The sequence below is a fragment of the Eleginops maclovinus genome, chromosome 23 (assembly GCF_036324505.1).
Source record: "Eleginops maclovinus isolate JMC-PN-2008 ecotype Puerto Natales chromosome 23, JC_Emac_rtc_rv5, whole genome shotgun sequence".
Classification (NCBI taxonomy): Eukaryota; Metazoa; Chordata; class Actinopteri; order Perciformes; family Eleginopidae; genus Eleginops; species Eleginops maclovinus.
In genome coordinates this window covers 18,935,244-19,167,817 of record NC_086371.1, presented here as the reverse complement: position 1 = coordinate 19,167,817, position 232,574 = coordinate 18,935,244, and the positions used below count along the sequence as shown (strand labels likewise).

The following is a 232,574-nucleotide window of genomic DNA, read 5'->3' as shown; positions in this document are numbered from 1 at the left end:
GATCCCAAAACTTGGAAAGTTATTGCTGATGTCAAAATCAGTACAGATAAGCAGGTTCATATGCGTCATATGTAGGTTAGTGATGTGGGTCAGTCTGCTCAGCTGGTCAAATCCCACAGCCTTACTCTAGTCTGGCAACAACGTTGCATTCCATCAACTTTAACTACTAACTGTTGTCTGGGAAGCTCAGAATTACATGATTTGAATAACTATTTCGGAGCAGGTTCAAGCATGTGCTCAGTATTTGACTAACCACATTTCATCATATAAGATCTTGCAATGTAAACTGACTGTCTTCCATGATGTTACTGTGCCCTAAATAAAATTCTGGACCCAGACTGGAGTAGGTGATAAGATAGCATTTGCACAAAAGTCATGGTTATACGTAATGACTTGGATGCTTTTCTAAAACAGATCAACCTGCATGTACAGTGGGGCAAAAAAGTATTTAGTCAGCCACCAATTGTGCAAGTTCTCCCATTTAAAAAAATGAGAGAGGCCTGTAATTTTTATCATAGGTATACCTCAACTATGAGAGACAGAATGAGAAAAAAAAATCCAGGAAATCACATTGTAGGATTTTTAATGAATTTATTTTCAAATTATTGTGGAAAATAAGTATTTGGTCAATAACAAAAGTTCATCTCAATACTTTGTTATATACCCTTTGTTGGCAATGACAGAGGTCAAACGTTTTCTGTAAGTCTTCACAAGGTTTTCACACACTGTTGCTGGTATTTTGGCCCATTCCTCCATGCAGATCTCCTCTAAAGCAGTGATGTTTTGGGGCTGTCGCTGGGCAACACGGACTTTCAACTCCCTCCAAAGATTTTCTATAGGGTTGAGATCTGGAGACTAGCTAGGCCACTCCAGGACCTTGAAATGCTTCTTACGAAGCCACTCCTTCGTTGCCCTGGCGGTGTGTTTGGGATCACTGCCATGCTGAAAGACCCAGCCACGCTTCATCTTCAGTGCCCTTGCTGATGGAAGGAGGCTTTCACTCAAAATCTCACGATACATGGCCCCATTCATTCTTTCCTTTACACGGATCAGTCGTCCTGGTCCCTTTGCAGAAAAACAGCCCCAAAGCATGATGTTTCCACCCCCATGCTTCACAGTAGGTATGGTGTTCTTTGGATGCAACTCTGCATTCTTTCTCCTCCAAACACGACGAGTTGAATTTTTACCAAAAAGTTCTATTTTGGTTTCATCTGACCATATGACATTCTCCCAATCCTCTTCTGGATCATCCAAATGCCCTCTAGCAAACTTCAGACGGGCCTGGACATGTACTGGCTTAAGCAGGGGGACACGTCTGGAACTGCAGGATTGAAGTCCCTGGCGGCGTAGTGTGTTACTGATGGTAGCCTCTGTTGCTTTGGTCCCAGCTCTCTGCAGGTCATTCACTAGGTCCCCCCGTGTGGTTCTGGGATTTTTGCTCACCGTTCTTGTGATCATTTTGACCCCACGGGGTGAGATCTTGCGTGGAGCCCCAGATCGAGGGAGATTAGCAGTGGTCTTGTATGTCTTCCATTTTCTGATAATTGCTCCCACAGTTGATTTCTTCACACCAAGCTGCTTACCTATTGCAGATTCAGTTTTCCCAGCCTGGTGCAGGTCTACAATGTTGTCTCTGGTCTCCTTTGACAGCTCTTTGGTCTTGGCCATAGTGGAGTTTGGAGTATGACTGTTTGAGGTTGTGGACAGGTGTCTTTTATACTGATAACGAGTTCAAAAAGGTGCCATTAATACAGGTAACGAGTGGAGGACAGAGGAGCCTCTTAAAGAAGAAGTTACAGGTCTGTGAGAGCCAGAAATCTTGCTTGTTTGTAGGTGACCAAATACTTATTTTACCGAGGAATTTACGAATTAATTCATTAAAAATCCTACAATGTGATTTCCTGGATTTCTTTTTCTCATTTTGTCTCTCATAGTTGAAGTGTACCTATGATAAAAATTACAGGCCTCTCTCATCTTTTTAAATGGGAGAACTTGCACAATTGGTGGCTGACTAAATACTTTTTTGCCCCACTGTACAGCTTGAACATGTTGCTGTATGGCTCTGAAAAAGAACAAGGCCACTGTGCAGTCTGGGGGAATTCCTTTCTGCCACAGGGGCTATTTTCTATTCAAAATGTGATTTGGTTGGCACACAGTTAGGTGAGGGTAAAGTGTTTATTGTTCCACATGCATATTAACCGGTGCACCTTGTGCCATATGGCTTACTATCCTGCGATGGGCACCAATGTGCATTTGGCTTGTCAGTTGTGGGAGCACAGCCAATTGTTGGTTGCTTTCTCATGCTTGCGGCTACATCACATAAGTCCCTTCTATAAGTAGCATCTGAAGACGAGGGAGGAGTAAAGATGCTTTCTTGTTAAACGGTTAGAGTGAACAACTGCTGTGATGTTTTGACCATGAATGGATTGTTTAACTCTGGCAGAAAGTGTGTTAGTGTGACAGCGATTTCACTCTTCAAGCATCAGTTTGGGGTTTTTTCCCTCCACCCTAAGCCAGCCCCTACTAGCCCTTGAAGTGAGCCTTGGGTGTAGTGGAACCTTTGGATATTACGTTGATGTACTGCTAAGGGTAATTCCAGGTCTGTGTGTTTAGCAGCTGATGCTTGGGGTCCAATTTGTTACAGCTCAGCAGATTTATGTACACCATAAAAAGAAACAGAGAAACAAACATGGAGGTCAGTAATCAGTCATGTATGGGTGTGTGTGGAAATGTGCAGCTAACACAACCAAAACAGCAGATGTGTGCAACAAAAAAGAACTCTGGGAAAGACAGTGACCTTTATACGTTATATTCTGAACCACACCGGGCGCAGGTGTGGTTCATCAAGCTGAGGACCCAGATATAGCTGTATTTATTTATCTATTAGGGTGTCTCCTTATCACTTTTTTACTACACGATTATTTTGGACAAAAAAATCACAACTAAGATATTATGTCGATAGTATGCAAGACAAGGTAAGAAAACAGAGACCCCTAGTGGAATATAGGGGACATCACCCCCTCCCCCATAGGAAGAACAAAGCTATTTCAACATACAATAAGCATCTACATGGCCTAAATCTTAGAGAATAATGGTCCATTTAATAAAACATGTCTTAACAGTCCATTGATGATGATGGTTTTCTCATACTCTGAGCTAAAAATGTCCACCTCAGTAGCTCTTACACACATATTCAATAAATATGTCATTTCAGAAACTTGTAATGCAAATACAAATTGTAAGAAAGTAATTTATCAACTGGTGTGGTTTCATTTGATATTTATAAGTAATCATTTTACCTTGTTTGTTTCACTTTGGACCAATATATGCATCCAAAATATGCCTTCCCTTTTCATTTGCACGATATCATGGTGATTACATGGCCACTTAAATATGATCTCACAGTATTATCTTAGAAACTTTCCCACCTGTAAATAAATTCCAACATGCACTAGCTGGCCCTTGGGTTTTTGTTAATAATTATGAACTGATAAGTCGGATTACGTCAAGAAACCCTTTCAGCTGCTTTAATCTGTTGCTCAGAGTGGGAGAAACTTACTGGCGTGTTTATCACTGAACATGTGACAGTGACACATAAGCTTGTCAGTCACTGCACAAGGTAACCATCACAGAGCAAGAGCAAAAGTGTGTATGAACATGAGAGTAACAAGACTTATTCTGCTGTTTATATAAGTCTGAAATGTAATCAACTCTACATGACTACATAATGACATTTATTTCAGTAGTGAATAAGATCATAATAAAAACAAAAATTGTATCACACAATTCCTCCAAATTGTGACACAATTTGTGTAAACGTGTCACATGGTCTTTTTCTGATTTAAAATGCTTCATCTTGGCTTGTTGAGAACAAGTTTAATGTTTGTTTGACATTCATTCAGTTGTTTTTGCTTAACATCAACCTTGTACTAATGTAAACAACTCTCCTCGAGAGGACCACCCCCCAGCCTTCCCTCTGAGTTTCAATGAACTCTGGTGATCTTGCTCCATTGCCCTTTTCCATAGACAAACTATTTCCCCCTGCTCCTCTTCCCCCGAAAGAGGGTTGGGTAGGGTTCGATTCTATTTATGTCAGCTGCTGCTGGTGGGGTCGTTGGTACAGGCTCGGACTTTATTGCCGGGGTGACCATGTAAACAGACACTTGGACACACGCGCCAAATCTCATGATTCCTCTGCTATTTATTACAGAATTTAATGTACGCAAAGATTGAAGATGTACTCAGATATTTCCCTTAGGTAAAAGTAAATAGAAAAAAGTCTAAAAATACTTCTTTGTGAGCAAATATCCTGAAATCAAAATGTGACTTTAGTTAAAGTGCAAAAATATGAACAGAAAATGTACTTTATAAGTATAAACAGTAAAGGTATTTATTATCCTTTCACAATGTTATATTATTATACTTTTAGTGTTATAGTTTGTCAACATGGAGCTACTTTTAAATACTTTACAAAGGCTACCACTGGGGTCGTTTAGTTAGGTAGTACTGCAATATATTGAATCATTTACATTTGTTACTTAAGGGTAAACAATAACTTTAAGTGTCAAATGATTGTAGTGAAGTAAAAAGAAAAATACTTGCCTCTGAGTTGACGGTAAGTACAAGTTAGATAACATGGAAATACTATTAAGTACAAATATGTCAAAATGATAGTTAAGAAGTACTTGAATAAATATACTTAATTACTTTCCACAACTACAAGTGTGTCTTCCAAACAGTCTCAGATCAGTCTTTGGACAGCTGCTGCCAGACTATTGCTTAATGTGTCTCCCTTCACCAACATGTTTTCCATGCATGACTTTGAACTGGCTGTAAATATAGCTTAGCCTGCATATGTCAAAGGTCAGGTCCTTGTTTTTTCCGGGAGCATCACTAATCTCCAACTGTCTGTTGTTGTAGGCCACATATGTTGTACACACTTCATTGTGCAAGCTCTTATCACAATTTGCTACACTGTGAGGTATCACCTTGCACACAGGGACCATTTACTTTTAGGTCTCACTGTCAGTGGCAGCTGTCAGGCTGGCTGGCTGCTGGCATGCTTTTATTTTCATATTGTTCTCATGTAGTGTCACGTCGGATGGAGGACCTGAGATGATGTTTCACAAAACCGAGGTAATTGTTTTTGGAGTGAAGGAGGAACGACAAAAAGTCAGTGCTGAGCTTCAGTCAGCAATGTTCAAAACAACAGCAAATGCCAGAAACCTAGGTGTAGTCATGGACTCTGACCTGAATTTCAACAGTCACATTAAAACAATCACTAAGTCCGCCTACTATCACCTGAAGAACATATCTAGGATTAAAGGACTAATGTCACAGCAGGATCTAAAAATACTTGTCCATGCTTTTATCTTCAGTAGACTGGACCACTGTAACGGTGTCTTTACAGGTCTCACTAAGAAATCAATTAGAAAGCTGCAGCTGATTCAGAACGCTGCGGCTCGAGTCCTCACTAACGCTAAGAGAGTGGATCACATCAGTCCAGTTCTGAAGTCTTTACACTGGCTTCCTGTCTGTCAGAGAATTGATTTCAAAGTTCTGCTGCTGGTTTATAAAGCATTGAATGGTTTAGGCCCAAAATACATTTCTGATCTCCTGCTACATTATGAACCATCCAGAACTCTCAGGTCTTCTGGGACGGGTCAGCTTTCTGTCCCCAGACTTAGATCTAAACAAAGAGAAGCAACGTTCAGTTATTATACTCCAATTATCTGGAACAAACTCCCAGAACCCTGCAGGGCCGCTGCTACTCTTGCTACTTTTAAATCCAGGCTGAAAACATTTCTTTTTGCCGCTGCTTTTAATTGAACTGTTCTTATCTAACATTGCACTGTAACTTTTTTTCTGCACTGAAACTTTTATTCATGTATTTTATACCTGTTGTGTTTATTTCATTATCTTTGCTTTTAAATGACTGTTTTCAAATGCCCTTTTATAATGTGTTTATGCTGCACTATTTTTTTACTGCTCTTAATGTCTTCCATGTTTGTAAAGCACTTTGAATTGCCTTGTGTTGAAAGGTGCTATATAAATAAACTTGCCTTGCCTTGCTGCTATACATGTCTTGCACCACTGGTTTTTTGAAAGTGCTGTGTATATGTGCACTGACAATAACTACATATGCATGTGTTTGCAAGTGTACTTCATTCTGAGCTGTGAGATTTCTTGTTGCTGCCCACCTAAAAAATGCAGAGACACACATGTGCAGAGAGGCCCCAGAGCGTCGTAAAAGAAACAGAGCAAACTAATTCATATTGACTCCCTGCTCTAATTATAATTACACATACATGCTATTTGGACCCTGTGACCTAGATAATTGTGAAACACTTCATTAGTTTAAAAGCATCTCGTCCCCTTGTTGTCAGCTTTCCTTTAAATGAAAGTTGCACCCTGTCCCAGTGCCATTGTTATTTTAATAAACGTACTACTACATTATATTGGATGGCCTTTATCTGAGTGGCATATGATGCGTATAATTACTTTCCCTTAAACAAATAAACCAAATAGACATTGGCATATATTAGCCTACATAACTCACCATTTTAGCGACATAATGCAACATCAATAACCTGCACTTCACAGAAGAGATTGAGACTAGTCTGACATCTGCTGGGTGAAAAACAGTACTGCATCTTAGAGAAACCGGTGCATGTGATGAATAAAACCTAATAAGGTGGTTGGATAAAAAAAACTCCAAAACTCTTGTTAATATTCATATTGTCTTGTAATATATTTATGTAGCATACAGGTAGATTCCAATTTTCCATAAGATGATTCATATCACACATCAAATTCCAAGGACGTAACCCTCTTGATTACTAATTAATGATTAACGTTTATAAGTCACCCTTCTTGACTATCCTTAGTTATTTCGTCATTGGCTGGGTGAGAAAGGCCTGATTTAATCTTTTATCAAGTCACACGATCAGGAGTCATCGCTTTTCTCTTACGTCCCACTGGTTCATCGCTCTCTCTTCTGATTGGTCAATACGAGCAGCGACTGCCGCGCTGACCAATCCCCTGACCGATCACTCCTCCGTGCTGTACCCTTCAAATGACGTCACGTCCAGCAAACGCGATACGCATTGAGTTTGGAGACAAGAGAAGAACGGGTGGCTCATTGCGGTAAAAAAAAATTGTAGTAGGCTGGAGACGGAAGAGGGTCTATTTTTACTAAGAGACTGCTGTTTTTTACACCAAACCGGGATACTATTCATTTAAAGGTAGGTGGTGCACACATGCCCTTAACGTTATTTATGTTTGTTTGTGAGCCTAGTCATCATGAACTTAGGGGGCTATGTAGAGTGGGTTGTGGCCTGCAGGTTCCACTAATATTCGGCCTTTGTTAGCAGCATAATATTTCTTAAACATTATAATGATATCTAGTTTAATTTCGGAGTGAAATATACTAAAATAGCACAATACGGATGTAAATAGGCGCCATGTTAAAAAAAGAGGCTAAAATGGTAATATTAAGCTAATTACAAACTAACGTAATAGTGAATCTCCAACTGATGTAAGATTTGTAAATGCAGCAAATCTTTGTTTACCAAATGATATATTTATACGTTTTTTTGTGACTTGGCTCAGGCCTTATGTTTGCCTGCGTTGTTGTTTGTGTGAGATATTTGTACTTCTGGTCCTAATTGGGTCCAGTGGGGCTGTCTTCATGCTAACATTCAGCCTCTTGGTCTTGTGATGTCTCTGGATGTGGAGAAAAGTAAACACAAGCTGCCAGGATACAGAGCCGCCGTGTAGCATGGCCTGTGTGAGCAGTGTCAATTAAATAAGGCTGTTTTTGTTGAACACTAGGCCAGAATATACTTTTCGAACCATATTTATAGGGAAAAGACGAATTGAATGTCATTTATTGTGTAAACTAAGCCCTTCTACCGAATATATATAACCTTAAGGTGCCGTTTTATCCCAGATATTTCACTTGTGTGTGTGAAATGCCATACTGTTTTTACTATGTTTTACATCTGTAACATAGAGCACATACAACTGCATTTTATATGCAACCTGGTGTTGTAGGTTAAGAATAAATGATACAAGATTGACAGGTTCATTTTCATGTTACAACACATTTCCTGTTCAAACTTTTAGATAAAAAAAGGGAACATGAACCAATACATGCAAGTTCTCCCAGGATCCTTTTAGATGTAGCTAAGATCAGTTTGCCTACAGAAAATACAGTTAAGATTGTCTACACTGGTCAGGCTGGGTTTCAGGGTTTTGGACACTCTATCTGATCAGGATTGCTGGGAATAGCTGTTTCCAGTAGCCCTACAAAGGGATGAGATGTTAATTTGATCAGAAAACTTGTTTGGACCCTTCCTTAGTGGACAGAAGTAGTATTCTGATTAAGATGAATCGACTCTACTTTGCAAGTGAATTATTTTAAAATCTAATTTGTTAAATCCTGCCACACAGATGTTAATGAACCAACTACGCCTATTTACTCCTTTGTCAATATACACAATGCCATTGTCTGAGGGATTTAATGGATTCAGAGACGTCTCAGGTGTCCTGTATGTGATATAACCATCATGGAACTGCTGTGGAAACTACCCTGAGCCCACTCACTTATTCCTGCAGTCAAACAGGGTAAAACAAATGAGCAACATTCAAATGAACACACACTTAGCACAAAGTGCAAATCTATTTAGGAGCAACTACTCCTGTAAAGCACTCCTCATGTAGACCTTAATCTGATGCCTGAGACTGGAGCAGATTTATACAGGTACAATAAAGGCAAGGAGACCTACAAGGTGAACTTTGACACTGCCAACAGCCTCATTGGTGTCGGATTACAGATTATTTGTAAGGTCCCCCTTTTGAAAAGGCCCTTTCTCAGCCTTTAGGCAGTAATGCAACACTCTCTGGTCCGCATCAATTCATGAGGTGGAACAAAGATTAACAGAGGGATGGAGATCTGATAATTGTGTTATTTTACGGCTCCTCGCTGCCTTAAGGTACAACAAAAACAAACCATCAGGGATTGGTCTGTTCCTCAGGGACCATGGTAACCATAGTTACAGGGGCTTTTCTATTTGGCAGCAGCTCTAAGAACATTCAGGTCATGAGATGTCATCCATCTTTGAGAAGCACTGCGAGGAGATGCTTATTGCTGAGGTTACATCAGGATGTAGTAAGAGTACATCAGTTACAGTTGTACTTCCTCTGCTTCCCCTTTGCTATATTTAATCTCACTCCTCTAGGTGGTATAGAGCAATGTGTCCATTTATCACATACCCAAGAACCATCTTTAGTATATTATACACAAATTAGGTATTGAAAAATTAGATTAAACACTTCCTTTACTCAAACCGTATTAGGATATTGTTTGTTACGATACAGGCATTTTAATGGAATTTTAAACGTTTTTATGTAATGTTTTTTTGACACAGCATAGCTTTGTTTTAAGCAAAGGATTGACCGCAGATGGAGAAGCTTAGCAGGAAGGATTTGCCGTGCTGTTTAGATGTTTATAGTGTACACACAACATGACAGGGGAATCGTGGACGGCCTAGCTGCCATGCAGTTTTCCATCTGGCCTTTTTTCCCCTTGTTGTGGCTGTTCTACATTAGCAAGCGCAGCGGTGAAGGCTAGCATGAGGGTGGAGATGGACTGTGCTCTGGCTCTGCTTTATCGGAAGCCATTAATGGCAGGATGGAAAATGCTACCCCCCCGCCCCCTCTTGAGGTTTATAGTTTAAAATTAACCTTTAATGCTAATAACAAACATTTATTGTAGTTTCCAAACAATTAAAACAGTTCCTGGATATTAGGCAACGCTATTGAAATATTTAATCTCTATTGTGATGTTCCTGTAACACGGAAATAACTAATGTGGTTAATGTTGATCCTTCGTCATGTTACATGTTTGTGTTTCTGAGTAAATAGTGAAGATACAATCAGTAAAGGCGATTAGTCACTGTGTTATCTTTCCTTTTTCCCACCGTTCATTTGCTTAGCCTCACCCTGCACACAGTCAAGCAGACTCCTCCATTTGTAAAGTGTGTGTGTTTGTGTCACCAGTAAGAAAATGGTGCTCTTCTCTGGACACTGGTTTTAATTGACTATTGACTCCCTCAACTACCAACAACAAATATGCTGTGCTTGAATTTCCTGCGTGGCCGCGGAGACCTTAGTTGTATGAGAAGATATTTTTTAGGGAAAAATGTGTGCTATGTACTTTCCTGTTCTGGCAAACAGTTGTGTCTTGTTCTCTAAAACCAGGACTTAGAGGAATCCATTGTCTAATGTGACTCAGGAGGCTGACCACACAAGCACACACTCACATTTCTCTGCGGTCACACAAAAACACATTATTCTGGTGGTTAAATTGAATTAAGGCCCATTCCCATAAATTGAACAATAACTGCAAACTATGATGATGGATTGCTGATGAGCTGCACAGTAATGCACATACTTTCATTGTTATAGTGGAGAATTTAATAGTTATAGATAGATTCTTTTTTTAACAGGTCAGTCTTGTGTTACATGAACACTATTATGCTTGGACGTTCAAATGTTAAACAAATGGAATAGAGTATAGCCATAATAAAACCTAAAAATAAACAGCACATTTAAAAATATAAACATATCAGCAGTAGAACGACATATATCACAAATAATGCAAAATATAAATGTTCTGGATAAATTAAAATGATCTGAAAAGGAAAAAAAAGCGTATTTCCAGCTTTGTTATACACCAATATATAAGGGTTGTTTTAAGTATGTAGGTTCGTGTTGTACATTATTTGAATAATATTTCCTCATACAGGTCTGCATGTTCCATAAAAGCAGGAAAACATTGTTTTCAATTCTTTATTCAGTGTTATTTCCTCTCTATTACTATTTTATCCTTTTCAAAAAACACATTTTCTTTTATTTAAGCAATTGTTATTATTAGAATATTACTATTAAGCCTATTTTTGCTTTTTTAAGTTAGTTATTCATCATGTCAGCTTCTGTACAGCGACTTGTTTTATCAGTATTTGGTTGTTCCTATTATTTTGTACCACTCAATGATCCAATCATTATTATTTTTTAAAGCAGATAAACATGTTCCAATTTCTAATATCTGACTTTTGTTTTTAGTTTTGTATTTCTTGTGTTCTTCCAATTTGTTTCTAAACCAGGTAATACCGTGCGCCCTCGTACCAAAATGCAGGTTTTTTCCCCATAAAGTTTTAAAGTGATACCAGAAAACAATATTTGTGTTCGGCAAAAACGGTATAATTACTCCGAAAATATGAAAATTGTGTGAAATAGTCCGTCAGACTAAATACACATCTTCGTTTTTAGGGAGCTCTGAATAAATAGGGGATGGATGTCTGGTAGGTCTGCCGGGGGACGTGTGGCAGACAACAGGCTCACACTGAAACTGATTTCTGAATCCGATCGTTACTGTCCTTTTGTTTGTAGAGGAAGTAAAGAAACTGTAACTCTGGATTATTTGTTGTTTGAGGTGCAATATATGACTCCGCAGCTTTAAGACATGAAGAAACTATTATTTTCCGCTTCGCTCTAATGCATTATTTTCGTTGGCGGGGCCCTAATTTTGACCAGAAGGGACGTTAGCGCCCTCATACTATATTTTTCTAGCAAACCCCCTGACTCATTCACACCTCCTTCGCCTTTGTTTCCACCATCTCTCTTCTGTTTCCTCGTCATCCAGGTAATTGTTCAGCTAGAGGATGAATTTTGAGCAGCCCCCTCCGTACCCAGGCAATGGCCCCTCTGCTCCAGGCTACCCGGTCCACGGCCAGCCTCCACAGGGCTACCCTAATCAGGGTTACCCTCCCCAGGGGTACCCAGTGAACATGGAGCAGCCTAATCCAGCTTACCCCAACTACCCTGCAGGACCGATGGGCCCCGGAGGCCCTTATCCTGACCAAGGACAGCCTCCTTATGGGTACGGTGGACAACCACAACCACAGTTTGGCTGGCAGGGGGGACCCCCTGGGCCAATGTATGGGGAGGCTCCCAAAAACACAGGTGAGCAGTCACACAAAGGAGAATAATGCAGATATGTAGGGCAGGGGTGACTTTTTTTCCCTTAGGGCCACAGACAGAAAATATACAAAAGACTGGGCCTCTCACGAGAGGTGAGGTATACTGCCTCATATATTAAGTTATAAGTTAGCAAAATAAATCAAATGTAGGTTAATTATGCTTGATACCTGAATATGCTTTAAGAAAAACAGCTCTCCGTAGGGTTTCATTTATTTTATTACAAAAGGTGTCACAGCTCATCCCTTAAAACAGAAGCCTCAGATTTATTATAATAAGGGGAAATATGACGGGTATATTTCAAGCTTGTTATGGGCTAGAATTTATTAGAAAATGTTTTCCACTTTTATTTACTGAACTTAGGGCTGCCCTCAACTAAAGATTTTTCTGGTCAACTAATAGTCGTCAATTCAGGCGATAAGTCGACTAACCGTCTCAGTTATTGATATATTATGATTTATGAAAAAAAACAACTTACATATTTTTTTTTTCTTCTCCCAAAATGGTTTCAGTTTTAAAGGCTGATAAAGAACCTTATTATAACCATGTTGTGCTTCACATGAAATATAAAATACAACTGTAATATTTAACCTTTGAAATATAAATTAAACTGTAGACGTAGAAAGTGCATGAGAGTCACAGCGCACAGCACAAACAGCAGAAGCTCCGGCAAGGATTCTTAATATGTGTCACTGAGCATTTAGTACTAGTTTCTATAATTCCTATCTGAATATTAAAATCCAATAAATACTACACAGGAAATAGATACAGCGATAAATATGCTCGTCGGCAAAAATCCCTCCGCACATTACGGCCTGATCATGAAATGAAAGCTCGGATTGATCATTTTCTGAGCTCAGAATGATTATATATCACAGGTTTATATATGTTGATACAAAGCTAGGCTACTGCCTGACTCACTGCTGCTGTTTTTCTCCGAGTCTGAGGAAGGAACACACGTTGTCGGGGATAATAAAGCTCCATGTTTTGATATGATGGCCTGGATACGGAGTCACCTTTTTTCCAGTGGAGTTTGCATGTCACCGTTTGCGGCTCATCCCTTACATGCTCAGAAGGATCACACACTATGGATATCCTGCCCGACAAAATAACTTAAGGACCAGGCACAGCTCTGAATGAAGTCTGAGGGGGTTTCCGGCTGATGCGTCATAGCACATGCAGTGCGCAGATGGACCTAATCGGCTGATGAAAAATTAGTCAACAAATATTTTTTTCGTCGACTAATCCGGGGCAGCCCTAACTGAACTTATTTTAAATGTGTACAACATAAGACAAGCACAAGTTTCAGGTGTGGGACATGTTCCATTATACTTTCTGAATTTGCTGAGGGCCAATTAAAAGTGGATCAGTGGCCGTAGTTTGGACACCCCTGATGTAGGGTATTAGTAATGGTGTCAGAGCAGTGTGGGAGGAGTACCACTGAGGAGAAGGGCTTTCCTGGATTGAGAGGGAAAAGTTTAGTTGGAAAAGTTTGAAATGTTTTTACCTCCTGAATTGGGGTTTTTCAAAACAGAGTCAGGTGTGTGTGTAGCCAAAATCAGCAGTCTTCAGACACACTGAAGCTCTCCACTCTTGATCAAATACTCCTTTCGGTCAAGTTTTGTTGTTGTCATATTGTGTCACCTTTTTGAATAAGTTAATCCTGATATTGGAAATAGGCTTGCTTTAGGGTTTCTCAACAGGCCGTCACGTCTAGAGACAAAGAGAGGCCTACCTGCTGTAATGCTTTTTCCTTGCTTTTGACCATGTTGCAGGGGATACTTTTTTAGTATTGATTAATGAAATGACATTTACTGTCTTTTACCACGGTAGAATTTAGCTGCACCCGCTTTATTCATTTAAGTGGAGTTTTACTGAGCAAGAGACTTGTGTATTAAATAGTCTTCGTGTGATAAAAGGACTTTTATCATAAAAATTGATCATAACATTTGACCATTTTGAAATTGTTCTGATCTCTCAAAACCATTCCCTTTAAAGGACAGTCTTTTTTAGTTTTTTGAGTTTGGGTTGTCTGAGGTTACTATTCAAAGTCAGTGTATTTACGGTCAGTAGATTGCGGTCGGCACTCAACCAGATTGAAGAAGCAGACAGGAGTAGCAAACCAAGCCAAACAATGTAGTGCTGTGGAGGGGGTGCAGCAGCAAAACATATTTTTAGTCCCAAAAAATATAGATTTTTGAGTGTGCACTATTTTGAATATTTTCACCACTTCACCTTGCCATCAGAGAGCCATTTATGTATCCATCTAGTCGTTTATCGAAGACTCTCCTGACAAAGCATTAATTTTACCTTGAGTGGTTTGCTTGTGTTATTTTGTGACTTCAGTGAATCAAAACTACCCCTTAAAAACACAAAAGTCTCACGAAAAAAACAAACTAAGCAATCAAGGCAGCGGTGGACCAGCAACTCCTGTTTTTTCTGCAAAGTTAAATGACAGTTTTTGTCCAAGGACATCTGGTGGCTGTCTGCTGGCCACAATTTTGTACAGCCCAATATGTCTTGAAATTGCAAACGCAAAAAAGATATGTGCTTCACTGAAATGTAAAACAAGGAAAAGCAGAACATGTTCAAAAGTTAGTCTCGAAACCATCAAACGTTCTACTTTTCTGATTTAAAAATAAAACTGAATTATCAAAGTAATTGAAGGTGCCTGTTGACTGATTAATACAAATGAACCTTTTAAGTCACTGTACAGTAAGAGCAACTTTAAAAAGTGTGAAGTCAAGCCAGGTTGAAGATGAAAGGTGTGTCTAGGCATCAACGCCTCACAATTGAGAAAGCTGTGAAACCAAAAGGCACACATGTCATGGTAAAATACTCAAAATGAATATGCAAAGCACAGAACAGGGTTATCTATTAAACACGAGCAGTGAGGTGTTACTGCTCCAGATAAGCCTCCTCATTCTGATCAAAGGCTGCCGTGCTGCTTCCCAGATTCTGTCTTTGTGCTGCCTGGATTGACATTCATCATTAAATATTGGCCAATCATTAACCAGTCATATCATTATCAGTGTTCAGTGTGATAAGTGTTCAGCTACCTTACTCAATCTATTGTATGGGAGCCGGTCACCTTGGTAACGTAGGTCATGAGTCAGTGCACCTGGCTGTTAAAGGCTGGATGAGTGTTACCCTCCACGTGAATGATTAATCGCAAACACCAGGAAGGGGAGCTACTTTTTGTTCCAGTTTGAGTCTTTGCGTAGGTGGAGCAGACAGTAACTTCACATCACAGTACCCCAGCTGGCCTCAGGACTGATTCAGCTGTATTGACTGAAGGAGATTTAAAGCTAGTGTGGATTAATGGGAAATGCGTCGTCGGCAGCGTGGAGCCGTGGAGTTCAGAAAGCTCTCGTTTCATTAGTCTAATGATACCTCAAAGCACTGCTGAAGTTACTCAACCGTAATGCTGCCTGATCATGGCTGCTGTGGCATCACCATGGCGATGTGCCTCCCGTGATGAACGTAATTAGAGGAGAATCATAGCCATGGTTACACTCCAGCTCACTGCTGAAGACTTGGCGGTGAATTATCCCAGTTTTTTTTCCCGATTTGAATCGCTAATTGCTTTCTTTGAATTGTCTCTCCCTCTTTCACCTTGTCGACCCCTTTTTTTATATTTCCACCCTGCTTTTCTCTCTCTCTCTCTCTCTCTCCAGTGTACGTGGTGGAAGACAGAAGAAGAGACAACTCTGGCTCGGATTCGTGCCTGACGGCCTGCTGGACAGCTCTGTGTTGCTGCTGTCTCTTCGACATGCTGACATAACTACTCTCCAATTCCTGTTTACCCCCTCGCCCCCCCATTTCTGTGCCTCGAACCTCATCACCCTTTCCTACCCCTCCCCCCTTTTATCTGCCTTAAACCTCGCACTCCCTCAAAACCAACCCTCCGTTACCTCTACAAGTAATTTTTCCTCGTCTATAAATAAAAAGCCTTGATTCAATATTGAAGTCTCAGTCCGGCGCCGCTTACTGGGCGTGAATCCCTCACTGACGCTGTGCAGGGGCTACTCTGTAGCAGCTTGTAACTGAGCTAACCTGAAAGTCAGGCTCTTCACTGTAATCTAACACCAACACACCAAGGATATACACACACACACACACACACACACACACACACACACACACACACACACACACACACTAAAGTAGATACAGAGCAACACACACATAAATAAACTGTGTCTCAATTTGAATACTTATTTTAATACACTGCATGTCATACAAACGCACAGGGCTGCTGTTAGCCACCGTTAGCTAGCTAGCCAACGTTGACGTAAGTAGTAGCAATCACTTCAAACCGCTCAATTAACCCAATAAAATGAATGGTGGCCTCTTTGAGACAATTGTATAGTGGTGCGTTTATTAAACAGTGAAAACAAACCTGTATATCTTTATTTATATAGTGCTGTGTTTACTGGAGCAATCACGAACGGTCGCTCACTTCCATTACGAAGTCAATATGGCGGTCGATGAGGATGAAAAGTGTCCAGTTTTCCACGCTCAACTTCCTGACTGTTATGATTACACCATCCTGGTATTCAGAATGCACTGCATGTTCCATACTTGGCAAAGGAACCCACTTAGGCACACAAAACGGCTAGTGTAAGTACAGAAGTACGCATGTTGAGACACAGCATCACAGTATACTTAAATCTCAGGCTAATCTAGTGTGAGGCTCTTCGGCACTTTATAATGATTACCTCTGTAAGATACTCCTGCCTGCCCTGTCAACCATCCCTTAACTCCCCTTCTGCTAGTTCCCAACGCCAAGGGCAACTCCTTACACTGCCCCCCTCCCCCACCCCCACCTAAAGGCCACCACCAACACCCCGGCTGTTAATGAGCCACAGGGCGCTCTTAAGAAGCTGATGCTTGAAATGTATCCCTTTCATTTGCACAGAAGCCGTTTTTGCCGACGTATGTCTTCAGGTGGAATCATATGACGATAAATGGAATGCATTTTTTAAAAAGATGACAGTGATTTATGTTTGATTCCTGTCAGCAGTCGATGGCCACAATGTTTTTTTTTTCTCATTGTGATCTTGATATGAAAAATGATTCCAATGTTATTTTTATTACATACCTTGGAGATAAAACTGGAAAAAAAATAATAAAAAAAGAAGAAAATATGATTGCTTATAAGAAACCAAATGATCTGTCAGATGCCTTTTTGCTTTGGATGACTTGCATTAAAATAATTTATTCCCATGAAATGGCAGGCTTTGTCGTTTGTGTATATCTGATGGATTGCTATGTGTGTGGGGGAGGTTACAGGAGAGCAGGGAGCATAGATCTGTATACTGTAGCCGACGGGGCCAGGCCAGATCCATTCAACTATTTATAACCCAGCTGCTGGTGCAGGAGGTTGAGGGCACATGGTTGCCTGCCTGACACACTACCAGTATGTTTCACACATGGAAAAACTAAGAACTGTACGGGCTGATTTACACAAAGCTGAGCAGGGAATGTATTATGATGTACAATGACTTCCTGATACACAACCCAAAGGTAGTGGTGAGACATAACTAAATACTTAGTTACTTAATAAAACATTGTATGCTACATTTGACTTTTATCTGATTGCATTCTGAATAATGTACACTTTTACTTTTGACACTTCGGAACATTTTGGTGATAGAAGTTTTACAAATTTGGATGCATGACTATTTATTTTTTGGATTGTGACTGGTGAGTTTAAAAAAAAAATATCTTTAAAGCTGGAAAAAACTGCCTGCTGCAGCCAAAATCTAAGCTTTAAAAACTGTGGAAGTGAACCAATAATATTAAAAATGAAACTATGAGCTGTAAAACCACAAAAATTAGGTCGTACACTCCAAAGAAAGCTGTATTGTTGCCGTCTGTGATAATTCTATATGGGTTCATCACTAGAAGCAACTTCCACTCCACATTACAAATAAGGGGCAATCAGAAAATATTGAAACCCATGTACAATTTAAACAATCATTTAGACTGTTTTTGGGTGCCTTCCCAGACCTGTGCCTTGTTCCAGGAAGGACGTTCTAACCTGCCACAGTACGAAAAGCACAGGTGTAAATACTGACAGTGACGATGGCCGAATTCCATTCAGCTGCTTCGATTTCAGCTTCCTGGTATCGTGCATGCTGGCTCACTGTCAGTGTCGGTGGAGCACTTGAATAGGACGGGGCTGTCGTTAGTGTTATCAGTAACACCTGTGCTTTCCCTGCTGTGTCTCTGAGCTCGTTATGCATTGTCAGCTGTGAGACCTTTTCATACACAGGTGTGTGCCTTTCAAATCACCGCCAATCATTTTTATTTACAACAGGTGTGCTCCAATCAAACATCTCAAAGATTAGCAAGAGAAATTGGAGGCTACAATTCAAGTGTCATAGCAAAAAGGTCAGTTATTTTATGTTAATTTGGTATTTTCTTTTGAATACCCCAGCTAAAAAATAATCTAAATATCCTGTTTGTCACATGGGGTAGGTGAGGGTAGATTGATGATTGTATGAACTATTTAGCGTAGTGCTATAACATTTCAAAATGTAGAAAAAGGGAAAATAAACACCTTCTAAAAGGCACTGTAGTCCATTTTCCTGATAAAATATTGATTATTACAGACAATTTAACCTCTTTAACGCAGCTGAGGGAGGATGAGGCATTTAAAATTCAATAGAGTGGAGGAAAATTATCCAAGGGAAAAACATTTATCCGTAAGCACTTAACAGGCGTAATTGAAACAGCTTCTTAAATGGCACATCCGAATCGAAGAACAGTCAGTGTAAAGAAAAATATTGGCCCCTAAGCATGTGTGTCTAGAAATGCAAGCAGTATGTTCGAAGAAAGGAAAGCGGTAGTTGTGTGTGGGTGGTAACAGGCATTCCATTTACTAATGAGTGTATTTAATATTTATTTGAAACAAGAATATATGGAGAAAAACATACCTGTTGAGTGAGGTTGAGGCACAATCTGCTTTTTTTCATTAAAGGAGCCTTTTTTAGTGCAACCTATTTTTTAGTGCTAATGTGAGCTGTTGGAAGTCTGGTGGAATTACGGCTGTGAAAAAGAACATCAATCATCTTCAAACACAAAACAAAAAACAATATGAAAGTGAACTACACGCTGCTCAGTTGAAGTAAACAATTATGTTTTATTGATAAGGTTCTCAGAAGAGTCTCGTTCAGTGAATGTATAAGAATCATCCTTTGATAATACTGATTTGGTACATTATGACATCCAGCACGAGTCTCTTCACAGTGAGAGGGATCCATTACTGCTACTGCTGTTGGGATCTAGGACAGATTAACCTCTGCTTTCCAAACCAAAAAACAGTCAAAAACAACAAACTGGGGGTCGATATTGTAGATATGGAATATTAGAGTGCCACAAAACTCTAGAGTAGTAAGACCAGCTAAAGATTTTGCACATTACAAGCCACTTCCTCTTAGAAATATAAAACTTGATATTCTGGACAATATTCTACTGTGCTGCATAAAGGTAGGTCTATACACTGTACATCGAAATATAGCTCGAAAAAACAGATTTCACAGTTTTAAAGACTTTATTTAAAGTATAAACCGCTTCTTTTTTTTAAACACTTTATTACATAAATTATTCTTTTTGAGAGTGACTATTATTTGCCCCCAGAAGCAAACTGAAATTAATACAAAAACAAAATGTCTTACATATTTTACAAAAGAAAATAAACTCATCCATTAATGTTCATTTGGAATAGAACTGGTGACTCATTCATGATTGTCATATAGTACTAAGAATAAATAAATAAAAAAGAATAAAATAAATACTAACTTAGCATGTTTTTCCGGACTCTGTGAGTGGTGTGTTTGATCATTCTGTACAGAAGTGCCTTGGTGAAAGTCTCACAATTCTACTGCGACTGAAACGTACAAAACTACGGCATCTACGATATACGCAACATCCTGAAATTTAGTGAAGTCGGACACATATGTAGTAATATGATTCTTCACCCCATTTTAAAATAAACAATGCTGTGTGATACCACTGTCCACAAATATAGCCATCACTTTTTGACTTTGTTTTTTAAAAAGTGTTTTTCAGTCCATTAACAGCTTGGTTTTGTTGAAGGATGCCGTTAGCTTGTGTGTTGCTTGGTTGGATGTGCGCTGACTCAGCAGCAGAGGACTGGTCCGTGGTGGACGATGGGAGGCCTGAGACAGGGAGACGACTCATAGTATTGGACGACCTTTTACATTTCCTTGTGTGTCGCAGTTTATGACGTCCCTCCTTTGATGTGTAGTTGTAATGGCTGAACTCTGGAGTGGCCTTGTCTCCAATTTGGTCCCTTTTTCCTTCAGTGTCTATTAGAGACAGAAAAGCCTTCGCTGCAGAATCCAGCGCAGTACAACTCCACCGCGTGCTCAGTAGCTGTCAGGGGCTCTCAGTGTGACCCAAAAAATATGGGCGAAAATATCACTATCTTTTTTAAAAAGGGGAATCTTCTTATTCATTAAGCAACGGTTCTCAAAGTTCTTCAGTGCTTTTTCAGTTGTTCAAAGTTTTTTACCAAAAAAACAACAAAAAACATTTGACTAAACTTTAAATTTTTTGCCTGTGGCAGTAAAATCAACAATAATATCTTTCATTCTTTTCAAAAGTCCCTGCAGCGTTCCATATTAACCCCATTTGTTGGTTAATTCTCCATGGGTTTCAAGAGGAGAAGGGTCGAGGAGGCTGGGTAGGAGAAAGGAGCAGGATCTAGAGAAGTGAAAGGTGGGAGAGAGAGAGAGAGGGAGAGTCTGATGGGCTGTTACCTCTTGCCCATTTCGTTCTGTCTGAGGAACTGGATGTTGTTGCTGCTGTCAGCCAGTTCTGGGTACTGCTCCACAGGCAGTACATAGTAGCCATCGTAGCCCTGTACTCTGCCTGTCGTTAGGAGCTGCTGTCTCTCCCCCTCCGTCCAGAGGCGACTGCCCCCCTTCCCATCCCTGGCCCTCTGCTGCTCCTTGGCCCAGGCCCCAGCCAGGGCTCTCTGCCTGGCCAGCTCCAACAGTCTTACCTTCTCTTCATCCACCACGTCCGCAGCGAGCCCGTACCGAACACTCAGTACTAACGAGGGAACGGCGAACTCCACTGTCACGCCTCTCCTCGACCGGCCGCTCACCGTCACATTGATACCGCTCTCCAGAGACTTCCGCCCGTTTGTTAGCCCCAAAGCCAACAGGTCACTGTCCGCAGAGCCGACCTTCACAAAGTAGTGGCAGTCCTTCCCGTCCTGGGTGTAGTGGGTGCCTTCCAGGTACTGAGCGCCATTGAGAACCAGAGCCACTTTACGGCTGTCGTCACTTGCCAGAGCAGACACGCCGGCCACCACCCTGCCTTCCTTTAGAGCTAGCATCACCCCTCGGCCTATTATGGGGGTGCTGGTGCCAAACCAGTGACCAGGCTTGTCCTTGCGTCTTCGCCGTTCCTTGTTGAGGAGACGGCCCTCCAGGGCCATGAAAGCCTGGTTGTGCCGCTCCGCTGCCTGCTGCACACCGGTGATGAGCTACAAGAGAAACAAGAAGAGTGTTTTTCCCCTTATCCTATTGACATAAACATCTGAGTCACTATCACAGGGTTAATGTTGGCTTTGATTCTGTCGATGTGCTTCGTACCTGTCCGTTCTCACAGTGTTGGGTGGCCTGCAGCTCGTAGGGCGGCTCCACAAAGTAGAGTGAGTGCCGGGGGAACCCTGGGATTATGTTGCTGAGCTGGAAGCCAAACATCACGAGCCAGCTTTTCACATCTATGGCAGACAGGAGGGGAATGGATTAGCACAATGACAAAGCGAAACCCAGTAGCAAATGAATAATTTTTCCTCTTAAAAAAGTGAAAGTGTGTTTGCTTGCGTGACTCATCTGGTGTTATACAGAGCTATCAGCTACTTTACTATCTTCAGTTCATTCTACTTGCATATTGTTTCCGTAATACTCTGTTTCTCCTGCACACTAGAGACATCAGAGAATATGTCAGGACATACTGTAACAAGCTAAGTTGAGGTTGTTCTGGAGATGTGATTGAATTACGGATCTGCTGTCTGAACATTACACTGTGGGCTCCATCTGACTATTCCGCTGTATACTCAAAGCCCTGAGAGGCAAGTTTAATAAAATATATCATGGTAATGAATTTTCAAGGTCTGATCCCGAACGTTATCTTTTCTTTTCTTTCGAGTTTATGACATAAGAACCGGTGAAAAAAAAACCTTTTCCAGAATGATCTTTCTAATTTACTTTTTTTAATACCTTTTTTGTAATACTCATTTTGGCCACAGGAGTGCAACAGTAAATGAGACTCAAGGCCAAGTTCACATCCGAAACAAAAGGATCATATATTATGTGTATGCAAGTTATGTCACATCATTGTCTTGTATTTCTTTTGGTTGCAAATCTATTTTACCAATGTGTAACTTTTAAACACAGGAGATAAAAGAATGTAAAATGGATCATCATTTCACCCTTCAAAAACAGCATTCAACATTTGCACATTAAATACATATTAATCCTTTACCTGTGACATAATTTTTGACATCCAGCATGTCGCTGAGGGGGTTGTTGTTCTTAAACATGTACAAATTAAAAGGAGCGGGATCCTTCCCAATCTTGGGCCAGATGCTGTAGTCGGGCGAGGTCCAGCGCCCGGCCAAAACGTCGTAGTCCCGCTGAGTGAAGTGGACCAGCTTAGTCAGAGGGTCGTACAGACCGCCGTGGAAACCAACCACCAGCTGGAACTCTGGGTTTGAGTCCAGGTACACTTCTCCGTAGGCTGTGTACTGCACCTGGGGGACAAACGCAGAGAAATGTTGCAATGCAGATTCGTTTTTTAACACCTCATTTTATTTTTGCAGCAGGAGAAGAATGTGAGACTCTGTGATTTACCTGTTTGATCATTTGCCCATTGCTGCTGAAGACAGCCAGGGGTGTGCCAGTGTTGTCAGAAGCTATGTAGTATTCCTCTCCACTGCTCACCTCCATGGCAAACAAATGTCCCTGATCACGAGAAAGTCATAAAATTGAGGGTAAGATTTTTTACTTGATAATAATACCTACAAGTATTCAGGGTTCGCAGAAAAGATGATTCAATTGTTGGAGTATAAAGAAGGGATATGTACCTGCAGGTCATAGTAGAGCGATGAAATCTCCGAGCTGGAGTGGTTGAAGATGTGTGTGACCCTGGTGGGGTGGTTGAGGTTAGCATAGAAGAACTGCAGGTGCTGACCCAGGCTGTTCCTGGTGGACACCCTGCGACCCAGCCCATCGTAGTGATACACAACGCTCCAGCCACCGGGGCTGCGATTGTAGGCCCTAAGCAGCTGACCTTTGGAGTTGTAGTCAAAGACGTCTGAACCGCGCTGGCTGAGGTAGCCGTCTTCATCCACGCGGTACTGGACGTCTCCCAGGCGCGTGATGCGGTCTCGGAGGTCGTAGCGGAGAGGCAGGATGCGGGCGCTGTTGCCGGGATTCAGCAGATGGAGGTTACCGTTCAGGTCGTAGCTGTAGCGCCAGGTGGACCAGTCATTCACCTGCAGAAAACAGGGAAGTTGAGTTTTGGTCTATTGGAGTGGTCTTAATTCAACATTAACAGCTAGAAATGCTGGTGCTTCACTAGGGACTTGAAAATTCAACATCAGCTACTTTAACAAGACTAAACAAACTGGCATTTAAATTTCTAATTCTGATAACTAAGAAAAAATGATGTAGTTATAAGGAAGGAAGATGACTAAAATATTCATTTCAGTGAAAGTTTTATGGCATTTCTTTTTTGACTCGGTCCATTTTATCCTCAGAACACCTTTTTATAAAGTGCAGACAGGGTGAAGATGCTAAAGATGAGACAGTGCTTAAAAAATCTATATCAAAGAGCACAAAGTCTCTCCAAACTAAATATTCACCTTGACGCCGCTGAGCTGTCCGTCTCCATCATAGTCATAACGGTACTGAGTGGTGTTGGCGTAGGGCCCAATTTTGAGTTCTCTCTTCACCACCCGTCCCATGCTGTCGTACTGCACTGTCATCCAGTACATGAGCGAACGGAAGATCTCGTACTGGACCTCCTTGATGCGACCGTGGGTGTCGAAATGCTTGCTGAGCGTCATAACGGCAGTGGTGATGATTTGATTAATGTCGTAGTAAATGACCCCAAACTTTCCAAAGTGCTCCACCTGAAAGGTTTAGAGAAATATGAGTCAGTGGTGGCCAAAAAATGTACATTCACAGACAAATTCGTTTTTGAGGTTCATTTTTTTTTTTGTACATCATTGCACAGAACGAATTAAACGTAGACTAGAGGAACATTTTTGCACCTTTCCAGAGATCTCGTCGTATCGGTAGAGGTCAACAGGAAGTGGCGTCTCACTGATGACGGGCTTCATGCTGGCGATGCGGAAGCTGTTGTCGTGGTAGGTGTAGTCAAACCTCGCGTTGACCATTCCCTCCTCGCTGAAGCGGTAGATCTGCTTGTCGATGAGCGGGCCCATTTTGCGATAACGGATGGTGCAAGAGAAGCCCCCGCTCTGCAGGTTGACCATCTTCAGCACGCCGGCCGTCTCGTCGTAACCAAAAGTGACGGCAGTGCTGTCGTACACGATCTCGGACAGCTTTGCCAGCTTACCATACTTGTAGAGGACGCGGCGGCCGGTGCCCAGGAAGTGCGTGGCCTGAGGTCTGCCGTCTTCACTGAAGTCGTGGATGATGGAGGCGTTGCTCTCTGGCGGGTTGTAGGTGTTGCGGATGTAGCCAACCGACACATGTGTGAACATGGTGTGACGGGCCACGCTGGGCATTGTGACCGCTGTGACACGACCCGAGGCGTCAAACTCGAAGACGTACTGTCTCTGGCTCTGCAGCAGCAGCACCATGGACTGGGAGCAGAGAGAGAGTGAAAATCCGGATTAATATAAAAGCATTATCAACGGATGACTTGCCTCCTGTGAAATAGCACCGGGAGTAATTTGCTTTCAACTGACAAATTTGAAACTTCATAACCATGAAGATGATGTATTACTTCACTCAATTCAAATTGCTATTCCTCCTTGCCTTGATTTGATACCTAGCCAATGTGAAAAACTTACTTTGTCAAGGTAGCTGTAGCTCCACACCTTCCCGTCCACGAAAGAACGAGACAGGATGCGTCCCTGGGGGTCGAACTCTGTCTTCTCGCTCATGCTCCCCCTCTGCAGCCCGACAAGCTGTCCAGTGGTAGAGTAGGACACATTGACCACCGCCAGGCTGCTGCTAGGCAACCACATCGCTGGCCGGCCCTGAGCGTCGTACATGATGCGCAACGTGAACTTCCGGTGGTCGTCGTAGATCTTCTCTGTGCGCGTGTTGCGGTCAAAGTCAATGGATAGAAGATTGCGGCCATGAGCCTGAAGAAACAGGGGAAAGGAAAGGTTTATTTCCTGTTTAGTGTACTAAATATATCCAACAGGGCTGCAGTGACTCATAGACAACTCACTCTGAGCTTCCTCCCGAACACGGTGACCCGGCCCTTGGTCTGCTCCTTGCGCAGACGCCATTCAATGGAGTTGAGACCGTTGTCAGTGGGCAGGGTGATGTTTCTGCGCCCAATCGTAGGGCTGACGGAGCCTGCCAGGAGGTGGGGCTCTGTGTGAAAGCTGATGCCCATACCATTGGCGTACATCACTCTCAGGGTCCCATTGTTGCACAGCTGGTAGCTGTTCCTCACCTGGTCTGTAGGGGGAGACAAACTGGTGTAAGAGAGGCAAGGAAAGAAGCCACTAGGAAAACAGATGACCTTTGGCTTCCATATTTTAAGAAAATATGTAATTAATGTAAGAAAATTACATTTAAGGGACAGTTTAGATGTTTGAGGTGGTGTAACATGAGGTACTTATCCACAGTCAGTGAGGTTGATGATTCAGCATCTCCCAGTAGAAATTCTGACGGGAGTTAAGGCACGGAAACTAAGAAATGTACTGCAGTGATGTAAGCAGCAGCAAAATGTATTTTTGCTACATAAAAAAAAAAAAAGCGACCATAGAAAAATCTAAATGGTGTGCACTCTATTAAGAGTATTTTCACCACTCTATCTTGCTGCCTCAAAGCTCTTTCTATCAGGGAACTGAAGTACATCCATACATGTTCGAGCTAAAGCCACCAAAAACTATTGAAAGACAGAGAGATTTTACCTTGAAGAATACACAAGTTGCTGGTCTACTGCTGTTAAGATTTGATGAATTTGATCATTTGGAAATAATCTCAGAATTACACAAACTATCCCCTGCAGTCGTCCATATCAGAAGTACATTGGTAAGCCTCAGTGCCATAACTCCTGTCTCCACAGTACCTCATACAACCCCACTTTAAAACAGTGAAGAGAAATATCCCTTTACAAAACTTTTAAAGTGTAACAATTCTGGATGTGTATGGCCTTCTGCCTGAAAAATTAAGTTAACTAGAAAAGTTATAGTACAATCTTAAGCCGAGAAGCTCGTGTCAGTAAGAACCAGATGATGCCCATAAAATATATGGACCTGATTTCTCTTTGTACAAACTCCAAAGTAATCTGAATGAAAATAGTCAGGCTAAACTGACTCTATCTACAATCTGCCCATCTTTACAGTTTAATGACTCACTTGCAAACACAAGAATGGAAACAGATAAGCCCGTGCCTAATGCTGAGGCAGAATGTTCCCTCAGATGTCTGAAAACAGGCGTCCTGATCACACGATGTGATTGAAACGAGATAAAATTGTTTTCGGCTCAGAAATATCTGGCAGATGCAGAAAGAAGGCCTTTTTAAAAAATATAATTTCATTTACAAAAGGTTAAGGGATCAGATAGTCTGCTTTTGAAGCTCCTCTATAAATGACAGTAATCCATAAGGCCAATTTGTAATAAAGCTCCAGGCACATTTTTAACAATGCCTCAAACAGACAAGTGAAGCTTTTTCCATTGACTTGGCAGCAACGGCCTTTAGATAAATCTTCCTTGCTCTCTCTGTCTGAACGACCTCGTAATAAAACAGAAGCAAGGGAGAGGGGGGAGAGAGGGAGAGAAACGAGAGCTGGAGGGCCGGCGAGAATTCACTGTGCGGGAGTTAATGAAGAGAGCGAGGAAGAGAGGGAGATGGTTAAGTGAGTATGTCAGCAGAGAGCTGTGCTGAAACCCACACAGTGCGGCTGAAGCCTTAAATGACTTACAGCTCTGTGAACAACTCCTTGCGCAACGCAGGTGGATTCGCTGAATACATCTACAACTTATTCTCTCCGAGGCCTTCACACTTTCACAGTCTGCATACTCACACTTCTGTCACGCCACTGGTCAAGGAAACATTATTCTCCTTCTTTTCCTTCCTCTTTAAAGAACCAAATAAGCTCAGGGATCATGGGGGAAAAAGTTGAGAGCTGTGTTTTTTAAGTTCTATGCATGTGCATGAGAGGAGGAAGCTTGAGGGATGAGGAGGATTCACTCCGCGTGAGTTAATGAATTTTTTTTCTGTGGTGATATTCAAAAGCAGGATGATCCCAGCTGGGATTAGGAGCTATATATTGGTAATTTCACTTCATGACAGGTAGGGAGTAGAGAGTTGAATGTGGAAAGGAATGGAAAATAATTTCCTCGAGCCGGCTCACAGCGGAGTGAAAATTACAAGACTTTCAATTAGAGTCGGCAGGCCGGCGCATATTCACCATCACAGAGGGCGGCTATGTTTTGAATACTGAGATGAAGTAGCTTTAAAGTCTGCCAAAGCTCAGACTGCATAAAAACAGACCCACTTTATTGGCTGCTCTATAATTAATTAATATCATAAATATTGATTGATTTATATTGCCCTGTGTTGATGACTAGAGGCAAGCATTTGTCCACCCTCGTGCCACATCCTCTGCAAGTGTTTAAAAATTCATGAGCGGCTCGTTTTTCCACTGCACGTCCTGTTTGTGCTGCTGAGCGAGTCTACCTACCTTGAACCACGGTGTACGAGGCTTCGACGGAGGACAGGTTGGTGATGACGGTGACATCGTCATCTCTACTGGAGCTCTCAATGTCGATGTTGATGGAGCGCTCAATTTCGCGGTGGAGGCTCGTCACCATACCCGTGGGGTACGTGACGTTGGTCAGGCGGCCCTCGCTGTCGTACCTGGGGGATGAGAGCAGAGCGGCGAGGGAAGTACGACATGCATTGGAGGACAAAACTGAAGGATACTGCCACAGGAAACACATGCATATTTAGAAATTCAAAACTCCATTTCAATTCTTTGTATCTTTCATTTTCCTACCACCTGATGTTGTAAATATTAGTATTGCATTTGTCTTGGACACAACTAAATGCACTCAAAAACAAAACCCAAAAGGGAAATTAGGTCTTAATTTTCTCATGAACTCATTAATATTTTCTGATACTCATAGATTCATTGTTTGGTCTTTGGAATATCAAAGACCAGTTCTTCCCAGTTCCCCAACATGTCTTTTAATGTTTAGTTTTGTCAGCCTAAGATCAAAGATGGTCACTTTAATATGATATAAAACAGAGTAAAGCACTAAACCTCAATATTTAAAAGACTGAATACAGCATTTTCTGTAGTTTTTGCAATAAGCCTTCTAAAAAGCTGATGAAATTAGCAAATATTATTACTTCAATTCATAATTTGGTCATTTGACAAATCGTTGCAGCTCTAAAAACCTTTACAAGTTAACCTTAGGGGAACTGTCTGCAGTTGTAAAAGCTAACTCTGGGGGGCAGCAGCACACTGTGTGAGTTGTCAGAGGAATAATTGGGCATGCAGTAGAACATGGTGAATATAAAACCCGTGAAATCATTAATTTTGTATTTCAGGCGTGCAGGATAAAGTGGTGGACACTATCCCAAACACTCACTGGTAAAATGTGGTCCATCCAGTCTCGTCAGCTTTGGTAGCCAGGAGGCCCGTGCTGCCACTGTAGCCCATCAGAGCCACTTCCTGGCCCATGGCTGACACGCTACGCAGCCCTCCGGTGGGGTCCAGTCCCAGCGTCACCACCTGATTCTCTGGGAGCAGCACCAGCCGGAGCAGGCCGGTCCCTCCTCCCTGGGCCTGGCCGTCCCTCCTCACCTTGACCGTGTTGTTGCAGTTATCCACCAGCATGGCCAGCTCTCCGTCTGGGCCATAGGTGAAGTTGTAAAGTGGCTCCCCAGTCACTAAGCTGATTGTCTGGATGTGAAGCCCCTCCCCGCTGAAGACATACAGCTCCTGTTCCCTTGGTGATGCAACCTCATACTGCGCAGATCCTCCAAACCCCACGCTGGAGACGGCGGGGCCCGGCCTGTTGGCTTGCACAGCTCTGATGCGAATGTTGTTGAGGTCTGCGATGAAAAGTGTCCCATCAGGGGACACGGCCAAGGATGTAGGCGAGTTTAAGCCGGCATCTGGGGCGTAACCTTCATCGCCGTAGAAACAGTTGCAGTTGACATCATTCTTGCAGTCGCAGTCGGAGGCGACGCCAGCCAGGAGAGAGATTTCTCCATTGGTGCTCACCTAGAAAAGAAATGACCGAAAAATGTAATTACAAAAAAACTAAAGTCAACATGCAATGAAATAAAATGTCTCACCAAAAGCGCAATTAATTTTGTGTTATCAAAACAGAGGGGTGTAGTGTCTGTAGATCTGAAACAACCTCAGAAAGTCTTAAAAAAATAAAAACACCCACGCAGCCCGACCAGCTGTGCCGTCAATTTTTTGCTTGCCAACAAAATATGCCCAACACATTCATTCTAGCAACAACAACAGGGCGTACAGCACTTCACCATCTCATACCTGTCTAACTCTGTTGATCTTTTTCTCATCCGTCTCTGCGATGTACAGGATGCCAGTGTGGGACAGGGCGATGGCGGTGGCGCTCTCCAGGGCCGCGTGTATGGCCAGCTTACTGAGGCTGTAGTCGATACCCGGCACTTGACAATGCATGGGCCGACCTGCGATGATGCTCACCTGTGGGCAAGGACAGAAAATCAATGAACAAACTGATAATACCACAAATGTAAAGAAGTGCGCAGCCTTTACTCTCAAAAAGACCTTCGGTTAAACTTCCCATAATGAACTCCAGAAAGTACAATATTCCAAGAGCTAATTAATCAGTAACGTTACCGCCAGTGTGAAACTTTGAAAACCATGTTTGAACTTTTACTTCTAAATTGGCTTGAGAAAACCTAATTGGGACTAAATCCTGTCAGAGCCACCCTAAGGGTCTTGCGAAGGCAATGGAGCCTTGTGGTACAGACCTGGTGGTTCTCAGTGATGCGTAGGATGACATTGTTTTCCAGGACATAGAGAGAGTTGTCCATGGGGTTCACTGCAAGGTCCGTGGGCCACTCGAGACGCACCTAATAGGTAGAAAGAATAGTTAACTGTGAGATAATATATATACTGAGGGAGGCGTTCTGAAAGAACGCCAAGGTTCGCACAAGTCTCTTCTTCATTTTTTTTAAGTGACTGCGGTCTTCACTCTCTTCTGATCCATTCATTTATCCACTGTCTCTTTAATCCCCCCCTAAATCAGTCCCTCCCTGACCTCCTGGCACGTGTCCACACAAGCTCAGCACTCACTGGGTCGTTAGATCATCATCCATCACACCATCACCCCCTAGTGTCTCCTGCACTTCCCCTTTTATGAACGGCATACCTGGCTGACGTCCATGCTGGAGTCACAGCTCAGTGGCCGCACAGCAGTCAGATCGTTGGCCCCCAGCAAAGTGGAGATGATGCCGTTCTGGTCCACCTTCCGGATCATGGTGGCATCCACAAAGTACATCAGCCCGTTTTTATCCACTGCAATACCTGTCAACACAGAGATGAACAACGTGAGTGACGACTCATAACTCAAACGCTGCGGGGCAACCCAAAGACATTTTAAGTCAATTAAACAGCACTCTTTCCAACGGCTGAAAACGGATGGGAGCCCTGACAGCCCGATTGCTCAATGCTTCATCGAATGAGACTGAACAAAGTGATGTAGTGGGCATTGAACTGTTAGAGAAGTGTTAGTTTTGGGATGAGTCATCGGGATGCAGAGCCGAGCTGATGCTCCTCCCAGAGGGTGAATGTAGACTGCAAGCAGATTCTTTAGAAAAGCAAGTGATCTGTTGCACTCTATTTCCTTCCTCGGTTTCTCCTGCCTGCTTTGTTTTTTTGTTGTGCCCCCCCCCCCCCCCCCCCCCCATCTTTTCTACCTTTCATTTGTCTCTTCTCCTTTTCATCATTTACCAGTGGTGCTGTGTCGGCCTAACAGGCAGCAGGCATTCAACCCAGGTGTGTTCAAGGCAACTGTGCCCCGAAATAACTCCTAGACTCAACGAGATACACAGCAACAGATGGAGGATACAGGGAAGGGCACAGTGTAAATAAGAGAGGGATAGGAAGAGAAAGAAGGAGAAGGCAGAGAGAGGGCAAGCTAATGGGTGCTGTCTGGGTTTTCAAGTAGGAGTGAATCAGGGTCTCATTGTCTTCCTTCATAAACACTCACACTGAATATATATGTACTATGATCTGAAGTCCTACATACACACACTGGTGTCACAGGCAGGAAATGTGATAGAGTGACATCCTTGACAGTTTGGTGTCACAATGTTCTATGATCCATAAAAATAATTCCATTAATAAGTTCAACGTTAACCTGGTTTATAACCTCCTTCTGTGTCTGCCCTGCTTTAGTTGAGTCACAAGACGGGCACATAGTGAAGAAAAGGTTCTGAAATAATCAAGTAGCTGTTTTTGTAACATTGCATTTTAAGAATTCACCTACATGCAACAATTGATGATACCCTAATCATGGATCTGTAATCACAACCAAATATATAGGTTATTGGCTGCCTACCTAGAGCTGAAAGTAAAGATTAGTTTCCTCATAAATGTAAATTAAATGTCACACATTTCCACAGCCTAAGGGTCCTATTAGGTACAAAAACACATAAAAAAAAAGCTAAATAAATTATATTTATGATGTTATAAAACAGAGAAAATCTGCAAACTCTAACATTTTAAAAGCAGGAGTTGGAGAAAGAAAACGTTTTTGCTCGATAATTAACTGAAACGATTTTTTCAATAATTAACATAATTAATTTCCTTCATTTCCTTTTTGCCAGTGTCTCACCTTTGGGGCTCATAAGTGTAGCTTCAGTGGCTTTGCCTCCATCACCGCAGCGCTCATCAAAGGGCAGGCACTGTTCCCCGGTCCCAGCAACCACCTCTGCATTGTCTGACAGCAGACGGCCTCCTGTTAATGAGCGTACACGGTAAATTCTGCGGGAGTTGGTGTCCGAGATGAACAAAGCCCCAGATACTGGATCCACTGCCAGGAAGTACTTGTGGGTCGGGTTGTTACTAAAGACGAGATGAAAAGAAAATGTAAACAGTGAAAAGCTTGATTTTATATAAAGCACTTTTTCTTTTGTTAAGTTTTCGTTTATAGTTGTAAGAATCTTACCTGTGTCTGAAATCTTTGTTCCTTTGAGAGAGAAGGCGAGACAAAAGCACAACAAAAACAAATTTTAATTCACACAGTCTGCGGAGAGCAACCTACAGAGAGCAATACAAAGCTGGCTGTGGTGTGAACAAAAGCATTTAGCCATGGGTAAAAACACCCTTGAGAAAACATTATCTAGCACATTGCCATCCCCAGTGTCTCACTTTACCTTGTTTTAATGGAGGATGCGATCGTACATGTTCAATGCAATGAAAATACCTATTTTCTCCCTCTGTGTCACCTGTCATCTTACTTTAATCAAACCAGCCCTTCTTACATCCATCTAAAAACTTGTAAACCCCAATCTGCTTTCTAATGATCCTACCTTAATTCCAGGATGCCAGTTGTGTTCATAGATGGGTAGACCCTTCGCACAAAGTTCAGATCCCCGACATAGAGGCTGCCATCGGTGCCCATTGCCAAGGCGACCGGTGCCAGCAGCTTGTTGCCGTCTGCCAGGCCGTTACAGCTGGGGCAGGAGATACTGCGCCTCCTTCCATTTCCCATGACGCTGATGACCACCGGGGGCTGCTCCGTTATGAAGATGTTCTCACCACTTCCCTTATGAAGGATGCCTGGACAGGGCAGAGGATGGACAGAAATATAAGTAGATTCAGGACCATCATTTCAATTAGATGATCTGTGGTAACGTTACAGCAGCATAAGCTGTATCTCATATCCCAACATTTAGAGTGCCAATAAATTAGGCTACAGCAGTATAGTCCCGAAGGATGATATCTACTAACTTTGATGGTCCCCTGAACTTTAATCTCACAGTGCCTTAAGGTTGACATTTGTGTGAACAGATACAATGTCTCAAAAACGATTGGATGGATTCCTATCAAATTTGGTGCAGACTTTGTCCCCCTTAATAATTTCACTTTTTGGTCTATCGCTATCATTAGGTCTAACTTTCATTTGTCAATTACAAAACTAATGACATTACCACGATGTTTTCTATTTCTCACATGGAAGCTATACTACGATGGTGAACATTAAACATGCCAAATATCAGCCAGTTAGCATTGATAATGTGAGCATGCTAGCATGTTGATGTTAGCTTGAATAGCGCCTAGCATGGCTGTCTGCTCTTTATAGCCAAACATATATTTTTTTTTAAGAAAAAAGAGCAATAAAAATGGGAACTACTGGCATGTGTTTACACGCAGCTGATATTTTATATTTTGGGCTTAACATTAGCTCTTTTGATGACCAAAGTAAAACAGTGTACAATCACACTTCCTTCTCAGGAAAAACATAATTTTACTGTAGCGCTGGCTAACATAAAGTAAAGAGGCTTGGATTCATTTCCCCCACTACTGAAAATACCTTTAACCACCAATGGTTCCCAAGTTGTGTCCATTCCATTAGTTCATTGATTGTCACAGCAGGTGAACATTGGTGCATCAGCCCATTGATATTGCCCTGCTTTTTAGCATTACTGCACAGTGTAGATAATGGTATGTTAGATGATGCAACAAGAATGACTCCCCCTCGCCTAGAAATCAGTTTTTGAAAAACTTAAAGTATCTCTGCCCCCCAACCCTCTTCCACTTCCGTACCCCCTTCCTTTGTTTTAGTAGCTGCCACTGATTGGTTGTTGACGGTGCACAGGTTTACTAAGTTGGGCTGGCGTGGATGAAGGATTCAAACTAGGTGAGACAACTCAAGCTTTTCCTGTGAAAATCCACACTGACAGGTAAAAAGAGGCTCTTGGCAATTGCATGTGAACCACATGAAGCACACAGACTTATCTCCTCCCCAAGACAATAGCACGTTTAGTGAGCTATACAGTACTGTAAACATGTGCAACACGGGGGAAAGAATAAAAAAAGATGAGGATAACAGGGAAAAATGTTCCCTTCGCTTTTTTTTAGGGAATATACGTATGTGTGTGCACGTACCACGGCGTGTGTTGAGTATATGATGTTTGTCGAGTGACCAGCCGCCCAGACTGGTGGGATCCAGTTCGTAGCCTTGCAGAATGGCTGTCCTCTTCTCCCAGAGGATGAGACTGGCACAGGACTCGTATTCATAGCCCACAGACACTACAAGTAGGAGAGGATACAGGTGAGAGAAATAGATTATAAAAGAGGTGAATATCAGAGAATAAAAAGATGAAACCAGAAGCGAGGCTGTGAAAAACTTCATCAATCAGAGCATTAACTCCTAAGTTAATTTAAGTTGTGAGTTGACGTGTGATACACAGAGAAGCTAGTTAGCACCTGTACCGAAACCTGCACTCGCACCTAACTAACACCCTCACACGCTGCTAAATCAATTAAAAACCTTGTTAATTGGGCAGATTAGCCGGTGGGCCTTTAAATGTGCAGGCTGCACCGTTTGCCAAGAAGTGAACCCTGATGCACATGGCCGAATCTCAGCTGATTTGTAATAAAAACTCAAATGAGTTATGATGACAAGTTAAGACAAGTTGTTTGTGTGCATACGTACGTTTACTGTTCAAGCATGTGCTGTTATGTTTAAACTTGTTAAAACGAAATGTGTGTTAACACATCAACTCCCACTTGAGTAACAGTGAGAATTCTGTTACCAGCACATTTTCAGCTTTACTGCAAACAATAATGTATTATTCCTGCATCTGTATCCAAGCTTAGCTAAACATAACTTAATCCTAAACCTTGTATTTGATTTGTGAGCTTTGAGAAACGTCAAATTTACAGATACTCTAGAGAACTATGGGATCTTTGAGTGTATGTAATTTCCCAAACAGTGTGTCCCTGTTGATTTTACTCCACACTGAGGTAACCAGATGTCCACTGCATCTGTGGCCTGACAGCAGTATTTGGCTGACAGCATCTGTGAGGGACTGTGACAGCAGAATGTAATAGCACCGAGGCTCCCCTGGACCCATGCTAGATGCTCCAGCAGCTAACTGCTAACTCACCCTGATGGCTAATAACCCTTCACCACAGATACGGCTGGCCGACTGAACCAATCGTGGCTTCAATGAAAAATGGACGTATGAAAAAAAACAAAAGGCAATTAACTGTGACTATACTTCCTAATGGATGGAGGCCGAGTTTCTGGCGTATTAACCCTCCTTCAGCTTCCCTTATTAGCCCTCTCTCTCTCTTTGTCATAGCCAGTGGTGCCTTACTGGTAAAGTTTCTAGTCAACTGGAAAAAAATCCCAAACACTTATTACTGCTTCTCTTCTGTCCAACCCTTACAACTCATGGATGGATCACTGAACAGATCTACAGGGAACAGGCTTGTGGGCAAAAAAGTCTCAGGCCCCCCTCTACAAAATATTATGAAAAAAGACACATCAACTAGCAATAGAACCAAAATGAAAAAAAATGATTATCAGAGACAAAAATGGATTTAAAAGAGACTTAAACAACAACAAAGAAACCAAAGCAACTACAAAGAGACACAAAATGACCACAAAGAGACTCAAAGATGTGCAAAACAGAAAAGGGTCATATCAACTACAAACAAGAACTACAAAAAGACAAAGAAAATAATTCAATTTGAACTAAAAATGAAAACAAACACAGATAAAGTAAAATGAGATTAAAAGAAAGTTAATTGGGACAGAAGTTGATTACAAAGCTGCACAAATATACAAAAGGGCTTAAAGAAACTACAAATGGAAACAAAAATGACCACTAAGACAAAACAATTATGTGTAACATGTTTGAAGAGACCCAAAACAACAAGTGTCTGAACAGCTTTAAAGTGGGTGGTGGGACCTTTTGTATATCTGTGGACAGAGACCATTTGTCTCATAATCTGCCAATGCTTCCACTCACCAACAGCTTGAGAAAGCCCATAGACCCGCTGCCCATATGCGTCGGTCTTATCCCAAATGTACGTATAGGCCAAATTGGGCGAAGCATGGAACCACTTCTGGAAGAGGTGGCCCTCCACTGCTACCATGAGGTGAACCTTCAGCAGGCCCATGGACACCACCGCTGGGGTCATGGTCACCTTGAGCAGGGAGCGGTAACCCTGATTCCTGGAGCTTAGGTAGCACAGCTTTAGACTCGAGCCGGGCACCTCGATCTGCTCATGCAGCACCTGGAAGACAAAGAGAGAAGATGACAGGGGAGGGGGATTAGGCGGGATTAGAGAAAGAGGGTGTAATGGGGGTCACGCTTCCACTGACGGCTGAAGGACAAAAAAGGGGAAAAAACAATGGAAGAAATAAAGAAAAAGAGAAAGAGGGGAATAAATGGGGGGAAGCTATGGACGTGAAAGAGAAAGAGAAGAGATAGAAAGGAGAGTGGGGAGAGAGTGAGGGAACCAGAAGGGAGATTAGCCGGCTGCCAGAGGTCAGTGGTACTGCACCTGTGTCTCCGGTATGATGGGTTTCTCCCCTGGCTTGGAGCTGAAGAAGGAGGAGAGAGGGGATGCAATCACAAGAGGGTCAGGCCTGACGAAGCCGCTCAGGTCACAGCCCGGGATCGTGTTCTCTTCTGTCTTAAGCACCAGAGTGTCCATAGCATAAAACTGGCTCCAGGGCAGCCACACGGTGCGCTCCTGGCTCAGGAAGGGGGCGCGCTCGAACCGCAGAGTCAGTGATGCACCACCGTTAGCTATCAGGTCAAACCTGGAGAAGTTTAGAAGAGGACGGGAATGAAGTACAGATGGGGACGCTGTGGTGGACGAACATTTGGACTGTCAGTGTTTCTAATAAAGTTTAAAATCCACTGCTTTAATTTAACAACAAAAAAACAACAACAATTGTGCAAAAAACTTTAGCTACACATCTAGAAAGAAAGTTTAGACAACAGGTAAAGGTCTGAAATATAAATAGCACAATTTAAGAACACTGGGCTCATTGTGGAAGAGATTTTATGAGATGTTCTTTAACCTTTTGTCTCCAAATGATGATTAACAGCTGTGGGCTAATGATTAGTATAGAAATGTTGTAAATGGCCCAAGCTTTTTAAGTGTCTGGACTCACTGCTGCCTCTAACCACTGCAAGGAAATAACACTCATCAGAACCAAACAAGGTCAGACAGGGACGTGAGAACATGTGCATTCAAGTCATAAGTCCGTGAAACTGGTTAGTAACTGCCCCTGAAATGCAAAGTTAATTAAATGTTACAAGAAGTTCAGATGTTTCAGCGTCAACTCGGCTTAACTGGAAGAAAATGCTGCAAGGAAAAGCGTAGGTAAGAGGAGGAGACCTGAGACAGGAAACACATAAATCGTACATTTAATGAATAGAGGTCAGCTTAAAGCACCAAGGAGCACATTTTCAAATAACCCTGTTATTGGTGTCAGCCAGACTTTAAATTCAATAAAACTTGTAGGGGAATATTGGACAGAAAAGTTAAGTAAAAAACTTGTCGGAAAGTGAAGTTCCTGCAAGAGAAGGGGAGAAACATGTCAGGTGAGTTAACCAAATGGAGTCGAAGGTGAGTATTAAAGAAAGAGCTGGGCTACTTAAAAATCCAATTTCAAGGTTGCTTTTTAGTTCTGCTTGAAAAGTTTCTTTGATAGCCCTTTCATTCGGTTTCACATATTGAAACACGTTTATTTCAGGTGAAACTTCTGCTGTTATCAAGCCTTATTAATCATAAAAAAACTAAAATCTTATTTCTAGCAATTATCCCCAAACATCTGACAGGTTCACTACATTGTATTATTTGAAATGTTTTTTATATTTCTTGCACATTTTCCATTGTTTTCATTCAATTTTCTTACTAATATATTTTCACTGACGATATTGAGTTTTGACTCCCAGTTGTGTTGTTCTTGTAAATACATTTCCTCTGCTCTTACTCAAAGTCCTCTTTTGCTGTATCTGATTATCTATTGCTGCAACAGCTAAGATTCCTCAAGGGATCATTTATGTTTTCTAATCTAATCTCATCTAATCTCTTCTAATCTAATCTAATCTGATCTAATCTAATAATAACGCCTATGTGGTGAGGTAGTTTCAGCAAGGAGAGCTGGGTAGCTGTTGTACATACATTCCATCCTGCCGTGTCAGCGTGTATCCGTAGTGGGGATAGTTGACAAAAGACACGTTCACCCCCACCAGAGGGGTTCCATCTGTAGTCAACACCTGACCCCGGATCAGAGATGCCAAGCTGGAAGAAGACAGAAGAGACAGAGTGAGAGAGCGATAGTCAATCTATCAGCCCAATCTTCCTAACCATCCATCATCTGGTTTGATTAATCTCACCATCTTTCAATCATCCAATTTGCCCATTCATTGCTCCGGTCTTCCACCCCTCATTAATTAGAAACAATCAGCAAACTCCGCCATCTAGATTAGCTCTTGTCAATCATGTATACAAAACATGACAATGTGGGATGTGTGCGTAGGTTTGCGTGGGACTGTGTGCCTTGGAGAACTGACACATATAGAATAACATATAACTTCACTTTGATGAGCTTTCCTTTTAAATATCTGATGTAGGCATTTGTAAATGTATGCAGACAAGCAGCAGCCCCATGGACAGTGCTTCACAGCTCTACTAAATCTGCGGGGAGATCTTGGCTCGGCCTGCTTTGGCTCTGGAATTTGATAGGGCCTTGGCGGGCTCTGTGAACCATTCTAAAGTCTATTTGATATTTGCGTCATGGAATCTAAAGTTGTGCCATTTTTCACGGCATACATTCACATAAATGTCAAACCATCGGAGAGCATCAAAGCGGCAATATTCTCTAACATGCAATCTCACAGGCATATTCCCCTTTAACATGATTGGCCAGCATGAAGATGACATACATACATTGTCCTCATGTCAAATATACTGTATGTCTACCTGTGCTATGAAACCTAATAAGGGTTTTTTTTGCCATACCTCGAGTTGAATGGGTTTTCCCCAAGAAGGATATGGGTGCTGTCCCGTCCCACGAGCATCTTGACGCGGTCGTAGAAGGAGCGGACGCGTGGCTGGGACATGGGGTTCTGCTGGATGACCAGGAGAGGGTCCCGGGAGCCGCGGCACAGCGGGCTGTTCTGACAGGGACTCTGGATGCAGCAGTCTGGGTCCATGCAGTCTGTGAGTCCATCTGGGAGAGCAGTGACGAGGTAGTGGTTTAAGAATGGCAAGGAATGCAAAAAAGCTACTGCCAACTTTTAACAATAAGATTGTTATTGGCATTCAAAGTGAGAGCTCTCATCATGAGCTCTCTATCTTAATTCCATTTCTTGAGTTAATTCATTATTTTTTCTAGCTTGCTTTATTCCTTTCACAAGCATTGTTTTAGCAAGAGATAAAGTGCAGTTCACCCCAAAATACATATTCACTCTAGCTACATTAAACAACATGGCATTTCACTTGTTGAGCTCTTGAACGCCAAAAAATACATGTGAGCAGTTTTATGTAGGAACTATTTTCTTTCTCCTGAAGTAATCACAATCCTTTTGTCCTTTCACGCTGCCCTGTGCGCAGTGATATGAGTTACATCCGAGTCTGGCCAGAACATCGTCTTTCAATGTATCCTATTAGACATTTGAGTGAAATTGGCATAAAAAGCATATGAATAACGGAGTTATGGACAACAATGTGTTTTGTGAGGTCACAGTGACCTCGATGTTTGAACAACAAAGTTGAATCAGGTCATGCAGCAGTTTAACGTTTGGGCATGTTTGAAGAAATGTTCTCAAGGCGTTCCTCAGATGTTGAGTCAGTGGTGTGGACGCTACAGAGGCATAAAATAGTTCCTACATGAAACTGCTCACAAGATCTGTGGATGATGTCGAGCCACAAGGTCAGGATTTCTGGAAAAAGACATAGCTGTTTTTTGAAGGTATTTATTTGGCCCTTTTTATCTCGTTACATTATATTTGAGGGAAGGCAGTCACCTCTGAAGCCAATACTCTCAACAGTTAGCCACTCACACTAAACTTATCTACACTGATAAATGGCTCTACAGGCTAAATATATTTGTATCTTGGGGCAAATTGTCCCTTTAAGTGATTCCTGCACTTTTTCACCTCAAAGGTTCTCCTGCTACCCCCAAACTCACCTCCTTCGTTGTCCTTGTTGTCGGCGCAGGAGGTCTCCATGGCAACACTGCATCCGGGCCCCCTCCAGCCTGTCTGGCATTCACAGTGCCAACTCTGCTGTCCCATGGTGCACTGGCCGTTCCCGTTACACAAGTTAGGACAGCCGTCTGCGAGGAGAGGACAGGAGGAGAGAGGGGGAGGGAAGGAAAGAAGGTAGGAGAAGAGGGGAGGGAGGGGTTGTGGGAGATAAGCAGGGTGATGCTTGTTTGTTTTATCACAAATGATGCACAGATGAGCACACATTCATACAAACACACAGGCGCGCTCATGTGGTTATGATAGACCAATGAGTCTCCCTCAATTCAATAAGCACGTGGTAGCATATTATAAATATCGATTGTTCAAAAAATCTATTCAATTTAGCACGTTCGATTTTCATGCACATCCCATGGCTCTGCGCCCTTTGGGATGGCAGCCAATGGAGGTGCGTGTGTGTGTGTGTGTGTGTGTGTGTAAAAAAACTCTTGATTCACTTACTTGTTTGAGCCCCACACCATCATCACACTCTCTCTCTTACTTATGATTCAGTGTAGGTAATGGGATTCTGATGGCCTGAGAGTAATGCTTTCTCATGAGAGAATGGGATTATGTTTGATAGGGTGTGTGTGTGCGTGTGTGTGCACGTGCGTGTGTGTGTGTCTGTGCCGTGGCAGTCTATGAACTAATAAACCTTCACATTAGTTTATGCAAAAAGCTCTACCAGAATCTGAGGCCCTGGAGCCAAGAAAGTTCTGTAACTAGCATAGCAAGGCCACCCACAACTCCAGAGCGACTTTAAGGCGAGGAAAAGCAGACATTTTAAGGGCATCTGGATAGGGAAATTTGCAATTATAGAAGACAGTACCGTCTTGAGAAATTACTATCTGGTAGATTCTGGTCGGTTGTAATGGTGATTTTTTATTTTTCAAAGAATAGCTTGACATTTTGAGGAATATGCTAATTCATTTTTTGCAAAGTGAGTTTAGCTTAGAATAAAGGCTAGAAGCATCTAGCTGGCTCGGTGTAAAGGGCACCTACAGTATGAAATGTGTGGATCTTTTTTGCTTATCTCTATAAAAAGGTGTTTTAAAACTACATCTTGGCTAGGAGCAGTGACCTTGTAATGGTGGTAAAACGCAACCAGCAGAGATTCTAGGTTGTTATTGCCCCCGGTTATGTCCCAAACATTAACTTACTGTTCACATTTTCTCCTTTTTACAATTTAGACTCGACCAAGCTAGCTGTTTACACTTGTTTCCAGTCTTTGTGCTAACATCAACTCAATAGGCCTACTAATTTTCAGATATTACAGTAGTATTAACCTGCTCATTTAACTCTTTGTAGGAAAGCATAAGGATATATACAATTGATTTAAGACCACTCCTATATCTACACCTCATCTACAAAAGGTGTCCTTTGATTTTCACGGTGTTCATCACACTTTATTCAATAGTAATGCATTATTTAGTCGCTGTGTAGTGTATTGCAAAGCAAAACCGCTGAAAGGCATGCTGGGTACAGCTTTCTGTAGCTCTCTTTACAGCTTATTAGAGTACATTCAGACAGTTGAAGACAGAGAGACCAGAGCTCTTTGGGACATCAGAACAGGCATTTTTTGGAGAGACCAGTCAAAATAATTATACGAAAGTGGGTCCAAATATCCGCTAAATGCCAAAAGATAATAACTTTTGTTTGTCAAAGCTCACTGTGACATTTTTATTTTTTATAATTTGCATTCAGGCTGATACACTGTTGCACATCAATGTCTTTTTCTAAAAGACCTTTAACTCCTGGCCTTAAAATTTTCCCTTTTTGCTTTAAATTATAACTTCTAGCATCCACCGAGTCTGTGTGTTTGCCACATCATAATCCATCAGGGAGAGTCGGGGGAAAAAAGGCAAAATGACACACAATGACAATGTTTTCTCCAGCAGCACAAAGAGCCTCTTACAAACTTGTCACAGTGATTTCCTCCTCAATAAATGAAGGAGCAGGATGCGACACTCTTAAGTCTACCCACGGGATATGGTGGCAAAGACGGGGTTGACTGATAAAACAATACGTGCATGCACGCAAAGGCACTTACTAAAAAACACAAACACACACAGACACACACCCAGCACGACGCACCCTAGAGATATTACCTGACATTTCCCACTCAGTCGTAGTGTGCTGACAGAGTGGGGAGGACAAAATAACCCAGCTAGAGATTATGAATATGAAATGCTTTTCATTGAGTCCCGCTCAATAGATTAATGAACATATTTTCACTCAAGTTGCCCTGTAGGATTTTGCCCTCTAACAAATCGCTGCATCAATAAAGCCATGCATTATGAATACAAATAGTGCAATCTAAACCGTGGCAGCGTCTAAATTAACAGGCATTTCACCCCGATTGGCATTTTATCATATGTCTCAAGCACCAGGCGATGAGGGAAAGTCAACAGAGGACTTTGAGAAAGACGCCATCTTGTTTGAACTGCTAAGAAAAGGGAGGAGGGGTGGGCAGAGAAGCTTAACCACGTTTTCAGCTCAACAAGAGGAATCAAATCAAAGGTTTTTATCTTTAATTATGACCATTTTCTGCATCAGGGGACTGCTCACAACGCTGTATTAACAGTCAGGCTGGAATAGATTGTCCCCAAGTATTGAGCTCGGGGAACAAAGACAGTTAGCAGTGATTGCCTGTTAAATGGAGTTGCCATTTAAAGCAACCAAATACTTATGAAGCACCCGGACAGGACAATCCATAGTGGGCATTGATCGGCTTGCCTGGGCAGGCCTGACACAAGACTCCTCTCTCTTTAATGCCAGGGACCAGTCAATACCCGCTCATACTAACTAGAATAAAGTGGGATTTCAGAAACTATTAACTCCACCTTCCTCACTAATGTAGTTGGACTCTGATAAAATCCCCTTAAAAGGAGAAGAAATTGCCTTGGGTTATGGGTCAGCACACACACTCTGGTGTGGTGTGTGTCGGGGTGTATGGCTGGATAAAGAAAGATACTGTGCAGCGCTGCGAGGGAGGAGTGAGAAGAAATGAGAACTTATTGCATGAAAGAAGACTTTGAGCTAAAAAGTTCCAACATATTTTCCAATTCCCCGTGTTTCCAGATGTGTCTCCTCTAAAGGTCATAAAGTGAAGGTCACAGCCATAAATCCAGTTGCCTATAGATGGACCAGATAACGCTGCACTTTCTCGGATAAACTTGCACTCATCCACTCCTCCGGTTCCTAATGAGCTACCTTGGAAATTATATTGATTACTTTACCCCTCTGCTTCACTTTGGCTCCATGCGTTCTTCTTTACTCTCCCTCTCTTTTTTTGTTCCCTCTTTAACCCTGCGATTTACCTTTTCTCTGGGCTGGCTCTTCATAAAACAATGAGAGCTATTCCATTAAGTGTAGAGGGTGAGAGGACACTCTCAACGGTGCTCCGGGGACCTGTACTGTCAGGCAATCTGTGCCGCTCTGTGTAACCTGACAGAAGTTCAGCAGCGAGGCTATCTATTAAGCATTCCTGCGTTCATGTGGGACAACTTACCCTAGACATGCACCTTTCTCTGTTTGGATTCATGTTTTACCTTACCCATGATTTTATGTATCTTTATGCGATGTTACTTAACTGTTTTTTTTTTTATTATCCGAGCTTGAATCGGAGGGTATAAATTGAACGAAAAGATAGAGAATCTGGAATTAGCGTGCTGAGTCACACTAACGCAATCAAACACATACATTCTCACAGAAATTAATGTATAAACCGCTGCACCATGGCTGGGACTGTTGGCACACATACCCAGATGTAATCACACACTTTTTGACATCACATTAAGGCCCTGCATCAGTGGCCTATGAAATTTGCCAATTACCTCAAAAGTTGTTTATGGCTTTTACCGTTTTCTCCTCATGTGAAGCAGCTGTGTTTATGCAATACATGACTAGAATACCTGAGCAGAGTTATGTGTTTCTGTTTCAACATTCGAAAAATCTAGAGCTCACACACACACACACACACACACACACACACACACATGCATGCACATCCACACACTCACAGCACAGCCCCTCAATATTGTTGATACCACACTAGGCTCTACGGTACCCCACAACACATCTAGGCTCAATGACAGCTGGCCCCTGCTGCAGCGCACTGCTGTAAGTGGGAGTGCGCTGCATGCAGGGAGTCGTCATTGAGGCTGGCACCCTCATCTACGGACAGTTAGCACCACAGAGTCTACAGAGCCAAGCCAGGCCAAAACCCACAAATGCAGCAGATAGCTACTACCACCACAGGCTAAGAAACAAAACACCAGAGTCAGATACGGTACCTGCTTTGTCTACCATGCTCCCATGGTCTGCAGTGGGAGAAAACATGCAAAAGGTAAGAGACGGGGAGAGTATTTCTTTTTAAATAAATGCAAGCAACATCATGCAGAGCTGAAATGAACAACAGGCAAGCTGAGATAAGTTAACACCGACAGTGTCTGGTGCTAGTGAAGTGTACTTTGCGCCAAGCTGGAGCCTGACAACTCTTTCATCTTGGGCTGATGCTGCAGTCAAAGCTGCCCTACTTTCTGATGGGGGAATGGGGAGATCATAAACTGCTATTCCCCTGTGCGTATATATATATGTGTTGGCATGCGTATACATGTGCTGCAGTGCGGTGTTTGTTTGTGTGTGTATCACATTGCACTCACAGTGTTTGTGGTGACAGGGAGACTTTGTGTCTCAAAGCACTGTGGGTGAATCAAAGGAATCTGGCACTCATCCATCCGAAGTGACATTGATGTAGGAATGAGACGAGGTGATTGACTGACATTAAAGACACTCGCACACACTACCACCACTGTGCGCATGCACACACGCACACAAACAATGCACTGGAGATATTTTTGGATCACAGTGAGGTGAAGAGTTGTATCTTTCATCCAAGTTACTTTGGTGTTACAAAGGCCAAAGAATCTGACACTCCTGGGTTGTGCAGTAGAGAGGCAACCCATAAGCGCCTAAATCCTGCTATTTTGTAAAGCTACCACCCCCACTTTTATGGTGTTTGCACCTCTCTTCTCTGTTCGCCCACCTCCTATGTCACACATGTTCTTCAGATTTCCCCTTTTGCCTCTACTTTTCCAGATTTCTTTTAACAAAGTGTAAAGGATCTGCCAGTTTGTTCTGACTGGGTTTACACACACACACACACACACACACACACACACACACACACACACACACACACACACACACACACACACACACACACACACACACACACACACACACACACACACACACACACACACACACAAATTGGGGCGCTTACCTATGGTGCAGTGCTCTCCATTCCAACCCTGGTGACACTGGCACTTGCCGTCCTTGCAGGTTCCGTGTTTGATGCAGAGCGGGTTGCACACACGCTGGTCGCAGCTCGCGCCAGTCCAGCCCTCCTCACAGCGACAAGATCCACCCATACACACTCCGTGGGTGCCACAGTCCACTGAGCACACCTCTGAAGGAAGACAGGAAGATCTAGATCACAAATATTGTTCTGGGAGTCGAAATATTTTAAAAGAACCCCAAACTTACTTTATTTAGCTCAGCAGTAACAACATATATTCAAACCATTCTGTATTTTCTAATTGTATGTTGAAGCTAATTGCTAATTGTTGGTTATATGTGTGCCAAAAGCAGCTAAGAAAGCCTCAACAATCAAACCTACACTCCACAGAATCAAATGCTCCAGCTTCAATTTAAATCAGTGATATATTTTTGTGTAAACAGCATTTCCAAGATAATTTCCATTACAGTCACAGTTTGGGAGATGTTGCAGGCAGCGATGGAGCATGTTTATAGATGTGAGACAACCCCGCCCATGTGCTCAGCACCCCTGATGTGCAGGGAAATGCAGTACGTACAGCTGTTTTGATGCACACTTGCTGAGAGATACTGCAGCGAGGAACAATGTTTATCTTTATTAAAGCTAAGCATTTATTTCTCTCATAAAAAAATACTGCATCTGTGTTTGTAATCCTGACACAGGGAAGCAAGAAATGGTGGGGGATGCTGTCTGTCTTACAGCAGCTTTATTTTATTGAGAAAAATAATCGTGAAAGTTGAGTATTTCATAATGAAAGGCATTTTATAAGCAAAGTCTATCTTGTTTTTCTAGGGGATTATGAGCCTCATGCACAGGAATGGACTGCAGATGAGCTCCATTTTCCTCTTGTCCCCGACACAGACTTTATTAACTCAATTTATATATAACAAGAACATATGGAAGTGTTTATATACTCGATGAAGGTTGAAAAGACATTGCAATCAAACAAATATTTTAGCAGGAGGCAAGACAGTGAGTTCTTCTCATTGTCACAGTCAGGTGTGCAGAGATTTTTTCAAATGACCTCCATTAGTCTAACAACACTTCATTGGCTCCTAGGGCAATTCAGAGTCAATGTCAAAGTTATAATAAAAAATAATAATCTATAAAGCTCATAATAGTTTGGCTCCAGAGAGCATTTTTTACTGCAGTCCAATCAGACCTCCAGCTAATGTATAGCCTGATGACCTGCTGTGTTGTTTAGGGTACAATTAAAATTGTTCTAGGCTTATATTGGCTGCTTTGTGTGCGTGTGTGTGTGTGTGTGTGTGTGTGTGTGTGTGTGTGTGTGTGTGTGTGTGTGTGTGTGTGTGTGTGTGTGTGTGTGTGTGTGTGTGTGTGTGTGTGTGTGTGTGTGTGTGTGTGTGTGGGTTGGGTGCGGGGGTGTGTACTGGTGTTGTTTGTGGGTGGTTATTCTTCAGTTTTTGTTTCTTTTGATCTTGTAGCTGTTTGTATACAATGTTGTGACTTTCATGTGACGCTCATTGTAATGAAATTTGCTGTATGTGCCTGGAATTGCCCATCATGCATTCTGAAGACTACCCTGATAATCATTAAAAGGTGTCATAACCATACTGGCCCTGACAATGATGATTGTACTTTGACACTAAAGTCCCAGTCACATTTTGTTCCTGTTAGCTCCAAATTGGCTAAGATAAGGCAACAGTTGCTCCAATCCATTTCTGAGAAAGTTGTTTTGTTTGTGGTTTTGTAAATTTCATCCAGACAAAACCATATCAGCCTTGAGTAAAAAGCTAAACTAATTAGCAATGCATCCTAGGGGACCACACAATATGTTGGAAAATGGGTAGTCAGAAGCAGTTTTCACTTAACTGTTATGCCCAAACTCCCTTTTGTTTTTTACTCTGCTCTACTGCAGTCCTTACCCATAGAGCAGTCGGGTCCCATCCAGTTGGGGTCACAGCTGCAGAGCCCGGTGTCTGGTATGAAGGCCCCGTGTCCGTGGCACTGATCTGGGCATTGGGCCCTAGGCAGCTCGCAGTGAAGCCCCCCCCAGCCCGGCTTACAGTGGCACTCCCCATTCACACAGATGCCATTGTTGGAACATGTTGGATCCAGGCAATCCACTGCATCACACCACAGATACACCCATGTGTGAAAAAGGGGGAACAAAATAAGCAAAACGCAATGCAGGCTAGACAAGTCACATCAGAGACATACATTTAACATTTTTTTGCTTTCGACAAAGGACATATTTTCACTCTTTGTGTACACAAAATGATAATAAAATAAAAGAAAACGCTATCAGACATATTGCTAAGGCAATTAAAGCGACCAATAATGAATAGCTGAGTGTATAATTGGGGCATGTCAGCAAATGTGTTCCACTCTGAAAGTGCAGCGAGCCTCGCCGACACATTATTCGGTGTGAGCGCTTGCAGGCGGGCATGAGCATGTGTGTGCATTAGTGTGTATGCGTGAATGCGCTAATACATAGTGGAGAATCTGACACTGTCAGTCTGCCAGGTTGACAGGCAGCTCTGAGTCCGAGCAGTGAGTGAAAACCAATTTGACAAATTACCTCCTCCCGGCAAAGAGCCCACCCATCCCTCTCCGTCTCGGTCGCTCCCACTTTTCTCTCCCTCTTTCTCTCTCCTCATCCTCTTTGTCTGACACCTCTCTCACCCCTCCTCCTCCTCCCCAGGCATGATTGACCCCTATGCACAAACACTCATAAAATCTCGCGCTCGCACATAACCTCGGTCCTCCGTTTCTGTTTGCCTGGCAGAAACGGCGGATCACAGTTATCGATTTTCATGTCGCTGGCACTCCAGGTAAATTGTTTGAGGGACTCTGCTGTGATGAATATCAGATTTGAGACCAGGGGAGAAAAATTAGATCGTAGAGAGAGGGAGACAAAAAAAAGAAACACAGGAGAAAATGCTGACCTTGTTCTCCGGCCCCTGTGTGTCGACTTTTTTTTATCTGTCACTTTCTTCCCTTTGTCTTTTCTTCTCCTCTTGTGATCTTCCCCCTCGGCACATGGCGCTCTCTTTTCTGCTCCCTTTCTCTCTCTTTCTTCATACATATTCACCTCTCCCTGCTGCCTACTTCCTCTCAGTCTCTCATCCTTCTCCTTTACTCTCTCACGCTTTCTATCTTCCTGACGACCCAGAATGTGGCGGCCTGATCCTTCTTAACAAGGATCAATAGAAGCAATTTCATCCCTTAATAATATCTCTGATGTGTTTGGCTGTGGTATCATACCTCATCTGTTTATATCGAGAGAAAGCACACTCAGTCAGATTAGAGATTATGCTATCATGAGATGTCTAACTGGAGTAAGAAGGATGAGTGAAGTGTGTTTGCTGTGGTGCTCCAGACATCCATGTTTCGTGAAAAAACTGAGGTACCATCATACATCCCTGAGGAACACCAAATCTTTTATCTCTCACCCTGGGAACAGCTCTGTCCTTTGTAGCCGATTGAGCACACGCAGTTGCCGTCGGTGCAGGTGCCGTGGCCACTGCAAAGGGGGTCGATACACTGCGTGAAGGGGACATCGCACTCGGGGCCCTTCCACCCGCTGTAACACACACAGGAGCCCTTGTCGTATTGACCGTTGCCACTACATAACACCGGGCACGCCGCTGGAAACGGAGATTGTGGAGGGGGGTGAGACAGAAAAGAAAAATAATTAGAAGACTTTTAAGAGAATCTCTCACACACCCCCATCCCAGTACAGCCCCACCAACATTTCCCAGTGCAGGAGGGTGAATAGAGTGGTTAAAGGGCCTCACAGTGGCGATGACATGAAGAGTAATTACAGGCAGAGGTAACTAAACTATTCATCAAAGCTGTCTATCCCAGGTGAGCACCGAGCCAGTGAGACGTTAGCTAAGGGGGGGAGCTGCCATTCATCATCAGTCATCTTGTCTGAGCTCCACCAAAGGCCACGCGCAATCTTACCGCTCCTAATCCTCTCTGCTGGAGCCCTAAAATATGCCTGCTCGTCTAATTAGACGTGTGGGGAAAACGGCATATATTCTTTTTTTACAACGGTAGAAACAAATTCGCGAGAAGCTAATACCTTTGGAGCAGTCCATGCCGTGGAATCCTGGGAAGCAGTGGCACACGCCGGAATTACACTCTCCGTTACCATGGCAATTGCGCGGGCACTCTTGCACTGAATCTGTGAAGGAGACAAAGTGAGATGGAGAGGGAAAAGAGGGAAAGGGTAAGAAGGGGTTTGAAGGCAAGCATCAAAGCATTCGATTTGATCATTGGCACCATTCTTTCTTTAAGATACTGCAAATGGAGTCACACAGATTCCTTGCATTTATTTTTCACTGAATTTTTCATAGTGTAGGGAGTATGCATTTTGAATCAGACACGTCATTATCCATCCATCATTTCTCTCCAAGCTGTATCAGAAAATACACGGACAGTTCTTTAAACCCTTCTTCACCCCTGCCACTTTTTGGTTGTTTACTCCCCACTCCGAACCCACCGAGGTCATTAATACTTCATCCAGGTGTGGTTGTTCGGCAGATTTTAGTGTGGTTCTGGCCCTGTGCATACATGACTTCAGTGCTCTTTCTACCTTTTAGTGCCTCCCAACCCACTTACCAGAAGAGAGCAGTTTGGTGGGTAGAAACAGGGTCGATGCTAATGATACAGAGGCATTTTGGACTTTCATCCCTTCCTCCTTCGCTCTAGTTCCGCTCCTCTTACACAAAGCATGACTCAGCCTATCCACACTGCCTTCCTCTCCAACACTTCCTACTCCTTTTCTCTTTGCTCAGCCATTCCCCCCCCCCCGAAAATCCCCATGTCTCCCTCTTACCCTAATGCCACCCTCTCTTTCACTCTCCTCTTCAGCGTCTCCTTCACTCCACTCCACTCCTATCTGGTTTTGCCCCCACCATTATGCCTCTCCTCCAGCTCCCCCCTCTCACTACTCACTCTAATTCTGCCCTCGCCGCCTCTCCCTGTCTCCTCTACCGCTGAAAGCACTACCGCCAGATATTGACAGTGAAGGATTCTTTCACTCGGCTTGACTCTTTCTATCCACCCCCCCCCCCTCCGTATCACACTCATGCCTCCAGCACAATTGAAATTATTTGGGGCGCTGTTTCAAGCTCTTAAAAAACATCCCACTTACAGGTTTATTTGGATACATCCTTATCCATTTCACACAAGCACAACACCACAGAAAACATTCTACACTCTCTGCTATAATAGGTTTGGTTTTTGAATGCATACTGTCGATTTGTCTTACTATGATTTGGCAAAAACAAATCTTTAGACTCACTAAGCGGTCCTGCCTGCTTGACAATGTTGCTTTAGTTGTGTTGCTAGTGGCAACATTGTGCACATGCTGTTGTGAGTGATTTTGTACCCTGTGAAGGTGTAAAGTCCCCTATCCCTCTTAAAGGGGAACAACTGTTACATATCAAATGTAGGTTGATGAAGTTTTCTCAATTTGAATATGTAAGCGTCATGTTCAGATGGTAACCCTCAATTTGTGATATTCAACATTGTTATAGTTACAAATTCACCGTTGGAATGGTTTTCAGTTTCCACAAAATTATACAAATTATGGACACAACCCTCTAAGAGTTGTCATTTTTGGAAATGTCCAAAATATCTGGGCATTTCTCACGTACACAAAATCCACATACTTTGTTGTTGAAACGCATGGCTCAGTTTGACAAAGCTACAAAAAATATTATGTTAATGTGGTTTTGAACATAGCCTTTGATCAAACTAGCAGCAGGTGAGTTAAATCTTGAGAAATGTTAGCAACTATATTTTATGGCAAATATGTGCGGAATAAAATAAACACAACTCCAATACTGCAGCAGTTTTTCTCTTAAAAATATAAGGTGCATTGTGAGTCCAACAAATGTAACAGGAGTGCAATGCTAAATTGCTGGAGGACTCTTAAATCAGTGTCACTGTAACAAATAGCTTCATCTCTCTCTACTCTTTCCATCTCCCAAATGCTGCTGCTTAATCTAATTTCACCTCCCAACCTGCCTCACCTTCCTTCCCCTCTTGTTCTCCCTCCTCCCACAACTTCAAACTAACCCATGATGTTTGTGCTGAAGGAAACCGTCTCTCTCTCCCGGCCGTCGTTGTAGAAGGCCAGATGCCAGGCACCGGCGTCCAGGTACTGGACAAACACCGCCTCATTGAGGACAACAGTTTGGATGCTCCTCCTCTCCCGCGGAGACTCAACCACGCTCCATTTCTCCTTCCCATCCAGGCGCTCCATATAGTCATACTGCAGCAGAGAGACAGACAGAGAACGTGAGTAGGTGAGAATATCATAATGAACTCTGTGATTCAACAGAGTGCTGCCGTGGTACTTTTCAGTCTTTGAAAAATGACCAATTGTTATATGTGCAGGAAGATTAAAGATGGGTGAAGTTAATGTGGTTGGAAACTGTCTTTCTCACTGCAGAACTTTTTTTTTGTAAGGAGCCACAACTTCACGGCCTTCACCAGTTAAAGTCAGGTCAGACAGTGAAACGCTTATTCAGACGCAATTATCCCAAGCTACAAATCAAATCTAGTGTTAATTGAGTAGTCTCTAATTAATACGAGGCAGTAAAAGTTACATTACTGCGAAATCTAATTAAGTGTAAATCTTACGACTAAATGAGTTCTTTCAAATGACTATTATAATGAATCACAAATTAATTTAACATGTCCCATGACACAAGCAAGTTTTTTTTTCTAATGCATTCTCCATTTTGGGTGATCAATACCAAGATAATGTGTTCCCTTAATGAGTAGAATTATAATTATGTGATTGCTTTAGATAACCCTGAGGGTGTAGAAGCCTTGGTGGAAGTTTTTTACCTGTGCGTGTGAGGGAGGCAGGCCCTTGCGGATGTACACTCCGAAGAGGGCATCCTTTCCGAGGGATATGTTGAACTTGAGGAATTGGGGTTGGCTGAGGTGGAGCAGAGACCTCCAAAACACGCCCGGTGGGACTTCCTGGGTCACACGCCTCCCCACCTCGGTAGTGCCCGTGTCTATACTGCTGTTCCGGCCTGCCCACGGACCTGGAGCGAGGGGAAAAGAAACTGCATAATCTGTGATTATAGGCATCGATTGTCAGAGTCAATAGTTAATCATCACAGTTAACTGAAAATGAGCTGCTATAAAAATTCATGGCCATCGAATGGTATCAGACGAGCCCCATTAGCTTTTGCAAACTGTGCGCCCAAAGTTTATCTAAAAAAACTCAGCGATGTGATATGTGGCGGCGCGGATGCAAAACGCTGCCTTTGAGTCAAATGCTGTAAGATCGTGGTGTTTGTTTTTCTGGGCTAAAATGAGAGCGGGCCGACAGAACTGCAGGGCACAGCTTTCCAAGCAGATGCGGAGAAACACACAGTAATCCAGCAATCAGGTCAGTCATCTCACAGCAGAGCGCTGAGGCCCAGACAGGGTGTGTGTGTGTGTGTGTGTGTGTGTGTGTGTGTGTGTGTGCGGGATAGCGAGGAAATAAAAGTAACAACGAGAAGAACAACAGCAGCATCTGGCCTAGACGGCTGGGGAACACAACACAACAGTCCTCTCATTAATACCGAATACAGACACAGAGCAGCAGCCCACACATACCTATAGTACGCACTGTGTGTGTGTGTGTGTGTGTGTGTGTGTGTGTGTGTGTGTGTGTGTGTGTGTGTTACAGAGCAAGACCGAGCGAGTGAAAGAAGAATAGATGGAGTACCGCATGGGGACTTTAAAGAGAGAAGGGGGGGGGTTCAGTTGGTGTTTTACCTCGCTTCTGACTGAGACGATAAACCTAGCTCAATGCAGCTTTGGTTAAACAGAAACACACTGATAGAACACAATACTGCGTCATGAATTATAAAATTCCTTAAGTTGGTGTGCGTTGTTTGACATTTCTTGTTGTGTTTGAAAAATTGGTGAGTCTGTCCTTCAGTACTTTCTCCTACACTGTCTGGGGCCCTCAGCCCTAAACCAATTTGTGAGGACATACACCTTTAAAAACTGTACAAAAATCCAAAGCATTATTTAAGGAAACACATTTGGCATGTTTGTGAGTATCTACTTCATTATAATTCTGTATGTTGTGGAATTGAGTCAAACACTACATGGGCCATGTTTATTGTAATGAAGGGTGTGTTTTCATAGTTATTTAGATTATGGCCCACAAGAAAATGCTGTATCGTTTTTAGGTACTTCATCCTCCGTTTTGGTCTTTTCTTGATAACATATCAGCACCCATTTCCATTCGAGGCTGTAATTTTGATCAGAGTTTTGCCAACTCTAAATATGGCGTGTTGATTCGTATGTAGAGTGTGTGACTGTGTGTGCTGTAGTTCATACCTCTGCCTCCAGAGGGCAGCGTGGCCACATCACTGTTGACAGGCAGGCCAGCTCCCAGTCCGTTGTTTAACACAGGGCCGTCGGAGGGCTTCAGCTGCCATGTCAGACCCAGCAAGTTGATGGCTGCACACAAAGGCATGGAGAGAAGGAGAGACTGTGAGGACATACGACTTAAAAGGTGGATTGTCTACCAGCCTGGCACAACAAAAAGCCACACTTGAAAGCTCATCAAGCCAAAGAAATACAAGAGGTTGAATCATTAAATCATTTATTTTAAATGGCAGCTTTTACAGAACGCCACTTTGATTCAATCAAACGACACTGTGGCAGGTAACCTACAGCACACAAATGGAGGCTTATAATACACACAATTAAAAACCATAAGGATTTTCTTCTCTCAACCACTCACAAATCTTCTTTCAACCTGACAGCCTCTCCTTGCTTTTACTTGGAAGCCTTTACGGCGCCTTGCAGAGAGCGAGTGACAGATTGCTCTCTGAAGAGATCGCTCTCTGACTCTCCTTTTCCCTTCTCCTCTTTCCTTTGTCCTCTGTTGTGTTATTGTGTGGTACTGGTGGTATAAAACTGCTCCAGTGTGTTCGATCCTCACTTTGTCAGCTCTTTCCCTCCTAAGCCTGCTGTCAAGCGTGGCCTCCCCCCGAAAGCAAGCATACAAAAACAAAAGTATCTTACTGTACACAAAAGTTTGTTTGGTGTCGACATATGTTTCTAAGGGTTGTGAAGGATTGGTTTAATCCATCTAACTCTGAGGTAGAAAAACCTGGATATGCATCATTTTCTCATGTGTGAATACTTGAAATATGTTATAGAAAAGGCACCTGCAGCATTGTATATACACATGAATACTGTGATGTGAGCTTTGAGGATGCACACGGCGTGGATTGCGATGCATTATGTAGGTGTTACTGCGTTCCTATCAGCGTTGGCCCCTGAGCCCTATAACACCTGCATCTGAAGCCTGAGAATCAATTTCCCTCTTGTCAAATTCCATCTCCACTAGCCCTGTTTCTGCACACACAGGGATGAGTGTAAAAAGTTGCGAGAGAAAGAAAGAAAGAGAGACGCGGCTTTAGGAATTGCTGCCGGGGCAGACTCATTCTCACCCCGGTGTCCCATCTCTCTTCCCCTCTCTGTTTCTTTTTTTTTTTTAATGTTTCCTCTCTTTGCCTATTCCTCCCCTCCCTCGCTCCCGGTCAAAGGAAAGCGCTGACACCTCGGCTGCTGCTCGGCCTCCACTGTCAGCTCTTTTTTATTTTTCATGGGGGGGCTGGAGTACAGAACAAGAGAGACGGAGCGAGAGAAGAAGAGCAACCACACTGTCCTTCCCCCCGCCCTCCTCTCTCCCTGTCTCTTCTCTCTTCTGTCCACCTCTTGCCCTCTCCTCTCTCATCACGCTGACCTTCATTCCTCTCCCTCTTTTCCTATTAATCCCCCCTTTTTTCTTCTTCTTCTCTTCTTATCTTCGCCTGTCCTTCCTTGTAGATAACGCAGACATGCATCCGCGCACACATTCAGGCGCACGCAGAGATGGTATCACGGGAAGCAGTCGATGGAAAGATTACCTATTGAATCAGCAGGAGACAGTGAGCAATAGTGAGTCTATTGTGACGGCGCTCTCAATCTAGGTCATCCCCAAGAACGCATCAGACAGCCCTATAGAAAGCGTATTGTGTATGTTTGCTCGGTGTGTGTGTGTGTGTGAGGGGTCGCTGCACATCTCTGGTTTTCTATTTTGTGGGTGGTGGTGAGAAGTCGACCAACAGATGGCACTCTTACTCCTCGGCGCCAGGAGCTCAAAAGCTTTGTCAACAGGTTTTCTTTGCAGCAACACAAAGAGCAGGAGAGACAGAAAGAGAGAGAGAGAGAAAAAAAAAGACAGACTCTTGTTTTCATTCTCTGTACAAGCTCCATCCCTTGTATTTACAACACTTCTAACTTAGTTAGGGTGTAATTTTAGCCAAAACGCAACCCCTGAAATTGATGCATTTAGCTTTGTGTTGCCATCATTTTAAGCATTTTCTTTTCAAATCATAAATGCTGTAATTACTGTTTTGGAGTTGCATTGGAAGGCTTTATTAAATGCCATTCCAATAATGCCTATCTGAATTGAATTGCACTGACTGACACCAAGAGGAAAAAAAAAGAGCTGCTCTTTGATCTCTTATATTCATCATGAGCAAACACACATGTACACTCACACACAAAGACGGTGAGATCACAGAGAAACAGGTTTAACAAGCAAACGAGTCGGATTAAAAATAGATCTGTTGCTTCAAGAGGTTTTTATGTAATCTCAATGCATAATTCAGAGAGGCAAAGTGCTTGCCAGTATCATCTGCAAAAGACAGCATGTGAAACAGCAGCACACGTGATCCTGTGACAAAAACAAACTGATGGATAGGGGGGGGACAAGGGACGATAAGAAGGACGAGGTTGTGGTGGACAAGCTCAGAGACGGGGGTCAGGAGCTCTTTAGGAAATTGTTCCAAACCTCGACAGAGAGGAGGAGGCAGGAGCAGAGAGAATACTGGAGGACAGTGAGAACTGAGGGAATATTAAAGAAGATAAAAAATCCCCTGAGGATTTAAAAAAAAAAAAAGAGCAGGAAAAACTCCAGATGATGCTGCAGAGAGGAGGAGATGAATAAACGCTCCTACGGATGAAAAAAGGGGGAAGACGAGAAGAAGATGGCAAGTGGAGAGGAAAGATTTAAGGGATGAGTGGCCCTGTATTCGTTGACTGGTAAGAAAAGATGGCCGTGATTCATCCTCTGACAGTAAGTGCTTCTCAGTGCGGTGCAATCAGACAGAAATACAATGTGTAGGCTACGAGTGTTTGGGGAAATATTTATATGCCTCAGAGTTAAAGGGTGCAAATGGATTTCTGCACGAAAAAAAAGAGAGTGCCAGAGATGGAGAAAAGGTGACTTTGTAGACAGATAGTGTCCCAGACTGGAACATATTGTATCATCATCATTCTGTTCTCTGGAACATGTTTCAAACTCCTTTTCTCTCTGTGTGTTGCCATGTCTCTTCTCTCCCTGTCTCATCTCAACCATATCATTGCCTATTTAAAAGGCACAATCTCCCATTCAAGCAATTGCACTGCTCCTAATTGCACCAAAGCCAAAGTGGCCCTTGCATGTATTCCTTGCAATGCGATTGAGATTACACACACACACACACACACACACACACACACACACACACACACACACACACACACACACACACACACACACACACACACACACACACACACACACACACACACACACACACACACACACACACACACACACACACACACACTGCTGGCAACACACTTCTCTTTGCCATCTCCCCTGGCCGTCCTGGTAAATGCATATTAACTGTTCTAATTCGCCACTAAATTAACAACTCTGACCTCAATTAGGGCGGTAATTGTAGCTGAGGCCAGCCCCCCATCCTCGGCCCCGGCTGCTAATTGGTTTAGGAAGCCCTTTTTTCCTTGCTTTTTCTAAACACCTCCCCAATTCCAAGGCCCCTCATTTGGTCCAGAACAAACACAAAAAGCAGCCACCTGAGAAAAAAGCGCACCGTCGCTGTTTCTCTTTTCCCGCCTCGCTCTTTATCTCTGCGGCAAAGGAGTGCAGTGCTAATACGGAGGGAGAGTTAGAAAAAAAGCAGCCTCTGGATTCTCGATATTCAGCAGCCATTTGGGATATTTCTTAGACTTTACCACACAATAGCCACTTATGTAGTCTATAAATAAAGCAGTCTTCTCTCTCAACTAAGTTTTGAAGGCGCTCGGCCGCTCGCTGAGATCATTTAGAGTCTCCGACAGAGGGACGGGGGCGGCGGTTGGCTGCTGCCCTCGGGGGTCATAGACACTGAGAGAGACAATTTGTCTGCTACTGAGTGTATCTGCGTATGCATGCTTATAGCTTGGTATTAACAACAAGTACACACACACACACACACACACACTGCAACCCCCGATGGGACCTCCTCACCCAGCTGATGCAACTGAACTGTAATTGACTGCAACACAAAAGGTTATGTGAGATTTCTTTCCTCACTGCTGCTCCCACCTGCAAAACAGTGTCTACCGGAGAGAGACGGCAACTCACTCAATCACACGGCAGAAATGGCTTCCTTATTGGCACTGAAATATTGAGACGGCCCGACGCAGATGTAGCTGTGCGTGCGTGCGTGTGTGCGTGTGATGGGCTAAATGAAAAGAGATGTGAATCTGAGTGATGTCCTCCTTTTTCTGAATCCTCATTTCCTTTTCAGATATCTCAACCCTGACCCCTCCCCGCGCCTTCTCTTCTCCACATCAACCCACTCTGCAGCGTCTCATCCCTCCCTATACCTCGGTCCTTTCCCTCTCATCGATCTGTATTAGAAACAGGATATGAGGAACTATGCTATCTTATCGCAGATCACAGAGTGAGAGGGGAATGAGTGAGGGAGAAAGACGGAAGGAGAGGGACTGAAAGAAAATGGGAGACAGAGACAGGGCCGTGATTTTACTTTCTCTTCGCATTCATCCGTCTCCGGTTTCCAACACAGGACTAGCGGAGCACCATGGGCCTAATTGGACTAACGATTGGGCCCAGATAAGACCCGCGCTAATGAATAAATGAATGAGGAAATAAATGAATGAAATGAGCCCGTGCAGGCTAATGCATGCGATACGAAACACTCAGAAACAACCACAGCTACTCAGTACTCAGAAGTACTCAAATCGTTTACTGAAGAAAAAGTATGCTTTTTAAATACTCAATTACAAGTAAAAGTCCTGAATTAAAAAATGCTACTTAAGTATAGGAAGAGAACAAATATCGGCAAAGTGTACTAAAAAACATTTCTCTTTTCACAGTATTCTTGTTCGCATTTATTATTGCTGTGTTTTCATCGACCTCTAAATATATCAGGGCTGCATGCCTTGGAAGATTATTTTTGACTGATATGGCAATTGCAACATGATCTACGATATTGGAGGGATCGAAGACTTTTAAATTCATATATTTTGCTGTGATTTTTTTCTTGAGCATTTGTACCAAACAAACATGTTTTAATAAGTCAGAAATATATGATTTGTAGGCCGGGCTGGATCTATAACATTTAATAAAAAATTATATATTAAGAAACATTTTTCTCTCCTGCAATTTGAATACTGCACTTGTCCATATTTCGATTCTGTTAAGATGTAGATAAATTGTGCAGTCCAGCATGCCAGACATTTCTTAAATAATGGGTAAGTAGCACAGTATTGTATCCAATCACATAAGAATATCATGTGTTTTTACATGTACAAAGTAGCTATGAGTGTTGAATAAAAGTAATAAAGAAAAGAATTGCAATATTTGCCTCCTAAAAGTAGTTGAGTAGAAGTATCATGCAATTAAAATAGCCAAACATGGTAAAAGCACATGCAGAAACTCCAGCGACACCAACAGAAAGTCGAAGGATGAACACTGATGTCCGGTCTGAACAAGTGTGCACCCTGCCTAGCATCACCTGGCCGGTGGAAATGACCCGTTTATCCCTCTGGTGCAGATGGTTTAGCACCTTGTGCCTGGTTCCGGCCATGCCCTGCCCTTTCCTCGGACCTGCAGCATGCGGTAAGATCCTAACCTTTATGGGTACGACAGGCCCTGCTGCTACAGACACACGCTCCCCGTCTGATCCTCATGCCCAGGTTCCTGCATTCACCATATGCCCCTCACCTCATCCACCCCCCCACACTGGCATGAGCGACACATCCTGACCTCTAGCTGTTCCACCTTTGGATCAGCAGACGGAAAGCCACATGCAGAGGGAGAGGGGACTCAGGGGTCAAGGAGCTAGATTCTGGAGAGTAGCCACTTTGTGGGACCTTCACATAGTCAAGGGTTCACTTTTTTGCTATTTCAAAAGATATTATTAAAAAAAAAATGAAAGAGTCAAACCATTTTTCTAACAAAAAACACTTGAAAACGTGCATTTTCTCCACAATTTTCTATTAGCAGGAGCATGAACCAAGGATAGGGAGATAAATCTGAGTCCGTAGAGGATTATTAAAATTGGAAAATACACATTTCTGCATTAAAGGATATCACTTTAATTTTTTGGTTTCATCTTTAATACAAGTGAAGCAATAAGGAGAGGTGTCAGTTCTTTAGATCACCCTCATCAAATGTAATCATAAATTCACTTTAAAAGGCCAGCAATTAGAACATCTGTTAAAAATCCATTAAAATAATAATGTTAAAAAACTTTGACACATAATTAGCAACGTGTTAAGACTTTCTCTCAATTGTTCTCTTCATGTTCTTTTCAGGAAGCCTGTACTCAGGCAGAGTGAGCCTCCCCATGGGGTCGCAATGATAAATCTGACAAGTTGTAAGATGATTCAAAATGTAGGAAGAAGATAAAAAGGTCACTTTTCTCTTAAAAAACATTCCTAGATTTGTTTCACCTATCAGGCCTCTAAAAACTCTTCAAATTAAAGGAATATAACTTATATAACATGTGAGCGGTGTTACTGTTTGTTTTAAAGGGCCAAACATATTCTAAATAAGTTTAAAAAGTCATCAAAATAAAAGTGTTTGACACTTCAGCAGTGCTTTATGTATTTCTTTTCTTTTCTTTTTCCAGAGGCATGTACTCAGGCAGTGGGTTCAGACTCCCTGAGGTGTCGCAAAGACTCTGACAGGTTGTGAGATGATTAAAAAGGTAGAAAAGTGAAGAAAAAAGTCACATTTCTGCCTCAAAAGGCTCATGATTTTCTGCAGAGCTACTTTATTAATTTAAAATAAAGAACAGTTTCAACTTTAAAAACTATTCAAATAAAGGGAACATTAAACTTTTGATCAACACGTTTGAAAGTCTTGGATAAATAGCCTCTGATCATAAGCTGCTAGACATCATTTCACCAAAAAGGAGAAAACCTGGTAAATCAAAAAACAATAAAATGATAGAAATGTTGTCACTTTGGCAACTCATAGGCATTGTCTCCCACTTTTATTCTTTATTTTCTGTAACTCAAAGCCTGAATTTGTACAGTGGCTCCATAATCTATGCTGGGTCCTATAATAAATTGCATTATAATTATTGGTTAATTTCTAAAATAGGGATTAGGACTAAAAATGATATTCCTCCTACAAAATCACATGAATTGTCTCTGCCTATATGTATTCTTACTCGTTACATGAATCATTTTACCTCTTTTCTCACCCAAAGCTATTGAAATCCAAATTGTTAATAGGAAGCACTGCTTTGCTCTAAGGGGTCATATAAATTGGGCACCACTTCATGAAGCTGTCAATGCAGTGAGGAGACATTATTTGTTTTACGATGTGATAATCAGTGTCTTTCTATGTCAGAAAAGGATTTAATTTTGAAGCATGGTGACATCAAATCTGTGGGGAAATAGCTTGGTCCTGTTTTTATAATCAACTTGATACGACAAGTGTCTCAGGTGTTTTAAAACAGGCTCCCCTTTTTGATTGTTACAGCCCAGGGCTTTTCATACAAAGACGTGTTGTTCCACTTCTGATGCCTGGCAAAACTCCATGACCGAAATGTTGTGTCTGTGATATGGTTGAAATGAACGGAAATTCAACATTTTATTTGTATTTTTTATAACTTTTTCATGCACCTGTTCACCAAGTGTACATCACATAAGAGAAATCTGGTTAAAAAATACATTACAAAAACGAATTCACTCCTGAAATTCCTCCACCTTTAAGCCAGCTTTTAAATAATTACTTTGGCAGTGCAGCCACCCAACATCCTGACTGATGACAGAAATATGCAAATGATTACCCAAAATGCAACCCCCTTCCATTGGAGTAATACCCTGTGTGAGCTGGCCGAGCTATATGTCTTTGCAGGGTCATTAACATGTTATCATGTTAGGCAGCCGTGATATGAATGCACTGAAGTGAGACACTTATACGCGGGAAGAATGGGCAGTAAGCGATTGTGATCAGTCTGGGTACAGAGAGACAGCCATGATGGATGGAAAGTGGCCGGCTTAGAGGCATGAAGGTCACACTCGATGACAGTGTGTATGTGTGTGTGTGTGTGTGTGTGTGGATGTGTTTAATCAATACACAGGGGAGCTGGAGTCAGACTAAAAATACATCGTGTGTGTGTGTGTGTGTGTATGTGTGCTCTCATTCATCAGTGGTGACAATACCATGTGGAGTATGCCAAATTCAGCCATCACACACACACACACACATTTGCACCAAAAACCCGTGAAAAGGTGACACTGGCGCCCGCAAGCAACTTTACTCATCGCATTCAAGGACACACCTGTGTAGTGTGTGTGCGTGTGTGTGTGTGAATACAGTCCACCTGGACTCTGACATGTCCTCGATCTTTCATCTTTGCATCAAACCAGCCTTTTTCCTCTCCTTGCAAACCACGCCGCATCTCTTTTTCTGTCAGTTTTCTCCTCTCTCTGTACATATTCTGTCCTGCGAGACTTCTCCTTTTCTCCGTTTCTTCTGCAGACATCCCCCTGTCCTCTCTCCGTCCTTTCTCTGTCAGCCTCCCTCTGTTCTCCGCTCGCTGTGATCAATTAGGAGACATTAGTCCCACGGTTATTCCAGGTGACAGAACCTCGGGAGGCCGCGTTCTCCTTCATCCTATCCTTCTGCCTCCTCTCAGTTTCTCCTCCTTGTCACTCCTGCTCCACCTTCCCTGTCTTTTTTTCCCTGCAGTGAAAACTCCAGACCTCCCTTCTCTATTTTCCCCCTCCCTTATACTCCCCTTCTCTAATCCCTTTCGGCGCCAATAGTGACATACCAGGTCTCCTCCGTCTTTCCAGTCATCTATCCTCCTCTTCCTCTCCACTTTATGTCGCGGCTCCATGCTGACAGTGACGCATCTCCCTCCTTCCCCTCTGCCTTCTCTGCTCCAACTCTATTCCACCCTCTTTCTTTTTTTTAATTCCTGTCCCCTTCACCTTCCTCTATCTCGCTCTCTCCAGGTTGCCGTTCACAATGTCGGACCTGTCTTCCCTCCTGTATGCCAACCGTTCACCTGTATCCTAGCAACCACCTCTCCTTTGGCTCCGGTGCTCCATGCGGAGCAAGCAAACAAGACGCCAGGGGAATGAAGAACAAGCACTCTCGTTTATCCTCCTCCCTCCATCCGGTTCAGTCATTCCTTCACACGTAAAGACGCCTCCGCTGGCGTAGGGGGCCTTAACTGAAAATGTGACACTCTGTCCTCTAGACACATAAACTCCCTGTAACTCACATTTATGTACAAAAATGCACAGGTTTATTCTATCTTGTGGATCTATTCGATGTGTTTTCTCATCCCCCATGGCTCCGTTCTAACATACAGTGAATACGCTTCAAAGAGATATTATCTACCCTGTTTCTGAAGCATGCTGAGTCCAGCCTTTGTAAAAGCGACTCAGTGTGCGTGCATATGTGTTTCTGTAGAATCTCGAGCAATTTCTATAAAGCTGTATTTATGGTATTGAGAAGAAAGAGAAAAGGAATTTGTTTGAAGGCCAGCACGCCCTCAAAGCTTTGCAATCAGAGGCACACATTGTCACACACACACACATCTTGTAGGTAGCCCTGAGAGAAGGAGTATTCATACACACACGCACACAAAGAAGAAAAATGCTGCTCAGGCACATGTGTCCTGGTGTAATTTATGAGCGGGCTCCTGGGCGGACGCCTCAGAGGGGTCCTCTTCACGCTGCATGGCTCTGGGTGCTCTGCGCAATCCCCCCAGTGATTGCTGGGTTCTCTCACACACACTCACACACAAACAATGTAGTACAAAATCCCCCTTATGAGCAGTGAACTCTTCCGACCGAAACTCACTGCACGATTAACGCTACAAAGAGCTAGGTAAACACAAGGGTTTCAGGCTTGGCAGCACTGCTACAGCTCTGTTCAGCACAGACAAAACACCAGAGCAAAACATTTCCTTACAGCAGCTGAAAAGGGGGCCACACAGTTAGCAAAAGTAAAAACGTAATAACAATAAAGTATCATTTGCGCTGCTCATCTAACCGAATTACAGCCACTTGCACAATTAAGTTTGGTGGTAAAGCACTGATGTCTGGCATATAATAAAACAGTAAATACACAGAGAGTGGAGCTTAGAGGGAAACTTAATAGCAACTCTTGCTCCTCACTTACTGAACTCCATTCAAAAAACATTTTACAATCTGGTCTATTCATATTTAGAGAGCATGTTTACAAGTCTGTTAAAGCTACAAATGCCCACAGGAATTTCCAATGTCGGAAAGTGTGGCAAAACATTTCAATAGGTTCATTTTACAGTAGCTTCTGGTAGTTCATTTGTATAGCGATTTAGGCGAATTTAAGTGTAGTTAAACAATGAAACCACAACCATTGTGGACCATAAAAAGAAAAAGATAGGCCATTGTTTTGACACATTTTTAAGCTGTTTACTTTCAAACACGCTGCTTCAGTTAACCAAACAAGATTCACCCTGAAGTGGTTTTGCTGTACTTCAATGTCTTCCAGCGTGAAATAATTGGCTTGCTAAGTAATGTTTTTCTTCCCTAGATATTGGTCATTTTTATAATGGCTAACGCTAATGCTTTACATCAGATTTGAAAACTAGCACACAAACAATAGCTTTAACAAGTTCTGTTTCCTCCTATTGGCTGCATATCCCTCTGGAAATGTGTTACATGTGTATATATTTTGTTTATTTGCTTGGATGCATCTACCTCCTATCTAAAGGGCAGACACTGGGAACTGAGTCTTTACTTTGAAATGATAACAAGCTCACACGACAATTATTAAGACTGTTAACAAGTTGTATGTATCCGGCAAGTACACAGATGGCGCCCGAACAATGATGTAGTTGTAGAAGAAAATAAGGCAAGCAATTATGTTCTCAGAAAAAGACAGATTTTTTCTAATTATTATCCTCATTAGTTCCCTATCAGCTCACTAATATTAACGATTACATGTTCTCAGATGAAAACAAATATTTGTGTCATTGTGGCCCCTAGTGAGCCCTGATAAAACAAGATGGAGGTTCTATGCTCCGCTACATCCCTGCCCTCAAGGAGGTCTTCCTTCCTCTCCCCGCTCCTGCTTCCTAGCGCCATATGTGTGGCTGTCCAGCGCAGTGTGACCGCGTAAAGCTCAGGAGAGGATGGATCTGTCTGTGTGCCCCAGGCGAGGGGCCTTGATCTGCTCTGGAGGACACACACTCGGCTCTCAAGGGCACAGAGGGGGTACACAACGACCTGCCTTACACAAACACAAATATGACACTGGCTTGGGTGCAATTTTTGAGACTCACCAGGAGGAGCAAGCCTACATATACACAGTCAGAAGGGATGGGTGGATGGAGGGGGACGTGTATATAAATATATATATTTCTAAATAATTTAAATTGATATTAATAATGTATGCAGAAGAGATGGAGGGGGGGGGGTTGTTTTTTCTGCTGATGCCACTGTTTCCTAAGATCCCCCATCTGTTGACTCTGGTCTCTGGGGTGAGAGGCCAATCAAGGGCTCGGTGACACATCTGCCTCCTCATGCAAAGACACACACACACACACACACACACACACACACACACACACACACACACACACACACACACACACACACACACACACACACACACACACACACACACACACACACACACACACACACACACACACACACACACACACACACACGTCTGCATTCTCGTGTCCGGTGAATAAGGTCAAAAGGGGATGAAACACTCACCTACACACACAGTCCCACACACTCTCTCCGTCTCGCTCTATTCCTGACAGATCCACCAGTCGACAGCCGTCAGATTCTCCTCCTGGGGTGCTCGGTAAGTGAGTATCTGCCATTCCTTTAAGTATGACTATCGCGCGTTGGCTTCAGATCAGTGAGAAACATCCACTTCCCTGCTGGGTCTGTTAGGGATTCCTATCTTTACTGATACCTGCTCACGGAAACAGCCCCAGTGTGCCGCGGTGTTTCGCATATTCTTGTCTGGCTCACTGTTTACTGATGCCGGATGGAGGCCAGGGTTTCCTGCCGAGTCTGATTTTGACAGTGTACCACAAAACCGCAGTGACAAAGCTCACACCTGGAAAAATCTGCTTTGTGTTTAGCTTGACACTTTTGTTGCGGTTGTATGCGATGAATACCAATAATAGCAGAGTTCATGCATTTTGTATCAGGGCAAAACAAAGCAGGGCTGTTATAAAGAGAAGTGTGACTAAGCATGTGTGTATCCAAAGACCCTTTATAATTAAAACACTTTATATGTCATCCTCATGAATAATGCTTGGTGTGTGGTCACTTACCGATGAAGTAGGACAGTAGGATGGCCAGCAAGGCAGCAGCTGCGATGGCTGTCACCGCGGCACATTTCCAGCTGCAGTACTTGGACGGCTTCTTTAGCTTGAAGGCTGAGCGGGAGAAGGTGTTTCTGGGTAGCAGGCGAGGGGGCGGCGAATACACGGTTCCCGAGGTCAAAGGGTAACCGGGGGAGGAGCTACTGAAGAGAGGCGTGGTCCCTGACGACGTCTTGAACAAGAAGTGCCTGAAGAGGAGAGAACGCATGAAGGAAAAACGGTCATTCCACAGGTTATTTTTTCAATTTTGGTGTGGATGTAAGCAGTGAAAAGCTCTTCTATAGCGAGGTAAACATGGTGCTGAGATACTAGCCAACTACCGAATAAGAGTTTAGATTACAGGGTCACATATGGGAAAGCATCCTTCCAATCTCTCTTTCTGATGAACCCTTCCTGCCATGTAGGTTTGAATACCCTTCAACTGATTGTGTCTCCAATTCAGCCCGTTCCAGTCCAAGATCTGTTTTTAACCTCCAGCTGCTCTAGTCTTTTTTTCCTTCTCCACTACCCTCAAATCGCCTCCATTCACCCCACTTGCCTCCTTTCTGCTGGAAATGGCTCGAGAGCCTCATTGCCATGCTCCTTTCCTGCCCTCATTGCCCTAGGAAGGTCAGAGCTCTGAGGGAGGATCTGAACCATCATCCCGTTGCTCGTATTACCCATTATCCTCTGATATTGCTGCACCTGCTCACCCAACGTGTCTCCTCTCTTACCCTCCCTCACTTCCCCTTCTCATTTCACAATGCTATCATCTCTTTCCAGCCTACTTTCACTCCTATCCATTTAACATACACGTACACATCTACCTGTTCTTCAGTGTCTCCCTGCTCTGATCATATCTGCCTCTTAAGACTTATTTTCTGATCTGACCTTGAAGGGACGATGAGCCATGGTAAGAAATTTAAAAAACTGAACTTGAGACTACTTTTCAAGGGTAAAATAACAAAAACAATTCTCAGAAACAAACTTGTGGCGCACACAGAGAGCGAGGAGGTGCTCCTTTACAGACTCCAGGTGGTAGAACAGAAGAAAGCCCTCAGGTGAGTGTGACAGATCAGAGGAGGCGAGGCCATTCTGCCTCAGAGATGACTGAGGAGAGGATGTTATTGTCTCTGCTTTTCTTTGTGGAATTTGCTTGTCTATGTGCTGTGAGTGTGTGTGTGTGTGTGTGTGTGTGTGTGTGTGTGTGTGTGTGTGTGTGTGTGTGTGTGTGTGTGTGTGTGTGTGTGTGTGTGTGTGTGTGTGTGTGTGAAGAAGTGAAGATATTTCTGCAAAGAGAGGACATCTGTCTGCTTTTCACTTCTTGAAAGGTTCTTTCAGGGCAGTATTGATGTTATAAGGCATGTTGTGATGGTAAAACACCATTCATCTTATTACATCTTGGGTCTAACTGATGTAGTTTTATCAGTAATTTCCTGGTTATGATCACATTATCGCATCAAAGTAATTGCTGGGATGTTGGGACACGCCAAGCATTAAGCTAGATAATCTTAATAATTCTAAACGGAGGCAAAACAGAAAGTGAGCACACATAAAACACTGGACATAAGTCGTAAGCTCTGACTGTGTTGCTAGCAATCAATGATAGATGGACACTGATGTTGGACTTTCTTTAATCCCAATTTCTTTAATGACTTTAAAATACATAATTTAGGCAGCAAAGTCCTGGATGCAAATATTTTATCGCCCTGCTAACAATTGTCACAGGCCTGTATATCCAGATTTCTTAACCTTTCTTCCACAGAACATTTCCTTCTTTCTTTTCCTCTGTGGTTAAAACTATTGACTGAAATGCTGGTTAGGTTGAAATACCAACAAACAAAGTAAAAAAAACTGTTGTAAGGAAAATAAAGTGTTTTGTGTTAGTTTTTATCTTCGCCTTTGTCAAGTCATTACAATTTAAAAGGCTAAAGTCCAAGTTAAGTCATCAGTGTCAAAGTCAAGTCTATTCTTAGTCAAGTGGAGTCTAACGTCACCAGATTTGTGACACAAGACTGCCTCAAGTTAGAGAAATGTGATCAGATGAGGAGTCCTCAGGAGTAAATTGAAAAACCGTAGTGTGTTTGCCAAATGTGCTCTGTCCTCTTCTGTAGCTCACTGTCTCTTTTTATCAGACTATGCTTGTAGGACCAGAAACTATTTAGAATAATGCTTAGCTGCAATTTGCTGTGTGTTCATTCTTTTGATGTTTTCAAAACTGCTGTTTCATAACAGCCTGTCTTTGTACTAGAGTGTTCCCTTCTTAAAAATAGTCGGGGAAAACAGTTGATGTGCGCAGAGCATAACGATTTGGTTTGGGAGCACCGCTGCACTCTCTATCAATTATTCAGCCGTCTTTGCCCCGTCTCTCTCTCTGTTTCTTCCTCCTCATCTCATGCCACTGGATGTTGGAATGGTATCCTGCTTGATTCTCCTCTTTTCCCTCCTCCTTCCTTCCCTTTTTTTACCTGTCAGGTAAGCCGCATGCCACCAAGGAAAAACGGGGAAAAAAGATGGATAGAGGCTGAATGAGCGCAAGGAGATGGCATGCAACGAAAGATGAGGCTATTGTCTAAAAATATCACCCTCTCAGTGTCACAGCCATCAATTTTAGTATGCATGCATAAATCTAGACACTCCCCGATGCAAGATTGCGCATGGCATTTATGTGTACACGCCCAAACACACACACACACACACACACACACACACACACACACACACACACACACACACACACACACACACACACACACACACACACACACACACACACACACACACACACACACACACACACACACACACACACACACACACACACACACACACTCCAAGGTCAACCAGCATGCGTCTTTGCTTCAACTCATTTTCACCGGCACTCTGTGATGGCAAGGCCAGCGGTAATTAATTACAATACCCCTAATGTGTGTGTGAGCGCAAGGACGGGGGTGAGATAGTCATTTACTTGCGACACAATGTATGCAATTTAATGTGCTGGTATGCATCTGAACGAGGGCACCGAATTCATTTCGTTGCCTTTCTTTGTTGTTTGTGTGCAGACGCTTAACTGTGAGCTTGCTGTGGGATGGGAATATGTCTATGGGCCATACTAATTACGAGTAGGAATGGAAAGTGTCTAATGTGCTCTGGGGAGGTAATTGACATTGATTTATGTTGTGGAGGACTATGGAGGGGTTCTATCATAGCAGGCAGCCGGCAATCACAATTCTGTATCATTAGGCTGGGGTGTGTGTTTGCTTGTATGAGCGCGTGTGTGTTTGTGTGTGAATATTGTGGGTTTTTGACAGTGGTCCAGCATGGAAACGTCACACATAATTAGAGAGCTGACAGAACGCTCCCCCCCACTCCTCCTTCGTCCTTATTCTCTTGAGCTGCCAGCAGCCCCCCTCCCAACCTTCCCTCAAGTCTAACCATTGCTACCTCGCTGTCATGCATCCTGTCTTACACATGCAACACACACACACACACACACACACACACACACACACACACACACACACACACACACACACACACACACACACACACACACACACACACACACACACACACACACACACACACACACTCATGCATGAAGAACAAGCAACACTAACTCACACACTGACACACATTTGCACAGACTCAGACATAGGCGCCCACCCACGCACAAACAATAAAAATTCATGTGGGTTTTCCTTTCATGAGATCGCCCTGTACGTGCTACTAAACGTTTAATTTGCATCCTAGCGGAACAAAATTGACATAAGAGAAGGATGGAGACGGGGAGGGGGGAGGCTATAGATTAGAACACACACCGCGAGAGGAAAGGGAGGATGTGTTTTCTCTCCATTCCAACCCTGTTCCCCATTGAGAGGAGAAGAGGACCTGGACAATTAACCACAGAACAGAGAGCATGCTGGGTAATTAGCAGCAAGTCAAAGCTCGCATTCCCCTTGAGCGCACGACAACACGCGCTTTTGCGGGCGACGCGCACGCACACTTGATTTTTGTGTCAGCTTTTACAAACATGTGGTAGCTGAGGATAGCACTTGGAGAATAATCGTCAGAGGTAGAGAACAATTAGCGGAGGTCGGCTCGGTATGGGGTCGACTGGAAAAACTGGTCAGATCTGAAAATGAAACAAAAGGCTCAGGGAGTGGAGGATGCTCAACGATGGCGTCATGAGAATTGTTCCCCGATACAATGGCAGGAAACAACAATCGGCAGATGGACGCAGTATAATGGGCATTCATTCGCTGAGTGTTGCTTTGAAGGAGGACAGGGAACACTTCTGAGGCTCTGTGTAAAAAGCCAAATAATACAAAGAATCATTGAGTATTCAACCATCCAGACATGCTACTGTATGACACATTTCTTTACATTAGAGTAATTAAAATGCCGCCTTATTTTCTTATGTTTTAGGAAAGGTGCCCCACATTACCTGAAATAAACAATAACCTCTGCTATGTCAAACGGCTGTGTTGCATTCTTGAATTCGTGAATATGGGAATTGGTAAAGGGTTAGGGTTAGGTAAGTGAGGCAATAGTTCATCATCAAGTATAGATGAAAGGCATCAGAAACTCAGCATTTGATTGAACCACTGATCAAAGGGTTAGGGCATGTTGGCTAAAGTTAGTTTGATACCAGTTGGACCCAACAGAGTCTGCTTTGAGTTGAAGTTCATTTTATCCCGCTGAACCTAAGCTTACTACTTCTTGTCATCCTTCCATGTTTCTTTCTGGTGTTTCAGGGATTTTGTATAGCTGTATACACTTGAAAATCAACCAAAGCTCCTCAAAATGACATTTAGTTGAGCCAAAAGGTCAATTAAGTAGCTGCATTTGAGCCTAATATGAATCAAACACTCTAAGTGAATTTGGTTCTTCCTTAGCCCATACTGAACCCTTGCATCATGCATCATGAGAATCGGGTTTTTGGAATCTGGCAGATAAAGGCTCCAATAAATGGCAGTTAAAACATAGCCTCCTTAGTGGAGATAATGTATGAAGTGGAGTTAATAAAACACAACCTAGTTTGTAAGGGTAGTGGCTCTGCATAATGAGGTTACGTTTATGGTATATACTGTATGAATACAAGATCATATAATTAATAAACCTTGCATGGTATTATGTGTTTCCCGTATGCATATTACAGTCGTGGTTACGGGGCAGGGGCATGAATCTTTTCTCCCCCACCACCCCCTGTTGTTCCCACAGGTAGCATCTCCGCATCATTCCCTGCAGTAATGCATTTGAAAGTAACCTATAGCCCCCCTCCTACTCTTTGCTGCTCCTTCCACATAAATTGAGATGCTGCAACCCTCTCAGTGATCTTATTTCTCCCCTAGAGCTGTTGCCCCGAGCAGAGGGAGAACGGGGGGGCAGGGGAATGTCCTGAGATCGCAGAGAGAGATTGAAACTGGCATCAGCTAGCCAAGAGGCTCCAAGGGACCGATTGGAAATCAGGTGCTTTCTCGCAAGAAATGCTGCAACATATTTACACACGTGTGCGCTTGCATGCACACAGGAAAAAGGCATTCTTTCCGTCTGTTGAGCACACACACACTGGCAGCCATCTATAGTCATTTATCTCACACCGGTAAATGTATCCATGTTCGTAGGGCCCCAATCTTTTTCCTCTGCCTTTCTATCTTCACTCACACACACTCCCCAAAAAACAATCTCCTTCAATCACCAGCTCTCTCCATTTCCCTCCTTCTCTCTCCCTCTTTATCTCTCCCTCCACTAACGTAAACCATTCCTTTCCATTTCCCCCCTCTCTTACTCTCTGGACTTATATTTCTCAGCAATATCCCCCCACAATCCTCCTCCTCCTCCTTCTCGTCTGTTCCTATCTCTCTCTTTCTCTGCCAGTCATTCAAGCCCTGGGGTGTTCTTAGGTGATCAATCTTCATCCTCTCAGCGCTGTCACATTGTCGGGTCATGCCAAAACACACGTGCGCACACACATCCGCTATGTTGAGGGGACAACAAAATGCCAAAATTTACATATGATTAAAGTGGGGAGCAGTGGAGGGATGTGAGGGATGCGAACACACACAATCTTGCGCTTCCTTCCACAAAAGTACACACGCGTTCATCATCTCCTCGCTGCCGGTTGTAACGAGATGGAGGCCGGGCTCTGCCAAAGCGGGAATGGTGTGACTCTCTGGCTCGGCCCCGGCTGGCTCGGTCCCAGTCATGGGCTCCAGCAGCTCCAGCCAGCCCACCCAGCCTCCGCCATCACCAGACCCAGAGAGGAGGGCCCAATCTGGGCTGGAGGGTGGAGCTGGAAACCCGTCCGCTCTGGGCTCCATTCACTGCGACAGGCTCTGAGCCATGCCCAACCCCACCACCTGAACATGACCAAATACTGGCACTGCGGAGAGCTCAACAGCGTGTGTGAGTGTGTGTGTGTGTGTGTTTGTTTGTTCATTTTAAATCTGTAAAGATGGCAATAACAACATAGCTTCTGTGAAAAGAGGATTTATAACTTTTATTTTTTCTACCCAAACCTCACCATAGATCATTTGCAATAAAGGAAAACCTATTTACAAAAATTATATTATGGCATCGCCATGGAAACACGGGCATGGTAAACAATCAAGGCTGGAAATTGTTTCTATTTCAAGCTGTAGGTAGTCTTGTTCAATACCTTCTTCTTATCCATCATGCATACGGTCGTGATGCATCAGCACAGGTTGAGCACAGACCTGAGACCAGTGGGGCTGAATTAAACATGGCCGGGCCTCATAAATACTGCACAGGGCCGGCACTCAGGGGAGCCTATCCGGGACCATAAGAGCTGGAAGTCCCAGCGCCCAGCAGGAGAAACACAACTACAGCTCGCAGAGTAAATGCTCACGGAGCGAGCGTGCGCATGCTAGCAAGCGTGTAGCCAGCTTCCCTCTCACTGTATGCCTGATGAATAGTAATACCCTGCATGAATGCTCTGTTTGCCTGGTAAGTGTTCTGTGTACTGGCAAAAGCGCGTGTGTAAGGTGTGTGAAATGGTTTGTATTTCCTGCTCCCTCACTTCAGGGTGCATGTATAATAGCTTTGACACATGGTGGCTTTCTGTATGTGTTGCTCCAAGAGATAAGGTAGAAAATGCATTTGAGTAGCCTACCTTTGTGAATCAGAGGCCATGAGCACTGTTTCATTTTGTTTAGGTGGTTCATATATTGGTGTAGATTGATGGAGGGGAGTAGTGACTAACAGTCCATGATATTTTGTGGTTTTCTGTTTGATCAGTGAAGAAAACCTGCGGCTTTTGTCCATTAGACGAATGAAAAACCAATTATACTATGAGCTTCATAAAAGGCTGCTCTATAATCAGTTGAACTGCTCAAAGGTAATGTCTTTTACCTTTGCCCTTGGTCCTGATCTTTATCTTACGTAATACTACTCATGACTACAGTATGAGAAGATGTCAGAATATTGCGCTGATGCTCTCGGGCATTTTGTTGCAGAATGAGGAAAATACAAACTCATTCTGGGTAAGAGAATCAGTAAAGACAGTTGTTAAGCAGCCGTGGAGTACGGTGGCCGACACGACACAAAACACATACATTGGGAGAAATGAGCTACACTTTATAGATGCAATTAAGAAAAACACAAACGTGTGAAAACAAATGCAAATGAAGAAACATGTACACCAACTTGACGAGACATGCCCAGCGTTTACTAAAAGCAAAACACTGCAAATAAAAAAACTAGAAAGTGATCTGATTATAAAGTGTTCTAAATGTTTCGTGAAGTTGGTGAAAATGTTTCTTCCTTTGCGTGTGTTTTGGCACATTTGTGTGTTTTTACTTGCATCGTTTTAAAATGTCTTCTAATGTAGGTGGTGCAGTTGAAGTGTGTTAACCCCTGTCAGCCGAAGACCTCTGTAACAGCTTTTTATAATTAATTTACATTTCTAAATTAATGATCCGGTCGTCAAAATAATCTGCATGATACGAGGATTTGCCTTTAGAGTAAATGTATTTGCAGATAGTAGATTTCTATATTATGGTACATTTTTGAGATTCCACTTTGTGCTGTTGATTTTGGAAGTGCATAAACACTTTTTCCTGCTTCAGTTGAGAAGCATGTGGAGATGAATTGAAAAAGCATGTGTTAACTTATGCATTTAAAGCTGTCGACTTGTGATTGGCACCTTAAAAGACGCATGTCAATACCGGGTATTCACAGGTTATGCTGGTTTACAGTGGCCTGACAGTGATGTTTGCCAAAGAGACTAAGAAGATTGAATTCCTTTGGGAGATTTTGTACACACCCTACCTATAAAAAACATTATGAAGATGCTGGAGAAAGTAAACAGTTTTGTGTCGAATTTCATCCTCCTTGGCTCTTGTTTGCGAGCATTTCTCTCCATCACCATCGTTCTTTACTCACAGGAACGTTGTCGAAGCAGCATGGCTGTGACCTTCCTCCACCCTATTGATTACTCAAGGCTTATACCTCTGCTGTGCTTGCAGTAGGTGGTTCTAGATATCTAGAAAAAATAAGAAAGAAGAGGAAACATTTCTCACCTGGTCTCCAGCGGGACGTTACTGTTGAGCACCCAGCTGTCTTGCAGCTGAACAGACTCGGGGGTGGTGGGCCCGTCTCCAGTGCCCGGAGCCGGGGCATGGATGGGGTTGCGTCCCCCTCTCAGAGTGTTTCTGTTCAGGCTGTTTGCAGACTGGTGGGATAAGGTGTGGTGGTTGTGCGGAGGGGGCAGTGGAGGCCGTAGTGTGGATTGGCTGTGGTGGTTGGCAGCCCCTGGAAGGAGACCAAACAGAGAGGAATTTAAGCACCACACGTCTTTGTGACAGAAATCAAACAGAGCTTCAGATAAAGGGAGGGAAGGATTGTATTCCAAGCTGCTACACGAGACAAACATGTTATTTGATATTGTTTATTTCGCAGCATACCAATAGAGATAAAGCCTTTCAGCTCACAGAATAGCATCATTAGCAGTCCATTACGTGCTACTGATGTGTCTGCAATCATTTTGTCGGAGTAGGTGTCAAATTTTCCAAACGGTCGATAACTTTTTTTAGCAGGAATCTCCACAAATAGATACATGATATTTGATAATCATGTTTTCACATCTTACTTTCACTATTTATCTATGATCTATCCCGTCTTAGTTTTAGCCAAGTCTTCCGTTCGATTTTATTTTCCTTTTCACAACTGAGAGAAAGTGTGTGTGTGTGTGTGTGTGTGTGTGTGTGAGTGGTATTAGAGCACTCGGCACAGCGTGTGCCCTCATCTCTTGCTCTCAGACTTGGGGGAACATGTCAGCTAGAATCCAATACCAGCCCTTCCAACTCTGAGCTAATGGACTGTTGAGTGAGAGAGCTGAAAAACAAACCCGGATGACTCAGACAAAAACACCCATTCACACATCACCTTTCTATCTCCGACGCTCTCTCGACGGGGGATTTGAGCCCGTCTATAGCATGTGTGTGGGTTTGTACAGTAAAATCAATAAACCACATTCTATACAGTACAGCAGAGCTTGTCAGGGTTGCATCACTTAGCATACCTTTGTTCACAAATTGACAGGTAAATGTACTCAAAGCGAAGCTGATCAAAAAGAGGTCACACAATCACTCCGTGTATCACAATAAACTGTCCAAACCTCTGAACAGAAATGTTGGAATTATTGCTAAACACACAGGGTCACTGACTTAACTTTGAATTCTTGCTTAACAACACTATCGCCTTTTTTCTTTCATCAAAACAACACACTGCATTTCTATTATCATGCTACACATCTGGGTGTGGAATACATTAAGTTGATTGTGTTTGTTTTCACATACCCTTGCTGGATCTGATCAAACAATGAGTAGTGAGTGCACATATGCACATGTATGTGCAGGGTGAAAACAACAGCGGCAACTGCTTTGTCAAGCTGAGCGATCACACTTGTTCCCCTAGCATTTGTCATCTCCTCTTGAATGAGATGAGAAAAGAAACAGCGTGAGGAGAAGAAAGAGGAGTGGATGTGGGGCACACTCCTGCCCCCTTTTCAGCTTTGATATTTGTCCATCAAGAGATTTATGAGGCATCAATGGTAATGACTTTTACACTGAAACAACAGACAGAACATAGAAGAAACCACCTCAAAGGAATGTATGTTTTAAACATATATATATTTGTAGCATTAAGTATCTGCATGAGTGGATATTGCCATGCAAAACGCCCCACCAGTTACCCTACATGGTACAAAGTTACTAAGAATTTAAGACAAGGGATCCTCTTGTAGTCGTTTTTATGCATCTTTATTTTTGGTCTTTTTTTTAACTGTTATTTTTATCCCTTTGTGGTTGTTTTTATAACATTTTAATTGTTTTTCTTTTCTTTTTGGTTTTGACTTTGTGTTATCCTTTCCCTTATCTTTGTAGTTTATAATTTTTTTTAGTTTTTTTGTACGTCTTTCTAATAGTTTTGCCTCTATTTGTGGCCACATGCTGAATTGCAGCTGTTTTGGATTTCTTTTTAAGCTGTTTTGTTTTTTCTTTGGTGTCTTGTTATGTCCCAGGTGTTAATTGTATTTTGGTAATTTGGAGTCTTAACCTGGTTGGTGCATGACTAACCCATTTTAAAAAATGTTAGCTAAATAAACTTTGGGCCCACTAATATTCCCGGGAATTAAGCCATTCATTCTTCCTCATTTCCTTTCTCTAAGCGGGTGTTTAGAGCATAGGGGGCATGGCACTCCCTTGTATCTGCAGCTGTAATGGCGGCCAGTTTGTAAGGTGACCTGATTCCTCCGGGCCGCCACCGGGACGCAGGTGTCACCCACATGGCCCCGAAGAACAGATGCTTGTGAAAGGAGAGAAGAGCCGAAGAGGGTAAGGAGACGAGAGAAAGACGAAGGGGCCTGACCTCTGCTACACGGGAGAGACGCAAAACATCTGTTTGTTTCACATGCAAAGATGCTCCTGGGAGAACCGGCACTGATGTGCATACATTGGCATAAGCAAAGAGACACGCAGTTACACACCTGCAGGAAAAGTCCTGCATCATACATGCAGAGTGGAAATTGATTTTAAAGCATGCAAAGAGTTTATTTATCCTCCTCTCTATACAGCCTCATTCTTCCTTAAAGGATTGTTCCCCTCTGCTTTTATGGTGCTTTTATTTGCATTTTGTTTGTGTCTTCTGCTGAGATGTAAAGCACTTTCAAATAAATCTTGTTTCTTAAGAGCACTTTATAAATACATTTGAACCGACTTCCCCTCTCTGCAATGCATCCATAAATGTGAAAGAGCTCCAACTACACCCAATCTGCATAAATACTTTTTATCTAAGCAGAGCAACAATGCACACAACACAGAGCCTGGGAAAAATAAGCCTGCACGCACACATGAAGGCACGGGCACACAGTCCGAGGTATATGAAAATAAAGAAGGCACTGCCTTGCTCACACACTACCCCACTGTCTCCCATGTTTAAACCTCCGCAAAGAAAAAAAGCACAGGTTCGCCTTTGTTCACTTTCCTGCTATAAATATTGAACAGTTTTTTCATTCAAAATGGGATGAATAATATATAGCACACCTTGTATGGAAGAGGAATACATGGTTTTATAGCCTTAGTTTTCTATGAACTGCTGAGTGTGTGTGCATTTCTCAAATGTGTGGAAATGTGTGTGTGTACTGTTTAACAGTCCAGTCACTATATTGTTACACGGGGACTGAGTAATAAATCCTGTAGTGTTGCAGAATCTCACACCTGCCACATTTTGTAATAAAGACTTTAACATTCCGCTTCCAAAAAAGAGACAGAAATGCTATTATCTATCATAGAGCTGTGAATTGTATTATGAGTCTCCAGATAAAGTCAGAAAAATGTAAATGCTGGGAAAAGTACTTCCTGTAATTCTATGCATTTTCTCTCTTTACAGCCACCCCGGGCCGAGTACTGTCAGGTTAGCTGAAGTGAATTGTTACATGACAGAATGAGATTGTTTCTTTTATTCTGCATTGAATCAATATTTGCAAAATAAAGTGCATGAATGATTCAATGCTAATGTTTACTGTTGTTTTCATACATTCAGCCTTTCTCTTTCAAACCGCCTTTAGTATGCTGCAAAACAGTTAAAACCAGAGACACATTTTTGTCTGCTACATTAAATGTATTTTCATGTAGACTCCAAATCCATTAAAAAGAATCCTTAATAGTTCTTCAGAGAAAACACAAACACAAGGAGAACTGGGGTCTGCCTGAGTAACAAGGCTGAAGTATAAGGCCGTTTGTTTTTCTTTCATATGCTCAGACAACTTCTGAAGAGAACCACAGATTGCTTTGGCCACAGAAACACAAATCTGACCAACCATTGGAACAGAGGCAGCGCACAGTAACAAGTAGGCTGCGGGCAAATGGATCCAATAAATTAAGATAGAGGATTTAGTCAGATGAATTGTCCGGTTTGCTCAAGTACAACCCGCAGGTAGGCTGATAGGAACAACTGTTTTAACCGGGAACCCAGTCGGATAAAAGGCAAAACATGTGGTGAGGAAATAGAGCAATTAGGGAGCAGCCAAGCATTTCACATTTTATTCCACTTTATCTTTCCCTCCTTTCTTTCCTCTCCCTTTGACTCGCCAGTGTGAGTAAACAGCGATGGTGGAAAGATTCTCTTAACAGCTCTCGGTTTTGTTTTCACTGCCACTTTTTTGGACAAGCTCAAGCCCTTCTGACTGCTGTTGAAGCCTGACCCACTTTATTCTGTCCAACACCCCCTGCGACTGGAGAGGGGGGGTGGGGGGTTGGTGGGTGGGTACTATAGCTGTAAGCTGTTGGTTTGGCTCAGGCTAATCCCTGGAAGTTCATTATGCTCTGCAATTCAAACGGAGCCTCATTCCGTTGAGGAGCATTAGCCTGTCTGGTAACCTGCAGCCCCTCTATAGCACACAAGTGAGAGGCAGGGGCTCGCCACACCATATTAACCTCACAGTGTGTGTGTGTGTGTGTGCATGTGTGTGTGTCTGTGTGACCAGCTGGAAGCAACCAATGCAGTTTGTTTTGCAGCCATGGATAGGCAAACTGTTCATTGACATTTTTCTGTGGTTAACCGAGAAAAGTCGCAGGGAAGGATGTGCATCTGGATGTGTGTGTGTTAGTGTGTGTGTGTGTGTGTGTGTGTGTGTGTGTGTGCACAGAATAGAAATGTTCATTCAGCAGTTAAAAAGGGATCATTGCAGGGCTCAGCTCCTTGCCCTCCCTCCGTCCTTCCCACTGCTACTGTTTCAATTTTTAAAAAATTTCTCACATCTCCAGTGCTTCTATGTCTTTACAAAAAACTGCCACCCCCCCATTGTTTTTCATGCACCTTCACTCTGTGCTAATTGCTATTCTCCCTGTGTTTTAAGGTGGTATATTCCCATATGCTGCGGCTTCACATGTCCTCTGTCTGAGAATGTCACATGCTCCTCATTTGTCATTCTTCTCAGAGCTCAGGGGCTGAGCACAATGGAAGGAGAGCTTGAGGTGAAACACACATGCTGACAAAAGGAGCTTTATTATACACACAAACACATACAGGCACCAACAAAAAAGATATAGTTAAATTCACACACACACACACACACACACACACACACACACACACACACACACACACACACACACACACACACACACACACACACACACACACACACACACACACACACACACACACACACACACAACGCCTCTGCCTTGGCTAGTCATCTCTGTCTAATTAGGAGGCAATAATCCGCTAGAGAAGAGTCATCAAATTCAGCCAAAAACAAACAGTCTCCATGAGCAGAAAAATGCACGTGTGGATAATACCCCCACGCACACACACAGATGCATATAGCTGCACACACACACCGCGAATCATCCCCCTGTTACGCAAATGTCACCCTTACATAAGCACCATTATGAAGAATAACATTACAGCAGAAGGAGGCAACGCGTCTTTGCTGGGCCTTTTGTTTCTGCAGATTTGTTTCAACAAAGCCATTAAGCATTCATTGCTTCGGCAGTGACTTGGGGTGGCTTCCCTGGCAGCAGATAGCTAGCCACTTTAGAGGAGGCTCGGGCTAAAAATAGCCTAGCATTCCCCATGCATAATGAATGGCCAGAGACAGCGCTAACGCTAGCTCTTTCCAGGAGCGATCTGCCACGCTCCGGTTGGCCGTCTCAGCTCTCCCGGCGTTCCCAGACAGGTGCTCCGAGCCAGACAGTATTCCCACATAAACATTCGCATACCCAATTCCCAGCCAATCCTCGGCAACACCGTTCCGTTCCCGTTCACCTGTCACGCTTCAGCGGGAACACAAGTCATGTCTGTCCACCTGTTAGCTTAGGTAATGGTGGACTACTTTACAGAACCAACACACGCACGCAGACAGCAACACACACACATACAAACAGCATGCTGCTTCCTGAGGATTATCTCGCTGTGGTCAGTTTCTGCCTGGCTTGGTAAGCCTCATTTCCTGCCCAGCGTCCACTCTCTGCAGGACCACACAAATCACACAAACAGACACTCACACAAGCACATGCATAAACAGACGCCGGTTATAGGTGTTTTATTTCCTCGCAGCCATTCCTGTGACTTCCTACATGCCAGGGTTTGTTTATGCAGTTGCCAGACTGCCACTCTAAACTCATTTAGGTCGATTTTAATGGACGCCCAAAGCCAAGGACTCTCTCTGCACCCATTATATCAGCAGTCCTGGCTGGGAAACGTGGCAATTTGCAATTTTCATCTCAATGTTGTTCTCCTTCCATCCAAATGTCTCTCTTTTCACCCTCTAAGCTCTCATCAGCGCACCCCGTTTTATTCAAATTCCCCTCTTTTAATGTCCTTTGTCTCTTTGACTCTCTGTGTCTCTTGGTTTCCGTCTCCCTTACAGACTCCATCTATTTTTATTCTCTTCAGATGTTTCTTTTCTCTTTCTCTGCTTTTTGATTTTCCCCCCCCATGCTCGATGTCTCATTAAACAACTTCAAAAGTCAAAGTTTGGCTTTCTATATTTTTGCTCCCATTTGCCTCTTTTCCCCTCTTTTTCTCTGTCATTCTTGTTTTTTTCTTTGTCTCCCTCGCTCGCCATCTCTGTGTGTACACGCTCAGCAGAGACTGGAAAGAAGGTCCCAGAACAGAAAGTGTGGGTGTGTGTGAACAAGAATGAGAGAAAGAGAAAGAGAGAGTGTGCCTGCGAGCCTCACTCTCCCTCTTTGCCAGCGTCTGCCATTAGGGTGTCAGTGGCAGAGTGAATTTATTTGCTGTGTGGTTACTGGGCTAATGATTGATGTTGCCCCAGCAAACAGTAAACCAATTAGAAGGCTGATGTAACGTCATTTTAAAAGCCTCCTAATCACGTTGCTCTTGAACCTGGGACCCGGGCCTTCCCTAATGAAGATTTATACTGGATCAAAGGAGAGCCTAACGCCATTAACAATAGATTGTATTCCACCAAAAATCACATTAGGACTTCTCTTCCCACCCCCCTCTCCTCCCATCAGGCAGCTGCTAAATATATCTGCTGATTACAAGTGCAGATGCACAGAGGAATGGAAAAGAAGCGGGAAAGAGAGGGGCAGAGAGTTAGACGGAGTTGGCCCACGGTTAGCTAATTGTTGGGAATAAATGTGTATGATGATGAACAAACTCATCACAGCAGATGTGTGTGTGTGTATGGGGGAGAGAAATGGTTGCGAGCTGCTGATATAAGCACACAGGGCCTGTAACAGCCAACAAGAGAGACCAATGATGAAAGAGGAAGCTTACAGCCAGGAAAAACTAACTAGTTTGTCTTTTGCTACACTGATCCTCCTGCCGGCACTTAAAATTCATCATTCCCCTACCTTTCACTTTCCGGCACATTATTAATGTCATATGGAAAGTAAGTACAAACACACCTACTCACTGGCAAACAGTCTGTGCTGTGCCGAGTGAAGAGGTTGCGTTTACTTGCATCATAGTTTTCTGGCGATAGTTAATTAAGGTGGGACGGTTATATTTAAAATATGATCCATTAAGAGTTGACCAATTTGAGCTTAAATTAGCTTTTATTTATTGTGTGACAAATGGTTTAGGAACAGAATGTTTCCTTTTGTTACTTTCTGTTCCTGATTATGCTTCTACAAAATAATTTATTATAATTTGTCATTATCTTGTGCAGCCGTCTGCATATGCCGGGTGATGTTTTACAATAAAAAGATTTTAAATTGAGTCCTTAAATGATCAATAATAGGATTTATCTCCCCCCTAATGAAACCCGTAATATCCACAATTAACCACGGTTAGAATCAATTTCTGTCTTAAATCTCTTACTGCATATTTTATGATCTGTCACAATGCAAACAATAATTGCTTTAGTTCTTTTGGTCTGATTCCCGGCCCTGCAAACAAATGCTGACTACTGAGGAATGGAAAAAAACGAGCAGAGACAAAATGGCTAGAAGAACAAGATGTGACATTGAATTAAAGCGAGAGGATGGCTTGGCATTTTCCTGAGCAGAGACTAAATCAGATCAGGAAATGGACACTTGATGAGGTAATGCAGGTGATGGATGATATGTTGATGTATAAATAAAATGAATGAAAGGATAAAAAGGGGGATGGGTGAATGGCGAACTCTCTTTCTTACCCGAGGACGAGGCCTGGGCCCGGAGCAAGTATGAATCCTCGGGGTGAGGCTCCAGGTGGGAGTGGGTGGAGTTTTTCTCCAGCAGGGGCACCTGGCATTCCCTGATCGGTGGAGATGGGCCGGGGGAGGGGTGGTGGGGGGCGGACGAGGAGGACGGGAGGGACGGAGGGAGCAGGGAGGAGGAAGAGGTTGGAGGGAGTGGGCGACCTGGAGGATGGTGGGACAGAGAGAGAGGGGGGAGGGGAGTGGCGCGTTAGACAAAACAAATGGCAATGATTGACAGCGAGACAGGGACCTGTTCCGAGGCGGGTTCACTAACTTATCTGGATCATTCCTATTGGATAAGCCCAGAATGAATTCCATTAACCCAAAAAGTGGACAATTTTAGCATTTGTCGCCATGGATATCATTTTGTTTTAGTTTTTTTCTCGAATACATTGTATGAAAATGGGACTTTAATGCTGACAGTTTTCAGTGGAACTACTTTTTAAGGTATTTGTGAAAACTGTTGACAGCTTGTTCTGAAAAGTATCCTAAACCAACAAGGACATTGTTTATGTGTCATATGACTCAAAACAATGTGGCTCTGCAGAAATCTCACACTGATACCGCAAAATAAAATAAAACTAAACCTGCATGGTGGTAAGTTAATACATTTACATTTTTTAGTTTTTCGAAGAATCCAACTTTAACCATTTAAAACGAATGTCCAAAGAGCAGCTGCACGTTGTAATCTGCTAAATGATCCAGATAACTCAGTAGTAAGCCTGCTTCTTGGAACAGACCCCCGGTCATAGCAATGTAAAGCAGCTCGGATAAAAACACAGAAGCTTGCTGAGAAAATAGATTTTTAGAAAAAGCCAGCAGATCTCCTTGTTACATTAATGAGCGACAAAGAGATATTAAATGCACCGCAGACACTCAACTCATGATTACACACTTATGCTCAATTTAGCTCAGTTTAAACTAATTTTCCATGCTGACGCCTTTAACCCTAATTGATTTCTCATCCATACAAACTCTAAGAACAAGCATTTGAAGCACTATCCTTACACTTGATCAATTAAAGCAAGCCTATACAACTTAAACGGTGCCTACTGTAGTGAAAATTACAAAAATGATGCTCAAATGCAGTGAGAAATTAACAAGAGTTATGAAATCCCTGCAAAACCCAGCTTATGTTTGCTAACATTAGACACCACAAGCAAATTCATAACATTTAATAAATTACACATTTTACAATCTTTTGCTTTGCCAACAGTAGGATAAGATTTTCGTGAAGGCCTACATCCAATGTAAGATTGTCCTCTACATGGTGGAGACAAAAGAAAGTTAACTGCCGAGTCTTTAAATAGTGGGAGCCGTGGGGACGCGTGGACACAATCAGGCTGTCCCATACACCAGAGAGCAAAAAAGAGGGATGGAGAAAACGTTCTCTACTCTCCAAAGGTTTGGAATCAAGGACAAAGACAGATCTAATAAATTCTATTTGCAGACGGCTCAAAATATAGAATAATTATGTCTGCCATATTTGCAGCTCAATCAATCAACAATACAGTGAGAATGAGGCCAAGGAATCCAGCCAATCCACCGAAGAACCTGGGTTATTACAACTGCTAATTATAGTCGACTAAAGACACTTTGACTGACTCAATATCACTTATTTTCTCCTGATTCCACTTTCACCATGATGGCCTTGGGCACCAGAAATGTTTTTGCACCAACAATCTGTATTTTCTTTTGATGACCTTCACCTACCCAGAGCAAAAATTGTAGGGGTCGAGGGGGAAAAAAATAGGCCCTAGTTTTACCTTCATCCATTCTTTCTTTGGTCAAAGAAAATTTTACCAGGAACATTTTAATAAAAAGTATAATGCACGGCCTTTCAGTACTTCACATCTTTTTTTTATCACATTTCTATTTTCCCTTTTCTTCAGGACAAAAATTTGCAAGAATAGAGGAGGAGAGAGATGTGAGACCTTGGAGAAAAGCCAGGAAAATGTATTTTGCTTTTCTTTGTCCTTTTCTTACTGACACTCCTCCAGAATACAGATGTGGTGTGATTGTAATTTGACAGCATTCACCTTCCCATCTCAGAGTATTGATGGAAATCAAAATGTGTAAAGGCCATGATAGATTGGGAGCTTTTTTTGGGAACAGTGCAATATTGCTGGCATCAGGGAAACTGTATCTAGGCAAGGGAGGGAGTGGGATAGATAAATGAAGACATCATTTAAGAAACAAAGTGATTGGACATAGTTGTTGGCTAGCTTGCCAATCTTTGCTGCTTTAAAATGAAGCGCATTAATCATGGAAAAATACACGTTTGAGTCCAGGTGCCATTGCGGCTTTATAGAGATATATTTGATGGAAATGGAGGCAGAGTGATGTCTCCATCCTGCCGTCCCAACTGCTCTAGCTTAGAGCTTTGCGTCATGGAAACCAGAGCTAGGATCGATACACAGCCCCCCCCCCCCCCGTTAACTACACCCCAGAGAGAGGCCAGCCTTGTCTTGTGTTTAGGTATGTGTGTGTGTGTGTGGCTGTGTGTCCAGTCAATCTCATCAGTGCAAACAGAGAAAAATGGATAAACAATGGCAAAGCAAACACTGTGGCCAACAGGAGGGGAGGAACAGTGTGAGACAGATGGAGAGAAAGGGGGGAGAGCGAATGAGGTCACAGAGGGGAATGGAGAGGGAAAGTGGGAGCAAAATAAAGGGAGGGAGAAGAGGACGGAGGGAAATGTGACAGTCCAGAAGCTGACAAAACTTATCGGCAATTAACAAAAAGAAATTGGGGGAAAAACCAATAGGTGAGGGTTATTAGGAAGGGAAGAGGGAATAAGACAGGACAGAGAAGAGGAAGATTGAGGACAGGGAGAAAAGTAATGAAGAGGTAAAGAGGGAATAGGCCAGATAGGGAAAAAACGATTGATCTAAATGAATCGATCATTCACTTCAATTGACGGCGAGCAGGTACCTTGCTATTTGCATATTTCACCAAACCCATAATGAGGCTAGTGGTGACAGCAGCCAATAAAAAAATGTCCACAAGTGTGTGTTTGTGTGTGTGAGTGTAGGTGCACTCCTTAGAGATTGCTTCATTGCATGTTTTTTTTATTGTACGCATAAGGTTACTTGTTACGCCAGCGTGGTTATTAATATTTTAAATCACTTTAATTACAAAAAAGGAAAAATTGCACTAGTTGGCCAAAAGCAATTAAGGGAACTTTAATCTCCTTAGCAATTATGCTGTGGGGCATCCTTAACTCAGTCATTTCTGCCCGCTACATATCTGGAAAGGTCAGTGGAAATTGCTTTGTGTTATTAGAACAAAGACTTAGCAATGAGCGTTCCTCTTGACGATTTGTTTCCGTGGCCCGTCCTTCATCCGCCTCCCCGGCCATCTGTACGCATCTCTGCGTCCGTCTCGCCATCCAACCACAGAATCGACGGTTCTCTCACAAGTGTTGATTAGTGTGAAAAATATGTGTATCACAGGGGGAAAAACTGCCCATCTAAAGACGGTGGGATTAGCGTAGTCCTTTGATGATTTCATTGCAATGTAAAAGAAACTGTCTCATCATTGGTCTGTTGTGTGAGCACACGGCTTTGACTTAAGCTCATATGAGTCATGTTAGTGTTCGCTGTTGCTGCGCTACTGTATTGAAATGTCTAATCTATGAACTTCCTATAATCCCCACAAAGCCATTCATACCATGTAATGGCAACGTAATTCTCATTGTTGACTGTTTAATGACTTCTGTTCCCTTCCCTTTCTCGTCCTTGTATTTATATCCGTCCCTTCCTCCTTGCATTCTCCTCCTGCCTTGCTCCGTCCATCCGTCCACCCATCTGGCTGAGGTGAGGAGTTGTAGGCCGAGGAGACTGGAGTGGAGCGAGGGATGGAGCGACAGCTGGAGCCCAGTCAGACAAGGAGAGACAAATTACCCCTCTAACGAGAGCCATTCATCATCTCTCTCATCCCTCTCTTCCTACACACCTCCACGTGACATACAGCGCACCTGGAAGGAAAAAAATACAAATCTACCGACTACGACTTGTTGTTGTTCTCACTTACTCGTGCGGCTCAATCAGCACGCTCCACTATTAAGAAGATGACGAACAGAGGAAGAAGGGGAGGGGGAACAACAAGATAAGGGAGACGTGGAATGATTGAATGATCGGCGCGTGCGAGGAAAGAGCGAGGAAAAAGAGACGACACACCCATGCTGGCACATGCAGAGACTCATTACCGTGGCTGCTGTCAGCACAGATGTTGGACTGAGGGGGAGCTGTCAGTCAGTGTGTGTGTGTGTGAGAGTATGCTTCTATATAAGTGTGTGTGGTAGTGTCTGACAGTGATCTGAGGGCTATTTAGTGATGACAGCTGCTGACACAATGGGCCCTTTTCTCTATTTATCTATACAGTGCAGTCTGTCTCCATCTCATCTCTTCCTGTTACCCCCCCTTCCCCTTTTTTTCCCTCTAATCCTCGCCTCTTTTTTTCCTTGTATTCATGCCTTTTCTGATATTTCATTCAGCCTGATGCACACCTGTTAGCATCTGTACAGTATGAGCAACAAATTGCTGTCACAGCATATCCAGGAATGGCCAAGTTTATCCGCTCGATACCTTGAATGCGTTCTCCCACAACTTTCCTGCTCATTTATTCCTTTTCACAATCAGAGCCACTGCAAAAAAAAGAGCGATAAAATGAGTAAAGAAGGAAAGGGAGAGATAAAAGGATGATTCAACAGACGTCTTTTAATTAGTTAAGTTGAGCTTTCACAGCCTAAAGAGATGATTGTATCACTGGCTCTTTCTTTGATGTGTAACACAGTGGCTGGGTTCTTCTGTGGCCTACAGCTCGGGCTCCGTTCCTTTCTTTCATCACGCCTGCATCACTCCATCACTCCACATCTATGCGGGCCCTCTTCCCTCTTTCTAAAACAGGCAGATCCTCTAAAAAACCCACAGACATACACAAACAGCCCGCAGGAGCACATGATGAAGACGCCTTCCAGCTGGGAACAAGGTGCTATCCACACTCTCAGCGTCACATTATTTTGTTTCGCATCACAGCTTTTTCTCAGTTTCAGCTTTTGTATTCCTTCCAGGTTTTGGCAGATCTGTTAAAAATGAGTTTAACCTAAATGTTCTTTTCCCATGCACTAAAAAGTTTCAGATTGAAGAAGTCCCGGCTCAGTGTAGTTTACACCAGTAGGGATGGGAACAATGAATCAGTTCCCAGATGAGAAGTGGTGCCTTGTTGCCTCCCAGATGATCAGATCCTCTTCTCAATGCTTTCCATAAGTTGCGCAATAATGTATCGCCATTAGCCCACTTAATCATGTTTCTGTTCGTTGAAGCTATGACGTATAGTTCCAAATCATGCGTGCATTTCAAGAGTTGATGAAAAAAATGTAGGCTTTACTATTTCATAAATGGCAATTTACTGAATATACCAATATACTGAAGCATTGGTTAACAAAGCGTGTCATTAAAGGAGCACAAATGTTGTTTTTTGATACTCTAAAGAGGAGTAATAAACCCACAAGGCGTAGCAAACCATTTGATTTCTTGACTAAAAAAAACCAAATTAAATATGAATGCTTTCACTTTATAAATATTTTCTCATTTAATCCATTTTAGATGATGACAGTCAGACTGAGACGTCAGCATTTTGAAGGTAACCTAAAGTTTGTGGTGCTGAATGTTCTGTAGAGATCAAGAAATAAAAGTTTTCAAAGGAATCTAGTTTTAACAAACCTGTATGTACTCTTATTCCATCCAATAATTCATCAGATATTGAAAAGGGAATTGACAAGATGTTAATTAATAATTCCCATTCTAGAACACATGTAGTTCCTTATTCGATAGAACAGCCCTTTAAACTGCCAATGTTTGCTGAACTAATTTTATGTGTGCTTTTATACAATATCATATATAAATATACACACTATTATACACCATATATTATATAAACCAAACCAAATTATGACACTACTGTTGTGCAATAACACAAATTTGAAATCTGTAGATTAGAAGAATTTACTTATAATTTGACTTGATTAGAATTTACATTTTTTCTAACTTTTCATTTTATATTTTTTGTGCATGGCTTTTGATCTTATAGTATTTCATTTTACTTTGTCTCTATCTTCACTTTTGCTGTAACAATGTACATCTCAAGTCAAATAATAATAAAGAAACACATGTTGCGAAGAGGAAAGGAAAAAAGATGATGGCCGAACACCACCAAGGAAGCTCAGAATCAGAACTCGCCGTGATCTGTACAATAAAAGAGTAAAACTCTACTGAAGATGGCAATCAATGACTGTGAAGCCGTCCAAATATAAAAGCTTCTGATGATTAACTGTCTCTTTACAACATCCTTTGACCTTTATGACAATGAGTGCATTGGAATTCACGGTCCAGTCTAGAACATTCACAAGGACACAATTATTTAACAAAACCTCCAAACTCCCTGTGAGAGCGGCACATGATGAGTCACTTACAGCTAACTTGACAAAGCATTGAAAGAAACCTGCTAACATATCATCTCTGAGTCTCTCTGACATTTGGTTCAGAAGGTCGCTCCTCACTGAAGAGGCTGCCTTTCTTTATTTGGAGAGGAGGACAGACACAAGCTGACACCGAGCGACACACTCAACCCTTTTGACCCGAAACTCCACAAACCCGGCACCTATCTGCATCTGCTAATTGAAACATGCCTCCCTGTTGCTGTGAAGTGCAAATGTGTTTGTGTGTGTATCCGTGGCTATACATAGCATTAGGATGCTGCAGCACACCCATGCTGTCCATTGTCAGAGATGTCCACTGCATACCATGGGGCAACCATGGAGGCTGCATTACCATATAAATTACATCCATGTTGTTGCCGCTGCCGTGGATTGATGGCATTGTTATGGATTCTTTGAATGCGACCCTCATTGAAAACAATCAAAATGAATAGCCTCCTTCTCCCACATAAATGCATACACACACACACACACACACACACACACACACACACACACACACACACACACACACACACACACACACACACACACACACACACACACACACACACACACACACACACACACACACACACACACACACACACACACACACACACACACACACACACACACAGAGGCATGCACTCATAACTGCACACATATACACAGACAGGTGGACAGGAAAAAACACACACAAACATGGACACACCTTTAACACCCGGTGCAGTGGAATAGAAAATCTTCTTAGACTTGGAAAGAGTTTGTGTGTGTGTGTGTGTGTGTGTGTGTGTGTGTGTGTGTGTGTGTGTGTGTGTGTGTGTGTGTGTGTGTGTGTGTGTGTGTGTGTGTGTGTATGTGTGTGTGTGTGTGTATTATGCAAAATCTGTAACAGTAAATAAGTCATTTTTTTGTCACTGCTGTGTCTAAAAAACTGCCTGGTGCCTATTTGTGAATTAATTTGATGCCCGGCCAAAAATAAATAAATAAATAAATCAAAGATTAAAGTTGAGGGCAGAAAACATAATATATTGTTAATCAGTAGCAACATAATCACATATAAGTGGTATAGAATATAATAATGGACTAACAACAACTACACAAATGAAGTCATTTTTTGCCATGGAGTAAAAAAACTAAACCAATTATATCCGAATGTGTTATTTGAATGATAAAACGCAGTGACAGCACTTTGCACAATGCTGAGCAATCTCTTAGGTAATTTAAGGGCAGGGCACATTTTTTTCAGATTATATTCTCACCTAGTCGTGGTAGATTTAATGATACCTGCGATACTGCTTTCAGTGAAATATGGACGAGCTCTTTGATGAGTGGAGATAAGACTTGCACTTAGTGAATTCACAAACATAACAAGAGTAAACCTGCTCCCAACTTCAGAAAGACCCTCTTGGATTTATATTTTATCTGGAAGAGCAATATCTGTGTGTTTGTTATCTCAACCGGAGAAAGCTTTTAGATGTTGCAGTGCGAAAATAAGTAGGGTGAAATGCCCAGGAAGAGCTTTTCCTCCGTTCTGCCGCATTGCTGAATTACAAGCAGGAAGTTTAGTGACATGGTAAAAAATGGTGAACTACAGATACCATGTTGTGGACATGAAATAGGACAGAAATGCTCATGGAGGATGACTTCCTTCTGCACAAATTGTGTACGTTCTTGGCAGGCACAAAGGTTAGTTTAAGTTCAACGAAAGTAAAACAATAATAACAAGAGACAGCCACACCTAAAGATCGAGGTAAGGTTTGGAAAGACAGAAGTTTAACGAAAACTTTGAAGGAGAAAATTAAACCAATTAGCACTTAAGCGTGAGTCATCGAAGCTTAAATGAAATGTTCACACCTCTTCATGACTAAATTTCCACTCTGATGGTTCCCATCTACCTTGTGGTTGTATCACGTCTCCTGCACACAAGCGTTTTAGGGTGAATGCCTTTATTTCACTTGCAAAGAACAAAAAAGTATTTGCATTTTAAGATGGGGCTCATTTCATGACATTTTTAGGAGACGAGACCGTCGCTTAAAACAAAACTGCATTACGCACAATCACCCGACATCTCAAAGAACGGCAGTCATCATGAATCCAATGCATACGGAATTGCGAGAAAGAGGCATGAAAAACGTGCGGCGGAATACAGAAACACACATCTATCAGCGGAGTGTGCAGCACACTCTTTTGCACATGAACAGGTGCTTGTACACAAAATACCTATTCAACATAGCAGGGCTCCACTGAACCAACCGGTAATTGCTGTGGTTGCTATGACAATCCGGTTCCGTAAAAAGCACAAAAAGAACAGAAAACGTCTGAAAAAACAAAGAGGAAAACATTTCAAAGACAGAAAAGAGAGAGGAAGAGCCCCGGGAGAGAAGAGGAGCAATTCAGATTTGTTTGCTGCGTCGATCTGCCAGTTTGCGACCTTGTGCAGTCAGAGATACCATGCTGTATTGTAATCCCATGAATAAACTTGATTTCAATGGAGTCTTGTTTTTATAAGTGATGTTACATTATGTGAAGTACATGTGTGAGTGTGAGCTTGTGAGGCTGAGTCAGCGGTGTCTCCTTTGACGATTAGCGTACATGTGTGCAAACACACGTGGCGTATTTAGAGGCGGAGGATAATGATTCTGCTGCGGCCTGTTGCTGAGAGAAACCTCTCGTCTCTTTGATGTTCAGCAGATGCTATATATAGAAACAGCAGAAGAAAAAAAAGGATAGAGTTGAAAAAAACACAGCCACATTGTATTCCCTCTAACTAGCTTACTGTTGAGCATCTCTGTGTTTCTCAAGGTGAACAGGCCGGGGTCTACACACTCTGAGCCAAATTTACTGAGCCTTCTGCGCCTCGGTTTGAACAAACTCTGCGCCTCAGAGATGTGCGCGTTCTTTATCAAAGAGACACAGCAGCGTAAAGCAGCAGATTCCCTGTCTCAACGTGCGTACCTCTTGCTTTTGTGATGTCCTTTGAAAGAGGCTCGCACAAATAATGGATATAACAGGAGATGCAATAACTTTGGGTGATTTTACCGGATTTTAAAAAGGTTCTTGTAAATCGGGAGGGACATTGTTACAGGGATTATTCTCGTCTAAATATGTTGTTGTGGTAAAAGAAAGGAGTGTTAATCAACCCGCATTATATTGAAGTTTCAATGGCAAGGGTCTTAGAGTGAAGGGCAAATGCAACACATTTGTTTGGGGCTGAGAAATGTTATCTCCGAAAGAGAAAGAATGATTCATGAGCACAATATCTGTCTTTGTTGTAATTCCAAAGATGGAGTTTAGTTTGATCATTAAAGATTAATTATGAAGAAATCTTTTATGCAACTTCTTAATATGCATTTTTCCTCAGAAGCTGGATTAATTACCTCAACCTGACTTACTTTTAGAAACCTTTTTTATAAATAGGTCATTATTACAGTTTTATCATAACAGACGCCCAATTTATTTTCCCAGTTAGAGTTTAATTGTGGGCTTAGTTAATGAAATTGACATTTTGGATATTACAACATTCTAGTTTTTGGATCTCAGACAAATCCTGCCGCTGAACTGCACCTTTTGAGCTCTTCATCATGTTTATGAGGCTGTCCCAATCACTGATTGCATTATTAGCTGCTGCCTCAGTAAATCAGATGTTAATTACTTGCAGATTGCGAGATCAAACCGAATGAAAGGTGCACCGTGAACATCCGCAATGAAATCTCATGGATGTAACTTAAATCTGGCCAACTATCTCCCAGCCTGTCTCCCTCTGAGGGTGTGTTTGTGTTTGCGAGCGTGCGGCGAGAGGAGAGAAGCGATTGCAGATTACCATGAATGTCTAGGCTCTTTGAAGTAGCTGCTGCATTGGTCATGGAAGGCTGAGTGGATTTGTGTGTGTTTATGCATGTGTGTGTGACAGGGACAGGATGAGTCACAAACTTTTGCGGCCCACTAAGAAGAATAGGTGTCTGATTCAGTTTATGTGTGAACAAAAAATACACACAAAACCCCTGCATCTTCATATATGGCATGGCTAATTGCGCATTGACACCAGCCTCTCTAATTTTAAACTGAACCCCGGAGGTTACACCCCATTGGCAGCATTTGTTTGTTTGTTTGTTTGCTTGGGTTGGGCGACCGAAGGACTTGAACTCTGCTGCGAAGCAAACCAACGTTCTCTGGTCTGCCTCAAAAGGATGCTTCACTGGAGTAGTTCACTTTTTGAACAGCATTCAAAACCAGTCACAGGAAATGTTCCATTAATGTGTCATTCCATCCCAAATGCTTTTTTGGTGACTGATAAATCTGTAGCACTTTTGCTTTGATAAATGTACCGCTTATCTGAATACAAAGAAGACAGCCATTAGCTAGCTAGCATATACCGTGGTCCCATTGCCAGACCTCCCGCATGAATGCATTGGTTTGGTTCAAGATTAAGACCTTCAGGTGCTAACCATTTTTTACAGTCTGTCTGTCTGTCTCTTTATTCTGCAAGAACATGCAATCACCATACAGCCTAACAATTAGCACAGCTTGCATCAGCTGACATCAGCTGACTCAGAGGAATAAGGATGTCCCCATGATGATGGACTTCACATGCAGTTGTGCATCTAAGTGTATGCCTGAGTGTGTATTTCCGAGCACTTGTTTGTTTGCCCATTTTGCACAAACACTCTCTTGCAAACGTGATGCAACTCTCCAAGGCACGACCTGCAAAAGCCATCCGGCTCATAAACAGTTGTGCCCAGCCAAGCAGATGCAAAATAGTTTACTATGCACAGGAGATGAGAGACAGCCCAGTCAAATGTTCAACATTAAGCTATTAGTCTCACCCCCTCACTATGAAGCACAGACCTCAGAGACAAATAATAAATGCTCATCTTTGTAGGACGAAGCCAAGTCAGTTTAAGCTGAGAGCGTCAAATGAGATTTTTAATTACTGCATGACCTGGGGTATATTAGCGCATATTAATGAGGATCATTAACCTAGAGGTAACTAAGACCCCTCCTCCTTAACTACAACTGATAGCACCTCTGCTGTCTGACACGAAACTCAGTGCACCAAATGTGCGTGTGAGCTTTCGAGAAATAATTCCAACGATGCCTTTTTCCATCCCTTGTAATAAACCGCACATTTTTGGTAAAAGTAAATAATGAGTCCTTTTTTTTTGCTGCTGAAGGATTATACAGCTTCAAGCTTGAACTCCAGTTCAACAACACCAGTGCTGAATACTGAAGCTCAGCTTGTAACTTTAATGTTTTTGTGTCTTTTTTTATTGCAGATGAAGGATGGCAGGGGCAGGCACCATAGGAAGCATTTTTTTCATCTGGTCTTTTATTTGGACAAAAAACTGAATTTCAATGGGCAGCAAGTACGTACAGGGTGGAGCGGAATAAAAGATGAGGAGAAGGAGAGAACCATTACAGTTGACATGCAAAGGTCAAGGTAATTTCTACGGATAAAGCAGAGGACAAGCACAAAATAAGTTTTTGACTGTTTCTCTTTTTGACTATGAGGACTTGAATTTGGAGAAGGGCCCATTGTAACATAGTCTACTCAGTGTTTCTGTAACGCCACCCTCTCTTTCAACCTTGTGTCAATTTAGGTTTTGCGGTGCCATTATGCTGCTGTCTCAGTTAAACAGATGCAGACTATTTTATCTCCGAAGAGGGCGGACCAGCCGTATTTGGCTTGTAACATTTGCAAAGCACACACTCGCAAACTCGCTCACGCACAGATGCCTGTGTAAAGATACACCCATGCACACACACTCTTCCTTATCTCTTACTCAGTCCATTTCTCTCCACTCTCAGCAGTTTATCCTTTCATCTTTACATAACAGTGCTGTCCCTCAGTGACCTGCTCTAAAACTAGTTGTTTCACAGGATACGCGCGCAACACGGCTAATCCGCAGTGCAGGGACCCATCCACCTGAGCCTTGTATCCCAATACAACTCCGTATCATATCTCATACACCAACTGGAGTACAAATATCAATAAGGTAATGAGTGGTGCGAGGGGAGTTAGCTGCTCTGATACACACATAGGCTTATATGTGAAATATAGGGCAACGCAGCAGAGGGAAAAAGGCTCCTTTGTGCGGTGAATCCCAAAGAAATAATTGTTGAGAGTTCTGGGTGGTTACATGCACAATAGAGGCAATCACTTGAGCTGTGTGCTTCTCTGTCTGCTGCTGGTATGAAATAATGGGGTATAATGCTGCTCACTGGTAGACATTTACGTTGTACAATCTGCGGTATGGCTGAATGCACCATATACAGTTTGAATTGAGTACAATGGCAACTGAGGCTTTTGGTACATTTTATGCAAATGATCTGTCTGAGTGTGTGCGCTCAGCAAGTTTGTGTGTGTGTGCATCTTCCTTCAGCACACCACGCATTAATTGCCATTCCCAGTGGTCGTCAAGAGAGCGCAGGACTCCTATGGGCATCTGCACCTTCATTAGACTCTACTGATCAGCATGCTGCAGCACCAGGAGAGCCTCCGTTCCTCTTTCATCACTTCTTCTTCTTCTTCGCTTCACTACTCCCTTGCCTCTCTCCTATTCTGCCAACCCTCACCCGTTTTTCCTCAACCAGACCCTGCTGAGTCGCCTCCTTTAAATGCTATCTTCACAGCGCTTCTGGGTTTATTAGGCCCGGTGCAGAGAGGAAAGAAAGAATTGGAAAGAGCAGGGGGGAATGAGTGAGAAAGTTTTGCAAAAGCTGGACTTGAACACAGCCGCCCTCCCTTCTGTACTTGCCCACGCTCCGCGGTGTACCCCGCTCCCTCAATTTGTAATGGCTTATGATTATAACGCCTTCCCCTCTCATCCTTCAACATTTCTGTCACTTTACCCCCCCACCCACAGCTTCAGCCCTCTCCACTTCCTCTCTGCGTTCTTTTGCATTTTCCTTCCCATCAGCCTTCCTTTCGTCATTATCTCTCAGTTAATACTTCTCACTGTCTCAATCCCCAGCGCAAGTGGTTCTTACCCCCAGGGGGTAGGTATGCCAGCACTCCACAGACCCCTACAGACATGTAATGCACCCAGCGCACCCCCCCAACTACTCCTCCTCCTTCTCCGACTCTCTCTCTCTCTTTCTCTCCTCCTTTCTCCGCAGTGGATGAGAGATGCCAGCTGGAGGAAACAGAGAGAAATGGGCCCAATTACAGCATTGGGAACTGAAAGTTGGCTAATTAACTCTAATTCGCTAACAAACTGCTTTTTCACCAAGAATCATCTTTCTCTGTCACATGCACTGGCAAATAGAAGAAAACGCATAGACACACATGCCCATCCACACACTTGCAGGTACACACAAAAACATACCCTCCCGTCTACACACACAAGCTGGTATGCCCACACAAATGTGCGCGGACCCACTTGCTCAGCTGTATTTACCGCAAGGGCAATATGTTGATTAGGTTAGAGTGGCTGATTATTGCACAGTGACAGTAAAGGAAACAAATGTCTTTCATAGGCAGGCATCTATCTCAGCGAGAGGGCTCCTAGCTACACACTGTAGCAGCAAATGACTGCGCCGTATCCAGCTATGGCAGAGGAAAGAAAGAGAGCAGGAAGAGGAGGAAGAATGAAAAAGAAGAGAGTGAAAATTGCATAAATGAGGAGCTGGGAGAACAAAAAAAAATGCGCCAGATGGAGAGGAGGAAAAACAGATGAATAAAGGATGAAATGAATAAAGTCGATGGATACAGGCGGAAGACTCACTGGGGTTTTAACCGAAGCCTTGAAACAGTTTGCCCCTACAACGGTATAATGGTGGTTGGAGGCGAGAACAATAGGTTTATCTAAGGCGAAGATGTTATCTGGGTTGAAACACACACACAGATGCGCACTGATACAGCCTGTAGGATGTGTCATTAGTTGTGCGTTACAGACTGTATGTGGAATTATAGTGTAGGCAGCACTTGGAACAATAAGATTGTCGATGTTCAGATATCAGAACAGGTGTCCAGTGGGCACACCAACGCTGAAATGGCAGTCTAGTCCTGCACACATACACACACACACACAGTATATAAGTAGGGAGGGTAAAAGTTTCACTTAAAGCCATTGTTAGGGAGGCTGGATATCCTTTCATCCCTCTCAATGACTTGTAAAATCCTCCTGGATTATCCAATATGATAAGAAGAATTTCACATATATTTATGTATGATAATTCACGTATGTGATAATACACAATCACAATCACATACTCCACACCTAACGGTATTAAATGTAACATTTTCCTTCATCGTGCTCCTCCCATCTTTAGCTTAGCTCCATTGTCTTACCCAGAGAAGCTGTGTGTGAGATCGCGAATGTCCCAATCTTTTGGAACAATTATTATACTCAACTGGCCAAATCCCTCCTACAAAGTCTGTTATTGTCCGATAGATAGAGTCTGTGAAAAGGGCCGCTCTTTGTTTCTAAAAATGTACAGCAAGAAAGTGGGCCTGCTGATAATAAGGGGGCAATTGACACAAAGACGCTGACTAAAATGTCTAATTAGAGCCACAACATGATTCAGGGATTTTCTGTACTTATACCAGACACATTTAAGGAACAGCACAACACTTTTGACCAAAATTAGCTGGTTTCATGTCCACAGTCTAATCCAGCATCCTATCGTACCTCCTTCAAGATCTACCAAAGTGCCAACCCTCACCTAAACCAAGCAAACTATTTCCAGTAAAAAAAACAAAAACGCTTCGATAAACAGACATTTGTTGTTGTTGGATACATGTGTGTAAGGAAAACCTCAGACAATGTGAAGATCTGATTCCTTGGGAGATTGTCTGGAGTTAATATGAAAAAATGTCTGTTCAATTCTCTTCGAATTCCTTCATCTTTGGCTCTAACCGATTACCCTGCAATGAGATTGATCGTTATTCCTCTTCCTCCCTCCCTCTGTCTTTTCGGATCCACCTCCTTTTGGTCTTGCACTTGCTCCATCAATGTCCCTCTCTCACACCTCATTAGGGATGCTAATACGTCAAGTAATAGAGGACACCATTCACAGTGCGTGTGTGTGTGTGCGCGCGCGTTGTGTGTGTGAGTGTGTGTTTGTGTATGGGTGACCACACACTCTGGAAGGGACTGTGTCTGGGAAGGGGAGATGAGTTTCCTTCTCTGATCCCATTTCTCCGTCTGGGCCCTGCTCTCCTTCTCGCTGGGAGAAAATCCGATGGAAATGCAATCACAATCAGTTAGAGTCCAGACGAGGACCGAAACACACACAGACACAGACACAGACACACACACACACACACACACACACACACACACACACACACACACACACACACATTCCCCCCCACACACACACACGCATGTGCACAGCAAACATTCCACTACCGCAAGGGAGCCATGCAGAAAATTGTTTTGGACATGGTGATGAGGAGAGGGGGTTCTAGGATGTGGTGAGGGGGGACTTTTTAATTTACATTTTTAATGTAAAATATCATTCAAAGAGGGAAAGTTAGGCATCTCATTATACCACTTCTTTATTACACACAAGGCACATCAGTCTCAGGGTGCCGCGTCCCGAAAAAATTGCACAAGTGTGCACACAAATACGGGTGTGAACAACCTGCGGAGCCCTCCAGCCATAATCACCAAGATAGAAATTGGGCTCCTCTTCATACACCATAAATCTGGAGAGGAATAATCTCCCCAGTCCTCCAGATATCATCAATCACAGATTATCTGTTTTGGGATTTTCCCCATTGTATTGAAAGCCATACAGCAGGGGTTACTTTGGGGAAAACTTTGATGGGAACTCTCACACCCTTCATATAGGAAGGTTATGATGGGGCTGCACGACTATGGATATGGAGGATTTGACTTTGTTTTGTGATCAAATGCTTATATCTTGACGGCAAAGTAGGTTGTTTGTCTACACTTTTTAGAACAACCCATACATGAAGCATAAATAAATCATATGAGCGTTCTTTGAGGGAATGATTTTGGAAATGAATAAATGTTGACAACAGGAAACAGATGAGATGTATACCTTTGTTTCCAGTGGCAAAAATAAGGGAAACTATTTTACTTTAATATTTGGATAACTGAACAAATCAAGCAATATTATTTTTCAAGGTGAATACATTCAACAATGATTTCCTCTTAGAAACTTCCAGTTATGACCATCTTTCAAGGAATTTGTAACCTGCAAAATGACTCATCCAGCGCCACCATCATTTGTCTTGGGGGCCTCCGTTTGTCAATGGTGGCTGTGTTCAACAACAGCAGAACTAAATCTAACTTGCCCAGTATAATCATGTATCCAGTTTACAAAAACATTCAGTTCTGCAAAAACCTCTCAGGAAAACACTTTAAAATCTGATTTACAATTCGTACATCATTTTACCCATTGTGAAAATATTATTGTACTAGGAGCATGGGACCAGTTCTGCATTCAGGATTTGGTTTGATGAACCCCAATGAAAAATAGTCTACTTCAAAGTTGGAATGCTTTAAAAAAACAACATGCTTGCCCTGTGTGTTTGTTCCACAACAGCACAAATACAGCAAACACTACTCAGTAGTAAATCTTAATCTCCGTCTCTCTGAACCCTCGCTCTGCTCAATCAAACAAGACACTTCCTGCCTTTGGCATTGCCCCGCCTCCGAGGTCGCAGCCAGTGATGTCATGCCAAAATGGGACTCTGTGGCCCTTTAAAAAGCCCCTGGGGCTCCTTGTGGCCTGGCCATGTCATGAACGATCATCATCAGGCTGTCGGTCTGACATACGGGCTGCCATCAGGATCAACCACCTGCAGGAACACTAGTGGTGGTGCCACGCTAATGGCATGTGTACATCTTTTTGCATTTGTGTATATATATGGAACCATCTGCAATCGTTGCTTCCTCACCGTCGGGTTGACTCGTTTATTTTTGCCCCCACGTGTACGTCTGATCGTACATCATCAACATCTGCGTATGTTTGTCTGGACTAAAAGGACATCTGCCCATGTCAGCAGTGATTTAAGTGTTCTCTAAACAGGAGTGCCAGTTGACACATTTAGTTAATAAAGCGTTTGTCTGATGGCTGAATTTGATTGATGCCGATTTGTGTAAACAGCATTGTGCTTCTATTTAAAACTTGGTCTCTAACCTGCCGTAATTCAGACTCTTTGCTTATCATATTGAATCTTGGTTTTATATCAGCAGGATTTGTGTCGGCGCTCTGATAATCATCCCGCGCAGACACTCCTTGTCAAAAAGTATAGTCTCTCAAAGTAATGCAAACACGAGGTAGGAAAGTGAACCCGGCGCTGCCCTCCCTGTCCTTCCTCCTTTTTTCTCTCTCCTTTCATGCTGTTTTTTGTCCTCTACAAGTCTCCTGCAGTTCTTAAAGGCTGAGACGGCACCGTGGGAGTCTGATCACTACTGTTCCACACACACGTACACACAGAGTGAGTTTTCTTTGTGCTGCAGAAAAAAGAAAAAAAACCTGCACCTTTAGAAGTGTGTCTGTCAAAATGAAATTGCTGGCTGCATTACAAGCCTTTGAAGCTATTGGAAACTCATTTTTACAATCACCCCACAGGCAGGTAGAGAGACATCTGTGTGAGCGTGCGTTAGACTGTTTCCACCGGGTATCTCCGGCAGTATTCTCTGTTCTTTAAGTCAGTTTTGCAGTTGATTATTATTGTCTTGGCTACAGTTTGTTGCTGAGCTTGTTGTCGTTCGCCATCCCTACACACCCACTTCGTCTTCAAATGGATAATCCTTACCTCTGTCTTCCCTGCAAAACACAGAGCAAAGTCCTTTTTCCCAGGGACCCCCTGCTGGGGAAAAACAAACTTTCAAAGCCAGCCAAACAATGAGTCACACGTACACACATTCCTCAATGAAAAGACACACTCCCGCTGAGAAACATCAAGAGGCACAGAACGGACATAATGGCTTTCTGATAATTATTCATAAAGGTGACTTTTGTGCAAGCGCCACTAAGTGCTCGAGCCCAGCAGCATGGAAGGAGCCTGGAGTTAGTCACAACACAGGCAGATGACCAACATTATGGTCCGGCCGAAACAGATTGACACAAACACACAAACCCCCTATATTAACACACACACATGGGGTATCAGCTGAGGCGCGCACATATGCAGATTCCATGACTTTGCCTCATTGAAATGTTTCAATTAGCTGCAGAGGACAGGCTGGCCACACACTGATGGCCATGCCTCCCATCTGGGGTTACTGCAGTCAAACGGGCGGGCGGATGGCGGGACAGAATGACGGACAGGCTGATGGCCCTCCACGCTGATTAATTTCTGCGAGATGACGAGGGCGGGTTGAAACTAGAACACAGTGATGGGAATAATCAGCGGAGGCACTGAGCTATACTTTTCCCAGAATAACAATATGGTCCGAGAGCATATGGCTGTTGAGTTTCCGGCGCCACGGTTATATAACTCTCACGGCTCTCTTTGAAAGGAATCCTTCACCTAACCTTAGTGGTGTGAAGATAGTACATTTAATCAAATACTGTGCTTGAATAACATTTTAAGAGACCTATACTTTACTTGAGGATTTACATGTTTTGCCATATGTACTTTTTACGATTAAGAGGTAAATCACGTACTTTTACTCCTCAACATTTATGTCATACCTTTAGTTACTTTGATTTGGATTGAAAATGTGAAATATAATCAACACTTAAATAAGACTTTAGTTACACCTGGATGAGAATTCACAATCTACCCTGCAGTATACACAGTGATTAAAACCAGTTCCTTTACCAGCTGTGAATGCATCAATAATTTAATCAAAACAAATATATTATTCTGGAATGGGCCAATCTGCATAATGAGTACTTATATTTTGATGCAAATTTTCATTGTACTTCTCTTGAGTTACATTTTGAATGCAGGTTTTTACTTGTTACAGTGTATTTCTAAACTCAGGTAGTTATACTTTAATTTAAGTACAAGATCTGAGTACTTCTTCCACCTCTGTCTGAACTCTCCCATATTCTGGGAGAGTTCTGCACTTTTGTTTGCAAAAACCGGTGACAAAAACAACAACCAAAAACACCCCGAAGAAGCTAGAAGAGCTGCATCACCCCTCCACAATCTCTCCCTCAGGAATCAGTCTATCTCTCCCCCCCTCGCCTTCTTTTCTATTCCCAGTATTTTCTTCATCTCTGATTTCCAGAGCGATGCTTAATCGTTCCCGTACGGAAGACGCGGTGTAAAGATCGATGAAATACGGCAAGGACAAACTAAATTTCTCCGCCTGTCTATCTGCTAACCTCTCTCTCTGTCCGGACCCCCTAGTCATCTCTCCCTCTCTCACCCTCCATCTCTTTCCCTCCATCACCCTCTCTCTGGTGGAGGGTAGTAATCCCATTAGGATCAATATTCCAGGCGAGTGAGCATCCTTTCACTGCAGCAATTACAAACCTTTAGAGACATAAAGGAGAGCATTTCTTCACAGCTTAGGCCATCAATCAACTATTTAGCTTCAGAGGCAAAGGAGGTTGTGTGTCTGCATGTGTGTGTTGGAGAGAGAGGGTGTGTGTGTCTGAAATCTGCAGTATTGTTCCGTCTGCGTTACTGAAATGACTGTTGGGATTTTCGTCTTATAGATCCTATTATGGGTGTATGAATACATGAGAGAGCTTCTTAATGCACACTTCCCATCTGGCAGCGCAACAAGGCCCTATCATGTCCCTTGTGAATGTATTAGCATTGTCCACGGTGGGATTTCACAGACGGCTAAGCTTGGTTGTTTAGCCAGGGGTTAATATTTCATGCCTTGACGTTATCCTCCAACGCTCCCACCCTCCTCCTCCACTTCCAGCCTTTGCATAAAATCCCTGCAAGAAGCCTCTGCAGCCTCCCGTTTATGTGATGCTACTGTGCCAAAGACAAGGTGTGCTAAATCAACTTTGAACTAGGATCCTGCTGAAAGGGAAGACGTACTCAGATGCTTTGCTCGAGTCAAAAGCAAATCTACGCAGTAAAGATATTCAGTTACAAGTAAACGTTGTGCATTCAAAATGTAAAAAAGTAAAACAGTAAAAGCATTCAAATACAATTAAAGTGGGCCGCCGTATAGCTAAAGTGGCCCATGTACACTCCCCTAGCTGAAGACTGGGGTTCATATCCGGCTCGGGACCATTTGCCACATCCCCTTTCAACTCTGTCTGTCAATAAAGCACAGGTTGTCCAAAATAATCTTTGAAAAACCAAATACTTAAACCTAAAAGTACTCATTAGGCAGTGGCCCACTACAGAATCAAATGTGGTAAATGATTGTATTATAGTTATTGATAAATTAATGTGGGAAAGGTGTGGTTTATTTGAATTACCTAAAATCTGTTGGGCGAGAATAATAATAATAATAATAATAATAATAATAATAATAATAATAATAATAATAATAATAATAATAATAATAATAATAATAATGAATCAGGATTCATTTGTTGATATTTATTTTCTATCAATAATCCAGATCCGCAAAGTAGCTATTCAATTAAGCATTAAAGTAAATGTAGTGGAGTACAAGTCTAAAGTAGCTTACGAAAGAACCTCATATTTTTCCTGTGATTATACATTACCTGAGTAAATAGACTCGGATCATTTCCACCACTGGTTGCTTCACAGCTGCGAAGCCTTCCTAAAATTGGTTTTCTCACAACCTTAAAAAAAAATCTAGAATTGTTCTCTCACCATCCTCCTCAAAATAGTCTCTTTCTTCTTCTCTGTCTCTAATGAGGTGGCGTGACTGACAGCAACGGTGAGGGCATATCACTTCTTATCTTGTCAGCTCTGCGGCCACTTGTGCCCCTCAATGTCACAGGGCTCCTCTTTGCCCGCAGGCCCCCGGCTTCTATCTCTCTAACTGCTCCACAACCGCCCCCCACACATCTGGCACGTCCCGCCCCGAGACGGAGGCAGCCTCGGTCGGGTCACATCTGGAGGCGCTCTTGGTGGCAGGCTCTGGAGAACAGTATGGCTCTGATAAAACGGGGAAATGCTTTTCATCAAAGAGCTTCATATACATTTGCTGCATTTGAAAATGTAATCTGTCTCCGAGTTTCAAATTTGAAAGAGAGTATAACAATTTAATCAGTTCTTTAGTGGAGCGGAAAATAGAAAATGCTAAACTGTTAGGTCTGACGCAGCAGTGAAGCTTAGAGTGGATCTTAAAACAACAAATACTAAATATTAAAGCCTTAGAAAAAAAAAGGCATCCAAATGGCTGGCTATTTTTACCGCCCGTACAGAGCTGCATCACAGCCTGTGGCTCAGACTGTCAAAATGATCATTCTAATTCTTTTTCATGAGAAAATTCAATTAGACTATCATTAGAACGGGCTGATGATGAGGTTCTGTTTATCGTTAACTGCACATTATTCGATTCTTCATTTAACAGGCAGCGCCTCATTTGCTGATGATCCATTTAACAAATGCGTTCCCAAAACTTTCTTTGGGCTGAAAGATGTGGAGTTTTGAATGTGTTTTTCAAGAGAGTGGCACTGAAATATCTGGGGTGCATTTCCACGTCTCTGTTTTGAGCTGGGTTTCCTTTCCTGCCAGTTTGACAGAGAAACTCGAGCATATGACGGCAACAAAGGGAGGAGGGTTTAACTAGTGGATTGTTGTGTGGAGTAAAATAAAAAAAAGGGGGATGGAGCATTTATGCATTTATGTATGAAAGAGTGTTAGAAAAAGCGGCAGAAGGGGCTTGATGGCACTTGTGGAAGTGGATTAACTGTTACATCCCTAACAGAAAGTGGAAGCTGGAGAGAAGAGGCTAAAGCCGAGCCCTCTTTTCGTGAGGGATTTTTTACTACCAACAAAAGAGAGAGGGGACAGATTGACTCCTATAAGGCCAGCACTGTCTGTTCTTCATTTCCTACATCCCATTTCCATCTCCAAATTCTCTCTAAAAAAAGGAATCCACTGCAGTTCCAGCTGCACTTGGAAAGCCTTTGGGACCACATTTGGGCTTAGCACCCTATTCCCCTGCTGGTGAACTACCAGATGTCATTGTAACTACTGCACATCCTTTGCCTATGCCATCACATTATCTCAGCTTCCAGCATGCACATATCAGCACACGCGCCTAAGGTTCCCCCGTACTGATCACCCACGCGTTTCTTGCAAAACCCTGGAGACACGGGCTAACAGGGGATGAAAACAGAGTTCTGAGAGGAAAACGTAGCCCTGGAGGGAAGAAGTGGCAGGGTGGAGGACATGTTTCCTCAGAATCAAACTGTGCATATTTTCATCTTTGCTCATAGACCATCTCCCACAGGACATCAGTATGCCAAACCAAAGGCCTGCTGCGTCTGTTTACTCTGTGCTACAAGAGAGCAGACTGAATCAAACTCATTTAAAGGGAAGACAAATTATGTTTTCTTTGATACTACTATGTGAAGGCAAAATTCCCCATCAAAGCTTCCTTAATCGAGCTCCTAAATCCTGTTCCAACACCTTCGAGGAGCTAAACGCCGGCTCGACAAATATGCACCAAACACTCGTTCCCTAAATCACATTGGTCAAATATAGGAGGAAAGCAGGGAAAATAGTCACAGTGAAGAGAGATAATTGAAAGATGAGATTTTTTTATTTTATCCAAACAACGTGAGAATTGAAAATGCAGTGCAGTGGATTTTATGGAGAGCATCCTCGCAGCCTTAGTTTGTTTACTGGTAATAACTGTTATATAGATGGCGTTTGGAAACACAGCCCACCACTATAGAATCTGCTCAACAACATCTATCAGAGCTGGGAATGCAAACGATAGCTTTAAAGTTTGTTTATCTCCCTACACACCTTCCCAATTATAATGTCAGGAGAATCGCATTTGCAAATCAACAAATAATTTTCCTTTTTGACGACGGGCCTGCTAGACATATTAAGACAAAATCAATGCATTAAGATTCAAATGGGACTCACTACCACGGCTGTGTCGTTGCCATTTTTTTTGCTGCTCTTTGCTGCATGTAAAGTGTATGCAAGTGTGTATGTTTGGTGAATAGATATGTGCTGACAGTCTGGCATCCTTCATCTGAACCCCGCATCTCTGTCAGACCGCAGGCTGGCTGACTGATGAGGGGAAGAGCAGCAAAGTGGAAAATGAGAGGAGAGGAGGAGGAGGAGGAGGATGTGTGAAAGAGGAGCAGAATGTAAGGAGGGCAAAGTGGACGAGAGGATTTGAGAAGGCTGAATAAAACAGAGAGAGGCAGAGAAGCAGCAATGGGAGACAAAAACAGTGGAAGAAACAAAGATTTCAAAGCAACTGCGTGTTTGTGTTGCGTGTGCAGGGACCGGTGTAGGTGAGTGGCAGAGTGTAATAGGAAATATGACCTATTGATTGGCAGTAGAAACATGTCAGAGCTCAGGACGACAATATCCCAAGAACAAAATGGCTTCCTTCCTCTCCTATCCTCGCCCTTATTTATTTCATTTTGTCGGATTCATCCACTTGCTGACACATCTTTAGCATCGAACCTGGGACTTGGCTCAGCGACAGATAAAATGTGGTTATTATATGGTTACGATGTGTGGTTAAGGTAACAGCGCCCTAAGGCTGCATGTTTTATTATGTGAGAATGTTAAACAAAAAAAACAAAAAAAAGGAAGAGGGATTTCCCCGGATTGACAATCCAATTAAACAAGTGTGTGGTGAGTGTGTGATTGGAGAGCAGACCACACAGGGAAAAACAAATAATTAAAAAACAGTGGGAAAACGCATTACACTACAGCACACACTTATACACAGCTTATAGCATGCTCTCCATCTCCGTTCTTCAAGGCTATCATTTATGAAAGCGGAGAGTGGACACCACAAGCAAGGCCAAATGAAAGACTGCAAATTTGACCTCATGACACCAATGCTCGACTCTTAGCATTGTCAATAAGAAACCGTCAAGCCTACGGATGGTGGACTATTCAACCTATAGTGTGAGCTCCCCTGTAACAGGTTCCCTCTCATGGCCCATCTCCCTCAGTGTTCCTGTGTTGGCGAGGAGAGGAGATCAGAGGAGTAAGTACACAGGAAGCCTATAGACAGACCAAACACTTCAAATGCCACGCGGGTGATTGATTAGCTGACCTGACCTGGACTCCTGCGTCAATGAGATGGATCATGAAAGAGCATCAAAGGGAGGATGCTTAAGGCTGTGTGTGTGTGTGTGTGTGTGTGTGTGTGTGTGTGTGAGAGAGAGAGTCAGGTTTCTAATGCGGCTATAAAGGGCCGTTCATAGCTGATCAACTGCCACACTCTCAGTCAATTATTGATGAGGTTGTTTGATATTTAGAGACGAGGGGGAGAAAGGAGAGGTGGAATGTTCGTCAGGGGTTATTATAGTCATGTTTAACTTTTCCTTTCTCTGTTCTTTCCTCACCCATTCCCACAACTTTTTTTCAACCTATGGGTGACTTAAGTGTAGAGGTATTTTTCTCAGTTCTTCCACTAATGGTTAGAAAAAGTTGCAGATGTATTTTGGGTAGAAGTTGTATGTTTTTAAACAATTCTGATGCATATTTGTGGATATAATGTATGTTTTTATCCCCATTCAGAGCTACTGATCAATTAGTGGATTGACAGAAAAATTGTTATTTACATATTTGTTAAATTATACTGGATATTTGTTTTGCAAAATGCTGATTTGATCCTCTAAAATTTTCAGATCTCTTTTTTTCTGTTTTATATCATCAACTTAAGATAGATATGTTTCCCAATTCTATCTTAAAGTTATACGTAAATAGAACTCCCAATAAATGTACTTATTCCTCCAATGGTAAGTATCTGTGTCTCAGTCTAAGCTTTTCTAAAAAATAACCTTGGTGATGTCAGTGACATATGGGTTATCTCAGTTTGGAGTCGACACATTAATAACAGGGAGCCTTTGACGTGGAGTTTGAAAGATGTAATCATTAACTAGACAGGAAGGCTAATAGGATCCAGCATCTTCGCTTTAGTATTTCTATAATTACTTAGAATGTGCATGAATATTCTGAGCTGATTTGTACGTGCTATACCGTGAGAGGTTGTTTCACAGGATTCTACAGATCTGAATCTGATTCAAAGACCTCCTGAGGTATCACCGTGTTCGGAGCCAGATGAAGGCGCAGAGGCGAAGTATGTTGGGTGATAGAAGGAACAGATTTTATTTGCACAGAGCGCAGTTAAGTGCATCCTTCATTGTTTCCTGAAAGCCTTATGTTGCGCCACACATCCGATGCTTGTTCCCTTTTATCTGCATCTCGACTTTATGTTCCTCTTCGTCTTCCAATATCTGCTTGGCCGCGACCAACCAGTGCCGTCCAATTTATGCGGAGGCGCATTGTCCCATACGGAACCCATCCAGACAATCAAGGCTACCTGATGAGACCCTTGGGGGGATGTAGGGGGGAGGAAGAAAGGATGGAGGGGAAGCACATACAGGAGTGACAAAGGGGGGAGAGGAAGGTGAGGGTGGGAAACAGGCGCTGAAAAACAATGAGGCAAAATCAGAAGATAAACGAGGCGCTATTTCAGTGGCAGGATTTATGTACTGTCAACATTACCCTCGCTATTAGGGGGAATCCAATTACTCTGCGCCTCTCCTTTCTCTCCGGGAGGGGAGGAAATAAGGAGGCAAAAAGAGTGAAGGATGAAAAGAAAATGGATGCAGAAAGAGAGAACACCTCGGCATGATTTATCCAATTTTCAACACATATTTAGATATTAGGGAGAGGGAGCAGGAAAGGGAAGGCACAATGGACTCAAAAACTGAGTGGCAGAGACAGGAAGGAGCGGGATGCACAACGGCGCAGCGTAAAGAAGTAATGCAGAGTAATAGGACGTGACTGAAAGATCCTGTTCGTGTAAGAGAAAGGGGGGAGCATGGGGGGAAGAAAAGAGAAATTATGAAAGAGAGAAAGAGGAAGGGGATATTTGGAAAGACAGAAGCTCCCTCTAGATTTAATTGCATGCACCTCAGCTTTTAAATGGCTGATACATTATACATGAAGGATGCTAAGACAATAATTACAAGCTGTTTTAGTGCAGGAAAAGCGGGATGAGGACCGACAGAAAAAACGGCGGAGAAGCGCAAGGCTCCAGTCGGCCTTGAAATTCTCCACGGAAACATCTCTGGAGAGCGGCGCGAGGCCTGGGAGCGGAGGAATCACAGTGCATTATCATGATATTATGGAGGCTACATGGAGCAAGTTAAGTAGTCTTAGGCCTCGTTGACACTGCAGGCAACATTGGCCCAAATCCGATTTTTTTGCTCATGTCTGACTCAGATTTGATTTCTTTATAACAGTGTGAACAGCACAAATCACAGGAATCCGATTTTTTCAAATCAGATTTGGGCTACTTTCATATGTGGTCCTAAATCGGATACAGATCTGATGTTTTGCAATGCGACCTCAGTCTGAACAGTCATGTCGCAATTCATGCGACGTTTACGTAATTCTAGAGCGACAATCGTCATAAATCTGCGCCGGCGGGGCGGAAGTCACTCGGATGCGGTGATTACAAACATGGCAGATGGCTGCGATGGAGGTACACAGTGGAGGGGACAGTAAGGTTTTAGACTTCATTAGTATCACGATCCCACCACTCCTGGCTCTGACTCCGCATCCAAACACACCTCCGTACAGACGTAGTAGCCATTGCTCCACAAAAAAGCCATTGTTAACAATGTTGCTCTCTATCTTCTCATCCTTCTTCCCGTTATCATCTGTTCTTAACTTCGCCGGCTTCCACTGCACAACAACTTAGAATGAAACCGTAAACGCTGACTTCAGTAGCATCCATGTTTACTTCCGTACACAGCGTGCTGCGTCTGACGTCTTTGTTATTGTTCTTCTGCGCATGCGGGTCAGTTCAGGACCGTGAGCAGTTCAAACTGGAGTCTGATATAGGCTACATTTAAAAAATAATGTGAATAGCCAAACAAAAAAATCGGATCTGAGCAAAAAATCCGATTTGAGGATTAAGACCTGCAGTGTGAACGCGGCCTTAGAGAAGCATCAAGAAACACGCTGAGCAGAACACAAAAAAGAGCCCACATACAAATGCGCTGGATTTCTTTTCAATAAAGTGCCCTCAGGTTATAGCCCCAGCTACTCTGGCCCCTCAGACTTTTTGGCTTTGTTTGTGGGACCTAGCCTGCAACACACACACACACACACACACACACACACACACACACACACACACACACACACACACACACACACACACACACACACACACACACACAAGATCCTTTAAATTGTCAGTCGATGCCTTCCTCATCATTTTCTCAACTCTTCTCCTCTCCCTCCGCCATCCTAGCCTCTATCGGTAGATTCTTCAAAGCAGCGATGATCCATTCTCACCTGATAATCATTATAAATCTCTATTAAACCCCCACCTTCTGGATGGATGGGGAGTGTCAACCCACATCTGGCACTTTATGAGTGTGTAGGTGTGTGTGTGTGAAGGGGGTTTGAAATCTATAAATGAGTTTGTGGGAGAAAAGGGAAGGAAATGAGGGGAATACAAATTGACTATCTCGCAAAAACAAAAGGATGACAGAAAATCAAAAAATCTGATCCCAGCTTGCGCGTTTGTCCACTCTTCAGCGGTGTGTGTTTTCATGAGCCCTTTATCTCGTTTCGCAGGGCTTGCTCGTAAAGCTGCGCGGGAGCAGCCAGTGAACGCAGCGGTTGCTGTTGTGCCCTTAAGCACAGCCACTTAACCCAGGCTAACTCACTCACTCAATACACTCAATACCCAGTCGGGCAAAAATGGAAAGCCCTGCAAAGGCATGCTGCTTAGCATAAAAAGCTATAAAAAGAAACAGAGCCTCGCTAATGCTGTGTCCACAGTCCGTGTACTTGTCATATCGGCTAAGGCTGTGTGTTGTTTGTGTGTGCATTTGTGCGTGTGCACGCTCCTTAGCTGCTAGCTGGGGGCCGCGCCACACTGGATGGCACAATCAGCTCAGAGGCAGATAGCGACTTAGCTCTAACTGCTTCCCTCTGCTCGCTGTACACACACACACACACACACACACACACACACACACACACACACACACACACACACACACACACACACACACACACACACACACACACGCTGAAACGAAAAGGTCAATTTCTTGCCACGCCACTGGTCTGCCCAAGAAACCCGAATTGATTGATTTGACTCGATTCTACCGCAGGCCGAGAGCGAGGCAGAGAGTGGGAGAGGGAAGACAGATGGATTGACAGGCAGAGAATGGAACGACGGATGAGAGGTTGAGGCAAAGTCAGGAAAGAGAAAAATATGTTTTCCTGTGTGTGTTTTTCATACAGTAACATCTAAAAGAGCAACACCTGAAGATGTGAGTTGCGAGCCAACGATTCTGTCATTGTCTATTATCATCACTGCCATACACACACACACCTTGGTGTGAACCTGGCATGGTGGAAGTGTGTGAGGAGAGGTGCGATTGGATCACTCTATTCTAGTCGTGGTGTCAGAAGGGGGGGAGATTTTGTGTGAACAGATGGTGTTTACCTAGTAGCAGGTTGGTTGGATCACCTTACCGCCCCCCCTCTTCGCCGACCATACCATTTTAGCGATGGGTATAACTAACACACACGCAGGATTTGCACACGGTGGAGAAAAAAGCAAAACAAAAAAAAAACAGCCGCACACACGCCACTCCTCTCATCTGAATGAGGGGTGATAACTCACCAAGCCGCTGTCGGGGAAAGGATGGAGATAAACGAGGGGTGACGAAATGAGAGAGAAAGAGAGCAGCTCGAGAGGGGGCGGCAGAGATAGAGAGAAAGAGGGAGTGGAGGAGAGGAGGAGAATTGGGCCATTGGTGTCCTTTTTTTTCTGGTCTGTAGTTATGTAGGTCACTTTTTTCCCTCCGACTCTGGAGTGGGGAATTTGTAAATCTGACATAATAAGGCATTTGGCCCGCAGTGACGCTTCTGAAGACGCTCTGTCTTCTACGCTCATTTTCATTGCACCATTGCACAGCTTGCTGCTTTACCTGCTGATGTGAGGAGTCAGAAAAGAGAGAGAAAAAGGGAGGGAGGATACATTGAGGGAAGTGTGGCAGATTTGTTTTTTTACCCGGGGGGGGGAGGAGTGAGAAAAATGAAGAATATTTAAATGGGAACGAGCGTATCCACACACAAACACAGACTGAAGGGGTTGCAAGCTACAAAAAAAAAGGAAAACTAATTCCTTGATAGCTGCTGAATTTCAGAGGAAAATGTTTGGTATTTCATGCCTGCATTCCTTCAGAGACTTTTTTTTTCTTGCTCTTCTTCACCTCTTCCGTGTAGGAGAGCTAAGGTAGAAGGACAATTCCCCATCTGGTTAATAATTCACCTGTGGCTTTGACCACTCCAAAGAAGGAAGGACATTAGAATTTGCAAACATCTTGGCGGATGTTTTCTTGATGACTTGTCAGTCCTGAAATGTTGTAAAATGTGCACATACAAGCAAGTGCAGAAAAACACACACACACACACACACACACACACACACACACACACACACACACACACACACACACACACACACACACACACACACACACACACACACACACGGAGGGGCAGACGGTGCAGTGTATGAGGTCTGACAGTGCTCTCGAAGGACCAGCTTGTGTTGCTAAAATAAGGCTGTGTCTGGAAAGAGGTGGATTCCCCTTGAGTGGGGCGCAGAAGAGCACTAAAAGCTAAGTGGAGGAGAAGGAAAAAAAATTGCCGGAGAGTGAGAGGATGAAGGAGCAAGAGCAGAGGGTGAAGGGCGAGGAAAAGATGGAAACAAAATCAAATGACAGAAAGTGTGTGAATGTGAATGTTGTATAAAAAGGGCCATGATGTCATGTCACAGTGAGTAATACCCAGGCAGGGAATGGGAAAATGAAAAATCGGAATCATTTTCGTAACTACCAAAAGTTTACACTGCGTTAGAAGTTAGGTGAAATTATTCATTGCTCAATTTGAAAATGAATTGGCAACTAATTGTGTTTTTGCTTCTCCCCCAACCACCTTAATATGTGCATATTAGAGTTGCAATTATTAATATCATATTTGTTGAATTTTCAACTATTGCCATTTGAGACATTAAAGGATGTCGTGTTAGGCTTGGGAAAACACTGATCGACATTTGAACCATTTTATTTTAAACATTATATGCCAAATAACTAATTGTTGAAAAAGGTCTGACCTGGTTGTATTCAATGTTTAGCTCTGGAGCATCTCGTTTATTAATTGTAAGCCTTCAAAATAAATGTATTATTAAAATGCAAAAACTATGATAATACTCATTTTTTGCAGCCTTACTGCATTTGGTATTACGCTTTCATCAATAAAAGATGTTAAAAGAATTGTAATTGGTTATATTGTGGGTTATGACTGTTGCTTGGCTTTGTAATTGTAAGGGTTACCTAACCCTAACCCTAACCCATTTTCACTAAATTAATATTTTATAGACATTATCCCAACCCTAACCCCCACCCTAACCCTAACCCTAATTAATAGATTGAAAACTGGTAATTCATAATGAAAATGGTTGTACGTTTTAACTCTTTTTCAGTCACAGATATGCACATACACCTACGCATACATACGATACAACTAGTGCCCACAGACTTAGACTGAGCTGTGAAGTACTTTACAACTCGGAGTACGGGTGGTACATTGGCAACATGACTGAGAGCTTTTTACTCTCGTTTCCGCTCCGCCACACGACATGGTGCCTCCCCTCCTTTCTCTCTTCCTCTCTCTCTTTCTGCATGCTTTACGTCCCTCATCCTCTGTCTCTTTGCTCTCCATCTGTGCCTTTGTGTACGTAGATTCCTTCTCCATGAGCTGTTTTGTAGCAGTACACTGTGTGGAGTACAGGGGGGTCTGGAGGAATGAGTAAGAGAGAAGGATATAGAATAACGGACGTGGCTGAATGCAGTCCCGGTGTCAACATACCGTCACTCAAAAGTGATGCGTGAGGAAAATGAGGGTTTTAGGTGGAATTGTATGGGTAACAATAGACAAACACACCAAATTGCACAATTTGCAGCTTGGCAGCGTCGCCTCACTGTTTTTAAGTGGGATTGTTTTATGAGTCTGTAAATCTTTCTGCATGTGTGTGGTGAGACATTGAAACACTAGGCATGTGTGGGATGGATAAAAAGACACATTCAAATGAGCTGCTTTTAAAGCTATCCTTAAAAAAAAACACCTTTGGTACATTTCACCCGGCCGTCAATCTCAGGTTTTTTTTTATACCTAATTTATTCGGCTGCTTTATTTGCTTGTTTGTTCTCAAAGATGAGTTTTTACAGGGTTGGATATTGGCAAGTGGCCCTTTTAAATTTGGGCGGCCATGATCGGGTCACGCAGTGAACAGAAGAAACGGTAAAGAGCGGACGCAGAATCCTAACTGTGTTTCAAAGTATTCTTTGGCTTTTATATCAGAAGCTTTAGTGTCAGTCTGCAGCTCTGGCAGTCCAAGTGGTTCTATTCTAATCGAGACCGCAACACAAGGCCGCCTTTCTGATGCCGATGCAGCCCGGGTAATATCCTCCCTGTGTCCCTGAAGCACTGTTTCAATCTCACCCGGTCGAGTATGATAGAGCAAGATATGAGGGCATGAGCATCAGGAGGAAAGGGAAAAAAAGTATGGTTATAAACAACCTCAAGATACCGAGCGATAGGGGATGAGTCGAGGTGGAGTGTGTTTGAGGAGAAGCACTCCTCCGACTTTCTCCCCGTGTCTGTCTTCCTCCCTTTTTTTCTCTCTCTGCTATCCCTCTTTCCCTGCGAGCCAGTGTGTGTTTGAGTGGGTGAAACACTGCCACAGTCCTATAGCCTCCCGTGAGACACTACTTCAAACAGACTGGAGAAGCACTGCCAAGGGTTCACTCGCTGGATGTGTGTGTGTGTCAGATTTGTGTCTATACGCACAGATGCCCTTTTTCACTCAATAATCTATTTTTTTTATATTACATATTCACAGTTTCCAAAACAAACTTCCATCGAAGTGCCACTTCACTTTCACCCCTTTTTTCCCTGAACACACTCACTCAGGAACACACACACGCAGACAGACGTAATTAAACAAATCCATGGTGTCTATTAAGCGTGAAGTCTTCCCTGCTGTGAGAGACATATTAAAACCAGGATTAGCCCAAAACAATTACAAAATGCCACAGATAGAGCCTGTACTCCCCTGGATGGCCTTGTAAAGTGTGCATGCGTGTGTGAGATGGCCTCTGTCGCCTCATGTGGGCTTTAAACTGGGAACACCGGCTCCTTTGCTCACATTGCTCTCGCTTCTTATGTTTTATTTAATACTTGGCAATTGTTGGCGAGCAAAGGCAGCGGGGACCTTGAAGTGGTACGCAACGCTAAATAAAAACTACTTTGAACGGTGCAATGGCAACCGCTCCACTCTCATTATGTTTGTATATGTGTCGTTACGCTCAAACTGTAGCGTGTGCGGTTAAAACATTAAGAGAGAGCAAAAGCAAAAAAGGTGAAGGGGGATGATTTGCACTCATTACTGGATCTGAGAGTTTTGTGTTCCATTGGAAAAATACAGCACCATTATCCTTCACCATTGCCTCTTCTACTCGAAGAACCCTTCCTATTTTTTTCCCCTTACCTCACAATCCCTGTCTTTCCTCTGTGGAGCAACATTTGTGGCACTTCTCATCGTACATTTGCATATTTGTGCTCTTCTTCTCCTTCTCTCACACTTCTACAGCAGGTTTTTCCAGACTGGCTTCCAGTGCGTCGCTGTATGAAAGAAATAACTCTTACGTCTCGTCTATAAATCATTAAATGGCTTTGCTTCAAGATACGTAAGCTGACTTGCTTGTACAATATGAAACTGTGAGAGCTCGTAGCTCAGCTGGTTTGCTTGCCATTCCAAGAGTAAGAACAGAGATTAGTGGATCTTCATGTAGCTACGATGCACTTGTGGAGCAAATTACCGGAGGATCTGAGTTGTACATTTCTATGCATGCATATACATATTATACATTTGACTTTGAAGTGGGCTCTTTACATACAGTTCTAATCTCTTTTATGTTAATATTTGTCTTTAATTATTCAGTTTTAATTCTTCTTTTGTGAGTGAAATCCTTCAAGTATTCATACAATTATGCTATATAAATAAACTTTCCTTTTTCTCCTTTTTTTTTTAACTCTTTCCTCTCTCACTCTACCATCCCATCCTCCTCTTCTCCTCTGCAGAAGAAGAAGTGGGAAGTTTACCTGCTGGATAATCCTGCATTACATCCTTAATCCCCTCGAAAGCTCTAACACACACACCCACACATTCTTCTTGCGCACACACTGAATGCTAAACAATAGATGGAGGTACATTTTTCTGCAAATAGTAAATTATGAAGTGACTTTTTACACCGTAGAAGCAGAGCCGCAGTGTTTCCTGCTGAGAGAGGCAATCCGACTCCTCTGCCCATAGTGGACTGTCACTACGGGGGCCTGACATGATGGCTGTCTAAGAATATCTTAAGGACCAAAGAAAAAAAAGGAGTATCTAGAAAATGAGTTTGAGGTATATATGAGCATGTGGGTGAAAAGGGCGAACGTTGAAAGAGAAAATAAAAACAGTGTGAGAAATCGAGGCTGAGCAGCAGTCAGAAAACAGACAGAGAGGGATGAGTGCAGACGGAGGGAGTGTGTGGATCTTCGAGCAATGATTCTCATTAAGAAGTGGCTCCGGGGTCCAGTCACTCGGCATTGATTTGTTTAAAATCCAAAGCTCAGCCATCGACAACTTTGGCATCCTCAAGTCTCCGTCAAAGCCAACAAGTGCGCACAGAGGGAGTGCGAGTCAATGACCAATCATGCATTTTTAAACCTCCAAAGCACACTCAAGCCAGCAAATCATATTATGACACCTTTACTTAACACGTTAATATTCAAAATAAATAATTAAAGTCCAAATAAAATCGTTCTAATTTCTTCTGTGGACCCTGACACAAATCTGACTCCTCAAACACTTAAGTGTGTGCATGGTTTCAAATACTCATTCTCGTGTACTTGGGTGTCAATGTGTGTGCGTGGGTGTGTGTGTGTGTGTGTGCTCATGGCTGAACAGCCTATGAATAGAGGCCATAGTCAATCAATAGCAATCTACGGCCAGCCTTCGCAATGCTAATGGAACTGTGGAGGAGCTGGCATTTGGCCAGTGCCATCACTGCAGCATCAGTCTGAAAGCTTACACACACACACACACACACACACACACACACACACACACACACACACACACACACACACACAGATGTCAAAAAAGGTGAAAGAGACAAGAGGTGAGACTCACAATGTGTGTCAATATGAGAGACAAAGACAGAGAAGGAGACAGAGAGCGGGGGGACATGCATAGAGTGAGATGGATGTATGGCGTGACATTGTTTAGGTGATCAGGGATGATCGATGGAATCATTTCACTGCCCCCCCCGGCCCCGTTGCACGGCCCATCTCCCCTCATCTCCCCCTTAAGCAGTGGTCATTAGGAACACACACGCACATACCGACACACATGCAGACTGAGTTTCACTCTGTCATCATCCCTAAGGCAAGGTCACAGAGCCATATCGCCTCAAAACACTTTCCTGTTTGGTCTGGCAGCTGTGTGTGTGTGTGTGTGTGTGTGTGTGTGTGTGTGTGTGTGTGTGTGTGTGTGTGTGTGTGTGTGTGTGTGTGTGTGTGTGTGTGTGTGTGTGTGTATACATTATGAGGAGAGAGCTCACTGGTAATGTACAGAAAAAAGGCCTCATATATTGAGTTACAAAGTCGTATGACATCTTATTCGTGTAGCTCAACTACAGTGACCTTTACAAGTCTTTTCCGAGTCGACAGTTCAAACTGAATATACTGTACTGAATATACTGCGCAAATCCCTCATGAGCTGTAAACACGCCAGAAAAAAAGACAAAAGCCCTGAACCTCTCTGTTTAATCATCTTTTTGCGAAAGCGAACACATTAAGTCGAGTTAATTGAGAGAAAGCTGAAAAAAACAAACATCTCAGGCGAATGTGTCAAACACCTCGCAAAATTGATGGACGCCTAATGCACCTTTTCTGCAGGAAAAGCAATTTCAGTGTGTTCATCAAAGTGATTCAAAAGTAATAAAAGTAACTCTATAATGTAAAACTGTCTCAGGGAAGACAAGGCTTGCAGTGCTTGCAGTGATTTAAGGGAAGCATGTAATCGATAATATCTTTCTTAAAAGTGAATATGACAGCAGGCAATAATTATTTACTGCGAGGGAGTGGTTATAAACTTGACGTCAATCTAGTATATATATCTATTTCAACCATTTTTACATTAGTATACGTCGACTGTTTATAAATCATTTTGAGCTATTTTACCATGTAAGGGGAACATTACATCAGATTGTTACATGGTCATCATTTTAGTCTTTTTTCGGGCAGTCCAAATATGAAGACTTTTTAATGTCAAGACGTAATTCAACTCTGCTTTCCCTATATTTTTTGCAAAATAGTCAATTAAAATATATTAAATTGATCATGTTCAAAGTCAGGGTCATTTCATTATTGAAAATAGGAGCCAGCCTTTGAAATAAAACCATTTACTTTTGATAATTGAGCCTATGATTGTTTAACATTTGTTATTTTGAATGTGTAACTGATATTTTGTCCTTATAACCTACAGTAGTTTCCATGAAACTACTTCACATTGTATATGCTCATAGTCCAGGATATTTTTAAGCATTGATCCTAATATGGAAGCTGTTTTTGTGATATTAAGACACCTTCTTTGACATTTGGTTTGAAATGATTCCTGAAATTCAACTCTTTCTTTGTCATTGTTGGGAGCTCCTTACACCTATACAGTTCCTCATGCACCATTATTGGCTGTTCTCCGGAGTGATATGAATCTCACTTTCAAGGCTTGATAGGTCGCAGTCCTGCTTTTGCACCACTTATCGATGTCTTTTAGGTAACTATTTTAACAATTTATTATTATTCTTTTCAGTATAGCCCTTTCTTAATGCTTACTTACTAGTTTTAAGCTTTCTTAATAGCAATACATGGCATACCAAGCTTATGATTTCTGTGTCGTACAGCCCATTCAAAAGCACGGATATTCCTTTGTATTAATACATATTCTATTGAATACATATCTTCAAATTAATAGCTATTCACTTTCTTTTCACGTATCAGCTGGCAACTGCAGAAAACCCTTGGGCCAAGAACCCTTGGGAATCTCTGCTATAGGCAAAGGTAATCCCTAACAAAATATAGGCAGAACTGCATGAGTGCAGCTCCTCCACTTACAAGAGTAACCTGGTTTCTACTAATGCACAGCTAGAACATCTTTCCTCTCTGTGCTTGTGAAACAATCCTGTATTTGACCTATTTTTTGCTTCTGATGCAGCACAGCAAACTACCTGCCCGTCTTCAGCAGAAGCAGCGCTCTTTGAAATTACCGGATGCTACTCCCTTCTAACGCGCAAGCCACTGTCCTCACACCGTCCCTTAGAATTGCTTTCACATCTATCGCAACGTGACATCCAGGGAGGCAGCCCACGGCCGGCGGGGCTGAGTGACTCACAGTCTGGGCTGGAGGAAAAAGGAAGTCTCTCCTCCTTTTTTATGTTAATAACACAGACCTGAGGAGAGTGTTCTGGAGGAAGAGATGCAGGAGACAGAACAAAAGAAGAGGTGAAGAGTTCAGGAAGCTGGAGTCAGTGCTTTGGGGAGAAGGATATTAAATATGAAGGGAGGTGAGGATGAAACGTGGACGGGCGGCGGTAGCAGCAGAAAGGCCGAGATAGCAAAGAAATGGAGGACATTAGATAAGATGAAGAATGGTATGGAGAGCGCTTAGTCTGGTTTGGAGTTTACAAACAACAGCGTGATGAGTCATTGAGTCACCGCTGTTGCGACTACCCCAGCAGCTATAATGAGGCTGTGTGGATGAACAATGGCACCTCTAAGACAAAAAGCCCTTTCCACCAGAAACACAAGGATCAATTTGTCACTTCGGCATGACTGTAATTGTGACACTTTCATCTGTCACATAGTTAGCTCTGGCACGGATCGATCACTTAGAGTGTTAACGTTGCATAGCTAACAAATGGGATAACACGGCATTCGCTTTGATTGACGATACGATGTTTTCTTGCTTAGGGGAAAATTAAAAGGTGAATGAACATGATGAATAGCAATGTAAAAAATATTGTTCTTCTTTATTAATATGCAGCGTAAAGTAAGTGAAAGGACTGAAATTAACTGGGATTTGTTTTGTTTTTTTCTTTTTATAAATGAGACTGTAGAAAAAAAGCTGGTGATAAGAGGACAATGACGCTGTGGATGGAGGGCTGCTTAGAGATATGAGGAGTGGGATGTATTGGGGTATAGGTGACACACATGGCAGCGCCACATGCAGATGGTACACATGGATGAGCAGCCAGGGTAGTGAAGCATAAAACTAGCCAGCTCACTGATCAGACACACACACACACACACACACACACACACACACACACACACACACACACACACACACACACACACACACACACACACACACACACACACACACACACACACACACACACACACACACACACACACACACACACACACACACACACACACACACACACACACACACTCAAACAGCATGCTGAGAACACCAGTTAGCTTGCCAGCCCTTAACTCACCCAAATCACCACTGTGAAAATTAATACCTCCAACCATCCATACAAAAAAACAGCCGGACCCTCCATGGAAGACACACACACACACACACACAAACACACACACACACAGACACACACACACTCACGCAGGAAAATCAATAAATGCATTAAATATTAACATAGGAAAATGCATTCATAAAATTGAGAAACCTTTCCGAAGCATTTTCCTTTTAAAGTCGACTCAATAAAAAACCTAACATTTTAATATCAGATGAGTAAATCCTAATGATTTCCTTTCCCCATTGCTTTTAAAAACACTCTGAGAATGACTGCGGGGGATTTTCCACGCACACAAAAACACGGAGGTGCTTACCTGATGAGAGACGAGACAGATTAGAGAAATACAACATTCCCTTTCACAACATTCACACAAAGCCTTCAAAGCGCATGTATTTTACACAAAACGCACAGGCGCTGATGGCCATATACACAATAAAGCATGGTGCGTCGGGAGGACACAGGGGGCTGAAAGCAATCTTCCAACTGACCTTGAGTGGGGAGGACAAAACGTGTGATGGAGGGAGAAAAGAAAAAAACCCAATGCGATGGAAAAGCAGTGAAATACATAATCTATCTCCACTGGCAGAGGGAAACAAATGCTTTCACTATGATTGAGGACACATCGCCCTCAAACATCGACACACGCGCATATATGTACACACATTTTGGCTTAGAGAACACTCGGTGGAAAACTGAAGGCAGAGGAAAAACTCATTTTCCTAAAGCGGGAGGGAAACGCAGAGAGAAAGTGATGCAAGGAAGGAGAAAATCTGTGTGCGGAGAATAGGAGAGTCAGTGAAAAAGGCCGGAATAGGTGGAAACAAAAAAGGAGCGAAGCAGACAGAGACAGGTGGAGGGAGTAAAGAGAGGGAAGGATGAGAGATGACTGCTAGTGACCGGCCTTTGTAGATGACTGTCGTTGCTCACTTTCGAGTCAGCTTCACTGAGGCAAAGTCTTAATGACTCACGGCCCAATACTCTGCATAATCAAGCTGTGCATGTGTGGGTCTGTGTGTGTGTGTGTGTGTGTGTGTGTACGAGCCACTAGTCTTGTAACAGAGAACTTTATTACCATCTGTTCCCACACATGCTTATTTGTTTAGCCGTGACACGCACGTCTTCTTCAAACGCTTTGCCATTTTCTCTCTCTCCAGCTTTGCGCCTCTTCCAATCACCTCTTCCTTTTGCGTGTCCTCCCATCCCCTCTGCCTCGCACCCCCACGTAGAAGAGGGTTGTATTCCAATTAAAAGCGTTGGACAAAAAAACCCAATCGAGAAACACGGCCATCTTCAGTGGCTTTCAAACTACCCTCGCTCGCCGTGGTGAAATGGAATTGTGCTCCAGCTATTTTAATCAAAGCATGTTGTGTGTGTGTGTGTGTGTGTGTGTGTGTGTGTGTGTGTGTGTGTGTGTGTGTGTGTGTGTGTGTGTGTGTGTGTTTGTGTCAGCCTTTGTCACTGTGTGTGTGCCTCAGTACCTGCAGAGGCCATTAGGTGGAGCTGGTGACTGACTGAGAGGACGAGAGCAAGGACGAATGGCAGGATGAAATGCAAGGGAAGGCTCCCTCCCTTCTACGTATTATACCCAATTTCTTTCTGGCAGTGTGTTTTTAAGGTGTCCGACAGTATGTTGTACGCAGGATTGCTTGTGTACAGGAGCATCCATTATTTATGGTACGCATGGAGGAAGTAGTAGTGCTTTATTGGTTGAAGGTAAGAGAGAAAAAAAAAGAACACAAGAAGAATAAAATGCTATTTGTGCACCATGACACATTTTAAAGACTGTGATGGACCTTTTTCATGGTGTACATTTTAATTAGTCATGGCAGGGAAAAGCCCAGGTGTGGCTAATAACCTTAACGACGTCCAGACAAACAACCGTGCACAGCATCAAAGTCCCCAATCTGGAATGCCGCCATCGTTAATGTTATTAATTGCACCTGTGCTTTTTCTGCTATGGCAAAAAATGCCTGCAGTGGAAATAACTGAGCGTACATAAAGGTTTAATTAGAGATCTCAGCCCGGTGTCACAACCAAATATAACTGAGGAATTGTCCTGCAACAACATTTCCCGAAAAAAAAAAGAAGCACAGACTATCCCCGGAATTTATGAAAAACACTCAGACACACGCGCACCTGTGCAGCCACAGATCTCGTTGGCAGTTCAGAGGAAAAAGGGACGGTAGCCTGGAGGAAGGGCAGGTGTCCACAGATGGAGCGCTCTCTGTGTCTCTCTTTCCTCTCTTTCTCTTTTCGCTGCCACAGATGGACCCAATCACACCTATTTCTCTCTCACATGCCCCATAGCCACATTATCAGCGTGAGTGTGGGTGCACGTCTGACTTGTTTATTGTCACATAAAAGGGGTGTGTTGGGAATGAGTCTCTTAATATGCGTACGTCTGGGGTGTTTATAGCCGAGCACATGGGGTGTTTACTGAGCAGAGCAGTGGTCACTACGAAGAGTAAACACCGGCCTTCAATCTATCTACAAGTCAGTGCAACCCCATTGTAAGTGTTTGGTTGATTGTGTTCCCTAAAACACATTGCGTCTATCGGCAAGAAAATGTGTCCTAGAATTCAAAATGATCCACCGGTTTAGGATTAGGTTTAATTTCATATCATATTTGCATACTTGGTGACAGCGGAACACGTGTGAGGTGGCCTGCAGAGGGACTGTCTGTCTCAGATGGCAGGGGGTCCCGCTAGCCAATGGGACCACCCGCTCTGTAAAGCAGGAAGTGAACCACCGATCTGTCATCTGTCTTCATAAACAACCCAGTCAGGACCCTCCTAATTAGTCACCATGGAAACCATAGCTAATTCCCTGGTCTGCCATGCCAATCACGTCCTGTCTGTAGCAGCAATCAGAAAGGCACATTTATCCACCGCTGGGCTGGATCCGTGTAACAGATGTGTGTGTGTGTTCATGGGTGTCTTTATGTGTGTGTATGTGTGTGTGTGTATGTGTGTGTGTGTGTGTGTGTGTGTGTGTGTGTGTGTGTGTGTATGCGTGTGGGCGGTTCAGGGAGTTTGAGCGTGTGAAAGGCCTGTATTTCCTTTGACAATGTTGCCTTTATATTTTAGCGAGAATAAAAAAAGTCGGTATTGCGCCTGTCTAGCTTGTTAATTCATAATGTTTGTTCAGATAGGAGGCAGATGTGTCAGAGCTGCTGTGAGGGGTGTGTGCCGTGTTGTGATTGTCTGTGGGAAACTGTTTGATTAGCTTGACGAGCGCTAGCAATCCCCTCACTCCCACAAAGCAATCAAACAACCACAATATGACACAAAATCACGAAAAGGTGTGGACGCAAACAAGTGGACGCGCTTCACCTTTTCCCTGAGGTCAAACACCAACACACTCAATACAACACAACCCCTGCTGCTCTCAAATAACCTCACAACAAATCAGATTTTAAAATCAAATCACATCTAAATATTCAATCAAATAATCAGCGATGAATTACAAAGGCAAATACCTCGAAATAACCTTGTAGATATTGAGGACCACACACATGAATAAATTATGGATTGGAGTGGAATAGGGACATCCCGTGTCCCGTCCATTTCTTGCCATCAGCTACCTGTCAATCACTGCAATTACCATCAACTGAAACGTGCTCACCCGAAGGCTGGGGACACACAAGGGCACCTAGAAAAAAACCACACACATGCAGGGGTTGAAGGATTGCAATTCAAACAGCACGTACTGACATTCCCGGATGCCAATCATAACTTCAAGCGCACATCAAAGCCAAGTTCTATACAGATGTATGCCGTTTGATCACCACCACCACCGCCTCCACCGTGCGCACACATTCTCACACAGCGCCTTATGCATGGATAACCTACATAACAGCGAGGCATTCAAATCCGGGATGTAAAGGCTGGGAAAACTGAGAAATAATTCAAGGTTTACAGATGAGCGGGTGTCCTTCCACGGAGACAGTCAAGTTACAGTGACGCTCTATTATTCCTCACAGGAGAGGGTACAGCACAATATGGCAAATAAGTATCCGAGGGGTCTTACCTGTCTCATGAGAGAGGGTCTTGGCTCTCCCCGTGTTGCCTGAGTGATGCATCGCTCCGTACTTGTCTCTGCTCGTGATTAACCCCCTACCCTTATCGTTTCTCCTCCACACTCCACTCCTCTCCGCTCCCTTAAGAGTCTTCTTTTCTTGATTCTCAATTTTTCAGCGCCCTGTTTCCACCCTCTGGTTTAAAAGTCCTTGCTGCCTCTCCTTTCGCTGTTGTTCTTCTTCACTCTTGTTGCCCCTTTCTTCTCCCCTCTCCCGTGTGTTTGCAGTGAAGCACAATCCGGAGCACCGTGCCGGGGGGAGAGAAACAGAGAGAGGGAGCAGGAGACGCACACACAGTCTCTCTCAGCGTGGATAAGCACACGTGTAGCAGTGGAGAGGAACGCCACACACCAACACACTTAGGGACAAAAGATGAGCCCTGCACTGCTTTCCCTCCTGTTTTTCATCAAGACTGCAGGTCTCTCCTTTTTGGGTGCAATCCGTCACACATCAAGGCCAGCTCGGGCAAAGGGTGAAAGGATGGATGAGGAAAGTGAGAAAGAGAGTGCCTTTCAGCCTGTCGCAGGCAGAGAAGAGAAGGAGAGATGCGGCTGTGGCTCCATCCTCCATCTGCCCACAGCTGAGACTGAGAGCAGACTCAACACACACACTCTCTCTCTCTCTCTTTTTCTCTCCACTTCTCTCTCTCTCTCTCCCAGCAGCGCCGCACCACCGAGATGGAGGGGGAGGAAGGATGACGGCGGGAGCTAACGAATGAGCCAAAGGGAGAGAGAAAAAGAGGCAGGGGTGAGACAGCGAAAGAGGGGAGAGCGTAGCGGTAGACAGAAGGAGAAGAAAGAGGAGGAGGAGGAGGTTGCAACGGGTTTGGGAGAACGCGACAGAGCCCACGAGCGGTGGAGGGTGAAAGAGTGACAGAATCATGGGAATGTGACAAAGCATGCACATCAAATCGAAAAGGGGAAAAGGGATAGAGAGAGGATAAAATGGGATGTAGGAGGCGTGAAAGGAGTTGGTGGCGAAAGGACAGAGGAGAAAAAAGAGGAAAGGTGGAATCAGAGGGGAAGACGGGGTTGGGGGCAAAAGGAGAGAAGACAAGGCAGTGGAGCGGAGAAGCAAAGGAGAGAGGGAGGGAGGAAGGGCAGAGGACACTGCGGCGATGAAGCCAGTAATATGTCAGATCCCACATGGGCGCGCTCACGTTCATGTCCTTAAATAGGGGAAAGAACAATGTCAAACAGCGCAGCCACAGAAGAAGCCCCCTTGATGAAACCCTGCCCTGAAACCAAATATCACACACGCCATAAAATAATTTACCCCCACATAAAGACAAGGATGAACCAGAGCTGTCAAACGAGCTACTAAAGGTGTGTTTCATTCTCGCTTTGTCCGCCAGCTCAGGTGTCATGTCACCAGGTAAGTGGAGGTCCTCGCATTGGCCAGCAGAGGGCACACATCCTGTCACATGTCAACCAAAGGAGGGCTGAGGTCATCAACAGCTCATCGACATATTGGAGTATTAACATAATCCTTCATTACTGGACACATTGATCAACACTCAGTATGCAGCTGACTCATCAGTTAGGTCGCTCATTAGACATTAAGACAACCCTGCATCACTAAGGCTGTTTACTTAGAGATGTTTCAATCTAAAGTGACACAATTTGAAGTTGAAGTTGTTCTCGATCACACACCCGTTCACATGTCTTAGTATTTTGATTCAAAAATCATCTGCGATAAAATAGGAGGTGTTCTTTGTTTAAGGACCCACTTTCCACCAACAATGTCATGACATCAATCCATCGCTCCAACTGGTGGATCTTGAAGGTTACTAGAAGAATGATGGGACTCTAATAAAAGCAGGCAGAGATGGAGAACAATCTAGTCTACACTCAAGAGCAGCTTAGCGAAAGCATGTAGCTAACACAAAGCAGGTGTGGAGTGGTGGAGAAGAGGGAGGAGGAGACGAGCGGTAAAGGCCAACCCCTGAGCCACCACTCCAGAGGACGGCTGTCTGCCTCATTTTCTACCTCTTCATGTGACATTCTCACACGCCATCTATCATCCTCAACGAGGGTCGCTGTCTGTGTGTGTGTGTGCGCTCAACATGCTGAGTACTTTGATTACACAATCGGATTACAACAAACCCTGATGACAATTGACGAACATATGCAATTAGATTGAGGATATATTTATGAAGGATTACCTAAAGGGCTTTTAAATTGTGCATTTGTGTATGAGAAATGTATTTACATCAAGATGTTTATGATGACTAATAGATAGTGGATTCTTCATTGATCTTTAGTTGAATTTGATTAAGGTAACAAAAACCTCAAATACTCCAACAAATTTTTTCACAAAAGTAAACATCTACACATTTTCCTGGTGAGACCTGAAATAATCTTTGTAATGTCCATCAAACTATAGATCCTACACATCCACTGGAGGTACATTCTGTAAGTACAATATATACTTCTTGCTAGAAATGTAATCAAAAAGGTGAAAATACTATCCCACAATTTAGGATTTAACCACTAAAAATAAGTCTGGTGTCCGCCATGTTTTGTTTTTGTCACAGCGATTACGTGATGTTGGCACTGGCAATTAGAAATCTGTAGCCATGTCACAATTTGAAAGGTTTTTTTTGTTTGTTTACACATTACGTTTTGCCCTGTGGACCAACGTAGCTAGTACAGGTTTTTTTGGAGACTAGGTTGGTAATCCAGAAGTATTTAAAGGTGCCATAGAATGCATCTATCTGGTATTTTAAATTGTTCTCTGATGTCGACATAGAAGGTATATAACTTTGATTGATCCAAAAAATGTCCAGATGCAGTTTTACAGGCCCTTTTCCAACCCTATGATTTGGTCCTAGAATTAAACAAGCTGAATTGCCTTATTTGGCTATTAGTCTGCTCTGATTGGCTGGTTTACAAGGATCAATCCACGGCTGCCTCAGAGCCCACAGAAGTAAGTGAAGTTCACAAAACTGTGAGAGATGAACCATGGAGGATATTGGCATCCAACCTTACATGTTTGAGCCTTTATCGGAGGAGGAAACCGATGAATTTGAAGAACAGCCAGTTGGTCGGAGATTGGAGAGCAACGTCATGGAGTGGTAAGTGTTAGTGTTAGTGTTTCCAGCAGCTGGTGTATGCAAATGTTGGGGCTGGACTACCGTGTGTGACGTAACACACAGGGACTGTTGAAATTCGCCCGTTTTACCGCTGTGATATGCATATTCATGATATGCACGTGAAGGAGGAAACAATGGTGTTTGAGGCTCACGGTATGTCAGTTCAATGTACCGAACTCTCCTTATTCAACTATGCCAAGGTAAATACAGTTTTCCATTCTATGGCACCTTTAAATTAGATCATTGTTTTTCTTTCCCATCCAATAGATTATCTTAGAACATTTCCTAGGCAATGTTTATCCATGAATGACCTACTTCATCAGACCCAACCCACCACATAAACAACAGAATAAAGGTGTAGTACACACACTCACAGGGTTGAGGCTCCATTTACCGCAGAGGGGGTGACAAAAGGGGTAACCAAGGGGGGAGGCTTGGGGTTTTCTGCTATGACTTCATCATATTAAAGTTGAGAGCGCGCGCAGGTAGAATCAGCGGGAGCACATTGAGGAGACGCTGGATTTTTCTAGATGAGGTTCCGTCGATTTGTCATGATAAAAAAAAAACATCTGAGACAGAAACAAATTGCTTTTTTGACAACACCTTGTAATACTCCATCATGCACACGTACACACTCACATGAGCCCCTCCCATCTACACACACCGACATACACACATGTGAACGTAACGTGATACATTTTCTCTTGCGGGTTATTCATCAATGCCATTCAGGATCATTATACCTGGCATATCTGTATAACTGTATATATTCCGTGGATATGTGGGATACACAGAAGCTACCATTCATTGTCGTTCAGAAGAGAGTCTATTGAACCTGCTAGATGCTTTAGTATTAAGGTTGTGAGGCTGTATGAAGAAGAACAATGTGGTTAAGCAACAAGAATGGAAGAATATGAAAAGGTCACAAGGACCAAGTGAACAATGAAGGTGTAGTAGATTGAGATGTAGGTGACTCTCTTGCTGTTTGGCCTAAAATGCAGATTAACTCAAGATAAACAATTTTTCTTTTTCTTAATTTTTCACTTTAAGGTTATTCTGTAATATTAACAAAAGGATTGCAAGCTTTCCATTTATGCAATAGTTGAACACTTCATTCGGATCCCTCAGTGACAGTTTTTGTTCTTTTTCACCCTTACAATTCACCTACCCCTTTTTGTTTCTCCTCCTCCTCCAACCTGTCTCTTGAAGTGAAACACCTAGCGAGAGCAGGTGAAGGGGGGGAGAGAGCGCCAGAAGAAAAAAAAAAGGTGGGAGGAGAATAGACGGAGGGAGAACGTGTGCTATAATGTGCCCCCATGGGTTGAACGCGGTCATTTGTCATGAGACTGAAAGCTTAAGAAAAGACTAGTTAACCTTTACAGCTGATCCCCGCGAGACACAGGTAAAAAAAAACAGCCCAGCAAAACACCTCCAGGAGATGGACGTACACACAAACACACACACACACACACACACACACACACACACACACACACACACACACACACACACACACACACACACACACACACACACACACACACACACACACACACACACACACACACACACACACACACACATGCATGAGTGGACCTTGGAGTATAGGCTTCAGAATCGATAGTGGTGAAACCGCTCTATGAGAAAGGGAGAGGAGGTTACCATTTTTTTTTCACCTCCCCCTCCTCTCAACTCTCCCTCAGCGTCAAAAACCTTGTTGTCTCCGTGGTCCTTGTTCTCCCCCCCCACCCCACCCCTTCCTTGTCATGCCCACATCCTACCAGAGTAATTAATCACCTTGTGCTAATGAGCTATTAACTAATGACAGATTGACATGCCTCTGCCCGTGTGCGCATGTGTCTCAGTGTGTGTCTGTGTGTCTGCGTGAGCATGCTTTGAGTGTCGCCGGAGCCACCCTCAGCACGCTAATGTGATTAATAAGGTTAAGCTCTTATTAAGGGGGAAGCACTAGAAACACGCAGCACACACACCTAACCACACAAAAAGTGAAAGTTCATGCAAAGAAACACAAAAAAAGAACATTTCTTTCATCCACGGGGCAAAGGATGATGAGTTTCAGCCTGCTAGAAGTTGAAAATAAAATGAGGGCGCGGAAAAATATAATACTTTATACCTTTCACTATATATTCTCATTATCCAGAGGCAGACTGTGCCATACACTAATCACATCTCAGGCAAAAAAAGAGAAAGAGGAACTGCAACTGAGTTAAAAAAAAGTGCTTTTTTATCAAAACCTACAACCGCTTTCTTGTTTATTTGTTGGATGGATATTCTCTGTCGTTTGTCGAAGTCTTCACAGTCATTCACTAGATGACTCACTCCAGCCCGTGGAGATCTACAGAGAGTGTGCCTCGCTTGCTGTTCGTGACAAAAAAAAAACACCCACCGACTCTCTATCCTCCCTTCACCTTCAAGACTGTTTTCAGCACCAGGGACAGCTACACAAAAGAAGCGCCATTATGAGCAAATGTGAAGTGCCCTACAACAATGTCCTTGTTTCGGTGCACAGTGTGATACCCTCCTTCTTAGCAATAACACTCACCTCCTAATAGACTTTGTACCAAATGATTACAGGGAAAATAGAGGCTCTATATCAAATTGAAGGTGTTGGTAACAGTAACAAAAAGACAGTACCTGGATTCTGTTTAATCAGATGTAAAGGCTCTGCGTTCCAACTCCAAGAGAAATGTACTTACAGCAAGATCATTGATACTCAGAGGAATCCTTGCACTACATAAAAGAGTCTACCCCAGCTGCACGTGGGTGCATATGTGTAACTGTGAGAGCGTTTGTGGGTGTGCCAGAGCATGTACTGTACTGTATGTGCTGCTTTGACCTAACAGTGCGTCCCTCCGGAAAAGTTTTGGCGCATACCGAGACTCATTTGCATTCTCGCAGCTCTCTCGTTTTTTTCTGTGGCTTTAGAAGTGAACAGCTGCTTAATGGTCATAGCTCTTCAGAGACAGGACATTGGGAACCAAAGAGGGGGTTAGCCAGGGTTTCTGCACTGCCAAACACACACACACACACACACACACACACACACACACACACACACACACACACACACACACACACACACACACACACACACACACACACACACACACACACACACACACACACACACACACACACACACACACACACACACACACACACACACACACACACACCGAACCACACACCAGGTAAAGCCTGCTGCAGCCATGGCTCTGAGAGTGAGATGTGACCATTTAGCAGATGTTTTTGTTTCCCAAAAGTGACTTTGGAGGCTTTTCACACTGTTGAATTTAACTACAACGGAAAACAAAGCTAGGCACACATGCATTAAACTGAAGCTGATGTGACAAGAGAGAGAAATCCTTTGCTCCGGATGGCAAAAACAATACTTGAAAAGACAGGATTTGTGCCGATTTAAAGCTTGTCATGAGCAAACTTCATATTCTTATTTGCTCAAAGCAGTGAAGGTTGTTAGTATGATCTAATTTAAAAAGCAAAACACAGGGATTGAGGCGGGATTTTGGGGATATAGGGAGTTTGAGGACTTTTTCAGTATTTAGTGGAACCTGCCAATTCAAATAAGCTATTTGAACCCTGAACAATGGTCACACTCACAAACACATGTATTCATCTCCACACTCATTTCACAGACACACACAGATGGTTTGTGTTTCATGAGATGACAAAGGTGGGGTTGGGTACAAGACAAGTGAAAGACAGTTTTCGCCTGTGTGTGAGTGTGGAGAGCCTTCTCAGCAGGGAGCCTCACGTCTTGACCTTTACATCTCTGAGATTACTCACATGTCCTTTTTTTAACAAAAGCACATTTCCGAGAGCAGGTTAATGCGACGCACACAGAAGTGCACACTCAAAGCAACAAATTGATTGATTGACAGTTTTATTGATCCAGGTAACATGGCTTTTTGGTCACCAGAGCCATAAATAAACATAAGAAAAACAACCTTGGAATACATTTGATCTAATATTACAACAAACAAACAAATACATTAATTGAATATGTCTGTTTGGACTTAACTAGGATAAAAACAGTAATATGTTGAGGATGTCTCCAGGAAAATCTGTCTTAGTGTCTAAGATGAAGAAATAATCCAAAATCTTAAAACATGTGTTTAATTGATTTATATCTTGGCACTCTTTTACAGGTCAGTACAATTACTGAATATTGTTTTGTTGGCTTGAAACTTCATAAATTTTACACATCTTGTGAGAATTATTTATAAACTTGATCTTGAGATGTTCTGTTTGGGGTGTCAGAGACTCCAGCTGTATAACACCGTTAACCACGATGGATCCTAATGAAACTCCATATTGCAGATAGTGCATTTCACATAGCAAGTTTAGAAGACCTCTTTAAAGTGTAATACTGCTGTGTTCTCTTTTGGGATTTACCCTTTTGGAAACCATATATACAAAACATGCACTATTTTCTTATTTGGTGCATTAACAATGCTAAAGACGGTGTTTTAAGCAGAGGGACTGCTTACAATGGTTCTCACCATGGCTAAAACTGAGCAGAAGATTAGCAGCTAACGATGCTAACATTGCTAATAGCATAAATAACCAAAAAAGTGTTGACAGAGCTAACAGTGTGAAACTCAGGGGGATACTGCTCTCAATATGAAAGCTTGTTATCTGGAGTTTTGAGCAGGTTGATTTCTTCCAATTGGTTCTCACCATGGCTACGGCTAAGCAGAACGAGAGCAGCTAATGACGCTAACTACGCTATTAGCTTCATAAACGATATTTGTGTTAAGAAGACAAGTGGAGAACATTTTAACAACACACGAAAGTTAAGATCTAACCACCGTATATTCAGCGTTCCTGTTTCATAAATAGCTGTAATAACAGTACAAACAGCCTGGGGGATCGACAAACACACTCCAAATCATGTCAGAATTAATTAAAATGCAGTCAGGTAACAGATGATTAACTCCAACAAGTATGTGGTTAAGATTGATGGGGACTGGATAAATATGAAAATAAATCCTGCCTCTTTCATTGTGATTGGCTGCTACAACTTGGGGATAGCTGTTGAATGGTTACCAAACAAAGTGCCTTAAACTCCTGACCACAGTCAAGCAGGTGTGGGTGACACAATATTAATGTTGTAGCTTGAATTATTGTTTGAAAGTGTTTATGATAAATGGCACCCTTCTGGTTTCCTTGTGGTAGGCTGTAACACTTTACTCAGCGGCTCAGTATGCAGCACATAACCATAAAATATGGATGTAGAAAGAAGGGTTCAATAGAGGCATACATAAATGTAAATACCCTTAATGAAAAGAGAAAAGAAAAACACCAAAATGAGAGACAACAAACTGCCAAATATCACATATCTGGATGATGATGAGGAGCCAGATACGCAGACGCAGGGGACAGGACAGCTCTCATATAGAGACAAATGACCTCCCAACATCACAGACATGGTGGGCTGGGGGAGAATAAAAGCTTGGATACATAGAATACAGAAGGCAAAAAAGACAGAGAGAGAGAAAAGGAGAGCTAGATCAAACACGAGGATTGATGGGCTTGTAATTTTCTCTATTCTGCCAGCTAAAGATGATGAATCCCTCTATGGGGAATTTAATCAGACTCCAACAAAGAGTATACACATAAGCAGGGCTGCAACAAACCTGTCAAGTAAACAGAACAGTACAAACAAAATACAGAGCTCTTGTGTATCCCTGTGTGACTCCAAAGCACAACTTCTCGATTTCTGGGCTCAAGGCAAAGTTTTTGTGTCCATCCATTTACACACAATATAATTAATAGACGTGCATTACTTTTAAGAATGCACACAGAGTGAAAAGCTTTGATACTGTGAGACAGAATGCATGTATGTCCAAGGGAACGGCTGTAAGTGTGTGTCCTTTGTTGGTTCTCTTCTGGGCATAAATGCTGCCTCTTTACAAGACTGAATAAATTACAATGCCAATGCCACACAGATCAATACACAAAAGCTATGGCCAAATTAATTGCTTGTGACAACGTAAAGGAAGACAGCAGAACTTGGGAGGAGGAGGAGGAGGAGGAGGAGGAGGAGGAGGAGGAGGACGACGGCGAATCGGCCTTGGATGGTGAAGCGCTGTAAATGTCGGGAGTGCATGAGCTAATTGTCTGAATTGTCCGTGCTTAAAACAGTCATAGTCAATAAGCTATTTAAATGTGAGAGGGTTTCTGAACGTCCAGTCTGTTCATTTATTTACACCTTTGGAATTTTTTTATAAATAGAGAAGACGTTGAAAAGAAGACGATATTATATGGATAGGAATAGAGAGAGTTTGGAGGTAACTGTCGATATGATGGACAGATCGAGAGAGAAGGGGCTCCCAGAAGGAGAGGTGTAAAAATAGGATAGCACCTCTCCCCTGACTCGTCTCCTCTCGGACCATTTATCCAATCCTTGGGCACCAATTCCCCTCCTCTCTTCTTCCGAAATCCTTTCACCTATGACTTACCCTGCACCTCCTTTTCCAGACATCACCTCCCAGCATCCTTCCTCCACTGTGTCCATTTACTCACCCCCTTACACCTAGACCCAACGCAGAGGAAAGACAAAACCTCTCCATCCCCTGGGTGTTCCTCTTCATTGCACTTAGCTGTCGATGCTTTAAAATGTTTTACTCCTCTGATCCCAGATGACACGCTGTTACAGTAAACTTTGCTCTTGTTTTATCAAAAAACTATATTTATCCAACAGGATTTTGCTCACTGAGTCCTTTTTCATTTTGGCTGTCTTGCCTTGCTTTGCATTCATGCTGTAGCGCAGATTCAACACATTCAAGCGAATGGCCAATGAGGGATACTAATGGAAGGCGTTCAGAGCACCACTTATTGTCTTGTGTGTCCCAAATGCTCAACAAGCCAAACAGCACTGAGACTACTAACACGGGAATAGGAACAGTCCTCCACCGTTTTTCGTCCAAGTTTTTGGCCAAGTCTCACTTCGATTCTTCTTCTGTCCTCTCCGATATCTATCACTTTCTCACTCATTAAGCACCCCCCCGCCCCACTTCTTCGCCATCCCTCTATTCCTCTTTCTCTCTCCAGAGAGGAAAAAACAAACAGCTGTCAGGGTCAGGCTTGCAGATGAATTCCAAATGACTTTGAAGGGCAGAGGGGCCAACCAACTTTCTCCAGAGGAGAGGCCGGTTACAAACACTGCACATGCATGCAAACAGCATTGAATAAATATGGCCCAATCCTCGACCCACACATACATCACACAAAGTGCAGCTGCTCTTTGAATCAATACTGCATCTTAAATCGGCCTACTGTCAAGGTGAAGCAGTTTGTGTGAGCACAGTGGATCTGTGGGTGCTTGCGCACACACGATGCACACAAAGTGTGTGTGTGTGTGTGTGTGTGTGTGTGTGTGTGTGTGTGTGTGTGTGTACAAGTGGCTAATGCTAGCACCCATGTGATGACACAGATGCCGTAAAGCTCAATAAACAGAAATGCATTGTGGGCAGGTTTGCTCACTTCCTCTGGCTCAGATTTATTTCGGGAGTCCTTCTCTAAACTTTCTTTGGACACAAGGAGTCGATTTCACCTTCGCCGCCTCGCCACCCGTGGCTCAATTTGCAGCTCTCGCTGGGTCAAGAAGTGTCGATGAATCACTTTTCATCTTATCAATCATATCTACGTGATATCTCTCCATCATGTCTGTTGTCTGAGTCCACTCTCTATCACTGTCTGTTACCATTCATCCATCACATATGAGAGAGACCTTTACATTATTCAGCGGAGCTAAGTCAATGTTTAATCACGACATTTACATCACTCTCAATTCTTTCCTGCTGATTTCTCTCTAATGGGGTCGATACCACAGTCTAATTTGATTAAGAAAGAAACATATATATTTAAAGTATAGCATTTTGACTGAAGTAGCTATAGAGAGGCCAGATAGATATCTAAGAAAAAACAACAAAGTGTCCTGGGTCACTTTCCCAGTTCTAATGGATGACAAAATTACACTGCAGTCAGAGATTTACTGCAGTTTCTTTTAATATTGTCTTTGGTGCCAAATAACTGATTACAAGCATTATTAGTGAAGACTGCAACTACGCCTCATGTTGTGAATAATAATGAATACTTAGAGACAGGAACCAAACCAGTTGCTCTGTAATACTTCAAGGGGATAATTATATAGATTGCTTATACAAATTGATTTCTTTGTAGTTCCCATGATCAGCTAATTAATTAAATGATAGTTTAGCTTTGGGGATTTATTCTAAAGTAACACAATCCATTGCTTAGTCTGCTTTGCTTTGACACTACAAGGCAAATTAACCTATTGCAGTCCCATTACAGAGTCAAAATCAACCTTTTGAGATTAAAAAACCATTAGCAAGGTGTTTGGTTCCCAAAACCCCACAGTACAGCTTCTGCTTTAAGGCATTGTTAGCTTACATTTAACATGTTGCTACATTGTGGTTTCTAGCACAGTTTAGCAAACACTGCATTGATAATCATTTGCCCTAATGATGAATGATCTGTTACTTGTTGCTGACAAGTACATTTTGTTTCAAACAATTATTTCCCTAGCGAAAATGTGTATCCTGATTAATATCCCAGTTTGTGTGTAAAACAGATGATGAGCAAGCTAGTGTTAGCTGGTAACAACCATTAGGTAGGATTACGCTCCCTGCCACTCCGTGCCTTAATCCAGTTATACCCCTTGCGACCAAATATGGTCACTTTTGCCTTCAAAATAATAATAAAAAACAGGATGGCAACGCCTAGAATGCTTAAAACAACAGTCCAGAAAGCAATGCTTGACGTCACAGTGGCCTGGCCACTTGTAATTTACTGTGTATGGCTGTGTGCTAACAGCAAGTGTGACTGTTTGTGCTTTGATGTGTATGAATCTGTCTGTGGGTAGAGATAAGTCTGGATACGGTCATATGGGTAATAAAAACTAGTTTGAATCATTTTCAAACCACACATAAACTTGTAAGTACATCTCACAGAGTTGTTTAAACAATGGCTGACGAAATTTAATTGAATTTTTACTGCTCCGGTATATGACGGTGTGTATGTGCCTGCTCGTGTGTGTGTGTTGGTCCTTCCAAGTCTTTGAGTTTTGGCAGCAAGATCAGAGGAACTGTGTGTTGTTGTGTTTGTGTGTGTGTGACAGTGTGTGTGTATGTGACAGGGAGAGAGTAGGCATGAAAGTGAGATTCTGCTCTGAGACGTTTGATGTCGAAGAACAGCGTCTGCTGTCTGTCTGCCAACTGCCAACCCTCTATCCCCATCCCAACACATGGCCTCTGCAAAGTGTGTGCATGTGCATTTGAGTGTGTGTGTAAGTGGCCTGATTAGGCAGGGACTTGGCTATGTGACACTGCTACAGAGCTAGTTAGACTCATAACATGCACCTGAATGTGTCACAGTGTAAATGTGTGGGCCTGAGAGCGCAAAATAGGATTTTGTTTTTTAATCACATGACAGAGACAGGGCGCGGTACGAGGAAAAGAGGTGACTACGGATGTGGATGTGTGTGTGTGTGTGTGTGTGTGTGTGTGCGTAGGTGTATTGGGAAGAGTGAGCAATCTCTCACTTTACTAACTCTCATCCCACACCACCAATCTTTGGATGGGTCCTTAACACACAGTGTCAACCACACTTATGGCTAATTGTTAACTGATGCATGTGTGGTTCTGTGTGCATGTATGTGAACATACATGTGTGTGTTGTGTGGTACATACGCTCTCCCCCTGTTATTCTTTCAATATATATCTGCCACCTTGTCCAAAAAAAAGAGGCACAGAATATATATGTGAGGGAAAGCTAAAAGAGACATTTCCTTCTATATTTGCCCGAAGAAGGCCATGGGATGCTCTTTTGCTTTAGTTAGGTGGGAAGCTAACTGAAAAGATCCAGCAGTTGTGTGAAGGACTGAAAGACGAGGGAACAAAAGCATTGAAAGAGTGTATGGAGAAGAAAGCCAGGAATAAAATCTGTTAAAAAAGTCAAACTATTGTCTTTGACTCACACTGGCAGACACGCAGGCCTACGCAAACTAAGGCACGAACAAACAAAACAAAAACGGTGATTGAGGTAGCATGCACGCGCACACATACATGAAAAACCATACTGATATATTGGCAGAGCAAAAGGCTGAAAGATCAGGTGAATCTACAGAGCAAAGACACACAGATCTTCCTTTTGAATGCTTCCTGACATTTCCGTTCTGGTAGGGCCAGATATAGCTTTTCTGGCTCCCCACCGCTCACAAGAACAAACAAACTGCAAAAATTAATAGTTGAAAATCGAATGGGAGGTAGTTATTTTCGAGAGAAACAAAACTAAACGGTTAAAAAGCAAACAGCAGCCAGGCGCGGGAAATGTCCTGTGGCAGCAGACAAATAAGTGCTTCTACTGAAGTGATCCGAGCACCAGTTCAGGTTGGCTAGATTGATGGGGAAATTAACAATGCCGCTCACCCCCGAAAGGCTTGTGAGTTGGAAGAAGAAAGAGAGGGGGGCTTAGAATCAAAAGTACTGAATCAATATGTTGACTTGTGACAAGATATAAAAGGACTTGAGACTGAAGATTGGAGTACACTGAATGAATAAAGAGATGCTGTGAGAAGTTTTCTTTGGTTGGATATTTGCTACTGTTCTTTTCCTCAGTGTTATACTTAGCAATGACATTTCTCCTCTGTCTTTGTATAGAAACAGAAAGGCAATACTAGTCTACAGATCTGTGATTGGTCAATTCATTTTTAATAGGTTCAGAGGGCCAGGTGGCATTAATTACACCTAGAGGTGACTGGAGCATATTAATATTGATCTCGCTGGATGTTTCTGGTATAGTCCATCGCTGAGGTGTGCATTGAAAAGTGGGGGAAGGACCCAGTGTCAATATCATCAAAACTGAGAGAGATGTTCAAGGTCCAGCTTATCTCCTTTGAGGGGGTTATGTTTTTTGTTCGGTTTGTTAGTTTCAGATTTTTTGTCTATTTGTCAGTAGGAAACTATTGGCCCGGATGTCAACCAACTTGGGTGAAGGGTGTAGCATTGTCCAGACAAGAAGCGATTACATTTCAGAGCTAGTCCTTATCACCAACTGATATAACCATTGCTTTTCACTTATGGAAAAGCCTTAGCGGTAGTCTACGATCTTGAAGTACCCTGCTAGTGTCCATTTCATAAGTCAAATGCGCTGTCCTGAATGTGGCCGAGATGTTGAGATATTAGACTTTAATATTTATTTTACGCCTTATTCTCTGCCTTTATTATTTACTGAAGTATTTCATATAATATCTCTGTTGGGAGGAGTGTCGGTGGTGAAGTGTGGTGGCAGGAAGTTTTAAACAGGATTGCGGCAGTGAACCAATCAATATAGTGGTGCTAGAATTCTGCAAAATGTTGCTGAAATAGCAGGCAAGAGCAAAATACGTATTTATCTTTATTTAAAATCACCTCTGATTGCCTTTTGGCTTTACTTGAAATGTATTGCCTATTATGTGATTGTGTCAAGCCATGGTTCACACACATTCAACTCCGAGCATTTTGGTACCACTTAAGGATGTATCAACAAAGCCGATGGTGCATTTTGCCTGGTGACCTGAATGGAATGGCCACCAATTGTCTTTAGTTGATACAAATCTATTAGAATTGCTTTGAATGTCCCTGTAACTGATCCCAGTAATCAGCTTATGCTTTGTTTGTATTGTTATTGATTTTAGTGACTCACTGCTGTCTGCCTCAAAATAGATAGTTATGACTTTGCAAAGGGATCACTTTGAACAGGGGCTGGGGTGGTCTAGTCCGACCCATTGATTCAGAATAAAAGTGACCTGGGTGTACTATTGATTTGAACTGGTTGGAGAAGTACACTTTTGCATAAAGTGGACAAAGCTTTTAGTTTGACAATTTGGATAGAGAGACAAATAAAGACCGACTAAAACTTCTCATGTGGCTATTCACACAAGCAAGACAGTAGGAAAATGGCAGAACCAAAACAAATGATCAAGATGCAAGAAGTTGAATTTGTTTGTTCCCTGGGCTTGAGCCCCACTGTCTGTACAACTGATACTTGGCGTAGCCGGGGAAAGGGTTCAGAAAGGAAGATTTGGGACCAGCTGAGATGCCAGGCTGTCCCCATGCTCGATTATGGAGATGGGAGATAAAGTCAGATACTTGTCTAATGATTATCTATTGTCTTTCCTCCCATTTGACTCGTTGCAAAACAAAGCCAACCTATTAAAGCAAGTATTGAGTGGAGAAGAAAAGATTTTAACAGAGATATTGACATCAGTGCTACCGTTTCCCCCCCGCCTCTGCTAAACAAGGCCTGTTTCTTGGCTTGGAAGTGGCTGAACAAAGGGGTTAGCTCAATGAATGCACATGATTGCAATCAGTGTTGGGTGCAACGCGTTACAAAAGTAACAGAGTTACAGTAATGTATTACTTTTCGCTGTAACACAGTAATATAACGCATTACTTTGAAATGTTGGTAATATAATACCCGTTTGAATTCTCAGTAACGTAGTTACAACACATTTTACCCCAAAATGATGTGGTGTTTTGTTTCTGAGAATTCACAAACATCGCGAGACATTCCGACACCAGAGAAACAATTTAGTAAGGTGGTTAAGAGGGCTGCAGAAACAGATTCAAAATTGAGAGATGCTTGCTCACAATGCAGAGCTGCAGGTCCGGAGAAAAAGAAAAAAAAAAGACATGAGTGCGTGCAGGCCGAAGCAACAGAAGGTAACTTTCTCTCGGGCTGCATGCGTCTTGAACCCCGAGAAGTTAAGAGGCTTGTTGCGGAGTGTTGAAGAAATGCAGCCTCCGTCCTTTGTGGAATCGCCGGCTTTTAAAAAGCTTGTCAGCAAATCCCCGTTAACACACCGTGGACAAGGTGAGCTAACGCTGCCATAGAGACTTGTTCATATACAGCAGGTCACAGAGCCGTGCAGAGGCTCCACTAACATGTTATTAATAACAAACAGAGACGTCATGTGACCGGTATCACATATTATTCAGCCCACTTAAACGGAGCATGGGTTTAATTTCTAGCTCTTTTCCTAATGTTCAGCATGTACTGCCAGATAGATAGATAGCTTTAATTAATGAGCTGCAATAAACTACATTTTAGCATTTAAAGCCATACCTTTTGCGGTTATTTTGGTGAAAGTAACTCAAAGTAACGCAAAAGTAGTGTAACGCATTACAGCTCAGAGACAGAAATAATGTAATGTAACTTATTACTTTAAAAAGACGGTAATAAGTGATATGTACTGTATTACATTGTGAAAGTAACTTGCCCAACACTGATTGCAATGCAATAAATACATAACATGAAGGGGTCTCCAACATGCTGTGAACTCAGGCCAATGACATAATAGGAGGTTTTATAAATAACTGCCAGTGGGAACTTTCTTCATTTCAATTTCATCAACTTTACCAATTAAGATCAGTTTACCTGGCATAAGGAGTTATTTGATGCCTTTGGAAAGAGTTTTATAATAGTATCTGGGCTCTGGAAGGAGGATTTTGTGGGGAAAAAACATGATGATGTCCTGACTTGGTGGTATACCTAATAGGCATATATAGAACCAGGTAGGAAGAAGAGAACACAATATACCAGTAAGTTGCATGAGTGCAAGTGAAGGATCCAGAGTGTTTTCTTTTCTGAGTTTGTCTCTTGCAGCCCCCAACTTTCAAGTATAGCATGCAAAAGGCGATGACCAATCACAGTTGTTTTGATTTCTTCACACATAAACAAACACTGGCCAGCAGAGACTTGCAAGGTAATGCCACGCAATTTCTAGCCATGCTGTGTGGTGCCCCGCGGTGCTTTGCTCCATTCGATGAGCCAGCATGAAGCATGAATCAATATGGATTAACACTCTGCACGAAGCTATCTACTGATTCCTCCTCATTGCGGATTGAAGAAAAAAGTATGCACTTAATATGCTGGATTTCAGATTTCCCCCCTTGCGAATCATAGTGGAAAAGCAAAGAGTGGAGATAAACTGACCCTGGATAAAGGGCCATCATGACACTAAAGGAAATCGCCAAGGCCACGCCCGCCTCTCGTCACCCGTCGGGCATACCCATCAAGCCGCATGGCGGGTGGGCTGGAATCAACTCCTCATTTCACCTGCCACACCTAGACTGATTGTCACACACATGAGCACACACACTCATACACATACAGTGTGCAATGACAGGCCTGGCGGTAGGCCTCCACCCCCATGGCAGTGGTGGGCCCCCTGCAGCGCTCAGCAGGACACCACAGATTATCCCAGTAGTCGCAGACAGTCACAGAATGTTAATCCCCAACCATCTATTCTACTGTACTGTTAAATCTGGATCTTCCACTCAATCGCTCCTTCTCCTTAACTCCACTCTTCCTTTATCCATCACTTTCCATCCTCCTTTAAAACCCAGCTAAAATCTCCCCCCCAAATTCCCAGCTCCATCTCCTTTTCAATCAAGTGCTTTTAACCCAATCCTCTTCACCACTCCTAAAATCAGTTGATCCTACTGGAAAGAGACAAGGCCTCATCCCTATTCTCTCTTATCCTTCCTCTTCGCTCCAGGCCCGGGCCTCGCTATCAGCCTCGCATTGATCTTCTCATCCCCAAGAAAACAAAACACCAATCAGCCTGTCATAATCACTCTGCTGGAGGAGGAAGCGCTGAACGCCAAGCACAGCTGCTACATGTTGATGTAGAGACAGTGGAAAAGCAGACAGGGCAGCAAAGGGTGGATCAGTTTGTTTTTTTGATGAACATGTGCTCGATTGGTTCTATTTTAAGAATGTGTGAAAAAAGCGACCATGAAGGTTTATTAACTACACAGTTGATTCCATTCTGTTAATCATGATACTGATTCTCATTTCTTTTTTATTTGTGCGCTGGAACAATAAAGTGACAGCTGCTGGAAGAGTTCCTTCTAAAAAATACACATAACAACCTCTGAATGATATCTGGTCTCCCACAGCTTCCCCTCACTATTCACTCTCATTTGCTCTCGTAAAAGTTGCCCTCTACTGTTGGGACTTTTTTTACTACTTGTCCCGCAGGATTTTTCTTCCGGACAGTATGGCTGCTAACTTCCAAATAATAAATTCAGTTTGTGATCTGTCAGCAGTCTCCAGACTGTTACCCCTGTCGTACTTGTTCTTTGTTGTCATGCAAACCATGGATTGCAAACTTTATGTCTTCACATACCTCAGCATATTCCACTGCGGGCGATCTGGCAGATCCAATAAATCTCCAACTGAAATGTTTGCAGTGATGCATTTAGCCTTGCATTAACCACTTGAACTGTAGATTTTCCCTTTAAATATACCCTTTAATAGCTTTTTGAGTCACGTAAATCAATTTTTCCGGCACTGTTTGATGCCATCCGATTATAATTGGTATCTGCTTGTACCAGATGTTCATTCTGGCTAAATCAAACACATTCAGGAACATGTTTAAATCCAAAATGCCACTATTTATGGAAGCTTCATTGCAATAATTGGAGACATTTTGCACTGGACAGTTAGTAATAATGGACATGCCAACAGAACTGCAAGGGCGAAGCAGTTAACACTCACTGACTAATTTATATAAATATCTGATTGATAGACTTACACTTACAGTACATTTCTCGGCTCCTTTACTGGCTCTTACGCATTTTTAATTGGTCGATATCACCTTGATACTACAAAAGGAAGAATGCCAAACAAAAGCCAGTCAACATTGTAAAACTCAGATCTATTTTTCTATTCATCGTGAAATTCAAGGAATTTCAGATACTCCTGAATTGGCTATGAAATCTACCCACATACTGCTTTTCTTCAACCATATTATTTAATTTATCCATTTCATCGCGCTACCATACCTTACATCATTTCATCCAATGGTGGCATTCATCAGTTTTATAACATCGATTCTGCATTGCTGAGGCTTGGTTCTCGTCCCAGATTTCTCACGATGTACACTATTCATAGTCTAGAATACAATATCTAGTGCTTTAAGATTATGTGTTGATCTTCATTTCATTTCTTACACCGTGCCAGCTTTAAGGTGTGAGAATTCAAACTCACGTATCTATGAGTATGAGAACACTTTTTTTCAATGAATGTTTTATTGTCACTTGTAATACCTTATGTTGAAATAAGACCAAGAGCCTTTCCCATAGGCGATGTTTAAGATTGGGAGGAAGTCACCATTATGTCCCCCATTGGTTTGTGGACTGTGGTTTTGAAGCATCAAATAAGTGCTTGGTGACTGACATCTTGATTTTTTTGCAACCAGAAGAGAGGGTGGGGCGTTTTAAAACCAAATACTAAACAATACATTTAAAGGCAACCTAGATGTACTATTAACTTCCATGAACGGACTACTAATACTAATGTGAGCGGTTTGAAGATCTAAGACGGAAATATACGCCAATCACAAAGCAGACCCACCAAAAAACATATCCTGCTTTATTTTCTATTTTACTTTCAATGGGACTATGTTCAAATTGTGATGTGTCAAAAAAGGCATTACACTAGCATTTGAAACCATTACCTCAATGCAAAATACATTCCCGGGGCAATTAGTCAAGTGAAAAGTTGGTTCATTTTCTCATAGACCTCTATATAATTAGACTAATTTATGACTCATAGGATACCTCATGGTCTATTTACAGCTGTTGAGACTATTCACATAGAATTATAGACCTCGACGTCTAGGCACTTAAAGAAAGGTCAGAGTGTCATCAAAGTCATTGGAATCAACTGTCTGAGCAGCATGGACATCTGTCCACATTGGCCTGGCATCTCAAACCTAAAGTTGTTGAGATATTTCTTGTCTGAACAAAGTTGTGGACCAACCAATGAATCAACACAGCCATTATTAGATGGTCTTAATAAAGGTTGATATAATATTAGCATAAATCAATCACACAACAAAAGCTGTATCGCCATCTGCTACTTATCACTTAAAAGGTCTCACAATTAAAAAGTAAACATGAAGCAAACATAGAAAAGTGGGGGAGTATTCAATTAGTCAAAAACATTGGATGGCCGAACCAATGTATGAATAGATAATGGTTAGTTGATGTACCAGTAATGGCTGTTCTTTGCACTTATGTGTACCAAGCACCAGCACTACTGCCTGTCTGCCAGTTCAGAAGATTAATGATGGTGTAGCCTGATGTCCTCTACAGTCACTAGTGGGTTGTAAATCATTCTTTGTAAAGGTGACATGTGACTTTGATTTCCGTTTGAATGTTTGACCCGTTTGATAGCTCAGTAATTGTTGTATCAAATTCGATACTTTGGCTAAGGCTGTCATTTAGATAGAAATTGGATAAATGTTAGCTGGTTATTGTAGATACAGATGTGTATGTCTGCTTAATATCTAAAGGGGCCCTATTATGCTTTCAGGGTTTCACCTTTCCTTAATTTTGTTATATAGGTTTTTGTGCATGTAAACGGTCTGCAAAGGCTAAAATCCTAAAGTTCTCTCTACCACACACTCCCCCCTTGACCTAAATGCCTCCAGTGCACTCCTTTGTTTACTTCCCTAACATAGTGGCATCACTATGTAACACTCACACTGCTATTGGCTAGCACTCCAACACATCGTACCTGATAAGAGGCAGGAAATCTCAAAGCATTGACCAATAACAACATAGCCGGCCTGCTGACCAATCAGAGCAGACTGGGCTCTGGTTTCAGACAGAGGGTGAAGAGGTGCCGCAGCACAGACAGTATGAGAAAAATAAAGAGCTTTCTGAACATAAAAGCATGTAAACATGTCACAGCAGAGGCACAAAATACAATTATGAACCTGAAAATGAGCATGATTCATCGTAAATGACACCTTACTTTCCAGAAAGAACTTAATGTTCCTTATTTCAATTTGGGAACAGAAACTTAGAAATAAATTTAGAAAGCCTGTGGTGTCAGCCAGGGTAACTCTTGTTTGAAATTGAAAGCTGCTGAAGAGCTAGAAAGTTCAATTGTACCAGAAAATGAAATACAGCTTTAATAATTGCAGAAGTGGTAGTGGTAAAAGAATAAGAGCTTTTTATTAGCACAGTTGTCAGGTTTTGGCTATTGATAGTTCTCTATCTTATCAGTATCAGTGAAAAACTGTGAGCTTTATCATCTACGACACATCTTAGGTAAATTACATTTCTAAATTGAGTGCGCACCTTTTATCCAAAAGCTTTCACTAAAATGACTTCACTGTACATTGAAGGAAATGCATCAGAAAATTGTAGCACTTAGAATGTTATTGTATACTGTATATATGCTGTAAGGCAAATACAATATATTTCAAGGCTTTCTTTTCAAAAGGACATTGTGGATATTTACTCACCAGATACCAAGGAGATGAAGCACAGCAAATACTATATTTCTGATGTGTTACCACAGACAGAAAGTAATAATATAAGGCATACAGGGAAATTAACAACATCAGTAAATATCAGCTGTGATAACTTTGCCTCATAAAAGTATTCTAATTGAACCAAGAGAGCAACGTCAGAATTTATATTATAATTTCTCTCAAAAGTGCAATTAGGTTTATTATACATACTTGTTATGTGTTGCTCCGAATAAATCAAAGCTATTTAAGCTACTTTATATATATATACAGTGGTATGCAAAAGTTTGGGCACCCCTCTGAGATTTCATGACAATTTGCTTTTCCTTTATAATAGAAGATCACAGCAACAACATTTGTTTTCCTACAAAGATGTAGACGTTTTAGTGTTTTCCAGACCAAAATTCTTAGGGTAGCATTACATAGTTTTATTATAATAAAATAAAATGCAAAAAATGGGATGTGCAAAAGTTTGGGCACCCTTATAAATAGCATTCATTTCAACACCTGTACGGATTTATAGCTGACAGGTTGCTGCACAAAATTGCTTTGATTAGCTCATTAGACCTTCAATTACAAAGACAGGTGGAACCAATCATGAAAAAGGCTATTTAACATAGGTAATAGCTGGCTGTGCCTGGCCTAGGTTCTTTCTTAGGGAGTGGCAAGATGGGGACCTCAAAACAACTCTCCACTGACCTGAAAGCTAAGATAATCCAACATTATAAATTAGGAGAAGGGTACAAAAAATTATCTGACAGGTTTAAACTGTCTGTCTCCACAGTCAGAAACGTAGTTGTGAAATGGAAGGCCACAGGAACAGTCCGTGTGAAGGAAAGATGTGGTAGGCCGACAAAAATAGGGGAAAGGCACAGGCGAAGGATGGTGAAAATGGTCACAGAGAAGCCACAGACCACCTCCAGAGAACTACAACAACATCTGGCTGCTGATGGTGTAGTTGTTCACCGTTCCACAATCCAGCGTACTTTGCACCAGGAAGAGCTCATTGGAAGGGTGATGTGCAAAAAGCCTTTCCTGAGTGTTAATCACAAGAAGAGTCGCATGAGGTATGCAAAAGCACATCTGGACAAGCCAGAAGCATTTTGGAACAAAATACTGTGGTCAGATGAGACCAAGATTGAGTTATTTGGTCATAACATGAACAGGTATGCATGGCGAAAAAAACACACTGCATTCAATGAAAAGAACTTGTTGCCCACTGTAAAATTTGGTGGAGGATCTATCATGTTATGGGGCTGTGTGGCTAGCACAGGTACTGGAAAACTTGTTAAAGTTGAGGGCCACATGAATTCCTTACAGTACCAGGAGATTCTTGACAAGAATGTTCTAGAGTCAGTCACAAAGTTGAAGCTACGCCGGGGTTGGATTTTTCAGCAGGACAATGATCCTAAGCACCGATCAAAATCCACCAAGGAATTCATGCAGAAGCACAGGTACAATGTTCTGGAATGGCCATCCCAGTCCCCAGACCTTAACATCATTGAAAATGTATGGATTTATTTGAAGAAGGCTGTCCATGCACGGAGGCCAAGAAACCTGACTGAACTGGAGACGTTTTGTGTGGAAGAATGGGCCAAAATACCACCTGCCAGGCTTAAGGGACTTGTCTGTGGCTACAGGAGGCGTCTACAGGCCGTTATTGCAGCAAAAGGAGGCAATACTAAATATTAATGGAATTATTTCTTAGGGGTGCCCAAATTTATGCACATGCCTATTTTTGTTTGAATGCACATAAACATGTTTCTGTTTGACCAATAAAAGTTATTTCACTACTGAGATGTTTCTGTTACCATAAGGTATAACATATGTTAAAATGAAGTTGCTGCTTCAAAAGCTCAGCAAGTGACAAACTGATGCAGTGGTTTTCCTAAGGGGTGCCCAAACTTTTGCATACCACTGTATATATATATATATACATATATATATGTATATGTATGTATGTATGTATGTATATGTATGCATGACTTAATTTACTGTACATGTGTCCCTGTAACTGCTCTGAACCTGAAGCAACCTCTTTCTTTTTATTCAAAAGTGTTAAATAGCAGATTAACCTTTAAAGGATCCTACCACCTGTGCTCCGTTAACTCCTCAGCTCATTATTGCCACGCACATGACTGTTTCACTTTGTTTATATTCACTTCAGGGCCTTGACCTGACGCCTAAGATGTTCATAATGTATACAACCAACTCTATTACACACACCACACGGCACTGAAAATAACCTTCACCTCCTTACGCGCGCACGCGCACAGCACGCACGCGCGCGCACACACACACACACACACACACACACACACACACACACACACACACACAGGTGTATTTCGCTTCTTCTGGTCTACACACTCCCTCTCACTCGCATCTCTCATTCCACGAATGAAAACTGATGAAAACTCCAAAGCCAAATAACGCAAACATTAACACTAATTCACGCTCATAGAGACAAACAATCTCCAAAACACGAGTAAATACGGCTGAGTTTCCGGTAGTGGAGGAGGGAGGAAAAAGAAAGAACGCACCCTCTGGGAAATTTTCTCTGATCAAGTGCAAAGAGATTAACCAGTTGGACTAGTGCTAATGAACAGGAGATCCTAATGAAAGGAGCTCGTAAATGCAGATGAGGCATATGAAACAGAACAATGGCTGGCTTGTATCAGATGAAAACACATGAGAAATGTACAGAAAGCAATTATTTTACCATCCTTTTTCTCAACCTAACGCCAAATACCTGACAAGATTAAACAAAGGGCAGCAGGAAATGTAATGTTTCATTACAACAATTACGGTAATATGCGCAATTTTGGAAAAAAGAGCAAGCCTTTGAGTCGACTCGGGGATTGTTTTGTACTCTCAGCTGGAGACTGGTTAGACGCTATTACACTGTGTGCAACAGCCTCTTTCATAAAAGAAAAACATCAACTTATAGACAAAACAGCAAATCAGGCACAGACAAATGGAGCAAAGGGCACAAAAGCACATCAAACACAATCACGCACAAGCCTAAGGTGGGGCCGAGTAATCTGAGAGAGGCTACAGTCAGACGTGACTTACTGATTACAAAGTCCCCAAATGGATCCTCATCCTCCTCATCATCTAGGTAAGCTGAAGGAGGGGCAATTGAGAAAAAAGAAAGAAAAAAGCAGGAGAGAAACAAACATAAATACAAAATCAAGAGAGAAAGCATGAGTAAAAACCAAACTGGAAAAGAAAAGCACAATCAAACGTTAAAGAAATCCAAAGTAAATATGATGTATGGTTAAAGACACACAAAAATAAGGTGAATCTGGCCTCCTGACTTCCCATCATGCACCTTTTTTCCTCATTCCTTCCCTCAATCTGATACCCCCGGCCTTCATTAGGAAGCAAAACGCTGACCATTAAACTACAAAAGTAGTTTCAGCTGCATGCAGAGGAAAATATGATCACTCATAATTGGCTGGAGAATTCTCAATTTGCTCTCAGTGCTCCTTCTCTCCCTCCCTCTCTCCCTTTCGCCTCTCTTTCTCTGGCAGGTCTGAAGACAGCATGAGAGGCCATTACGGCTAACTAAATTCCCTATTAGGGCGGCAGAATGGTCGTCAGCAAGTTACAAATCCGACGCCAATGATATTCCAAACTCTCCTGCTACTTTCATCTACCTGATAATAACACTGTTAGTATGGGAGGGCCTTCGCTGCAGATGCAACTGCTGCATTTTTACACTGAGAAACGCACAAAAACATATTTTTTTTCCAAAGCCGTCGTTGTTATGTTTTATGTGAAAACCCCCCCTTCATCTCTCCCTTTGTGCTTATTCACTGTTCGTGTTTCCCTCTTCTTCTTCTCTCTATCATTCCAGGCTCCCTCCCTTTAATGTGAGTTAGCATCCATCTACTGTGATCAATATCCCAGGCTTTTATTAAACACTGCTCTTATGCATCTCTGTTTGTGTGTGTGTGTAGCCATCTTCCCGTGTGTGTCTGTCCGTTTCTGTGTTCATTCAGTCAACCCATGTCTTTATTTAGTCAGAAACACGCAATGAGGTTTCATGTTTTGATTCATTGTCAAGTGTGTGAACACGTATGTTGAAACACCAAACTTTATTGATCTTGTCCGTGGGCGTTTTTCAAAGAATCGGGCCTAACCCAAAGACGGACACTTACAGATGCACGTGTGTGTGTAAGTGTGTGTTGCAATCTTGCTCAATCCTGAGTGCATAGCTTTTACTGCATGGACAAAAAGTCCTTGAACCAGTGAGTGAAGCATGCAGCCTCGCACACACACATTTGCTCGCACTCACAGTGGTGTGTGTTTGTGAAAGCGAGCTGTCAGTGCTGCTCTCACACACCATTCATCACAAGCTACTAATTCTGTTAGACCATTGTCGAGCCTTTCGCACCCCACGTTGCTCTCTGAAAACTCAATCAGAGGCTAATGCCCCCAACCCTGCTAACACACACGCGCACACAGGCTCTCACTCTCAGTTTCTTACTCACACACACACTCTCAGAGACCCTGAGGGGACAGCAGTGGTCTTGGGGGACCCCACCAGTCCAACTCTATAAGTGCTGCTGGAATTTGATCGACAGGAGCGGCATTGGCCGAGTTACTGGCGCTGAGAGTGGCAGAAAAAAAAGCTCTTACAATCACTGTGTGACATATAATTATAACATGTATTCCAAAAGTATAGAGCTTTTTATTCACACTCAAAATGATCATGATTAAACATTATCTTAATTTACCTTGATTGCAAGACAGTCTTCTGTGCGCTCCGCACTGAAAACTCCCTAAAGTAACAACACATCGGCTGACTTGGTTGATTCGCTTTTGATTTATGGTGGGATTGGTTTGGTACATTAAAAAAGAATAAAGAGGACTGCGCGGGTTCAGGCACTCTGCCACCTGTGCTAGCAGATTTGATTAGTTAATCAGGAATCACTTTGCCCAATGCGGCTTTTATAAAGCATAATTACATCTCCAGCTACCGAAAAAAAAAAAAAAAAAAAATGTTTGACTGCAGATGTTTTAAGTGGTGTTTAAAAGTTTTTCTGCTTTGTCAAAAAAATCCAATTAACATAAAGTTTAACCAACACAAACCAGCTTCTAACAGTGCAGAAAAAACCTCCAATAAAGAAGTGATGGAAACTAGGCAATTGAGCATGCCCGGATTGGCGGCAGGGTTAGGCAGAAAGGCCAGACTAAATTTAGCGCTACCTTTTCATTCTCTAATTAGGAGATTAATACATCCTGTCACACGCGTCACAATACTAGCCTATGATTTATTATCCAGTCGACCAGATGGAGAGATTGAGCTGGAGGAGGATATCGCAGCTTATCAGCATTCATGTGTGACTGGGCGGGGCCTCGGCTGTGGAGGGAGCAGGCCAGTGTCCATGTTCATAAAGTCGGCCATATGAGGAGATTTATTGATGGGGAAACAAAGTTGAAGTTGAATTAGATTCTGCCTGTTTCCTTAACAGACAGCTCTTTTTATGAGACACAGAGGCATATGGGGCCACACACACATAAGCATGTGTAAAGCACAGGACTATGGATTGTGGCCATAAAGCCTGCCCCGGGCTTAAGGTTTAAATCAATGTCAAAGCCTGATCTTATTTCATCTAATGCATGTTTTAATCATTCTCGCTCCTGATCAATGCAGTTTGGATGCAGTCATCAGGCACTGCTGTGGGAATTTACAAGCGCTCCTATTCTCCCGCCCGTGTTTCCAGACGGACGTTTTACGAGGCGGTGCACAGTGTGACAGTAAATCTCTTCCTCCACTTTGCCAAAATGAAATCTCTCAATGCCGCTCTCTATGCCCATATTTGTTTGTCTCACTGTGCTGCTTGCGCAAACGAAACTCGGATTGGCTGTGCCAAGTCAACGTTCTACTCTCTTTATTTTAATAGTGTCTGGAAGGGGCAATAAAAGGAAAGTGTCTTTATTCAATACTTGACAATAAAGCTGGATGTAGGGGAAAAATCCCTGAGTTGCATTTAGGAAACTCATTTAACAGGTTTTACATACTTGTAGGTAATTGGAATTCAGCAGTAAATGAAAAAAACAAATGAAACATAATTACAGAGTTTTAGTTTAGAAAGTGATTTACAGGTGCCAGAGGGCTGCAGGGGAGACAGCTACACATTTCTAGATAAGTAACTTCACGTTTTAGTCAGGTGCTAACGTATGTCTGCTGTTCTCTGGGTGTTTTAAAAGTCATGTTGTTTGTTTGCAGGCATGTTTATTTTTTAATCACTGGAATCACACTTTAATTAGATTATCATATTGTACTAACATTCATTTACAAATTGTGCCTTTCCTAATTTAGGAAAAAGCAGGTTGAAACCATTTCTCTCCCTCTGCCCAGTGGAAACTCACACACTCCTATAGCCTGGTCCTGTATGTACTGTATCAATGAAGAACAATAACTTGCAGAAACAGAGCAATATTCACAGTTCTCTTTTACCAGTGTTGTGATTTATCTACATTAGGTTTGTATGTAGTGCTAATTGTGTTGAGACTAGCAAAGGCACCAGGCTCAGTCACTGACGACTGCTATCTATCCAAAGGATAACACTCTTTAATTTGTTATCGACTCAGGTTGTTTGTTTTTTCAGACTTTTCAAGTCCTGCAGAATCAAACACTTTACAACAGAACGTGTACTTAGGCAACCTGAAATATGGAAAATAAAGTCTTTCTAATTTGTAGGTCAACTTCAAGTTCATTTGTAGTTCATTCATTATTTTTTAAAATAAATATATAATTAAGTAAGGAAAGTAAAAGGAATGAGGAAAAAAGTGAATGTACCCAGGAATGACTCTGCAGCCAGTTGCCCTGTTGACACAAAAACAAGCACTCAAATAATACTTTCCCTGAGGGTTTTGATAGCTGTCACCGTGTCTCTGGGCTTTCTATTTTGGTAATGCAATCTGCAGTAGGGCACACGTGCACCTTCATTCTCGTGTACGCTCCTGCCCTGAAGGGGAACCCTAGACCCACAAACTGACACCTGTCAGTCACGCCGGCGAGATGCACTGACAGAAGCATAACGAGAGACGTTGAGAGGCGCAGCGTGATCCAAGACAAGACAGAAGAAGGAGCTTGAAAGATGAAGACGAAAAGGTGGGAGAGGAGGGAGATAAAGAAGAGAAGGTGGAGGAGGAGAAGCAAGTGGAGGTGAGACTTCAGAAGCTTGTTAGAGACGCGGCGAGATGAGATTGGGGCTGTTTGGTGTTTTAGCACGTCATCGTCTTTTTGATTTGTTAGCATGTGTTTATGATGTTGTTTCTCTGTCTACCTCTGTCAATCTCTATTATTAGACCCTCAGATCCTCTTCCTGCTGTTTTGACACTCCCGTTGCTCCTATTTCACACTTGCACACGTACAGGGTTTAGGCTCAATCACACCGTGGAGAGACAGAGTAGCATATAGAAAGACAATGACAGACTCTGTAACAAATATATACGCGCCTTTGCAAATGCAGCCACCGCACTGCTCGGGGCACTCGTGCTGGTTAGGTCTGGTGGGAGAGAAATCTTCCAGGCTTCCGGGTGCTTTGAGGTATGACGTGCCTGCAGTATCAGATTTTCCTTTTGCAGGAGCGAAGGATGAAATTTCCTCATTCAGAGCAACTAAATAACTAACAAATTGACTTGATCAGACACACACACACACACACACACACACACACACACACACACACACACACACACACACACACACACACACACACACACACACACACACACACACACACACACACACACACACACACACACACACACACACACACACACACCTGGTGCTTTTATCCAGCTGACGCGCTGCCTCTGATCTCTTCACGCTGGCAGAGACAGCGATACAGACGCCTGATCTAAATCTCCGGTCTGTGAAACCATGAGACGAGCCCAAAAGTGCCGGTGGTTCCCTCTGAACACCTTGATAGAGAAGGCAAACTTGAAGTGTTGCATTCCACTGAATTGACTTTGATTTGACACGTTCTGCAATATGAATCAACACTCAAGTAGATGTTTAGACCCTGTCGGAGCCCAGGCGTATATGAAATACCATTGAAAAAGTGTCCTTTTTGTTTGGGAAAAACGTTTGATCTTCCCAACAATCAACCCTCGGTGACATACTGCAGGCTAAGGATAATCGCTATGTAGCGCAGGATTAAGAAGCTAATTTTGTAAGGTCTGGAATTGCTGGCAAAGGAGCGCTCAATGGCGTTCTGCTGGCCCTGAGACAGAGAGAGCGAGAGCGGTGTGTCTTCGACTGATATCTGCGGTTTCCAGATTAGCTTGGTAATTAACCACAAAGCAATTATCGGGTGGTGGGATGAGAGGCGCGTCTCGGGGAAGGTGTTTCTTGATGTGTTTAATAGGTGTTGAGTAGTTTGATCAGTCCACAGAAGTTGTTTCTGATTTCAAGGCCCACAGTCCAAAGGAGGTTGATCCACGGCTGATATGTGTTTCTGTCGAGAATTCAATTAATTAGACTGTTACTTTTCCTTCCATCTACTTTTCATTAACCTCCATTGACACTTCGGCGAAGATCCCGCGCAGGTTTAACACGGCGTAGGGATTAACACGGAAATTGGGAAGCTGCCAGTAAACAAAGTTGCCGGAAGAGGAAGTTTCCCCTGGGGACATCCGATCTCACACTCGCTTTGAGATTCAAAGACATCTTCTCTCCGACTGCCTCTCTTATCTTGTGTTGGATCACAAAAGAATCCAAAAGAATCCAAAAGAATCTCAAAGATTTGACTTGACAGATCAGTTGTGAGATCTTGGGAGATAAGTGGTAGAATATGATAGAGTTAGAGGGCTTTGTATAAGTGCTATTGATGATAAGGATGGGTCTCTGGGGGAGGGGGGGGGGGGTCCAACTACTGTTCTTCAGATCAGAAACAGACTCGATCAATAAATCCAACTCACTCGCAATTAATAAAAAGGCTGTCTGTTTTAAAGGTGGTCTGAAGATTTCTACATTATCAACAAACCTTTAGGATCTCTTAAGAAATTGAAAATCATTCTAAATCAGTCCATACTCTCCCTGATTTCTTGTCAGTTCGTCAAGTCTAACACCCTCCCTTTTCCTTAAACCAATGGGCTTGTAATTTGACAAACACATCTTTCAAGAGTCCTACCTGACTCGTCGTCAGACTTGTTGTCATTCTCAGAGTCGGTGAGGGTGAGCGCAGAGTTCTCGCGACTGGACACTCCTGAGCTGCGACGGGACTTAACCTGTCCTTGTCCGGCCCACAGCTGGATGGCTCGCTCTGGAGACAGCGGCCCCTCGGGGTCCGAGTCAGCATCAGAGCCAGCGCTGAGGGAGTACCCCCTCTGGAGGAGGGCCAGGTCAGGACAGTAGGGAACGGCGGCGGGGTGCGGAGGGGGAGTCGGCTCGCAGACTCCAAGCTCAGCCAGGGTGAAGTTCCCCCCTGCGAGGGAGAAAGCGGAGTTACATTGGGCGGGTGTGGGGATTGGTATAAGTAAAAGGCAGTAAATGGAGACAAACAAACACACATACGCGTGTCTCGAGCAAACAAACCCACAATCACACGCAGAGAAGCGAACTAATTATGAAACTACGGAGGCGGAGGCTGAAAATTGGTCTTTGTTGAGGCAGGCAGGAGGGGGAGAGATGACGCAGCGTGAATCAGGCAGAAACTACAAACTAGCTGCTGGAAGGAATATGTACCGGCCTGCAGGCCTGTTAAAGCTGGCTTAGAGGACCTGCCTGCCTCGCTTTACTGCCCCGCATTGGCATTCATGAGGTGTTGATGTGAGATCAAAGAGCTGTTCACTTGAGGCCTCTCATACTGTAGTGGAGCTGCTTTGCTGCCTTCTGGGTTTGATCATCTCCCCACCTAGTTGCCAGCACACGCCGGACCCCGGGCTCCCTGAATATACTGCAGTCTGCTCCAATACCGGCCCCACTGCCTAACACTCTCCCCCTCAAGGAAAACCCACTCGTCACTTCCAAAATAAATATATAAAATTATCCAAATTAAAGCACATCAAAGGAGATCAATAAACAGTGCTGCAGCCCAATTAAATCCTAGCTGAGGAAAAAGCAATTAAGGAAAAAGGCATGCTCAACCAATTTATTCTCTATACTAATTAAAAGAGTATTGTGGATGCAATCGCTCACCATCAGCTGTTGGGGTAAAGGGATCGGGGGGAAAACAGTTGTGATTCACTTCATTAGCGGTTTGGGAGGGAGAGGAATGGAAGAGGCGAGTGAGGAGAGGATGGCATTGTGACGGCACACTGCGCTGGGAATCACACAGCTGTGTGACTGGGTTAACTGTGACTCATCAGGCGTACGGACGCAATCAGACTGAGAGGTATTAAACAGATGAAAATCGTCTGCTGGATCTTCACTGCTCCTCTTCACAGCCTCTTTTTGAAAACTCCGGAGTGGCTGAAAGTAATGAGGAGAGAGAGAGAGGGCCTAAAAGGAAACGGGGGAGTGTTGATAGGCTCTATACTTCTACTCAGACAAACAGATGGACTGGACTAGAGAGCGGAGAAAGCCAATAACTCCACAGGTGGATTCAGCTTCTACGGGCTACAGCTCGCCAAGCATCAATCCAGCTATGGAGGCACCAGAGCGCCGCAAGACATCAGGGAATATTACCCATCCTCTTCTTCTGTGCTTCTTTGTCTTTGCCTCCCACTTATCAGAAAAGATCACAAAAAGAAGTTTCTTTACTTTACAGTCAGGGGAATTTTACAATGAGTTGGAAATGTACACCACAGCACTATAATGGGCAGGATCTAACTCTAGTGATGAACCCATACCTGAGATGAAGTATCGTAGGAGGACGGGAGAGAACTCCAGGAGGCCTGAGAGAGCAGAGCACATGGCTTCTTTAACATCAGCGAACAAATCCTGCTGTAAAATTAACAGCTCGCTAGAAAAGAGTCTACTCCACAAAGAATGTTTTATGCAAATCATCCCATTCGACTACAGCGACAATAACGGGAACACAAACACATCTTCTAATCTAAACAAACACTACATGGAAGCAAGATCAAGGTGTGTGTGTGTGTGTGTGTGTGTGTGTGTGTAACATGTCTAATGTTACATCCCAAAAGTGACAACTCTGTACAATTAACATGCCATAACCAGTGATTCCATATGCAAAATCCAATCACTCGTTACCACAATGAGCTGTATAGACACAGCCAAAGCAATCTATTCAAAGAAAGATGGATTAGGGCGTTGGGTTTAAGAAGACAAAACATCTATCTCAGTTATTCCACAAATAGAAAACCAATTGCATGTTTGTTGTATGATAGTTTGACAGATGTGGAGGCAAAATGTGGCGCTGCATTCTAATCAGATCAATGCCTTTCTCTTGCTACTCCACTGCTGCCATTCTTAAACTTACACTGCGCATTAATGTGTGTGTTGAGCCCTGAGCGGCTTCCACAGCTGCTTCGAGCTGAGCGCATCTGCGCCTGTTCATTGTGTACATTCTGACATGTACGTTTGACATGTACTAATAGAGTAGAAGACATAATATTTAAGATGGAAAGGAATAAAACATGTGAAAGAAAGATGCAATAAGGCGTTTCAGCGCACGTGGAACCAAATACAAGATGTACAAGAAAGTGCTGTTTGTGATTAATCTATTTCAACTGAAAATGGGTCTGTGCTCTTTGAGATAGGAACATGTTTGTAGATCTGCATCAGACTTCTATAGAGCCATACAGTAGCAGCATGATAGGGGACGCTTCCTTGAACCGGAGTGAATGGCAACAAAGGCAGTAAAACCGCATGAAATGTGAGCGAGCATGAGGGAAAGAAAGAGAGAAAAGGGTATACTGGCTGTAAGTAACTACACGATAGAATGCAAGGCTGTTTTCCAGCCTACAGAATATATGAGATGAACAATATAACTCAATCAGTATATCCAAATGAAAAGTATTACCAACGAAAGACCTGAACAAAAATAGAATTAGCAAATTAGTTAAAATCGACAAATAGGAGCACTTTTTTATTCATTCACGTACCATCTTTAACTGTAACAGGTAGGTGCTAGAAATAATTACATGCTAGGATAACAGAACACTATGGTTAGGTTTTGTAAGCTTACAATGTTAGTTAAGCTTTTACTACAGTACTACAGTTTAGGATTAATAAAGCACTATGCTAGGTTTAGGTTAGGGTTAGCGTTAGATTCTTTGTTATGGACACAAAAACAAAACATTTAGTAGTGTCGTGGACAGTCGTGCACAGTCGTGCACAGTAGTGGACAGTCGTTGACAGTCGCAGGCAACGCACGTTACCTTCGGTTAGGTAATAGGAACGGGTTTCTTGTGCTGAAGTCCAACATTTTGCAAACCAGATGGACTTGATACAAATCAGTCGGCTTTTTCAGCATTTCGGACTGTTTCTTAAACGGCCAATGGTTTTTAAAGACATGGTCAGGGCCTTTGTAATTTTGCGGAACTGACTTCCTGCTTTGCCACTTTGACGTAAACATGTGTTGCTTTGGGGCACGTGTACACTTTTTCTTGCAATGGTGTTTTTCTCCAATGAGCATAAAACAGTACTGGGAACCATGTGGCCTAAACAATGCGACTCTAGTTTCCTGCACCTGCTATGCATCATCATTTGGAGTATTCATGCGACGCACGTTGTTTCTCTGAGAAACAAGTGACACAGGGGAGAAGGAAGCATCTTGTTGGAACTCCAACACAATAGTGCGAGTGGGATTGGCATTTGCAGTGATCCATTAAACCACATGTACTTCCCTTGATAAAACTCATTATGGATGTGTGTGGGAGCGAATGTGTACAATGTTGCCGGGTGTGTGTGTACGAGCTTTAGTGTTTGTGAGTAGACAGCTTTGTGGGATAGAGGGGCCTATCATTAAAAAATCATTTGTGCTTGTTAGCGGTTTGACAGGCAAAGTATAGGCAGCAGGACTCTGCATTATGCTGGTTGACTTTCCCTCACCCCACTGAGTAATTCTGTATAGGATATAAAACAGGCGGAACGTGTGGGCTTCAACGGCAGCAATTACGTGGCTTTTTCCAGATCCAATAGTTTACACTGCAGGCCACCCTCGGACATGCCATTTTGATCTTTTGAGCGAGCGGCAGTACGGAACAATTTCTGATTTGCCCTGAAGTGCTGAACTAGTGAACTGATTTGCTCCTGGGTGGAGGATGCATCACAATCAAGAAGGAAATGCTACTGTGCACGGCAGGCTAACACAGCAATCCCAGGAAAAGACTGAAATTACTGTTAATAACAGCAAAAAGCCTTATTTTCTTGCCACGGCTAACAACATGCTAAAATGGATGGCTAATAGCAGTAAAAAAAAAAAAGAAAATCATTTCTTAATATTTTCCATTTTCATTTGCCTCCAATTGAGAACTCATCTGCATTGCACTTTAGTATCCCTAAGAAAAAAAATGAATTCCTCTGTTGTGTTTTCTTTTCTGTGAATTACTAAGGCAATACAACACACATATACAGTATATTCTTTCCTAATAATCGAGAGCCAAAGTGAAGATTTGTTTCAACAGATGTAGGAGAAAGAAAGAGACAGCTGAGACGGCGAATGATTGACATGACAGAGTAGAGACAATATGGTAGTTTTTGATGATCTATTGAAATATATTTTGAACACACTGAGATGTTTGTGAGGGTCATTTGACGACTTCAAAATGAAAATTGCAATAGTTTTTTAGTTGCAATGTCGACAACTAATATCAGTGGTGCCATTATTTTATTAGATTATTTGATTCCTTTATTGTCCTTGCACACAAGTACAACGAAATTGAGTAGCAATCCTGACGGTGCACTCACACACAGCAAACAGCAATCGTGCAAAATATATATATAACAAAACAACAACAAAAACTATACAAAGCAAATGGACACACTAATGATACGACACAATAACTTCTATCATTGGCAGCGAGATATTACTTCACTTCAGGATATTGCACATTCCGACTTGCAGTGGCCTTATGTACAGTAGTGCAGTTGGAATATATACATAAGGTGCAGATTAAATTAAGAGTAGAATTCCATCATCAGTGTTGTCAGTATTTGGCAGTATTCAGTTCTCGTATGGCTCTGGAGTAGAAGCTGTTCTTAAGTCTGTTTGTTCGTGATTTGATGGACCTGAAGCGTCTGCCAGAGGGCAGCAGGTCAAACAAATGATGTCCAGGGTGGGATGGGTCTTTCAGTATGTTGGCTACTCTACTGAGGCAGCGAGAGCTGAATAAATCCTCCAAAGAGGGCATTGAGCAGCCGATGATCTTCTGTGCGGTATTGATGACCCTCTGAAGGGCTCCCCTGTCCGTTGCTGAGCAGCTGGCATACCATGCAGAGACACAGTACGTTAGCACACTCTCGATGGAGCAGCGGAAGAAGGACACCAGCAGCTTCTCCTCAGGTCGTTTTTCCTGAGAATCCTCAGGAAGTAGAGTCGCTGTTGTGTCTTCTTGACTACTGTGGTGGTGTTGGTAGTCCAGGAGAGATCTTCAATGATGTGCATTCCCAGGAACGTGAAAACAGGCACCCTGTCCACACAATCCCCGTTGATGTATAGTGGATCGGGGTCTGCACTATTCTTCCGAAAGTCTATTAGAATTTATTTTGTTTTTGAGGAGTTCAAGTGGAGGTTGTTCTCTGAACACCACGCTGCCAGTCTTTGGACTTCATCCCTGTGGGCTGTCTCGTCTCCTCCTGAGATAAGTCCAACCACAGTTGTGTCGTCCGCAAACTTGATGATGGTATTGGTGGGATGGGTGTGGGGCACAGTCATGGGTATAAACGGTGTAGAGAAGGGGGCTCAACACACAGCCCTGGGGGGTGCCGGTACTGAGTGTAAGGGTGGAGGAGAGGTGGGGCCCTAGTCTAAAAGTCTGGGGGCGTTTTGTCAGAAAGTCCTTAATCCACTGACAGATGGATTGGGGAAGACCTAAGTCAGTACGTTTAGTGACCAGTCTGCCCGAGCTTACGGTGTTAAAGGCAGAGCTAAAGTCTATGAAGAGCATCCTCACATAGCTACCCTGGTGTTCAAGGTGGGTCATTGCAGTGTGAAGAGCAGTGGCGATGGCATTCTCTGTAGACCTATTCGCTCTGTAGGCAAACTGGTATGGGTCGAAGGTGGATGGGAGGCTGGCTTTGATGTACTGCAAAAAATCATTTCTTCATATTTTCCATTTTCATTTGCCTCCAATTGTGAACTCATCTGCATTGCACTTTAGTATCCCTAAGAAAAAACATGAATTCCTCTGTTGTGTTTTCTTTTCTGTGAATTAGTAAGGCAATTCAACACACACATATATTCTTTTCTAATAATCGAGAGCCTAAGTGAAGATTTGTTTCAACAGATGTAGGAGAAAGAAAGAGACAGGTAAGGTGGCGAATGATTGACATGACAGAGTAGAGACAATATGGTAGTTTTTGATGATCTATTGAAATATATTTTGAACACACACTGAGATGTTTGTGAGGGTCATTTGACGACTTCAAAATGAAAATTGCAATTGTTTAACTAATATCAGTGGTGCCATGATGTGTGTCACACTCAATAAATTGATGTATTGGTTTTTGTAAGATTCTCCCCTGCTTGTTTGGTCATTGCTGCAAAATTACACCACAGTTGCGCTGCATCCATTTCTACTACAGTTCTTTTCAATACTTGTTTGTTGATATGAAAAGAAATGTCTTCTCCGGTTCTATTCGTATATACCCAATTTTAAGGGGGGTGAAATGTTCCTGCTTTCAAATCCCACCTGTAGCTCTCTTGACCGTCTGTAATCTGTCACTGTCTCTCATCCTAGACGCTCTGCACAAGAAAAAGTGCGTTTTAAGAAGTCACCATTGAGCTGCTCAGTGTGCTACTGAAAAATATAGGACAGAGAACCAGAGATGGGCTGTAAAAGTGAAGACGAGAATAGGGAATACAACTGTTGTTTTAATTAGTTCCACTCGTTTATTTACCTAACTATTGCAAAACTCTTTTCCTAGCTGTTTTCACACACAGGCATTACGGAAAAGAGCCTCATAACATAAATCTACCTAAATAATTCAATTTGTACCACTGTTTATTTATTTTGTTAAGGTAGTGTATTTGACTCAAATTGGTTTGTAGTATTTTCCACACCTCGTTACCACATGTAGATTTCCTACTTGGGATCCAATACTGTATGTCTAATCTGCTTCATTGTATCTTGCTGAAATCAACAATCAAAAGGTCCCTTATTATGCAAAATGCACTTTGAATGTCTTTTATACATATATATGTGTCCCCAGTGTGTGTAAGTAGTAGGGCTGCCTTCGACTAAAGATTTTTCTAGACGACTAATAGTGTTCAATTCAGACGATAAGTCGACTAATCGTCTCAGTATATGATATATTATGATTTATCAAATATAAAAATCATATATTTTTATTTTACGGTTTCAGTTTCAAAGGCTGATAAAGAACCTTATTATAACAGCATGGTGCGTTGTGCTTCACATGAAATATAAAATAAAACTGTAATAATTAACTGTTGAAATATAAATTAAACTGTAGACGTAGAAAGCGCAAGAGAGTCACATGGCACCGCACGACGTCCGCCCGTCAGCGCTACAAACAGCAGAAGCTCCGGTAAGGATTCTTAATTTGTGTGTGAACAAGCAGCGAGGACACACACTGAACATTGAGTTCTAGTTTCTATAATTCATATCTGAATATAACAACTCAATAAATTCTTCACAGGATAAAGCGACAAATATGCTCGTTGGCAAAAATCCCTCTGCACATTACGCCCTGATCATGAAATGAAAGCTCGGATTGATCATTTTCTGAGCTCAGAATGATTATATATCACAGGTTTATATATGTTGATACAAAGCTAGGCTACTGCCTGACTCACTGCTGTGGTTTTCCTCTGAGTCTGAGGAAGGAACACACGTTGTCGGGGATAATAAAGCTCCATGTTTTGTTATAATGGCGTGGATAAGGAGGCAACTTTTTTCCAGCAGAGTTTGCATGTCCCTTACATGCTCAGAAAGAACGCACACTTTGGATATCCAGCCTGACATATTTAACTTAAGGACCAGGCACAGCTCTGAAGGAAGTCTGAGGGGGTTTCTGGATGGCGCGTCATAGCACATGCAGCGCTCTTTTTTTCTTCCGACTAACCGGCTAATGAAAAATGTGTCAACTATTAGTCGACTAATAGGGGGCAGCCCCAACAAAGTGTCAGAAAAGACAACCCTCTCTTTTTTTTTGATTTGTTGTCCTAATGAAGTTATAAGGAAAATGTGGGCTGGCTTTACATTGAACTCCCCGCGCACTTGACACGTCCCAACCTATTGTCCCCAATATGCAGTCGGCAAGCTAAAAACACTCCTGCAGCTGTTTTGGAAGTAATTTGGTCCGTGTGTACATTAGCAAGCGACGCTAACACTCAGAGCTAATGCTGTACTAGAGAGAATATGTGTAATATAAAATGTACTGTCCTTGTCCTTGTGACCCCGCAAGAGACAAACGTTTGAGGTCCATACTGTTTCAGATTAATGCTTGATGTTGATCTAGTAGAAAACTCTCTTCACAGAGGAGAGATCATGCATTAAGCTGCAAAGGGGCGTGACCAGCTTGAGCTCAGCTCAAATTTAAAGCAACAATCACATAATCAGCACTTTAGGAACAGGGCTGAAATAGAGGGGGATGAGGCATGGCTACAATGGGTGATCTGTTTAGTATTCGAGCAAAATACTTCACAGACATGTTTTGTATAGATATTGCCCTACAATATATTGTTCAAATATAGCATAATAGGAGACTACATACATCTTGTAAAGGATATCCACTGAAAATATAGACTTAGTTGAATAACATTAAGACATGTGAGAGGACTGTACAGATGGCCATCCTCTCAGTCATCTCACAGACACACACACACATACACACAAAGACAGACACACACACACACACTTTCCTCTCATCTCACGGCCACTATTCATCCTCTATAAAACACCTGTCTACCTTTGCCCATGTTTATGTAAATCATCTCTTCCAAAGTGTCTCCCTGTTTAGATATTGATAGTAAAGAAATCAGAAGGAGATAAATTAATGTAAACACATGCAAAGTAGCCTGCAGATACAGTGCAGGGACAATTGTGGGTGAATCCATGAATTTTGGATGACAGTGGTCATTGAATTTGTTTTGTATTGAAGCCACAGAGAACCATCCAAAGTTTAGTTCGCCCAGGCTCCTGCGTTGTGTAATACGAGCGAAATGTACTTCCTCTGAAGTTGATAAAAGGGAAAGAAATAGGGTGTGTAAAATAGGGAGTGAGGCAGGCTGGTGACAAAAAAAGGTGATCATAAGGTGGTATTAAAGAATGATGAAATCCTGGGTCATGGTAAACATGTTCTTTTTGTGGGGAGAGATGGAGGGAAAAAGTCTGAAGAAAAAGGGCAGTCAGAAAGAGGAGCTGGGCATGAACCTATAAATGATAAGCCATCATAGAGGATCTTATAAACGCGCTGACTCCTTTGGACTTGACTTTAACACAATCTTTACAAAGGTCAAGCCCCAAGGTCACTGCCATCTGTGAGAGTGAGAATGGCGTTTACGTGATTGTTGTGCAGCTGTAATTACACACTCTATTATTACTTTCACACATGCACAGACACACCGTGCAGCGGCGGAGAATACTAATAAACATCTTCACAACTCAGGGTTGCCATGGAGATGAGGTGATGTAGTGTATGAAATGAAGCGCGTGCACACATCGGAAGTGAGGTTTGGTAATGAGCAAAACCTCTACAAATGTTGATAATGAGATCAACATCTTTGCTGTGACAGTTGGTTAAACACACAAATGCTTTTGTCTCAACTATAAGTGAAACTCTTAATTACACGATGAAACATCAGTGTGTTCCTGTTCCTATGTTTGTACCAGAGGGCTCTGCACAGGGTTTACATCCAGGATATGTATAGAGGGCATCTGATTTTATTCACAGGTCCCCTCTTATGCAAGATGCACTTTTTAATGTCTTTAATACATATACAGTATTTGTCTCCCCTGTGTGTTAAGACACTCAGAAATTTCAGCAAAAAAAGGTTGTCTCTCTTTCCCTCCTGATCCAAATATGTGAATGCCGCTCAAAAAATGGGTGAGTTAGGGTTCGGGTTCACACATGACGTAAAATTCATCTTTGACGTAATTTGCGGGTTGTACGGCATTAGCAAAAAACCAACCACGTTAAGCCCCCGCCCACCTTCTTTCCTGAATCCCCTCCCAGCAAAAATCTGGCACCTCCGAGTGTCTGCCGGTGGACATTGTGAAACGCTTATGCAGTGTTCATCGTTATCATGGAGCTGCTCGGATGGGGGGCGGAGAGCCTATAATATATTGCTGAAATACAGTATAATACGTGACCTTTAAGCTAATTATATGTTTGTTGTTTTGGTCCAATTTTCACCACTTTTATCAACTTAATTTCTAGACTCAACAGGAAGGAGTTTCCAGAACAAAAAGCTACAATTAACTCACTTTACACTCTCCACCTGACACTAGACAGCAGACAGTAAAAGGTTGTCATTGAACATAATCTTGGATTTATTTATGTTGATTTTTTATATCAATCTACCTCATACTATTCAATGCCTTTAATGATCCTAAACAGATTGACTCTTTCCAAAAAACAAAAACAACAGAAATCCCAATATTAATAATGATGTTGAGATTATTTTTTTCTTCTAACCCCAACATCTGCTCTCTAAACAACCTTTTGTCACTTTTTTTTTGAGAATTAAAGGGTTTTACGAAGTGTAGAAGTCTTTCATTTCTCTTATCTCAGTCATCACTCTCATGGCCATCAGATAAACTTCCTCATCTCTCAAAAAGGAGATTATTTGGCGCCTCTTATTTACAAGGATTAAAAAAACTAAGTGTTCTCTAGCAGACGTCACTGTCAAGATTTAAATACTTTATCTTGACATCTGAAAACTAAACATTTGCGTTTTGCTTTAATACGTAGACAAAACGCTTCAAATGCTGACACACTCATTTATCTTCATGGGCAAGTCAGGAATTGTGTGATCTAATTTCAATGTGGATGTTAATTTATTTAGCGTTTCATTAAACAATGCTGTTATTTCTTTTGTTTTATCTTTTGTTTTCCCGCACAGTTCTCCTTTGTAGTACACAGTGAGCGGGTGGCAGTAGCAGTCTGATACTGGCATGTCGAGGCAGGATGACAGGGCATGCTGACATTCAAGGCTTGGTGTTGATGATCAGAAATCCATCTCCATCATGAGCATACACACACTCGTGTCCCACTGAATCGCCATTAGCGGCGCAGTAACGGCCTAACAGATTTGCCCAAATAGGAGCATCATGGTCATACACTTCCCACAACCCCCAGATGACATCCGTCTCTTGGCTCCCGCTTGAGCCACGGGGGCCCTTGCACCTCCTAATGAGGAGACCAGAATAGGTGTGACAAATGTCATCCAACCCTGGGCTGGTTCTCATTCTGCCCAGAGGACAGCAGTCTGGCTTGGACAGGACATGACAGGACATGACACAACACACCATGCACTCTGGAGGAGGTCTTGTCACTGAAGAAGTGAAACGCATCTCATGCACGAATAGGAGGCCGAAGATGACCAGCCTGCTTTGCTGTTGCTTACAACACTGCCACTAACATAATCACTTTTGAAATGAAAGGCTTTTAATGCATATTTTGTACACATTTCAAGGCTAAGATAACAAAGCAGTGAAGAAAAGGTGATGAGCTTCCATTTATGATTATTTGCAGTATTTATTCAGAAGCAAATACATTTGTGAATATGTTTAGGTTGAATAATAGGTCAAAGTTGAACCTTCGGTCTAACATATTCCTGTAGGGTATTAATTACTAAGGGGAATGAAGTTTATTATGGGATTCACTATCTCTATCCCTGTGTGTAGGTTAAGGGGTGACCAAGGCATTATCTCAAAGCAATGAACGCACAATTACTTTTTCTTCATATTTGTTACTTTGTAGCCCTGCTGCTCCACTCACGATCTGACCTGAAGACACCAGAATACCTGGGCCTGAAGCATGATTGTTGTATATATATTTTTGTAGTATCTTGGGTGAAACATTAAGCTGTCTTTGGCTCTTTCTGCTGTAACAATGCAAATTTCCCCTCTGTGGGACTATTGTATTGTAGTTCTGAAGTCTTACTTTTGTAAATATTTAGTCACATAGCATTTCTAAAGCAAACCTTAGGGGTAATTCATTAACGGGTCACCTGGAATTACTTTTAGCTAGGTAGCTTATATAGACAAAGACAAATGTGTTGCTGATTAATAGGCTAAAGAAGTTATGACAATATGAGACCGAATCAACGATTAATATATGGAGTGCTGAGTTCACAAACAGAACTAGGCAAGGGCATATTTATAATTTACATACATTTGTAATTCTTCTCTCTCTTGTCTAATATTTCACTTTTCACTGAATCTATTGCATCATCCATCATGTTTCCTTTTCTGCATGGTGCTATAGCAGGTCATTTGCATTTTTTTCCCTAAAACAAGGACTGAACCAGCATCAAAACATATACGTGTGTAAGAATTGTGTCATACTGACACGTATACTCACATAGCAACACACAAGCACACACACATTTAAATTAGTGGCAGGGGAACATGTTTAATTACAGTCTAGGATGCAAGTGACTCGGCTGGGAAAGGAAAAAAAAAACACTTGATAACACTGACATTTACAATCTGCCTCATTTATCAAAAGCTGCCAAAGCAGAGTCAAAGAGGGTCATTACATTGTAAACATAGATTAACTCAACTCGTACTAAACCCACACAACATTGTCTGAGAAATGATTTTTATTCCGAGAAAATTGCAGATGTCAGCATGCATTTCCCCGGACTCTGTCAATTAATTGTCTTGTTTGCTACCCGATATTTGTGTGTGTGGCGCGCGTACATGTGTTTCCTGTGCAAACGAGAGCCAGAATCGGTGTTAAATAGCTGGCACCTTCACCATGCATTTCCCTGGCCTCTTCCTGTTATTTGTCTCATTTGTTACCCGGTATTCAAACGTGTGTGCATGCACCTGTGCCAGTGTTAATAGCTGCACTTTCATAGTAGACATGATTTGACAGACTGAGCTGAGGTGTACTCACGTTTATTTTGGATAATGTTACAGAGTGAATCCAAAGGGCACATCAGATTCAAACTTTACTTAGTGCCAGTCATCCTGCTGAGTCCCAAAACAACTACTGATCACTCTTGCTCATTTACAAGTTTTTACGGACACATCTGTGATGCACTGAAGGATAAATTGAGTCTTTAAACTCTTCTTGAAATAGAGTGCATGCACGAGTATCAAGCTTTGAACCAGATGTCACCTGGAGTTAAGTTCCACTTTAAAGACGTCCCAGCATGCGTAGGGGCAGCACATTCAAACCCACAAGAGCAGTTTCCTGTCCATAAAAGAGGCATCGTGGGGATGTGGGAGTGGGAGTGCGTAAAGGATTGGAGGAGAGGAGTGGATTCGGCCCAGGGATATTCTTCAGCTACTCCTCGGCTCTGTTGCAGCAGCTACGGGACGCTTTTGAGTGTCAGCAGCTGGCAGAGGCGCAGAATGCCAGGGAGAAGATAAAGGAGGTATGCGAGGAACAGGGGAGGGGTTGCATTTAATCTCACTATTTATTTTTAATAGCATGCAGCTGCTTTGTTCTCACTTTGATCATCCGCAGCCCAGGTTGACTCAGCTGAAACCCAGTGGAATGCCTGGAAACACGCAGGTAATCGGCAAGTGTAAACATAATGTATAGAAGCATACATACGTCTCTGGTCTTCTTTCATCTCGTTTATGTGGATTTTTGCACATAATGACCAAATCCCTATGCATTGCACTGTTTTTTCTCTGTCTGTTGAGGGCTGCGGACACACTTGTGGGTCTTCTGTGACACATGGTGGCACCATTAGCTGCAAGCAATGAAGGCGTGACATGCGGGTGGATCACACCATGCCACTCATTCACCCATTCACTATTGTGCAGGAGTTCTGACTAAGCGGTGATACGTCTAAAGGACAACCCTCACTGGCTACCTACGGGCAAACACGGCTAGCTGTTTTCATTTGAATACAACTATATCAGGATTTTTTAGATCAGGGATTTAATGTTTAAATGTTCAAATGAGACATCATCTTATTAAATATGTTCTAATTTGCATTTATTTCTATGACAAGTATCTATGATAAGTTATACACTAATATATACATACAATATTTCAGTTTATTGTGGAAAAACAAGGTCATTTTGTAAGGATATTAGGATCCACTTTAAAATAAAATTCACTGTAGTTTACCGTACCGTATATTGCCATGTGTTTGTATTGTCCTAAGTGTTTTTGTTTTATGAACTTTAGGGATCTTTGTATATTTGCAACTTATTATTTGGTGTAAATACTTGTCTTTAGCATTTAAGTTTTTAATGCTAAATAGTTTCTTAATAATACTTATTTTTATTATCTTATATATATTTATATTATATTTTTACTTACTGTTGCAACTTATTTTTTTACATTGTTTCAGCTCGCAACACCAGACACCAAAGCAAAATCCTTGTATGTGTGAAGCAAAAAGAAAAAAGTTAAAAGGTTCAACATTATAAAAACACAATTCCACCTCCAGAGTTGGTACACAGGTTTTCTCAAATGTTGTATTTAAATTGCTAAGTTTTGGTGTAGTAGGGAAAAAAATGTCAAGTAAATAAACCCAAATTGACCCAATAATTAAATTAACATTTATATGAGTCTTTCAGATGCTTTCTTTCTACCGGTCCAAAATTATATATATATTATAAAACTTATAATTGACCAGTGCATTGTGCAGATTTCTTTCATTCATTAATGAGGTTTGCAAAGGTAGTTTGCATTGAACACACCCCTGTTGCTAAGTAGTGATTTGAGGTCATCAACTCCAGGAATCACATTTATTTCTTTGGAATGCCGGTTCCTCTCCTCCCATCATGAAACATTTGGCAAACACTCAGTATGAAGCTGCTCTCTCTAGAATGGCTAGTCCCTGAATCTCACTGAAGAGGGCGCATTACGGGAGGCTCCTGCTGTTCTTCCAAATACTTGGAAGTAGTCTCTTCTTTAAGAATAGAGTAAGAGGAAAGAACGGCCCTTCCTTGGCATATGCCTCCTCCCCACCACCCAGTAGTACATTTTCCTTAACAATTAGGTCTTGAATAGAGGCAGTGAAGGCAATCATAGACGTGCAAGTTTTGCAGAGTTTTTGGACAAAGCAATCATTGGCTGGTGTAGTAATTTGTCAATTCAAATCCGAAGGAGAGAAGGGAATGCAGATTAATATTAGCATGGCCTTTTAACTGTATGTTTTCCGTTGACTCTCACCCTTGTGATTAAATCGGCTCATTCCGATTGCAATAGCAACTACTTGCACATGTATTCTGTCAGGATGAGGGGACAAACCTATGGAACTCATATAGTGCATATCAAATGTGTGATATGATAACTAAAGCAACAATATAGGAACAGCAAGGGCGATTACAAAAAAAACCAAAGATTCAGAGAAAGCAGGAGCGAAAGGTGTGACAGTAGAGCAGAAGAGGAAATAAAAAAAGTGAGAAAAAAGTGAGGGATGGCACGATTCAGAGCGAGGAGTGTGTGAGGAAGGTCAGTAGATGAGGTTGAGTGGTGTCCAGGCAGTGAAGCAGGTCTTGGTGTGTGCCGGACTCTCTGTGTGGTTTCCATCCCTTGGGGCAAGGCAGCAGTGGAGAATGTAGTGGGGCTCATTTAGATCCTTCCAAAAAGGAAAGGCCAAAGCTTTCTAGAGGCTGCAGCGGCTATGATAATGCCTGCTGTCTGGAGGTGGACCTGCGGGGAGGACACACCCCGGGGATGTGCTGAATGGGAGCCGCAGAGAAAGACCAGGAGGAAGGAAAGGAGATTCACAGTATGGGTTGAAAAGACCAGAGTGGTGAAAAACAAAGATAGTATGGAGTAGGAGTGAAGAGTGGTATAAAAAGATTTTCAGTATGAGGTTCAGTCACGTATATGTAGACTTAAGGAGTACTGGATTATATTTAACATTATTACATAATCAGGAAACAAAGATATAGTATTCCCTCACAATTACATTAACACGTTCTAATCAGATTACCGGTACATTAACAAAATGTGGGATTACTAGCTATATTATAATGTACTGAAAAACAAAAGAAGAGCATACTCTGTTGGCCGATTTGACTTCTTCTTTGTAAACTATATTTTTCTGTAGGCTAATACCTTAAATTGGAGCCTGACTTTGCTTTATGGTTTTCACTTTCTTTGGTTCATTTGTTCTTTTATTAAATTAGTTGATGAACCCATATGTTTCTAAATGAGTTTGCTTGGGCTTAACTGTATGTAGGAACCATTTTCTGTTTGCTCAGATTTTATCTTGGCTTTTTCAAAGTGTAGTTTGTGCCCATGTGTTGTGCACGTAGGATACTACCTGAATAGGTTTAAAGAACGGCAGGTTATCCTAGAACACATGTTGTGTGTTTTTATACTACTAAACTGAGAAACAGATATTTTTGTAATTAAAAGAAAGCAGACATTCAGTCCTAGATATGTGTATGTGAATGAGGTTTGTACTCTTTTTTGGGGGTCGCTGATGTTTTCGAAGATGTTACTTTATGGTGTTAAATAGTGCACACTTGTAATGAGCTCTCTAGACTGCGGCATGCTATGGTGAGGAAATAATGTGTTTTTTGGCTGTGCTTATCCAAGCAGACTAGGTAATAACTGTGTAATGGGGAAACAGTGCAGTTTAGATCCAATGAAAGTGGGGGGTCTGTTGGAGTACAGAAGCAAACCCGCTTCATCAAAATCTGCAAGGAGCCGTTTGGGACAGCTAATGTTCAAATGTTGAAACACTGAAAATAAACCAAAGACAAAAGGGTTCACTAGAAATGCTCAGTTATTATTAGAAATGTTCGAAAATGTGAAAGAAAGGGGACTTACAATTATAGAACTATATTTTTACAATACAACAGCAGTTTTTATCAACTCCAAAGGCTTTTTAAGGAATATCTGGACCATTCATATACATATTAAAATATGTACTTTATTTAGTCATTCAGAAAGATGTCAGGTGTCTGTATAAATGTTACCTCGATTTCTAGTTGACAATATTTTTCTAGCGTGCCTCAAAAAATGTAACAACAGAGATAGGTCTTGATGAATTGAAGTACATTTGGTCTGCTTCATACAACAGGCCAACTATATCAAACCATATATTAATATTCTTTACACTAAAACCTTACTATTTAAAAGATTTCCACATGCAGGCACGCTACTTTTATGTGCAAGTCTCGCATGTCCAGTATTTAAAAGGATTTTAGAGATAATGCAGATGTTTTTGAAGTAGTGAGCATACAAAATGAGCCTTGAATTGTATTGTACAGAATGAGTGGTTAAGATGTGCTGTTATCAAACGAGCCATGCAATTAACTTAACTCATCAAGAATGTTCAAGTTTGTGATTCATTGTTCAATGTGGAACAACATTTAATTTATAATCCAAGTTATTGATATTCAAATGGTTATTATATGGAGGTACTTCAATAACTTTCACTTCCTTAACTCAACCTGACATTTCTATTAATGTAAGGCTGATAACTGGTTGGTAGGTAAAGGTAATAGAAAAAAGATGCTCTCGGAAGCTAAATGGAAGCTAAATCAATGTATTCATGTATTTAGGGGAGATGTCGAGTGGTAAATGTAATATAGGTTAGTTTTTTTTCTGACAATGGAAGAGCAGGCTATTTATCTGTTCTACCGCAATCGTTTTCAGAAAACTTGTAACTGCAGTCAACTTTAACCCTAGCAGTTCATGTGTTTCACCCATACGTGAATCTACTGTGTGGATGTCATACCCTTACTGTTGCTATTTCTAATGAATCCGGCTAGGTAGCTTGCAAGCTACGGTATATGGGGAGAATCCACCTACTGAGCTCGGATTTGTCCAATAGCTGTATATGGGTACTACACCAGAATTATTTGAATCAATTAATACATTTGAGTTGTGGATGTGGAGTGTGAAACGTGTATTACTCAGTAGAATAGTTAAAGGGGCCCTATTCTGCTCATTTTCAGTTTTCATATGTGTATTGTGTGCCTCTGCTGTGACATGTCTCCATGCTTCAATGTGATGCAGCACATCTTTTCACCCTCTGTCTGAAACCAGAGCCCAGTCTGCTCTGATTGGTTAGCTGGCCGACTCTGTTGTGATGTCTCAACCAATTAGCGATGCAGCGCCCCTAATACTATTACCGTACAATGTGTTGGAGTGCTAGAAAATGGAAGCGTCAGTGTTTCATAGTGATGTCATTATGTTACGGAAGTAGACAAAGTAGGTTAATCGATGCGAAAAGCATAATAGGGCCCCTTTAACATCTGGAAGAATCTATGAACTTCAACACTACACTGTACAGATGCACAGTGAGCATAATGCTGGGCCTTGTATCATCAGGAACATATAGCACAAACATTTCTAATTTGTTTTAACTTTACTTGGGAAAATGTGGCAACAATTTGGCCAACAAATTCAAAGTTGTTGGAGAAGGACGAAATGTTGGATGTAGGAGGAATACATTATCAGCATGTACACTTCAGGCAGGCTTTAAATAAAGGTCAATAAACATCATCTCTTCCTCACCTCCTTTTAAAGCAAGCAAACAGTTTCCTAATGGAGTTGAAGGCAAGTCCGGAGAAAATATTTCATGCCCTGGAGGCACGGAGTAGCAAAACACAAATATACAGCATCCCAAAAAGAACCCAAGACAGACTCCAAAAATGATTCCAAAGGGAGATGATGCTCCTTTTTAAGTTGAATTTACGCTTCAGGAAACACTGAAATTCCAGCAAAGATTTTCATGCATAATGATGTGCAGTAAATAAGTAATTTTAAAAGCAATGATATATTTTGAGGAGGCTACAACTGCAGTTAGCTGCAGCAGAACTGATGTGCCCATTTAGAAAATATAGTGAAAAAAAAGCAATTATGTTGATTTTGCTGTATGACTATTATAAACCTGAACATTAGTTTGATAATTAAAGAAAAGTGTTTGTGTTCTCAGAGTGTTATCCAAGAATCACATCACAAAATCCTCCATTTGGCTCGGGGCACATCCTAAGGACATCTGCTGCAATACTCTTTATAATTGTCCCCGCATAACTCAATGCAAATGATCTTTCAGAATTACCAAAACAGCCCAAAGAAATGTACTTGCAAAAATGTACACGGTGCCTGCATTTGTGCCTGAGCTGTGTTTTGCTTGGGCAGGATAATGAAGCAACAGTGACAATCATCAAGATAAATGTCACTGGATTGTGGACTTTGCTGTAGGTAACATGCAAAGCTGCAACAAAAGAAACTCAGCAACAGTAGTATGAGTGCACATGTATGCAGAATATGCATTTACTCAACACAGAACCTGTATTTGCATTAAAAATAACCACTAAAGCAAAAAAGAAAAACAGCTTCGGAATGACCTCAGAACTTCATCTAACCGAGAAAACAACATCATTATAATTTAATCAAAGTTAATCATATTCTTATTATTATGTGGTGTGGCCGATCATAAATATCTAATATCGCAGGTCAATTCAAATATCAAACATCCCCTTCAGAGGGATGAATATTTCAGGAAACCACAAGGACCTTATCAGAACTCCTAATCTCCGTTTTCTGTCGAGGAAAAAACTGCTTTCTGTGTACCATCTTGCCTGTAAACTACAAGCTGCTCAGACTAATAACACATTGTTTCCATCGCTCACTCTCTCAAGTACTAGTTACAAAAATATCTGGTTGAAAGATGAAGAAAACTCTGCTGCTTCTCTCCCTCTGTCTTTCTCACTCTAAGTCCTTCTCTTTCTCCCTCCTCCCGTGGTGTCACAGTCCATATGGTGCTGCAACACTGTTGGTCTCCTGTGGCCACACTTCCCACGATGCATCTGTGGCTCTGGGCTCTCTGAGGGAGTTGATAGGCTGGGAGGACTGTGGTATCGACCAGCTATCTCCTGGTGTAAGGTCAGCTCAGTGCAGCAGCGGAGTGTGTCCGGACAGCACACATCAATGACTTTGAGTCTTCTTTGCGTTCCGCCAATCAATCCTCCATTTTTCTATCGTTACCATTGACTCCACAGAGAATAAATAGGCTCTTCTGAGTACCAATAAATATTTTCTTCTTTAAACTACTGTCAGATTTATCAATTTCTCTCATTGTTTTTCAAACCACGTGGAGTCCGACATTTATCTTGACAGTAGTCTCAAGGTAAATGAAGATGTCCTATTTTGAAAATCTCTTTAGGGCCCTCAGAGACATTTATTCTCTTTTGAGGGTAATTTTACCGTTATTACTCTCTCTTCTGTATAAGTGTGTTGTATGGCCCTGAGCTCTCTTCCCTTGTCTGTGTCCATGCAGAGAAAATACAGCTTAGCACAGATCAATCCCATTGAGTCTGACTCCTTTCACCAGCCAGGGATCAATACTGCCTGTTTCATGTCCCTCTGCAATATCAACACATGTGCACACACACACACACACACACACATACAGTTTAAAGACATGCCTATGAGAGAACAGGCCCACCCCTTTAGAGATGACCTATCGGCCTATTGGCTAACTTGCTCCCCAGGGGATACAGAAGTTCATTATGACAGGCTTTCCAGTGCTAAAGGTCTGCTTCGTTCCATTGCTGCAAAGTGCAGCATTTACAACAAATGATTACATCAACAGTTCAACACTGAGGCTTCGAAACAAACAGAATGTAAAAGTGTACAGTAAACACCTGAATAAGCTGTACATGTGCAATGTACAATATGATATATAATATATGTGAGTGTAGATGTTTAAGAATCACAAAACAGGGTTGGAATGGCTATACAAGTATTGAGCTATGCTTGGCTCCACCATACGTGCTGGACAGGAACAAGACTTACCTACTGGAGCTGCACTGAGACTAGAGATAATTGGTAAATTGGTAAAAGGAATTTGTCTTCTTTTAGTTTCTAGTTTTGCTTTTCAGCTGCAATTGGCACCCATCATTATCTATCACATTAAAAAAGGGCTATTTTTTAAACCTGAAAAAATACACAGATCTGAAACTGAAAACACATTTTACCTTACATGTCTTACATTTTATGCAGATGACTTTTAGCTAACTCTTTTTATTGGGTTTCTAATAATGGGGGAATGAAAAGATTGATAGCACTCTTGAGTGTGTAGTATGAATATGATGCTAACAAAAGAACAATGTTAGCTTAGCTAAAACTGCTAGCTTAGCACACAGACAGGAAGCAAGGGGAAACAGCTATATTGCTTATATTGCCTGTGTTTAATCCACACAACATTTTAAAAACAACATCTGCACAGAACCCATACAACTACTTAAAATGTTGCATGAATTAAACAAAAAAGATATAACATGTAATGGTAGGGTTAGGGCTAAGTTAAGCTAACCAGCTACAGAATGTTGCTGTAGTTAGTGTAAAGACATGCAGTTAAATCAATTTTTCAATCTCACTCCTAGCAAGAAACATAAGCATATTTTCCAAAATGCTTGAACTTTTCATAGTCATAAGATTAACTTGATTTCCTGTGTAAAGTCTCCAGCCCAGCACGGTATGGATTAAGCCCAAAATAAAAGTGTTATAAAGCATTTGAAGGGAATGCTTTGCTCCACAAACTCACCTTGCCTGGAGTACTCATCAGCCTCGTGGTGGACAAGATCAGTCACACAGCCGCCATAGTGCAGCCTCTGCTCATGGTCGAAGGCCTTGAGCGTCTCACTGGAGCTGTAGGACTTCTGGGTAGGCACACGGCACTCATCTGTGTCCAGCGACGAGGTGTTGTACTGGGAGTCTTTGGAGCAGCGAACCCTGGTCAGGGAGCGGTTCCTCCGATCCTTCAGATCCATGTCGAGGTTTAGTTGGTTGGAGGATTGAGGGATGGGATGCAAGGAGAAGAGATGGAAGTGAAGGAACAGGAGGAAGTGGTGGGGGGAGATGGAAGGGCCTCCTAGCGGGCCTCCGTAATGTCAATCTCCACTTCAGTCACCTGGAAAACAGAGATAGAAAGAGGGAGAGAGTGGAAAAGAAAGCAAAGAGGTTGGTACAAAATTAATGGATGCACTGCTGTGACTCACTCTTGCTTTGCACTCCCTGGAGAATCTGCAGAGGAAGTTAGGTAAGAGGGAGCGCGGCGAGTGGACATTTGAGCAACCAGGCAAATATAAATCACATCGGAGTATTGATGCGGGATAAGTAAGGCCATTGTGGGGAGAAACAGAGCTGCCAGCACCTTGGTCCACAGAGATAGTCAACCATCGACCGGGCTGAGGAAAAATGGTCAGCATACATTTGAAATCCACGACACAAAAAACCGAATGACTCAAACGCCATCCGGTCATCTTAAACGGATGTGAGCCACGCATGAGTACAGACACACAAAAGTGGGGAACGAGGATGACAGGAAAAGGCAGAGGATTAAGAAAGTGGGAGGAAATCTGAGAGGAAGAAGGACGGAAGAATGGGAAGAGTGATGGCAGATTATCTATGCTGGAAAAAAGTATAGGGTGAAAAACTAAGAAACAAAAGCAGCCGAATGCAACAGCAAGGATGGAAGAAGTAGAGAAATGACTTGAGGGCATTGCTAGTCTCTCCCTCATTATCAGAGTGAGAATGAATCCCGCTCCCTTAGAGGCTGTAAGGGATAATCAAACACAGTCAGACACACATACACCCAAACACACACAACACACAGAAACAAACACATTCAATAGCACATGTACAGTACAGGTGGAGGTACATGTGCTGGGATAAAAGCACTAGCTGGTCCTGACTCAGCTTGTAACACTCCATGTAAGCAGCTACACACCGTTGCATCTTTTATATGCCTCCTCTGTCCACTGCTGTTGCAGCACATCCCGCCCAATTCTAATCCATTCAAATGTAATACTTGTGGATGCAGATTATACATGATTATGATGCTAATACAGCATGATACTAGCGCGGCGGCCTTGAGCAACGCATTACATTAGCAGCTAAAGATCAAAGTACAACAATACAACAACCAGCAGTAATTGACAGGAATGCTTCCAGCAGCTGCCTGTATGGGATATTTATGGTAATAAATAGGTCACCCATGTTTCTATCGCTTCAGGCCGAGGAAAGTCTGGTCCACCCACTGCATTACAAAGTAGCATTGCATTTTCATCAAAATATCTCTCAGTCTCGACACAGTGTTTATTGATGTCAGAGCGGGGCATTTCTAAAGAATGGCCACCATTTGATTCAGACTATGTGATATAACTAATTGCATGCTGGGACGGAGGAAGAACGAGACAGGAAAAAAAGTAGGAGAAAGGAGGAAACAAAATGCGAATCAATCTATTCAATGAGGGCTCATTTTAAAATGCTTAGAAGGTAGTATTGAAAAGTGCCCCGCTATGTCCATTGATTAACAGTAGGTATTAACTCTCATAAAGAGCTCATTATGCACCGGCATCCATCACACTGGCTATTAGGAGTTCAAACTTAATGTGTTTGTACTCTGAATGGATCGAGGGCGAGGAAATATAGAGGGCTACTGGCTCTGAACATTTTTGGGACATTCTGACTGGCATTATGCTAATGGCAGGGCTTTGTGTGTGTGCACTGTATGTTTAGTGCATATAATAGAGGTGAGTGTTATGATAACATTTCATATTAACTATTTTTTAAATTTAGATAAAGACTTTTTGCTGCCTTCAAATGGGGTTGTGTTTTACCGTGTTCATGAGAAGATTTTTGCCATTTTCGGAAATTTTCCAAAAATGTTGGGAGGCTGGAGATGTACATTTTTGGTTGATGGTATGTGAGTATTTGGAACATTTGGTTATTATCTGCATTTCATTAATACTTTATCAAATATTTTTGAGGACAATTTAGATATTTCCAACATTTATCTCTGTCTTCAGGTATTAGCGGCTAGCTAGCTTGATAACGCCTAGCTAACGGTTAGCCTCTGTAGCTTCTAGACACCAACCCGGCGTCCTTGTAGCTGTAACCTGGCAGCTGTGTTCTATATATTGTTAAAAAGACTTGAATGTTGTGACCACAAGCTCACACGATCCATTTTAGGCAGCATTGCATACCACTCTTTAATAGACCTTCTTATTATTCTAGTTAACAAAAAGACTCTTAGCAGGGGGAAGCAGGTAGCCTGGCTCCTTGCTGACTTAAACATTTGAGCTACACTACTTAGTGGAACAGTGGCTGGATCATAGGAGACATTGGGATTGTGGGTAGCTCCCAAAATAATCAGTTGGCAAGCATTTATCCCTGAAACTTTCTTCTAGTCTTTGCTCCAGCTCTGTATTTAGTTCACAGACGTAAAAGTGATATTGATAACCAGCAACCTTACAAGTCAGTTTATATTGCTGGGATTGCTGAACTATATAAATACTTAAACATGTGTAATATCGCCCATGATAAATAGATAACAGGTGTGTATGGCAATGACAGTAGAAGGACTTCATAGCTTGCAGGTAAAGTAAGTTGAGTAGAAGGAGACAAAGAATGAGAGATAGGTGGCGAAGGTGAAGAAAGCCAAGGGGGTCAACCAGGAATCTAGACCACATATCAATCACCTTCCACCCAGGCAAGTGTTTTCTTCAAGGTCGCAGAAGCACACATATACACTTATACACACACACACACCAAACTTTTTTTGTTAATTACTGCAGAGACAGCTGCCTAACCCCCCATAGTCATCACACTGTGGTAGATTATCTCATTCATCAGAGGTATAATGATTTATATCCTTATGACTCATGATCTCATGGTATGCGAGGAGTCAGGAACACAGATACACGCATAGTCATATAAAAACACTCAGACAAGACTTGGCACCCACATGAACCTGTAGCTTCCATGACAGTCCACAAAGGGTGGTTAGACGAAGGAGAAAAGAGACATGTGTGCGACCATGACGTGACCATGAAATCCAGCCTGAATGAGAAATGTAATTGGAGGACGACAGGGAGGGTGGAGAATTCATTTTCTAAATTACAGAGGTGAAGCTTGGTAGAGATAATGACCTTTCGACTGCAAATAAGAGCTTGGGAAGGAAAATATGGAATATGACCCAATGTAATTCCACTGTAACTAGAAATCACACCCAGTTAATAGGAGGATAATGACATCAATGGATTAGCGAGCATCAAACAAGATGAATTCCCCTTCATTGATGAACCTCTGAAAAATACAGAGAGAGTTTGAGTATCAAAGAAAATAAAAAAAGGGATCAATATAAACAGCTTTTTCTAAATACAGATATAGCCACATTTGTATTCCTCTCTTAGGTATGAGAACCTTTTATGAATAGTTGAGAGCACTGAGTTCACAAACTGTTTTTGAAACACAAGGAAACGCTTTATATGTGAGGGATAAGTTTTAGATTAATTGATTGGATTGGATTTAGAATACTGGTCATATTGGTTTTTATTTTTCCATCAACACCAGTACTTACGTTAAGGACAATCACATGTTTATCTTTATGTTTATTTATTGATATCTTGTTCATTTTCTTACAGCTTATCTTCTCTCCAATTCTTATTTGCACATGGCACATTGCCTGCCTTTTGTGTGTTTAGGGGGCATTATGATTGCTTATAATACATAATCAGCCCTATGCCTCCAAATTATGATCAGGTGGGTTTCATAATTTTTGCTCACCTTGGTAAGAGCACTTTTTCCCCCTGAAAAAGCCTGTCAAATTCTAGTAGAGATGACTTTTTCAGTCTGTCCTCAGTATAGACTAACTTAAAAGTAAAAGATATATTGTCAACCCTCTTCGGAGTGTTTCAGCAGTAGGTGCATTAGTGCATTTATGGTTTTGAAATTGCCTCAGGTGATATGTGTTTTCTTGCATCATGCCTCAAATGTGCCTACAGAAAGCGCTGCAGAGACAGCCGGCTCGGGGAACATGCTGATCGCGATCGACCCGGCTCGACTGTGCATATTATTTCACTGCATTTGCAATGGTTACATGAACATTGGCTATAACCCAAAGATAATTAGCTTCAAAGATTCCATCACGCCATCTCATTTATCAAACAAATTAGCGGGGAGGCGGTGTGTGAGTGCCGGAGTAGATGCTGTTTAGGGATATCACACTGCGGGAGGCTTCCTGTCCAGATGACTCCTATTGCAGGAGGGGGCTCAACAAGGGCATGTTTACTCTGTATACTGTAAGCTACACACTATCCCATTGTTTGACAGTTACTTATATAAAATATTCTTATACTTTGGACAGAAATATACAACAGAGCAGTTTAAAGTTTATTTTGTAAGTAAGCGGCCTTATGTGCATCATCATCATTAATCTATTGGTTTTAAATCATTGATTAAAAGTAGTTTAATCATCATAAAATAATGGGTAGAGCATTTCCTGTTATCAGATTCTAAGGTGACATCTTCAAATGGCTTTTTTTGTTTCAGTCGATGTCCAAACCCCCCCCCCCCAAAACTGTTGTTTTTACCACACAAAAGACAAAGAAAAACATTTTGTTCGAAAAAAGCCCTACACAAGAATTATAAATAAGAAGCGGTCCACAATCTAATTGATTAATGGTTTGAGTTCTATGCACTTCAAATAAACCTTTACCTGTAGTTGTCAATGTGCATCTACAGTATCTTCCTAGATCAGATGAATGTGAATATACAAATATGTGTATTCTCATTCATCTGATCTTATCTTATGGCTAGATTAGAAGAGCCTTTAAAGCAGTAATTATCTGGCTCATTTAATAAATTGTAACCAAACCAAAAGCAACAATCAGCCAACAAGACTGGTGGCTAAAAGCATGATAAAAAACAGCATGGAGCCTTCCTGTCAGAAAATTCATCCAGCCTTCCAACACTCTTTGTCAACAGGAGATGAAGTTCAACATGTGGTGTCTTTTTTCTCTCTCGCCTCTCTCTTGCCTTTTCTTTTTCTTTAATTTGAAAGAAATTCAAATAGCAGAAGACGGGCTATTGAAAACACAAGGCCACGTTATCACAAAAGACAAAATTGTGGCTCTGAAGCCTTTTGCTCTCAATTTTCTGCTGCTTTCTCTGTCGCTGCTCAAATTAAGTTGTTTACACAGTTTGCTCACAAAGACAAAGAAGGGAGTGACGGAGAGAAACAAAAGCGCAGACGTGGAGAGAGCCGAGTACAGAGATGTCGCGTGAGAAAATAAAGAGGGACAAACAAATTTGTCGCATAACACTGGTACTCAATTACAAGTAAAATAACAAAAAAAACCTGCCTCTGCGTGCGTCTGGATTTCAGGAGCAGCATCTTACTCGAGGCGCATACTTGATTACACACTTCATCAAAGCATCCAATTACATGTTTAGCTTCCCCTTAAGAGCTGCTAATACTTGACATCATATCTTTAAGTATAAATCCTTATTACTCAGAAAAATAATTACTTCTACTCACCAATGAAACCTTTTTTTGAGTGTGCATTCTACATCATTGTAATTACTTTTCATACTGTATGGCAATAATAGCCTTTTGGTCAAGTATCTCATTATGTGTGATATACTTTCAATTCCGCTGTATGGTTATCAATGAGCTACACAAATGTGTGACAAATAAGAGACGGCTCATGGGAGCTCTACTGTCAGGGGAAGGGCTGGGCATCCTGATTACTTCCTGTTTAGAGATGGAAATGTGCGTGTGTCACATGTATTAGCATATATAAATATTCGTGTATATCCACATCCATGACCTCTATCATTCTCCCCGCCTTTGGACCAGCTTTGGACTGGGTTCTGAGAGTGAGGCTCCTCTCCACGAAGAGTCATTAATCATGTCTTTGATCTCAGGTGGCATTGAGAGTGCACGCACGCATAGACACACACAGAAATAAACATATTCACACATGCGTGCATATACACACAAGGCTAAACGGTGTCTATGGGCTCCAGATCAGCTGGAAACTGCGGCCCTTTCTGGCTCCAAGATGATCTGTGAGCCAACAGCTGAGGGGCGTACGGGACAGGAAACATTTCATCACTCCCTCTCCCACACACCTCGCCTCATTACCTCCGACACCTCTTTCAGCCAAATAGAAAAAAAACCCACTTGCTTATTAAGTGTGATCGGTCGTGGTATTTACTAGCTGTGTCACTATTTTCATTTGAGTACGAGTTGGCAAGTTTTCTTGGTCAGTGACATTGTGGTGTCATTTTTGTGCTCACACAATTTATTTTAGCACTGTAGGGCTGCAACTAAAATATATTGTTGTTTTTGATAAACCTCCTGATTATTATGTAGATTATTCCATTAAATCTGCGCTCTACAAATTGTGAGAAATGAGGGTAATAATGTTCCGTCCCAGATTGTCAAAGTCAAACGTGATGTCTTTAAATGTCTCTTCATTCCAAAACCCAGGTAATTTCCCTTTAATAGGATTTAAAACTGATAAAATCAGGAAATGTCCATATTCAGATATTTTTCAAGAATTGATTAATATCAAAATAGTTGCAGATTTCTATCCTTCAAATCCATTAGGTGATACTATCAATTCTAAAGTTGATGCCAATTCATTTTTATTACGCAACAATACACTACTTCTGAACGTAGTTGTTGTTTTGTGCAACAAATGGTCATATCTCATATTTACAGTGTAAGAAGCAACATTGGAAATTGTCCTCCCACATTCTCAAAGCCAAAATCCCAAGAATATTCACTTACAAAGTCAGGCGATCTCAATATTTAGAGGCTGAGTGCCACATTTTGATGTATTTTTGTTCATGAAAATTATTTGAATGATTATCTTGTAAAGTTGTAGATTTATTCTATTTGTTGGTACTAATGTATTTTAAGTTGATTAGTCAATGCTAATTATTTTTGTTGCAGCTGTAGTCGCAACATTACCTCTTCTGAATGCAGTGTTTGTGTGCACAAAACAGTCATATCTCATATTTGTGAGCCCCTCATTAGCAAGCCAGCGCAGCATAAGTCAGTGGTAGACTTAACAGATGAGGCTGTCTCTTCTCCACACCGCTTCACAACAATAAGGTCAATTAAAAAATAAAACAAGACATATCCTCTGTAATTAAACCTATCTCTATTTGGTTTGCTGTTTTAATATGTACAGAAATACAATGGAAACAATAAACACATTTAGCAGTACCACATAATATTGTATTCATAAAAAAATGTTCAGCGGCAATGTAGATCTTAAGTGGACTTAGTTTTCCTCGCACTGAAGAGTTGTCCTCCTTCTTTGCAGAGTATGAATGAGAATGAGGGGACGTCCCCTGTGATCAGCCAGGCTAAATGCACTAATTATGAATTATTGTTGAGGCCGTATAAGAGTACGGGATAAAAGTTACACATCCCAAGGTCTGCGTGTGTGACTCAGAGTTGTGGTCCCTGCAGGGAACGAGATGGATGCAAGTTGCCGCGATGATCAGGAACTGTGAAGACACTTCACCCACCTCCCGGTTTCTCCTCTGCGTTTCTTCTCCTCTCATCCTGTCATTTGTCAGGATGGAAATGAAGGGAGGGGAAACAATCCACCCCTCTCTTTTCCTTGCACTCGGTGCCTGTGTAATCTCCACACTGGGCTGCAGAGTGCCACAGAGCCTCTGTTTATTAGACTAATCCTTAAATCCACATTCTGCAGGCCTCGCAAACGCCTCGCAAAGCTCTAATCTGACTCAAAACAAAGGGATTAGAGACGACAAGGTCCCTCTCTCTGTCTCTCCGTGTCTGCCAGAGTGTCGCTCGGGGTGATGCACACATGTGCACAGGAACACGCTGGCACTGTTGCATACTCTCGCTCGTCACACCCTTATTTGCTAAAGACCGATCGGTGCGTGTGAACCCTCGCATTCACACACATGCTTCCTGTGAACACAAGCTGGCTGCAACAAGACAGCCAGTTAGAGCCAAGGTGCAAACAAACTCGGTAATTACACATAGCTCAAAAACTCATGGGAGAAATGACGGACAAGATGAGAATGAGCTGTGGGAATGAGACACGGGGCGACAGCGGGGAAGATATAACCAGAATAACTAAACAAATGTGGCTTTATATTATAGACTCACAACGCTGCAAGAGCAACAGAGGAAGATACTTTATTCCAAGCAGAAGCGGTGGATGCCAACATTCCACTTTGGGGGCTAAAGGCCTGTTACAGTATAAACACAAAATAAAGCACAAACAAATCAATATTTGTCAAGTATTTATCTGCATTCAAGGGAATTCATATCCACTCTGTGACACCAGGAGAATATTCTCCAAATTTACAGCTCCGTTATGTTTCTTTACAACACCCTGGGCCCACTTTAGACAGATGCTGCAGCTGCGAGAGGCATACTAGGAACTTATTTCATTTTCTCTTCGTGATTCTCCTTCACACAATTAGAATCACAATTTCATTGCGTTTCTCCCCAATGGAGACAATTTCAACAATGGAGAAGAAAATTAACCGTTGAGCATAGACTCAATGGTAATGCCATCTTCACACTGCAATCTTTTAGTAGTATCATTGAGACCGTTTAGCAAATGGACCATGCAATAATGTTGACAAGTAGGGTTCAGTTTACTTTATGGCTTACATCATTTTTAGGTTTACAAGGTTGTCATTTAATGGGAAAGCCTTACATTTTCCTTTTATTGGATATACAAAATAAGTTTCAGTGTGGGTCTGATAACATTATTGGAAACATCAAGACTCATCTTTGCCAGCACTGGCTCTTGTAAATTGTGTCCTGAATGACATGTACAGTAAATATAGCCTGAAAGACAGTGTAATATGTTCTCCTCTCAGACTTGTACCTAGTGCACTAGTATACACGCTCTTGCTGTAGTAGAATTCTTTAGGGACAGGGATTGTTGCCACAACTTCTGTCGCACAATCTGCAATTGTTTGATCATCAGCTGATGATGATCCAACCCAACTCCTGCCAGCAAAACTTCCGTTTAGCAGGTTTCTCTGCCCTTGTTGCTACGAGTATGCAGAATACCAGCGAGGCCAAATAAATCCTCTGATATCCTAAAGATTTGCCTGTGTTAGTGTTACTTCACCTGTGAGGGATAAACAGCTTACATTTTCTTTGTGATTTTAGTTATTGCCTCTGTAGTAGCCTGCACTAATGTAGAATGCTAGTGTTTACGGTTTAGGACATAGAGTGGCTTGCAAAAGTATTCACCCCCCTTGGCATTTTTCATGTTCTGTTGCCTCACACCCTGGAAGTAAAATGGATTGCTTGAGGGTTTGCATCATTTCATTTACAGAACATGCCTACAACTTTGAAGATTTTTAAAATATTTTTTTTAGGTGAAGCAAACAACAAAAACACAAAAATGCTGAAAAAACTTCAGCATGTATAACTATTCACCCCCCTAATGTCAGTACTTTGTAGAGCCACCTTTTGCGGCAATTACAGCTGCAAGTCGCTTTTGATAAGTCTCCATGAGCTTGCCACATCTTGCCACTGGGATTTTTGCCCATTCCTCATGGCAAAACTTCTCCAGCTCCTTGATGTTGGATGGTTTCTGCTTGTGAACAGCAGTCTTCAATTCAAACCAGAGATTCTCAATTGGATTGAGGTCTGGGCTTTGACTAGGCCATTCCAACACATTTAAATTCTTCCGGTTTAACCATTCGAGTGTTGCTTTAGCAGTATGCTTCGGGTCATTGTCCTGCTGGAAGGTGAACCTCCATCCTAGTCTCAAGTCACAGGCAGACTGAAACAGGTTTTGCCCTACAATATCCCTGTATAGCGCCATCCATCTTTCCCTCGACTTGGACCAGTTTCCCAGTCCCTGCTGCTGAAAAACATCCCCACAGCATGATGCTGCCACCCCCATGTTTCACTGTGGGGATGGTGTTCTTGGGGTGATGGGATGTGTTGGGTTTCCGCCGGACATAGTGTTTTGAAAAGTTCCATTTTAGTCTCTTCTGACCAGGGCACCTTCTGCCATACATTTAGGGAATCGGCCACATGCCTTTTGGCAAACTCAAAACGTGCCTTCTTATTTTTAACACTAAGTAATGGTTTTCTGACCACTCTTCCATAAAACCTAGCTCTATGGAGTGTATGGCTTATTGTGGTCCTATGCACAGACACTCCAGTCTCTGCTGTGGAACTCTGCAGTTCTTTCAGGGTTACCTTTGGTCTCTCTGTTGCCTCTCTGATTAATTCCCTCTTTGCCCGGTCTTTGAGTTTTGGTGGGCGGACCTGTCTTGGCAGGTCTGTTGTGGTCCCATGTTATTTCCAGTTGAAGATTATGGATTTGATGGTGCTCCGGGGGATCATCAAAGATGTGGATATTTTTTTATAACCAAACCTGACTTGTATTCCTCAATAACTTTGTCCCTGACTTGTTTGGAGAGCTCTTTGGTCTTCTTGGTGTGGTGCCTCTTGCTTAGTGGTGTTGCAGCCTATGGGGCCTTTCAGAAAAGGTGTTTTTATACTGACAGATCATGTGACACTTAGACTGCACACAGATGGAATGCATTTCACTAATTGTGTGCTTTCTGAAGTTTTTTACATTTAAAAATTCTTTATTTATATATATCTTTCTCATTTCACTTCACCAACATAGACTATTTTGTGCAGATCCATCATATATAATTCAGATTAAAAAACATTTAAATTACAGGTTGTAATGCAACACAATAGATAAAAAGCCAAGGGGGTGAATACTTTAGCAAGGCAGATGGGTATACAAAGTGTACGAGTCCAAAAACCTCAATTTGTTTGGTTTTTAATGTTTTTCAAGCTCAAGCTTGACATTTTGGCTACCACCATAAGAACAACACTCAAACTTTAATGAAGAAGACATATAAAGACATATTTAGACCATGTTCTCATTAAAAATAACTTTTGTTGAGGTTGTAATTTAAGTAGGCATTAGGGACTTTTTCTCATAGACTTCAATACAATTGTTGGAACCAATGAAAGCATGCAGGTTGAAAGCACTTTGCTTCACTTTCAGGTTCCGTTGTGATAGCTAGATGGTGGGTACACGTTTACTGGGGATGATGTGTGTGCCAGAACATCTTTTATTTATTGAAAGGAATAGTATTTTGCCTCCTCTATTTGTTTGCAACAAAATGAAAAGGCTGCATGTCAGCAATGCAATGAAAGAACTCAATGTATGCGAGAGTCTGGATCTGACCATGGTGTGACACCGTGGCATCATATTGTAAGGGGATGGAGCACATCCATGCTGGGTTGTGCATCTGACAGGAGCGTTAGTGCAGGTGAAGGTCATGTGCAATATAGAACAGCATGACATTCTACAGATGGATAATGTCATGAGGGGGGTCACGGAGCCATGCTATGTTCTTTTATTCAGCGAGGGAATTCCTGCTCATCCTCATTCAGAGGAATCGGTGCCTGCTGGTTTTTCGCGTGCGATAGAATGGGCATGTGTGAATGTGTGGGCTCTTTCACCTATGCCCTAGGAACTAGCTGCAGCTCAAAGAGTCAGGGCAAACTTTGCTGCGGTACTGCCAGCGAGTTATTAAAACAATCGAGTGCTGACAAGCCCTGCATTCTGTCGCCGAGGGAGAGGGCTAGGGCTTAATAACTCAGTGTCACGCCTTGACATTCTTACCATCTGTCTGGGTAAAATATTCAAATGTGCAATAAATGTCACTGGGGACAGACGGTGACACTGTCTAATTAACACTACGACAGAGGTGACACACTGAGGGCTTTGGCTGGCTTTTACGGTACAACATGTATCGCTGGGTGTGTGTGTGTGCATGTGCCATGACTTTATGCAGAGGCAAAGTGCTGAGGGACACTGGCATTTTTTAAAGATGTTGTGTCTCTTTAGAGGAATGGCAGCTATTGTTTAACTTACCAGAAAAGTGTAGCTCTAACACACACATTAAAAAGTGTAAGTGACAGTTGCTATAGGGCTGTGCAACCCTGGAGTAGAGAATAAATGCCAGAGAAGAGCCATTTTCTCAGGCTGAAATGTCAAATTAGGGGAAGAGAAAAGATTGCCAGACATGTACAGGTGTCTTACGTCGACCCAAGTAGATACAAAAAAATGCTTTCTTAACTTTAGCCAAACTAGTGCAGGGTGCTTTCTTTCCCTTAATGTTGGGGAACACATCTTAAAATTGATCATTAGAAAACGTTAAGCTGATTGAAAACTTGGTACAATTTAAGTAAGCAGAACCGAGACAAAGTAGCTGACATATACAGTAAACCTTAAACATGATATATAACTATGAAGCCTACATGGGTTTAAGTAAAAGTAGTTCAGGTGTGTAGAGTTAAAATAGCAGGCCGTGAGCACTTAAAGTGTGTGCAGTAAAAGGATAAAGATGGGTAGCAACATGTAGAAAAGTCTCCAGGATGTAGTGTTGTTTTGTCTTAGTTTGCAGGATGGTTAGGCTAACATGCTCACAATTAAAAGATAATGTTGTTGTTGCCAATGTTTAGAAGTAAATAAACTATTATCCCAAAATGGCAATGAAAGTTCTTCCTTTTGAAAATACAAGTAAAACAAATTGTAGAAATGAACAACTACACTACCGACCGCCAAGTTAACTGTTGCCATCTTTTCTACAAAACCATCTAGCAAAAGCAAAGATTGTTGGCACAACAAGAATCCAATCTATCTACAGGGTTGGTTCTCAGACTACGGTGTTCCATTGAATAGTTTTCTGCAGGATTTTGAGTTCATTTTAAGACTTGTATATTCCTTTTTAAGGACAAAAAAACCTAAATGTTTACAAATACTTTTGTTTCCTTGCAGTTAACGCTACAGTACACCAATAAAGACCAACACAATCTTTATTGGGAGAACATGAGCACCCTTAGGTTTAAATTTCAGACATTTTAATTCAAGACTCTTTTAAAAGACCCGCAGTTACACTGAATACATTGAAACGTTGACTTTAATTAAGTGTATAGTAGTTCAACCTATTTAAACTTAATATTATTGCTTTCGACTAACCTAATACAGTTATGTGAAATTTGTTGACATAATACACTTAATTAAAGTCACGTTTCGGTTTCTTCAGTGTGCCGCTGTTATATTTCCATTCACAATAGTCACGATTACATCGATACATGTGTGTCCAGTAGGTCTGAGCTTTTAAACTTATTAAAACATTTTCGCTTCTCTCTTATATTTCACTTAAAGATGGTGCGGGGCTGGCTGCTGCCCCGCAAGGTAGTATTGGCACCAGTTCATTTTCAGTTAGATAAGATGAGCCTAGCGGTGATAAAAACATGTTAGTACTTATAATCCTCTACAAATGGCACAAAGGACCTCTTCATCATATTTCATCTCTTCTCAAATTGTGCATTGTAGCTTAATAAGTGAAAATGTGTATATGTTTCAATATCTAAAATATCCTAAAAAATAGGAATTTACCTGCCAGAATGTGCTTTAACTCTAAACACCCGATTCACATACTCTCTGTTATTCTCTCTGAGTCTGTGCTGCTCACACTCCCCTCTCTGTATTCTGTAAGAGGCTGTTGTATGAAGCACCTTTAATGGGTTTGTGAGGGATATATTGGACTTCAGTAGGAGATTTGACACACTGTGCTGTGCGCGCATGTGTGTGTGTGTTTCGATAAGTGCGTGTGGTTTTTGGATTGTCATGTAGGGCCCTGTATTACGGCGCTTTTCCACTTGTGTTACTGTGTGCACTCACACTCCAAAGCCATTAGATTCTATACGAAATCCTGAAGCTGAGAACTTTGAGGCTGAGAGCGCTGCAATTGACAGGCTGGTATCCTGTAGAGCACGTCTCTCCACTCTTGATCCGTGGTACCGTACCAATCTCGACTGCGGCTACAGTTGCACTTTCACATACGCATTTTGACTCTGTTACTCTATCTGTTCTCTGCAGCCCACATGTGGGGGCCACTGTCTTTAGTTGCATGCGTGGCACCCATATTTCTGAGGTACAAAAGATAGGCGCTTGCCTGCTTTGGCCTGAATTGTCTGTGCCTGCTGTACTGTGAATTCTTCTAATGTCATTTACACATCGTCTCGGAGTGGTGTTTTCGCCCTTCGGGGGCCAATATGACCACCAATGACATAGCTGACTGGTCTGATTTAGCATGCTAGATTTAGCTTCATTAGAGAGGATGCACACAGAAGAAAAGAAATGAGGGGTAAGAGGGGGAGACGAGAGAATGACAGCTAGGCTTTTTCGGGGGCCACTTTGCAGGAACAAATAGCCAAAGACGTCTGCTAAAAAAATACTTTTTGTATTTCCATATCCATAATGGCTTCCCAATAGAGAGAATATATTAATGTAGCAGTTGAAGTTAAATGAAATGCTCACCACAAGGGGTTAGAATAAAACAAAGCAAGAAGCTTTATACAGGTTTGCGTGCTGTACCTTGGAGTACAGTGATTCATTATGTTCTGCAAAAAGAACATGTATTTTATGAAAAGCAATTAGAAAGACTTAAAAAACTATTCATCCAAAGACAATTGTCTTTAATTTAATACTCAGTCCTTCAAACAATAAAACAAATCTGAATTCATTACAAATTAGGAAACTTCAAATTTACCCAATGGGGTAATATCTATTTAGACACATTACATGAATCTCTGTTGCAATAAGTGTTCTAGCGGTGATCCTTTAAAACTGAACATGTCTTACTTTGGCATGACAGAAACAGATTGCGTCTAACGGGCATATTTATTTAAAATGAAAATAAGAAAAAATGTACTTGTAGAAATAGGTTCTACTAGCAGTGATGAGTTGAGATCTGGTTATTTCAGAGGTTATCTAAGAGATGAGGACTGTAACTGTTTTAATGTAGACATACCGTATCATGTTCATTTTCAGGTTGATTCAAATGCTTTAACTGTTCTCAAACTGTCCCTCCAAACGCATTTCTGAAACACTCCATCTAGGCGAGTGTCTTTTTAAGACATTTCCAGAAAAAAGTCTGCTCTGATTGGTCCCTCTCAGCATTTTCCCACCATAATTGCACCTGGGGAATGATGGAATTTATAGTGTAGAGGCAGTGTTAGATCTTTATATATTTGTGTAGTTGTGACATTCCAATTTTAACCCTTTTGTTCTCATTACATGTGGGGAGAGCCTTTTTAGAGACACAGGGTGCATTTCTCTTTAAGCGCTTTGATACTTTTATAATGTTTATGTAGCATTTAGACCTACTTTATAATGAACATGAAATGCAAAATCTCACCTTTTACAATATGGGACTTTTAATATTAGCAGATCCAGGCCGACCAAAGAGAAACGGATGCTGCAGGCTAACTAACCAGAGGTCAAACATCAGGAAAGGCACATGTTACCCTTTAATGTTGTACCTATGCACTCGCATACACACAAGGGCAAAGTAACAGCAGTACAGCTCGAGGAAATCACACAACGAGGCTGGAGATGTGCGTGTGTTGGTGCCTCAGTATGTGGTCTCGTGGAGGTTATATCCCACAGAAACTGCAGCACGCCGTTCAGGCCCCCCTGCAACAAATGGCGCGAGGTCACCACCAATGAGTCCTGGCCCTTGGTCTGGGTCAAAGTCACAATAACTGCGGGTGATAAAGTGGTTTCTATGGAAACTGGTGGGTTTTTCAGCAAATCAGAGAGGAGAAAGGAGTCCTCAGGGTGTGCATGTCTCGCAGCACTCAGACCCCTAATGATTTATCCCTCACAGCTCCTGTAACACACTTAACCATTAGGACCAGTGATAAGAGATAGCATAGTCTGGTACACAGTTTGTGGGGGAGATAGGCGGAAAAATAAAACGCCAGCCCATTTCTCGTGATTTTTGTTCTCAGACTACAGTGTCCAACATCATCATTTTGAGCTCTTCATAAAAGCTTTAGCTGCCAGTTAAAAAACACTAGCGATAAATCATTGTGTGGTGGCCATTGTGATTGCAACAGCCATCAAGCTATGCAAAAGAAACTCTGGGAAAAGTTGCCTTTTTGTCCTATACGCCTACACTGGCACTTTATAAAACCCTATTTATGAAAATATTTTGTAGGCTGCCACTAAAGCAAGGCCAGATCTGTGCTTTAAAATACAATCCTGTAGGAGTGGGTGAACTGTTTGAAATCAACTGCATCAGAGAGCTTTTTTAACCCATTTAGGCCTAAAACGCCCCGAAAAAATGCCTGTAAAACCTATGGGTGATTTTAGAAGAACCCCCTAAAACCTGAAGTTTTTCTGGAAATTCAGCTATTGTGTCAACGCCTACTAAATAATTGATTTCTCAGCCTCTGTAGCAGATAGAAACTAAATTCAAAAAGTATTTGAGCGCTTACAGCTGTGGCTTTCATGAGTGGCCTCTGCGGTTGAAAAATTCTCTGTGGATTAGAGTGGTAATTCTCTGTCCTCCACTCGGTTTCAAAACCTTCGAACTCATGGTCATCATCGTCGCCGTCTTCAAAATATATCTTAACCATAAATCCCGGTCGACGGGTTCAAAGTCGTCAGCAATAATGTCATCAGCGCTGTGCAGATCGTCAATATCACTACCTTCACTAACTTCAGAATTCCCTCCGCAGTAATCTAAGTCTGCCATGATTCTTCGAAAAAAATCCAAACGTGTATATTCTGATGCATTTCATTGGGCTAAGAGGCCGAAAATTAATGCAAAAAAATACCACAGAGCTTTTGTACCAGAAAATGACGTATCTGTGTTCCCGGCTTCAATGGTAGAATGACGCAACAGCGCCCCCGGTTTTAATGGTAGAAATGCGGCAACGCTTTCCCGGCTTAAATGGGTTAAGATCCAGCTGAGATCTGAAGACATTTCTTAAGAACCACCTGAGCTCCTTGCTCCGACTAACTGGTGAGATTGATTACAGCTCCGTAGGGGACTCCTGTGACCACAAAGCTCTTGCAGAACAGCCCAATTTCTCTAAGACAGAGCAGTAGTAGTAGGAGTGGTGGTAGTTGTTGTATCCGATGTGGCGTGGAGTGGTCAAAATAATAGTGGTTGTATTTCGGGTGGCAGCAGCCGCACCAGTCTTGTATAGTGTTGTATTGATGGAGATTGGAGTGGAATGCTCTCCCTCCTCCTCCACACACACAGGCCTATATTGGATTTCACGCTGGCTGCCCATTCACCAGACACTGCAGTGCATTCCTAACCAAGGGCCTTGAGGCAATACGACTGCTTTATTTGTTTATAATGTTTAGGCTTCCCGCGAATGGCTTGCGCTGCAGTCCCGATAACTATGCATAGTTACATTTAGGCAATCGACTGGGCTCGTTTCGACATGAGCGGCGCAGCTCAATTCATTTGGAATGGACTAAAAATCCAATAGTGTTGTCTAAGTGGGAGGAGGAAACAGAGAGGAAGAGAGATGTAGGGGAATGGGGGATACAAAGAGCAAAGGCCGAGAGGGGGCTGATGATGTAATTTAAAAGCGATAACCTGCGCTGATATATACCTCTGTAAAGAAAGTTGTGCACTGAAAGAATCAGTGTCTACCGCCATCTTCCACCCCCCCACCTTCAAATATGAATGGCAGATGAAATATATATGTGTTCCCACTGCCCTAGGTTACCAAACAGTCCTTTCTCTGAGCATATCCACGCTTAGACCTCCGAAAACATCTATGTGTATCCCTCCGGCGACAACAGCACACATAAAATCTATAAAGAAGCCAACTGCCAACTTCCACAACTTCAACTCCATTAAGAGATATGACTGCATCCGATACAAATTCCCTGGAAACACTATCCGGAGCGAAACAATAATTTGCTGAATTGATGACAGACGATGACACCCGGGTGGATAAATGAAGTTAGTGGTGTTGCAGTAGGTTGTCTCGGAGATGACACACAAATGACGGCGTCTGGTGAAGGGAAACTGTTGTGAGTCATGTCACTGCATCTGTGTGTACTCACTAGCCTGAATCACCACTAGTGTGTGTGTGTGTGTGTGTGTGTGTGTGTGTGTGTGTGTGTGTGTGTGTGTGTGTGTGTGTGTGTGTGTGTGTGTGTGTGTGTGTGTGTGCGTGTGTGTTTGTGAATCCCCCATCTTTTTCACTAGCCTACTCCTTGTCCTCTGCCAGCTGCTCAGCTTCTCACTCCATTTGCTCCAGACTTCATACACATCTGCCCACAAAATCTCTCTCTCTCTCTCTCTCTCTCTCTCTCTCTCTCTCTCTCTCTCTCTCTCTCTCTCTCTCTCTCTCTCTCTCTCTCTCTCTCTCTCTCTCTCTCTCTCTCTCTCTCTCTCTCTCTCTCTCTCTCTCTCTCTCTCTCTCTCTCTCTCTCTCTCTCTCTCTCTCTCTCTCTCTCTCTCTCTCTCTCTCTCTCTCTCTCTCTCTCTCTCTCTCTCTCTCTCTCTCTCTCTCTCTCTCTCTCTCTCTCTCTCTCTCTCTCTCTAAAACTACACATAAACCATTGGCCAAAGCAAAGCAGAGCGTTCAGTAAGGTGCGCTTATCGCTGGCTTGTGACTTGAACAATCTAAGGAATGATGGCCTGCGCCAACCGAGGTCAGCCTAAAAGAAGTCTATGTCTAAGTCTATTTTCAGTCTATGTGTGAAACGGAACGTCCTTGCAAACTTTAGGCCATGTCTCAGAAACTCCTTTTCTACGTGGTTGTAGCAAATAAAAAATCTGAAGCCTCCCAAAGGCTCCTGTGAAGTGAAGGATGAAAGCCAGCGAGCAGGAGAGTGGGTAGAAGCTGGAGAGGGGTTTGATGCGCTCTCTTGAGTGAGGGGAAGGAAGAAGGAGAAAGAGGAACAGAAAATGCAAAGGGGAAAAAGTGTCCTCTGAAACAAAATAATAGCTCATTGATGCAACCATTTCCCCTTAACCTCAAACGGTGAGCTTCTGAGCTAAAACGGGCAGAAACCGGGGCGTTTTCTTGAAAAAGAAAAGGGAGATAAACTCATTCGTCCTCTGCCTTTTCCCCCCTCCCTTTTCCTTGAGGCTCTTTGAGCAGAGCGGGAGCATCTCTCAGAGAAATTACAGTTCTTCTTCAGGAATTTAGTTCTGTAATTAACCTGCTCATTTGCTAATTTGACTGTAATCAAGCCTCTCATCTTTCCCAGCGGGGCGCCGGAGCTCTTTGAGCAGACAAGGCAGCAGACAGTAGCTGGAGCTTGGTGATGAGTCGTATCAAGAGCCTCCTCTCCTTTACTTCACCTTCTGAAAACGTGCGTTCACTGAAATGAGCAAACAAGTTCAGGTAAAACGCATAGCGGAGGCATATGGTGGAGGGTAAAAAAAACTGGCCAGTGAAGGACCAGGCTTTCCTCGAGGCTGCTCATGTCTGCTGTGTCTCAGCCCCCGCAGCCTCACACATTTTAAGAACAAAAGGAAACATGCGCATAGGTATACTCCAGTCAACTACCATTCAGAGCCAACTATCCAGCTGACATTTACATCTGTCAAGACCAAACCTGTGTCCTTTTCTTCTCCCTGAGAGATCAGAAGCCACTATACTTCTTTTGATTCCTTTTTTATTTTATTCTTGCTCTTTAGCTGTGTCTATCTCTCACATTCAAAAGTGGCGACAGACAGACTCTCTTCACAGACTCTATGGGTTGCCAATGGCAACAGAAGCGCAGGGGAAATGGCATCAGACCGGCTATTAGTTTTGATGTGAACTTCATAGTTAACAATTATGAGCGCACGAGAGAGACCGAGCCACTGGGGCAACATTTACATGCAGCCTGTTAATCCGTTAATGGGACTGATTGAGCTGCACTCCAAACGCAACACTTCAGCCAAAGTAACCTGATCAGGATTCTGATTGGGCGGTGGCTCGGCTGCCCACAGAAAATCTGTTCATTGGATGGGTTTTAGTGTAACGGCTCCAAGTAATTGTCGATTGCATCATGTTATAATTTCAAGGGTCTTCGCTTTAAAGAAAATAACATACTTAGTTTTCAAAGGCCAGTTTGGGTCCCTTTAATTAAATATGTATTAGTGTGATTGTTATATATGGTTTAACAGCATGCCATCGTCTTCAAATCTTCAAAATTGTTTTTGAAAGACATGTACAAACTTGTTTTATCCAATTAGGTGCTCACATGCACATTAAATATAATGCTTTGATCAAATGATATAATTCTTTGGTGGTCTGTTTAATTGGCACAAGTGTAGTAGACGGAGGGACGCAGACGGAAACGAGGAGGAACTTATTTAAGAACAGAGAGGGTCTGACTCAGAAACGGTCGGTTTCAAGAGACAGAAAATATGTCTTTGACACATCGAGTATGAGGAAGTTGTCCTTATCCCAGCCTTTCCTCTGTCCTTTTCTTTGTCTAATAGTATTTTTGTATAATTTATAAGCCAACCGCTACTCCATCTCAGTTTCTTCCTCCTATCATCTTTCGTCTTTTCTTTTTTTTCTCCGGCCCTGATCTGTGGTTATTCCAGGTGACACCACAGCAGGTGTTGTGATAGGAAGGATCAGCTCGTCTCAGTCCAATCAGACGTCTGGTAGTCGTGTCCAGGAAGGGGAATAATCCTTTAATGAGACTAGCACTCTTACACACTTGCACCTTGCACACATTTAAAAGGAAAGAAGTGCCGCACAGACACCAGCGCGAGAAACAACATGTGCTACTGACACAATTACCCGGACTCGGTTACCTACGCGAGGTGGGTTTCAAGCCACCGTGACAAAGAAGCAGAGCTAACCAAAGGACACAAAAGAATCAGCGCGCAACCAAAAAAAAAAGGGCAAAAGCTGTGAGGATGCATCCTGTGGACTAATGATTGGTGCATTCTGACGTTTCGTGTCAGGCATCTGCATGCAGTTGCCATCTCGACACAAAATGGGAACGGCACAAAAAAGTGGTCGGTTGGCATGACGACAGCACCGAGTCAAAGTCTAAAGAGCTACCGGGCCCAATTATGAATGTTTGGTCAAATGCGCATGTAGGCACACACACACACACACACACACACACACACACACACACACACACACACACACACACACACACACACACACACACACACACACACACACACACACACACACACACACACACACACACACACACACACACACACACACACACACACACACACACACACACACACACACACACACACACACACACACACACACACACACAGTTGGGTAACATTTCCTGTAGATATAGAAGTCAGGGGTAAGAAAAGGTGTTTTCTCCAAAAATAGCCGTCTTTTAAATATCTAACACAGGTCCTCACTGAGCATCCATCCTAGTCCCACAATGCATCTCATCTGACTACCACCATCTGGCCCTCCAGTCTGAAAATGACCCTAACAAGCCCCCTTACCTGGCATTGACCTCTGATTAAAAAAGGTTTTCAGCAGTGTATAATGCATTTTTTCTCAAAACTACGAAAAGCTGTTTCAGTGAAATGAAGTTTCTACAAAATAGGGTATAAAATAAGGATATAGATTGACAAAAACAATGAAACCAAAACTTGGGCTACTTTTAGCTTTATTTTAATCTACAGTGGTTTCCCGCGGAAGATGCTTGTGTGCCTCTGACTTCACTGTTCTCTTTCTACTTGTTTCTAGTCTACACAGAGACATAACTCGCCTACTCTTCAAAAGGCTGATCCGCATCAGGGCCGCATAAAAAAATTCCCTGATGAAGCAAGATCCAAATGAGCTGCGTGTTGCAGTGGAGGAGAAGTCAATAAAAGAGGATGGATTTTCATCGAGGGAACAATTATGTGTTTTTGTAGTGGGATGATGTTTACCTCAGTATTCTGCACAGTTTGTATATCCATTTTTTTTGCAGATCCTGTATGTATTAATGTAGCAAAAACAAGGTATGTATCCTTCTGCACGCTTGTGTGTGTATACATGCAGGTGAAGCCTTCACTCAGAAGCCTTCCACCTCCAATCCCTCCCGGTGAGGCCATAGGGGAGAGTGGATGGAAGGCAGAACACACTCCTGTGGGATTAGGACTATTTTTAGATAAGCGCCCCCTGGCTGTGCTGGAGTGGAGACATGTACCTGTGACTAATCCATAACACATGCATGCAAACAAGCACCGCACACTGTGCACAAATGCATGCACACAGGTTAGCCCATGCATGCTAATGAAAACTCTACGACACATTCTTTAACATTGCACGTGTCACAATATGTGCGGGAAAGTGAGTATGAGAAATAATAGTTAAAGATGTGTGTCAAAGAAGACTTCACAAAAACAAATCCTGTGGGTTCGGGCCTGTGACCCCTCACCCCGAGACAAACCATTGTTGCCACAGCAGTGGTGTCGACACCTAACCCTTCCCCTCGGCTCTCACCTCTACAGACAGAAAGGTCCCATCTAAGTTTCAAACCCCGTAAAATATTCATCAGCACCGAAAAAGGAAAACTTTTAATACATATGAAACAAGACCCTAGTGCCTTTGTTGTTGCTCCCTATCTCTTGCTCCCTCTCTTTTCTCCCTTCCTCCCTCCCGCCTGGTCCTTCTCTGTGGTTCCTCATGAATAATGAAGGTATATAGAATACAGTGGCTCAGATTGTCCCTGCAGTCGGATACAGCTCTCCTGTATTGATCAAATAAGGCCCCCTAAATAATTAACCAAGCCTTTGTCATGCAAATGAGTGGCCGCAGCAGTGAGTGTGTGTCTGTGCGCTTGTGTGCCTGCGAGTTCAAAACATTAGGAGTTGCCGAAGGTTCATGTCGGGGCCTGCAAACAAGTTCCACTTCACTGTTAACTTGTGTAAGGACACCCTGGGGTTGGCGTCCGTATGCAGCCACACACATCCAAGCTCAAATCAAGCCAACGGTATTATTAGTCAATTAAGTGTGCATGTGCTCTAGTTTAATAAACCCTTACTTCCCCGATCTGTATATTGCTGCTTTTCATAAACCTTCCCACTCTCCGTACCTCACGTTTTTGGTAATGGAGATGATAAAGGGTAGCAGTGAAGAAGCACGAGATAAAGCAACCAGAGCACAGAGAAGAGAAAAAAACTGAATTCATACAGGCGTCTGTGCTGAGCCTCCGGTTTATGGAGTTTACAAACTGCGAGAGAAAGAAGATGAGATAACTTTCACTCATTGTGCTTCTCATTCATCCCCACTCTTCAATAGTTCTGGCAACATACCGGCGCTTGGAAAAAGAACCTGCCATACGACTTTGTCTCTTTCTTCCAAGGACAGGCTTTTTTGTAATGCAACAGTTCTTTGTGACAAACAGCTCATTTCCATTCAACCCCCATTTTTCTTTGTATTTTGTGACTTCTGTTTGATAAGAGCGGGTGTCTTTTTCTCTAGTTACATTTTATTTTTTCCTTTGGAAGAGATGTAAAGTTTCTGCCTTCACATGTGGCAATTGGCACACATTACTGGGCCTGGTCTTGTAATAGATAATTGGGGGCAGCGAAAACACAAAGATAATACATTATTTTAAAACACAGAGACAGTGATATGAATGGGATTCTATAATAAACAGGTTTGGAAATGTTGTCTAGTTGTCTCTGTGACTGGTGTGCCCTTGAAAGTTCTTAGCTGCTTGTGAGAAGCACGCCTTGTACATGAGTTGTTAGAAGTAATCAAATTAACATTTTTGTTTTTTGACTTTTTATTACAACAGTAATAGTTGAAACATGCTTGTCTTTAAGTGGTTAAAGCAGGAGTTTTTAACATGAGGTATAAGACCCCAGAAGGGGACACGTAATGAGTCTAAGGGGTCCCAAGACAATTATCAGGAAAGCAAAACAAATGGCATCATCCCACTCTTTTATCCCCTAATTGTTTTGTTATTTTGCAGATCAGCAGGCAAAGTGTCTAGTGAACATTGTCAATATTAACCTGCTAACCAGTACTATCGTAGCAGTGTCACTGTGAGGATGTTAGCATGCGAACGTTAGCATTTAAAGTTTAAAGTATCTTGTATTATTCTCTTTTACTTTATTTATAGAGACACCATTTTCAAAATTGTTTGACATTAATTGTGTCTTCTTGTGTGAAATACATTATAAAGTACATGACATTCTTGTACATTAAAACAATAAGTAACGAAACATAACAGCATGAAAGTGGAAATTAACTCTTTCATTGATCTGGTCAAACCTAAACAAAAATCAACCCTGTGATGTGCAGGTAAACATTACTTACTGTGTTTACCTAGAATGGTGATCAAAGACATGTATGTTGATCACAAAGCTGTTGAACATTTGCTATATCCACTTCGGATGAGGATCATGTTCAAAACTTGATCTATTGGCATAATTGGGGAGTAACCTTGGCTTTTAATGACTGAATGAAGTTATATACATGATTAGATATTTAGAGAAATAAATGTGTAAAAAGAAAGACAAGGGGATGACACTCCAGGTTTGAATTAATTAATTTCTACTATTAAAATGATGAGACATGCTGATAGCTGCACAGCTGGTTTGGCAATGGTTTAGTACTACAACTTTAATTATGGAAACGTTGGCTCAGTGTTATTGTTCATTTCTGTATTTGTTTGAATGTGTTTTATCATGAACTTACCTACCAATATTAGATGACAATGACATGCCCTTGTTTTGGGGGTCAAATTAGTGTTCGAAGGTTCCTGTTTATTTTTCTATTTTTAAGGGAACTGTTATTGCCTATTATGTGAGTTGCCATGATTAAATTTAGTAATTTTCAAAGTTTAATTTGTTGCTCACTCAACAAAAAGCTGCAAAGGGTGCGGAGCGACAACCTGTAGTCCAACTTTTACCGCCACCACTTCAACTCATTTTTCATTTCCATGGCAACTGGCAGAATGTATAGTTTCCTTTTAATCTTTTACTCATTATGCTAATTAAGACCAACTCCAAAGGATCACTCCAATAAGTGCTCTTTTTCTCCATTTTCTTCTCTCAAGCTCCTCTTCAGTGCGTTACTCTACTCATTTAATCACGATGGCTCAGAGAGTTAGCAGCATAAAAACACAGGTTTAACCTCGCTGCCAGTGATGTACTGTTCACGTTGAACGGTGTTAAAAGCTGATTCCACAGCAAATTAAATGTTAATTTTCCCCTGAATATCTAAGCATCAATTTGCTATTTTTTTATATAGATGTGGCTGTGTGTCCTATACATGTGTGTAAATGTGCAGTGTATGCTTGTTTGAGTGCCTGCAAGTGTACATGGCAACACGCCTGTGTCCTAAATGTTTATGTGTGTTTCAGGGGATATTAAGCAAACACAACTGCCTGTGAACTCTTTACAATCCTCACAGGGCAACTTTTGGTGCGGCAGAAGTGTTGCCTCAGCACTCCACTTTGATCAGTAGTTGGCGTTTTATTGCAACAGCCCCCTTTTTTTCATTAGTCGCTGGGGATGTAGCCAAGTTATGTTGGTTGTTAATCTCCAAATATACCTCTCCTTAGCTTTGGTCATGTAAATCTGTGATCACCAAGATAGAAAAATGAATCACTGAAAAATGTGTTGTTTGTCCCCAGGCTTTTTGTGGCTGTTTCTCTTTTTCTCTATTTCTAAAAGAAGAAGAAGTGGAAAGAATATTGCCACAAGGAAGGAGCGGTGGCACACAGGACAATCTTGTGTCCAAACTTCTTTCTCAACATCTCTGCCAAAAAGCCAGTTTCTCCTTCAGTCTTTTCTTTCAACTTTGCAGCCCCAAATTATCTAAATAGCTGGACAAAATTGGAAAATTACAGCAAATTGGAATGGAAAGGGGCAGTTGACATTTCCGTACATTTTTGTCAATAAGCATTGTCACCCGTGGACGCCCCATGTTTAACAGCAGCAGACCTCGGTTTAATTGCTACTCGAGATTCACATCTATCCACTGTCACTCAGCCATCATGACAGAAATGCCAAAGAGGCGGAGGCAGCCTGATTGGGGGGGGGGGGGATGTTGAAAATGCCACGTTCTTTTGTTTTCTCCTCAATTACAAAATACCAGCGAGATCCGGGTAGAATACATTTTTCATAAAAGGATGTCACGATGACATGAGATTGTGAAAAATGACCTTGTTTCTAATTATGCTAAATTCACCACGAATGTAATAATTAAACATGTCACTGAATTATCCTCAAATCCCAGGTTATTACGCCCATGCTGCCTTGATATTAAAACTGTTGCATTTTCTCATGATTGAAATTAACACAACGTTCTATCAGGTTCTCTAATAATATCTTGTTTTCTCGTGTTTATTTTCTAGTCGCTAACATATGGCTCTTTGGTTACAGCTCTCTAATTCCTATGTTTACCATTGATGTCCTAACTCCATTTACTCTCTGAATCAGCTCGGCTCTCCTCTCTGTTTGCAACTCACGCATGCCTACAGGGACCAAAAGCATTCAGTCCCCACAGCTATACTTAACATGCTCACTTGCTGGCTTTAGTACACACACACAAACACACAAACAGAATGCTCAGGCCTTGCCAAGGGAAAGCAGGCAAACTTTTCCCCCCAGCGCAGCGACATCTCCCCAGGACAGGAAAAGTAAATGAACAAGAGTGATTTGTGTGTAAGCGTGGAACCGAACACACAATGTGTTTCGCCGTAAAGCTTTTCTGTCAGCTCTGAAGGCTCTGAGAGCACACGGCCCATACAAATAGGCCGCCTCGGGGCCCCGCTTCCACTAATACGCACAACTATCAGCAACAGATGACAGAACTGGGGTGGGGGGCGACACGAGGAATAGAGCAAAAGCTGCATCACCCCTAACAGAGGGAGACAGAAGGCTGGGTTGGGGGGAGAGGGAGTCAGAAGGAGCAGCAGACTGGGTAGAAGTTTGCAAATACATTAGAATAAGTGACACAAGTGGCAAAGAAGGACTAGAAAACAGGAAATGCATGTACACATGCTGAGCTGGACGGAAACACTGAGTTTATGGCGAGAGGACACATGTAATGAGTCTGTGCATTACATGTTCCTGAGAAGAGCAGTGTGGGAGTGTTTAATAATGATATGTTATGAGAGACAGAAAGCCAGACACAGAGAAGAAAAAGAAAACTGAGAAATGAAGGCGGAAGAGATGCAAACAAAATGATTGACAGAGCAGGAGATAAAGGAAAGGAAGAGATGGAAAAAGAGAGACATGGAGGGAGGGGAAAGAGGGGGAAACATTGCTGGAGCTATGACAACCTTTACAGAACACAGCATGCTCCCAAATGTATGCTGAAATGTCACCGACAGTAAGCAAGAGTATGTGCCAGAGAAATGATTCTGCAACACAGCTGACAAACACCTTAGACTGAACACTTAGATGGTCAGCACTGTAGAGAAAAATATCCATATTTCGCCATTGTGACGACATTTCTTCCTGTTTTATGTTCTCTTTTCTTTCCAGCCTCCCCTAGTTGAATGACTCTTTTAGTACGACTGCTGATTAATGAGCTTCATTCAGTGTTATTTAAAACTGCTATTGAGTCATTTCTAATCAGGACTTCTATCGGCGGCTGGTTGAAAAACGCTTCACAAAATAAGCACCGCAGAATCGAGCTCTGTATGAGTCATGCGTGGCTTGTTTCTACTGTTTGTGTTTGTGTGTGTGTGTGTGTGTGTGTGTGTGCTGCTTGTGAGTAAGTTAAGACGAGCCCCACCTGCTTGAGCACCTTTTAATGATTATTGATGAAGTTGCTCACTTAAAGAGAAAAACAATTAAGACCCTGCCAGCGCCGAGTCTACAGCCACTAATGAGCGGGAGCATGCTCGGGCCTGCTCGCCGTGCTGCTGACTAGTGTGTTAAAGCTAATGGAAGCAACACTTGTTCTAATCGCACCTGAATCCTAAAGGCTGGTGGTAGCTGTCACTGTCAATGTCTCTACAGGACTGCAGCTTACGAGGCTGAAGCGAGCGGCAGATGGGCACGGGAGCAGCAAAAAAAAAAAAAACACAAGACGAGTTTGACTGTGCAGCTCGCTGGAGCCCGGGGTGGTGGCGTGTGAAGGCATCTGCTGTTTACACATGGGCAACCTGACCCTTCACCTCTCCCGCAAGCCCCTGAAGAAACCAATAAAATCATTGGCCTCCACTCAGGATGAATGCCTTCACCTCCTGCAGCTTTTCTAAGCTTTGCTTCTTCAACGCTGCCCTTCCATCTCTTGCTCTCTCATCTCCTATCCTTATCACTTTTCCCCATACTTGTTTATTCAACTCGTTCTAAGAATTAAACCGCAGCTTTTTTTCATTTATAGCAGAGCCACTGGCTGTGCGACCTTTTTCTCCTCCAGCTGTTTCCTCCTCCCCCTGGCTACACTTGTCTCATCCTCTCTGTCTTTCAGTCTTTGTGTCCATCTATATCCAGGAAATAGGGCCAGAGAGTGTCATTGTATTGCACCATGTGTGTGCCAACAAAAAAAAAGTGTGAGTAATACAGCTAGAGGGACAAGCGAGAGAGAACAAATAACGTTGCCCTCCAAAGAGCTGAGAAACATTAACTGTTCTTGAGTGTATGTGTGTGTGTGTGTGTGTATGTGTATGTGTATGTGTATGTGTATGTGTATGTGTATGTGTATGTGTATGTGTGTGTGTGTGTGTGTGTGTGTGTGTGTGTGTGTGTGTGTGTGTGGTGTGTGTGTGTGTGTGTGGTGTGTGTGTGGCGAGTACACCACCAGGCTTGACTGGAGGATTAACACAGCCCATATGTGGGATACACCACCCTTACACACACAGCAAAATCCTCAGCTGGATTTGTGCGCATCATTCCGTCTTTCTTACTGTCCGCTCATTCCCTCGTTCTGAACCCCAATCTCACCTTGGGGGGGATTTATGAGGGGGCGCACCTCATCCCTCCAGCGCAACACAATCTCAATTGGAACTGAGAAGCGCCTTATTCCAAAAGCAGACATCCATTAAATCGAGGTATTACTGTAATACAAATATCGGACAACTCCATCTCTTTCTATCTCCCCCCGTCTCATTCAGGCTGAACATCAGCGAGAGTGATGTTATTAATATAGATTCCCCTATAGTGTGCAGACATTTCATTTCTATGTATATCGGATTAAAACGCCTAAAGGCAAAGGACCTGTAGCATTTAAATATAGAAAAGTCGCTAGGTTCGTGCTGGGATGATGATTGGGCTGGGTCTTGTTTAGTGTCTATGTTGAATTCTGTTGGCTAAATAGGTGTGTAATATAGTCCATACTGAAGATGGCTCCTCTTGGCTCAGGAGACAGGGATTGAAGCAATCTAGTCTCCTCATCTTCCTCCTTCCCTGAAGACTCTCCGATCCAATTATCAACCTGGCATGGCTCAGCTCAGCACCGACTCTGCCAACGTGGATGAACTATGTCTCTTCTACTCCGTCTCGCTTACGTTCCCCTTCATTCACTCACTCCAACTTTATCTTTTGCCTGGCTCTTCGTTTACCAGCGCTGTGTGACGCCGTCATGCTCTGTCAGCCTGCAGCAGCCTTCTTCTTCTGTATTTCTTTTTTTTTTTTCGCATTGTAATGCTGTGTATGTGTATTTGTCAGCTGTGCGCTGAGAGGGAGTTTCAGGCTGATTAAAGAGATGATTTATAGGAGCATGATGTTGGAGGAATTCCCTGATCGCTCCTCAAATCGCGTCTTCTCAAATGAGCTCACTCCACTCAACCACAGTCAACCGCAGAGGAATCTCGCCCCCAAGACACAAGCACACACACATACAAATGAATCTTTACACACGCAGCTGAAAAGTAGATTTTTGCCTACGAATCAATGCCCTTTTATTTCCGAGTCACTTCCACACAAAGCCTCGACATGATTACCATGGTATTTTTGTACCACTGCTACGATCTTTAGTTCTATCTACTGCCTTATTAAAATCGAAATTGAAACTAATCTTCAGATAATATCTTCCCCGAATCAGACACCTAATATCTAACCAGGACTTTTGTTCCTTTTCTATTCTGTTAAAGGCCCTGAAAACCTATTTCGTCAATAAGCTTCTTACCAGCAGTAATGTGGGCCGACATCAACACAGTTGAGTAATTTTAATTGAGCGTTTCACTGCATTTTAATTTTTGCATGCGCTCTCCACTGCTTTAAAGTAGATGGGGGTCAATTGTAAAAAATGCAATGACACCTATTTTCACACCAATCAGAATAAAGCTAAAATACTCATCTAAATCTCATCACAGTCGCATGATTAAGCATCTTAGATAAGTTGTTGGACTATTAATAAATAAAACATAAGAAAGTGTTTTTTAATTCTTTAACCTTGATTGTAGCATAATAAGATTAATACATATTTAATGTTATTGAGAGTTACCACACATTTCCAGGCTCTTTAAGTTTCATTACACTGGCAAACAGTTTTTTTTCCCCCAGTGTGTATCTTTCTCTCAATGTGCCTCCCATCATTTCTGGGTACCAAATATTTGCAAGCGCCTCTCACACCGAGAAGACATTTAAACTGACGCTCTCAAACATATTAAAATGACTTTCTCTGATCCAAATGCAAGCAGAGGATTAAGCCAACTATTAAAGTTCATAACAAAGGATTGAAAGCCTCTGTTACTCCCAAATTTAATAAAAATAATAATGACACTAAACAACAAGAGATTTCTCAGTAGTCGTTATTTTGGATAAACCAACAACAAATTGGGAATCTTAATGGCTCCTTACTCTAGGTTTGTTTATACTTGACTAATCACAAAAGTGCCTAAGCTCATGATGGAGTTCTTAAGAAACACATTTTTTCACAAAACTAATACATTAAACATCAATTATAAAAGTAAATAAAATAGCTGTTGGACTAAAGTGGGTCAGTACGTCTTTGGCTGTACTCACTGATTCTTTATATTTTCTGCTTCTCACATCACTTAATAATCACACAGTGGACTTTAGTTGAGGATTACAGAAGCTTTTTATAGCAGCAAAAATAGCTAATCCAGCTCATCCATTGAGAATGAACTTGGCTTATATTTTCCATACTGTGAACCACATGTATGTTTCTAACCAAGGAATGGGGCGGTAAACAGAGTGGGGATACGGAAGACCAAATCACTAAATATGACTTGTTTAAAAATGAAGAATTATTATCTGAGGTACCTTAAACAACCTATTCAGCATTCAACAGGCTATTTTATTCATATTTTCTGTTGAATCCATATCATCTCATAGAACCTTAATCTATCTCTGCACCAGTTAGTGATTTCCTATATTTCCCAGGAAGCCTTTTGACATAGTCCAGAATTTGCCTGGGCTGGTTATATTCAACTGGATAAGATGTAAAGCCAGAAACACCAATATTGGTATTGATAACATTAGGCTTATTCTGTATGAGCAAAAAATACAATTTTGAGTCACGAGAAATGTATCATTACAGCCATTTTTTCCTATTTTACTGCAGCTGCACAGTATGGACAATATGTCATATTATACAGGGACAAAGAAAGTTGATCCTTTGATTCTGAGGGTATGATATTGATATTTTTAGACGCCAATGGTTTTAGCTTCTCATCTGAAATAAATACCAATAAAAAACAACATCTACAAGTAAACAAGTCAATAAATAGTACGTGTACACTGTCCATTTCTTGGCAGATGCCGAAAATCTTCAGTTATTCTATCCACTTTGGAAAGCCACAGGAATTCATGAACCTATATCCCATCATGCACTGAGAACCAAAAAGACACAGACTATTTTACAGTCCAAACGCAGGGCTTCCATAGACAGACAATCTCATATTAAATCCAAGGGAGAGTTTAGAGAATCCACTTCACCTAATTGGCACGTCTTCGGAATGCAGGAGAGAAAAATAGTGGGCAGTAAGGAAACCTACACGGAGCGCTATCATGTAATCTCTTTTCCAGTCTATCATTTGTTACATGGGTTTAATAAGCAACGAGCAGAGGGAAGCCACTCTTTGCTGCTTATTTTCAATCAATAGCCCCCGTCTTGTTATGTTGTACAACCTATAAGCAAATAATGTGTTGGATAGAAAATATAGACATGCAGTGTGTTAATGTCCCCGGTCTCTTCAGGTAATTTTGTTCTATTGGGAGAGCACTTTGATTTCTGACACATTGGGAGTGTTTACTTTTTTTCCTGTTTTCTTTTCGAGCCCGGCCTGCAGAGAGCGAGCGGAAAAGCCTTGAATAGTAATGAGTGTGTGCTGTAATGTAACTCTAGTTTGGTGGATTCATTAACAAACCCTGATGATTTCCTTCTTTTTTTTGCCACATCACTCTCAGCAGGGGTTTTGGTTGATGTTAAAAACAATGTTGTCCTGTCTCAAGGTCACGCCTGGTCTCTTTCCCCCCCCGATTCTTCTGTTTCTTTTTGAAAATAATTGTTTCACGCTATGGCTGTATTCAGGCGTAGTGAGTTATTAGCTGAATCCTTCGGCAGGAGTGTGGGCTAAATGGAACGGTGTCAAGAGGATGGCTGCCCTGCTGTGTATACATGTGCGTGTGTGCGTGTGCGTGTGCGTGTGTGTGTGTGTGTGCGTGTGTGTGCGGGGGAGGTTGGCTGGGATTTAAGTAACAATGGTGAGTTCAATGCAAGGCATATTTTAGTGTGTGTCCATCTACACATTTGTCTATCACAGGTTTTCGAAGCATCACAGTTCAACTGAACTGTCAAATTCGGATAAACTACCAAGCTGTTCGGGATGCTGTTTTGAGATAAGTGTGAATGTATTTATGCATATGTGTGTAGGATGGTGCTATGATGTTATAGGAGAAAGGTCTGCAGTGACAGCAAGGAATACCTGGAGGGTAGAAATGGAGAGGAGAGAGAAGTATTTTTCCCGAGACGAATACAAAAGCACACTGAAGGGGCAACATCCAGAGCAAGATGTATATATAACACATATTTCTATGCCGTGTATTCCATATTTCTTGACAATAGCCTGTTAAACAAATCCGATAAGACTGCCCCTTTCCAAAAATCAGCACAGGAGGGTTGTTTGTGTTAGCGCTGCATGCTGTTACAGAAGTTGCATAAATAGATTGATATTGTTGAAACTAGGTTATTTTAACTGCCAAGTGTAACTGATCCTGAATAAGCTCCTAGACTTTGGTATATTTCAACACAATTAAAAGGACATAGACTGACAGGATTAAAGGTTTGTCTTTATTGTTTGTATGATTTGTTTATTTGAATACATAATCTGTTCGCAGCCTAATCATTTATGTACTTTTTAAAAATGTTCTTAATACTAGAGTTGGAAGATTTAAGCTTTAAGCATCAAAACTCAATTTCTCTAAATAGTTTGAAACAGTAAGATGAAGATAAACCAAAAATAGATTAGATAAGATTGTTTTTTATATGAATATGGGAGAGTACTGCACATGACTTGTTAACAAACTTTGTCGCTGCAATGTCCCTGTAAGTGACTCTTGTGCTACTACAATAGTGACTTGATTCATACAGTGATGAATACTAATAAATATAAACTGTTGTGCAACGTATCCCCCATCTTACAGCACCAGGTTTGAATCATCTTTGAAGTCTTATGCTCCTACTGTACCTGCTGATGTTTCCCCTCAAGTCATGAAAGAGACACAAAGTACCATTGATGCTCACTAGTCTCCTCCTCCTTTCTCTCTCTCTCTCTCTCTCTCTGATTCACTCTCACACACACACACACACACACAGATGAGTCGCCCTAGTAAAAGCTGCATCAAAGAAATAAAAACAAAAATAAGACAGGCCGCCTTTGTCCCATTCTGTTGGAAGTGGAGCTGATGTTAGTGAAGCTGGCAGCCCTGGATGACTGGGAGCCACCAAGGCCTTGGTCAGCTGACATTATCCCGCCCCTCAAATGTTCCCTGGCCCTGCAGCGGTGTCTGCCTGCCTGTGTGTGTGTGTGTGTGTGTGTGTGTGTGTGTGTGTGTCTGTTTTACTGTTTGTCCTAGTCCAAATGTTACTTTTAAGTGTGGTAGCCATTTGTCGCAGGGTGGACAGGAGCAACAGAGAGAGAGAGGGAGGGAGAGGGAGAGAGAGGGAGAGAGAGCGTCAAAGAAGGTGGTAATCTGAGTGGATCTGAGCGCTGATCCTCTTTGGCTCTCACAGAGTGTGCATGAGGTCACATCAGGCTTGAGCTCTGGGATAAGATGGGCATGGAAGCAGAGTAGATTCAATATTTGGATGGGGAGCTAAAGTCACCAGCAACAGATTGAAAAGGATCAGTGTTATAACATTTTAGAAAAATATGGGACAATAATTTGAATTATCCGTCTTTATTCTGTATATCTGTGTGTGTTGAAATGAGGCGAGAACAACATCTGTCACCGGATTACAAACAACACAGATTTACTCAAACAAAATCTAGGAGGTATATTGGGTCAATGACCATTCAAATTTCGTTCAAAGGTCCGAATTGAGTAAAGGCAGCAGGGATGAGTATCCAGCAGTATTCCGGGGATGAAGCTGAAACCCTGGCAAACAGAGCAGATGGGTCAGTGGCGCCGAGCCAAAGCCCTCCTTAACCTGCTGGATCCGGGAGTCAGCCACACTTCACAGCTACGCAGAGATCACACACACGATCTCCCTCCTAAATCTCCAACCTGCACTCACATGCAGACCAGGTGTAGCCAATCGGAATAAAGAATCCCTTCCTCACTGTTGATAAACCACAGCTCACTAGTTTTGTTTATGCCATAAAAACAGTTGCCGCCTTCCTTTCTAAAGTCGTAAAAAAGGGATCAATTTGTTTCTTTTGGGAATAAGCAATAATACAGTGCATTTAATATTCCTTTTTACAGACTTGTTTATTTTCATGTAGACTGGAGCATTAGACATGCCATTATAACGCCCGGGTAAATTGGTCCACCGGGGCTTGATCCAGCCCATAACAAGCAGCGCAATTCTAAAACATTTATGCAACATCGCCCAACATTACAGCTTTCAGTGTTTGTTATGGAGAAATGTATGGTCCCTATAGATGATCAATGTTGTAAAAGCTCAGCGCAGTTTTTCTCTATTGTCCCGGGAAACTGCGGGAGGGAAAAAATCAATTTAGCACCCCCCCACCCCCCCGAAACAGCCATTATCTCATTTAGGCTTTTTACTTTTTAATGCAGAATTAGCAGGCTGATTGTCCTGAAAACTTACTAGATTGTTCCAAATTGTCAGGAAGACATTTTTTTAAACAGCTCTCTCTTTCTCATTTGTCTCCAAACATGCGATTATGCAGATCAACTTCAGCTCCGCTTTAATCTGCTGCAAGAAGAAAGAAAAAAGAAGGGGAACGCATGCACGGTCTACATTTGCAGCAATTTCATTTCCTTATAAATTATCGTCAGGCAACTGTGGGGGCACACAGGTTGAATAAAAACGTCAGGTAGGTTTAGGGCACATTGTTATCACAGACATGCCAGTGATGTGACTGTGAAATAGGGAATAAGGTTTCACTGCTCTAAAATAAAATCACTTTCCTATTGGGCTCGTGTTCCTCAACTTCAGCTCCACCGATGTGATATCCTTTTGCTGATGATGAGTGCCAGGTCTGGAAATTGCATCCCACACTGAATTTCATCCCTCACCATACACTTGAAGTTGTGTCTTAGCTTCGGCTGGTAACAGGCACATGCCTCCAAATAACTGCCAGGCTGGGTTTTTTATGGTGTTACTTCAACAAACATGCTTCTGTTTTCCTGTAAAGCAGAGACAAACGTGACAAATATGGGGAAAAGGGAAAGACAAATTCCCAATTCCATTTCTTTTTGGGGGAGAAACATAAAATAAGCAATCCATTATGTGAGCACAACCCCATGCTGTGTTCCCCTGATTCCCTCTAGCTATTAGCAGCTTAGGACACAAATAGATCACACAAGATATTAAAAAGCAGCAGGAATCTAACAGTTTAAAAGCCCCACCGTAATCCTCACTGTGGAACACAAACACGCCTTGAAAGCAGTGAAATTATTGTTTTTTGCTGAATCTTTCTTATTTTTTTACGGTTATTGTTTTGCATTCATGTTTTATGGCCCGTGTTTTCGTGAGAGATGGAATTTAAAAGCTACAACACCAGTCATAATCTCAGGGTTTAACTCGTCAGCAATAGCAACACTGACAGACCTGCATTCATGTATTTGTGTTTAATGCCAAAAATATTGGAGCAGATTCAAGCATTAAGAACTCAAGAGACAATAAAAACAAAGAAAATGTGAAATGTGGATCACTACACCGGATTTCAAAGCTTTACCCTCACCACTTCAGTAACAGATTTGGGCATGACAGGAAATAAAACATTTTGTCAGACTTGATCACAAATCATGTGGTGAGTGAGGTTGACGTTAACGGCTTCTGACTTCATCTAATCGACAGCATCTCTGTGTGCTACTAATCATATCAGAACGTGTGAATAACATGTTTGTATCACATTGGTACAAACTATTAACCAGAAAGTGATGTTAAAGACAAGCAAGGCTTATTCATTATGGTGCTTTTGTGTTGTGACACTTGCAGATTTCACTTATTTTAAAGACTTTTGATCGCCTATGTCCAATGCCTCCTCAAGATCCCACCATCTGTGCACCTGTACTTCTGATTTAATCACTCCATTTCTCATTCCGCCTCAAATACTCACTCAATTTAGCATTTTCCAGTACAACACAAAACGTTGAGGAAAATGAAAAACCGGCAGATATAACAAACATGAAGGCAGTTTAACTGATTATGTCGGTGCGACTTTACAAACTAAATCCATGAAAATCCATGAGAGTAAATCCGCAGCAGGATGCTGGTGTTTGCTCTAAGATGAATCTGAGTGGTAAAAGGCAAAATCCAACTTTTAATACCAAAATTGCACAAAAGCCTTTTTTACATATCACAGGCTGACCTTACACCAGATGAAGTGATTTGAGTTTTCGGGGAAATTTCCAATTTGGAGTCTATTCACAAAGTTGTGCTCGGCTGTTACAGCTTATGAAAGGAAGGTGGTGAATCATTTTTTTTTTCTCATTTGGACATTTCTGATGCAATCAAGGGTGTTTGGTAAGACAGTAAGGGTTTAGTTTTTCTCAAAAAGGACATGATGGTCAAACACAAAATCAGAATGTAACACTAATGACAGCAAATATGCGTGTGCTCTTTTTCCCTAAATTCAGCAGATGTTGTAAAATAAATATTTAAGTCTGTCATGCAACTTCACGTTTTAAAAAGAAAAGGAGAGGTTGATTATATTAGAGGTGTCCCAGTGTTCAGCAGCTTCTAAATGACTTGAGAAATATAGAAAGGCTGCCCACTCTGTCATGCAGGTATAGCAGAAGGACCAATAATTGTTTATTAAGCATCTATTTACATATCTGTCAAGTCAAATAACATTATCACAAATCATAATCTTTCAGACTGCTGTGAAAGATCACTTTTCGTATTATAAAACTTTACAATATAAAGCTCTTTTTCTTACACACCTTCATATGACTTCTGATTAAGGGATGGTTAGATACATATGTAGAACACATTTCCATTCTACCTGTGGTACTATTTATCAGTGTAGTTTATTTTGGTGCGAGTTCTGCTGTACTGTTTGAGATACTGGCTATGGAGATTCTTACTTCTCTTGCATATAATGAATATAGATGGCACTCGGTTTGTGGTGCTCATAGCAAAAAAAAGTACTTTTGAAAGGCTCATCAACAATGTCTCTTTCCAGAAATAATGGTTACTCAAGATAACCCACAGACGTTGCCATGAGCAGATTTACGTGAACTCTTTTGCTTTTTACCCACCAACAGTACCATTGTTTCATCAACTCATGGACAAAAAGCTTTACAGAGCTCGCCTGAACTAGCTAACGTTTAGCTAAGCCAGAGAAAATGCCATTATCATTACATCACACACCATCTCAAGCCTGTAAGCAGTGCATCCTTCCTTCTGGGCAGTGAAGAAGTATGCCAGAATAGTCGGGTAGGAAAGAAAAATAGTTCTTAAGCCAAACTGCTTCCAACGTGGTCTGTGTATTATCTTTAGTAACAGGGTCAGGATTTCTTGAAAGGGACAATGGTGCTGAGTTTTTCATTTGGGGCTTTGCACACCATAAACCATGTTTCATCTAGTTACATCCATTCAAGTTGAGTAAAGCAGTAAATGAGTACATGTCTTGTTCTAGTCCAATTGGTGTCGCTAAGGATCATGGTTCACTTAAGTCTTCTTTAAAACACATTATCCATGGTGTCTCATAGGGATGCACTGATATTACTGTTTTTCAGACCAAGTACAGGAACGAGTACTTACATCTGAGTACTTGCCGATACCGAGTACTTAATAATACCATAACACAGCATGGGATTTTGCCTTGTATAAGGACTTGTTAGTGGAAAATAAACTGTGAACCGACTTGGAGAGTTAGAGAAAACATCGATCAGTGATGCCGTTCCTTTTAAATTAAGTTGTTGTTGCCGCAGTTCTAGCCGTCGGTGCGTCACGGAAGAGAGGTTTATTTCTTAACGGAAGCAAAATAATCATTTTCAAGACAATCAAATCATTTCAATTAATATTGGGAGTCAAGTTGATAGTTTGTTTAGTATGTGGCTTCGCCTCGGGCTCCGTGATCACCCTGTCTGGAGATCTTTTTTCATTAATGACGGCCTCGCTGCACATTATCCATTGCATAGATTGCAGCCTACTACTTGCTTCATCATCTCTTATTCTAAAATATTTTTAAAATGCAGACATTGCTTCTCCTCCGCATACCTGCTCTTGATGAGAGGTTAACATCACATTGCCGTATAGCGGTATTGGGTGTGGTTGGATTGGAGTAGATTTGGGATTACAAGTATGAGTAAATGAGGACCGTATTTCATCGATATCTGATACTGGTATCGGTGCATCCCTAGTGTCATTTGAGGTAAATGTGTCAATGTGAACATCAAATGCTTCAAAAGGAACAACTCAAACTTGAAACTCAATATGAATCCAAGCACATTGTTCCCAGAACCCATCCTTAGTCCTTATCAGCTCTCAATACTCAATTAGACACAGATTCTTAAATCAATGTTGAGTAAAAGCAGCGTAATGAAGAGAGTGGAGCGGACTCATCTGGTGTCTACACCAATCTGCCAAGGCACAAAAACACACAATTGTGACATGCCCTTATTTGCCAGGGCGTATCCTACCTCACACCTTGTGCCCTTCAGGACAAACAAAAAAGGAATCTCAAGGCGAGACAACAGCCGGTCGCAATTAGAAAATACTTAAGGAATTAACTTTAAGTAGGGATGTTCTGACCAGACGCTATAAAAATAACACCTACACATTCACACACTGTGCGCTTACATGGACGAAAAGCCACTTTCGCACACAAATGTCTCAGAGGGTAAACCACATCACAGTGTCCACTCACATTATTACTAGCCTTTGTAAACATGAAATATGAATGGTGCAGACAAGTAATTGTCTATGTGCAAGTGTGTCTACATGTGTGTGTAAAGTGTGTGATGAGATTAGAATCATCCAGGACATTCATCTATTCTGTAGCTGCGGAGGAGCTTGATTGAGTGGGGTTGGGTGATATGAAAGCACTTTCACAAAGGATTACATTACTGTCTCTCCCATTCTGTCTGTCATACAGTACTCTTTGGCTCTCTCCAGTCCTCACATTTGATAACTGACACCACCTGTGATATGAAGTGAGTAGGTGGTAGATTAAGACTCAAAGAAAAGGAGCTACATGCACATATCACTGCTCTATGTTTGAGTTAGATATTTCTTAAGAACTTTCTTTTGCCAAGTGGAATTCAACCTCCTTTGCCATTTCCGTGCCATTAGCCATGTGTGAATAAAAGTACGATACATCTACTATGGAAGAGAATGAATGAAGCAAAAACATGTTAAGTACCACTGGTGCCATCATAGGAGATTATTAAATGTATGTTAAAATGCCTCATACTGTAGACATAATGATACGGATAACCATTAGTTAATGAAATAGGTTGCAATCTAGTCTAGCTGCTGGGCATTTAATGGCCAGCAGTAGGGATTGATGTATGGAGCAGGGTTTGCTCTGTGTGTGAATGCTGCTATGGCTTTGAGTGCATTAATCTCTCTATGTGATCTGGCATCAGGGATTGGGTTTGAATAAGGTTTTGAAAGGAAGTTCTAATATCATGACAAAATATTATTGGCAAAAATGATGTTTTTCCTGCATGAAACCGCATATTGTTTTGAGGGAAACCAGGAAAACCTATTTTTTTAAGCATGTGTCTGTTGGAATCCATAAATAGTAAAAACAGGCTGTGAATCACTCTATCAAAAACGAGAATTTCATTTTAGGGATTAGTGTTCGTTTCCCCTGTAAAAAACGTTCAATATAGACTTATTTTAGTTGTTTAAATTACTTAAACGTTCTTATTTTAAGCCCAACCACAATGTTTAACTTACAACCTAAACAACGATTTTTGGATTGCCTTAACATTGCAGTGATTTTGTTGCACTTTATTAAGTTTGAATTCACAACCAAATTAACCAAATGCAACCCAGGAGAAAATGTAATTCAATTGTTGGTGATTGAGGATTCAGATAGTTGAATGGCAAACAGGGTTAAATATTCAGATAAACAGTTGCAGGCTGCAGCGTAGACTATGATTGCAGTTGCCGTCGGCTATTTCTGAGTTTTTCCCTGTAGTATTACACCAGTAGTAATAATGGGCATTACATAGTTAACCAGGATTTAAAGCTTAAGGATTCCATCTTTATTGTATAATAACTACACACCTATTTGTCTTAAAGGTCCCCTATTATGCAAAATGCACTTGTTGAGGTCTTTAAACATAAATATGTGTCCCTGCTGTGTAAGGAGTATCACAAAGTGTCAGAAAATACAACCCTATCTCTTTTCCTCCTCACCCACATTTCTAAAAACAGGGTACAAACGAGCTGATCTAGATTTGCTGCCGATACGACATCATAACCAAAACTTGGGCTTGCTTTACGTTGAACTCCTGGCAATGTCCCAACCTATCGTTCGCAATATACAGTCGTGAGCTGAATCCCCTCCGCAGCACCTCTGTGTCTCTGTGTGTTCAGCAGGATGTCTGCAGGAGGGACTTAGAGTAAAGTCGATATAATACATATAATGTCACTGTTCTGGTGGTAAACACCGAGAAGTGTTTCAGAAATAATGCTTGATGTGGTTTTGAACATAATATGGAGTTTAATCGCGGCAGCGTTTGGCTGAGTATCTTCTCCTGGCAGAAAACGTTCACAGAGGCAGAGAGCTTCAGGTCAGCTCAAATTTAAAGCGACAGTCACAGAATCTGCACTTCAGGAACAGGGCTGATTCAGAGGGGTATGAGGCATGCTACAATGGGTGATCTGTTTGGTATTTTGAGCAAAACACTTCACAGACATGTTTTGCATAGATATTGCCCAATATTATATTGTTCAAATATAGCATAATAGGAGACCTTTAATAGGTATTTCAAATGCAAGGTATTTTATTACAACAGAGTCAGCCTACATAAGGCTCCATATAAGCACAGAACAATCTAGAGATGTAAATGTTTTAACATGATTAAATGCTTTGCAGTAGCAAGGCTTATAGTAAGCCCCTCTCCCAAATTAACTTGATTGCCTCTGACACATTCAACAAGAACTCAACGTGTTATCATTCACGTTGCCATTCAGTGGTTTCTGCCTTTTTCTGTTGTTTTTCCTTCGCACAGATCTCAACTATGAACCGTTCTTTATATGCCAGAAGACATCACTAGAAACATTTAATTGCACAACCACAGTTTGTTTGTAAAAATATTGTCGTATTTACGGCGAATAACATTCAGATAAAAATAAACAACTATCTCACAAAAGAGAAGGCCACTGTGTTCGCAGGATGAAACTGGTCAATAGAGGGACAGAGAGAAATGCTAGGAAAGATAGAGACGTCTCGTGAAAACATACAGGGAAGCTATAATGACAAAAAGCGTAGGAATCTAAGCTACAGTTGAGTGTAAATGCTCTCCATTACAATAAATGACTTCATTACAATAAGGATGTGTTCAGCCTCCCTCTGTGTTTTCAATGAGTTTAACTGTGCAACGATTCGTTGAAGTGTGCTCAAGTAATAGAGCTTCAGATGCAGCCTGTGGTATTTACACTTATCCTCTCAATGTGCCAGCTCAGGACTGCCAAAGAGTATTAGTACTTGCGCGGAGCACCTGCGTGTGCACACTTATGTGCACACACACAGACACAACTGTATCTCACTGCCTTTCTCTGTGCCTATTAAGACATAGGAGCTTTTAGCACCTAGCAGCACTAATCCTATAGCCTTATGCTCCCTAGTACGGAAGCCAAATGGCCTTATATACAGGCCCTCACAAACTCTCTCTCACTCACTCCCTTTTGCTCTGTGTGAGTGTGAGCATCTGTGAGTGATGAATGGACCAGGCGAAAGGGGAGAGGGGTGATATGAGACATTGGACCACTGAGGTCAGTGAGGAGAGAGAAAGAAGAAGAGAATGAACAAGGGAGGCAGCGACAAGAGGAGGGGATGGGTGTATGCAGGGGTGAGGTTATGCGAATGTGTGCATGGTGGAGCGGGGGGGTAGTTGCACATGAATTGCATAAAATAGCACCACATGCACCCTGCCCCTGCGTTTACGCCCTGCTTGTCTGGCACGCAGAGTGTGCCCAGGCCTACGCGTGTTTCTGTTACTGTTTGCGCACCGGTGGGTGTGTGCGTGTGTGTGCGTGTATGTGTATGTGTATGTGTATGTGTATGTGTATGTGTATGTGTATGTGTATGTATGTGTGTGTGTGTGTGTATGTGTGTGTGCGTGCGTTCAGGCATGTGCAAGGCCGAGGTAGGTTAAACTTGTACTCGTGAAGTGTTCCCAGAAGAGATTAATCATCCTGTGCTGGAATGCAGCATCGCGGTCATAAATCATCACCTGACCCCTCTCCCTCTCTCTCTCACTCTCCGCCACACGTAGCGGTGGAGTGAGGGTAAAGGAGAGTCATTGCATATCTGCAGTAAACAAACAGCCAACAGCCTTGACAGAAGCGTGAAAGGCAGGAAACCGAGCATGTCCAATCGAATGATCAGTCAAACATATGGAAGACTGTTAATGACAAAACCATTCACCAAAAGAAAAATCTAAAAGGTATATAATTGATATTTTAAACCCAAAAAACAGTAATTCTGTAAGTACATTTGAATAGAAAGCACACTGGCATGTTAACTTGACCTTTGAGTATTGGACAAAATAAACTACATTAACAGTTAGAACATCGATATTGGATGATTTTGCACATTTTAAATTATTGTGTTTTTTTATATTGTATACAATTTCTCATATGGCAATAATGCAATGTGGAGATAATAATGCGTTTGCTAATGTGGTTAGATCGATAACCAATTCGTAATTTTCTTGGGAGGCATACGAGCTACATACAGTATCTATCTGCCCCTCTGATCACCTCATCCTTCTATTCAGACTTCCGGCTTATTCGTATTAAAAGTTAAACATTAATCATGAAACTTATTCTAAGGATACTGGGAATACTTAAGAATTGCTCTGATGGAAGTGGAGAGCGAAAATTTAATATCTTCATTAATTGATCAAGACAGCCGTATCCTGACAGTTTGGTCGTGTATTAATCATGTGAGAAAGCTGTGGTTAGGGTCACCTATTTGTCAATCGGCTAGCTCATTGTACAAGGGAAGGATGGAGCGAAGAAGAGCTGTTTCACAAATGTTTGTCTGAAACCTTTAGACAATCCCCACTCTGATTTCAGTGGGAAAAGGAAGCCAACCCGGCAATCAATGCTACAGTATGCATTTTGCAACTCAGGTTAAAGAAGAGAACCTTCCTTGGTTATGTTCAAGTACAGGAAATTGATTTTGTAATATTAAAAATTCAACAGCCGAGTTTCATTACTTTTCTGGGCCTATTCCCTTTCCCTTGTGGAGTGGGAAAATATCACAGTTTATTAAATTACTCCTCTGAAAAGTCTCTTGGGATGCCATCTTAACTCACGTCCTCCTTCACAAGGCCATTTTAGACTGTAACTAGGCATGTCTGCTTAGGAAGAGAGACAGAGAGAGAGGAAATAAGCAATACAGGGGATAAAGGTACACTAAATTCCCTGAATTCATTGGCTGCCACAGAGAGTTTGTAGTTATTCCATTGGCTGTGAAAGGCGCAGAATCAAAAGAAGCTACAAATCAGGAGTAGGAGAGTAAGAGTGCAGTACATGGAGAAACCACAGTAACTGGAATTGCTAGTGTGTGTGTGTGGTTGGATGTGTCCCTTTGCTATGTCCTCGACTAGTTAGGGTTATAGCAGAAGGCTCATGCTACCTCAGTTGAAGCTAGATAAAAAGTAAGATAGGCCGGGGTTAATAATCAGGTTCATTGGCAAAAAAAGACTCTTAAGCATCATCAGTGATTTGCTCTACTACATGTCTTGTCTGGCTCTGAAGGAGTGAAGGGTCAGGGCTTGACGGCTTCTGAAGGCTCCAGCAATGAATCGTCACTAGTGTCTTTGAGCATGACTCAACCAGCCACACCTTCCTATAAAAAGGGCAGCAGAGGACAACTCCACTTTCCACTGCATTTTTCAGCACAGAGACAGAGAGAAGAGGCAGGAGAATTTCTAATTTGTATTGGAGACTACTCGCCTCTCCTCACTGATGGGAAATTGTTTAAAACAAAAACCCTGCACTGCAGGGTCGACAGACGAAGGCTTTCCCTTCTTACTTTTTATGTAACCGAGCTCTGCAATATCAGCCAAGAAATTTAGTTTTATTCACTGGGGCTTGGAAAGGCTCATCAGGCAATTAGCTTGCTTTTGCATCTTCAACAGGAGTAAAGTTACAATAGGATCAACATTTACATGGTGTGCACCGTAGAAGATTTAATTTTAACTGGTGCGTGATGAGCATCTAACTTGACAAAAATGTTACAACTAAGGAAAGTCTTCAAGACAATCTTGATCATTGATTAATAATAATACATTTTATTTAGAGGTACCTTTCAAAGCACCCAAAGACACCTTACAATTCATAAAATATTCAGCAAAAAGTTAGCAGAAAATAGTGACAAAATCTCTAACCAGTCAGTTAAAGAACATATATGATAAAAAAACAAAAAACATATCTGCTCATTTGTGACACCAGAGAATGTTTTGACAGGTTAGCTTGAGAGATGATTGAATCGCTTATCAAAACACTTGCAGATTAATTTTCACTTCATCAACTAATCTTTTTCTAAGCCATAGCAGTCTTTTTCAATCATCCACTGAAAATCAGTGACTGCTGGCCTCACAGCATGTGGTCTTTGCTAAAATCTTGGTACCAGACATTATCCCAGAGTGAATGGGCACATGAGTTAGTGACTTTATTTCCGCTCAACTTAAAAGCAAACAGGAAGCTCAGAGAACGCGCCGTGAGCATTTGAAGAGGATGAGTTAAAACCAGTCGGTCAGCTGTCAGACAGACGCAGTGAATATCATCCTGCTCTGTCATCTCTCCCAACACAAAAACCCACAGGATCCACGAGCATGGTAATCCAAGATGAAGGCTCCTCGCTACAAGCGTCACTTTCTCTAAAGCACAGTCAATGCCGGGTGTGACACGCCACACTCGTACAAACACACATGCACACAAAGTCATGATTTGAGCTCTGTAGCCCCTTGAAACAGAACTATAGGCTATAAAAGGTCACAACGAGTATGGGAGGGCCAAATGAAAGAATGAGTGTTCAGATCTCATGTTAGTCTCAGAGAAACTTCAGATCAGACTGCTGAATGCTGGCTCCAAAAAAATATTAGACGACTGTTATGTGTTCAAAATTGTCTCCCTGGCTAATTCTACATCTAATATGAGTCTTGGCGGCAATTTTGGAAGTCATTGTTCCAATAAAGAAACATCCAGGGCTCTATTTCAGCAGCAGTGCATTACACGCTATGATCCAGTGTTTACCTTGATTAAATCATGCGCAACCCACGGGCTGCCACAATGTTACCATCTCTCTTCTCATCCAAAAACATGAGATTTCAGAGAGGCATCCATTTTTACAAACTGTAAGGAAAGACAAATTTGATTTATAATATTTGGTGATGGATGTCATACAGCAGAATAATGAATCAAACTATTGTTTAGATAAAGTGATATACTGCTTGTGAAGAAGAACTTGTAATCACTTAAAAAAACACATAACACTGTTTTCAGTTTTGACAGTTTTGCTGTCAAAACTCAAGCCAACATTCTTCAGAAACTTCAGTAGATCATTTTACACTCTGTGGTTTCCTACCATCTATCCAACAATTAATCAATTACGTCAATTAATACAATTTGCTACTTCATCAGCAAGTCTTTGTAATTTAAACCTTGTGAAAAACCACAGCGTGCCAGTATGTATGTCTAGGCAAGCTCCCCGAAGGAGAACAATTAATGTCCATAGTTGAAATATTGTAATATGAAACAGAGAGGACGATAAAGCAGGAAGGAATCAAATTTAGGACTAGAGAGCTGGAGCAGGGAAATACGTAGGCGGACGGTATGCAGTGTAAAACTTGTCAGACGCAGTAGAAATTCGTGTTTGTGTCTCCAATGACAGTGTCGTACCTCATGCCCCCCAAAGCTGCTCTGCAGGAGGCCAAACCATGGCAGCCTAATAGGAATGGAACCATTCCTGCAGTAGTTTTATTTTCTGGATGTGGATTTATGACAGTGTGTTGATTGTATTTCTGGCTCAAAAAAGCCATGAAATCGCTGAGAGGGGCAGTAGGTCAGAGAGAGCAGCCTATAATAGAGCTAAGCTAGTATTTTTCTATTTACTGGCACGGGCTGACAATTACAGCAGCAGTATACACAATGTCACCCCTTCTCAGTTTTCTGTCATGAAGACCATCCTTTTCACCCTCCTCTTCTCTTTGTAAAGGTCAGTGTTCTTAGTTAATCAGTAGTGACAAGAGGTTGTTTCTGCTTCCATTACAACCTATCTCGTTCTGTCCCAAATGATAAGATACTAAGGTCTTATGTACCCTACAACAGCAGTGTATGGTATCAAAAATGCTTTTAGCTGATAAAGTAACAATCATGCCCTGAACTCTAAAATTGCTTCATAACAAAAAAAAAAAACAACAACAGTTTTAAAGCTGCAGGTGTGCAGATATGCTGGGGATAATTGAAAGTGTTATCCTCTCTTGCATCTTCATGGAAAAATAAAAACAAAAATGTGGCCCTTAAGACTAAATAAGGTATTTTTCTAATGTTGCTATGGTTGCACCTTCAGTGGCTACAGTGTTTAGAGTTTCATATCTTGTTAAATTGCTCAGGTAAAGGAGACAACATAAGAAAACAGAACAATTGTGCAGAAAATGTTGTTTCCAAAACATGAAATTGTCCAAGAATACAAATGCACCCTAGCCTCTGGTCTAATTATACCTTAGAGATGTATTACGATGGATATATTGATACATTTTTATGACATCAGTTAACATGCTGCAATGTATTTATCACTGATAGCTTTTAAAAAATGAAAACAATGATGCCTGTTTTGTGGTTGAAAGGAACTTCGACTTTGCTCTAAATCGTCAACCAAATTTCATTGCCCTGGTCACAAACATTTAGCCTTCTATGCCGGTTTATTATCTAACACTGAGTGGGTTCTGGATTGGTTGGGAAGGACAAAATGTATTAACTTGGCACTGAGTACCAATACGGGTAACGCCTGTAGCGTGAAAATAGCATTAGTGAGATTGGACCATTGAGGTTTTCTAATGCCGTTTTCCGTCTGTTAGCATGTGTGATTGTGGGTAGCACTATCTGAACGACGCAGGGCGAAAAGCAGAAGAGGGGTCCCACTGGGAAGAACTGGCCCTTGAACAGCCCTCACACCGGCGGCGATTGTATTTTTGGATGCTTGTGTGTTTGTGCGCATATGCATTAGGGTTATTGTGTGAATCCTTCAGTCTTTAATCCCCTAATCTGCTGCACCCTGGAAATCACTGCAGTCATCTGTCAGCTGGGTCAGAGCGGGCCTACAGGGTTCAACACACACATGCTCACAAACAAACACACACACACACACACACATGCTCAATGATGGTCATTTATTCAACAGGGCCAGCCTCATTTCAGTCTAATGAAGATTGATGTTGCTCTTTCCAGGCCTCACAGGTGTTGCAGTAAAATGTATTAATACGTAACCCACATACAGGAAGAGAGGGAGAGGGAGAAAGAGGAGATACATTAACAAAAAGACATTCTCTCTTTCATCATGTTTTGAATTCACAAAATATCCAGCAGGCACATAAAAATGTGTGTTTCTTTAAGTCAATCAGCATTACAGTATATAACTCTTTGGTGACACCCAAGGACTTAATCTTGTTGAATAGTTGTGAAGGTCCAAGAAAGACATGGAATCGGACAACCCGTCCTCAGACCCTTGAGTGAAGGCTAAACCTCTCGAGCCTGTTTTTGTGTGTGTAGCCGCGCCAAAATGGGACACCCTGAGGGCTCGTCTGGAGATTGTGGTTGACACGGCCTGCTGCTGTCCTGCGTGAGCTCCTATTAGCACTTAAAGCTGTGGCCGGCTACATATACTCACAGAAAAACACTAGTCATAATGATTGTAGTTGGCAGGCTAGTAGGTCGCTTAAGTACACAATGTGCACTTGCATGTATGTGTGTCAGTAATGTAGGCACGCCAAACGGAAAGTCTTTGCTTTCTTTCTTTTTTAGATGCATATGCTCCTGTCAAAACGCTGAAGATGGAGGGATGGAAAGTGGGAGAGCGATCAAAGAGTGTGAGAGATCACAGAGTCGCATTCGGCCTTGAAGAGAGCTAAAGGTGGAGGAGGAGATATAGAAGGGGCCGCCGAGAGGAAGCGGGTATCAGTTAGATAGAAGTGCAAATCTCAGCAGGGCGCCTCATCATCTAGATCTGCGTGGCATCTGTGTGTGTTTTCATGTCATAAGGTGCAGGCGGCTGCCAGGCTCTGGGTTGTACAGCTGGTGTGTGGGCTTCATCCCCTGACACCCTACTTGACACAAATCAGACTCTAAAAGTTGTTTTTCTAATGCAGCTTTAAAGTTATTGCAAGCATGTGGCTTAAATCCTTAAGTAAGAGTCACACTCAGAATATAGTTCCTGAGTGAGAGGCTTCCTGGGGTGTTATGGCCGTTGCTCTCTGCAGCTCCAGGGGAGCCAGCTGGGCTTTCACCCTCTCTGTGTCACCACAAAACACAGAGCATGGCAGCAGAGCAGGGATATTAAAATTCAACACACACACACACACACACACACACACACACACACACACACACACACACACACACACACACACACACACACACACACACACACACACACACACACACACACACACACACACACACACACACACACTCACACACACACACACACACACACACACACACACACACACACACACACACACACACACACACACACACAGAGCCTGGACATTTGATTTAGACCTCCACAAAGCATAACACCATGCATTATTTCTAATCCAAGGTGTGTTTGTGAGCAAGTTGGTGAAATATTAATGATTGTAGAAAATATAAAAATGCTGTACAGAAAAACTGAGAAACTGAGGAAATGCGAAAGGACTAGGAATAGGCGACAGGAACTGTGGACAGCACGCGGCGACGCAGAGCTGTGGCAGTTTGGGGAGAGGGGGAAAGAGATAATGACAGGTCAAGCAGCCAATTAAAACCCACCAGTAACTCCATATTTGTCACGATGACGAAAAAGCATCATTTTAAGCGAAGGGCAAACTCACTTCGTCACGCGTACTGAGAGCGATAAGATGTTGCGGTAGTCATAAACGCGTCAGGAACCTAGAGGTTATCCGGAGCTCCTCCCGCTCCACGCGACAGGTCTAACGTGCCACCTTTACCCTTTAAAGCAAGGAAGCACGGCAATGACAATAAATGGGATTTTGACACATGACATTGCCCTGCATACGTGTGCAAACTTCAAACTCCATAGCGATTATAAGGTCATCCCTGCTCGGGGACTATAAGGCGTGCAGCTGGACAAAATGACACACAAACTGCACTGCGGACACGCGAAGGAAGCCCCATGTGCCCAATGCCAGTCAAGTGCCTGGCTCACATGAGCTCCACAAATGTTATTACGACAAAAGACACCTCAATGTCACCGCTCTGCGATGCCCTCCCCGTCTTGCCTCAAGAACTGATTGCGTGCACACATGTGTTGGTGGCAGAGATGGTGTGTAAACAACAGCAGCGTGTACGCATCGTTTCCATAGGAATATTTTAGAAATATCACCTACCTTTTTTTCTTTCAGTGACGCTGGGCACTCAGTGCATAATCCTCCTTCTTCAGCTTGAACTTTTCCCTTTGCTCCAATCGAAAAGCCCTGAGCTACTTGTCACTTGTTTATTGCATACTTTCTCTGCACTGTCTGTCCTGACAAGACGCTATTGCACGCAGCGTGAGATAAGAGCACGGGGGGTGAGCTGATGGAGAGGAAAAGCTATAAGCCTCCAGAACAACATCTCACCGATCAAACGGAGCAATCCATTCCGCGGTGACGGTCGTTATAGGGGACGGAGCTGACTGGAAAAGATGGAGCGACGAAGGGCAGCTGTGCGCAAACGGCAAGTCTTCCGTTGCTTCTCTTCAGACCTGAGGCGCGGCGGGCAAGCGGGCATGCTCTGAACGTGAGCGTCGGCCGATGGGCTAAGGCTGCGCGCAGCAGCATCCAGGGAGCGACCATCCACTCACAGTATAGAGCAATGACCGAGGCTCGCGGAGCGCGCGTTCACGGCCAGAGACAAGTCAATGGTCATTATCAGTGCATGTGGAGAGTGATCCACTGTATTTACATCTGCATGCAGGATGACATGCAGGATCAGCAGCAATGGAACATTTCAAAATGCAATATATATTGGCCTGTCCTTAGATGTAACAATTTAAAAAAAATACATTCTTTGGGTTCACTTTGTTAAAAACTTTATATACTTTTGATTTAAAATGTTTTTTAAAACATATAAAGCCAACTGTTAGAACATGCTGTGAAATCGTGTGGTTATGTGACCATGTGTATGCACGTTATTACAAGAATAAAAGGTCAGCTCCATTACGCCAAATAAGCTACAGCAACAGTGGCACTTATATTTACAGCCCGACAAAGTTGACTCTCGTTGTACTTTCCAGAGCTTGATCGTGCCTGCTTTGGGTGTTATAGTACCCTCCTTCTGCGGCCTAGTGCTCATTACAGTGGTCCTCATGCATCTCCTTTTAAACAGTGCACCCACTGCACTGCAGGCTACTGTTCACATTAGCACACTGCCTAATGGGCTTTCTCTGTATTAGCAGGAGCAATAGAAAGGCGCAATAACAGAAGCATGCAATTATGCACCATAACTAGGGAAAACATTGTTAACAGTTACCCTATTGCCTCTCACTCTCCAAGCTGTAAATGCATATTTCCCAATGGAGGTATGATAATAACACCCGCTTATTTGAAAACACCTTGTAAGGAGAACCTTGTGGCTCTTTTGATAAAGATTTCATTTCCGAGGCATTTTTATGCATAACTGGGGATCGGCAGGGGACATAACCCTCCCACTTCTGTCTTTATTTATTTATTAACACTTTCATGTCCACCATGGATATATTGATTAAGACAAATAAGGCTTAGAGCTTATCGGATAAGTAAATTCCTGAAGCCTATGTGCGATTGGAAATTCCAGATGGCATAGTTAAATCCAGAGCGGGGGTGAAAGGAAGAGAAGGGAATTATCGGATCTCTAGTGGGAAATACACAGGTGCAGTATGAGATGAAAAAATGCAGATGAGGGATGGCGTACTGAACCATTTTCAAGTCCCCACGTGATAACCTAAAAAAACTCAGCTTTAACTTGGACCTGTGGTACCCATGCTTAATCATGCAGGTGCATCGTGTCCGGACCTTTAAGGTTTCACCACACTGTCCATTGTGGAGTTTGCTTTTCCTAAAGATAATGAGCTGAGTGTAGCTGCTTTAAATACAACATGAGGTTGTCAAAAATGTTTCTGTAGTTAGTTTTACCATTCATAAAACAGTTATTCCACAGACCAAAAATAATTTGCTAAAATAAAATAGAGACATTTGCTCCCTTGCATTGACCCTCAATTCCCAGGGTGTTAGTGGGGACTGGAGAGTAATGATGTCAGCAGAATTAAATCCTTAATTTCCATCCGTCTGCACTTAAGTCCTTACATATAGACACACCTAGAGATTAGCCCTACAATGTCTTATAACATGCCAACACTTAACCATTGAGCATAGATGTGGAGACCGGCCAGTGAACAAACCCAGATTAGATCGTCCAGAAGCTGCTGCTATGGGTTGCTGACCAGCACATTGCTCATCGGTGTAAAAATCGACCTCGGAGCAGACAGCCGCCAGATTCTGCCTACAGGCTGCCCATGTGCCTCCTCCTGCCATAATGCAGGATCAGCTAAGGCTATCCTCCACCCTCTTTTTTTACCACATTAAGGCACGCCATGGCCTCTAGTGGTGTCTAAAGTACCACTGGCAAATCATTTCATCTTCAACAAATGATATTCCATTCTTTAAAAGCAAGCTATGATAATAATCTAGGGCTAATAAATTCCATTTCTTACATAGCCAGGCTCTCCGGCCTGTCCCTTCACCTTCTGCCATAATTAGAAACTGCCATCTTAAAAAGTGATGGATCATCATAAAATCTGACCCTTGGAAGAATTGTGTTGCTCGAGACTTGCTCAGATGAGGAAAAAATAATCCCGAGGCGAGTTGTCAGATTCTCTACGTGTAGATGAGTTAGCTGACCTTTCTATATCACGAGCCAATATTAGCACAAGCCATTATAACCTATCAAAGCCTAATGCTTATAGCCAATGCTCAGGGGTCCTGGAGCCTCACAGCGAGAGTTTGCGTACCCAGCCCTATCTCCACCGTTACAGACTGCACGGTGTCAGGAGTTCCGTTTGACCTTGTGCAATGAGTTCTCTCCCTTACATCTATCAACATCATGCCCGCACCATCAAGGGTTAACCCTCCCTACACTGCGTATCTGGAGGTGTATGTGTGCCTTGCGAACACAGAGAAGAAGATGCATTATACTCTTAATTATATAATCAATTCCATTTAATTCTCAAAATGCAAATTAGCTAATTAAAGGACCTGAACTTATAGAATTACCACTGATTAGCTAGCTAAGCACTACCACTGCCCTCTGGATACTCCCTTATTAAGCTATATTAACAGTACCTTTTCCTCTATAGCGGCAATACAATACATGAATTATAGCTATTCAAAAAAGTATAAAAATAATGAAAGGAAACCTAATGTGTAGCTACTTTTAGTCAACCAAGACAGGCAAAAGGCAGCAGTAACATTCAGAGTAATAGGCAGACGGTATCTTAAGCCAATTTGTGCCCACACTAGCCTCTGCTTCACCCGAATGCAGTTGGTTATTTAAGACCATATTAACAGGCTTTAAGGCATTTCTTTCAGTCTGTTTTTCTTTGTCCGTCTGATTGTTTGTCTCTTTAGTAAATGAAGCTTTGACTTTGTCTTCCTGCTCCGCTCATTCCTCGCTTCTCTCATCTCTCCCTCGGAGCTGTAAGTGCCCCCGCTGCAGTGGGAGCTGGCTGATGTGAAGCAGTAACAGGTACATGAGGGAGCAGGAGACAGTGCTAGAGGAAGACGATTGCTGGCTTCCTTTGGCACACCAGCCTGACGAAATTACATCAAGCAGCGGGGGGCAAATGAGCATTTACAGTATGTTTGACGGGTAGGCGATACGTGTGTGTGGGTCTTCACATGTGTGTTTTCAAGGGGAAGCATTAGATCCATCGGCATGAGTCTAGAAGCTTACAGGCAGCTTACAAAGCAACGGGGGGTTTTTGGTAGTGGGGTAGTGGAGAAGGAGGGGTACTGGGGTAAGACATGAGTGGAAGGGGGTGTAGAACGCTGGAGGGCTTTCAGAGGAATAGGGCACAGCTGGTTTTTAATTGAGTCTCCCCCCTACTACACGGCGTGCATGTGTGCACACAAACACACACGCTCATATTTTTTACTCAGCAATTTCCCAGCTGATGGCTCAGAGGAGCTAAACACTTCGGTATGGCAGCAGCCTTCATTCGAAACCCTCCACATGGGCTCTGTTTTGGTCGTGTGACTGATAAAGCCCTCCACCAATCAAGGCCTCTGACAGCTGCATGCTCCCATGAATCTTAGCGCTCAGTCTCAACACGAGCCGAAACAGCCTGCCTCCTGCTTTACCTCAGCTTGAGATCTCAGCTGGGAGGACCAGTCACACATAGAAATTCAAGCTTGCTCTATTGCTGAATTGCATAGCTAGTTATGTGGTATGACTCAGCATAACCCATTACTTTAAGAACTAATTTCACAGGAGAAGTCTTTGAAAGATTGTTTTCATTTCTCCTCAGGCAATTATACCGTCATTTGCTTAGGTGTGTTTCTCCCAAAATTGATTTTTGTTCAAAATGTTAAGATTACAACACTGTACTAACCAACAACACAGAGGCAAAAAAGGCTAATATGCTAGAGAAACTATAAAAACATGTTAAGAAATTAAACCAGACTGCACAAACTGCTTTTTGGTTGGTCACCAGTGAGCTCTAGAATATTCTGTCAAAGGATTT

General features: G+C 42.3%; 2 protein-coding genes across 3 annotated transcripts; one reads left to right on the top strand and one right to left on the bottom strand.

The window, feature by feature from the left end:
• Positions 1-7,050: 7,050 nt before the first annotated feature.
• zgc:165573 (cysteine-rich and transmembrane domain-containing protein 1) lies at positions 7,051-17,276 on the top strand. Its single transcript, XM_063876607.1, has 3 exons — positions 7,051-7,244; positions 11,708-12,027; positions 15,720-17,276. Exons 2-3 carry the CDS (start codon positions 11,727-11,729, stop codon positions 15,824-15,826), a joined length of 408 nt encoding a protein of 135 aa, XP_063732677.1. The 5' UTR covers positions 7,051-7,244; positions 11,708-11,726; the 3' UTR covers positions 15,827-17,276.
• Positions 17,277-19,172: 1,896 nt separating this feature from the next.
• On the bottom strand, positions 19,173-178,007 carry tenm2a (teneurin transmembrane protein 2a). Of its 2 annotated transcripts, XM_063876845.1 has the most exons (36): positions 177,782-178,007; positions 156,164-156,457; positions 83,207-83,413; positions 75,117-75,348; positions 66,544-66,782; positions 54,215-54,337; positions 52,712-52,917; positions 51,935-52,130; positions 49,932-50,033; positions 49,297-49,491; positions 47,767-47,967; positions 45,827-46,012; positions 44,835-44,861; positions 40,485-40,631; positions 39,314-39,524; positions 38,474-38,593; positions 36,839-37,100; positions 36,301-36,568; positions 34,427-34,570; positions 32,848-33,097; positions 32,484-32,504; positions 32,151-32,380; positions 30,684-30,838; positions 30,283-30,384; positions 29,819-29,992; positions 28,902-29,539; positions 27,989-28,164; positions 25,519-25,754; positions 25,133-25,429; positions 24,365-24,922; positions 23,954-24,223; positions 23,174-23,584; positions 22,941-23,051; positions 22,573-22,840; positions 21,678-21,808; positions 19,173-21,568 (listed from the first exon to the last, which is right to left on the bottom strand). In XM_063876845.1, the coding sequence occupies exons 1-36, from the start codon at positions 178,005-178,007 to the stop codon at positions 20,831-20,833; spliced, it is 8,352 nt and encodes a 2,783-aa protein (XP_063732915.1). In that variant the 3' UTR covers positions 19,173-20,830. The 2 variants fall into 2 exon arrangements, with proteins under 2 accessions (XP_063732915.1, XP_063732916.1); XM_063876846.1 differs by lacking the exon at positions 44,835-44,861.
• Positions 178,008-232,574: the final 54,567 nt, after the last annotated feature.

Coding starts and splice junctions, on each gene's coding strand:
- tenm2a (XM_063876845.1), bottom strand. CDS start 178,007: ATGGATCTGAAGGATCGGAGGAACCGCTCCCTGACCAGGGTTCGCTGC. Junction 24,923..25,132: donor GCTACAGCTACCTTGACAAA/GTAAGTTTTTCA, acceptor CTCTGCTCCCAG/TCCATGGTGCTGCTGCTGCA. Junction 24,224..24,364: donor ACGACGAGATCTCTGGAAAG/GTGCAAAAATGT, acceptor TAAACCTTTCAG/GTGGAGCACTTTGGAAAGTT.
- zgc:165573 (XM_063876607.1), top strand. CDS start 11,727: ATGAATTTTGAGCAGCCCCCTCCGTACCCAGGCAATGGCCCCTCTGCT. Junction 12,028..15,719: donor GGAGGCTCCCAAAAACACAG/GTGAGCAGTCAC, acceptor CTCTCTCTCCAG/TGTACGTGGTGGAAGACAGA.